This window comes from Vombatus ursinus, unplaced genomic scaffold (genome assembly GCF_900497805.2).
Source record: "Vombatus ursinus unplaced genomic scaffold, bare-nosed wombat genome assembly UNPS02014793.1, whole genome shotgun sequence".
Taxonomy (NCBI): domain Eukaryota; kingdom Metazoa; phylum Chordata; class Mammalia; order Diprotodontia; family Vombatidae; genus Vombatus; species Vombatus ursinus.
Window position 1 is genome coordinate 8,569,601 of NW_020954571.1, and position 284,748 is coordinate 8,854,348.

A 284,748-nucleotide genomic window follows, 5' to 3' on the forward strand; every position below is an offset into this window, starting at 1 on the left:
GGGAGGGGAGGGGAGGGGAGGGGAAGCTAAGGTGGCAGATGCAGCTCGGGGCTCTTCACTTCGCTCCACTTCCATGGAGGGGACAAAAGGTCCTTGAGGGAAGCAGTGTGCTGAGAAAAGAAGAAAAGAAAGAGGAGGGGAGGGAGGGAAGGGAAAGGGAGGGGAGGGGAGGGGAGGAAGGAAAGACAAGGTGCAGCGCTCCCTGGCATCTCCTTCCCCCATCTCCCTTTGCAGCAGATTGGAGCTGTTCTGGCTGCAGCGCTGGTATTAAGGCATCTTAATTGAAATCTATCCGCAGCTTCGAAAAGGTGCGGGAAGGAGCCGTTTAGTCGGGCCCTGATTAGCTCTTGGCAGGCGCTGGGAGCCCTGATGTGAATGTCAAAGTGAGAGGGGAGACAGCTCTGCCACACAAACCCCCGAAAACTTCCCATCAGTGTGCGGGGGGTTATTTATTTTTAAGCCCACCCACCCATCTCTCCCCATTCCCCCCACCTCTCCTTCTCCCAGCATCTTTTAATTTGAGTTCCTGGGGAGCTAGGTGATGGCTCGAACACCAAGCCCAGGGGAGGGGCTGGGAGCAGGGGAAAGAAGGAGCAGTTAATTAAACCATGTAAAGGTGACGGGCGACCAGGGTAGAAGCAATAAGGGCAAATCAATACGGGGCTGGAGAGAAGAGAGCACAGGCATGGAGAGAGGAAAAGTCAGCCCTTCCCCCCTCCCCCCTTTCCCTTCTTTTTCTTTTTTTTTTTTTCCTTTTAAGGAGTAGAGAGGGGGGAAAGGAGCTGGTATGACCAGGGAAGAAAATTATATTAACAATAATTTCTTAACTCCTGCAGAACAGGGATATGACTGCAGGAATCCAAGGGGCACCTCAACCCTTGGAAAACCAGTGGACAAGATAGACCAGATGTATAGCCAGTGATCTCTTAGAGCTGTGGTCCCTAAGGTCCCAGAGCTAGCTGGATCATAGATTTAGAGCTGGAAGAGGCCTTTCCAGATTGTAGGATCGAATATTTAGAGATGGAAGAAGGCTTCAAGGTTATGGAATCCAATCTCATCATTTTACTGATGAAGAAATTGGGCCCGGGGTCCAAAGTGATTTGCCCAAGGTCACACAGATAGCAAGAAGATTTCATCTTTATAGATGAAGATGCTAAACTTCAGAGACATGAAATGGCTTGGTCATCTAGGTGGTAGTTGACAGGGTCAGGATTTTAAAATGAGGTCCTCTGACCCCCAAACTAATGGTCCTACCATTACACTGCACTGCCTTCCAAGTTTGTCCTCAACATTAATCATCTCCCTTTTCAACAATCCTCCTCGCTTCCCCCCAAGATACCCGGAGCTTTTTTGCTGCTACATCTCTGGGACTAAAGCATATAATAAATTCATTCACATTCAGGAGTTTGCAACATAAGAATTTGCATTTTGAGAGGCTCAAGGGATTGAGCAATGTTCAACCCAAAAGATTGACTCATTAAAAGTAGATTTCCAGACATCAGGGACAGGCTAATGGGGGAGATGTTTCAGGATGGGGGGGGAGCCTTCCCCTGGTCCCCCCCAATTTCCATCTGGCCACTTACAGAATCTTAGTGATTTACAGATGAGGAAATTGAAGCTCTGAGAGGTCAGGGGACTTGCCTAGCATTGCATACTTATCCCATTCTTTGCTTTATTATGTCCTGTCCCTGTCTTACCTCCAATTAGTAAGCTCCTTAAAGTCTATGTGTGTGTGTGTGGGGGGGGGTGTTATGTGGGTTTTTTTTTTCCATTTCTGTAGCCCTTCACAGTTCTTGGAACACAGTTGGCTCTTGGTCAATTTTTACTAAATAAATGAATGAATGAATGAATGCTGGCAGAACATAGCAACTCTGGAAGGAAAGGGGTTTGGATGTTGGAAAAGCTTGAAGCTAAGGCAAAGCCAGGAGGAGTGATGGAAGGGCACTTACAGAAGGGAGTCTGGAGTTAAACTTGTAAAGAATGGCATGAAAGTTTAAGTAGTGGAAGCAGTGAAGGCAAAGGGATAGTCAATATAGGGCTGTGACCAGGGTGGAGGGACCTAGGGTGGTCACAAACTTTCTTCTCCCCTCTCCTCTCTACAGTCAGGCAGCCCACTCAGTGTAAGCGGGACAGCTAGAAAGCCATACAGTTTGTTTTAGTTTAAAAAACAAGGATGCACAGTTTTTACCTTAAGATGTTTAAAATATAGCTATTAAATGTCTGAGGCCAGATTTGAACTCAGGAAGATGAGTCTTCCTGACTCCAGGCCCAGTGCTCTATCCATTGTATCACCTAGCTGCCCCAATAAGAGCAATTAGGGAGCTGGTTTTAGTCATTATCATGTAATCATGTTCAGGACAAAATTCAAAATGGTGGAATGTCAGCCATCTTCAAGTATTTGAAGGACTGTCATGGAGAAGAGGGATCAGATTATTCTCCTTGGCCCCAGAGGGAAGAGCCAGGAGTAAAGGATAGACATCACAAGTTAAAAACAGGCTCCACGTCAGGACAAACCTCTTAACAGTTGGAACTGTCCAAAAGTGAAATGGGCTGCCATAGAAGATGCTGGGGTCCCTCTCACTGGAGGCCTTCAGGCTAAGGATAGGTGATAGGTGATCTTTTGTCAAGTATATGAAAGTGGGGATTCCTGTTGGTCATGGATTGGTCTAGCTGGCCATTGAGGTCCCTTCCAACTCTAAAATTCATCAAGTCTGTGAATGGCAACTGACATTTGTGCAATATAAGTGAGTTTTAAAGACTTGTTGGAAAATGGACAATTCAGAGTCAGTGGAGAGATATGTTTGAAAGCAAACAACCAAAAAACATCATAGCCACTGCTGGGCACATAATAGAAGTTTAAGTAAAAGGTTTTAAGGACCTGACCTACAAGATGGGGAGAATGAAGAAGTATAGAAATGTGTGTGCATGTGGGTCAGCTTATGGTACATCAATCTCAGAAATGCATAGGCACTGATGGCAAACATTTTGAACAGTTGGTTCATCAAGCTAAGCTCTATCATGAATTAATAACAGAATTTTGATTAGTCACCAGTACATTCATTTCTATTCTTTGATACTTTGAAGACTCTGTGATTTTATTGATGTACCTACTTCCAGTGGTGCTGATTGTGACCACCTATGCTTTCCCCTGCTTTGCAACTCTCATCCATAAATCCTCCAGAATGGGTCCATCCAAAGTGTTGACAGTTTTCATTTAGAAATGAACATTTCATGGAAACCAATGGAATGTGTGGGCTCTAGAATGGCTCTCTCTCTCTCCTCTCTCTCTCTCTCTCTCTCTCTCTCTCTCTCTCTCTCTCTCTCTTTTCCTCCCTCTCCCACTTCCTCTCCTTTCCATCTCTCCCCCTCACCCCCTCTTTCTTTGTCTCTCTCTGTCTCTGTCTTTCTCCCCCCACACACGCTGACTGGCCTATCTCCTTTAATATTCATAATTATTTTTGATCATAGCCTTTTTTCTTCATAATTCTTCATTAGTCATCTGTTGTTGTCTGTCCATTGTTCTTTGGATGACCTGTAATTTTCATTCTTCAGAGAGTTTGCTATATTCCATGACTCACAGTCATATAGCACCCTCCAGGAGAATATTTATTCATAAAATGTGGCTCTCTCTTACTCAAATTACCTCTTTTTTTGCCCCAAGCCTACAACACAGCCCTGGGCATCATGGGAGAGAGAACTGAGTATAGCAGGGGTCCAACAGATTTGACGTCAAAACCAGCAGGTTATCAGCAGTGACAAAAGATTGGGAACTCCTAACCTAGACATTTTGTCTTCTTTCAGTTGGAACTAGGAGGTGGAAGGTTCCTCACTGAAGCTAGAGAGGGCAAGATTCTTGCTGTCTTCTCTTCCCATTAAAATGCATACATTAAAAGCATGGGGCTTAGTGTTCTAGAAAGAGAGGCAGCAGGGAGAGATTGAGAGAGATGTAAACCTCACTGATGAAATGTCACTTGCTGCTGATAACTCATAAGGTGTTTAATTAAATGCCCTCTTAATCAAGAGCTAATCAAACCAGCAGGAAAGCTGTATGTGGGGGGTAGTCATGTGTGCATGTGCGTATGCGGGTGTATGTGCTCACGCATGCAGTCTCTGAAGTCAGCCCTACACTGGGATGAAGCATGCTAAAAGAAGGAAGGGAGAGAAAGATGGAATCAACAAAGTAGATGAATTTTAGAGCTGGAAGAGACTTTAAAATGGGATATTGGAATTTGAAAGAGCTTTAAATCGGAGAACATCAGAGCCATCAAGGACTATAGAATGTAGAATATCAGAGCCAAAGGGGACCTTAGGACATAGAAGGGACATTAGATTGTCTGCTATTCTGGAGAAATTGGGAGAGGAATTTGGGGTATTACAAGACCATAGCAACTTTGGGCAATTGTAGGTATGCCCTTCTGCTGTCACTATCTTAATACTGGCAAATTTGGAGAATAATTCCTAACCATGTATCTACCCAAGAATATTGTCTGTTATGATTTGGTTCCATGAGGACAGGGGGAAGAAAGAGGTTTTTAGCTCCACCTATACTATTAATGATGGCATCTGTATTAACTTGGGGAAGTCACTTCCTCTCTCCAGGCCTCAGTTTTCCCATCTGTAAAGTGGGGTTGGAATAAGGAAAGGGATTTGAGTAGGGGACCTCTAAAGCTCCTTCTGGCTCTGCTATTCTGTGTCCTAAGATCCCTTTCAGTTCTGATATTCTACATTCTAAGGTCCTTAATAGCATCGATACTCTATGGTTTAAAGTTCCTTCCAGCTCTAACATTCCATTTTGATGTCTCTTCTATCTCTAACATTCTGTGTTTCAAGGTCCTTTCTAGCTCCAGTAGTCTAGGGTCTAAGGTCCCATCAGGCTCGAACATTATAGGGTCCAAGGTCACTTTTGGCACTATCACTTTATAATCCTATGGATCCATTCTAAAATAGTTCAATAATCCACAAGAATTTTTGGTAAGCTTCTGGTTTTGATTTTGGTATGGACTTGTGGTTTCCGAGCAGTAAGGAACTTCCCTCTACCAATGCAGAGTGGCAGCTCGACTGTAACTTTCAGTCATGGGGAGGTGCCTCAAGCATTGAGAGACTAGTTGACTTGCCCCTGGCCAGAAGGGAGTGTGCCTCAGACGGAAAGCTTGAACCTTGAACCACATCTTCCTGACTCTAAGACCAGTGCTATTCTCTTTCATTAGTGCTATTTAATAAAAATCTTTGAGGAAGAGAGGAAACTGAAGTGGGGAGGGCCAAGAGATTGTTTTCTTCTCCCAGGCAACACGTCCATCATGAATAGACATACACAGGAAGAAGGGGGCAGCTAGGTAGTGCAGTGGATAGAGTTCTGGGCCTTGGGTGAGGAAAACTCAACTTCTTGAGTTCAAATCTGGCCTCAGACATTTACTAGTTGTGTGACCCTAGGCAAGTCACTGAACCCTGTTTGCCTCAGTTTCCTCATCTTTAAAATAAGCTGGAGAAGGAAATGGCAAACCATGCCAGTATCTTTGCTAAGAAAACCCCAGGGGCAGCTAGGTGGTAGAGTGGATAGAGCAGCAGCGCTGGAGTCAGGAGGAACTGAGTTCAAATCTGGCCTCAGACCAAACACTTGACACTTACTAGCTGTGTGACCCTGGGCAAGTCACTTAACCCCAATTGCCTTGCAAAAAAAAACCAAAACCCAAATGGGGTCACAAAGAATTAGACACAACTGAAAAACAATTGAATAAAATATGTTGTGTGTTGTTTGTCCTTCATATTCTGAGAGACCCAAAATGGCATCACAATATTGGGGTCAAGGTAAGCTATGTTTGATTGTGGCTGATCAGACCAATACAAGTTCAGAAAGCTCTATCTACCACAGGTCAGTCACAAATGGTCTGTTTGAACTTTTGGGATGGAGATGTTTCTAGATTTGAGCATCTCATGTTTTCTTTGTGCCACGGTGATTCTGTACTGCTCCTAGAGCACAGTGCCTTCTTTAATGGGGGCATGCCATGTTGGGTCATCCTGTGTCAGCGTCTCCCATGTCTCACAATCAATGCTAAAGTTCTTCGGAGAGACCTTGAGAGTGTCCTTGTATCACTTCTTCTGATCTCTGTGTGAGTGCTTGCCTTGTGTGAGTTCTCCATAAAGCAGTCTTTTAGGTAAACGTATGTTTGGCATTCAGACTACATGGCCAGCCCATCAGAGTTGTGCTTTCTGTGACAGAGTTTGCATGCTTGGCAGTTCAGCTTGAGAAAGGATCTCAGTGTCTGGTACCTTATCCTGCCAGGTGATCTTCAGAATCTTCCTAAGACAATTCAATAGAAGCTGTTTGGTTTCCTGACGTGGCGCTGGTAGAGTGTCCAGGTTTCACAGGCATACAACAACGAGGTCAGCACAATGGCTCTGTAGACCTACAGTTAACTGAACAACAACAAACAGGAAGAAGGAAGTAGTAGAAGTGCTAAAGGAGTGGTTATAATACACATTTCCATTTGAGAGGACTGTTCTGCTTTCTGGAGCTATAAAACTTATTTGAATTGCTCCTCAGTTCCCATGATGTGCTAAACCCCTCACAGATCTCCATCTCTTTCCCTCATTTGTCTCCCTTGCTCTTAGGGCTCAAGAGGATTCATGCTCTGACCATGCAGGCCACCTATGAGCTACACATAGACTTGGAGGACTTTGATAATGGCACAGCCTATGCCCACTATGGAAACTTTGCTGTGGGATTGTTCTCTGTGGACCCAGAGGAAGATGGCTACCCAATCACCATCGCTGATTACTCTGGCACCGCAGGTATGGTTTAGGGGATGGGCTGGCTCAGCAGGGTCCAGTTTGGATATTGGTGGAGCAAGGAACATCAGAATCATCCAATGGTGGGTTGAGGAGAGTATCCAGGTAGATATAGAGATGTTCTGGATAGATGTTCTCCCCATCAATGGATTCCTGTTGGGTTAACCTTTGGTGCGTGACAGAAAAGCTCTTTTCTAAATCTAGACCCTGGGAGAGGAAACATAAGGCATAAAGGCAGAATTATCCTAAGGGAACAGGAATAAATCTAGATAATCATGAAGGTCCTGTGCTTTGGGGGACTAAGTAGGATGGGCAGTGGTTCAGAGAAGCAGCAGATGGAGAAGGAGGGGATGCTGGTACCAAAGACTCCTCCACTCAGAGGCTTCAGCCCCTCCTGTTCCCTTTCTGCCATTTCCATGGGGCTAAGGCTGCTTAGCTCTGAACCTCCCGGTCCCTCTTATGCTACCTACTTGCTGTAAGTCTGATCTACTTGTTCATTTTTCACCCATTTTCACCTGTATACTGTGATGAGGCCACCCTCTGTCTAAACTCCCCTAGGAAGACTCCATGGGCATGGAGGGATACTGTAGAGCAGGGCTTCTTAAACTTTTTCCACTCACAACCCCTTTTCAGGTTTCAGCAGTGTTAGTCGGCATTGTGTGGCCTAAAGGCATGCGAAGTGCAAAGTGCGCATGTTGTGTGTTCAGAACCAAGGCTGCAGTGAAGTTGTGCGATGCAACACAGGCAAGCGCTGCCAGAAACACCTCAGATTCAGTAAACGTTTGATTTCGAATTAATTTTTGGTCATTGCATGTTCAGAAACCTTTCACTGTTGCCAAATTTTTCATGACCCTATATGGGGTCACAACCCACAGTTTAAGAAGCACTGTCTAGACCATTGCCAGCCATGCATACCTCTTTCCACAATCCCCTGGATTACTTCTGTCCTTCTTCCCCTTTCCTGGGGATGAAACCTTCCAGTGCCATCCCCCTCCACATACATATACACTACACACACACACACACACACACACACACACACACACACACACACACATTCTCTCTCTCTCTCTCCCCCTCTCTCTCCCTACCTCCCTCTCTCTGTCTCTGTCTCTGTCTCTCTCCCCACCTCTATCTCTCTGTTTCTCTCTCTCTCTCTCTCTCTCTCTGTCTCTATGAGTGGGTGGGTGTCTCTCTGTCTGTCTGACTCTCTCTCCCTGTCTGTCTCTCTGTCTCTGTCTCCCCCCTTTCTCTCTCTCTCTCTCTTTTCTCTCTCCCTCTTCTCTCTTTCTCTGTATCTTTCTGTGTCTCTCTTTCTCCCTCTCCCTCCCTCTTCCTTCCTCTCTTTCTCTCTATCTTTTTTCTCTCTCCCTCCCTCTCTCTCCCTCCTCTCTTCCTTCCCCCTTCTCTGTCTCTCTCCCTCTCGCTGTCTCTGTCTCTCTATCTCTGTCTCTCTCCCTCTCTCTGTCTCTCTCTCTCCCTCTTCTCTCTGTCTCTCACCCGTCTCTCTCTCTGTCTCTGTCTCTCTCCCTCTCTCTGTCTCTCTCTCCCTCTTCTCTCTTTTGTCTCTCTCTCTCCTCTCTCTCTTTCTCTCTCTCTGTCTCTCTCTCTGTTTCTCTCTCTGTATCTCTGTTTCTCTCCCCTCTGTCTCTCTCTCTCTCCCTCTTCTTTCTTTCTCTGTATCTCTTTGTGTCTCTCCCTCCCTCCTTCCCTCCCTCTCTCCCTCTGTCCCTCCCCTCCTCTCCCCTGTCTGTCTCTTTTTCCTCTCTCTTCTCTCTTTTCTCTTTCTCTCCCCCCCTTCTCTCTCTCTGTCCCCCAAAGTTTCTTTAGTCCTGACGATGACCCATAGGACTAAAGCTTGTCCAGTGAGCTATTTTAGAGCTGGGCTACATGAAGAAGGAAACAAATCCATCAGGCCAGTTCAGAGGTGGCCATGGATGAAGGGGCCAAGACTGGATCTCAATGTCACATCTGGCCACTCTCCTGAGTGCAAATAGTCATTAAGACTATTGTTGGATCCAGGCTATTCAGGGTGAGAATTCTGGGGACTGTCTTGACAGGGACTTACTTGGTATAGGGTACAGGGAATAGGGGCTAGGAAGGCAATGGAAGGCTTTATCCAGAAGAGCGTTGGGTGGAAAGAATACTACCTTAGGAGTCAGGAGACATGGTCTTCATCTGAGGAAGCCAAACCAGTTGTCATTTCAGATGCCCCCTCCTACAGAAGCCCCTCATGGTTGTCCTGGGTGCTAGTGTTCTCAGCTCCTCAGATGATCTCACCTGTCCTTATGCAGGGCATGTTTCTCTTCTTTGTCTTGGAATTCCCTAGTGCTAACAGAGTACCTTGCATATAGGACATACTTAATAAATATGAGCCGAACTGAGTTTAAGAAAAGATGTAACCACCAGTATGCAGAGCACTGTATAAAGTTTGGGAGGAAATGCAATTTCTTAGAAAAGATGAGGTCAGTTTAAGCCTAGGTCTCTGGTTGCCTCTTCTGCTTTGTTTCTTTGCCTGATGGAAGGTGATTGAACTATGATCCTGGGATGGTTATATCCAGGCTTGGGGACAGTTGGAGGGGTAAGGAGAGCTAGGATCCTAGATTGGTGCCTCTAGAATCCACTGCACTACTTCCTCCAGGAGAGGATAAGCCCAACCCCTGGCTTAGCTTGCCAGAAGACACACACCTGGTAGAACTTGTTTGGAAAGTGTGGGACCAAGATGAAATGTGAAATATTGACTTAGCCATCCCACAAATTGATTTATGCTTTGCTTGTTTTGTCTCCACTTCCTGGGACAGTATAACTAAAGTTATAAGTTATTATTGCTGATTCTTTAAGGTTTTCTGTCAGTGAATACTTAGGAAGCTTATGTGTTTAGCATTTCGTGTGTGTGCTTATGTATAGAGAAAATACAGCTGTTCTATACCTGAAAAGAAAAAAGAAAATTAAATTTAAAACAAGGTCCCTGCCCTAATGGAGTTTACAATTTAGTAAATGAAATGCTTACTTCCTTCTGTGGCCCTCAGTTTCCTTCTCAGTCAGGTTGGGAGAGGGGGTTGGATGAGACGAAGACTAAGATTCCTTTCCAGCTCTGACATTCTGTGGCTTATGTGCCAGTGCCTGCTCTGCCCCAGCCCATCACCCCACTGCAGGAAGCACAGGAGATTTGGGGTGGGGATTTGAACACAGGCCTTGTGGCTATGGGCCCACAGGCAAATCACAGGTCACACATTTAGTGTCCTTAGTCCAACTCTGTTCATTATGCTCAGAAAGGTTGTCACTTGCCTAAGGCCACCAAGATAATAAATATCGGAGGCAGGATCTGAACCCACATCTTCCTGACTCCAGGTCAAGTACTCTATTCACTACCTCTTGAACTGAAGTTTCTTCCACCATAAAATATAGATAATAACACTTGTATTCTCCCATTCCATAGAATTTCTGTGAGAAAATAGCTTAGAAAACCTTGAATCACCAGAGCAATGTGAGCTTTTGTCTATGTTTTATTTGCATGTATGTGTGTGTGTGTGTGTTTGGATACAGGTGATTCCTTCCTGAAACACAATGGTATGAAGTTTACCACCAAGGATCAAGATAATGATCACTCCGAGAATAACTGCGCTGCTTTCTACCATGGGGCCTGGTGGTATCGTAACTGCCACACCTCCAATCTCAATGGTCAGTACCTCAGGGGTCACCACTCCTCCTATGCAGATGGCATCGAATGGTCTTCCTGGACAGGATGGCAGTATTCACTCAAATTCACTGAGATGAAGATCCGACCAGTCAGAGAGGAAAATTAGACTGGGACCTACAGCCCCCCACCCCCATCCTCACTCACCTCTCTCTTCTCCCTGCCTTGCTACTCTGCCCTCCATCCTCTCCCCAAACTCTCGTGTTGTTTTGTCCATGAGTCGGGGTGAACCATCCTCCCGTCAGTGATGAGATCACAGTGGTCCCTGCAGGCAAAGAGTTGAGAGAAGTCAGAGACAAAGACTCTTCTCCAGGTTCAGAGATGGAAAACTTTCTTCCGTATCAGCTGGTGGGAGGTAAATTTTGGAGGTGGAAAAAAATAATATATATCAGGGTGTTTATATATATACATACACACATATATTCACACACTGGTAGCTATATCTAGGTATAGACTCAAGTATGAAGATGACTTTAAGATCCATATTTTATACCTGCCCTAGATTTTTATTCATCTAATAGGTATTCTTGCCAGGTCTGGATCTAATTGGACTTGTCAAAATTCTGTCTCCCTGTGTCAAATAGAAGCAATGGTAATAACAGGTTCCCCCAGAGTTGGGGGTGCAAAAAGAAGAGAAGATAGGACTTGGGGGGCAGTGAGGAAGAATGGGGATTTCAGATGATGTTCCAGGGGAAAAAGTCTTAAGGGACCTATCAAGGGAGACATGAAGTAAGGAGCATGGATTTTTTTTCCACTGGTTCTCCTCCCTTGGGAACAGGAGATGGGTGTGACCTGAATCCAGCCAGGCTAACCCTCAGTCTCAGCATTCAGCCCTTCCTAAAGTTCTCCTCCTCATCTGATCTCTGATTTGTCAGTGGCAAATAGAGGTTGGCCCTGGCCTTTCCATAAAAGCAGTGTCCCCGAAGCCATGAGATTGGCCCAGGCTGGCCCAGAGGTAGTGGAGGGGCTCCCAAGCACCTCGCCAGCTGTGATGGGCACAGCTCAAAAAACATGGCGGGTTACACCAAGACCATGTTGGCACAAGATGGTGAGAGACTGGGGAAATAGGCAGTGGTTAACTTTTTGTGCCTCCCAGAAAGGATCTCTGTACTCTGAGACCAGCCTGGACTTCCAAACCTTTACCTTCAGGTGTCATGCAAGTCTCTATCCCCCCCCACCCCCACCCCAGCCTTTTCTGCAATCAGGATTCCCAGGCTGGACCTCTTCTCAACAGGATAGCCAGGGGTGGAGAACTTGCAGCCTCAAGGCCACCTGTGGCCTTCTAAGTCCTTGGGTGCGGCCTTTTGACCGAGTCCAGATTTTAGAGAACAAATCCTTTTATTAAGGGGATTTGCTCTGTGAAGTTTGGATTCAGTCAAAGGGCCACCCTTGAGGATCTAGAGGGCCACATGTGACCTCGAGGCCGCAGGTTTCCCACCCGTGTTTAGCCCAAACCCTTCTAAGTGCAATGACATTCACCTCCCCACCCCTGCTGTTGCTTCCCTGACAGTGCTATCAACGCCAGGTCTTGTAGCTGAGAACAGGCTATAGTCAGGAGCTATACATTGACCTGGTAGCTCCTTTCCCTTCTTCCCTGTGTGGAACTTACCAGCTCTTGGACTGACCTCCGGGGCAAGGCATTCCCTGAGCCAAAGGGGCCTGGGAGACTCTGGGCTTTTATGGGCAGGGAGGAGGCAGGACTGGGCCAGGACTATAGCCTGTGCCTGGCCTTCTAAGACTATGGAAAGAGAATCTCATTCAGTCTCAGAGCACAGAACCTTATTTCCTTTGGAGAGGACTGGCCCTCAGAGAGCCCCTACCTCATTCTGCCCCTGTACCTTTCCCACGTGGGCCACCTATTTGGGCCAAACCTGGCACTGGGGCTTTCTGCATTGGTCACAGAGCAACTCTGTCCTCTGGGAGAACATTAACCCAACAGGCAGAGACAAGGGGAATGGAGGACGCGAGGTGAGGTGGAGTGGGGTTGGGAGAGAGATGTGGAAAAGCTGCTTATATTGCCCAGAAAAGCATGTGGCAAAAGCAGATTGAGCTGAGTATTTTCATGCCTGCTGCTACATTCCCAGACCCTGCAGTGAAAGACTCCCCATTCTCTGCAAGTTCTTTTTCTTCTGTGCCAAGGAGGTGGTTATCAGCACAAGCTGTTTGGGGACAAGCCCAGATGTTCCAGCATGGGCTGTGTGCCCATGCCTGCCTTCCCACTTGCTGGTGGAGAGGCTCAGCCTCGGGGTCAGGAGACATTTGGATCTGCCCTCCTGTGGGATCTGGGCATTGCTGAAGCGGGCATGGCTCCCCTGAGGGAGGTGCCCTCATCCAAGGGCTCCATAGGAGGCTCCGTCCCTCCTTTCCTCTCGCCTCCCATCCCCGTGGGCTCTGCCATGATAGACCAGGCCCCCAGTCCATAGAGACAGCTGCACTGTCCCCACAGCCTTGTGTTCCTCATTTAAAAAGCAAGGAGAGGAGGCAGCCCCAACCCAACCCTCCCTGCTGTGATTGCAGACTGTGGGTCTAGGTTGACAGAAATTCCCTCAGTCAGGAACTTCCCTCCGGCATCCTAACCCTCATTAGCAGGCAGAAGTAGTCATGGTTCAGTTGTCAGGGATGGTGGTTTTTTTTCCCCTCTGCTTCTTTTGAAGTCACCTTCCCTGGAAATGCAGCAAGGCCCTGCCCCTGCTCACAGGGATTAGCACCAGCAGGCCTCTGAAAGCAAGGGGAAGAAGGCGTTTATTGTTCATATGATTTAGGATTTATAGCTGCAAGGGACCTCAGAAATCACCTGTCCAACTTGTTCATTTTACAGTGGAGCCTGAGGCCCAATGAGATGAAGTGACTTGCCCCAGGTCACACAGCCAGGAAATGCCAGAGCCACAACTGGAACCCATAACCTCTGGCTTAAAATTCTATCAATCTTTCCATTATACCATCTGCCTCCTTTTCTACTAAGGATAGCTTTTACTCTCTCAGCCTAAGGACACTCTCTTGTTCCAGGTGAAGGATGATTTGCTGACCTACTTAGGGGCAGGAAGGTCAGGGTGATGGCTTAATTCTGTCTAACTGACCACGGATCCTAGGGAAGGGAATGGCAGAAGCAGTGGAGATACAGCGGCTCCACCACTGGGGGAGGCAGGCTCCCCAGGGATGAATGAAAATGTTATGTGGCACAGATAACCAGGTCTTAGGCAAAGAGTCTGGCAAAAGGGCAGAGGGACCCGTGTGGGAAGGAGGCTAGAAGGAATAAAACTGTGACCTCAAGCTTCCGTTCAAGCTCAAACACCCACTGCCAACCCCTTCACACACACACACACACACACACACACACACAAACACATGCATACACACTAACATGCACATGCATGCAAACACACACATGCACACGCCATTCCTTGGAGAATACCGTGTTCAGATAAAAATAGGTAGCGAGGTGTTGAGGGGCAGCCTTCAGCTGGGAGGCAGGAGGCTTGCATTTGTATCCTGGCCTCTACCACTAACTTGTTGTATGACCTTGAATTAATCACATGACCTCTCTAGGTTGCAATTTCCTCATCTTCAAAATATGGTTGGACTAGTAAAGGGGGTTGTAACCATCATTGTGTTGGGACCTACTTTGGCAATCTGGTAAAGCTCATGGACCCCTTCTCAGAATAATGTTTTTAAACTATTGAAGGAAATGCTAAATTTCATTTTGAAGTTAGTGAAAATAAAGATGTAAAAATTTCCCCCCATTAATTTAATGGACCCCTTGCTATCTCTTCATGGACCTTAGGTTAAGAAGCCTTGGGTGGAGAGGATCTCTGAGGTCCTTCCAGCTCTGCACTCTATGAAAATGTGAAGGTTCATGAAGAAAGGAGGTTCACCTCAATTTTCTTCCTCTGGCAATTAGGCACCCCTACCCTCACCCCCACAAAACCCTTTGCATTTCCAGGAAACAGAAGATAAGGAAGCTTCTCTCTGCTGAAAATCTAGCAAAGACCAAAGAGATGTTGGGGGAAGTTTTGTCTCAGGGTAGAAAGGATGCATGGGTGTATTTTAAAATACAGGTCATAGCTGGGCCCTTTCATAGGGTGGTACAGGCTGGCCAAGTTGTTTACCTTGAACATACCACCTTCCCACATTCTCCCAGCCTAGGCTGCTGGAGATCATGCTCCAAAGCATGCTGGGCACCCTGCCCTTTCCCTCCACTCCAGGCAGGGCCAGATGGAGGCCCAGGCCTAGATCCAAAGGGGAGATTTTCATTGGCCTGGCAACATCAGGCCAAATGTCAGGGGTTCTAAAGCCAACCCCACCTATTCTGTACCTCAAAGATCTGCAATTTTATCAATGTAGGCATGCCCTACAGTCACAGATGGCAAATCTTTCCTTCCCTTGCTAACCAGTTTCACGAGAAGCAGCAAATAAATAAATTCACAAGCCAGTGACCAGTTTTCTGGATGAAAGCCTTTCCGTCCTCAGCTAGGCTGGTCCTCACCAAGTGCATACTGGAAGCATTTGGTAGAAGCTGATGGTGCTTGTGATACATTGGCGTCCACTTTAAGAACCCACAGCCCCCTCTACACCCAGGTTAGGCATCAGGACCCTTTACAACTGTGACCCAATGCCTCTTTACCGCAGGGTCTAAGCTTGTTCTCTCTCTGCTCAAATCTATTCCTTTTGGTTATTGATTTATTTTAAATTAAGGGACTTGGAAAAGGAGTTTCTCCTATCTCCAGTTCTAGAACTTAGCTTCCCAGTCACTTGGGAACTGAGGCAGGCAGAGTCTCTGGGGTCCCCAGGCTTGGCAAAGGAAGACTGTAGGGCTATGGCCGGTCCCCAGGGCCAGGACACCCAAGGCCTTGCTTTGGCTAGGCACTGGACGAGCTGACTTCCCTCTCTGTGAGACTTGCGTGGGAAGAGCCAAGCATTTTCTGATCTGTCACCAAACAAACTCCTGGTGAGATGTTAATTGATTCGCAGATGCGCATGAATCAGAAGGCACAGAAGGCAACGTGCCCTTTTTTTCTGGCTGTCCCACAGCTGAGAAGCAGCGGCGCTTGGGTGAAGGAAGAGCAGTCTAGTGGGCAGAGCCAAGGAAAGGTAGCCATGAGCTCCAAAGTCCGGTTCCAAATTCTGATGCCGGCTCAGCAGCCTCCATCAGCCGTGTAACCTCTCCTGACTTCAAGAACTCTGCCTGTCAGATTAAGGTTGAACACCTATTCCCCTGGGAAACCTGAATAGTAAAGGGGTCCCTAGGTTCTAAAATGTACTCGGAAGAACTGTAACTAGGAATTTTTGCACCTAGGGCAAGTACCTCCAGCCTCCTTCGATGAGCACTCCGTTTGTTTTCCCTGGAGAGGGAGGTGGGGGAGGGGAGTAGCAGATGCAAGGTGAGCTTACCCAGCCTGCCATCTGCTAGCTTTAATTTTGATTAATTATTCTTGCTAACTAGGTGCTAACCTCTGTGGTTTCTATGCTCCTGAAGCATGTACCATAAGCACCCCTTAAATTCGACACCCTGGGGCAAAAGCCTAGTGGTTCCAAGTCACCACCATAGGGCACTCTCTTTATAAGACTAACATTCAGGTTGCCAGCTGACTGTGCACTCTCTTGGGATGGAAGTTGGTTCATGTCATATGTAAGACTCAGGCATATCCTCTCCCCACCACCGCTATCTTTCACCAAACGAAGTCGAAAACCTCATCTTTCCAAAGCCCACAGTGGATCTGCTATATCCTGTCAGGGGCTAGTGAGGACTTTGTTGCTCTGTTGAGTATTTTCAGTCATGCCTGACTCTTTGTGACTCCATTTGGGGTTTTCTTGGCAGAGATACTGGAGTGGTTTGCCATTTTTTTCTCCAGCTCATTTTACAGGTGAGGAAACTGAGGCAAACAGAGTGAAGTGACTTGCCCAGGGTCACACAGCTAGTAAGCGTCTGAGGCTGGATTTGAACTCGGGGAGACGAGTCTTCCTGACTCCAGGCCTGGTGTCACCTACAGTGCCACCCAGCCATCGTAAGGACTTCAGTGAGCTTCCATTCCAGAGTTTGTTTTCTGGCTTTTCTAACACATAGAGGACACAGTCAGGAAAAGGCCAGTGGTGATGCTCGTTCCCTCTCGTGCTTTTGGTCCACACTCTTAATTAATTAATTAATTAACTTTTTTTTGGCTAGGCAATGGGGTTAAGTGACTTGCCTAGGGTCACACAGCTAGTGAGTGTTTTGTGTCTGAGGCCGAATTTGAACTCAGGTCCTCCTGAGTCCAGGTCCAGTGCTCTATCCACGGCGCCACCTAGCTGCCCCTTGGTCCACACTCTCAATGCAGGATGGATTAGCTAGCATTTGTACTAGAGATTTTCTTGCATTTTTAGAGAGAGGTTGCTTCAGATCGTGAAAAGGTCTTGGATTTGGAATCAAAGATATAGGCTTGAGTTCTAGCCCTGACACTTTACTAACTGTATGATCTCTAGGAAGATATTTTGCCTCTTCAGTTCTCAGTTTACTCATTTATAAAATGGGAATAATAGTTGGTAGTAATAGTAATAGCACTTACCATGCAAGAGAATAAATGAAATCACGTATATAAATGTTAAAGCACTATAAAAATGTAAGCTGTTATTATTGTTATTCCTTTCCTCCTGAGAACAAGCACAGAAAAGTTGCATTTCAATCAGCAACTTAAGCAAAACAAAAAAACTCTAAAACAAAAGTCAGCAACTTAATTCTCTAGTCCTGCCCTGCCTTCCCCCAAAAGCATTAGAATATATAATACATACACACATATCATATACATGTATATATTACATATACATACATATGTTATGTATATTTAGTCATACATACGTATATATGTATATATAAATATATATGTGCTTATCTATCTATTACCACCTCCTTCTCTTTCCTAAGCACTCCCTTCCCAAACCGTAAGAATTTTCAAGACCCAAATTTGCTTAGTGGACACTGAGGCTGATACAAAACTGCCCCCTCCACTTTTGCCCTTAGCATCATCAGCCTGGGAACTCCCCAGCAGGAAGCCCAGGAGAGAAGCAAAGGCTGGATTACAAATAGTTTCCAAATTAATTTTCCCCTTGCAACCACACGTAACTAGTTTTGATAGAGCTTGTCCTTGGGCATGGACGTGAGCTTGTGCCTGCTAAGCTCTTCCTGCTATTGTTCCCCTCCTCCCCCCTCCCCCCAGGCATCCTCCACACAAGAGAGTGCTGGAAGGAGCCTCCTTCCTCCTCCCAGAGGCTTTACAACTCTGGTTTCCGCCCTCCTTGGCTTCGCTTTGGGGCCAAAAACTTCATTTGCATTTGAGCCAGAAGCAGTTGAAACCCCACATCACCCCCTAGTAATCTCTAAGTGAGTTGGTCTGAAGCTGCCAAGAAGGTATTTAATACAGTCTAAGGATGCAGGGATTGTGGGGGATTAGGTGGGAATATGTCAACAAGTCCCGCCATCTTGGATTGCATTGAATCTGCCTAAGAAGGCACTGTCTGTGCACATGGGATCCGGAGCAGAGACAAAGGAGGCTGAGAGGGGAGGGGGCAATGCAGGAGGGACCCCATTACATGAAGCACTGCTACAGAAACAGCTCTTTGCAGTAAAGAGGACTCCACATTTCCTGGAAGCCTGGTACAAATGAAAGGGTCAGGAGCTCCAGCTTTAACTCTGCCATGAACTTGTGTGGCAAAAGGCAAGTCAGTTCACCTCTCACCTGAAGTCAGTTTCCTCATCTGTAAAGTGGGAATAAAAGTAATTTGTTTGTCTGCCCGGCTACCCTGCAGGGTTATTGTCAAGCTCTAACTAGATAATGTACATATTTGAAAATGTGGTTTCAGAGCTTTGAAGTGATAAATATACATATGGACATATATGCATCCATCCATGTATGTACATGTATATACAAACACATACTCAATGACAGTTATTCCCCACCCCTCACCCCACATTCTCAACTGCCCGTGTGTACATTTTCCCAAACCACATCTGAAGCCTTCTGGACCACCGCAGGAAATGTGTCACACAGATAGGAAGCAGCATGCTTCCAGGGAACAGGAGCGAGCTGGGGCAGATAATGCTTAGGGACTTGGCTAGCCACCCTGGCCCCCCTCCCTGGCTGATCAAATTAGCCTCCCTGAACAGAAGTCAGCTATTGACACGGTGCCACGGCCTCCCCCCAGGCTACCCCAAGCAGCATTCCTGACTGTGACGCTGAAGAGCTATCTGGGCAGGGGCTTTCCTGATTCTGGGGGCATGACTATGAAATTGCTAGTCTGAAACAGAGCTAGAGACCACCTGAAGGACAAGGAGACTTTCTGTCCGCTGGATGAAGGACAAGCGGTATGGAGCAATGGAAACTGAGTTGGACTGTCAGGCAGACCTCTCTCGTGTTAATAAAATCAAAGAGTGGAAAGACCGTTGATGCTGTAGTCAAAGGACCTGGGTTCAGATGCCACCTCTGATGCTTACTAATGGTGCAACCTTGGTTAGGTCACTTGGTCCTTTGTTTCTTCCAATGTAAAATGGGGGTGGGGGAGGGTTGGATTAGACGGTCCCGGAGGTCCTGCCCAAGTCGAGACCTATCCATCTATGATTTGTGTAGATCTTCTTGGAGGTCCCTTCTGGTTCTAATATTCTATGTTCTAAAGTTCCTTCAAGCTCTAGAATTCTAAGTTCTATGTTTTAAGATCCCTTCCATCACTAATATGCTTTGATTCTACATAGAATGAGCTCTTTCCTAGCCAACTCCATGGGCCCCCACTGTTCTTCAGAAGTCCGTGTCTAGGTGTTGCCTGAAGCTGCTGGAACAAAGGTGATGTTTAATGGTCCAAATAACATATAAGTAGTGTGTAACTGGCGTCTCTCTCTTTATATGGATTTCCAATCTCCTTGAAATAAAGGAACTCATTTTGACCCTTCTTTCTTCACTGACTCTGTGTCTTTGAGCTTTCCTGAGATATTCCATTTCCATGGGCAGCTGTAGGGCTCCTATGTTATAGTTCTGTGTATGGACAGGAAACCTGTTAATGAGGCTCGTGGGATGGAAAGCAAGACTAATCCCTGTGACCCTATTATAGCAAGTGTTTACTGGCCTAGTCAATCCATTCAGAATTCTCTGACTGAGGGGTGGTTTATATGATCTTGGTAATAATGCAGCATTATAGAGGGATTCTATGCTGTGAGTTGTCAAGTGACAAATTGTCCTTGTGGGTCCTCTTTTGTTACTGGGACTAATTGTTTTCTTAACCACTGTTCTGATGTGTTAATACCCCTTAATAAGAACTAAAAGCCCCTAGTGTCTAGTCATTAAAAAAAAAAAAACAATAACCACCAGAGGTTAACGATGTAATAGTCCCAGAATCTGAATCTATGAATGCACCCTTCATATATATGTATGTATATGGCCAAGGATATACACTCAGGTCAAATCCTTTTACAACAAATAACATCTTTTAAAAGTCTATATGTAGTAAAAAGATTTCAATGGCCCATGTGAGGGGTGGAGTTGCATGGTGGAAAGAGCACTGGACTTGGAGTCAGGGGACCTGGGTTGGAATCACTGATCCAAAAATTACTAGCTGTGTGGACTTTGGACAAGTTATTTAAACCACCATTTTCCCATCTGTAAAATGGAGGCAATAATACTTGCACTACCTGTCTCTTAGGGCTGTTGTGGGGAACATGCCTTGTAGATTTCAGAGTACTACAGAGATGGGAGTGATTATTATTTGATACAAAAAAATTTCAGTACATAAGAACTTGCCATTTCTTTGAGTTGGTTATAGCAGGTTTGACCCACACGTGTTTTTTGTAGTTATTGTTCTTTCAAAACAGCATAAGTCTCCCAACAGGGATCATCCTCTGGGTCTATGGATGGGATTGAAAAGGCTAAAGTGAGATCAAGTTCTTTTACACGGTGCCCAAAGAATGGGCAGACACCACTGCCAGCCTTAATCCTTCTAACTGCCTACGTGCCTTCAGGCTCAGTGGTTTGTCTGTGCATATGAGGCCACAGCACAATAGAGAAGTTGTCCAAATGTGCTGAATCTGACCCCATCAGAAACTCTTCTTCCTATTCTTTATGTCCACCTCTCATCCAAAGATATTAATCACCCTCACGACTGAGGCCCTGCTATCATACCCAGCGCAGTGCCTTCCTTGGGCAGGATCCTGACTCTGCCCTCCCACAACGCCCCATCACATCTTACCTATTGTGTGTCCTACATTCTTCAGGGAGGATCCCAGAAAAGATCTAATGAATTCATTGTTGCTAAAGTGTTAGTAGTTAATAAGGCTTAAGAATCCAGGAGACCTGGGTTCTAGTCCCAGTTTTGCAAATAACTTGCTGAGTGACCTTGTGCAAAAAATTTCTCTTGTCTGGGCCTCATTTGCTCCATCTACAAAAATGGGAGTAGAGGAGGCTGATATGGGGCAGTCTCTAAAGTTCTTTCCAGGTCCAAAGACCAAGGGTCAGATTAAACAACTCAGCCCACAGGATCGTGATGTTTGCAGCCTGCCCAAAGGCAGGTCCCACTAGGCTCATTTTCTTAAAAGTCTGCTTTTACTGCCCAACTCATCAATCCAAGCAATAAATTCTCTGCTGAATTTACCTTGGCAACATTCAAAGACTTTCTGCTCAGAAGCTGGCATAGAATTAACCCCTGTAGTTTTGTGATTGACACATGCTTTTTCCCTCTGTTGAACTCTCTGGGAACCCAAACCCTACCTGTCAACTGTTCCTGAGGGACCAACTTCTCAGAGGCAAAAGTAGCAAGCTCAGGTCTTACCTATCTCATCCTTGGCCCACACTTCCCAGGAATCAGCCTCAGTCCCTGAAGGCAGCCAAGAGGGTGCTTAGATGCTCAAAGAAGAAATGAAGAGGAATGAAGAGAACAGTTTTTCAGCTCACATGCTCTGGTGACATGTGTTTGTTGAGCATAAGCTGACCGTAAGCCTCTGGATTCAGGGGGATTGGCATAAAATCCCCACATCTGTATCCCCCAAACCACAGTATATTCCCACAGAGGTAGAGATGGGATATGGGGAGGGAGAGGCTGTCTTTGGTGCCACTTCCAAGGCAAGATGAGAAGCAGTGAGGAGTGATGAAAAGGATGTTGGGCTTGGACTGAGGTGAGTCCTGGTTTCTAATCCTGCTCTAAAATTAATGTGATTTGGGTCAAGCTGCTTAATTTCCCTCAGCCTCAGCCTTCTCACCTATAAAGGAGGGATAATAAAGTCTGTAGTACTTACTTCATAGAGTTGTTAGAAAATAAAACAACAAATAGCATTTATAAAGTGCCTTAAGGTTTATAAAGCACTTTACACATAACCCAGCCTCAATTATTTCATCTTATCCTTACAATAACCCTGCAGGGTGGGTGCTCTTATTATCCACATTTTACAGACAAGGAAACTGAGGCAGACAGAGGTTACAACTTGCCCAGGGTCATACAATATGTTTGTGAGGTCAAATTTGAACTCAGGTCTTCCTGACTCCAGGCCCAGTTATCTCTCCACTGCACCACCTGGCTGCCAAACAATGTACCGTCCTTTGTAAACCTTAAAGTTATATATATATATATATATATATATACACACACACACATAAAATACACACACACACATACATATATATATATCACCTATTATTGCTGTCTCTTTCCCACCTCCATCCCCATCCCCAAAGATGCTGGGTGTTTTCACTCTGCCTTCTGCCTACTGAAGGCCTCGTACTTTGTTGTTTGGTCATTTCAGTCGTGTCTGACTCTTCATGACTCTATTTGGGATTTTCTTGGCATAGATACTGGAGTGGTTTGCCATTTCCTTCTCCAGCTCATTTTACAGATGAGGAAACTGAGGCAAACAGGATTAAGCAACTTGCCCAGGGTCACACAGTGTCAAGTATCTGAGGTAGGATTTGAACTCAGGTCCTCCTGACTCTAGGGCCAGTGCTCTATCCACTGTGCCATCTAGGTGCCCCAATTTCTTAAAATAAGGTAATCTTTCTGCTCCCCTCCAATCATCCCAACTTTGTATATTCACATAGTTTGCTTTGATCAAGTAGGAGCTCTGAATTTGTCCAGAATAAAATCCTTCAGGGCTACCTAGTCTTAGTTTGATCCTAGACAAAGCCAAAAGGAAAACTGGCAAGAATGCAATGGAACTGAAACCGTCCCAAACCATCAAGGACTTCCCCTCAACTTGGAAATAGGTTAATGGTCACATGGTACAAGGAGAGACGGATGCTCTCTGCCTGCCCACTTTATTTAGATGCTCTCAGTGGACAAGTCATAGTAGACTGAGGCTTTATAGAATTCACAAAAACTCTCCCTTTTCCAGGAGAGAAAAAACCTAGCCCATTCAACACAATGAGGAAAAAATACAAAACAAAACAAAACAAGAACCAAAGCAGCCTTAGACCTAGTGTCTGGTTATCAGCTGGGGTATCTCTTCTTAGGTCCACGAGTCCCACATTGGGCTCTGAATAGGTCTCCAGTCTCATGCTGGCCTTGGTATATAGGTAACTATGGCTGACTTTTGAGCCCTCAGGGAGCACAGACCCTCGAAGCTGACACAAGCATGGCCCCAGTTTGTGGCCAGACCCACTCTATCGTTTTCTTTCGAGAGCTAAACTGCAAGATCACAAATTGAACAGTTTGGGATTGATGAGCTAACCAAGGTTATGAAGGAGTCCAGCAGAGATGGTGAAAGCTATTCTCAGACACCACACAATGGGGTTAAACAGGACTTGTAGGTAAATGCCCCAGGTTATAAGCCTCCCAACAGACATTCTAAAGACATGAGGGTCTCTGTCTTCAGAAAGCTTATAGTCTAGTCCAAAATAGAGTCTCAGAAATTCTTGAGAGGCACAAACTGTGAGGTGAACTCACAGAAGGGAGAGACCAGTTTCAAACAGAGTAGAAACTTCACAGGGAAGGTGACATTTAAGCCAGACCTGGATATCTTGAATGAAAGGAGATACATGGGAGAGGGGCATTCCAACCACAAGGAATGGCATGAGTAAAGGTCCTGAGGAAGAGTTTAGGGCTTGTTTAAGGAGCAGCAGACAGTTCAGCTTGAATAAAGCCCAGTATATGAATAGAAGTGACATGGGATAAGGCTAGAAAGGTAGGTGGGAGTTAACTATGGAAGGCTGTGACTATTGGGCTAAATTTGGACTTTATTGAGTAATCTATGGAGAACCACTGGGGGCCATCTCCAGTTGTCCTGATTTATATCTCACCACTGGATCCAGATGACTCCAGAGGAGATAGTGAGGCTGGTGACTTTGCACCGCCCTGCCTCACTTAAACCCAATACACTTGCAAGTCATGGCATCACCTCCCTGATGTCATGGTCCTCTTCCAGATTGAAGGACAAACAACAACAATGGGGAGCCACTAATTGCGCAAGGGGGAGTGACTTGGAAAGTTATACATCAGGAAAATCATTCTAGACGTGCAAACAGGATGGACAGGGACCCTTCCCCCAAGTCTCTCATAGCTAAGCAGATAAATAAAATTTCCTTCCAGATCACCTGCAACCAGCTGAGATTAAACAAGCACAGCAGTCCCACTGCCTAGAACCTATTTTGTCCTTCTTTCTCATGTGCCCAAACCACTGAGGCTGAACAAAAACCAAGCCGGCCAGTTGTCAAGGTCAACTCCTGTAATTTGTTTTCCAAAGGGGTGTTTTGGGAACACATACTTTCTATCTCCAGCAAGCAGACTTCCCACAAGAATTGCCATCAGCAACCGAGGTGGCTGGTTATTCTGGGACAAGAAAACAGCTCCCTCCGATTCTGTACTTTGGATTAGCTATAGCTTGGTGTCACTGGACTTGGGTTTGAGTGCTGTTCTGCTGTGTATACGAATCACTTCACCTGCTTCTTCCTCATTCACAAAATGGAGATGAAAATCTCCGACCAAGCCTTTCCCAAGATTGCTCTATGGATCAAATGAGATCATGCATGTGAAAGCACTTTCAAGATGTGAACGCACTCACTGCACACTATTAGGCATTACTATGGTGAGCTGAAGGTACAAACAAGGTTTAAAAAAAAATCCATTTTTCAAACTGTTTGAAAAGAAATAGCTTGAAAAGGTCAGTGGTGATCATGCCTTTATCTACCTGAGTTCAAATTCAGCCTCAGACACTAGCTGTACCGCCCTGGACAAGTTACTTAACCTCTGACTGCCTCAGTTTCCTCAATGTTAAAATGGGGATAACAAGAGTACCTATCTCACAGGATGATTGTGAGAATCAAATGAGATCTGGCACATTGAAAGTACTTAATAAATGCTAATTCCCTTCCCCTTCCCCACATGCATTGATGGGACAGTCTGGCACACTGTAGGTGCTTAATAAATGCTAATTCCCTTCCCCCTTCCCACATGCATTGGTGGGACAGTCTGGATGCCTAGAGTGTGAACCATTTCAAATGGGTCCTTTCTCTGTTTCATGTCTAACTCCTCTGTAGCAGCAATTAGTACTGATGCTATGACAAATTGCCATCTACAGAACTTATTGGTTCTGCCGACCAGTAGCAGGATTGTATTGTAAAGCTGTATATCTGATAAGCTATATCAAGATTATGGCTTTTCTCAGCCACTAAAAAAGATGGTAAATTCGGCTAGCTTTGGAAGGATTAACCTAAGACAACTGATACAGAAGGAAATGGAAAAAGAGATGCCACATATAGATGAAATACTTTTCCTCTCACCTAACACCTGCCCCCTTCCCTCCCCAGCACCCTAATAGAGAATAATAACAGAAAAAGCAGGAGAGCAAAGGAATAATAGAATAAAAGACTGAGGCCATTCTTAATACTAATGGCAATTGATGACAGAGGAAAACAGGAAACAACTCGCAGTTAATGATCCCATCAACTCCTTGCCAAATGAAAAGACTGGACAGTGTTTGGGGGTGGGGTGGGCGGCAGAATCATGCCCCCATTCTACCCTCTAATCAGAGACTCTATTAGGTTTGATCAGTGCCTTCTTGTTCTCCTTGGCCACTCACATTCCCAATGGAATCCCAGACTCTGGAATGTGTAGCAATCAGACCACAAAGGGCCAGAGACACTCAGAAACTGATGCATCCCCAGAAGGCCTATTTAAAGCAGGGAGAGCCCTTGAGAAGCTCAGACTGGCTCTTTCTAGGCCATCCACTGGAACTAAGAAAATCAGCAACCTCCTGGGGAAGGAAGATCCAGAAGGAATAATGTAAGTAGATTTGACTCCTTGTCATGAAATAGCTTACTCCAACACACATCTTTGTTCATCCCTGAAGATGGATGCAGGACAGACCCAGTTCCTGTCTACTACAATTAGTCAATGATGCTCAGCTTAGACAGGTGCAAACTAGGACCAGGGTCTAGACTGGATTAGGAGGTTGGGCAAGACTACAGGAGTGAGAACTGGGTGCTTCCAACTCCTATAAAGCTTGAAGTCAGAGACTAGGAAAAGTCATTTCCTACTGCAGGCAGCTGAAATCTTTCAAGGTGCTGATGAACTAATTTTCATTACGGCAATGAGATAGGGTTTTCCTGAAAGGTCACCACCTTCCCCATCTCCACTTAACAATTATTTCATTTAAAAAACCCAATCTTCCTCAACCTGTACAGGATCCTGCTGCAAAGGATTTCCTGGGAGAAAGCCAAATTAGTTCCCTATGGGTCTTTAAAAGCAGACAGGTTTGTAGGGGGTGGATTTAGATAGAGTGGTTTTTTTGTTTTTGTTTTTTTCTTCTTTCATGCTTTCTGGCTGAGGTTGCTTCTACAAAATGTTTTCAAATGAACTGATTTTTGGAAGGAGCCGAAAGGTTCTGAAGAACATAGTTCTGTATTCATTAGGACATACAGTCTTTATCTAAATCATCATTCTTCTCCCTAAGGGACAGAAAGGGAGTCTTAAACTCTGTAGCCACCCATAGTGGGGCCTCTCAGCCACAACAGGAGAGCAATTATTATAGAGACAATGGCGTTTAGAGAAGCTTTATTTATGCTGGGTCATCTTGTATACTTGACTGTCTTGAGGAGCTGGGCTGATAGGACTACCTAGCCTATTTCTCACGGGCCTCCAAGTATGCTGAATACTACAAAGCTGTTTCTAAATTCTAGGAGCATCTTATTTAAATATTAAGAGGACATTAATAAGCAACCTAACTGAATAGCTTAGCCAGTCCTATACATTATCAAGTTGAGACCTATTAGAAGTGGATGCTCATAACTTTCCACCCAGTGCCTCTGAGATGATAAAGCCCAAGAGTCAATAATTATAATAAAAGACTAATGAGGCCAAATTCACTCAACCCTACCAGGGCAAAACTACACTGCAGTAAACCATTCAAGCAGTTGCAGTATTATAGCACTAAGCTGCCAAAGCAGCCAAATCCAGGGGATTTCAGTAGAGTGAAAACCAGCCTAATTGGTACAATCAACTCCCAAGCCTGCTAAGAAAATAAAAGCCCAAACACCCAGCCTGGTGACATTAACTAATGCTTCTTGGAAGTTGGGCTCAGCTGAAGATCTCTAGCTCAGCACCACAGTGTTTGCCCAGACTTTGAGATGTTACTGTTGACAAGTTGTTTTGAAACACTGAGTGTGTGCAGTCTGTAACTTTCTCCCTCTGCTCCCCAATGCCAACAAACCAGATGAAAGCACCTCACTCCCTCTCCTGTCTCCTCCTCCTGACTCTGGGTGCCTGCTTTCCTCCAAGTGACAGAAGAGAAATCAGAGATCCAGCAGATGGCATTGGCAGGGTTAAGATGATCGAGTTGGGGAGAGAGGGAGGTCACCAGCCTGGCTTTCCGGAAGGAGCACCTAGGCAGAAGAGATTCCAAGATCCAGCCTCCCTGTTCGTCGTGGCAAAGAAGCTACATGGACTCGATAAAGAGCGAGCTGGTTTCAGATTCAGGTTTGGGAGGCAAGAGGCAGATAACAAAGCTACCAACATCTACCTAGCAAGTGAAGAGAAGCGGAATAGTCTACTGGGGAGCCTGGCTGAGGAACTCAGCGGCTACAATAGAAAGAAAGGTGGTTTTAGCTTCCGCTTTGGCCGGCGATGAGGGGCTGCAGATGGCTAGGATGATACCATGGAAAGGAGTCTGTTTGGGGACTTTCTCCCATCTGTCTCCTCCAAGTCAAATGGCTGTCCCTGGTTCTGTCTTCTTTTAATTCCCACTTGCCATAATTCCCAACATAAATTGCCTAGAAACTCAGAATGTTATTAGGTGGGTTTTTCTGTATGTTATGCTGGTGGGCTGGGTGAGCTGAGGCGTGAGTTCTGTGACCTTCGATCCCAAACTTTGCTCATATAACAGGATGAGAGAGAGAGATGGTGTATTCTGATAAGGAAAAACACAGCCTTTGTTCAAACTCACTGAAAAGCAACAATGCTCAGTCTGTAGCACTCTTTTCCTCCCCCAGTGGTCTGTTTCTGATTGTTTTAAAGCAATCCCCTGGCCTCAGTGGCACTGAGCTAAGAAAGATGCAATGCAATGAATAGGAATTGGGTGAGCTTGCATGCCATGCTCTAAGTTGAAGGCAGAAGGACTGAGTGATTATAGTGGGATAATCAAAGTGTTGACAGTCTCCACAGGGATGCCTGTAAGCTGACATACAAAATGTGGCTGTGAATGAGGAGTAGATTCTACTGGGCACCAAGCACAGGTTTAAAAAGTCAAAGTAAAACAAACAAACAAAAAAGACCTACCAATATTCTTATTCTCCATCCCCATTAACACAAATGCCCCGGGCGGGAAAACACTGTTCACACTGTCAAGATGCCATTTTGGACAGGGTAGCTGCCCAGGTTATTAGGATAAGCCATCTTCCGAGTACCATGCTTGTACTGGGCCAGGGATCTCGTGGGGATTGAATGAGCCACACATGAAAAGGCATTTGATGTTGCTGTTTAACAAGGCTGTATTTCACATTTTCAATATATGTATTTCTTTTTAAATAAAAATCACAACCCCTGCAAACTACAGACTCTTAACTACAGGCCATTAGTATATTAGAACTTAAATTTACTGTGTTGTGAATGTCTTAACACTTTGAAGACTGAAACTCTTGCACATACCCACACACCTTTCTTGGCATTCCTCTAATTGACACTCTAGGAAATATCGGCAGCACAATGCAGAGTATATTTTCTTATTCTATTTGGCCTTTGCTAGTTTCTTTAGAGAGAATATACAAAAAACAGCTCACCCACCCCAGGAAAAACCAGAGCTAAGCCTGCAGTGGTTTCAGACCTGGGGTTGGGTATCTCGCCTATTTCAAACATAGCTTTGGGGTCTCCTTAGATGCTATCCCATGTCAGATATAGCAATCTGATGCTACTCACACGCTGCAGTGCTTCAACTGCTAAGACAAGGACCTTATATTGATGTAACTATAGCAACATTTTCCCTCCTCTTTTAAAGCTGTACCTTACTCATGTTCACAATTGAATAATTTTCCATTGAACTGTCACAATTAATTGGTGGATTTTTATTAGCCTTTTAGAACCACACTGGGCTGAGCCCAGCTTGGCGGCATGTAGTATTCAACAGTCCTTTCTCATTTTGTGAGAGACTTTCATTCTCTAGCAAAAGGCCTCAATCTTCAATAGTCAAAGAGATGCTTCATTATGGAGAAACATATTGGTGCTACAATAGAACCAAACTGATTTAGAATAGAGAAACATGGGTAATAAGATGGAAAAGGAATACTGGAGTTAATAATTTACTTTCCATTAGGGCAAGTCTCTTTCTGCTGCAGCTTTTCACTTAACTGTAAACTGGACACTAACAAAGACAAGTTTAATCTTTGGGCCTGGGGCATGTGCTCTGCTTTCAATGACCATTTTGGCCTGGGACAGCGGCAATGAAGATCAGATGATGTGACTAATCAAAGTAATATAATGAGAGACCAAAAAGAATGTGTGTCATCATTTGGGGGAAACACAATTCAGAATGCTTCCTCCAAGGAAAAAGTGGACTTTGAATTAACACTAAAATCGCAACAGGTACTGATTCTGGGAGGGTAATCTCCCATTTCTTTACTCTTCTAATCACAGAAGACAAAAGTTCTAGAACTCTTAAGCAAAAACCCTTTTTGGTCAAATTTTGAAGTGAATTACCAAGAGTCACACTTTTGTGAATCTATGCCATAAAGTCTTAGAATAATTCAGCCAATACTCTTCCATACCAGGTATGCTCAATATAACGAACACCCCAAAAGTCTAAGTGCAGTTTTCAGCTTCAATGGCTTAAAATTTACCCATGTTCACAATTGACTTTTGGGACTCTGTATGCATATGTGCTTTGATAGAAAGTAATCTGAGTCCCTTTCCCTCTGTGCATTAACAAACATCCCAAAGCATCTAATTGCATTGTCTATCCATTAACACTGAGTAAAACAGAAAGGCAAAAAAAAAAAAAAAAAATCTCAGAGCTCTGAAGGATGCCTAGAATAAATTCTCCTTATTGTTTTTGTTCCTTTTTCTAGAAAGACATTCACATGGTCACTAATTAATATCACTTTGCAGCATACTAAGAATTGGACCACTCACTAGTACATATGGTAGTTTTTGACTGCAGAATCTGACTTATTTACTTTTGTCAGAAAAGCATGAGATCAAGAGAGTATGGTTTCAGAGGAATGGAAATACTGACATTAAGTTTTCACCTTAAAAAAAATACACAAAAAAAATATCCAACACCAAACAACAAATAAAGCTAGTCTTCCAGTTTACTTGTACATTCAGGCTCAATAATCCTGAAAATTGGGGCAATCAAACTGTTAAATGCATTGATCTGTTAAATCACCTCCCACTGTATTTGGCTAAATTTAGTCTTTAACCCCCCTGCCCTCCTTCATGCCAACCCTACCATTTCCTGGTTAAAGGTCTGCTTCTTCCTGATGTCAACCAATCATCCTATACTACGCAGTTAGCCTCAGAATTCTCCTTCACAGTAAAAATTACTCTCCAGATTAGTGGAGGTGAAGGTCTTTGCAAAACATTTATTTTTGAAACAGATTAGGCTCCCCTGAGCAACTCATTCTCATTCCCTTACTTTTCCAAATCAAGGTCACTGAAGCATCTCGATGACTGTTTGCATCTGTTAATTGTGTTTATCTAATACACAAAAAGGTCTCTATTTTGGGCGTGTTAAGTCTAAAGCATTTTAGCTATTAAAACTGAAGGGGGAGGTAAATAAACAATGCTAATGAAGTACAATCTTACTCCTGAGCTTTTACAGTTGTGGCCATTTTAGACCCCTAAATAAATTCATATTTTGTAATATATAAGAATTGTGGTATTTTCTCCAAGTATAACAACTATGAATGAATTTAGTTCACGTCTCCCCACACTGCTGAAGTTCAAATGTTCCCTTAGCCCCTAAACTAATAGACACCTGTGCATAAAGGGGTGCGACTGCACCCTGGGAAAGTGCCTCAGAATCCAGCTAAGGCAATGAGAGGAGATCTCCAACCCTCTGAGAACAGGCTCAGCTAAACTGAATAGTCATGGGATGGGTCAGACTCCCCTCCCTCCCTCGCCCCGCCCCATTCCTTTTCTCACTCAACCAGTTACATTGCTCAAAGATCCCAAATTGTAGATATGGGAGCAGAGGTAACAGATAATCCCTTGCTTCCTGACCAGTGCCCTAGAACCCTCGAAACTCAGGAAAACTGACAGACATTAGACATGGGACCTCTCCAATCTAAAGGGGAAAGCTGGAAGCCATCTTTGGAGCCTCCTAACCCCCAATGCCCAGACAAAGATGAAATGATTTGACACATTCTTGAAGATATACAGCATTCCCCCTACCTCCAGCCCTCATGAGGACTCAGTCTCAGTTAGCTATGAAGGATATCATTCAATAAATCTTATGTGAATATGTCAATTTGGGGCATAGGTTCTCCTTTTCCTTCTTAGTGTAGATGCTGACTTACCATGATAGCACTCCTTTGGTGTGGCATTTGCTACAAAGTGTAAGAATTAAAATAAGTAGGAGAACTTGATCAATTCTCTTTTTAATTTTAAGAAACAACCCTAAAAACTCAAAAAACAGGATGAATTCACTAGTGTTCTTTTTAGCATGATATGAATTAGAGATCTGTCTACCATTAGCCTTGACTCAGGGAATGATAACACAACAATCTCCATAACACCTGGGGAAACTGGTCTCAACGTGATTTATCACAGGCTTTCCTCAAGTGATGTGAAGACCCAGGAGACGTCACAGGCTACAACGAGATGTTTATAAAAGGCCATTTTAAGTCTAGTGTTCTTATATTAGGAATTTCCCATACCATTTTATTATGGTGTTGGCAAGATTCCTAGAATTCTCCAAATGAAAAATTAAAAGTAGCGTCACTCAGTGATATGAACGAACTGGTATTGGGGCAGGATTAATCCCTGTTGGGGTGCTCAGAAAATTCTTGGGAAGCAAGATGAGTCATCTTTCAGGTTGGAAACTAGCTGTCAAATGAAAAGGAAGATTTAGTTACTTGTGGAAGAAGCACTAGACTAGTCAGAAGACCTGGGTTCTAGTACTGCTTTTACCACTAGCTAAATCCTTCCCATAATGTTTCAGCTAGAAGGAACCCATGAGATGGTGTGAACCCATGAAACTTCCTGGAAGTTTATGGATGAGGACACTGAAGCTCTGTAAGGCTAGATGATTTGCCTAAGGTTGCACAATACGCACAATTTTAGGTGCAACGGAGGAGGGATTCAAATGCGGGTCTTCTACGTTCAGTGAGTGCCCTTTCCGTAATGAATGAGTCTGGGCAAGCAGGTTCATGTCTCTGACTCTCATTTTTCTCATCTGTAAAATGAGAGAAGTGGACTGGATGATGGCTTACAGCTCTAAAATGATGCAATTCCAGATGTGGAAATCTACCAGTCCTTGGTTTATGCAAATTTTCTTATCTAGATTATTTTCCTCCTCCAATGATGCTCAACACATCTTGTTGCAACTGAGTTTCTTTCACAGCGCTTTTGTGAACTGTACTTTTCAATATGCTTTGGTGAGCATGATATGTATTCCTTTGACAAGTCTACTGGCTTAATAAGTATTATTATCAGAGGGCTCTACTTACTTGCCCAACTTCAACTTTCCAGGCTGTCAGCCAGCGTTAAATGGAGACCAAACCCATGAAGAAAGAGAGTCCCTCTTGACAACCTGTGCTCAGTGGGTGGTTAGAATAGGCCTCTGTAAAGGGTTACCATTATAGTCTTATAACACCACGTAGGCCAGCACTCCACAGCTATTCATCATTCCCACAAAGAAATAAGACACTAGGCATGTCAAAGACAGGTAAATGAGGGGTGCTTTAAGCTGATGGGTGGCAGCAGAGAGAGGGTTCAAAGGCAAAAATAAGAAGAATTGCCTTTCTGGAGGTGTTAACTCTTTCAGGCCAAGAAGTAGCTATTCAGGAAATTACCACTTTCTGTACACTAAATAATACTCCAATAGCATAAAAGTTAATGCAAGCTTCACCAAGGAAATCATTAATTCCTTTCTGCCTGTCACTATCAAGTAGGGTAAGTTCATTGCTGCTTAGCCCCATCTTAGTTGCTGAATTACAAGCAGTCTAGGTGGCTGGAAAGTAAGTTTCTTATGATGCAAGAAAGGTCTGAGAAGAGGGACAAGGAAATTGTTCCAGACATTGCAGATAATGACACAGGACGCAAGACAGCCACATTCTGTGTGCTAGTAACCACTTTGGGAAGGGGCAGTGAACCTTGCTTCATAAAAGGTGGAAATGAAATAGCCAAAGGAAACAGACTTGTTTTCTTCAATAATCATTCACTTGTCCTCCCTCTCCACCCCTCTCCTGATAAAATGTAACATTAAAACTCAAGACCCTCACACCTCTCCCCAGGCTCCCACAGGCACCATGCATACAAAGCCTTTATATTCCCTTTACTAAAACAAAAAAATCTTCCTTTCACCACAACTGAATGGTTTACAAAAAATGAGTACTTAAGGTTTAAAACAATACATGAAGAGGCTCTTATTTTTTGCCAACATTGATTTATTTAAAAAATACTAAGGAAGACAGACTTGGATTCAAAAAACATTAAGAGAGTCACATATTGAACAAAATGTATTGGACCGAAAAAAAAAAAAAAAAAGAAAGAATGGCACCATAGGTATTTCAGAAAGGACAGTTGAAAAACTATTTACACATTTATAAAAGAGTAAGTCTATAAAAAGTGTAATAGCAAGATACAAATGCATAATATAGTGGCACATTATGTTAACAAAACAAAAACAGTACCTCATAAAACAGTCCAAAGATTTTTGTGTGTGTGGTTTGTTTTGTTTTGTCTGTTTAAAAGGCAGCTGGTGGTGTTTTAACATCTCCTTCTGTTTGTAAATCACAGCAGTCTGTGAGGGCAAAGAGGTGACATGAAAATATAAAAAGGGCATTGGAAGGAAACCATTTTAAAAACCATTTCTAGCAGAAAAATAAAATACAAGTTAAGGTGATTAGTGTAAAAATAGTGTAATGCAATAGGGTCATAGGAGTCAGAGGGGAGGAGGAAGGAATGTGGTTTTTCTTCTGGTTTCTGTAACTGTAAAGGGGTTAAATTGCACCATTAATAGTCATAACCCTTGTTTCTTGGGTAATGCGGCGAGTCTCTTTCTAGTCCCCTGCCTATTGCTTCCTGCCCCTCAACCAGCCTGGATACTGGCACGGAGAGGTCAAGGAAAACTGTGAGTGGCTGCCCTGCGAGTCATGGTCCCTGTGCCTCCAGCACTCCCGGGGAGTCCCTGGGGAAGAATGAGCGAGACAAAAGATGGCTGCCTGCCATTTGAAATACTTTCTGTGGGCTTTCCCTCCCCCCTTAACAGTCCCTGACAGAACCCCTAGAGAAACATTAGATTGATAAGTGTTGTTCATTGTAATTAAATAAAAGGCATTCTCCAAACTCCAAGCGTGTGGCCAAATGCGGCCAGGGCCTTTGGGTGTCAACACTTTTTTCCTTTCTCTTTGGTGCAATGAACTCTGTGCTCACTGGCAGCCGTGATGACGCTCATAGATTTGCAGAGAACGGAGCTTGCTTAGAGAGCCTTCAAGAATGTGAGGAAACTAAACAGTCTATTGTCTCAGAGAGGGTGGTAAGAATGGGCTTTGCTTTAGAGGAGTGCATGAGGAAGAAATAAATGAGTACATGACTGGATCCAAACTTCTGTTCTCAGTATGTCATCCAGTGACTAGAACCATAAAAGGGCAGCCCCAGACCTGCCGAGTGCACAGACTCCAAACAACTTAGGCAACTGTCCCCCTGCTTTCCTGGCCTGTTCCTTCTCTACATTACCGCAGCAGCATCAACCCCATTTTCTTTAGGAACCAAAGCCTGTTGGCCCCTATTTGGCACTACATGTCACAAAAGGGAGGCAATTTCTTCCCCAGGATAAAGGAAAGGCTGGATGACCTCAATACCAAACCACTGTGCCTCCTCCTTGGCCCTCACTGCTCACGTGATGGGCCACCCAGTTGTTTCCCTTATCACAACTTACTAACCCAATAATCATCAGCTCTCCTTTGGCCAACAGGTGAATATGAGGGGCCAACCTTGCAGTGATTGCTCTGAGCACCCTTCTGAGTATTTTATTTCCTCAAACATATTTTTTAGCTTAGGAGACTTAAGAAAATCAATCAGGACTATTTCCTTCCTGGAACAAGGAGAGGTGAGTGTTAGCAGTACTTTACTGGAAAAGGTCAAACACGTTAGCGTTCAGGAGATTCACCCTTTGGGAAAATGGCAAGAGAAAGACACAGGAACGCCTCTGGAGAGGAAGAAAACAAAACCCCATGTTTTCCATGCCCACTTCTAACTTAAAGCTCATTCTAAAGCAATGTTAGTAAAAAGGGAGAGCGGGGCCTTGGTATTTTGGCTTCCGTCCACAGAGATGGAACTCCACAGATGAGTTGCAGAACAGCAATGACTCAGGGAACCTGGGCTGAAAGGGAGAAAACATATCGTGATTGACATCCCATGGCCTAGGCAGTCAGGCTGCGCGTGCTCCACAGCAGCACACAGCCTGTACCGTGCATGCCTTCTCCTGTCCTGGAGGCACTGGTTCACCGGTCTTTCGTCAGTCTACCATAGCTCTTAGGTCACGCCTACCAGCAGTCAGCTCCGGCTGGCTGAGCCCTGGCTGCTGCTACCTCTGAACTATGTCGCTGATTTCTTTCACTGAGCTGAGAAGCTTGCTGAAGTCCTGGGTGGCAGCGGGGCCCCCGCCCGCCGTCGAGGGGCAGATCTGAAGCTCGCGCAGGTTGTTTTCCAACTTGTTGATGGCCTCCCTGAAAGCAAACTTGTTCCGCATCTGCTGGATGGAATCCACGTAGCTCACACAGAAAGTATAAAGGTTTTTCCCTGCTTCCAGCACAGCACTATGGCTGGCCATCTGCTCTGAGTTTTTGGAGATAGCCAGGCACAAGGCCTCGGTGCTGTCGAGGACCACACCTTTTGTGATAGCACCGCTAGCGAGCCTCTCTGGGGGCTGGCGGGTTTTCCGCAGGGACACTCGGGTAGATATGAGAGGGATGAAGGCAGTGGAAGATAGCTGTTCCCCTCCGAGGGTCGACGAAGCAGACGGTAAAGTAGAGGGAGAGGCAGTCGGAGTGGTTGTTGGGGCCATCGACAGTTTGTTGGATGACTGTGGCTTTGGTACAGAGGAGAGCACAGGCTTTTTGACACCCTCTCCTAACGGGTTTTGTTTGGCAGCATCACTGTTCACAGCATCTGCTACCATAGTCAACGGTTTTGCTTTAATACTAGGGCCTCCATCCCCTGCTGGTTCCTGGCCAGGGCTAGGAGAGGACTTCATGGACTTCCCAGCAGATGATGGTGGTGGGGGAGGTGGAGCAGGTTTAAGTCTGGAGAGCTTTCCCTTGTCCTTCCCTAATGATTCAGAAGAGTGTTTGTGCCTCCTCACTCTGGGCTCCTCACTGGAGACCTTACTGGTCCCCATAAAGGCACTGGAGGCAGCTTTGCTAACAGGGACTGGTTCAAGCACAGCAGGGGCTCCTAAGGCACTAGGTTTCCCAGTTTCATCCTTGTGGGACAGGCCAGAGGACGCTGTCGCTGTGACTTGCCTACGGACAAGTTTTGGAGTCAGACTTGGGGGGCTGGAACCAGGGCTGGACTCTGTATCTTTGAAGACATCATCAACAGCCTCCTCATTTTGTTTCAGTAGCCTGGGTGGTGGGGTCACCGTGCCCCTGGAAGTCACATCAGATTTATTCTCACTTGCCCGTTTCCGAGGCAAGGCTGGCTTCTCACTCTTGTGCCCACCAAATGTAGAAGAATCAAACTGCCTCCCAGTGGACTGCAGGTCCCGAGGTAGCGTTACTGACCTCCACTCTGTGTCCTTGGCCCCATGGGGTACGCAAGAGGCAGAACACGACCTCAGGAAACGCTTGCTGGAGTTAGTATTACTTTCTTCTTCATTGGCTGCCAATCGGCTACTTGTTGACACGATGGATTTTTTCCACAAATGAGGAGACCGGAAACCTGAGCTCCCTGACACAGCTCCATTGCTAACACTCACCCCATTGCTTGGACCTGGAAACTTGGATGGCTCAGGGGCCTCTACGGGAGCTGTGATAAAAGTGCCATTGAGGATATCACGGGTCTCCTCCTCTCCGCCTCCCCTGCGGTCTGAGTGGCCATCCATCTCCCGAAAAGAACTGCTGCGCTTTGGGGGGGTTGGAGCGGTTTTCTTCTTCTTCTTGATTAGGGCACTAAAGAGATTGGTTTTCTTGTCTTTGGGAAGAAGGCGTTCATCCTCATTCAGGCTACTGTCCTGGGGAGCTCTTTCTTTCCTTGGGAGCAGTGGAGAAATAGCAGGCTCATGATCCAAAGGATCTGAAACAAAATTAGGAAGGTTTTGGTGAATCAAGAGAAAGAATTTATTTCCACGTCCCTTTTTGTGACCGTTATCATTGAGACCTCCTTCCCATAAGACCAGACTGGCACACAGATTCTGCAACATGGGAGCCATATCAGGGCACAGACTCAGTGCTGATAAACTTACACATTATTTCCTAAAATGACTATCAATAAATATTATTTCAGAGATTTCTACCTAATTTTGACAAATTAGTTCTTTTGTATTCAGAGCTCTGCATTCTAATGTTGTAATTACTATTTATTAAATATGTGACTGTTTTCTTCTTTAAGTAAGCCTCTCATTCATTGAGTAACTGAAGACATAAGAATAAAAAATAGGGGTGACACTTGTCTCCTTTTCCCCTCATTTGTTTAGATTAAAGCACAAGAGTCCCCTTCTGACATCATTATCTGGTCAAGTGAAAACAATGACAGAGCCAAACAGAAACTCAGAACCTATTACCCTCAGATCACTCAACCATCTGAATGTTCTTAGTGGCATAATTTGGAAGGGAAGGTGCTTCATGCCATAGAAACGCAATGACAATGAGCTATTACGCTCTGAAGAAAGAGGGGATGACCTTTTTAAATCTTCAAATTGGTGTACTTTAAATATGAATAATGGTTTATAATAAATGTATCTGAGTCTTCAATGCCCTCATTTTTGAATGACAAGTATCCTTACCAACAGGTCAACTACTGGAAGAAGATTTCTCTGCTAGCACTCTCTAAATCTAAATGGAGTTGCTTATAGGACAACATATTCATTTACCATAAGTCAGGCAGCATGTAGGGAAAAGAATCAGGGGAATCTGAGTGATTACTACAATTTTAATTTGGGGTACAGTCAATGGAAAAGGGAAAAATTCTAGTAAAACATTTTCAATGCTGATACTTGATATTCTTGGCTTCATACTCTATTTCCCATTGACATATATCTTTAGGAGGTGTCAGATGCCACAAATGAGCCACTTTTTTTACTAAGATGCTTTTCATCCTGTACTAAAGTCCTAATACATTGCCTCATCATGGCATGGAGGAAGCCCAGCTGGTGCCAGTGGATCACAGGTCCAGTATCAAGCTGAAAAGGCTTGAGTATGGGTTTCTTGATGGCCTGCAGATATGTCAAGGAGAGGATCAACTTAGCTAAGTTCAGAAAGGCTCCTGCCCAGAGGGTTGGTCACTAGGTGATGACTAATTTTTGGCTACACTAATTCATTAAAATGTCTACTATGGCTTGGATGTGATGTTCATCCAGGAATACAGACATCAATAAAATCAGAGATCCTTGATGTAATAATTGGTTAAGAGTTTTCATTAATTTTTTTTCCTAAAGACTTTCTCAATCAAATTATAAAGTAAAAAGTCAACAAATATTTATTAGGTTCCTACTAACAGGCATGCACTGTGCTTAACATCTTATATCATGATCCTAAAAGGATGAAAAGTAGATAGCAATGAGGAGTCTGGGCTCTGCTGCTGAGAATGTACACTCAAAATCTGCTTTGTTTATTAGTTATTTAGACAGAAAACTCCTAATCTACTATAGTGGTTTAAACCATAACTAAATCATGAGACACTCTAATATACCAATCCAACCTCCTATATTCCTCTAGGAAGTTATACTGGAAAGGCATTTTTTTCTTGGAACACTAAGGCATTGTTGGTGGAGTTGTGAAATGATCCAACCATTTTGGAGCGCAATTTGGAACTATGCCCAAAGGGCTATAAAAATGTGCACACCCTTTGACCCAGCAAAAGCACTTCTAGGGCTATATCCCAAAGAGATCATACAAATGGGAAAAGGTGTACATGTACAAAAATATTTATAGCAGCTTTTTTTGTGGTGGCAAAGAACTAGAAATCGAGAGGATGCCCATCAATTGGGGAATGGCTGAGCAAGTTGTGGTATATGAATATAATGGAATACTATTGTGCTATAAGAAATGATAAACAGGCTGACTTCAGAAAAACCTGGGAAGACTTGTATGGTTTGATGCTGAATGGAATGAGCAGAACCAGGAGAACATTGTACACAGTAACAGCCATGCTGCATGATGACTAATATTGATAAACTTAACCCTTCCCAGCAATACAGGGATCTAAGACATCTCCAAAGCCCTCATGATGGAAAATGCTATCCACATCCAAAGAAAGAACTACAGAGTTTGAATGAAGATCGAAGCATATTATTTGCTATTTTTTTCTTCTGTTGTGATTTGTTTCCTCTTTCTGGTGGTTCCTCCTATTGGTTCTAATTCTTACTTACAACATCATCAGTAATGTGAAAATATGTTTAATAGGAATGTATATGTATAGCCTATATCAGATTGTGTGCTGTCTTGGGGAGGGAGGTGGAGAAAAATTTAAAATTCAAAAGCTTATGGAAGTGATTGTTGATAATTCAAAATGAATTAATTAAAAAAAAAACCACTACCAAAAAAAAAGAAAAGAAAGGCATTTTTTTCAGGAACCACCAAATACTATGAGTGGCAGAATGGCACAACAGTAAGAGCACTGATGTAGTGGAAAGGACAATTATTTTGGAGAACCAAGCTCAAATCCCAGCTCTAACATTTACTAGCTTTATCACCCTGGGCAAATATTTAATCTCCCCCCTCCACTTATTTCCTCTTCTATAAAATGGGTACCACTACTACTTAACACTACCTATTTCAGAAGACTGTCATGCAGAAAGCACTCCATAAACCATAAAACACTATACAAACGAGGTTTTTCCACACCACTAGTTCTGTACCAGAGGGTTTTTTTTGGGGGTGGGGGGGAAGTGGGAGGTTGATTTGATTTTCTTTGAGTGAGCTTTTCATGTCAATGTTCTAACTACAATCCCCCTTTCATTTGAGTTCAATATTTATTATTGTTTTATCTGCCCTGGAATGGGAACCACAAACGCTTTGAATAATAGATGAAAAGGTGGATTAGTTTCTCAGTAGATTTTATAAGCATCTCTGCCTCTTTGACCAAACTAACTGCCAAAGCCAATTGCTCCTTAATGATTCCCAAAGGGAGATAGAGGTGCTGCAGGGTGATTAGCTTTCTATTTTCAATGGAGATCTTTCTATTTTCAAAAAGGCTAGACTCTCTATTCCAGGACTTGTTCCTCCATGCAGGGCCTAGTAGATATTTAAAAGACAAAAATGGCTTTTATTTTCCATCCTTGTATATTTGACCTTGGAAGTTTCTAGTAGCTTGGGATCTGCATGGTATAAGAGAAGGCACAAGGGCTGGTAGCACATACCGCCTTCTCCCTGACTCTTCCCATGAGGGGTGTCCAGCAGCTCACTGGCGTCTTTATTTTCAGTCGCTCTTCTAGATGTTCTGGTCTTAGTTGGCAATTCTGGTGCTTGCAGCAGCGTACCGACAACACTTCGCACACCTTTCTTCCCCAACTCTTTTTCCACCTCTAAAAACACATGAAAGAACCATCATTGGCAAATGTCTTACAAGTTTTTTGTTTTTTAAATTAACAGTGATTACCTATACATTATTATGGAAAAAACTGACGCTGAAGCAAAACTTAACATCTTACACTGCATGGTTACAAAATAAAGTGCCCTTCTGGATCTCCTGCCCGCTTCCAGGTTTCAGACGTCTCATCTGCACACTCCTTTCCATCATGCAGAGTGCAGAGACCATTGCTGCATACACCCCACAGCAGTGCATACACCCCTAGCCTGCACACTCCCTACTACTTTCTTATTGACCTTGGCATAGCACTGTACATTACCATCTGATATGCTGGACTCCTGAAACATTGTTTCAAAAGCTTGGTGGATTTCAGCAAAGGAGGGGCGGTCAGAAGGACTCCACTGCCAACCTGGACAAATAAAACCCAATTTAAATAAACCATCAAAGATTCCTTATGAAGCAAACTTTAAGTTATTGATGAGCATTCTAAATGAAGACTGGGAACATTAAAAGAATATCCTATTCCCATTTGCTGGCAGCTGGGTGGCGCAGTGGATAGAATAACACTGGGCCTGGGGTCAGGAAGACTCATCTCCCGAGTTCAAATGCGACTACAGATACAGGTCACCTGTGTGACCCTGGGCAAGTCATTTAACCCTTTTTACCTCAGTTTCCTCATCTGTAAAATGAGCTGAAGAAGGAAATGGCAACCCACTGCAGTATCTTTGCCAAAAAAAACCCAAATGGGGTCACAAAAAGTTGGACATGACTGAACAACAACAGACAGACTCCCACTTAGCACCACATAACAGACCAGAAGTCAGAAAAGATGAGTCACTGAGTGACCTTGGGCAAAAGGAAGGGACTGAACTGCATGATCTCTGGGCTCCCTTTTAACTTTAATTGCTAAGATTATCTTCTTTTCCCTTAAAAAAACAAAAGACTATAACCTCCTTATGTTGCTACACTAACTGGAAACTTAAAAATCTGGTACAAACAGGTAGAAATGTATCCTTTAAGGCCTCAGACAATGCTTGATAACTTGTGATTCACATATAATACATATGAATAAAAATATATTTACTTATAAAAATATAAATATTTTTATTACTAAGAACAAAATTCCTTGGAAATAACATGGCCAAAGGACTTTGCTTCTAACCTTCCACATATATCTTTTTACAAAAAAACTTTAGTTTCTTAGTTCAGTTAAACAAAATCTTTCTTGCTAGGTTTGCAGAAAACTCACATGCTCTCATGAGTTCATACACTTTTTCTGGACAGCCTTCTGGACGTTCCATGCGATAGTTTTTTTCCAACAACTCATATACTTGTGACAGATCAATTCCAGGGTAAGGGGACATACCATATGTCGCAATTTCCCAAAGCAAAACCCCAAATGCTGAAAAAAAGAAGAAAGATAAGTCAAAATTATTAAGATTTATCTGTGACTGTCATCTGTGCATTAAAACTACGTAAGAGAGGCAAGTACTAAGCTCAAAAGTAGTTCAGATGCTAACAGATTTTAACAAGCTTCTTTGTTAATCAAGACCTGTGACACTACAGAGTAAAATCAGACTACCTTTCAATTTACTCACTGTTTCAGACTTGAATGCTCTGAAAAAATGAGGATCTTTCAAGTTCTATTAAAGGCATAATTAAGCAAAGTCACAGTGGATTAATCATTATATAGTCTCTAGAAATATAATCATTTTGGCACTACAGTACAATGAATATACACACACCTGCACTGGGAATCAGGGTTCTAGTCTTAGTTCTACAACCAATTCAAGGACCTCTGTGATCCTGGGCAAAGTAGGCTCTGGCTTTCGGTTGAGATCTCTAAGGTTCTGTTGTCTAGCTAAAAGATTCCAAGATCATGTTTTAGAATATTTATGTTCAGGATTTAGTCAAAGAAAGTACATCTATGCCTACATAAAACAGGAAGCAGCAAATGGAACCTCATATTAGTGGCAACTATAGATAAGCCAGTTAAGAATTATCATGTGACAAGCTAAAAGGCAACATCCAAGAAAAATACTACAAGCACAGAAGCACCGGTCATGAGGTCTAAAGTTTTATGTGTCATTTAACTATCATGCCAAATATGAATACCATATTTTGAATAAAAACAAAAAGCTGGTAAGAGAAAAGAATGCAATTTATATTCAAATTACTTTGGAAGAATAAATTCATAGATATATCAAACAACAGGAAGTACTGCTTCTCTTTGGAAGGAAAGAGAAAGGGAAAAAAGAAATAAAAGAATGAGGAATAAAGGGGGGTGGGGGAAGGAATACACATTATGTAAGAGAAGGAAAAGAAATGAGGTAGCAAGAAAGAGAATGCCAGCCAGAAGATAAGATGGAAGGAATGAGAGTGGATTTTTTTTTTTTTTTGAAATCAAATGTAAAAGTCCTTACCCCAGACATCTGACTTAATGGAAAATTTATTGTAAGCCAGGCTTTCAGGTGCTGTCCATTTGATTGGGAACTTAGCTCCAGCATGGGCTGTGTAGGTATCTCCTGTCATCAACCTGCTCAAGCCAAAATCAGCCACCTTCACCAAGTGGTTTTCCCCTACAAGGCAGTTTCGGGCAGCAAGATCCCTAGGGAATACAGAAATCAATCCATCAGAGGTCCTGAACATCATTTCAGTTTTGGAGATCAGTAACAGTTGAATAATGGCAAACAAAAGTCATCTGTTTTCTTTGAAACTTGTGTATCTCATTAACTCTGACATTAGAGAAAATTCCTACTGAGACTCCTCTTGCCCCATCCATATTTTAAGTATATTTTACTCAAACTGCATTTACCGATTCTCTCTTCTTCAGTAACACTTGCCCAGGTACATCTCAAAATCTTTCTCGTTTGTAATCTGCCTCATCTTGCCTCCTGATTCATCCAGAGAAATTTCATTCTAACATTGTGGTTCACAGACGTTAGCTACGAAATCACACAGCAATCAGGATAGGGAGATGAAAAGCAGCAGCTTATAAAGATGACTGTTTAAGATAGCTTGGTCATCAGAAATCACAGAGAAATTAAATACAGAAGAGTTTAGTTTAATAGGATTTTGGTAAAGCATTCTAGGTGTGCCTGAATGCAGAGGGTACAAACTTAACAGTGCAAGGCAAATCAAAAGTCAAGAAATCTCAATTTGCAGCATTGGAGAGTTCACTTTCCTGAGTGACAGAAGCATTTGAATCAAACTCCCATGCAGCATAGAAAATATGTCTTACAAGGAACTGCTAGCGTTTCACACACGATACTCTTATTCCTCACTATGGAATCTCACGTACAGATTTCATACTTCAGTTAATTGGGTGAGAATGATCAAAATTGTGGTGGGAAGAACATCTTGTATAAAACAGACCTAGCAAAGCCCATCAGGCCCCAACTCAGGCTGTGTCATTATTTTGCTAGGAAGCCATTTCCACTGGCAAAGAATGCAAAGCACTAACATAATTGCAGCACATTCGAAGGTCAAAACACTCCAGCCTTTAAAACAGCAAAGAAGCTTAATTCAGATACATGCAATTCAGCAGCAAAACATTTCCGAACCAGATGAGAGCAAGGTGATTGGACTTCTAATAAAAGGGGAAAAATACAAACACTGGCCACTAACATGAGTTTGTTTAAAGGCAATGCCTACAGCTCCCAGGAAGAAGTCATTACTAATGAAAGCTGTGCAAAGGAACAATGTGTACTCTATTTCACATAGAACTATGATTATTAAGAGTCAAGCTTTTTATGAATCTTACTTAACATACCACTTAATCCAAAATGGCTCAGATTGAATTATCTATACCCCTGTGATTAACCACTATGTTGGGTCCAGGGTCCATTCCTTTTCTGTTTTAAATACTGGTTATGGGTCCCTAAAGATTGTAAGCTCATGCCTTTATTTCAAGGTCCAATATTCTGCCAGTATCAAAGTTAGAGACTGATTCTTAATACCAAGAGAGTGAGAAGCTTTGTAAAGGCAAGTTCTGGCTCTCATGCCAAGACTCTAAGTGGTCCAGGATGCTAAGCACAGCTCCTACCTGTGGATGAAGTTTTTCTTCTCCAGGTACTCCATAGCTGATGAGATCTGAGTGGCCATGTACAGCAGCACAACTGCATTCACCTCCTGACGATTACACTCTCGTAGGTAATCTAACAGATTCCCATAGGTCATGAACTCGGTGATTATATAGAATGGGGGTTCCCGAGTACACACCCCTGTGGAGTAAGACATGAAGCACTTTAGGCTACTGCTTCATCTACTACTTAGTAGACATCAAAATGACTGGCTTGCGAGAAGCTTTTTGAAACTATACCCACACCATAATCCTAACTACCAATGAAAAGTACAATACATGTGACTGCAGGTTCACCTCTAATGAGATGCATGTTTCCACTTTCTTTCTTCCCCCTAATGCTAAAAGACTTCGGATATTAAAGGTACCACAAAGTTCAGAATGGAAGAATTAGCATTTAAAAAAAAAAAGAATAAGCAGTAAAAATCTAACCACTCAAGCCCCCCCCACAAAACGATATAAACCATAATTACTTTTATCAGAAGATTGCTTTGACCCTCAGAATCACTTTGTAAGAGGTGAGAGAACTGAAAAACTCTAATGTTTCAACAGTCAATTTTAGATTTGCATTCCCTGATTACTTTCAGATACTAGCGCAAGTAATAACAGATTAGCATACCCAAAAAATGCCTCCTGCTTTCAAGTGCTGACTGTTGGTAGAGGATAGCTGTCTGGGTCTGAAACCTTAGCAGCTTATCTCTTCTTTCACGGCACCTGCATCACCCCAGAGGCTTTAATTAAAAGTTCCTCTGCTTGGTTCTTCTCTCACTTACCTAGTAATTGTACTAAGTTAGGGTGTTTGATCTCCTTCATTACTGCAGCTTCTTTCAAGAACTCTTCCACCTCCATAGTGTCTTCCTGCAGAGACAAAAAAGAAAAGTTTCAACAAGAAAAGTATACAGGAAAGGGGCTGGGAATCTGAGCTAGCTTCACGGCTAGTGTAAATTGGAGCTCTGCACTGCAGCTGTCCTGGGACTTCCATCCTTCACAACCACATTACATTGATTTGCTCCTAGATGTGTAGCATGCCTGCCAATCTGTTTTACTTCCTTTCTCAGGGCTCACTCTGAACATTAATGCTCCCCCCCCCTTTTCCCTGTGGCACTGAGCTTCTCTCTATTCACCTATGGCAACAAATACAAGTTAGTGTCTGCATGCTTGGTGGCTTACTTTCAATGGCCCCTATACAGAATTTATGTTTCTACAGCAGTATGGCATTTTGCTAGGATGTAAGGTCATGGTAAAATGGAATCAGATTCAAGATCAACTCAACCAAGAAATAATGGACTTAAAATAAAAATCAGTTTAAAGAATCTGACATGTAACTCACTTAAAAGAAAAGAGCAGTCTATTCTCAGGGACACAAGGTAGTACTGTATACAAAAAGAAACAATGACATACATACAACATGCTAGGATGGATCACGGGATTCCTAATGAAGCAGCCATAATTGTCTGTCACAGGATGACAGGATTAAGAATTGGAAGGAATGTGAAAGGTCATCTAGTCTAACGCCCTCACTTTACAGATGAGTAAACAGAGGCTCAAAGCAGGGAGGTGACTAGCCTAAGGGAGAGTAACTGGGAAGCATCAGATCTAAGATTTAAGCCCAGGTCCTCTTACTCCAAATCCAATACATTTCCTCACAGGAAATTAGGTTAGCCACATAACACAGCATTCAGAGCTAACTGAGGGCGAGGTCATTATTAGCCATGGTGTACTGAGACGGAGAGGACAGTGAGGAAGTTGAACTAGGAGTCCAAATTCTTTGAGGGAACTTTGGCATGTTATATTGAAGTTTCCAGCTGTGAGGACAGTGGGGTGAGGTGGAGAGAAAGACTGTGAACCAAGCAATGGAATGCCTAAGAAAGGAAGGGGAAGGACCAAGTGGACAGTTCATGATTATTACAAAGATCTATGTTTCAGTCTTTCAGCCCAGATACCAAGCCTCTAACAAACAAGATCCAGGCCAGGATCAGAGACTTAGCCACCAAGGAAGATGAGAAAAAGTGAAAATGCTCAACCCTCCAAAATCATCAAGGGCCCACCTCTAAACATCCAGAATCCAGGACACTAGGCCTCTAGTCTCTTAAACTTGTGTAGAACTGAAAATAGCTATGGATAAAATGAGTAAGCCAACAATATCATAGGCCCCTCCATCACCCCCAAGCCTGCCCTGGACTGAGGAGCTGACAGTTCTTATTGGGAAAAGTCAGAATGTCAACCATCATGTGTTCACAAACTTCTTTCTCCTCCTCTATGAACACTTGTGATTCAGAGTTGCAGGCTTCCTAGGTGAAAACTACTTTTCCATGCCTAGCTTCCTATTCCTCCAAACCTTCATCATTATTCACCTCCACCCTTCCTCCTCCAGACTCCCTGTTCTGCTCTACCTTCTCTTTACAGTGTACCTTTGGAATCCCTGATTCTATCATTAACAAATTTCCCTTCCCTTTAAGTTCTTCTTCTGTTCCTTCTACCTTCTTGCACTCATGGAGTTCTAGTTCTCCCCAGAAGATGCTGCATCCCTGACTACCTTCAACAGCACTAATACAACTCTGTCATGCTATCAACACACTGTCCATGAAGGAAGGAACAAGTCTTTATTAAGTGCCTCCTACACGCCAGGTGCTGTGCTAAGCATATTACAAATATCTCATTTGAGACTCATAATAACCTTGTGAGGTAGGTGCTGTTATTATCATCATCCCTATTTTGTGGTTGAGGAAACTGAGGCAGAAAGGGTGGTAAGTGACTTGCCCAGGGTCACAGACCAGCTTGGAAGTGACTGAGGCTGAATCTGATCTCAGGTATTCCTGGCTTAGTGCTCTGGACAGTGGTGCCACTGAGTTGCATCTAAGGAGAGAGGCTCACTTCATGCTTCTTATTAACACTGCCACTGGTTTCTTCCTCTGCTGCCAATCAGCACCCTTTCTTCCTCTGAGGTTCACTCCACATTTCTGTTTTTACCCTATGCTGATCTCCGTTACAATCATGGACAGCCCTTTTCTCCACCCTTTCTCAAGCACTTCACTGCTTGGTTCACAGTCTTTCTCTCCATCTCACCCCACTGTCCTCACAGCTGAGGACTTCAATATAACATGCCATTCTGCTTTCTCTCTCCCTCTCTCTCTGTCTCTCTCCACTCCCCTCTCATCACTCACTGTGCAATCTCAGTCCATCAGTCTGGCTCTGACATCACTTTCTTCCTTTTACAATCCCAAGACGCCATAGTTAGCCAGTTCTACTATATACTGTCCTGTACTTTTAAATCCCTTGCTCCTTTGTTCTACAGCAACTAATACCTTGCCAAAACCAACTCTTGGGTCACCCCTACTCTCTGCTTTATCTGCTCCTGCTCTCATGCTACAGAACATCCCTGGAAGAAGTCACATAAACAAGTCAGTGGGGCCATTACAAATTTATGATGATAATAATAAGAGCAGCTCACATTTATCTAGCACTAACATTTACAAAGTACTTGATGTAAATTATATTGCTTGACTTATGGTATTTAATTTCAAATGGATACTCACTGCTATAGGGCAATCCTTTCATTCTTTCTGGTTTGAGACGACCTCACTATGGCCGTCCCAAACCTTTTCTTCGGTCAAACCACCTACACAATTCCTCCCAAACAATCCTTTCAGCAGAGGGCTGCTTTCTACTGGATAGAGACCATCCATGTAAATTCCTTCTCCTCCCCTACTTTATACCTGGAAACTCTTTCACCATAATCTCTCATTCTCTCTTCTTTTATTCTATTCTCTGATGAAGAAATGATCCTTCCCTTTGCCAAGGCCGATCCTTTTACATGTACCCTTGATCCCATTCCCCCCATCTCTTCTGGATGCTTGTTCTCTTCACGTATCATCTACTTCATAATCTTCACTGGTCTTATCCACTGGCTTCTTTCTTGGGAAAAATAAGCCTAAATCTTCCCAGTTATTAAGAAAGAAAAAATCTCTTGACACTGCCATTCCCTCAGGCTATCATCCTCTATCTCTACCCTTTCACAGCCAGGCACCTAGAAAAGGCTTATTATCATTTTAATTTCCTCACTTCCTACTAATTTCTCAATCCTTGGCAGTCTAGCTTTCTCCACGGTAACCAAATACCTCAACTTCTAAAGACAATGACCTTTTCTCTATCCTCATCCTTCCTGACCTCTCTGCGTTTTTTTTTTTTTGACACTGTTGACCCTCATCCCCTTAGCATTCATGACACTTCTTTCTTCTACCTTAGGTACATTGTCTTTAATCATGTTTACAAGCGAAGCATAACCTGAGCCCGATTAGTCTATTATAACTTAGTGCGGGATATTGAGAGACTAAAACTTTGAAACAACTTATTACTCTGTAAAAAATGGCACTATATACCTAATGTCAATTAAACCTACTTAATTGGTAGTCACTGTGTCAGACTGCACTGGGAAAGAATTATTTCCAGGCTCAATACCAAGGCTGTTTAATTCTTCTGAGTCCTTTCTGTTCCTTAAAATGCTCAGCAGACCATACAGTTTTTGGCCCAGAGTACTTTGATTTACCAGGGTGACACTAATGTCAAAGGCACAAGAGCTAATGCTTGCTGCAATTCTGGAATTTAATGCTGTTCACAAACTGAAGTGGGGATGTAAAAATCTTGCTAGGTCAACATTATGTTCTAAAAGCAGCTCTGAAATGAAGCATTTCTATTCCATTAAAAACAAAACAAATAGGCTACAGTGTAATACTTCTTCGGATCCCTTTCCTTTCCTAAACATCTATAACATAGATCTGAGAAAAGTAAGGGAAGAACATATCATGACAGGTAATTCCCTTCACAAAAAATTAAGATGATACTCTGTTTAAATCAATATGAATTTGTCTCCCCCTACTGGAGTCAGACCAAGTTTGTTCAGTATTTTAAACCAGTAAGACAGCAATCTTCATTGTTAACTAGAGATATCTTTGATACTGGTTAACTGAAGACAACTTTGTTTCTGTTTAGCTATATTCATCAATATTCATTTTTAAAAGTTATTTAGTCCTTCTGAAGAGTTCTTTCATTCATACAGTAAAATTTTAGCAATTCAAACTAATTAAGGGGAGATAATCTGAATTAATGAAACCTTCGTATTACAGAATATTTTAAAGGAATGTCATTTTATCCTTCTCAAGTACATATTAAATAGACAGTGTAGAATTAAATAAATCCAGCAGAAAAATAAATTTCCACTCAAAATAACCAGAGAATCTATAAAACATCTGGAAGTACACCAATTGAAACAGACAGGAATCACAGAAAAACTATAAAAAACAACAGAAATAAAAGTAAACTTAAATAATTGGAGAAAAACTAATCATTCATGTTGGCCCATATTACAATAATGAAAATTATACTACTACCTAAATTGATTTACAGATTCAGTGCCATACCAAATTATTTTCAAGAACTAGACAAAATAATAACAAAATTCATTTGAAGAACAAAAGGTCAAGAACCTCAAGTGAAACAATGAAAAGAAGTGGGAAGGAAGGAGGCCTTGGCAGTACAGATCTCTAAATATACTATAAAGCAATAACAATCAAAACAATATGTTACTATACAAAACTTGAACAATGAAATATATACAGAACATCCAGAAGCAACCGCAAATACTAGCATCGTGCTTGATAAATCCAAGAATACCAACTACTGGGATAGGGACTCACTGTCTGACAAAAACTGCTAAGAAAATTAGAAAGCAAGTTGGGAGAAATTTGGTTTAGACCAGTGTCTCACACTATATAACAAAATGTATTCCAAATGGATACAATGCTGAAATATAAAAGTATCATAAAAATATCAGAGGAGCAAGGAAGAAGGTACCTTTTACAAAACTATGGCTAGGTAAAGAGTTCCTGATTAAATAAAGGTAGAGAGGTTCACAAGACATAAAATGGACAATCTTAATTACATAAAATTGGAAATTTTTGGCACAAACAAGATCAATGAAGTAAGAATTAGAAGGTAAGCAGTTAATTGGCGAAAATCTGGGATATTCCTCTGATGCAATCCAAGACACAAGGTGTTCCAAAAATCTTACTGCAGTTTTAAGCCTTGACAGCTTAACATATATATTAAATATACAGGCAGACAGATATACTAAAAATGATTAAAAGATGTAAACAGACTGTTTTCAAAAGAAGAAATGCAAGCTTATGGACAACCATATGAAAAAAACAGCTATGATATATCACCTCAGGCACACCAGATTGGCAAAGAGGCTAAAAAGGAAAATGGCAATTATTGAAGGGCTATAAGAGGATAGGAAGGCTGATGCACCACTGGTGAACCTTCTAAGTCATTCAACCATTCTGGAAAGTGATTTGGAATTACACTAAAAAGAAACTAAACTGTATATAACCACTGAAACAGCAATACTACTACTAGGCTTATACACCAACAGAGATCAAAGAGAGGGGAAGGACTCAGATTTACAAAGATATTTACAGCAGTAGTTTGCTTATAGCAAAAAAACTAGAAACAAAATAGATACCCAACGATAGAGGATGGTTGAACAAACTATGGTACATCAATATAATATTATTGTGCTAAAAGACATAACAAAAGGGGCAGATTCAAAGAAACCTGATCAATGATCAAATCAATCACAACTCTAGAAGACTGATGATAAAGCATGCTTCCCACTTCTTGGCAGAGAGCTGATGGATTACAGATACAGAAAGAGACATGTCCATGCAATGCAATGCATTTCGGACATGACCAATGCAATGCAAATTTCTTTTGCTTCACCATCCTTATTTGTTCTAAGAAAGGACTTTTAATGGGGAGGAAAGAATGCTATGGAGGTAGTGGGGGAGAGTGCCAGTAATAATGCAGAAAAAATAGTTAATAACATATTTAAAAAAAGATACAAAAGAGTGCAGAAGGATATTCTAGAGGGGACAAAGGTAAGAACAGTAGTGTTGGTACGACAATGTTAAAACTAATGCAGACAAAGTTCTTGGTAAACCTTAGAGAGCAATATTAATGTTAGTTATTATTAATAATGGCCTATCCTCGAATGAGCTAATAGACCCTGCTAAATGAAGAAAAATACTTGGTGTAATTAAAAACTTGAACTTCAGATAAGCAACATAAATACACACCCAACAAGAAAGGAATGAAATACTAGTGCTTCAGTTTAGAACTAGTTTTCTGCCTTTCTGGATCACAGCCAAGTTTTCCAACACTAAATGTCACAATGTAGGTATCATATCTGACTACTTACTCTCTCTGACTCCCCATCTCCAATCAGTTACCAAGTCCATATTAATTCTATATTCATAGCATCTCACCTCTGACACTGCCACCACACTGGCACAGGCCCTGTCATCACCTCATGCTTGGTGTATTACAGTTACCATCTTGTTAGACTCCTTACTTCAAAAGTCCCTCCCCACGCCAGTCCACCTCCTACTCAATTCTCAAACTGATCTTAAAGTACAGGCCTGATCATGTCACCTCCCCTGTTCAATAAATCTAGTGGTTCCCTTTCACCTCTGGCATCAAATATAAAATCCTCTGTTTCTCTGGCATTTAAGCATTCAAAATATTTCAAAACGCTGGGCCCCTCCTCCCATTCTGGTCTTATTGCGCCTTACTCCGCTCCACCTCCTCTGCGATCCAGTGACACTGGTTGGCCTCCTTGCTTTTCCTTGCACAAGATACTCCAACTTCCAACTCTGAATACTTTCAATAGCTGCCCCCATGTCTGGAATTCTCTCCCTCCTCACTTCTGTCTCTGCCTTCCTTCAAGTCTTAGCTAAAATCTCACCTTTTAAAAAAATTTTATTTTTATTTATTTCATTAAGAACTTCCCAATTACATGTAAAAAAAAAACTTAACAATCATTTTTTTTAAATTTTGAGTCTCAAATTCTCTCCCTCCCTCCTGTCCCTTCCCCTTCTTGAGAAGGCAAGCAATCTGATATCTGTTATACATGTGAAGTCACACAAAACATATTTCCACATTAGCCATGTTGCACAAGAAAACACAAACAAAATGAAATAATAAAAATAAAGAGAGTAAAAAATTATGCTTCAATCTGCATTCGGAGTTCATCAATTCTCTCTCTAAAGGTAGCTAGCATTTTTCATCATGAGTCCTTTAGAACTGTCTTGGATCATTCTCTTGATCAGAGTAGCTAAGTCTTCCACAGGTGATCATTCTTACAATATTACTGTTACTATTTACAAAGTTCTCCTGGTTCTGCTCACTTCACTTTGCATGAATTTATGTAAATCTTTTCAAGTTTCTTCTGAAACCATCCTGCTCACCATTTCTTATAGCATAATATTCCATCATAATCATATACCACAACTTGTTCAGCCATTCTTCAATTGATAGGTATCCCCTCAATTTCCAATTCTTTGTCACCACAAAAAGAACTGGTATAAATATTTTTGTACAAATAGGTCCTTTTCCTTTTTCTTTGATCTTTCTGGAATACAGTGGTATTGCTAGGTCAAAAGGTATATATACAGTTTTATAACCCTTTGAGCATAGTTCCAAATTGTTGTCCAGCATAGTTGGACTAGTTTACAACTCCACCAACAGTGCATTAGTGTCCCAATTTTTCCACATTTTCTCCAGCATTTGTCATTTTCCTTTTCTGTCATGTTAGCCAATCTGATAGGTGTGAGGTGGTATCTCAGAGTTGTTTTAATTTGCATTTCTCTAGTCAGTAGTGATTTAGAGTATTTTTTTTATGTGACTATTGATAGCTTCAATTTCTTCTTCTCAAAACTGCTTGTTCATATACTTTGATCATTTATCAATTGAGGAAAGGCTCTTATTTTTATAAATTTGGTTGGGTTGCCTGTATATTTGAGAAATGAGGCCGTTATCAGAGAAACTTGCTGAAAAAATTTCCCCCAGTTTTCTGTTTTCCTTTTAATTTTGGCTGCATTAGTTTTATTTGTGCAAAAGCTTTTAAATTTTATGCAATCAAAATTATCTATTTTACATCTCATGATACTCTTTATCTTGTTTGGTCATTAAACTCTTCCCTTATCCACAGTTCTGACAGGTATATTTTTTCTCACTTCCCTAATTTACTTATGACATCACCCTTTATGTTTAAATTGTTTATCCATTTTGACCTTATCTGTATATGGTGTGAGACATTGGTCTATGCCTAGTTTCTGCCAAACTGCTTTCCTGTTTTACCAGCAAATGTTGGCTTCTTACCCCAAAAGCTTGGATCTTGGAATTTATAAAATCTCACCTCCTGCAAAAAGCCTTTCCAGAGTCCCCTTAATGCTAGTGCCTTCCTTCTAGTGATTATTTCAAATTTATCCTGTATATACTTTGCTTGTATATAGCTGTTTGCATGTTATTTCCCCCATTAGACTGTGGACTCCTTAAGAGCAGGATTGTGTTTTTGCCTTTCTTTAAATCCCTAGTGCTTAGTACAGTGCCTGGCACATAGCAGATGCTTAATAAATAGTTACTGACCAACTCCTAAATGTCTCACAAGCATCTTTTAATGTTTCATTTCTTACTTTATCACGTGTAATTTTTAATAACAAATCTATTTGAAAGTGGTATGGTATTTCAGCTGTTTTTGAATAGCTCTTAATGACACTCATACCATATCACCTTCAATTTGAGATAGGATTGATAAGTCCATTCAAAGATTGGTAAACTGACCAAGGCCTTTGATAATCAGTCACGAGGGCTTATGGAAAATTATGTCAGAATTTGGTTGCCTGGACAAGTTCATCAGTATTGTATGTCAATTTCACAATGGCATGCTTGCCCAGGTAATGGATAATGAACGATGCTCTTGTGCTTTGTCAGTCACCAATGGAGCGAAACAAGACTGTGTGCCTGTTTCCATGCTTTTTAGCATAATGTTTTCAGCCATCTTGTCAAATGCCTTCAATGAGGACAAACACAGCATCAAGGTCAGCTACTCCACTGATAGTAAATTCTTCAACTTGAAAAGGTTACAAGCCAAGACTAAAGTGGAGGGAATCTTGGTGCATGATTTTCTGATTGCAGTTGATTGCATACTCGATGCAGCCTCTGAAGCTGAGACACAACAAAGTATGGATTGATTCTCTGCTGCTAGCGCTAATTTTGTCCTAACAACACCAAGAAAACACAGGTGCTCCATTAGCCAGCACCACACCATCCATATGTGCAACCATCGATTTCAACAAATGGAGAAGTTCTGAATACCACAGATAAGTTCACTTATTTTGGCAGTGTACTTTCCAGGGATTTACACATTGAAAATGAGGTTGACACATACATTGCCAGAGCTAGCTCAGTGTTTGGGAGGCTCTGAAGAAAGTGTGGGAGAGGAGAGGTATTAGACTAGCTACCAAACTGAAAGGTCTACAGAGCCATTTGCTGACCTCATTGTTGTATGGTGGTGAAGCCTGGACAGTATACCAGTGTCATGCCAGGAAACTGAATCACTTCCATTTGAATTGTCTTAGAAAGATTTTGAAGATCACCTGACAGGATGAGATACCAGACACTGAGGTTCTTTCTCAAACTAAACTGCCAAGCATTCAAACTCTACTGCAGAAAGCGGAACTCCAATAGGCTGGCCACATTGTTCAAATGCAAAATGTATGCTTGCTTATCAAAAAGACTATTTTATAGAGAACTCACACAGGACAAGTGCTCACATGGTGGTCAGAAAAAGTGATACAAGGACACTTTTAAGATCTCTCTTAAGAACTTTGGAATACAGGAGGACCTGAGTTCAAATCCAGCCTCAGACACTTAACACTTACGAGCTGTGTGACCTTGGGTAAGTCACTTAACCCTGATCGCCTCACCAAAAAGCAAAAAAAAAAACCAAACCAAAACTCTGGAATTGATTGTGTAACATGGGAGACACTGGCATAAGACTGCCCAGCATATTATGCCCTCGCTGGAGAAGGTGTTGTGCTCTATGAACAAAGCAGAATTGAAGTAGCTCAAAAGAAATACGAGATGTACAAATTTAGAGACTCCACTCAAAATGTTCATATGGACTAATTGTGCCCGACCTGTGGTAAAGTATTTCAAGCTAGTATTAGTCTAATCACAGTCAGACACAATGTAAATTGACTCTAACACAGTGATGTCATTTCGGTCCTCTTAGAGAACAAAGGACAACAATCAGGATAATTTCTATACATGGGCCACTGATCATTACATTAATGAACTGAGTTTAAAGAACAATGTCAAGTTAAGGGCCAGGAAGGAATCTGTGTTAATGATAAGACACTGTGGTGCACTGGAAAGAACAAAGAATCCTGGTTCAAATTCCAGCTCTATTACTTACTACCTGTGTGATTGTGAAAAAGCCACAACCTATTTGGTTGTGAATAGTTTTCTCTGTAAAATGAAGAGCTTAGTAACTACTAATATTCCTTCCAACTCTAAATCTATGATCCTACGAACACATACAGATCATCTCTAATTAGCATGTTCATTTAAATGAAAATGTGATTCTTGAAAAGGATATAAAAAAACCATTTTCAGAATGTGCCATACACTGCCTCCACCTATCCAATCCCTTTCTCTTTTTTTCTGGAATCATGTTGTCCTGGTCTGATGGTGCCACCTGATGTTCAATGTGTAGAACTGTCTGACCCCAAAACTACTGTCCTTTTGGATAAGGGAGGAGGTAAGAGCTGTTTGCTGACCTCATTGTTGTATGGTGGTGAAGCCTGGACAGTATACCAGTCTCCTGGCATGACACTGGTATACCACTTCTACCCCCAACCTTCTTTCTTTTTCACTGTACATACAGTTACTGTACTTTAGATAATCTCTCTCACTAAAGAGCTCTCCTTTAACATTTTTCCTTTCTCCTCCTTTTCATTTTATTTGTAAACTAAGGAACCTTAAAGATCATATAATTCAACGTCCTCATTTCACAGATGAGGACACTAAGGCCCAGAAAGGTTAGATAGCTTACTCAAGAACACAAAGGTAGTAATAATGTAGAGATGCTAAAAATGGGGGTGAAACAATAACAGCCAGTGCGATGACTAATATTGATAAACTTAACACTTCCCATCAATACAAGGATCTAAGACATCTCCAAAGGCCATGTGATGGAAAATGCTCTCCACATCCAAAGAAAGAACTATGGAATTTGAATGCAGATAGAAGCATACTATTTGCTATTTTTTTTTTCTCTTCCGTTGAGTTTTGTTTCCTCTTTCTGGTGGTTTCTCCTATTGGTTCTAATTTTTACTTACAACATCACTAATCTGAAAATATGTTTAATACAAAAAAGGGTGTGAAATATTTCATATACTATCAACTATACTGCATGTGTTGGTTTTGTTAAATTCAGTTTTTTGCCTCTTAAAATTTCATGAGGTAGTAGAAGGCTATATTCAGAAATACATATGATATAAAAACAAAAAGCACGAAAAAATTTTTTTAAAAGAAAAAGGAAAGACATTCATTTGAAAGTGATATTTGAGACCAGAACCAGGGCTATCAATCATTAAAGCTCTGAAAAGAACTTTCAGAATTCCAATAAATGACTCTTAATTCCTTCTCTAAGCCCACTTTTCCTTAAGTATCAACACTCTCAATCTTCTTGTTTTTCTGCTTTGTTTAATTACTAATATTACAATAATATTATTTTGTACCATTATTCATTACAAATATGTAGTTTAGTTATTATATGTTAACTAGGCTTTTGTAAGCTAGCTAAGAACCTAAGCACCAAGTTTCATCACTGGAAAAGGTGGTTGAAAGAGATGATCTCAGAGGTCTCTTTCAACTCTAGGAGTCTATGATTTATTAATCTGCTCCTATGAGAAAATGTGTTCCAAGTTCCAATGAACTTTTTGGAACGTGACCCATTTATCAACTGGGGATCTTCCCATACTCAAAGACAGTTTGTTCTCTTGGGCCAACCCTTTTCCTCACTGAATAGTGCAAAAGTAAACTGTTCTAGCTCCTGTTCACAAATTCAAATGAGTGGAGTCAAAATTAATGAGCTTGTTATTATAACTCTATTGTCCCTACGTAAAAAAATTCAGTCATGCTTGATTCCTCACTCTCCCTCCCCTTACATATACAGTAAATGGCCATATCTTAATGTTTCTTCCTCTATAACATCTCTTGCACTACCTCCTCTCTACTCACACCACAACCACCCCAGTTGAAGGCCTCTTCATTTTCTCTTGGACTACTGTTAACAGCCTCCTCATTGGTCTCCCCACCTCCAATCTCTCCTTCACATAGCTGCCAGAGGAGTTTTCATAAAGTACAAGTCTAACCATGTCACTCTTCTACTCAATAAATCCTAGTGATTTTCTATCACCTCGAGGATCAAATACAAACTCCTGTTTGGCATTTAAAGTCCTTTATAACCCTGCTCCAACCTATATTTCCAGCCTCAGTATATATCTTTCCTTTCATGAACACTGGGATCCAGTCAAATTAGCCCCCTATTGGTCCTCACATACTCCACCTCCCATCTCCATGCCTTTGCACACGCTGTGCTATACACCTGGAATGTACTGAGTCTTCACTTCTACCTCTCAGAATCCTGAAATTCCTTCAAAGCTCAGCTCAAATGCCACCTTATACATAAGACCTTTCCTGAATGTCCTAGTTGCTAATGCCTCTATATTTCATACATACAAAAATGTCTCCCTCGATGGATTATAAGTTCCTTGAGAACACTATGGTGTCTGACACATAGTAGGCATTTAATAAATGCTGATTAACTTAACATCTTGGGTTTAATCTTATTCCAGGAAAAGAAGTAAACTGTTCACATTTTAGGCATGCATGGCATACCCCGCAAGTGATCATTTATTTAATAATCATCTAGTAAGTATGGTGCATCCATTTCCTCACCAGCCACTTACAATTTGGCTTAGCAATGAGCAATTAGTTACTAATTGTCAAGATGGACTTTTCTAGTGTCTCATCTTCCTTAACCACTCTGCCACTTTCGACACTCTGACCACTCTTTTCCTCTTGGGTAGTTTTCTCACAGCTTCCTACCCATCACCTGTCTAACCACTCTTTCTCAGTGTCTTCTACTAGATTACCCTCCTTTTCCCATCCCAAAACATGGATGTCTCCTCAAGACTCTATCCTGGAACTGCTTCTCTTCCAACACTGTCTCTCAGTGATCTTTTCCCATAGACTCAATTATCTCTAATTCCAAATCGATATAATCAGCCTTAATTTCCTGAACTCCAGTCCAGGTCCTCTAAACACTAGCTATATACTCTGTCTAGAGATAGTAGCAGCATTTCAAATTAAAAGTGACCAAAACAGAAATTTGTCCCCCCAAACTTTCTCCCTTTCCAAATTTTCTATTTCTGTTAAACCAGTCACCCAAGTTTCGAACTTTGTAATCACATACTTAGCATTTCCTTCTCCTCTGCCCTCCTGTCCCCATCCCATCCTTAGTTGCCACATCCTTTTGAGTGGGCCTCTATGACATCTCTTGCAGTTGTCCCATTCTCTCCACTTATGCCTTCATCACCTATCATCCAGATGACTGTAATAGCTTCTTTAAAAAAAAAGTTTTTATTGATGACTTCTGTTTCTTACATGTTCACAGTTATCCCAAATATCCCATCCTCTCCCAGATAGCAATGCCATAAAACAAAGAGCACTTTTTTTTGGAGGGGGAAAAAAAAATCAGCGTAACTGGCCAATACAATGAAAAAGTCTGAAAATATGTGCAACGTGTAATACTGGTGGATCTCCCCCCTCCACAAAGAGACAGGCTGGGATTATCTTCTCATAGCTCTTCATTTGAATCCTGCTTGATCTGTGTAATTTTGTTACTTTTGATTTTTTTTGGTGTATTGCTCTTTCCATTTACATTGTTCTGGTTACTGTATAGATATATAGTATATGTGTATTTACTTATTTATTTTTTGCGCTGCTTACTTCCCTGGTATCCATGCATATAGCTCTTTCCATGATTCTTTGTACTCACCACATACCTCACTGCTTACAGAATAACAATATTCCATTACATTCATGTACCATACAATTTGTTTAGCCATTCCCTAATTGATAGGCATCTACTTTGTTCCTAATTCTTAGCTATCACAAAAAGTGCTACTATAAACATTTTGAAGTATATGGAGACTTTCTTTTTATTGATGGCTTCTTTGGGGTAAAAGTCCAGTAACAGAGTCTCTGGAACTAGTAATAGTTCAAATGCTGTAGACATTTTTGTCACCTTATTTGCATAATTCCAAATTGCTTTCCAAAATGGTTATAATATAAAAATGTATTTTGCATGACTTCATATATGTATAATACGTACCATATTTCTTGCATTCTCAGTGTGTAAGGGAAGGGTGGGAAAAGGGAAAAAACAACTGAAAATGAAAAACTTTTAAAAATCAAATTATTTTGAAATTATGTTTGATTCTTGTGCGTACTGATAATTAACTACCAAACATTTAATAGACTTTTATTTTTAATTTTTTTTTTTGCTTATCACCTTTTCCTAGTACTTTTGATACTAATGAATAAAATTTCCTAGTATTATCACCTTTTCCTACTATTTTTGATACTGATGAATAAAAATGCTAATTTTTGTGTGGGGGAAATATGGTCGTACCATTTCACAGCTCCAACAACAATGCACTGGTGTGCCTATCATTGCCCAACCCCTCCGACATTAAATATTGCCCCTCTGGGGTCATTTCTGTCAATTTACGGGGTATCTGAGGCGAAATCTCAGTATTGTTTTGATTTGCATTTCTTTTGTTACTAGAAATCTGGACCATTTTTTCATGTGGTGTGAATACTCTGCAGTTCTTCTGAGAACTACTTGTTTATATCCTTTGGTCACTCACCTTTTGGGGAATGGCTATTAGTCTCTTATTTATCTATTTGTTGATTGTTTATATAGCTTGGATACAGCTTGGATACCCCCATCAAATAAATTTGATACAAAGACCTTTTCCCTTTTGACCACTTCCCTTCTTATTGTAAGTATGTTAATTTTGTCTGTGCAGAAATTTTTCAATTTCATATAACCAAAGTTATCTATTTATCTTTTGTAATGCAACTATTTCTTGTTTGGTTAAGAATACATCTCCTAGGGGAATAAAGGCAGGGACTTCTCAGAGCTCTCCCAAATTTCCCTCCAAATAACTTAAAAATAATGTCTCAAAACAAATTCTGCAACAGCAGAACCAACAAAAGGATGGGCTAAAGAAATTTTTCAGCCCAAGACAACTTGGAAGGTTGGCAGGAAAGGTCTCACTGGGGTGAGAGTGGAGCACTGTCTAGCACAGGCCATGCCCCGGAAAGCCAGCAACAGGTCTTGGGGCGGGGGGGGAGGCATATGCAGAGAGGGATTGAATTGGCTGCGTCAATGGTCTCTGGAGCTCTCAGCTCACAGAAAGTAAGGGGGGGTCAAGTAACTGGTCAGAAGGAGGGGACCCTTTGCTGGCACTGAGTGCAGGACTCTGTTGCATTGTCTATACATGATGATGGGACACAGTCCCAGGGTAAAGAGGAGAACTAACAGGAGTGAGGACCCTGGACACAAGTGCCAGGGTGGAAAGGAGTGCTTGTGGCCACTCACAGACCACAGCACAGTCCAGGAGAGCAATGACCACACTTCTCCTTAGATCATACCACCTTGGAAGAATAGAAAACTGACAGACCTCCAGAACTAGCTCTGAAACCTACTGCATGAAAAACCTGAAGCTTGGGACAGTGTCCCTTCCACCCAGGAGCAGAGCATAACCTTAACATAAAGTTAAAAGTCAAGAAATAGGCAGAAAGATGAGCAAACAGTTACTATAGTGACAGGGAAGATCAAAACACAGAAAAAGACAATGAAGTCAAAACTGCTACATGCAAAGTGTCAAAGAGAAATCTGAATTGGTCTTAGGCCCAAAAAGAATTCCTAGAAGAGCTCAAAAAGGATTTTAAAAATCAAATAATATGGGTAAAGAAAAAAATGGAAAAAGAAATGAGAGTGATGCAAACAAATCATGAAAAAAGAGTCAACACCTTGGTTAAGGAGGCACAAAAAAATACTAAAGAAAATAACACCTTAAAAAGCACAATAGGTCAAAAGGTTAAAAAAAAAAAGGCACAAAAATTTACTGAAGAACTTCTTAAAAAGCAGAATTGGTCAAATGGAAACATGTCTAAAATTCACTGATGAAAAGAACTCCTAAAAAAATAGAATTAGCCAAATGGAAAAGGAGATACAAAAGCTCATTAAGGAAAATAATTCCTTAAGAATTAGAATTGGACAAGTGGAAGCTAATGAGACATCATGAAATATCCATGAGACATTGTGAAACAATCAATCAAAATCAAAAGAATGAAAAATAGAAGAAAATGTGAAAAATTTCATAGTTAAGAATTATTGGACTACCTTAAAGCCATGATCAAAAAAAGAACCTAGACAACATCGGGAAATTGACAAGGAAAACTGTCCAGATATCCTAGAACCAGACAGTAAAACAGAAAGTGAAAGAAGCCACTAATCACCTCCTGAAAGAGATCCCCAAATGAAAACTCCCAGGAATAGTATAGCCAAATTCCAGAGCTCTCAGGTCAAGGAGAAAATATTGCAAACAGAAAGAAACAATTCAAATACCATGGCATCACAGTCAATATAGCACAAGATTTAGCAGCTTTTACATTAAAGGATCAGAGGTCTTGGAATATGATATTCCAGAGGCAAAGGAGCAAGGGTTACAACCAAAAATCACCTACCCAGCAAAACTGAGTATAATCCTTCTGGGGGCAAATGGATATTAACAAAATAGAAGATGAGCCAAACAGAACATCTGACTTCCAAACACAAGGTTCAAGAGAAGCATAAAAAGGTAAACAGGAAAGAGAAATCATAAGTAATTCAAAAATGTTAAATTATTTATATTTGTACGTGGGAAGATACTTGTAACTCTTAAGAACTTTATCATTATTAGGGCAATTAGCAGAAGTACACATAGAGGGCATACGTATGAGTTGACTATGATGGAATGATATCTAAAAAAATAAAATTAAGGGGTAAGAAAGAGGAATGCACTGAAAGAAGAAGGAAGAGAGAGGTGGAATTTGATTTTTTTTTTCTCTTGTCTTACTGCTGTTGCTAATATTTCCAGAACTATATCAAACATATAGTGGGGAAGGGGCAGTTACATGGCACAGTAGATAGAGTACCAGCCCTGAAGTCAGGAGAACCTGAGTTCAAATCCAGCCTCAGACCAAACACTTGACACTTACTAGCTGTGTGACTCTGGGCAAGTCACTTAACCCCAATTGCCTAAAAAAAAAAAAATACATATATATATATATGTGTGTGTGTGTGTGTGTGTATGTGTATATATATATGTGTGTGTGTGCGTATTTATATATATATATATTATATATATATATATACACACACACACATTTATAGTGGGGGGAGTAGTTATTTTTGCTTCATTCCCATATTTATCAGGAAAGACTCAGGTGTAGCCCCATTGCATATAATGCTTACTTTTGATTTGATGGATACTTTTTATATTAAAAAGAGGTTTCTCTATATCTATACTTTGCAAGGTTTTTGGCATAAAAGAGTGTTGTACTTTGTCAATGTAATAGCTTCTTAATTGGTCTCTCTGCCTCCAGTATCTCCCTTTCTTGAATCCACTTTTTACAGAGCTACTAGAATTATCTTCTTTATGCACAGGTCTATCCCTATTGTTTCTAAGACAAAATACAAACTCCTTAGCCTGGCATACAAGCCCGGCCACATTCGAGTTCTAACCTAACTTTTCAGCCATATTTCAGAATACATTCCCCTGCACCCCTGCATTTTCAGCCAAACTTGAATACCAGCTAAAGTTCTATCACTGTCTTTGCCTCCTTTCCCCAAACAAAACACCAGTCACCTGATCAACTTGCCTCATTCCCTAGCCTGGCTATAGGTAGACACTCTCCAGGGTTCACAGGGTGGGCCTCCTTCATCATGATGCCTGGCCTGAGGAAAGCATACACGAGGAAGGACAGCTGAAATCACTGTAGTAAAGGTGCCATGTATTTAACCACTACTTTCTCCTTCTTCCCCTGTAGTAAACTCTGAGAACAGAAACTGTCTGCCTTGGTGTACCTAGAATGGAACAGCACACTGCATAAATTAAGTGTCCAATAAAGTTTTATGCATGACTGTAAGTTGCTACATTTCCTGACAAACAAAATGTACCCCTGAGACAGTTAGGTGGTAGAGTAGAAAAGAGCCTTGGGCCTGGAGTCAGGAAGACATGAGTTCAAATCTGGTTTCAGACACTTACTATCTGTGTGATTGTAGGCAAGTCACTTAAAAAACAAACTATTTGCCTCAGTTTCCTCAACTGTAAAATGAGGATAATAGCACCTACCTCCAAGGACTGTTGTGAGGATCAAATGAGGCAATATTTGTAAAAGGGCTTACTTAGCATAGTGCCTGGCATATAACAAACACTTAATAAATGCCTTTTCCTTTCTTCTCCACCCTCATCTCCACTGTAACTGAAGGGGTTCAGAGTCAGTAGAAGTGCTTGCGTGGCATTCTAATTAGAACCCTGAATGTGATTTAGTTTCTCCATATTTGGTAGCACTCCCCATACACTATGGGTAATAAATTCCTAACTCTTATTCATCTAATTCCTATGATTTTTAGAACTGCCTTTTACCACGTTGAAAAATATTTTTTTCTTGCTACTTCTCCCCATACTCTCATCCCTATCCAGGTCAGCCTTTGCTCTCTCTAGTCCCCATGGTCTCTGTCCTCCTTTTCCACAATGTGTCTTCTATTGTTAAATTCCCATTTATCATAGATCTCTTCTAACACTCTATCCACTCTCTATTCACTGAAACTCAGCTTTTTTTTTTCCTGAAGACTCCACATTTTTGGCCACCTCTCCAAGGCTGACTATTCTTCTTTCACACCTTTAAAAGAGACCAAAAGGAGGAATTGGTATAGTCCTTGCCACTTTCAGACTCGCCCCTGCTAGCATCATTCATCAATGACACAAAAATGATAACTGACATTTATATAGCAATTTAAGGTTTTCAAAGTGCTTTCCATACATTATTTCATTTGATCTTTACAACTCTGTGAAGCTAGTGCTATTATTACCCTCATTTGACAGATGAGGAGTCTGAGGGCCTCGGAGAGGCTAAGTGCCTTACCTATGTTCATACAACCAGTGTCTGAGGTCTGAAGTCTTCTAGAGCCTGTGTCCAGTACTCCATCCTCACTTGGCACTGACGGTCCCACCTCTGGGACTATGAGCTCTGCTGAGTCAGCATTTTACCTTACGTTGCCTGGTATCAGACTCTTCATGACCCTTTCTGGCCATCTCCATGCTATGCTGCAAAACACCAGTGTCCTCTCCTTCTATCCCCCCTCCCAATTCTAACTGAAAACTGTAATAAAATTAATACTACAGCTCCCTGTAACGACATGTCAATCATCTCTCTATTGCTCCAATCACAATTCTCTAGGTCTTCTTTGTCCCAAACCCTCCTCCATGGTGACCACTGTCCTGGACATGTTGTCTTTCCCTCTTAGAGTATAAGGTTCTGGAGGGCAGGGACTGTCTTGCTTGTATGTATTTGTTTCCCTGGTACTTTTAGTACAGAACTGGAACAAAGCAGATCTAATAAATGCTCATTCATTCATTCAGTAATCTATCTACTATGCCAAGCTGTTTCATACTTCATCTTTCCTCCAGCCTGACAAAATCCTTGTTACTACTGTCTAAGGACCTCCAAGTCACTCTTTCTTCTCCACAGTAAATTTAATACCTGGCTAACAGTCTTCTTTTAATTAAAAGCAGCCAGGTGGCTCAGTGGATAGAGCATTGGGCCTATATTCATGAAGACCTGAGACCAAATCCAGCCTTAGACACCAGATGTGTCACCCTAGGTAAGTCATGCAACTTGTCTGCCTCTGTTTCTCCAACTGTAAAATGGGGATCATAGTGGCACCTACCTCATAGAGTGGTGAGGATCAAATGAGATAATCTCTTATAAAGCACTTAGCACAAGACCTGGCACATATTAAACACTAAATAAATGCTTATTCCCTTCCCATTTCACCCCAATTCCTGGCCCCTTTAAACATCTTGGCTTCCCACCAGGCCTCACCTCCAGTCTTCTTTAAACATACACAGTAGTGATTATACATTCGATGTCCCCAGTTCTCAAAACAGGACTTAAGGACCAAGTGGGACTTCCAAAACCCACTCCCCTTTCATGGCTGCCCTACCCCAACTCCTCAACTGTCCCCACCCTCCATAACGCATAATACTTCTTTCTCTGAGAATTCCCTCTTAGTAAGAGACAAACTCTATCTGGCAGGCATATTTTTATATATTCCAAGTATGAAGCACATGTATACCCATGTCCCCAAATGATCTACCCAACAAATTTAAGTCTATAGCTAGTGGGAATTAAAGATATGGAGCAGCTGGAGTTGCTACCCTGAAATGACTTCCCCCTCTTTCTTGCTTTTTGGCTGTAGACCAGTCCTAGGGATTGTGAAAGGCTGCTTTGGGAAGTGAGTCTGATACTTCTAGTCACACCACTTTCTTTGTCATCTTAACTGCTTGATTTCCCTGTTACCTTCTATGTCCAAGGTCTCCAGAGTTGAAGGCCACGATTTGGGATTTAAGACTGGCCAACCAAACTGAAACACTAGCTTTTCAGTGGGCCAGCTGGAAAGGTATTATGTAAGTATTGTGGGTAAACAAAGGGATTTTAAACTTGCACTAAACTACCTCTGCCTCAACCAGACACCATCCTTAAAGCCTAGAGAATCTCCACCTTAAAGCATCTTCCACATAGGAATCAATCCTTGCTTCTAAGATTGTCCCCTTCATGGAAAGTCACATACCTTTTCATCTCCATCATAGCATGATTCTTTGCATTATACTCTACTACCATATCTTAGCATATCATTTTCTAACATTCCCTCCCTACTGAAAATCACCTTTCCAGGATAGACACACCCTGTCAGAGAATTCCGTCTCCACCCCACCACTTCTATTTCACTAGGGCCATCATCAGTGATCCTGACCTATGTCTTGTGACTGGACTCCAATGACTGGAAGAGAGAGTGAGGCTGATGACTTTGTATAGCATCCCCTCACTTAAATTCACTTGCAAGTTAAGACAACACCCTCCTATTCCACTGATCCACCACTCTATTTCTTAGCCAGTACCAAGTAGTTTTGATGATTGCTGCTTTATAATACAATTTAAGATCTGGTATAGCTAGGCCACCTTCCCTTGCTTTTTTTTTTTTTTTCATTAGTTCCCTTGATATTCTGGATTTTTCATTCTTCCAGATTAATTTTGTTACTGGTTTTTCTAGCTCTCTAAAATAATTTTTTGGTAGTTTGATTGGTATGGTGCTGAATAAGTAAATTAATTTAGGTAGAATTATCATTTTTATTATATTAGCTCAGCCTACTCATGAGCAACTGATATTTTTCCAATTATTTACATCTGACTTTATTTGTGTAAAAAGTGTTTTGTAATTGTGTTCATATAGATCCCGGTTTTGTTTTGGCAGGTAGATTCCCAAATATTTATAATGTCTACAGTAATTTTAAATGCAATTTCTCTATCTCCTGCTGCTGGGCTTTGTTAGTAATATATAGAAATGCCAATGACTTGTGTGGGTTTATTTTATATTCTGCAACTTTGGTAAATTTGTTTATTATTTCAAGTAATTTTTTACTTGATTCTCTTGGATTCTCTAAATATACCATCATATCATCTGCAAAGAATGATAACTTTGTTTCTTCTTTGCCTATCCTAATTCCTTCAATTTCTTTTTCTTCTCTAATTGCTACAGCTAACATTTCTAACACAATATTGAATAACATTGGTGATAATGGACATTCTTGTTTCACCCCCTTGTTTCACCTTGTTTCACTTACTGGAAATGCTTCTAACTTATCCCCATTACATATAATGCTTGCTGATAGTTTTTGATAGATGCTATCTATCATTTTAAAGAAGACTCTATTTATTCCTATGCTCTCCAGTGTTTTTAATAGGAATGGGTGTTGTATTTTGTCAAATGCTTTTTCTGCATCTATTAAGATAATCATGACTTCTATTAGTTTTGTTGTTAATATGGTCAATTATGCTGATAGTTTTCCTAATATTGAACCAGCCCTGCATTCCTGGTATAAATCTTACCTGGTCATAGTGTATCCTCCTTGAGATAAGTTGTTGTAATCTCTTTGCTAATATTTGATTTAAAATTTTTGCATTATTTTTGCATTCATTAGGGAAACTGGGCTATAATTTTCTTTCTCTGTTTTGGCTCTTCCCAGTTTAGGTATCAGCACCATATTTGTATCATAAAAAGAATTTGGTAGGACTCTTTCTTCACCTATTTTCCCAACTAGTTTATATAGTATTGGAATTAGAATTCACTTGTAAATCCATCTGGCCCTGGAGATTTTTTCTATATTAAGATAAAGTCAAAATGGGTACAGGATTTAGATATAAAGACTGACACTCTAAGCAAACTAGAAGACCAAGGAATAGCTTACCTTTCAGACCTATGGAGAAGGGAAGAATTTATGACTAAACAAGAGATAGAGAACATTATGAAATGTAAAATGGATAATTTTGATTACATTAAATTGAAAAGTTATTGTACAAAGCCAATGTCACCAAAATTAGGAGAGAAGCAGAAAATTGGAAAAGAATTTTTACAACTAGTGTCTCTGATAAAGGCCTCATTTCTATAATATATAGAAAACTGAGTCAAATTTATGAGAATACAAGTCATTCCCCAATTGATAAATGGTCAAAGGATATGAACACGCAGTTTTCAGAGGAAGAAAATAAAGCTATCCATAGTCATATGAAAAAATGTTCTAAATAACTACTGATCAGAGAAATGCGAAACAAAACGACTCTACGGTACCACATCACACCTGTCAGATTGGCTAACATGATAAAACAGGACAATGATAAATATTGGAGATGATATGGGAAAATTGGAACACTAATGCATTGTTGGTGGAGTTGTGAAATGATCCAACCATTTTGGAGAGCAATTTGGAACTATGCACAAAGGGCTATAAAATTGTGCATATCCTTTGACCCAGCAATAGCACTTCCAGGTCTATATCCCAAAGAGATCATACAAATGGGAAAAGGACTCACATATACAAAAATATTTATAGCAACTCTTTTTGTGGTGGCCAAGAATTGGAAATTGAAGGGATGCCCATCAATTGGGAAATGGCTGAACAAGTTGTGGTATATAACTATAATGGAATACTACTGTGCTATAAGAAATGATGGATAGGTAGACTTCAAAAAAAATCTGGATTTATATGAACTGATGCAGAGTAAAATGAGCAGAACCAGGAGAACACTGTACACAGTAACAGCCACACTGTGCAATGACTGATTTTGATGGACTTGGCTCTTCACAGCAATGCAACAATCTAAGATAACTCCAAAAGACTCCCAATGGAAAATGCTATCCATATTCAGAGAAAGAACTATGGAGTCTGAATGCAGATGGAAGCATACTACTTGCTCTCCTTTTCCTCTGTTGTTTTGTTTTATTGCTTCATTCTCGTGGTTCCTCCCATTAGTTCTAATTGTTCTTTACATCAGGACTAATGGGAAAATACGCTTAATATGAATGTATAAGCAGAGCCTATATCAGATTGCACGCCATCTTGGGGGTAGGGGAGAAGTGGGAAGGGGGAAGAAAATTTAAAACTCAAAATCTTATGGAAGTGAATGTAGAAAACTAAAACTAAATAATCAAGAAAGAAAAAAAAGCCCAAAAAACAAAAGAGACAACACTGTCTTGATGTCATCAGTCCTCTTTAAGAAAGGACAAACAACAGCAATAATCTATTTCAAGGACTCCCCCTCCCTAGTCTTTTCTACTCTAGGCTCTCCTTAGCTTCTTGAAATGATCTCCATATAGTATAGTCTTGTGTCCCTTCATTATCCTTGTCACCCACCTTTGGTAGCCTCCAATTTAGTTTAAAAACCAAGGGCTCATGAAAAGTAAAAAAAAAAAAAAAAAAAAAAAGGGTGGTTAGAGCAGCAGTAGCATTGTCTTCTAGTTTGGATTTGTCAGCTGAGCATGGCTTAGGAAATTCCCTGTTGACATTGTAGGTTGACTTCCTAGAAGCCAACTTCGAGGTATTGAAACACAATATTGGGGCAGCTGGGTGGCACAGAAGATAGAGCACCGACTCTGGAGTCAGGAGGACCTGAGTTCGAATCTGGCCTCAGACACTTGACACTTACTAGCTGTGTGACTCTGAGCAACTCACTTAACCCCATTGCTTAGCCAACCAAAAAAAAAAAAAAAAAAAAGGAAATACAATATCAGCATGTAGGTGATAAATTATTATGTCTATTTCCAGAAACAGTGGCAGCATCCAGGGGCTTCTACTTCTGTTCTAAGATCCCATCTCCTTTGATAATACCTACTGTGTTGTTTAGTCTGTGACAGTGTTTTCTATGCTAATACCAAGAATTAACCTCAGTAAAATGGAAGCTTCCCTCAAGAGCACTAGATTTGGAGTAAGAGGGTCTAGGTTAAAATCCTGGTCTATTACCTACTACTGGTATCACTTTGGGCAAGTTATTTAACCTTTCTGGGCCTTGGTTTCCTCATTATAAAATGAGGGGGCTGAACTGAATGATTTCTAAGGTTCTTTCTGGTGGATCTACTACTTACTTTAACCAGTTAGGGATAATAGTTTCCCAACTTAATTGTGGTACTACTAAAGGAAAATTCCAGTTACATTAGCATGACCTCTAGAAAGAAAAATGTTTGATATTGCTAAAAACCAGAGAACAAGTCAGAAGTTCTTTTGAGAAGGATTAACAACACTGAGAGGCAGAAGAGCATGGTGGAAAGAACTCTGAAGTTCCAGTCAAGAAACCTGTATTCTACTTCCAAGTCTGCCATGAGCTTCCCCAGAGAAGTCCCTGGCCCACTTGGAGCCTCGGTTTCCTTATATAGAAAGAACGTTAGATGGTGTTTGAAGTTCTTTTCGATTCTGATTTTCAATGACTTTGACTTACGCTTTAATCTCCTTCTTTTTTATGAGTGAGTGGTAGGATATTTCTTCTTTTTTCCACTTGCAGTTATCTACAATAAGAACTGAAACTCCATTTTTCTTGGTAATTCAACATAACCACAGTTCAGCTAAAAGGATCAGAAAATAATGCTGGTCGACACTAGGGGACACTCTAGTCCCAAGTAAAGCCATACAATCGTAAGATTTAAAAGTAGAAGGGATTGTAGAGTTCCATACTTTGAAGGAGTTAAGCTGAAAATTAAAAACCTTTCCTGGGGGGCCATACTATGTCAAAGAACTTCAAAAGAAAGTATTAACCTTTGGAAATCACAAATGCTGAGCATTATTCTAATAGGCTGAGATCACAGCCAATTACAAAATGTGAGGACCATTTCAGTCATAAAGTCTCTTGTATCATATGGCTTTAATATAATCTTGCCATGTCTCCAAAGGGAGAGAGGCAATATTTGGAGATATCTTATGCAGATCACTTTCAAAGAAGGTAACACAAGCCACTTGAAATATCTCCTAAAAGATCTCAACTCAAAATTTGTCCTTTTTTGAAATCTTAAAGAGTCAAAAACTACCTAATACCAGTATTTAACTGAAATTCATAATTTCCAAAGAACTTTTTCAAAACTGAAAGTCCCTAGTATCAACTGATAGCAGTGGCAGAATTGAGTAGCCAAGGGCACAATGAAGATTCACTATGCTTGTGGGGAACTTCTCAATTACCCCATGAATAGGAGAAAAGGACATCCATCAAGTAGGAGCTGTTGCCCCTTCATCATATGTGCTCTCTAAACTTGAGCTCCCTTTTCCCTGGACTCTGTATGTACTTGTGAGAGAATGCGTCACAGACTTTCCGGGGAATATTTTGTACCAACAGTTACTATTGTGCCACCTTAGTAAATACCTCTTTCTAAAAGTTACTTGGTTGGCTGACAAACACACACAGCTGCCCAACCTTAAGCCCAAACAAAACTCCATCCAAAGCCAAACCTCTGTGGATAATGATAAACTACCTGAACTCATTCTTCAATGATTAACATACTTTCACCTTATAAAACCCACCCCCCCATCCCAGTGATTCTGAACCTCTGATTGCCACTGTTCAAACTCCATTCTGTAGCCCCCACTGACCACCTTATTCTCATCTTCCTCAACCCAACCCCCAACTTCAAACTCCGAGTTTAAAGCTACCCAATCCTTCCACTGAGTTCTCTAGAATGCCTAGTCCAAAGATAACAAATATTAAACCTTTTCCTTTCTCACTCCATCTGTCTTCTTGCACTTAATTGAAACCTGGGGCTCCATCCTGATAATATTGCTACCCTGGTAGCCTCTGACACCGACACCCCCCTGGTGCAAGCCTTCATCATGTCCTACATAGCTCAACGACTGCTAGTTGGTCTCCATGCCTTAAGTCTCTACCCACTCCAATCCATCTTTTAATCAACTGTCAAATTAATCTTCCTAAAGCACACGTCTTACTATCTCATCTAACCTTGTCCCTCCATTCAAAAAACTAGTAGCTCTCTGTAACTTCCAGGATCAAATACCAAATCCTCTGTTTGGCCTTCAAACTATTTCATTACCTGACCTCCTACTATCTTTACAATCTTCTCACACCTTATTCTCCTCCACGTATTCTGCAATCCAGTGACACTGATCTCCTTCCTGTTCTTCAAACACGACATCCCCCAACTCTGACTGTTTTCACTGGCTGTCTCCCACGTCCAGAACACTTTCCTTCTTTATCTCTGCCTCCTGGCTTCCATAGCCTCCTCCAAGTCTCAGTTAAAGGATCGCCTTCCGTAAGAAGCCTTTCCCAGTCCTTATTAATCTCAGTGCCTACCTTAGAGACTACCTCCAGTTTATCCTGTCCATCTCTTGTTTCCACATTTTTGTTTGTATCTTGTTTTCCCCATTAGATTGTCAACTCCTTGAGAGCAGGGACTGATTTTTCCTTTTTACCTTTCTTTAAATCCCCAGCACTTAGCACAATAACTAGAACCACAGCAGGAGCTTAATAAATGCTAGCTGACTGACTGACTGAAGTAACTAATCCTATTATACCCAAGAATCTTAGTCATTCTCACCTCTATTCATGGTGCCAACACATTAAAACTGTGGATAATTCAATCCTTACACAGAAACATAACTAGAAGGACTAAAAAGAACAAACTGGCACAGACTAACTTACAAGCCTGGATTTATTCACGGACGGCAGAATTTCTGGCTATGTTGTTTTTCGTTATTTAATCAAGTAACTAACCATATTTAAGTTACACACCATCAGGAACTATTCTACTCACTATAAGCATAAAACACACGGTGAAAGTGCGCTGCGCACCAGTACTCACCTTCAAGGTTTTCACAGCCACAGTCAGGCTATATTTCTTCCATACACCTTCATACACTTCTCCATACTGCCCTCCTCCGAGTTTGTGCTTCATGGTAATGTCAGTCCGCTCAATCTCCCACTTATCATAGTTAGGAGACACTCCGTATATGGTGGGCTTGTTTCTCTTGGGAGCTGGGTAATGCAGAGTGGTGATCAATCCATCTGCCACTGTTGAATGGTGATGAACCAACTCTGCCAAAGTGTTAAAGCGGCTTTCTGAAGAGACGTACAGCTAAAGCAAGCAGAAAATGGCATTTTGTCAGATAGCATAGACACAAGATGAAATAAATCAAATAAGAAATTCTTATTAAGCCTCAATTTAATAAGCTGCTAAATAAAAAATTTGTGTGTGTGTGTGTGTGTGTGTGTGTGACACTAATCACTTCCTACCCCACTTCACATGCCAACCACCTTCTCTACTCGAACCATTATTGTAGTTTCCTCCTCACTGGTTACTATGGGCTAGGACTCTTGGTCCCTCAGCTCAGAGAGATGAGTTTTGCCTTATCTTACTGGGGCCCAAACTTCGAGGATGCTTCCTGCCCCTCAAGTCTCCCTTCTATGTGTCGTCTTTCCCCTATTAGAATAGAAGTTCCTCCAGGTCAAGGACTCTAGCTTGCTTATATTTGTATTCCCAGTGCCTGGCACATAGTAATCACTTCATAAATGTTCACCCATTCACTCACTCACTCAATCTATTTATCTATCACAATGGGTGCACAGATGGGTGCATCTCTATTGAGGAATAGTGGAAAAGAAATGGATATGAACTCCACAGGTTGCAAAGTTTATGAGAGGGGGGTATTGATGGAGAATATACCCATAAATTAAATGAGAGATCCAAATAAAAAGGTGTCTTGTCTTACCCGAAACACTTCAAATTGCATTCTGGGTAACAAAGTTATCTACAAATATAAAATCCTCTGTGTGGTGTCCAAAGCCCTTTCTAACACAAACTGCTCCCACCCCTACCTTTCCATACACTCTTCCTGTCCTTTTCAATCCAGTGACATTGTTCTCCTTGCTGTTCCTCAAATAGGAAGCTCCCATCTCCCAGCTCTTTCTTTGTATCTTCATCACATAGTAAGGGGCCTAGCACCTAGTAGGCTCAGCTAGGTGGTGAAGTGGATACAGCACCCGCCCTGGAGTCAGGAGGACCCGAGTTCAAATCTGTCCTCAGACACTTAACACTTACTAGTGGTGTGACTCAGGGCAAGTCACTTAACCCTAACTGACTTGCAAAATAAAAAAATAAAAATAAAAGAAATGTTTACTAACAAATAGGTATCCAATCAGGCAGGAAGAAGGACTTGCAAAGAGAAACGCAATCTGCTGATCTGAAAAAAAAAATCTTAATTTTTTCATTATATTTTAAAAAGGACTTATTCCGAGGAAGCCCCAATAATAAGAAGCTAAAAATTATCAGGTATGTGAGACCCCCTATGATTCAGATTTTTTGCTCTTTGGACCACACTTCAAGCATCATGTTCCCAAAGTTCTTAAGTCTGAGAGGGCTGACTCTCAAAAAATGAAGCAATAAGACAGTGGGAGGAGAGAGGTAATACGTCCCCTTCCAATCAAGTTCATCATGGGAAAGCACAGAAATTTGTAAGGCAAAAATCATATCACTGTCTCTACCTAGGGTCTGTAACATTATGAGACTGTTATAGTCAAAAAATCTCTCTGCAGACCGAAAGGAAGGAAAAGGGGGGAGGAAGAAAAGAGAAGGAAAGAATGAGAAGGAAGGAGAAGGAAGGAGGAAAGTGAAGAATGGAAGGGAGGAAGAGAGAGGTCAAGAAAAAGCAATTATGTGACTGTTGGTAGCTGTGTGTCTCACTCTCTTAAGGGGGATGAAATACTGCTTCCTAATTTTTAAAAAAAGGACTCCAGTTTAAAATTCCTCATAACATGCATATAAGACCAGAGATATACAACAGGCATCTAACACCGCTTACTGATAGCAACTAACTTTACAGTAAGTAGAAGGTGGCAAGACCTGTATGAAATTCAAAAAGAAATAATGGCAAAATGTTCAAGCCAATCTAGATTTGAATCCACAAGAGGATAGACACTAGTTATGTTGGCAAGGATAATTTTATGGTTTTGCTCAAGTTAAATAAATTACAAAAGATTTATAAGGTAGACTTTAGTGTTACAAATCTTTGTGAATCAATCCAACTAATTCAATTCCAAAAAATACAATTTTCAGCTAGAAGTGTGCTCCTGGAATAGAGTCAGGAATAGGTCACCAACATTATTACACCAACATTTAGATATAGGTACACCATTCCAATATGCTATTCCTGTTGAATAGTAATTTTTTTTTCAATTTTTTAACATTTTTATTTAAAGTTTTGAGTTCCAAATTCTATCCTTCCCTCCCTCCCCCTCCCTAAGATGGTAAGCAATCAGATATAGATTAAACATGTGCAACTATGTAAAACATTTCCATATTAGTCATTTTGTACAAGAATACTCAAATAAAAGGGAAAAAATGAAAGAAAGAAAGTGAAAAATAGTATGCTTCAGTCTGTATTATATCAATATCAGTTCTTTCTCTGGAGGTGGATAGTATGCTTCACCATTAGTCCTTTGGGCCCATCTTGGATCATTGTATTGCTGAGAATAGCTAAGTCATTCACAGTTCTTCATCCAACAATATTACTGCTACTGATTACAACATTCTCTTGGTTCTGTTCACTTCACTATGCATTAGTTCATGTAAGTCTTTCTTTTTCTGAAATCATCCTGCTTGTCACTTCTTATTAGCACAATAATATTCCATTACAATCATATACCACAGCTTGCTTTGCCATTTCCCAACTGATGGGCATCCCTTTGATTTTAAATTCTTCGCCACTCCATAAAGAGCGGCTATCAATATTTTTGCACATGTAGGTCCTTTTCCCTTTTTTAGGGGATGTCTTTGGGATATAGACCTAGGAGTGGTATTGCTGGATCAAAAGGTTTGCAAAGTTTTATAGTCCTTTGGGCATAGCTCCAAAATGCTCTCCAGAATGGCTGGATCAGTTCACAACTCCACCAAAAGTGCATTAGTGTCCCAGTTTTCCCACATCTCATTAACATTTTCCCTTTTTGTTATATTAATCACTCTGATAGGTGTGAGGTGGTACCTCAGAGTTATTTTAATTTGTATTTCTCTCATCAATTGTGATTTAGAGCATTTTTTCATATGACTATAGACAGCTTTGATTTCCTTGTCTGAAAATTGCCTATTCGTATCCTTTGACCATTTATCAACTGGGGAATGACTTAAAAATTTTTTTTAAAATAAATTTGATTCAGTTCTCTATATATTTGAGAAATGAGGCCTTTATCAGAGATACTTGTTGCAAAATCCGCCCCCCCCCCCAGTTTTCTGTTTTCTTTATAATTTTGGTTGCATTGGTTTTGTTTGTGCAATAACTTTTTAATTTTATATAATGAAAATTATCTATTTAACATTTTAAAATGTTCTCTATATCTTCTTTGGTCCTAAATTCTTCCCTTATCCACAAATCTGACAGATAAACTATTCCATGCTCTCTTAATTTGCTTATGGTATCACCATTTAGGTGTAAATTATGTACCCAATTTGACCTGAAGGTATACATTGTGAGATGTTGGTCTATATACCTAGTTTCTGCCATACTGTTTTGTTTTTGTTTGTTTGTTTGTTTTTTGCCATACTGTTTTCTATTTTTCCCAGTAGTTTTTTGTCAAGTAATAATTTTTGGTCCAAAAGCTTGGATCTTTGGGTTTATCATATACTAGATTTCTGTGGTCATTCACTATAATGTAATTTGTACTTAATCTATTCCATTGATCTACCACTCTATTTCTTAGCCAGTACCAGATTGTTTTGATAATTATCACTTTATAACACAGTTTAAGATCTGGTATGGCTAGACTGTCTTCCTTTGCATTTTTTTTCATTGCATTTCCTTTGATATCCTTGAACTTTTGTTCTTCCTGATGAATTTTGTTATTATTTTTTCTAGCTCTATAAAATAATTTTTGGTACTTTGACTGGTATGGCACTTTGACTGGTATGGCACTGAATAGATTAATTTAGGTAGAAGTGTCATTTTTATCATATTGGCTCTGCCTATCCATGAGTAATTAATATTTTTCCAACTGTTTAGATCTGACTTGATTTGTGTGAAATGTTTTATAGTTGTATTCATATAGTTCCTGGGTTTGTCTCCTAAGGGGAAGACTCCTAAGTTTTGTTTTGTTTTGTTTTTTGATATTGTCTACAGTTATTTTAAATGGGATTTCTCTTTCTATCTCTTACTGCTTGGACTGTGTTGCTAATACATAGAAATGCTGATGATTTATGCCGGTTTATTTGGTAATACTCTTTGAACTGCTTAGAAGGGGGAGTGTGGCCCAAGCATGTATACCACTAAATTTCTTCAAAGTACATGAAGAGAAACCACAAAGTGAATTGTTCTAGTGATAACATGAGTCACACATAAACACAGGCATCCAGACCTCGCAAGTTAAGGAAAAACAAAGTTGGTGTGCTGGATTTCTGAGATTTGTGGTTTGTATAACATATATATTGTTATGTACAGAGTTCCCTTCTATGTTAGATATTAACAATATAAGCATGGTTTATATAGAAAATTAAGTAGAAGGTAAAGGACACTTTATAATCCCTTCCCTACTTCTCCCAAGAGAAGCCAACAGAGATTCAGTTATGTCAATAAAGTGCTAATAATGCTCCAAATCCTCCCTCTTCCATTATTTTCAAGATTATGGAGAAGATGCAAGGGTATACAAATTCTACAGGATGCTCCTTAGAATAACAAATCCCTAGAAATAAGCTACCTGGAACCACATGGAACAGAAGATGCATTTGGCTATTAGGGATGGGGCAAACTCACCTGGGAAGAATGCTCATTACCCAGTTTCTCCTAGTTACAGTATGAAGCACAGAGTCTACATCCAAGAAGTTTCACCTGATACCACAAGATCACACTCCTTCTGTGGCATAGAACCCTTTTAATAGTTCCCCTAAGCCCTTATTTATATAAATTCTGCTCTTAGACCTCTTTTCTTCCCTCATAGGCTACTTTGTTAAAGACATTTCCAAATTATGGCAAGTTTCACAGAGAAGGTTAACTTCATCCTTTTCAATAATTAAATTTATAATTCCTGTGACTTATTTCCTCTTCCATTATAAAATTTACATACTAAAACTCATTAAACATTAAAGCTACTGTCTTATACCGTACATTCTGTTCATGACCATTTCCCAATGCTCCAGTCTGGCATCCTCCTTCCTCAATTCTGTACCATGTTCTCTGGGGAAGAATTATGCTGATGAGCTGCAATCTGCATCAGGAATTCATGGCATGTTCAGAGAAGAAAGTGAAATTAACAACTATGAATGGCCTGGTACTTTGGCTCTGAATATTTCACACATACAGCACATTTCTAGGACTACCTCTTTCTAATCATTCCAGTAACCTGAAATATCTCCTTGTCCAAAAAAAAAAAAAGAGAGAGACTACATTTTACTGCTAACAACCAGACCCAGAGGCTTAACTAAGCTTAACTTGTGCAGCACTGCGCAAAATAGAATGCTCTCCCATACAATGTTTACAGGCTGCTTTGCCCCAGAGCCAATGCTCCCTTGGGATCTTCTATATACTACCAGGAAGGCTCTAAGCCAATGGTGTACTGGAGCCAGCAGACAGTTCTTAAGAGTCGACTGTTAAATTTTCAGTGTGAGCATTTACACCTCAAAAATTGGCAAAGCTACAAATCAGGGCTAGAATTATTGTTTTGTTGATTATCTGGACTTAAGAAAGTGATGGAGAAAATGTTAATAATGGAGATTAAATTTTAAAATGTGTCATGTGTACATTTCCCCCCCAGAGAGCCAGTTGTTAAAATTTACCAGCACACCAGTGCAATAAATCCAGCCTTTTCTGCATGGGAAGATTCAGTGGTACTTTACTAGTTCTGCTCTAATTCTACCACACCTGTTAAGTCCTTTAAGGTAGGTAAAGTTTAGAAAACTTGAAAGATTACAGAATTAATTCATTGTTTTTACCCATACCCTACTCATCAACCTAAACATATTTAACTTGTCATCAGAGCAATCCATAAAAACGAAATTATAATGAATACTGAACCTCTCTTCCTAGGAAAAAGAAATAAAAGGTCTAAATTATCACTACAGGCAAGTGCTGGCAATGTGAGAACTACAATGAACTTGAATAAATGAAAACATAGCCTACAGTAACCAGAACACCTGAAAAAATGAACAAACCAACCAAAACACGAACTTCAAGATCGCTCTCATGCCATGGTCCTAAACTCCAAAAATACCCAAAGAATTGTGATAAAATCCCAGTAATCTTTGTTATGAAAACTTAAGAGATTTTAAAGCCAACCAGAAAATGATGATTGCTCAACTTGGTTAGGGAAGAGAAGAATAAGAGCTTCTAATTCAAAACAAAAGCTTTCTGGAGTAGACTAGTGGCCCAGGTCTGGCAGCTTTGGGTCAGCTGGCTGGAAATGGTAATTTATAAACTCCTCTATGCAAGCCCGGGAACACAGAGAGAGATGAGCCAAGAGGGTGGAGGCAAAAGGAAAAATCCTTAGGGGACTTATTTGCAAATCTGCTCTACTCCAATACATTTTTTAAAGATTAGCTAATATGAAAATAAGAATAATTAAGCATAGTCAAACTCAGCCTACCCTTTCTAATCACCCTTAAAATTTCCCTTTGGAAGCTTGCAAAAAACTGTATCAAAGCTCTGCTATGTTAGGCATACTTTTAATGCCAAGCAGCAGTTCCACACATTTTTGCAATACCTCTCCCTTCCTATGCTGTTTTCACTCAGTCACAGGATATGATCCCACCAAAGTCATTCATCCCAGCTGTGGATATTAAATTCCTCAGAGGGGCTGACTAATGACACTAAAGGCTGAGGTGTTTCCAGGTGCTCAGACAGATGAGGGAAGAAAAATCCTTATTTGGGGGCAAGAGGGCAAAGATTAGTACCTAGAAATCCAATCTGTTACCCCGGGGTGAATGTAATCGCACAAAAGTAATCCCCCTGTAAGGAGCCTGCAACAAAAAGAACCTGCTTGGAATACTATTGGTTTTTATACGGAGGAGGCCTAGAACGGGGCACCATCATCTCTGGAAATTACTTTTTAAACTCTTTTTTTCTCTGACCAATATTTTAAGTCACCCATCAGCTAATCGAATGTCAGAACAGGTCACAATTTTTTGTATCCAATCTTAAGAATGCTAATCAAATATAATTTTTGGCCAGGAGGGGGCCCAGAACACTGTCTTTTCTAATTAAAGACTAATAAGCAAGCTTGCTTAGGACAAACCCAAACTGATCACCTTTTTCTGGATGACTGTTGTCCTGGATAAATATCTGTAATGGGATCCAGATATTCAGCTTCAGAAAATTACTCTGAGGTGGATGGGATAGAACAACTCAAAGCTAGTGCTCCTTGGAACAGTAAACCCTACAAATGAATTGAATATATTTCCCAAAGGGTCAACATCTCTAGGGGAGCACCTAGATAGAAAAGCCTAGCTCAACATTTTAGAAAGTGATGAGCTAAGGGCTATTATGTCTCGAGCCATATTATATATTAACATTTACTAAGAGCCCAGTGCACACAGGAACTGCATTAAAGGTGGCTGATAACTGGAAAGAGAAGAAATTAAGGAATTCATGAAATCAGGTATTAGTGAAAAAAAAAAGGACTCTAGCTTAACATTTCAAATAGCAGATTCTGAAAAAAAAAAGAAAATACTAATTAGGTTAGCCTAGGGAAATGATTTTTATGCCTTACCCACTGACTCCTGAGGGTTCAATTATCCGAGCTAAGTTATCCAGGTCCAAATCCCTTACAAATAAACCACTGGGATAAAAATAAATATATAAAGAAGTTCCAGAACCCCAGCTGATAAGCCATGTATTTCAAGAGTTATCTAAATGAACAAAAGTCCAATACAACAAAGCATTAGTACAATTCTTTGGAACTGTAATAAAATATGACTCCAGCCAGCACTTTCATAAAGAACAATGAAAATTATTTTCCAATAAATGAGCTGGTGGTTTCCAAAGGAAGAAGTACAAGCTGTCAACAACCATATGAAAAAAAATGTTTCACATCACAAATAATTAGAAAAATACAAACTAAAGCAACTTCTGATATTCCACTTCAAGCTCACTAGATTGGCAAAGTTGACAAAAAAAGAAAAATGACAATTGCTGGAGGGGTTGTGGGGGAAAAAGCACATTAATGCATTGTTTGTGGAGACATGAACTGGTGTAGACATTCTAGAAAGTAATTTAGAACAATGCCCCCAAAGTTATTAAATTGAACATATCCTTTTACCCAAACATGCCACTACTAAACCTATTCCCTAAAAAGATCAAAGAGAAAAAAGATCCTTTGGTATAAAAATATTCATAACAGTTTTTTTTTACAGTAGCAGAGAAATGGAAACAAGCGGTTATCTTTCTATGCTATATGAATATAATGGGATATAGCAGGGGTCAGCAAATCTGGACCACAGTCTGTTTTTACATGGCAGGCTAGCTAAGTTAAAAATATAAAAACGTTCTTAGATCACAGGCCATACAACAACAAGCAACGTACTGGATCTGGCCTCAGGGCCAAATCCTAGAATATAGTACTGCTCTGTAAGAAACTGTGAAATTAACAGTTTCAAAGATACCTGGGAAGACCCGGATCAGCGGGTACTCAGCAGAGCCATGAAAATGATTTATATATAATAAAGAAAAACAACTTCGAAAGACTTAAGAATGCGGACCAATGCAATGACCAAATATGATTCCAGAGAGCTGGTGATGAAGTGTGACAAAGAAGTGGTGAACTAAAGATGAAGAATAAGCTATAAATTTTCAGATACAGCCAATGTAAGAATCTGCTTTGCTTAACTGTGTATATTAGTTAGAAGGGCTTTGTTTTTCTTCTTCCTCCCCCATGGGACTGGAGGGTGGCAGAACAAGGGGGATATAAAGATGGAGTAGCAGAAAGGGGAATGGGAAGGGGATAAAGGGGAAGGAGAAAAGAAAGATGAAGGGAAGGGGAGGAGAAAAGAAGAAAAGAGAAAAGAGCATCATTAGGGAATCTTTTTTTTTTCCTCCAAACTGGGAGAAAAGAACAGAAGGCATGTCAGAAAGAAGGCCAGACAAGCAGAATAGCTTTGAAAGCTACAGGCTGTTCTGATTACATATTAAAAAAGAAAAGCAAGCTATATATAATAGAAACCTAGAGTTTCATGGTTTCATGTATAATCCTTTTTTCTGTTCATATATGTAGGTATATAGATATAGACATGTAGAGAAATATCTATAAATAAAAGCATAGCTAACATTTATATAGGGCCTATTATGTACCAGGCATCATGCTAAGCACTTTTACAAATATCACCTCATTTGATCCTCACAACAACTCTATGAGGTAAGCACTGTAATTATTTTACAGTTGATGAAACTGAGGCAAACAGGACTTGAGTAATTTGCACAGGGTCACACAGCTAGTAACTGTCTGAGGCTAGATTTTAACTTAGGTCTTCCTGATTCTAGCCCAGTGCTCTACCAACTATACCACCTAGCTGCCTCCATATACACCTCTATCTATCTATTTATCTATCTCTATTTGGTGTTTAAGTTCAGACTAAAAATAAAAATTAATTTTTAAAAAGAATGGAAATTATTGCTACCATCCACAAAATGAAACCTGAAATGTACTCCTGATTGGACTCTGATGCATCATGTATAAGGCAAAAAAGAGAATTTCTCCAATTTAGGGCTTTCAGACTACTCCTATCCTTCAGTCAAGTGAAGATATCACTTTGACCTGATTTCAAGGGTCCCAAGATTTAATCCTAAATCTGTTAAAAAACAAACTAGCCGGGTGACCTTAGGCAAGTCACTAACTTCTCTGGCCTTTGATTTCCTTATCTGTAAACTGAGGTGGATGTCTATGTAAAGTTTATGGTTTTTTTATAGCTATACTAATAATAAATATAAATATGTGTGTGTGTGTGTGTACACACACACACACACATATCTTTAAGGCTTTCAAAGCACTTTACAAATCCTTACAACAACACTAGGTTGTTGTCATTGTTCAGTTGCTCAGTTGTGTCTAACTCTTTGTGACCCTATGGACCATACTATACATAGGTGGTTGTTTTTTGGCAAAGATACCAGAATGGTTTGCCATTTCCTTCTCCAGTGGATTAAGGCAAACAGTGGTTAAGGGACTTGCCCAAAATCACAGACACAGTAAGAGGATGAGGTTGGATTTGAACTCAGGTCTTCCTGACTCCAGGCCCACAACTCTATCCCATGAGCCATGTAACTATCTCCCCCGATACTATTCTTATTTCCATTTTCAAGACAAGAAAATTGAGGCAAATAGAGGTTAAGTAACTTGCCCAGAGTCACAGAGATAGTAAGCGTATGAAGCCAAATTTGAACTTCAATAGTTTCCGTTCCTACGGCTCCATCTCAACCTTCTCTGGAAATCCTACCTTTCCATCAGATGCAGTGTTTATCCTGTAGTGGTACACCCTTCCTTCATATCTTAGTGAGATGGACCGCTGGCCTGGGCTGCTCTCACTCTCTCGAACCAGAAAGCTGCCATTGATTCCACTGCTCAGCAGGTATTCAGCGGCATTTCGTGACACAGGCCCATGGTACCAGGAATGTTTCTCCAAACTGTTGACTGGGGTGATATAGTTGCTTGGAACCCACCCCTGTCCATTCTTGGTTTGGGCTTCGCACCATTCTCCATTGTGATTATAGCCCAAGACACGGAGCTTTTCACCTTTAGAAGAAAACCAAGTTAGATACGTCATCCTCTATAGGATTCCAGGTCAGCATGTTATTTAGTATCTTTTTAATCTTATGCAATTAGTATGTTGATTTCTTTAGATCCCTAAATATACAGTTTACTTCACTTTCGCAAAATCCATTCTTATGTGCATATGTTCACATGTATATAGAAACATGTATCTAGATATCTAGATATTATGGCTAATCTGGGCCATTCCTAATATTAGTCATTTATCAAAAATTATGCTTTTATCACAGATATGGATAGACATTAGGATACAGATATAAATCAAAATGTCTCAATATCTAGTTCAGTTTTACTCTGTATTGTAAAAGAAACTTCACCTTACATGTGGACAATTCTATTTTTCTTAAGCATTAATGGGGTATGAATTTTTTTAAAGAAGTTATTTACTAAAATGATTTCTTCATTTTTTTCTAACAGTTTCTACTATTCTAAACTTTAAATTTATTATTTAACTTACTTAAGCGATGGCCAATCCAAGCTATAATTTCTTTAAATTTTGTCTCTTAAAGTCACTTCTAGCAACCCACAGTCCTCTTACCTTTAGTTATGCTTAGAGTGTTATCCCCACTGGCCACAAAATCATATAGTGCAACAAAAAGGTTAGGGTCATTTTCACTGGGACCAGCAAGAAGGTTTTCCTTAGAGTTCCAACGAGCTGCTTCACTCAGACCTTGTGGCTCAAAATCAGATGCATTTACTGGCCTCTGAAGGGCTTCTGAAAAAGAAGAAATGGAAAGGAGGGAAAAAGGAGGGCAGAGAAAAAGAGAGAAAGGACAAGGTAAGGAATGGAAAAATTAAAAAATGGAGAGAAAATAAAGCTAGTGTTACCCCTCCACACACACACCCCGATGCGATAACAAAAACCATTTTCTTTTCCAACACATTTGAGTTCAAATAAGATCTCTTCACTCCACATCTTGTACTCCTTTTGCATCTGGATAAAGGGGGCAAAAGAGATTCCTTAATTTTAAAATGATCCCTTAATTTAAATTTATGGAAAAGTACTAAGCACTTTCATTCCAAGGTGCTTTGGTGAAACTACTTGGATTCTACTTCTGAAATAAACAAGTTTTCAAATTCATAATTTCAAAATTAAATTAGTTGGAAATCCAAATAGTCGATCTTCACAGGCCTCTGCCATCACTTACACAGATTGAGGACATCTGTCTGAGGAAGACATCCTGCTTACACTCCGAGGTGCTTCCAAAGAAGCATCAGCACAGGCCCCCTTAGTGGATACTGATCATTTCCTCTCTACTGATACTTGCAATCTTTTGATTGCTCTATGAGGAGTTCATAAACTAAAAACAACAACAAAACCTGAAATGTGAATTTGAATCTAGAGAGGCAGAAGGGATCCTGCACCTGCCAGAATCAAGGACTCCTTGATTTTGGAATCAGAAGACCTGGGTTCAAATTCTACCCCTGATACTCATTACTTAGGTGTCCCATGGGCAAATCTCTTTCCTGCTCTGGGCCTCAGTTTCCTCAACTGTAAAATGAGGATTTTGTATGATGGCTCCTGAGGTCTCTCTCAGCTCTACAGCTGTATAATTCTAGGATCCCACACAGAAACAAAATGTTTCCTTTGTCATAAAAAAGAAACTGCCTTCAAATTTTCCTTTTCCCTGCACCTGATGAATACCAAAGAATCTCTTGTTAAGTCTCACCGACTAGCTAAGGAACAGTCCTAATTTTTGTATTTGCTTCTACAGACCGCTGGACGTGCTCAGCTCTGAACTAAGCTTATCTCAGAACAGGGCTGGACCTTCACATCCATTGCTCCGAAACAAGCTGGGGTTCTTCAGAATGCAAGCCAATGCGGGTCGAGGGGGGGTGGAGGGGAGGGAAGTCTCAGTGAAGTAAATCTTCAAAGACGGCTTCTTTTTTAGGATGATTCTCAGTTTGCATCTTCCCCAGAGGCAAAACCTTTAAAGAGAGTGTAGTTTGGTCCCGAGGCAACAACGGATGCTGTTAGTATACACTTACCATTCTCTCTCCCCTCCTCACCACACACACATACAGGTTTCATGCTGTCAATACACTAAGCCTAACCAGAGTTTTCAGGATAAGGTCCCTGCAATTAAAAAAAAAAAAGCCTTCTCCCTTTCAGATTCAAGGGGATACAAAGTCCCATGGTTCTGCATCAGAGAGGGGAAGATAAAATAACCCTAGGAATCGGTCATCCCCTATGGCTCATCCCCATTCCCGGGCTCAAGAAGCAGTGCCCCTCCTGTCTGGGATCTGCCCAGCTATCTCGCTTTATAAATCATGAGGGCAAGAGAAGTAGAGAAGAAATGTCCCATTTCACCATGACCATTTTCTAAATTATAGAATAGTCCCAATGACTTATGAAGTACTTGTTCCTTTAGTATATATATTACAGGATTTGAAATATTAAATACAAAAATAACTATCTTTGTACATTAAGAAATAATACATTAAGAAATAAATGTTAGCCCTCAACTACACATTTATATTAGAGGAAATATAAACAATTTAATAGAAAAACTTGCTTTTGAAGTATATAAGAAGACAGAGAAACACACATAAAGTGTCTTTTCCCCTTTTAAGAAAGACAAACACCTTACTAGTCCACAGATGTAGAACACATATAACATTTAAAGTCTGGTGGACCTAGGTCAAAAACATGTGTTCCATGGGGGCCGTTCAAAAAACTTCCTGGGCCTCAGACCCTTCATTTGTACGATGAGGTGATGGATTAAATGACTCCTCAGGTCGCTTCCAGCTCTAAATCTATGATCCTGGCACTTCCATAGCTTTGTGGGTAAAGCATACATGTTTTGAGCCCAGGTAGATTTGCGCATTCTCTGGAAATCAAACTAAAATCACGACCACAGAAAAGGTTTTTGTTTCTGTTTGTTTTTCTCAAATGATATTATGTGACCTCTCTACACAACACTGAACAGTGTCTGGGTTTTATAAAATAAATTCCATAATGGGGTAGGGGGTGGGATGGAGATGAGGAAATGACTGAAAAACACCTGGAGTCAGCAAAATGTAAATGACAGCCAGAGGACAGCTGACGCTTCAAAGTGCTGATGAAAGAAGTGCTCCAAGGGGCTACCTCCAAAATGGAGGCAGATGCTGGGAATTTTAGGCAATAGGATATGGCATTTCATAGGAAGGAAGGGCCTCCCACTGTTTTCTGATTCAACAGGAAGGCAGGAAATCCAAGGCAGTCCCCCAATTTTCCTCCTCAGATTCTTCCCTAACTCCACAAATTAATGACTGAAACCTAGTGGGGAAGCTTGCTTATGACTGCCTTTGAATCAGGATACTGGAGTACAGCCACAATCCAACACCAGAATCCTCTATTTAATTCCCAGTCCAGACTGATGTCAAAACTGACTCACAATGTACAAATGCCAAGTTTCTTGCTTCATTTCATAACAAACTCCACTGTCAAAGCTTAAAAATGATCACCACTTACAAAACAAAAGTTGAACAATATATACAGAAATCTTCCTTGCTTATTAAGGCTAATATGTTAATACTGCTAAGTAACTACACCACAAAAGAAATCTCCAAATTTTCATCAATACCCTTACATATTTGAGAAGATAGCAGAAACAGAAACAAATTTTCTCTTTTCTTCTCTTTATAAATCCTTGGAATATTGTGGAAGTCCCTAAAATATATATAAACTTTAGTAGGTACTGTATTTTTAAAAGGGCAGCTAGATGGTGCAGTAGATAGAGTACCAGCCTTGGAGTCAGGAAGACTCATCTTCCTGAGTTCAAATCTGGCCCCAGACACTTACCCTTCCAAACTGTGTGATCCTGGGCAAGTCATTTAACTCTTTGCCTCAGTTTTCTCATCTGCACAACAACTTGGAGAAGGAAATGGCAAACTGCTCCAGTATCTTTGCCAAGAAAACCCCAAATAGGGTCATGGAGAGTCAGACACAACTGAAATGGCTGAACAACAACGTATTATAAAATGGTTTTTGGTAAAAATTGTCTGCAGCCTCCTTGAATCCCCTATTTTAATGCACGTGATGATTACATCTCCCAAAGTGCCTGCCTTTTTTTTTTTTTTTTTTTTTTTGGTGATGAGGCAACTGGGGTTAAGTGGCTTGCCCAGAGTCACACAACTAGTGAGTGTTATGAGTCTGAGGCTGGATTTGAACTCAGATCCTGACTCCAGGGCCGATGCTCTACCCGCTATGCCACCTAGCTGCCCCGAGAGTGCCTGCCTTTGAGGACAGCAGAGAAGAGCTGTGTTCAAGTTCTGCCTCTGCCATATGCTGGGCAAGGCACAGTCTCTCAGTGACACCAGACTATCCTCTAAGCCTTTAAAATGCAAAGTCATGCTCATCTGATTCAGGAAAGGAAATTTCTCATAAAAAGATTCCTCTAATCACATTTAAAATTATTTTCAAATAGTCATTCTCACACCAAAATGGCTTTCACCTGCCAACAAAACTACAAAATAAACCTGAACCATCAAACAAACAGAATGTATCAGTGACAAAATGCCCCCAAAGCCCTCTAAAAGTTTCATGAACCCAACTGTAGACATATCTAAACAATTCAGTTCATACTATCCCATCAACATATTAGATCTGGAGGTGGACGATTTGTGTCCCATTCTAAGAGCATGGCTGGCTGGTCGGCTGGTTTGTTTGCTTTTTTAAAACAGTCCTCCCATGCTACATAATAAATGCTTCTCTAAGGTTGTGTTGTGAGTCAGTGATCAGTTGTTTATAAACGCTTCCCAAACACAGAATACTTCTGGTCTAGACTTCCAAGACCTGCTATTTAAGCAAATACTAAGGAACAACAAAGGAAGTAAGCTTCTGATAAACTTCAATGGTTAACTACTTCACAATCCCAGGGGGAAGAAAAGTCCTCCAACTCCAGGAAAAACATCCCAGAGAGGCTCCCAAATTTCCTATCGGCACTTTACACAAAGTCACAGTTTCCTCTAAACAGAGGGACTCGTCCGTCAGCTGTATTTCTGTATCTGTTCTCATGTTATCTATCCATCTGATTATTCCTTGTAACATGTCAGCATGGGAGTAGGGAAGATACAATTGCTGAATGAATAATGTCACGATTCCCTTTAGTTTTGCTCATATTCAATTATTTTAAACACTTACCAATTTGCCCTTGTTAGTTCTTTATGGGCAGTTCACTGCTTTCCTCCACTTCACTGAATATCTGTATTTTAAAATCTATAAAACAGATCCTTCCAAGAAGGAAGAAGGTTTCATGCTTTATTTAATACTCTGTTCCAGTTGGTGAGATCATGCTCAGGCTATTCTCAAATCAGTTTATAAGACTCTCATGTAACTTTTTATAACATGAACTTAGAGTGAAAACAGCATTTCCCATCATTTGAATTTGGTTAGTATCAGCCAATCTCTTTATGCCTGGACCATATGCAGAGATCACTTTATGTACACTGTGTCCAGACAATTAATTTTGTATTCTTTAAAACAGCAAACATATCTAAAGTGCCTCACACTAAATATCCTTAGCTAAGCCTAGTCACATTCCTAACTACTCTTCTAAAAACATTACTTGCCGAGTCCTTCCTACATATATATATGGCACTTTGCTGAGTATCAGAGGGAACACAAAGAAAGAGGATGGTATAGTTCCTGCTCTGAAGCCTGACATCTAGGTAATAAGGAGATAAGATCAATATATATGAAAAAAAACCTAAATAACAATAAAACAGCGTCTGGGAAATCACAAGGCAGGGTATGTGCCAAATGAGTGGTACAGACAGAAAAAGTTAAAAGGGGGGAAGGAAGGAAGGAAGTACACTGGGCACTGGGAAGACTTCATGGAGGAAACAGAACTTCAGCTTGAAACACAAGTTTCACTTTTTTTTTCCCCACAGAGAAAAGGATCATAAGATCGGTTCAAATGAGTAGGTCCCCATAGCACTTAGCAACTTAAAATACTCAGAAATATTTAGACCAATAATATCTAACTAATCTAGACCTTTTTTGGGTGGGGAAGGGAGAGTAAGGTAGACAAAATAAAAGCCAAACTGAATGTGAAAACCTATGGAATAGGTTCTTGTATGGAAGAGACATAGTTTGTTTTTCTCTAGTACATGCAATAATTACAACTGTTTGAAAAAATGCTTTTTGAGGCAGGGGTTGTGACAAATCTGCTTTAATATAAAAGAATTAATTATTTCAAAGTAGCCCCTTCTCTGTTGGTATGCAAACTGATACCAGCTAAAGGTTTAAACCTCCCCCCCCTTAAGTAGATTAGCTGTTAACACAGGAATTTTGTTTACCTTATTTATTAACTTAAGTAAACTTTTTTTGCTTACATATTATCCCAGTCTCATGGAACTAGCATAAATTTGTATTATTAGTGACAGAGTTGATCATGTTACTGTGTTTATTCAGAAGCAATTAGTATATTTAATCAAGGTAAGGCAATGCCACGTAGTGAAAAGAGCCACTTAGTAGCTCTATGACTTTAGGTGAGTTACTCAGTGAACCTAAAGTTTCCTCATCTGCTAAACTCGGATAATAATCCTTACCTACTTTCACTGTGAAGATCAAATAAAACAACATAAGTAAAGTGCCATACAATTATTAAATAATCTTAAAAAATCATTTCTAACCCCCCAACAGCATAAAACTCGCTAGAAAAGCAGCCAATAATTACTAGAAGGAGCTACAAGCAAAAATAAAAGACAAAACAGCATATCTACTCTGGGAAGGGAACTCTGAAGTTATCTTTGGCCAAGACAAAACACTTAAAAATTAGACTTGTAAAGGAAATTTCACTTGATTCAAAAAGATTATGCACTTATTAAAAAAAATCCCCAACACTTCACCATAAAACTAAACCAAACCATACTTTATAAACCCAGGAGTACATTCTAATATGCCTTTAAGTTAGGCACTTAGGTATGAAGTATTGGAAAAAGCAGTGGATTTGAAGACAGAGGACTATGGTAAAATCCTGGCTCTATGTACCTGCGTGACCCTCAGCAAGTCACGTAACCTCTCTTGGCCTCAGTTCTTCATCTGTAAAGTGAGGAAGTTATCAATGCTTCTGTGGGTTGAGACCCCATATGAAGTTAAGAAAAATTTGGCAACAGTAAAAGTTTTCTGAATGCACAAGAATCAAAAATGAATTAAAAATCAAATGCGTAATGAATCAGAGGTGTTTCTGGCAGTGATTGCCTGTGTTGCATTGTACAACTTTACTGCAGCCTTTATCCCAAGCACAAAGCATGCACACTTTGCACTACACATATCCTCTAGCCATGCCTGAAACTCAAAAGAGGTCATGAGTAGAAAAAGTTTAAGAAGCCCTGGATTAGATGACCTTTAGGGTCCATCCATTCCAGCTGTCATCTTTAGTTGCTCTATGAGGGACATAAGGCAGGATGTGAGAAAGGATCTCTAAAACATGACTGTATTGTTGGGGTGACCCAATTAGAGCTTAAGTTGGAGTCAAGTTGAAATAGTCCTTATCTAGTCACCAGTTCAAGATTTGGCCTGTTATTTCCTGAAATGCATGAAAATATTTTCATTCTCCCATAAACCATTTGTAAAGGATTAAAATCACTTTCTCCCTTATGTTAGCCATATGATAGTTTGAAAGTATTCATTATACATTTCCTTTTCTTTCAATTTGGACTGTAGTCATTTGGGACTTGATACACTGGGATAGTGGTTACCTTGCTTTCAATTTCCGCATAGTGTACGGTTACCTATTTTACCTATTAATACTTAATTAGGCTCATTTACCTAATTGAACTAATTTTCCATAACAGCAAGCATTTCAGATTCTGTAACTTGTCAATTCAGGCAGCTAGGCAGCTCAGTGGATAGACTACTAGGCCTGGACTCAAGAAAGACCCAAGTTCAAATATGGCCTCTGACATTTACCAGCTATGTGACCATGGGCAAGTCACTTAACTTCTAGTTGCCTTAATCCACTAGAGAAGGAAATGACAAACCACTCCAGTATCTTTGCTAAGAAAACCCCACGGACAGTATGGTCCACAGAGTCACAAAGGGTCAGACACAAATAAACAACAACTTGTCAATTCATGGTTTTGGGTTTTTTTTTTTAATCTGAAACAATTTTATCGATGTGAAGGAACCCCCCCAGATAAGAAATTTCCTCTATCAATGAAGATTAGTAACTGTTCTGCAACTACCATTCTCAGGGGGTTACCTGAGACACTGGGTATATAACTTGCTCAGGGTCACATAGCCAGTCTGTTAGAAGCAGAACTTGAACCCAGATCTTCTGGATTAAAAAGTCAGTTCTCTATCCATTAGGCAAAACTCTGTCTCAAAATCTGCTTTGAAATACAATGGTGTTCAATATATAGTTTTGTTTCCCAGGTTTTGGCCTTGGTACTGGTGAGGGCCAAATCACTATAAAGACCTTTAAAGTGATGGGGTAACCATAAATGCAATATAATGATGAAGGGAAAAGGAAAATCCATGATTTCTGGTTATACAGAAGCAAAAAAGTAGTGCTAGTTGGCCTCCATCTGAATTTTGAACTAAGATCTGCACTTATATTGAAACCACACAAACTTCCTTTATCACAGTCCTAAAAGGAAAGGCCAACAGGCAGCAACCCTGGTTTTACTGGCTTCATTTAAAGAGCAGACTATCACAAAGACTGAACATAAACACCAGCTACAAACTTACAAGACAAAGAACCAGACTAGAAGTCAGAAGGGAAGGAGGCTCTCTCACATAGAGAACAACAAAAATGTCTTACTTTTTAGTTGAGAAAGTAGAATTTAAAAGTCAATTTAAATAACAGGGACAACTTAGAAAAGACTCATGTCTTCTCTAGTGACAAAAAGTAGAGCTTTGAGCTCTTTTATTCCTAAGGGCCTAGGTCTAAAAGTGCAATTTATTTCTTCAAGGATACCCAATTTAATACAATTAAACTAAGAAACTGCTGATGTTGTTTAGTCCTGGGATATGAGGGTGGGGATGGAATCAAATCACTTAACATACAACATTTAAATGCAGCATTTGGACATCAATATTTGTAGTGGTTTTAAAAAAAAAGTGTTAGTAGTTCGTTTTTTTGTGTTCCTATTTCAATTCTAAGGGCTGCATTTTCTAAACTGCTGTGACTTAATTTCACACTAAGAAAGCAGTTTGATCTACAGGTTCAAATGTTTGGGGTTTGTGGACATGTTTTGTGGAAGGGAGCAGAGAATATCTAAAATGTGAAATGTAGGCCAATGTGATTTTTTCCCTATCCCTAACTAAAATATTTACCATCAGAAAAAATGAGGGTCAGGAGAGGGATAGGAAACTTTCCAGCTTAAAACCAAGGACAGGAAGTATTAATTATATGCATCAAAATTAGTTAGAAAATGAATAATTTCTATATAATAACACATGGACAATTTAGCTCAATTCTGAGTAACTCAACTGAAAGTGAAAACTTTAATGTCAACACTGCTAAATACTAAAGAATTTCTTTTAAAAAATACAATATATTTAAAGCCCAAAGGAGTCAAAATTCTATATAATATCAGCTTACAATTTGTATAGTCTTATGGTTTTAAAAAGTATTTTCACAAGCAATATCTGATATCCTCAATAGCCTAATTAGGGAAGCAGAACAGATAATTTCATGATTTGACAGACAAGGAAACTGAGACCCAAAAAGGGGAAAGTGATTTGCCCAAGGTAACACAGCTAGTAGATTAAAGGTGAGAGAAAGCAGTTTCCTGAATTCCCCACTCCAACCCACACTCTGGGGTGGTGTTCTTCAGGGAAACCACCCAACAGCGTTCCATTCCAGTGCAATGTGGCTGAAGGAAGACTGACAGATGGACGGAGGGAGGCCACATTTTTGCCACAAACTAGTCAAGAGACCTTGAGTGAGTACTTCACCTTTTGGGGACTATTTCCTCATCTGAAAAATGACTGGATTGGGCTAAATGTTCTGTATTGAATCTCCAACAGTTCTAAGACCCATTCTAGTTTTAATGCTCTAAGATGCCATATCTTTCTGATGACGAAAAGAATAGCTAGCAAATAGTAGGGACTTAAATGTTTTCTGACTGACTAACAGATCAATTGGTTTTCTCATTAGCAAAATTAGGCAATTTCCCTAATTTTCTCTGATATTACATGGGAATTTTCCTTTAATTAATTAAAAAAGAGATACTGAGCACAGTGCCTGGCACATAGTAAGCATTTAATAAATTCTTGTTTTATTCTGAGAAATGTGATTGTGTTGCTGCTACCACATAAAACTAGCAGTTACTTGTAAAAAGATGAGTTTAAAGTGGTCCTTTGTAAAAGTGTTTGTAATGTTCTCAAAGAATTGGTTGAATTGTTATTAATTACTGATTTACATAATACAAATGTATCATAATAGCCACTCAAGTTCATGCACAACAAATTTAAATGATAAAAATTAGTTCAAAGTGTGAAAAGAAAAGTTTCAAAATACCACTGGAAAACTGAATGGGCCAGGGATTACATGACTCAAATGTCACAGAGATAAAACTAAGTGTACATGCCATGAAGTTAGGCATTACAAATCAACTGCTAAAGGTGTACAATTTTTACTGGTATTATATTCCTTTCTCTCCCTCCTCTATTCCTGTTGGAATCCTCTTATTTCTGGCATCAGTTACAGGAATTTTAAGGGTACCACTGATATGCTACATTTTTTTTTCCTGGAGAAAAGTGATTCATAATAATAATAGTGCAAATTGGATTCAAAAGAACATTTTTGTTTTGAAGAGAAATATTCTTTTTTCAGATTGATGGAACTGTGTATAAACAGTTCAAGTTGCTTTACCTGCGGTGGAGAAGAAATGAAAGATGTAATTGTGCTTGATTGTGCTTCATCAATCAGTAAACTAAGAAACACTTCTGGGCCAAGCACAGAATAAAATGCTCAACCAATACTCATTCATCCTTTGAACAAGTATGAAAACATATTCACTATAGTATGACTGGAAACATTAGTGAAAATGCAAAGGTAAGATTACTTACCCAGCTGTTGGCAACCATTTTCCTCAAGCAACTAATGACCTTAACATTTCTTAAGTCATTATCACTGAGATTTAAATGGTCTCAAATCAACTACAAAAACATTGATTCCATTCCCCTGTCATTATCTAAACACAGTACTAAAATATGAAGATCTCTTAAGAGTGACTTTCTAGATACTTGAGTTACTCTTATAGATGAAGTAAACTTAATGTTTTATTTAGGCCTAAAACAATATGCCACACCATGAAAAGAGTTTTTTTTTTTTGAGGGAGTTTGTCCCCCCCCCTTTTTTTTAATTATGGAGATTATTGAATACCAGTAAGATATTTCAAAATTCCAAAGTTTCTAGAATGAGAATTTCTAAGATACTAAAATTTCCAAATCAAGAAATTTGGCTAGGGTTATTCAATTTACCCAACGAAATTTTCAAGTTGTAGAGAAAATGAGTGTCAGAAGACTTCAGTTTTATTCCATTTCCACTGATATGTACATTGATACATAACCAAACCTCTGGTTCATCTACAAACAAATTTTGATGAGATAATACTTAGTCTCTAAAGTTTACTGAGTAAATGAGAGTGGATAAAAAGTTTTCTGCTACTTGGAATACAAATGCTAGTTTAACTCTAAGTTTCCTCAAACTTTAATAGTGAGAACAGCTATAACCACTCAGAGCAAACTTTTGAACCCAAATGAACTATCACCTTAAAATACTGTGATTTTTCTCAGCTTGTCTGATTTGTAAGCTCCTTACAAAAACATCAAACTAGTGTATGAAACAGCTGTGCTCATCCTGTTTCCATAAAAATAAACATTTTTCACCTATCTCACTGAAATTTAGAATCTAGTACAGGCAAGGATTCAGACAGAAACTGGGGATAGCAAATAAATGAAGCCTTAATTTCCACCAAAAATTTAATGGAAATACATCTAAAAATTAGACAACTTCATAGGCCCCAACAAAATTCCACTTCTACTAAAAAGCTGCTCTCTTTTACTACTTTATTCCATTTTAATCACTAACCATTTCTTAAACATTTAATATGTGCTGGGCATTGTGATATGCTTTGGGAATACAAAGATGAAAAATTCTGGCTCCAAAGAGATAATTAACATTCAACAAGATTAAAATCCTAGGATTTTGTCTGAGAGCTGGAAGGAATCTCAAGAGATCATATCCTCTCATCCAAACTCCTGACTTCTGAATGATACTATATTGTTATCTCCAAAATCCAATGATAATGAAATCATTATTAACAATCATAATATGCCATCAATTTTCACAGAGATGTTAATGTCACACCAGCCACTACTTACAGAGGTCAATTTCCTTTTTCCAAGTCTTCCACCTTTTTAAAGCTAAAAGAGGACAAAGAAAGGGGAAAGGAGCTAGCAAGGGAAAAGAAAAAAGAAATGGGGGAGAAAAACAAAAGTGAAATGCTCCTGGCACTAGGCCTTGTTACTGAAAGAAATTAGAACATATACTTTTTCCAAGTACTTTGACTCATTTGTAATTCCTTTCTAGATCATTTATCTTTCTTCCCCAGCATAATAAAGTTATTCCTCCAACCAAATTCACGGCTTGTAGATAAGAACGGGATGAGGTTTTCCCCCATCCACTCTTGGATGATCAGAAAGAGCACTTGAAATTCTGCAACCATAAATGGTATAGCCATGTCCTCCCTGCAGAGGATGCTTAATGCAAATCACACGTTTTCACAAACATAGATTCACACTTTTAATTTGCAATTATTTATTAACAGTTAAAATTACCTAAGTCTGGCTATCTGACAAGACTATCCCATATACTTTATCAAAACTCCCTCATTTAAAAACGTTTGCCAGAAACTCCAGTGAAACAGCTATCACATCACAAATTACAAACTAACTGAAATGATTGTAGGAACTAAAATCCTTTCTTCATTTATATCCTGGGAGGTTACATCCACGCAATGAGGTTGTTCTCACAAAGCAGGGCCGTGGGGCTGGCTAGGGAGAGGCCTAAGCAAACTGGATTCCAGAGTTCAGGAATCCAGACCCTAGGCCTTCAGAACCCAAGTCTGTCTTCTGAATCCAATTAAAAGCTATCAGAGCCTTGAACTTACCTTCCAAATAACAGCTGGAGGAAGAGGAAAGTCCCTTCTTTGACTTGCAACCCACCAACTTCAAACAAATCTCCAACATTTTCATTTGTTAGAGAGCGTCCTTGATATGTGTTTTTCCTCCCTCCCCTACCCGTCCTTTTTCTTGGACCAGTCTCACAGAAAAATCCTTTTGAGAAGGTTAAACAATCCACCACTCTTTGGATCATTAAAGTGCCCTGAAATGGGGCTCCTCCATTGTGTCCATGTTGCCTGTAACTTAAGTGAAACAGCTTCTTTTTCCTTTGGGGAACTTCTTTTGGCGGGAGAAAAAAACCCCAACAAAGTTGAAAGCAGTTATTCCTTATGGCAGCTCCCAAACTGCCATCCGCGCCTCATTCTCAGGCCGCTGAACACTCAGTAGAGTCAGAAAGAAGTGCTTGGTTAAATTGCCAACAAAGGGCCCCCTTCAGGCTTGGGTTGTCTGACTTCATGACATCAGGCAGGCTAGTAACGCCCACAGAAGCTCAAGTGGGTGGATTCTTAACTCCTTCATTACCTAGGCAATACAGAAAGGCAGAAAACTACCAGACTTCCGTTAGCTTTCCAGCTGTCCTCCAACATCTCAAAATTTGTTGCCCAGTGTCCTGTTATTTTTCTCCCCATAGTAAAATATTCAGATACTATTAGAGACAAATTTTTAAGGCAAAATGAAGCAATAAAAATTGTCTTAATACTTTAAAAGAACCACATTCCAAAACCCAACAATTTTTTTTTAAATCACATCTAGCTCTCCTAACCATATGCTCTAAAACTTGATGAGTGTCATGCTTGCTCTTGTGAGAAATATGCTGAATTACTCCAACAGTGAGAAATACTAATATTTATCATCTAGTCCAAATCTTTCATTAAAAAAAGAAACTGGGGGCCAAAAAGGTCACACAAGTAAGTACTATCTTAGCCAGGATTTTAACTCAGGCATTCTTATTTCAAATCAAAACTCTTTCCACTAATCCACAATGCCTCTCATTTGACTCATAAAATCTATGGTGTAACAGGTTTCTAGCATATGTTGGAGCATTTCCCTTTTAACTTAAAAAGTTGAAGCTAAAACAGCAATCTGTTAACTTAAAAATGAAAACCAGCAACATCAGTTTAAAAATACTGATCATAGCATTCACATTAATACATTAATTCATGCTGTGGAGTGTCTGCTTTCTCAATAAATCTGAAACACTCTACTTCTTAACTTGTCTTCACGTCATCCTGAGGTTTCTCCAAATCTCTGGCTTGGGAATCCTGCTGCATAAGGAAGAATTCCACTCAAAGTCTTATGCCAAAGCACATCCTATGTCTCAAGAATGCTGTTGAATAATGCAGAAATTCCAGTGGAATTACCTCTACTAGTGCCATCAATGCAGGCTAAATTCAACAAATATCAGAGGGATGAATAAACAGTATGTTTACTCTATTAAAGGAACAATGCTTTAATACTTTATATCTAGGTTCTAAATTATTTTATTCTTCTCAGACATAAGGTAGCTTTATACACTATTCAAAACAGTAATAAAGCATGTGGGAAGTGGACTTTTATAAACTAATTGCACAGGATAAAATGAAAAGCACACCATATGATGTCAGACTTTGGAGGAATTTATTACATTTTGGATTTTTGTGTGGTAAATTGGGTGAAAATTTGCCCTAATATTACTATTACTACCACCACCACCACTACCACCAAATAATAAATAATGTAATTTCTATCTATACAATAAAGCTTAAAAATAATTGCACACACATACAATCACCCGGTGAGGGATGTGGTTAACATATCCCCATTTTACAGATGCACTGAACCCAGAGGTTTATTTATTCCTCCGATTAGTCTAAAACTGAGGTTCAGAGAAATTAACAACTTGCTTGAGATCACACAGTTACTTAAGTGTGGGAGTCAAGATTTAAGCCCAAGCCTCATGATCCCAGGTATAGTAACCTTGTCACAACAGCAAGCTGCCTCCTCATTCTACCTCTTTGGGGAGTTATTACTGTGTCTTCTGGGTACCAATGCATAACACTGTACAGCAGCAGAAATACTATGGATTCAAAATACATTTGAACTAATGAAGAGTATACATGGAGATATACCTAACAGAAATAAAATTCTTGATAGGCTCCAAATTTCCTTTTCTCTAATAACATATTTTCCTTTTAAAATATCATTCACTAGACCACAGCAGGATGCCCATCATACCCTTCTCTTTTGCTGGACTCCAGTTTCAATTGCTTTGTTTTGATACTATAGTTGGAGGGAGAGGGTAGCCCCATCTGCTACAAGGGAACCCCAGGGTCAGGAAGCACTGACAGCAGCACTAGGCTCATGAAGCAAAGCAGTATTTGCTTGCTGCTGAGTGCATTTTTTAGTCTATCTTGTAATTACTTAAACTTGGATAAATCTTCAGGGCATCGTGCATATTAAGTAACAAGATCTTCAGTTATGCTTGCCAAAGAAAGCACACAAGAATTCAAGATTGGACTGGATATGGTTTGGAGGGTTAACACTAGTGTATATCATATAACCTATTATTACATACTACTTTAAATTTAAAGTGCTATATCTCAAATCATGGGCTAATGCTGATAAGTGCTCATTAATGGGCATTTGTTATAATATTAATCCATATCTTTGAAGATTATCAAAAAATGGATCTAACTTCTCTGCTGGCACATATTATGTTGTTACACATACAGATATCAGCAAATACACTATGTAGCACAGAGGTGTCAAACTCAAATAGAAATGGGGGCCACTAAACCATATATAAGGATCCTTGTAGGCTGTATATATTGACTTAGAAAACCACATGTTAACATCATCTATGTTGTTCTGAATTTTTTTTTATTTTGTTAAATATTTCCCAATTACATTTTAATCTGGTTGGGGGCATATGGCAGGGTTGTCAGTTGCACTGGCCCATAGGCTTTGTATTTGACATCCATGGAGAAGTAGACAGAGTGCTGGACTTCGAATCTGGAACAACTGAGTTTGAATCTTGCCTCAGACACTTCCTGGCTATGTGACTGTGGGCACTTCATTTCTCTGAGGCTCTGTTTCCTCATCTGTAAAAAGAGGATAACAATAGCACCTCTCATCCAGGACTGTTGTAAAGCTCAAATGACATAAAATGTGTAAAGTGCTCTGTAAACCTTAAATCACTATATGGATGCTAGCTATTATTACCAGTAACAAAATTAACTTAAATTACTAATATTAAGCTCCAACGTCTAATATGAAAAGTCACAGTCAATATTCTGTCATTCAGAAGAATATTTATCTATGTGCTCAAATCTTTTCAGGTTAAGTCATAAAACTATCAACTGCCTTTCTTTGTATTCCCTAACACTTGGTACACAGCCTGGCACATAACAAATAATAAATGCTTGTTGCCTATCGGATTAATTGGTCTGAAAAAAGCATTCTGGAGAACTGCCAAGAAATAGCCAATCAATCCAATGATCTTCTGCAGGTCATCTACAAATCACTGATGAACTGAAGGCAAAATTATAGCTATCTCTAATCTCTTCCTAAGTATGAAGGCACACCCAAGAAGAACTTCTTCCAAATAAAGCAAGACAATACTGACATGGGCTAACATTAATACTACTTTGTGTCTACTTTGGAAGTCACATTTTCTTAAAAATAAATTTTATTAGTATCTTTTGTTTTTACACATTAATACTATATTAATACCATAATACGTGGAGTTTAAAAGCCACACTTTAATTTTTAAAATAAATTTTTATTTATATCTTTTGTTTTTATGTCACTGACATTTTTGACAGAATACTTCCAACCCTCTCTTCTCAGGGAGTCATTCCTTATAATAAATAATTTTAAAAGAGGAAAAAAGAAAAAAAAAGCTCCACAAAATAAACCAACATATTTTAAAATCTGATTTTATATGCTGAATTCCACCTTCTCAGGTCAACCTAATCCCCCCTACCCCACTCTTCTGCAAAGGAGATAGGCAGAGATGTCTTCTTTCATTTTTTCTTTAGGGCTAAATTTGGTCATTATGATTTTGTAGTATTCCATTTCAGTTGCATTGTTCTTTCCATTTACACTACATATATATTGCTTTCCTGGTTCTACTTACTTCACTTTGCCTTAATTCGTAAGTCTTCCTATGTTTTTCTATATTCATTATGTTCACAGCTTCTTACAGCAAAGTGATATGCCATAATATTCATGTACCACAATTTGTTTAACAATTCCCCAACAGTCATCTACTATTCCCAGTTCTTTGCTACCATTAAAAGCACTGTTATAAAAACTTTGGTGTATACGGGGTCTTCCCTTTTGCCACTGATTTCTTTGGAGTAGATGCCTAGCAGTGGGATCTCTCTCAGTCAAAGTTTATGGACATTGCAATCATTTTCTTTGCACAATTATAAATTGCTTTCCATACAGCTGTATAAATTGTTTCACCAACAATGCACTAGCATTGTTTGTATTTTTATGACTCCACAACAAAGACTATCCATCTTTTCTTATCTTTGATAATTTGATGGGTGTGTGGTGAAACCTCAGGGTTATTCTGATTTACATTTTCTTTCTATTAATGATTTCACAGAATTATAAGATCATGGATTTGGAGCTGGAAGAGACCTTAGAGGCCATCAAGTCCAACCCTTTATTTTACAAATCAGGGAAATGAGGGACAGATAGAGTAAGTGACTTGTCCAACGTGATACAGCAACTGTCTGAGGTGGGCTTTGAATTGAAGTCTTCCTGACTCTACGTCCAGTGCTTTATCTACTTCTCCAGGATGCCTCTTTGAAGCATTCTTTCATATAGCTATTACTAGTTTACAATCATTTTGAGAATAGTTTGTTCATGTCCTTTGACCACTTACATACTGGTGATGGCTTATGGTCTTCTATCTTTTTTGTTAAATGTCTGTATATCTTGAAAATCAGACCTTTATCAAGAATGATGGTATCATAGGATCAAATATTTAAATATTTGATACAAAGATTTTTCTACCAGTGGACCACTTCCTTTCTTTCCCAGCTGCCATTATTTTGTCCATACAAAAGCTTGTCAATATCATGTAATCAAACCTATCTATTTTATCTTTTGTAATAACCTCTATCCCTATTCACCCCCTAAAGATGTATATAAATTGACACAGTATGAAGTAAGCAGAAGCAGAAAACAATGTAACAAGAATACTGTGAAGAGAAATAACTTTGAAAGACTTGAGAACTATAATCAATGAAATGACCAACCACAGTTCTAGAAGACTGCTGATGAGGCATGCTACTCACCTGACAGTCATGGACTGACAATACAGAATTTCTACAAGACCACTTTCCAGTTTCCATAGCAGATCTTATCAAATAGAGTGTTTTTACTCAGGTCATTTATCTCTTCAGGTTTATCAAACACTGGGTTACTGAACTCCATTATTTCTGAGTGGCAAGCAACACTTTAAATATGTGGACAATTTAAAAAGAGTCCAGAGTAAAGGAATTAAAATTATTGGATAGGCTTTCAGAGAAAAGACTGGAAGGACAGAGACTATTTGATCTTGAGAAAAGAAGGTTAAGAAGAAACTTACTCTTTCACACTATTCATTTACACCACCCTAGATAATTCTAACAATCAGAGTCACAATCTGAACTTAAAGGGAGCACAGTACAGAGGTCATCTACTCCAACATGTATTCAAACAGAAATTCCATCCACAGCATCCCCAACTTATTGAAGAATTATGCAGTGCAGTAGAAAGATCAATGAATATACACAGGACATATGGCATGAATGATGGCAACACCTATATGTATATTACTGTACAAGTAGCACAGACCACCCCCTCTGGGCTCAGTCTCTTCACTGCCAAATTCCAATGACTAAAACTGTTAGCCTTTTCTCCATTGTCATCCTTCTTGACCTGTATGCAGCATCTGATAGTGGTGGTTATCCTCTCCTTCCAAATACTCTTTCTTCTCTAGGTTGCCATGACCCTGCTCTCTTCATTCTCCTTTGTGTTGGACCAGTCCTCAGGCTCCTTCACTGGCTGTTGTTCATCTATTTCACACACCTTCATTGTAGGTGTATCCCAAGACTGATCTGGGTCCTCATCTCTTTCCTCTTTCCACTCTCCCTTGATGACCTCATCAGCTTCCAAGAATTTCATTATCATTTCTGCAGATGACTGCTAGATTTTTACTTCTTCCCAGAGCTCCAGTAGTTCATCTTTAACCACCTATTGGATATTTAAAGCTGGATATCCCATTAACATCTCAAAGTCATCATGACCAAAAGAGAATGCATTATCTTACCCCCAAATTCCACTCTTTTCCCAAACTTTCTTCTTTCTGTTAAGGAAGCCACTATTGTTTTAGTCACATAGGTTCCCAATTTGCTATCATTCTCTCAACTCCTCTCTGTCACACAGCACACCCATCCAATTGGGTTGGCTGACAATGCTTTCTGTTTCTGTTTCCACATTTCTTGCATCCATTCTCTTCCCTCTATTTATTCAGCTACTGCCTTAGTTCAGGCCCTCATCACCTCTCATCAGGAATATTACAGTAGCCTTCTGATTGATTTTCCCAATGCAAGCCTCTTTCAACTTCAATCTATCCTCCACACAACTGACAAAATGATTTTCCTAAAGTGTCACTGCCCTACTCCAATAGCTCCTTACTGTCTCTAAGATCAAATATAAGCTTCTGCATGGCATTTAAAGGTCTTTACTACCTAACTCCAACCTACAATTTGAACTTAAATCATTACCTCACCCAAAAACCCCCTCATATTATAACCTCTCTCAGCAAATACCAACTCTACTGTTTGGCGTTTAAAGCTATGAAACATTCTAGTCCCATCCTTTCTTTTCAGCATTATTACACATTACTTCCTTCTACATAATTTACACTCTAGCCAAACTGGCTCTTCTGCAGTTTCTCACACAATACTCTATCTTTCATCTCCATGTCTTTGTATTGGCTGTCTCCCATGCCTGGAATGCACTCCATCTGACTCTTAGAATCTCCCTTGTTTCCTTCAAAACTCAGCTCAAGCACTATCTTCTACATGAAACTTTTCCTGATCTCCTCCTCATCTGCGTCCACCCCCATCTCAGTGCTCTCCCTCAAAATGCACTGTATTTTGTACATACTTTGTATGAATATATACAGAGTATCCCAAAAGCAGGTGGCACAGTGAATAGAGTGCCAAGCCTGGAGTCAAGAAGAGCTAAGTTCAAATCCAGTCTCAAACACTTACTAGCTGTGTGATCCTGGGCAAGTCACTCACTGTCTGTTTACCTCAGTTTCCCCATCGATAAAATAGTGATAATACTAGAATCTACCTCTCAAGGTTATGTGAGGATCAAATGAGATAATAATTGTAAAGCACTTAGCACAGTGTGTGGAAAATTTGTTTCAGTTGTGTCTGACTTTTTGTGACCCCATTTGGGGTTTTCTTGGCAAAGATACTGGAGTGGTTTGCCATTTCCTTCTCCAGCTCATTTCACAAATGAGCAACAGGGTTAAGTGACTGGCCCAGGGTGACACTGCTGCTAAGTGTCTGAGGCTAGAGTTGAACTCAGGAAGATGAGTTTTCCTGACTCCTGGCATGGCACACTACCCATTGCACCACATACCTACTCCTGACACAATTATTATCTTTGTGTAATCTACACTTTGTATCATTCGATGTAAGCTCCTTCATCATAGGAACTGTTTCATTTTTGTCACCAGCATCTAGCATAGTGCCTGACTTGTTAGTAGGTACTTAACAGATGCTTGTTGATTGATTCATCCATTCATCTGTAAAATGGGGACAATTATAATTGCACTACAAATCTCACAGGATGTTTTGGGTATTGACTAACATAAGAATCATGAGAGCTCTCAGTAACTTTACAGTGTTATCTGTACAAATTTAAGGGATGATTATATACAGGATAAATCGAAATAATTAACAGAGGGAAGGCACTAGAATTAAAAGGAATTGGGAAAGACTTCCTGTAGAAGGTGGGATTTTGGATGAGATTTGAAGGAAGCCAGGGAAGTAAGCAGGCAGAGATGAGGAGGGAGAGTACTTCAGATATGGGAGACATCCAGAGAAAACATCTGGAGCTGAGAAATGGAGTGTCTTACTCATGAAACAGCCAGGAGGCCAGTGCCACTGGATCGAAGGGTATATGGCAAAGAGTATTAGAAGACAGGAAGGAGGTGGGAAGATAAAGTTATAAAGAGCTTTGGATTCCAAAGAGAGAAGTTTATATTTGATCCTGGAGGTGATAGGGAGCCACATGAGTTTGACTGCAGAGGGTAAAGAGGTTGGACCCGTGCTTTTGGCAAGTGAATGGAGGACAAACTGGAGTGGGGAGAAAACGGTGGCAGGCAGACCCACCAGCAGATTATTGCAGTAGTTCAGGCATGAGCTAATGAGGGCCTGCACCAAGGTGATGGCAGTGTCAATCTCTCTAGATAGACTAAAAGCTCACTGAGGGCTGACCACACCAGGGCTTTGTGTCATGCCCAGCAGGATAGACAACAATGAGATTAAGATTCAGAACTAGACGTTGCATTAAGATCATCTAGTAGTTCAACCTCCTCATTTTATAGAGAAGTAAATTAAGACCCCAAAATGGAGACATCACCGCCCCCCAACACACAAACGTAGCAAGGGAAGTGAGCAGAACCAGGAGGACAATTTATTCAATAACAAGATTATTATAAAGAAAAACAATTTTGAAAGATTTAGGGACTCTGATCAATACAATGGCCAACCACAATTCCACAGGACTTAGTCAAACATGCCACCCACCTCCTGAAAAAGACAGGATGGAATCAGAGTGCAGATTGAGAGTTTGTTTTGGGGTGTTTTTGGACATGGCCAATGTGGGAATTTGTTTTGCTTGACTATACAGGTTTGCAATGGGGGGTTTTGTTTTTCTTGATTTCTCAATGTTGGCAGAGGTGGGAAAGGTCAGAAGAAAAGAATTAAGATTTTAAAATAAAATTGAGTAGTGGGGGAGAAAAAAAGGAAGGTAATGTAAGGATTTATTAGCTTATTAAGGATAGGAAACTTCTAGTGTATGATTCTAGATATATGATTGTGTCTTTCTAGGTATCCAGTAGATGCTAATTTTTTGGATCCTGTTTTGGAACCTCTACTATATAATCTTCATCAGTCAATAAATCCAGACTCCTTAAAGATAACCATCTTGTAATTTCTAGTAGCAATGATCCAATTATGATCACCTTTCCATTTCTATGAACAAATATGCATGACTAAGACATTTATTAGATACTTTTTTGCCAATATATTTTTGGCTACATTTACGTGGATGTTAACTATGGAGCACCACATGTATTTCCCTCCTGGATCTTGCTGCTTTCATAGGTGCTGTCCAGAGATAAACCACTTTTGGTTTCATTTTACAAACCCAATGGCTTATACATATTATCAGTTTTCATTATTGCTTTATGAAGTAAGATACGTTGGTCCCAAAAAATATTTCTGTAAAAATATTTTAACCCATTTTTATTACATGCTCTGAGAACATTCTTTAATCTTTTCTTCTTTTTTGACGAACTGTTAGCCTTAGTGTAAGAAGCTCTGGGTTTCATTAAAATTTAATGGCTTTTTGCTCAGACACCTTCCAGATCCACTGTGATCTCTTTTATTGTGCCAAAAGTATATGGTAAGACTGCTATTTTGCTCTAAATGTCTTCTTTATAAAGATTTGACTTCAGAATGTCAGTCAGTATCTCAACATAAAAGGCCTCAGCTTTCTCCTGGAGAGTTTTATGCTTGATGTGTCTTATCGGGAGAAGACCAAGGTATTTGTAACCATTTTCATCTATGGTTCAATTTGACCTTCAGATTTAAGCTTTTTTGTCTCTATTTTCCCTTGATGCACATTAAGAATTTCCTACTTTTTGGGTCCAAATATTTTGATACTGTTTTTTAAAGTTTCTTTGAAATGCAGTAACTTTAATTTGCTTTTCAGCAGTGTGTATAACTTGATGTCAATGAGATACATCAGGTGACTAATATAGTATTTTGTAGAGATCCCCTCTTTGACTTGAAAGCCATACTTAGTTTTATTCATAAATGATGATGATTACGATGATGATGATGTGCTTAAAGTTAGGCAGCATTTCAGTGGGTTTAAATGGTCTCCTTGGAAGATCAAAGGATCACGGATTTAGACCATGAAGGGACCTCCTTCCAACAACCTCATTTTACAGATAAAGAAATGCCTGGCTAGTGAAGTGACTTGCCCAGAGGTAGGAACTGAACTCAGGTCCTCTGACTCTAAAGCTAGTGCTTTAGAGTACTGTACTATCCTGTAGCTGTACCATCCTACTTCAATTTATATAAACTACTGCTGACATTGTGGTGGTGGCAATTTTTAAATAAAGAACAATTTTCCAAATGGATATCAAATACACTAATTCTTGGATCTATTTCATATATTTGTAGCACATGACTAAGCCATGAATGTGGAATTGAGTCAAAGGCAGCAGCAATCAATAACTATGATGTAAATGTTATGACACCTTTCAGTAGCTTGTTTAATAATCACCAAATTATTAATAAGTTGTTCTTTCCATGTAACCCTGGGATTTTTTGGCATACTCTTTCTCCTCTTCAGCCAATATATTGTTTTCTTATAATGTTTACAGACTTTTTTTTGAGTGTTACAAGCTGTATAAATGCTTTGTGAAAAGTATATAACATGTACTTTGACCCATTTCTGGAAGGTCACTGGTGTTCTCATCTTTTGGTAATAAATACATGCTGCTTTCTGTTAAGAAAAACATGAGATTAGCCTTGAATTTGAAAGGAAGCTAGTAAGTGCTTTGCTAGTAATTAATGGGCCACCATGAACCACTTGAGTTACTAACTCTGGATCGTATTCAGTCAGACCCATCCCTTTTCAGTTTCACAGAGAAGCTACTTTACAAAGTAGTTCTTCAGTTATTTCCCTTGACAAAACTGTCTTGTGATTCATTACATTAATGGTGCACACTCTTCTGTTTTTTGTTTGACCAACTTGAATTTTTGTTATACTAGACTTCTTACAAGCATATGGATGACAAGAATTACCATATCCTCCTCCGTGGAGAGAAGGATACTTGCTTCTCAAGTAAAGCCTTTTATTTAATTTATTGTTGTTTGCATTGTTTTGACTTCCAGTATTGCTATAACTTTCTGATTTTTGCTTTTGCTGATAAAGGAAATCTATAATTCCTCATGTATTCTTGTTTTCCAAATTATGTTCCACACATTTCTTTTTTGTTCCCTTTAATTAAGCAACATAGCATTCATGTTTTCTCCTGCATGTACCAGAAAAATATTGAGGTGTTGTTCTACTGCCTATCCAAAGATCTTCAATAGATCTCTCAATTAGCTTTTGCCATAGCGATGCTTGACACCTGTTCTTAAGAATATTCCTTGACAGCTCTTTTTGTGGTGGCCAAGAATTGGAAACAAGGGGATGCCCATCAACTGGGGAATGGCTGAACAAGCTGTGGTATATAAATATAATGGAATACTATTGTGCTATAAGAAATGATGAGCCAGCAGATTTCAGAAAAACCTGGAAACACTTGTATGGTCTGATGCTGAGTGAAGTGAGTAGAACCAGGAGAACGTTGTACACAGTAACAGCCACACTGTGCGATGACCGACTTTGATAGACTTAGCTCTTCTCAGCAAGGATCTAAGACAACTCCAAAAGACTCACAACAGAAATTGCTATCCACAACCAGAGAAAGAACTATGGAGTCTGAATGCAGATGGAAGTATACTATTGGCTCTCCTTTTCTCTTGTTGTTTTGTTTTGATTCTTCTTTCTCGTGGTTCCTCCCATCAGTTCTAATTCTTCTTTACATCATGACTAACGGGAAAATATGTTTAAGTAGAGCCTATATCAGACTGCACGCTGTCATGGAGAAAGGGGAAGAGAGGGAGTGGGCTAAAATTTGAAACTCAAAATCTTATGGAAGTGAATGCTGAAAACTAAAAATTAATAAATAAACTGTTTAATAAAAAAAGAAAAGAAAAATAGTGATAATAATTCTTGTAATACCTGCCTTGCAAGGTGGTTGTTTTAAATGAGATAACATAATGAACTTTGTTAACCTTAAAACTGCTATACAAATATTATTTCCCAAATGAAAAAAAGATTATTCCTTGAAATTTAAAACTCAAAATCTTATAGAAGTGAATGTTGAAAACTAAAAATAAAAAAATTATTTAAAAAAAAGATATTTCTTGAAATCACCAACTTTCCTCTTATGGTTTTTTCCATGGCAACAACCACAGCATATACTTTTGAGTGCAAGTCCTGAATGTTTTTATACTTTATGTCAAATACTATGGGAGAATGCATTTGTTCATAATGGTTACAGCAATATCAGCTTTTAAGAATTAATCTATTTTAGCACAGTTCGGCTACTAGTTGGATCCATGCTATCAAACCTAAAAAGGGCTTTAAGAAATTCCAGTCCAAGTATGCCCATCTCCTTTTCAGTCATATAAAACAAAAATATTATTTTATTATCTAGTTTGTTATTGAGTATAGTTTTTGAAGTTCTGTATTAAGTAAAGATTTTCAATGACCTCAGGTTTCTCAACCTTTCTTTCTTTAGATTTTAGTAATTCCTCAATTTCATCTTTTGTTTCATCTGATCTAGGCTTAAGGGAATTTATTTTTACGATTTACTTTATTGGTTAATAATACTTCATTGTATGACTTTGGAATTGAGGATACCATTGATAAACCACAAGAGGAAGCACTGACTAATTGTTAAGATCTGTTTCCATTTTTATGTTGACAAAATATTGGAATATAATGAAAATATTCATATCTTCAGTTCATTTCATGTGCACTTATGGTTTGTCTACTTTATCATTCAAATCCATTGGCACTGAGACATTTACATCAGTCAGGGTATTGTTATATCTGATTTGTCCAATGTACTTTGCCTTCTGGTGATATAAGAGCATGAAGTAGCATCACCTGCTTCTATCAAGCTAATCATCAAAACTTTTTAATAAGGTCAGCCTATAATACTATGCTGCCCCTCCTCCTTTGACTCTTAGAAGCAAATATATTATTGTGAATAGATGTTATCACAATTAGTGGAATCACTAAAGTCTAATTCGATAGCATTTCAGGCCTCCTGCCATGCTTTCACAGCTGCCTTTACAGTCTCAGTACATAAAATATTGATACCTGCTGTCTAAAACCTTGGCTGGCATTTCTCTACTTTTCTGTATCCCATCTTTCCCCCACCCCAAACATTACAAGCAGGAAAATAAGTAGAATTTTGAGTGAGTTTGTTGTTATTGTTAATATTAAAAACCAGTCAATATTTGAACCCATATTCTGTGACTACAAATCCAATACCTTTTTTATTACATTAGTTTCCAAATATGCAATTATGTCAGTAGTTGGGTGACATCTTACTTCCACGAAGTACAAAGGAAAATAAAAAAATTTACTAATATCCCAACTCTGCCACTTACTACTTGTGAAATCTTGACAAATCACCAAATCTCTCACACTAAGCCTTTGTTTTTCATTTGCAGAATGAAAAGCTTCAAGGAGATAACAACTACATCTATCCTACTGGGTTTGTCTCCTGGCTCCAACAATTACTGAACTGTGTAACAGAAAAAAAAAGGGGGAGAAGATACAATGAGAAGAACCAGGTATCTTAGAATTCTATTTATTCTTATAATCTCTCTGTTCTACATTCCTACCATGAGCAAGCATTATAACAAGAGACTAACAACCATGGAACAAGCATATTCACTTTATATGCAAATTTCAAGGAAGAAATCACATTTTATATTAAAAGAGAAGCCCAGACAGGCCAAAATGCTGAACTCACATTATCACAGAACCTTAAGAGTTAGAAGGGACCTTAAAGATCATATGATCTACATCTTAACAAGCACACCCCCTATAACATGCCCAGCAAGTAGCCAGCAAGCCCCCTATAACATGCCAACAAGCAAAGAAGGTCTTTGCTTAAAGACCTTTAGTAAAAGAAAATCCTTTATATGAACAAATAATTCTTAAAAGAATTGCACAGCACTCACAACCACATAAAAATACTCCAAATCACTAATAATAAGAAAAATCAAAATCAATACAACTCTAAAAGGGCAGCTAGGTGGCACACTGGATAGAGCACTAGCCCTGGAGCCAGGAGGACCTGAGTTCAAATCCGGCCCCAGACACCTGCCGCTTACTAGTTGTGTGACTCTGGGCAAGTCACTTAACCCCACTGTCTAGCAAAAACAAACAAACAAAAAACAAAAAACCAACCCTAAGGTTTCACCTCACACTATGCAAATTGACAAAAATGATGAAAAATGGCAACAGTCAATGTTAGAGGGGTTACAGAGTAATAGACATATTAAAGCATTGTTACTGGAGCTGCGAAATGGTAAATCATCTTGGAAAGTAATTATGCAAATAAAGTGACTAAAATGTCCATACCCTCTGAACCAGAAACTCCATTACTCAGCACATATCCCAAAGCAGCCATCAATAAGAAAATAACTGCCATCTGCTCCAAAATATTTATAGCAGCACTTGTTGTGACAGCTAAGAATAGGGAACAAAATAGAGGCCCATCAATTGGGGAATGGCTAAATAAATTGTGGTACATGAATGTAATGAAATATTTTTGGCTGTAAGAAATGATATGTATGATGAATATAGAGAAGCAAGGAAAGATCTATATGAACTGATGTAGAATGAAGTAAGTAGAGCCAAGGAAAACAATATATATGGCAACTATAACATTAATGGAAAAAAATAACACACCAAAAAATCAACAGTAAATGTGACAGAACTATAAATATCAAGCAGGACTTGAAAGGAGAGGTATGGGAAGACACCCCCAACCTACCCCTTTGTGGAGGTGGCAATCCATAGGTGTTGCCTGTTCACATGTTTTCACACTTATTCAATGTATCAATCAGCTGTGCTGATTTTTCTTTTTTGTCTTTTAAAAAAACAACTCATACAGGATGGCTCCCTGGGAGGGAAAAGGGAGAAAATAATATGGAATAACTATGGTGATATAGGAAACAAAAAATTCAATAAAAATTTTTTAAAAAGAAAGAAAGAAAATCCTTTACCTCTAAGGCAAACCATTCCACTTTTGGAAAGCTCAACTTGTTAGGAAACTGTTCATTTCCTCAAGAAAAAATCTGCCTCTTTGCAAATCTTACCCATTTCTATTAGTTCTGTTTTCTGGGATCAAGTAGAACAAATTTATCCCTCTTTCACAGAACAGCCTTTCAAATAGTCAAAGACAGCTCCATCCCCACATCTATATCTTCTCCAAATACTCTCAGTTCTTTCATCTGATATTCATATAGCATGGTCTATTAACTCCCTCACTACCCTGGTTACCCCTCCACCCTCCCAGATATACTAGTTGGTTAATATCCTACCCAAAGTCTGATCCCTCTAAAAATGAAATCAAGCTTGCATCTGAGAACAGTCAAGTGTCTCACTAGTAATTGATGCACCACCCTGAAGCACTTGATTTAATAAGTATAGATTCTATTCAAACCCACTACTTTCATTACGATATAAAATGATTATTTTTCCATTACTGATTTCCATTATTTGCTAGTAGGACCAAAATTGAGTACCTCACATGTAGTTAAGAACAAAGTACAACCAAAATTATCACTTCTTTCATTTTTGGATACTGTCTCTCAATGTAATCTAAGACTGCATTGGTTTTTTCTTTTCTTTCTTTTACCAGTTACACAATTTATTATGATGTAACAAATAATACAAAGATATATCTAAATATTCTAACAATGCATCACAGTGAGAAAGATTATACCTAGAGTCACTTTCAACTATCATCTTCAACTGCTGACTTCAAATCTGGGGAGACAGTCCCATCATTCACTCTCTCAAGATCAAAGTCACAATTTCTCAAGAACACTCTTCATAATACTTCTTTACAACACAGGAGTTAAATGGCTTTTTCTCAGGAAACGTCTCATTAGGCTCTTTCTTCTTGACTGCTAACTAAATAGGCAACCAGACAGCTCAGAGGATAAAGCTCTGCGTCTGGAGTCACAAAGACCTGAGTTCGAATCCAGCTTCAGATACTTACTAGCTCTGTGACCTTTAGCAAGCCACTTGACTGCTGTCTGCCTCAGTTTCCTAATCTGTAAATTGGGAATAACAGTAGGATTTATATCACAAGGTTTTTGTAAGGCTCAAATGACATAATGGTAAAGTGCGTAGCACATAAGTGCTATATAAATAAATGTTAGTTATTATTATTATCACTATTATTACTCTTTCAGGAAAGTCCTTAGTTCTCTCTATCCCCATACAGTGTCTCTCCAGCCATCAAAATTAACAGTAATGACATTTAGACTTCCAGTCTTCTTATAGATTCCTCACAAATGATAATTTTTTTAAAAAAAATTCACTTAACAAAATCTACTTTCTTTCACTCCTAACTTCCACTCAAGTTGAAAAGAAAAATAAATCCTTTTAAACAAATATGCATAGTCAAGGGAAATAAATTCCCACACTGGTTATAGCCAAAAAAAAATGTCCATTACTTCTCTGTCAGAGGATAGGTGGCATTCTTCATCACCAATTGTCTGGAACTATGGTTGGTCAGCACATTGATCAGAGTTCTCAAGTCTTTCAAAGTTTTACAGTGTTGTTGTTATCATATAAATTGTTCTGGTTCTGCTTGATTAGTTCACACAAGTCTTTCTATGTTCTTTGAAGTAATTTCATCTTTTCTGACAGAATAATAGTATTCCATTGCATTTACATACTATAAATTGTTCAGTAATTCCCTAATTGATGGAAAATCTTCTTAGTTTCCAGTTGTTACTATAAAAAGAGCTGCTATATTTTTATACCTCTGAGTCCTTTACTTCTATCTTTAATCTCTTTGGGATGGCCTAGTGGTATTATTGCTAGGTTATGCCCTGGCTTTTTCTGATTGCAATGTCACAGCACTGACTTACTAAAGTTAGCTTTCATTCTACAAAATACCACTGAACTTTTTGGTACAAACTTTCATCCAGGTACACCGCTGACAGTCTGTATTTATTAAACTGATTAAAAAAATAACAACAACAACACTTTAACCAGGGCTTTACATTTATCCTTATTAAACTTCATCTCTATAGTCGATTTTTTAAACTATGTAGCTAATGTATATTTCTTTCCCTTGCAATCACTGGGACTGCCACTAAACTGTCTCAGATGTCTCAAAGGTGTCAGGATCTATGTTTCCTAAAGTCTTCTCTGGACATTGCAGAATGCGTTCTAGAGTTTACATGGAAGTCCTTAAAGGGATGAAGTTTCTGCTAGGAAAAAGAGAGTAGTCAAGTTGGAAAAAAAGAGACCCATCACAAATTAAAATGTCAAAAATGAAAGGTTCAGATACCAAAAGAATATATATTCAGAAGAGATTGAAACAATGGTCAAAAAAATTTTTAGGGGACCAAGGAGAAAAATGTTATCAAGAGAAACAAATACTAGCCACAGGAATGAAAGCATGAAAACTGAAGAATACAGGCCTTTCAGTCCTATGGTGAGGGTTTGGGAACCAAAGCCAAAAGGGAAAAGAGGAGCACAATCCATTTACTGGGTACTTTTGTACTGAAAGCTGGGGCCAAGGAGCTTCATTGCCTTTTAGATTAACACTACCTCAGAACAAGGTCCTTCGACTATCTGAGTTGTCAAAGTCCCAGGATAAGTCCCTAAAAGAGAAGCCAGATTTGTCTTAAGGCCAATCTTGCTCTTTATTACATTTTGCTATAGTGAGATTTTACCATATTATTATTCAACTATTGAAAAAACAAATCAGGTGACAATTTACTGAGATATAGATGACAAGGACATGTGATTATGTGAAATTATTAATATTTGCCAAAAACTATAGGGCCCAAACCCTAACATTCATGGTAGTAAAGGAAGAAACAACTAACCTCTACATTCTAAAATAAAATCACTATAATATGACTTGAAATTAAAAAAGATACAAGCAGTATTTTTTAAGGTCTTTATAATATCCACATTAATGCAATATAAAACTCAAGAGGTTTTTCATGTGTATATCTAGATTCTTGACCCCTTTGCTTTAGTCAAATTTTGAAATGTATGCCAAAGAAATTTCAAAAAATCAGTGAGGTTTTTGGTTGTTGTTTTTTGGGTTTTTTTAAATCAAGATCCAGTACCTAGATTGGAAAGTCCACAAAATAAAGAATTATTTTAAATTACACTGTTACTTAGGAAATCTGAGAAAAAGAAATATGTAATTTTAGCAACAAAATTGATATTTTAAGGGAGCTGTGTAGTCAACAACAGTCAACAAGTATTTATCATGCACTTACTATGTGACAGGAACTATGCTAAGTACTGTGAATACAAAAAAAAGTGAAAAATATAGTCTCTGCCCTCAAAGAGCTTACATTCTAATGGAAAACAACATGCAAAAAACTGAACATACAAAATACACATAGAAAGATAATCTTATCTCATAGGGAAAGCAGTTGAGGAGTAGGAGAGGAAAATGATAGAAAAATTTTCTTGTAGAAGGTGGGATTTAATCTGAGTCTTGAAAGAAGTGAAGGCGTTCAGGTAAAGAGAGAAATCATTCCAGGCATGAAGGACAGTAAGGGAAAAGACAAAGAGTAAGGAGATGGAGTGTCCTGTTCAAGAAATTGCAAGAAGATAAGTATAGCTAGACTGCAGAATACAGGGAGGGGAATAAGGAGTTTAGAAAAAGAAAAAGAAAAAATACAAAGTGGTCAAGTTGTAAAGGACTTCAAAAGGAAAAATAACGAAAAGGTATATTTTTCAAACAAATACCTCACTAGAAATCACTCCCCCCCCCCAAAAAAACCTTAGCATATAAATTTATGGTATCTGACTTTTAAAGTTCTGTAGACTTAGAACTGGTAAGAAAATGGTTAATTTTTTTTCCATTCAAGACTAAAGGAATCTGCCAAAGCAGAAGACCAGGCCTGAGAGATCACATTACATTGGAGGAGGGGAATGGGGTGCAGGGAGAAGGGCTGAAAAGGAAAAGAAAGCAAGTATTCTGAACCTCAGCACAGAGAAAGACCCAGCAGGGATTAGCAGGGACATGGAGGAGCCAATATTTATCCAAGTTATCTCCAGGGCAGTTGAAATGGACTGAAAAACTATATGCATGGCTCTCTTTTTATTCAAATATTCTCAGCAGCAGAGTTAAATGAATATCTCAGTTAACTGTAAAAGGTCTTGAGAAGTAAAGCATGACAATTCTAAAGATTTTTTTAAAGGCCTGTACCTTCAAAACATTCAATCTCAATTTGTTTTTGCCGTCAAGGTTTAAAACAAACACATATAAGGCAAACAGCCGGATGGCTCACCCTCAGCATGTTGGACAGTAGCATTAGCCTAGGAGAAACAAAGGTACAGATGAAACCAGGGTGCTATGTTTTAAGTTCAAAGTGAGATATCTGGCATCATAACACTGCACTAAATGTGACATGGTTAATATTAAGAGAAACTGCTTATTAGGTTGAACTTTAGTAATATCAGAAGGAAACAGGTCAACAACAGTCCTTGAGTGACTTAGAGAAATCTACATAGACAATTAAGGACTATAAGAAACCTCTCCTGGTCTTCTTTGGTATTAGTGACTTTTCTCTGAGAATTACCTCCCATTTATCTTGTATATATCTCACTTGCACACAGTTAGGTTGTAAGCCACTTAAAAGAAGGAACTGTTTTCGCTTTTCTTTGTTTCCCCAGCGCTTAGCTCATTGCCTGGCATACAGTAAACACTTAATAAATGCTTGTAGACTTGACTTCAAAAGAACTGCCTTAGCAAAAGCTGTCTTCTCAACTGGTATTCTTTATCACCAACTGGTATACACTAGACACATTTAACACAGCAACCACAAAATAGGATTTAATGCCTAAGGTATATATCACATTCCTTAAAGCAGTAATAATTATAATATTAGAGCTATGTCAACTGAAAAATAATCTAGTGCAATTTTAATACAGAATTAAAATTAACTCCTTAGTAAGTGCTAGGCAAGCAATTTCATTTCAATTTTACTTTCTCTGAAAAGAACAAACAAAAAAAATCTCCTGAGGGCTGGTGAAAGGGAACCAAAGTCTATGTCCCTACAATAATTCATGTAATCTGTTCCATTATATTAAGTATTTTTCTTTTACAAATATGAGCCAGGAACCAAACATATGAATCGTCTGTACAACTTCCACAATAATCAATAAGGACAGGCCTATCTAAAGTCATTCTTTAATAGACAAATAGTAAAAGGATATGAACAAAAATTTTTCAAAAGATGAATTGCAAATGATCAACCACTATTTGAAGTATTTCTCCAAATCACTAATACGAGAAATGAACATTAAAACAACTCTGAAGCTTCACCTGACAACCATCAAATTGATAAAGATGAAGAAAAACAAATAGTGAATGATACTAGCATTGCTGGGGGTCTGTTCTGGAAAAGCAATTTGTAATTATGGAGGGAAAAATCACTAAATAATTCATACCTTTTCACCTAGGGTAATCATCACCCCCTTCCACTGGGCACATATCCCCAAGGAGGACAAAGACAGAAATAAAGGCCTCATATTCACCACAATATCCGTGGCACTGTTGCAGTACCACTGACAAAAACAATTAAATAAGTGGATGCCTACCAGTTGGGAAATGACTGAATAAATTGTGGCATATGAATAAAATGGAACGTTATTGCTCAATATAAAATGAAATGATGTATCATGAATTAAGCCAAATTAGAACACATACAATATCTAAAACAACACTAAAAAGTATGAACTCCAATTAATTGTAATGACCAATCTTAATCCAGGAGAATACATAAGAAAACACTTCTCCTTTCATGGGGGTGGGGGGTGCTATGGTTGTGAAATACAGTATGTACTGTCTGCCCCATTACTCTATGGTTTAATTTTACCTGTTCTGCTTTGTTACAAGGGAGAGCTGAATTTGTTGCAGGGGGGAAGGGGATAGCGTGGATATCAGAAAGTTATTGTGGTGTAAAAACAAATATTAATAGAATTTAGAAAGGTGAATTTGAAACTGTCTCTTGCCCACAATCAACAGCCAGAGAAACAAATGGAAAAAAATTCATACTTCTTGAAGGAATGTAAAATCAACATTTCCATTGCTTATATGCTTGACAGCCTTCTAAGACAATTCTATACAAAGTGCTGAGTACTAATCGATTCACAGAATCACAGGATTTGGTGATAGATAGTAGCCACAGAGCCAGGACTCAAATTCTGGTCCTCTAATTTCCAGTCTAGTACTCCTCTCTATTCAAGAGTTCACTGGAAGTGTGAAATTTTGAGAAAATCGCCTCAGAAAAACCTTTGAACTTTGGATTTGCTATTCTGGAAGATCTCAAAACTCCCTGGATGATTTTTCTTGGTTTAGTACAATGAACATTTATTGTCCCACACCACTGTCCAACAGTAAGCTTATTCTCCTTATTTCCAATGTGAGAATTTCAATAATAGTAAAAGTCATCTCCTGCCATGGCACCAATATACAAATGCAGCCATTTACCTAGAATGCTGCTCTCAAAGAATGTTTTTCCCCAGGAGGTGCTAGGATCCAGGCACTCCCTTGCTGTTATACTTAACAGTGACTTGTAAAATCCTGTTATCATTTCCAATGACTGTCCTTTTCTTATCTCCCCACTACCAATCATTTCTTGTATCAGTGTCTCTTTTCTGTGTTCCTCACTCTTCTGTCAGTTCCCCTTCTATCCAATACTGTCTGACAAGGTTCTCTTGTTCTTTATTCTGAATTGAGGTCATTATAAGTAACTTTCTCATTAAATGAATTTGGCAAATCTTTATTGCAAAGATATCAATCATTATCCTTTATAGATAAGTTGGAATTAGTTCCCTTGTTCTTCAAATTTTCTGGTGTTGGGCCATCACCTAACATTGATGTAGACACAATGAAGAAGATAAAAGATTGAGCACCAAAAAGGACAGGCATACAATAAAGTTCTTTTAAGTTATGGCATCAAAACACCTCCAAAATTTCTAAAATAGGCAACAGGTACTGTAAGTGTTAAAGAAAAACTAATTTAAGATAGTGAAGCTTTGTTTTCGACCAACGGATAATACTTGAAACTGCCACAAACAAATCTTGTGCAAAAGTTCATACCTGTCTGGGTAAGAGTATCTATATAACAACGTCTTCATTCAAATTTTGACCTTTAAAGATCTCAATGTAAATTGCTTAAAAAGCAAAGGTCAACATTTAGGTGTTAACTATACAAATATCTAACAGAATTCAGGCTGAGAATATACTACATAGACAAGAAATATGAAAAGTGACTGACTAAAAAAAGTAGAAAGATCAGAAAATAGAAACTTTGTAAAACAAATACAAAAATGTACAATTCCTGTTCCTACAAAACCCAGGGTGCCTGATATTAGTCTGTGAGTCCTCCTCTTGTCATTAAGAAGGGAGCCCAAGTTCTAAGAGCACCCAACTATACTTCTCCACTTACTTCATCCTCTAATCTAGATGATCGACCCAATACTCTGAAGGTCTTCTTTTCCAGGTTGATAATATGCTATAAACAATCTCTGTAACATAACTTAATGAAACATATTCTAAAACATCACTTCATTTTTAACCAATTCTAATGATCATAAGGCATCTTGCCTAATTCCCTTGTCTTACAGAAAAAGAAACTGAGGTCCAGAGAAGTGAAATGTCTTGCTAAAGGTCATAAACTAATAAGTTTTGAATCCAGGTCCTAAGACTCCAAATCAAGTAATCTTTTTTTTAAATTTATTGCTTTTAAAAACAGCATTTCCATATTTATCTCTGCCCTTACCTCCCTTTCTAACAAAAACAGTTAAGCAAATGAAACTGACACACTGTGGATACAGTATTCCACACCCCCAAAAAAACCCATCAACCTTCTGCTGAGAGAAAAAAAAACATGTTTCATCAGTCTTCTGATTAATATTAGTTATTTATCTTAACCTGAATTTTTATGAAACATGTCTTTTGATTCTGCTTTCTTCACTCTACATAAATTCATACAAATCTTCCCTAGTTTCTCCCAATAACTCAAATTTATTATTTCTTTCACAAAAAGTGCTATCAGTAACATGGGGCTCTCCCCCACCTCAATCCCTCTTTGACCTCATTTTGTTATGTGCCTTGTAGTAGATGGACAGTTGGGTCAAATGATTCAAAAAATTTAGTGACTTTTCTTGAAAATTCCCAAACTGTTAGAATGGTTGGACCAGTGTAAAGCTCTACCACCAGTACATATTAAGAATTCCTGTCTTCTATAGCTCATTCAGCATTGCTGGTTTGTGTGGTTTTTTGTTTTGTTTTTTTTTTCATGTTCGCCAATTTAATGTGAGGCGAAACCAGTGTTGTTACAATGTTCATTTCTCTTAGGGCAGATCAAGTATTCTTTGCAATGTAGTGAAAAAAAATGGTAGGATTCAAATCAAAGGAGAGATGGAACATTTAATAAGTGGCCACTACATGCTAGCCACTGAAGATACACAAAATTAAAACTTCCTACTTGCAAGTAACTTATATTTTAAAGGGGAAGATAGTAAGTATCTATGTAAGTAAAAGGGGAAGATAGTAAGTATCTATGTAAGTAGAAACATAAGCTACATAAAGCCAATAACATAACAGTTACACCCAAAGCTTAGGAGGGAGGGTACTCGAAGTTGGGGTGATAAGGAAAGGTTTTATGTAGAAGGTGGTACTTGACGTCCTGAAGAGACAGATTCTATAGGGTGGAGATGAAGGCCTGGGGACAGAGAAGCCAGGAGGGAGAGTCATAAGTGAGGAACTCAAGGAAGGCCAGTTTGCAATGCAAAGTGCAGGAGGGAGAGTAACGTCCAATGAGGCTGGAAAGACATTTTGAGATCAGGTTATGAAGGGCTTTAAAAGCTAAACACTATCCTAGATCCAATGAGAAGCCACTGGAGTTGACTGAGTAGGGGAGTCACATGATCAGATCTATGCTCAGAAGCAGTATGGCTTGGAATGGGGAGAGACCTGAGGAAGAGAGACCATTCTAATGATCTAGATGAGAGGCGATGAAGGCCTGAACTAAGACGTTAACTGCGTGAATAAACAGAAGGGGCCAGATGTGCAAGCTTTGGCACATAACTGGATATGTTGGGTGAAGAACTGAATCATGGAGATCAGATTAACCCGGAAGACTGGAAAGATGCCTTCAACAGAAATAAAGAAGTTTGGAAGTGGGAAGTGTTGGGGGTCAGGTAAGGAGGAAACTTTGGATGTTTTGAGTTTGAAATGTTTCCTAGATATCCAGTCTGAAATATGCATTAAGCAATTAGTGATTCAGGACTGAAGGTCAGGGAGAGAGGTGGCATGAATGCATCAGTATGTATATGTGTAGATGAGCATATATGTGTGCATATGTGTATTATACATGTATATGTGCATGTGTACATGTACATTTATGCATATATATGAGAGTCATCTGCATAGAGATGATCATTAAACTCCCAGGAGTTGATGAGGTTACTGAGATAGTAACAGATAGACAGAACCTTGGAGAATACCTATGATTATGGGGATGAATGTGGGTGACAGAGATAAGGGAGACTGAAGAGTGGTCAGACAGGTGAGAGGAGAACTAGGAGAGAGTAGCATCATGAATGCCCAGAGAGGACAGAGTATCCAGGAGAAGAAAGTGGTCACCAAAGTTAAATGTAGTAGATAGGTAGAGAAGGTTAGGAATTGAGAAAAGATTATAAGATCTGCCAATCAAGAAATCACAGATAACTCTCGAGAGAGCATTTTCAGTTAAGTGATGAAGTCAGAAGGCAGATAGCAAAGGACAGAAGACTGAATGGGAAGAGAAGCAGAGAAAGCAAATATGGATAGCTTTTTCATAGAATTTGACTGAGAAAGGGAGGAAAGATATTGAACTTGAGTGAATGGGAAGGTCCTGTGAAGATTTTTTTTATGGACAGGGATGACGGGTGAGCATGCCTTTGAAAGCAACAGAAAAGGAACCAGTAGATAGGGAAAGACTGAGTATTTGAGAGGGAATGATGATTGAGTATACAACCAAATTGCTGGAGAAAATTGGAGGGAATGGTATCAAGTACAGATGTAGAAGAGTTTGCCTTGACGAGGAGGGCCAACACTTTGACAGACACTGGGGAAGAGAGAGTGGAAGATAATGTCAAGGGGTTTGAGATAAAGAGAATGGGAGAAAAGGGAGCTCAACAAGTATGGCTTCAATTTCTTCAGGAAAGTAAGAGGTAAGGTACTTAGTTGAAAGAAAAGAAATACAGCAGGCTTCAGGAGAGAAGAGAAGGTATTGAAAGATTTCTATGGGAAATGAAATAGGAAATCAATTAGGGAGAAATAAAAGAACTACTTCATGGCATTAAGCGCCCAGATGAAATTAGATAATATGAATCTATAATGTAACCTAGTCAGTAGAGTTCTTCAGTGCTTAGCACAGACCCTGGAACATAATGAGCGCTTTAATAAATGTTAATTGACTGACTCAATCCAGCTCCATTCAACAATGTAGCAGTTGGTGGTCCTAATCCAGGACTGAGTTTTAGGAAGAGATATATTTAAGGTATGACTGGAGAAGACTCTTTAGAATCTTTAGATTTCTATAATTTTAAGGTGTTTACAGTGAAGATCTAACATCAATCTTAAAGAAAACAACCTGGATAATAACTTGTTTATCAATAACCACATTCATAAATTATAAGCATCAAATTGGCACAGAGTGAAATGAGAAGCAGCAGCACAATATTAACAATATTGTAAAAAAAAAACAATTTTGAAAGACTTAAGAACTCTGATTAACAAATAATTAACCATAATTCTAGAGGACTCATAATAAAAAATATTATTTGCTTCTTTCCTGACAAAGAAGTGATAGACTCAGGGTACAGAATGAGGCATATATCTTTTTGGATATGGGCAATGTGGGAATTAGTTTTGCTTGATGATATATATTTATTACAAGAGTTCAGCCCTCCCCATAGGAGTTGAAGGACATGGAAAGAAGAGAAGGTAGATTTTTGTTGAGTGAAAAAAATTAAAATTTAATTTAAAAAGAGAAAACTAAAAATAAACATCACAAAAACAAGGAAATTTTAAAAGCTCCAGTTCAATCAACCAACAAAGTCAATAATTGGAAAAATCACTCAGTGTTCATACTGTACCAGTCACTATGGAAATTTAAAATGCAGAAACATTCATGTTCCCCACCATGAAAAGAACATCTATTCATTCTTCTCTTCACTCTCTCCCCACTTTGTCTATAGTGGTCCTTGTTAAAATCCACGATATTTTAATTACGTGTTTAGGGATCATAACACACAGATCAATGGAAGATTTTCCCTCTTCACTATCCTCATTTCCTGGTTTGCAAATAAATTAAGAGTACAAACAAAACACTGCACTTGTCTTCCTGAAAGCTTAGTTCAAGCTCCAAGTGCCAGTAACCAGCCTTTGCATTTCCGGATGGACGACAATTTGTGGGGATTTCCAGCAGGAGAAACAGGATATCAGAGCACTACATGATTTTAAATGATTAGGCTCAGCAGTAGCCTAATAGTAGTAGCCTAAATGAATATTTGCATTTAGTTACTCTCCATGAATCTTTCCTTAAGACTGGGCTCAACAAATTTGCTTTGGATCAAGAGCCACCTCTCAAATTTGAGGATCAAACCAATTTTTCAGGTTTCAAGGAAAGAAAAACAAAGATGTTAGATGTAAGAAAAGTGATTATGTTAGAACCAAGTATTACAAAATGTTATATCAGGAAGGGACTTTAGAGGTCATTTGGTCCAACTCTGCCATTTTACAGATGAGGAAAAAGAGGCACTAGAAAGTTAAATGCCTTACCTAAGGTCACAATGCTAGCTTAGTGACAAACCTGGAAATAAAACCCAGGTCTTGCCACATGATCTCTCTAGAAGTTAACAACCTCAAATGGAGACCCAAATTAGTGTCACAAATTATCTCCTAAAAGGCATTAAAAGATTCTCTGGAAAAAAAGAAGTTGCTGATCATATCTTGCCAGGTTTTCTTCTTGGGATGCAAAAAAAAAAAAGCAGAAATATTCTTCTCCCTCTCCTTCAGCTTACTAAACTGCAATTAAATATGAACAGAATCAACCAATAAACATTTATTAAATGTCTATTGTATATTAAGCATGCTAGGTATATGTGTAGGCATAGAAGCACCTCAAGGAACTCACATTCTATTGGAGGAGAAGATAGATATATATATAGAGATAGATAGATAGATATATACACACACATATATATACATATATCTAAGCCTATAAAGGATATATATATACACACATATATATACATATATCTAAGCCTATAAAGGATATATATATATACACACACACACACACACACACACACACACACACACACACACATATATATATGTATGTATATAAAAGATAGTTTTGGGACAGTGAATACTATCAGCTTGGAGGTTCAGAAAAGGCTTCATGTAGCAAATGGTACTTGAGAAGAGTATTAAAAGAAGCAAGGGAATCAGGGCAGCTAGGTAGTACACTGGATAGAGCATTGGTCCTGAAGTCAGCAGGACCTGAGTTCAAATCCAGCCTCAGACACTTACCAGCTGTGTGACCCTGGGCAAGTCATTTAACCCCAAATACCTCCAAAAATTTTTTAAAAAATGAAAGATTCAAGAAACAAGGGAATCTAAGAGGTAAATGTAAGAAAGAGCACCTTTCAGTCATGAGAAACAGTCAGAACAAATACTTCTATAGTTTTTTCCATAAAAACTGTGCTGAAAATACTAGGTGACAAAATAAAATTATTAGGCCTGATGACTTGAGAGTCCAGGTTTCAATGAACTGTGCCTCAATAGGATACAGACCAGCTACAGAAGCAGTACAAATTATCAAGCTTAGACAATGTGATTTAAAGGTATAGAAAAATAGTCCTAAAAAGATTCAATCACTGGTTCACTGAACTCTTTCCACTGATAAACAATCCCTGAATCACACAACAGAGTTGGAAGAGATCTAAGAAAAGATCTATTCTAATCTGAATTTGAATCCTCACTATCCTTCATAAAGAGCCATCCAGCTCCTGTGCAAGGCATTCTACTAAGCACTAAAAATTAAAAAAAAAAAAGACAAGTAAACAGTACCTACATTCAAGGAATATATAAAATTCTACAGGCAGGGGTGAGGTATAGAGAGGAGTTCAACATGTGCACAGTAAGTATAATACACAATGCAAGAAGTGAAGGGGAAAAGGGACAGACCAGAAAAAGTACTTTTGGAAAACTTGAAGCAGGGGAGACCATGACAACTAAAGTGATTCAAGGAAGGCTGAGATAGCACCTGAGATGTCCTCCAAGAAAGAACAGAATTCTGAAAGGCTTGCAACGAAATGAGTGTATTCTAGGTATGGAAGCCAGCTTGTTCAAATGTCAGGAGTTAGGGAGTGGGGTGGTATGTTAAATTCAGAAAACAACAAGGAGTTCAGTTTGTTTATAACATAATATGAAATATGGTTAGAAAAGTAGGCTGTAACCAGATTATGAGAAGTTCTAAGGGCAAGGCTGAAGAATTTATATTTTATATAAATATAAATTTATGGGTAGCCACTGAAAGTTAAACCTGAGTGGCACAGATAAACCTGAGTCAGACCTGGGGATTAGGGATGATATTTGGCAGCGATGTGAAGCTGAATTCGTGAGGAGAATAATTGGAGGTTTAAGTGGGTGATGATGAGGGTCTCAACCAGATTGGTGGCCACGGGAGAGGAGGAAAAAGGGGTAGATATAAAATACTGAGGAAGAATTGATAAAACTTGATATAACCCACATAAACAAAAGTATTCTGAGGGGGAACTTCTCAATAATTTTTAAGAGTGTACTGAGGTCATGAGATCAAAAAGTTTGAGAACCGCTGTTACTATTTGAATATCTAGTCAGAGGGAGAAAATGAATGGAGTTCTGAATCTCAAAACTGACAAAGTTTCCTTCCCTTGTCCTCCCCTCCCCCTCTATTCTCTTTTCTTTCTCCTCTCTCTTCTTTTCTCTCCTCCCCTCTTTCTCCCTCCTCCCCTCTTTCTCCCTCCTCTCTCATTTTTCTCTCTTCTTCTCTCTTCACAAAAAGCAGAGTGCCTAATAAGTTCTAGACTTGTCTTGATAATAATCTTATTCTTCAAAAGGTGAAAAGTGAAGCAGAACTGCTTTTTTGGCACCTGATTCTGACCAATAGGGAGGAACCGGTTGTTCAATAGAAATGCTGGGAACCTTGGCATTTATTAAGCCCTTATTATGGGCTAGGAGTTGTGCTAAGTGCTGGGAATAAAAAGAAAAGGAAAACAGGCTCTGCCCTCAAGTCAAGTCAAAATGCATTTATTAAGCACTTACCATGTACCATGTGCTATGCTAAAAACAAGGGATACCAAGAAATGCAAAAAAGTCACTGCTCTCAAGGAACTCACAGTTTAATAGAATACACAACATGCAAATTACTATGGTCAAGATATATACAGGAAAAAACAGAGATAATCAACAGAAGAATAGCAATACCATTAAGAGGGACTGGGAAAGACTTCTTATAGAAGTTGGGATTTTAGCCGAGACTTGAAGGAAGCCAGGAGTCCAAGATGAAAAGAGAGAGAATTCCAAGCATGGGGACAAATTGGGGGTAACAACATATACATATATAAATATATGCAAGATACACAGTAGATACAATGTAACTTTATAAAAGAAGGCACCAGTATGGGAAGAATCAGAAAAGGTTTCCTATATGGCACTTCAACAAGTCTTAAAGGAAACCAGTGGTTCTAAGAGGCAGGGTTGAGAAGAGAAAACATTACAGTCAGTGCAAGGTATAGAGATAGGAGCAGGGACACTGTGAGTGAGGAGGAACAAGTAGGCCAGCCCAGCTGACCTGAAGAGTTCATGGATGAGAGTTATGTGGGAGAAGACATAAGAGCTCATGGAGAAGGTTAATGTGTGAGAAGACTAGAAAGACAGGAAGGGACTAGGCTGTAAAGAACTTTAGATGCCAGATGAATTACTATTTGATTGTACAGGCAATAAAGAGCCAATGGAGTTTATTGAGTAATGGGATTTCACAGTCAGACCTACACTTCAGGAAAACCATTTTGGCAGCTAAGTGAAGGATGAGGTGGAAGACTTGAGAACAAGCCATGTTCCTGAAGAACCCATGCTGACAGTGATCACCCTTTCTAAGAGCTTGCAAACCATAATATGATGTTCTAGATTTTTGCCATGAATCAAATTCAAACTCATACATCCCCTAATTTAAAAAATCTCTTTTCCCCTCTTTGAAAACCAGAGCATTTGCCCACCTCCAGTCCCGTAGCAACTTGTCTCATATTCACTACCATTTTTGAAGAGCTCACCAAAAAATCTGAAAAATCATATATACAAATTCAGTACTCAGGGACGTAATTTGTCTGGAAATGATGGCTCGAAATAATGTAGAGTAATTAGGTACTTTCATATCATCTTTTTTAGTTATCTTATGTTTAATCCTCTGTTAAACATCTTTGTTTTATCCCTGCTTTATCCCTGGTAAACAGAAACAAATTATTTCAATAGTCAGGCAGTCAATAAATATTTATTAAGCACAGGAATTGGGCTAAGTGCTAAGGATACCAAAAGAGACAAAAGAGAGAAGAACCTGCCCCCAGGGAATTCACAAGCTAGCAGGGGAGAAAACAAGCAAACAAAAATGTATAAATAAGCTACACACAGGAAAAATAGAAAATAATTAAAAGAGAAGGCTCTAGAATTAAGAGAGGTTGGAAAAGGCTTCCCAAATAAGATGGAATTTTAGTTGGGATTTGAAGGAAGCGGGAAGCCAGAAGACAGAGATGAGGAAGGAGAGCATTCTGGACATGGGGGACAACCAGAGAAACGCCAGGAGAAGAGATGAAGTGTCTTGTTTGTGGAAGAGCAAAGAGGTTAGTGTTACTGACCAAAGAGTATGTAATAAAGAGTAAGGTGTAAGAAGACTGGAAAGGCAGGAAAGGGCTAGGTTATGAAGGGCTTTGGATGCGAAACAGAAGAGTTTGTATTTGATCTCAAAGGTGATAGGAATCCACTAGAGTTTATTGAGAAGGCAGATCATGTGGTCTGACCTGCACTTTGAGAAAATCACCTTGGTGCCTAAATAGAGGATGGCTTAAAATAGGGAGACCTGAGGCAGGCAGACCCACCAGCAGGCTATTGCAATATTCTATGCATGAGGTGATGAAGGCCTCCATCAGAGTGGTCATCATATCAGAAGAGAAAGGGATATATTCAAAAGATGTTGCAAGGGTGAAATAGACAGGCTTTGGCAATGGATTGGATATGGGGGATGAGAATTCTACCTTCTTGCCAGAATCCAAAATCATCATCTCTTATGCTCCAACTAGAGTTTCTATACCTTCTCTGATCTTCCTTTCAATTCTAACCTACTTTAAAAGGCCTGTATTGTTGTTAGCATTCATCACAATCCTTCGGTCAGTCTGGGTTTGTCACACTAGAATCATTCTTATATGACCATACTATTTTTTTATATTCATCCTCAGTTCTGCCCTTGTTTTCACTTCTGCACATTTTTTAATGAGTTAGTCCACTCTTCCTTCCAGTAAACTGGTAGGGTTCAGAATATGACACATGCTGGCAGACACAATGTGTTGGCTATGTGTTAGCTGGTTTTGTTTAACTATTACAATGGGGGCAAGAAGAAGAGCACTGCTATACACACACAATGTCAAGAGATTTAGAAAAAAAAATCCAGAATGTTAGCTGCACCCCCTGCAGAACACATACAGGAGGATAGGGGCAAGAGATGCATAGGATAGGCAGGCATGGTTTGGGAAGTGGGGATGAAGGTATAATAAGTATATCACAAAATGACTATACTATAAAAAGACTTTAATAAAACAGAGGGAAATGAGTTACTAGATCTGCATTAGTCTCTTTTGGCAGGTCTCACATTTCCTCCTTATCAGAATAATCTGCCAGTCAATAAAATGTATTAAGCCCGGACTATGTACCAGGCACTGGGGGGTATGAGTACAAATAAAAACAAAGATTGACCTTGCCCTCAAGGAGCTTACAATCTAATGGGAGAAGATAACACACAAAAGGATGCTGGGGGGGAGGGAGCCAGAAAGGAGGAAGAAGGTGCTTGATGTGAGGCATGATGGAAAGTTCCAAAGAAGTCCAAAAGCACTGTAGTTGGTAGGAAATGGGAAGAAAAACCCCCTCCTTAAATAGAGGCCATGGAGCCCATGGCTCTGCCCTCCAATCTGAGGATACTGATGAGATGTGAGGACAAGGCAGATTCAGTCTTACAGTATAATAAGATTTCTCAATGGTGAGTTTCCTAGGGAAGGAGGAAGGATGGAAAGGTCCAAAGAAGTCCAAAAGCAGTGGAGCTGGTGAGAAATGGCACCCATTTGTATATCATTAGATTTTCAGCTAAGTTCCCTATAGAATCTTAGGATCCTACCTACCATTTCTCTGAATTCTTTGAAATACATGCTCCTAAAATCTAGAGCATACCTAGACCTGGCTTTACACCCCTCATTTATTATGATATTTAAGATGGCATAGTAACTTGCTCCCAAGGTTCCCAACATTTCTACTGTACAACCACTTCCTCCCTAATGGTCAGAATCAGGTTCCAAAAAGCAGTTCTGCTTCACTCTTCACTTTTTGAAGAATAAGATTATTATCAAGGCAAGTCTAGAACTCATTAGGCAATCTGTTTTTTGTAAAGTAAGAAGAGAAAAGAGAGGAAAGAGGAGAGAGAAGGGAGAAAAGAGAGGGGAGGGGAAAAGGGATTATTATTCATTTTCTCCTTCTGACTAGATAGTCTGCAGCAGCAGCAGTTCTCAGACTTTTTAGTCTCACGACCCCTGTACTCTTATAAATCAGTGAGGACCTCCTCCTCAAAGTACTTTTGTTTATGTGGGTTATACCTATTGTATTAGAAATTAAAATGTCTTACTAAGTATTATTGTGAAAATAATTTTGCCCTCCCGGTCTCCCTAAAAAGGTCTCAGGGGTCCTTAAACCACACTTTGAGAACCACTAATCTGTTCCCACCACACTATACCTTGTTTTTTCCCTCCAAAGGTCTTCACCCAAATAACTTCCCACTCCAGTTCCCTTTGCAAAACTGTACAATACTTCTAATAACCCCAACCTTCTCTGTGAAACATGGCCCCAACTTTTTTAACAACAATATTCTACCAGTGATGCTCAACAGCTACAATTCATGAAATACCATAGAGAATCTTAAGAATTAAATTTAAAGCTCACCCAAAGGGCAATAGAGGTATACGTGGTAGACACAACCAGGATCTAACATTACAAATGGAGAACAGCACAGGCCTGATGTGAAGGACGTCATCAAGTAGCTATATGATCAGAAAAAAAGATAAGCTAGTCATACAACAGAAATATAGGCTCCAGAGCGACCTGCACAATGCCAAGTAATTCAAAGAAAGGCTCTTTTCTTTAAGAATGGTTGGTTGAACTTCCTAAGGAGGATGTATAGGAGAATACAGAGAAGAATTATACAGAATGGGTAGGCATGGATTAATTCACCAGAAGTAGTACTCACATAAATGAGAATACCAATATATCAAAGTTCCTCTGAAATAAGGTAAAACTTTCTGTTGCTACATTGCAGTCACTAGTTACATGTCATGAGTCTCAGCAATATTTATATGTTCAAAGTTAGTTCTTTTGCATTAAGATATAGTTCACTCATACTGAGGCTTAGTTCATAGACTTCTGGGGCCATAAGTATTGTTAAATCTTCACAAATACTATCTTGTGAATTACTAGGCCCTCTCCACTGTTTGTTTTATCTAGACTATACTAGGCAAAACTCCACCTAGGCAGAAAGAAAGCACATGTATTTACCAATTAAAATTATGAAGTGGGAGACAGTTCAGTAGAATTAAAGAAAAACGGCATGGAGATCAGGAAACCTGGGTACAATCCTAATATAATTTGGAGTAAATTATTTGCCTTTCTAGGCCTCAGTTTCTAATATATCCTATGTTTCGCGTAAAATATTTTCAACTTTTCACTGTCAGGGCTTAAAAACAGAATCTTTACTGAAAACTTCTTGATTGGAAAGAACAAGTTTTCAAGCCTACAAATTACCCATTCTAAACCAAAAATATAGAAGTACTGGATTCTTCTTATCAAGTTCCTGTCCACTGCCAAGCATCTGAAGTGTTCGCAATATAGCTTAGGCAAGTTCAAGCCATAGGAGTCCAACAGGCAGGGTTCAGTTAAACCACAACAAGAAAATGGAAAATAAACACTGGCTTCCATCAAGAACATTGCTGCCTTTGAATCCTGACTCATCTCATAACTTCCAGGATGAACAAGCCATAAAACATTGTGGAAAATATACTATGCTGTATGGCTATCTTTTTGCCACTAAATTAAAAGGAAAATGTGAGTTTTCTCATGCTTTTTCAGGGTATAAGAACAGACAGGACAACCCATCCCTAGGTTAATGAATGCTTAAAATTACAAAACAGTTTTTAACTTTGTATTATTCTTATACATATATGCTATCAGGATACTGTATGTTAAATATATATAATATACACATACATCTCTAGTCAGTACACTCTGCATTAAAACATGTACACATACACACACACACACACACACACACACACACACACAAATGCACATACATGAGCAATGTTTTGCATGGCTTAAACTAAAGTTTGAAAACTGCTGGTTATTGGGGCAGCAAGGTGGCGCAGTGGATAGAGTACTGGCCCTGAAGTCAGGAGGACCTGAGTTCAAATCTGGCCTCAGACCAAACACTTGACACTTACTAGCTGTGTGACTCTGGGCAAGTCACTTAACCCCAATTGCCTAACCAAAAAAAAAAAGAAAAAGAAAACTGCTAGTTATAACACAGTTCCTAAGATTTATACTTTATAGGTAAAGGTCATCTTATAGTTATCCTTTTTTTCCTTCTTCAATAACTAAACCCTCTTTGATAGGATCTAATACCCTAGAAGGAATTCCATTCTAAAGTAAATAAAACATTGTGAGTTTCCAGTCCAATTTCAAAAGCATTTAATCATATTCTAGAAGGACTAATTAGATTTTAATTGCAAAGATCAAAGAATATGAAAATGTTCAGCCTAGCACAAAGCTTTGATATCATCTAGTCAAATCTCATTTTGCAGAAGGGGAAAGTGTGGTTCAGAGGAATTAATTTACTCGTCCAAGGTCACAATTAATCAAGCAACGAATATTGGGAACCTACTCTGTGCCAGGCACTGTGCTAGGCCCTAGGGATACAAGTACAAAGTATTAAATGATCCTTAACTGAATTTATATTCTAATCGGAGAGACAATAAGTATACATAAAAATATATGTAGCAATAAATATAGTATATAAATACAAATACATACAAAATAGTTAAACATAAGGTAGTTTCGGAGAAAGGACACAAGAAATCAGGGGATCAGGAAAGGCTTCATGCAGAAAAATGCACTTGCACATCCTCTTAAAGGAAGAGAGGAACTCTTGAATCAGGGGTAAGGAGTAAGTACATTCCAGGCATAGGGTATGACCAATGCAAAAGCAAAGAGATGGGACAAGGAATGTCCTTTGTGAGGACAGAGAAAATGCCCATTTGACTGAATCAGAATACAGAAAGGGAGAATAATTTACAATGACGCAGGAAAGACAGGTTGGGGCCAAGATGTAAAGGGCTTCAAAAGCTAAACAGAGGAGTTTATATTTTATCCTAGTGACAACAGGAAGTCACTGAATTTGGCTGTGTAGAGGAGTTTTATCTATATTGTAATAGGCCTAGTGCCTAAGGAAAATTACTTTGGCAGCCATGGAGAAATTTAAGGTTGGGAAACCAATTATGAGATCATTGTAATAATCTAAGCAAGAGGTGATGAGATTTTGAACTAAGGTGATAGCTCTGTGAGTGGAGAGAAAGGATTGGATGTGAGAGATGTAGTAAAAGTATAAACGACAAGATTCTGTAACTGACTGGATATGCAGGGTATGGAACAGAGTAAAGAACAGAGAAAAATGCCCAAGTCACAAACCTTGGAGGATAGTGGTACCTTCCACAGAAACAGATTATAGTGAAAATGAGTAGGGTTTGGGGTGAAAAATACTAAGTTCAGTTTCAGATATATTGAGTTGCAGATGTGTTTAGAAAATCTAGTTTGAAATGCCTAATAGGAAATTATTTGGTGATACAGGACTGAAGAGAGGGACTGAGGAAAGATCTGTGTGGGTGTATACTAGGTATATACACATATATGTATATATACATACATACACCCACCCATAACACACACATCTATCTGGGAGTATAATCTGCTGGAGAAGACGAGAGAGGATGGAACCAAGCTCCCAAGTAAAGAAGGATGCCTTGTGACACCGCAAGGGCGACTTCTTTGTCAGTTTCGGGGAAAGGAGCAGAGATTGGGAGATGATGTCGGAGAGTTCTGAGAGAAAGAGAACGGGAGAAGAGAGAGCCCATGCACGAGGGCCTAACTCAACTGATCAGTATTAGAGGTAAGCCTACAAGCCTGATCTAATTTTCAGTCTCACATTGTTTCTATTATCCAATGCTGCCTCTCCCTGAAATTCTTAAAACTGTGAAAAAAAAAAAAGTACAGCAAAAATTAGGTAAGGAGTGATTCTCCCCTTACAAGCAAACCACTCCTTCCACAATATAAGAAACAGATAGAGATAAGTGAAATACAGCAATCAATAAGCATTTATTAAATTACAGGATATTACAACATATAATAGTCTTCCTTTAAGCAATTGATAGCTATGGGATGTACAGAGTGCTACTAAGAGTATCAAGTGCTAGGTAATGTTTAATCTGTAGTACAAGAAAAACATATCTAATTTTCATCTATTTCATTTTTGGAAACCATAACAATACTTGCTCACATTTATACAGTGCCTTAAGTTCTGCAAAGTACTTGACATACATTATCTCAATTCAGCCTCACTAAAACCCTGTGAGGTAGGTGCTATTACTCTATTTTAAAGATGAGGAAACTAAGGATCAGAGACATTAAGTGATCTGTCTAGATTTCACACAGCTAACAAGATAGGATTAAAACCCTACTCTCCTAGCCACCACACTACACTATCTCATATCTAATATAGAGACATAGGTATTCTATATGAGATACCACACACATACATACATACATACATACACACACATATACATATAAAAGATTTATGTTATATGTACATAAAACACAAATACAGGGTATTCCAAAAGCCTTAGTACAGTTTTAAGCTATTCAAGCTCAAAATAACTAAGTGCTACCAATTTATAATTCTAGAGAAAGTACTATGGAACAGTATGGAGAAATCTGCATTCAAATCCTTTCCGAGATAAGCTAAATGACCTTGATCAAGTCTCTTAACCTCTCCGATATTCAGTTTCTTCTACAAAATAGAGATTATTATGAAGTACAGTTAATGAGGTAATCCTTCATAAGGTTATTTTGAGGATAAAAAAGATAACAAAAAACACATATCAAAGCTTAAAGTACAATGCAAATGTCAGTTATTATTACCAATTCTATATGGAATAATCACCACAAATTAAAACTGTATTATTAAGGGTACAGAAACATTGAAAATATTTGCCCAGATAGTATGTATAATGAATGAGAGGGAAGCATACCCTCCCCTAAAAAGAAGAAAAGAGGGTCATCATAACATTTCTTTAAATACACAGAAGAAAACAAGGAAGTTCAGAAGGAAGCACAGACGAGTAGGGCAGCTTTGAAACTAAGATGTTGAATTTGTTATATTTCTTTAAAATATAAGCTTTATTTGATAGAGATTTGTGGTTTCATGTACTCTTTCTTTTGTGTATATAGAAATGCTCATGCTTTATGATGTTTGTCAAGCACAAAATGATAAAAAAAAAAAAAGGGAAAACCCTTTAAGGGTAAAAGATATGTACACCTTTACATCTAGACAGTAAGAAATCTGGGGCAAAGAAGGTATGTGTTCACAGTTTGAAACAGAGAGAGAGAGAGAGATAGTTGTCTTTGGGCATAGACTGGACACAAACCTTGTTATCAATAGATCAAATGATATAATCTTTGTAAAGCACTTAGCACAGTGCCTCGCACATAGTAAACTCTAAATAAATGCTTATTCGATTTCCTACTCCTTTCTTCTAACAAAAGACAAGAAAGAATCTGTCCCTATTTATCCATATTTTCCTAGATGAAAATGAATGTTTTTTGAGTGTCAAGAAATAGTTACAAAAATTTCTGATGTAAAGATTACTGGATGAGATCAATTAAAGGAGGCAGTTGTTTTTTTTTTAATCTGTCAAAATGGGAAATAATCACAATAGGCAAAATTTCAGAACAGAAAGCTTATCTACTCCCATGAGATCATTCTTGAAGCTGTATTAGTTGAGGATTGGTCAAGAAAGGAAAACAGATGAAAAGAAGCACCACTCTGGAATTCAGAATTGTTTCTATTTCACAACACCAAAGATTTTAAAATATTCATTGAAGCAAATCTGATTGGTCATAGGAGGTGAGGAACTGAAGTAAAACCTGTATTTTTCTACTTCAGCAACATACTTCTATCTGGATTGAAGAAGCCTAAAGTAATTTTTTAAAAAACCAATAGTAACGTTCACCAAAATCCCTAAAAGGTAATGCTATGGAAGAAGCAATAATAACAACTCACTGCTATTAAGTCTTCTGGTTTAAAAAGCAAACTGACATTCATTAGAGTAGTGTGAGGGGCTAGAAGAGAGATGGGAAGTTCAGACCTGTAACTCACTTTACACAATGTATGTGTTCCTTGACCAGTTATCTGTAAATAACTGATCTATAAATCAAATTACATTTTAAAGTTACTACAATATTATCTTATTGCTATTGCATATACCCCAAGAAGGTCATTGGTATGAAGAAAGTCCCCATATACACCAAAATACTTACAGCAGCCCTTTTTGTAGTATTAAAGAACAGAAACTACACAGATTTCTGTTGAGTAACTGATGTTTAAACAAACTGTGGTACATGGATGTACACAAATGTAATGAAATAGTACTGTGCTATTAGAAATGAAGAATATGATGAATACAGAGAAGGAGGGAAAGGGCTACATGAACTGATGCAGAGTGAAGTAAGCACAGCCAAGGAAGCAAGATACGCAACGACTACAACAATGTAAATGGAAAGTACCACCACAAAACACTTAGAAGTAAATGCTCCAAAATTACAAAAAAACAAGCAAGGCCCCAAAGAAGAGATATGTGAAGATACCTCCCCACAACTTCTTTGCAGGGGTAGGAAGTCCACAATTCTGAAATAGTGGATCTATTTTCAGATTTGTTTCAATGGATTGAATGGTTTTGCTGATTTTTATCTTTTTCCTTTTCTTTAAAAAATATCCTTTGTTTTATGGGATGGCTCTCTGGGAGAGAATTTGTGGGAGAGATACAGGAGGAAATTTAAGTGACGTAAAAACAAAAGATATCAATAAAAATGCATTTTTAAAGAATCTACCATGACTCTTTTTATAAAATAAAGAATACTTCATATTTTCAAAGGAAAACCTAATCATCCCGTAATTTCACCTCTTTACAAGCTGAATTAAAAAAAAAAAAGTAGGTTCTCAGAAAATAGGTGTACATATAAACAACAAAGGAACTTGGCTAATTTTGTACCAAGAAGTATCAACTTCTTCCTTTAAAGCTACCCAATAGAAGATTATCTGGAAACAGAGTATTTTTTCCTAAATGCTGATATCAACCTCACAGTGCACATTTTGGCTTCTGCCACGCACTTACACTTTGCAGTATCATTAACAAAAAAAAAAAAGCAAATGAATAGCTACAAAGAACAAACTATGCTGAAGCCATTTCCAGGAACAGGGTCTGTTTAAACAAAATATATTAAGTGAAACCAGCTGCATTAAGGGCCAATGCCATTTGAAGCAGAATACTAAAAACCACCCACTTCATAATATCAGGGTGATTACTCCCTCTGTGTGGCATGAAGCACAAACGCTGTGGAAGAATGGCTATAGGATAGAGCATGGCATGCAACCTTTTCCTGAGGTACAAAAATCTAATTGTTCGGCAAGTGGCTGCTCATATACAACTACTCGAGAAAGTTAAATGATTATGAAGACTGCCAGCTTGTTTATGCTGTCTTCACATCAGATCTATCAAGCAATCCACCAAAGTTCCTAGGGAGACAAGGAGGAGGAGGAGGGAAGTTAATCAGACATTTGCTAGTTTTCTGGCCAGAATAGTGGGAGGGGTAGTCCCCACTGAGGGGACAATCAACATATTCTGCCAGAGGGTCAGTTGATATGCATCATGTGGATGACAGTTTCATAAGAGCTGCTGGCACAGGAAACTTTACTAATTAAAAATGTACTCGAGGGGAGCTCTGAAAAACTGAATGTTTAACTTAGTTAAAAAAGAAGAAGAAGAAGAAGAAGAAGAAAAGGAGGGACGCCAAGAAAAAGGAATGGAGAAAGAGAAAGGGGAAGAGAAGGGAGGGAGAAAGAGAGAAAAGAAAAAGATAATGGGGAAGAATAAAGAGAGGAAGAGAAAGGAAAAAAGAAAAAAGCAACTTAAAGAAGCAACACAAATTTAAAGGCCCTCATTAGTCATATTTAATTTGGATACTATAGGATCAATCCATTCAATTAGCAATTATTATGCAGCTATTATGATTCACACAGCATGGACCCATGCTTAGCCAATGGCTTAAGATGACAAAAATTACAATAGTATCTGTCTTCAATAATAATAGCAACTAGCATTTATATAGTACTTTAAAGCTTGCAAAGCATTTTCTTCATGTTCTCTCTCAAAAAACATATTCTGCTGGGAGGAAAGTGGATAGAGGGCCAACTTTGGAATCAGGAATAAATCAGTTCAAGTCCTGCCTGGCATACTAGCTGTGTGACCAGGGACAAGTCACTTAACTTCTCAGTAACCCAGGCAACTTTAAGATTGTCAATCCGTATTAGTGGAAGGAGGTTCCATACCTGTGAGGTCCCTACAGCAACTATATGATTAAAAAAAAATTACAGAATCATAGAATTTTGAAATGATAGAACTCTTAGATCCATGATTTAGTAAAGTGGCATCAAACTTAAATGGGGGCAGCCAGATGGGCAGTGGATAAAGTACGAGGCCCGGAGTCGGGAAGACCTGAGTTCAAATCCAACCTATTTTACTAGCTGTGTGACCCTGAGCAAGTCATTTAACCCCATTTGCCTCAGTTTCCTCATCTGTAAAAGGAGCTGGAGAAGGAAATATCAAACCACGCCAGTACCTTAACCAAGAAAACCCCAAATGGGGTCAGGCAGACTCAGACACTACTGAAATGACTGAACAACAAATCAAACTCAAATAGAAGCAGGGGGCCACTAATCCCTGTGGGCCATTTTTTGACATTTAAAATGTAATGTTATCTATGTTTTATTGTATTTTTATTCATTTTGTTAAATATTTCCCAATTACAATTTAATCTGGTTCTGGCTATACTTGGAAATTTCATTTTTTGTTGTTAGGTCATTTTTAGTTGTGTCAGACTTTGTGACCACATTTGAGGCTGTCTTGGTAAAGACACCAGAGTGGTTTGCCATTTCCTTCTCCAGCTCACTTGACAGAGGAGGAAACTGAGGCAAACAGGGTTAAGTGACTTGCCCAGGGTCACACAGTTAGTAAGTGTCTGATGCCAAAGTTGAATAAGAAGAGTCTTCCTGACTTCAGGCCCAGCACTCTATCCACTGCACCACCTAGCTCTCCCAGGAATGTCACAAGCAATCTATTTTGACATCTCTGATCCAGTGCATTGATTCTTAACCAGGAGTTTATGGACTCAAAAACAAATTTTAAAATAACCATTTCAATATAATTAGTTTTGCTTTGTAATTCTATGTATTCCATTTTACGCATTTAAGAACATTATTCTGAGAAGGGATCTGTAGGCTTCACCAGAGATCCTTAACACAGAAAATGTTAAGACTTCCTGTTTTAGCAAAACTATCTCATTTTATAGATAAGGAAACTGTTGCTCACAGAGTCACAAATAGTAAATAATAAAGCTGGGCTTTCAAACCAAATTTTCTCACTCTTTTTCACTATGACAAGCTGTCTCTCAATGGCTACAAGGGACCTAAGCTAATATCATTTATGTGAGCATTACCTTTAAAGAGATTAGTGAGTTGAGGTGTTTTTTTTTTCTTTAAGGATCATTTTCTACTGACTGCATTATCTGGTAAATTTTTCCAGAGTATGTGATAAAATCAACAATGGTTAGTTACCTGCTGAGATATTTCTGAATATCTGAATACTAGATTACTAGTATAGGCAATAGGAGTACAATCAAAATACTATTGGCTATGAAAATGAAAGAAGGAAAGGATGACAAAGTTATTTATTGGAAATCAATTAAGGGAAAATTATGAGAGAAAACAATGAATGTTTTCATGAAATTTTACTTTCAAAGGGTAAGCCTGGCCAGGAAACATCCATATTTTTTTTATAAGCTAAGGGATCTCAAACTTAGTCATTTTTAAAAGATTCTGTACGAACTCAACGAATAAATAAATCAACTGGTTCACAGATCAAAATCTTTTGGCAAGAGCATATTCTGATAATTTTATGGACATGAGATCATAGGTAAGAAATAGCCAAAAGAAAGTTACAGTCCCAATTCAAGAAACTTCTACCAAAAAGATGGCAACTTGCCAACGTATCAATGTCATCTATAGATGGTTTAGGTTTAAGGCTAACAAAATTCAGAGGCAGCAGTTGTCAATGCTAAATTTGAACTAAAATTATTAGTTCTTTAAATGGATTTTGAAAGCTTTCTCATAAGAAAAATGTCAAGATCTAGCATGAGAACAAAATATAAATCTAGATGGGAAAGCGGCACATAACAAAAATTAATGTGAATTACACTAAGCCAATCCATGATAATTTGGACACAGGTTGAAGAATACACTATGAAAAGGTGTCTTGCTATGCAAATTAATAATGTAACCAAGGTTTGGAGGTGATGGAGATTTCTCCTTCACAAAGTCTTCCATTGAATCCAAGGAAATATCAAAACTTAATAAGCTGACTGATTCTTGTGTAACTATTAAAACATTTCCTTTAAGTTGGTGAAACTTTGTTAGCCATTACTTTGTGTTACAGAAGATACATATGAAGATAATAAAACTGAATTTCTTTTAGAATAGTTTATCCATTTGTTCCCAAATGTAACATAGAAAATGTGGTTGTTTTCTACACTTAATTCTCCCACTCCCACCCCAATCTTACCTGTTTGCCAAAAATAGTAGGAGCTGCTCTGAAGACTTAGGGGGTTCTAGTCCCTGGGAAACAGTTTTCCTATCCATATTTGGTATTTAAAAGTTTATATTAGCAAATTTCAAAGGTCCATGTGGAATCTAAAAACTACATAATTAATCCATATAGTTGAAGGAGACGAACTGAGGGAGAGGGATTTTGTGTTTGTAAATGTAGTTATTCCACTAAAACATTTCTTCCCCTTCTGCACAAATTTGTCCGAGTTAGTAAGGTTATTCTTTTTAATTATAAAATTAGTACATAAATCCCAGTGTTTTGAACTTCTAACACTTTCATTTAATGATTTCTCATTTTTTGTAAGCATTTTCCTTTTGTTTCATCCATATTACTCATGGTTGAAGAGAGAATTTTATGCCCTTTAACAATTATGTAAGTGCCTATTATCTACAAAGCCCCCTGCAGGGCAGCGGGGAATACAAACACAAAAATCAAAGTCCTTACCCCTCAAGGAGTTCACAATCCAACGAGGGGCCAAAACATTCAATTCAATTCAAAAAAGTATTTATTAAATATCTACTACAGAAAAGCACAGTTCTAGGCATTGGAAGAGAGATACAAAGACCAAAAGAAAAATAGTCCCTGACCTCAAAGACCTTACAAATACATATAAAGTAAATTAAAGGGGACAGAGAACATTAACAAGTGGAAGGTTCACTGAAGCAGGCTACCTGGAGGAGGTAACACCAAAGCCAAGACTTAAAGGAAAATGAGGTTTCTAAGGTGCACAACTGAGGAAGGAGCTATACATTTATGCTTATGGCAGGGGATATGAAGACAAATGGAGAATGGCAAGTCAAATTCTGGGAACAGAGAGTAGTCCAGTATGGATGCAATGTATATAGTGCATGAAGGGGTGTAATGGGAAATGAGACTGGATAGGGAAGTTGAAGCCAGACTGTGGAGGGCATTTAATGCTGGCCTGAGGAGTTTGCATTTTGTTCTAGAAGCAACAGTAAGTCAACGAAGACTTTTGAGTAAGGAATGATGTCATAGACCTGTACTTTAGGAAGTTTGTTTTGGCTGCAGTGGGTAGGATATGGATTAAAGAGAAGAAGACTGAAAACTGGAAGACCAATAAGGATGCTATTGCAATCAAACTGGTGAAAAATGAAGAGGGCTGAAATACAGGAATAGTCATATGAATGGGAAGCAAGGGATATATGCAACAGATGTTGTAAAGGCAGAATCAACAAGTTTTGGCAAATGATTTTATATGGGGGTAAGGAAAAAGAACTTGAGTGCCTGAAAGATCAGTGGTGCTATCACCAGAAATAAGGTTTGGAGGAGAAGTGAGTTAAGAAGGAGGAATATTAGTTTTATTTTGGACATACTGAGTTTGAAACACTAATAGAAATTTCATGTGGAGATGTTCAAGATGCAGAATTACTGGTAATTCAAGATTGGAGAAGGATTAAGGATATTAGAAAGATTTTCATATAGATGATAATTAGAAATCTCTCACACACACACACAAAAAAAAGACAAAAGTGACAAGAACCAGAGCTTTAGGGAACATCCAAACTTAATAGCAACAACAATAATAATAGCTAACATTTATACAGCATTTACTATGTGCCAGGCACTGTGCTAAAGCATTTTACAATATAATCTCATTTAATTCTCACAGCAACTTTTGGAGGTAGGTGCTATTATTATGCTCATTTTACAGATGAAGAAACTGAGGCAAACAGAGGTTAAGTGACTTGCCCAGGATCACACAGCTAATCCTAAAAGTCTGAAGCAGGATTTGAACCCAGAGGAAGGGAGATAGCTGATAATTAGCATTAGAACTACTCCCATTAAAAAACAAACAAACAAGGACAAAGATGTCCAGTTTTCTGCTTTTGTCATACATTCTAGCGATTACAAAAATAGGAAAAAACACTGGAAGAATTGACATTGGAAATGAAGAGGTTAAGATATTATTTATTCATGACAGTGTAGTTAGAAAATCTAATTGTTACAACAAAAAATTAGAGGATGAGCTCAATAAGGTGACAGGACACAAGATTAATCTGCAAAAACCATTCTTATTCTTAACTTGCTAACAATAAAGATTAAGAAAATATAATTTAAAAAGAAACCCCTACTTACAATAACAACAAAAATTATCAGATATTTGGAATATAACCTAAGTAGACACATACTTTGTATAAGGACAATATAAAGACAATTATAAAACTATAATAAGTGAAATGAAGAAATTCTAAACATTATTTAGAGGGTCATTTCATATCATCGATGGGTCAGATCGACACAGTAAAAATGACAATACATACTATGGAAATTAGCTTACACATTTATTGTAATAACAATCAAAATATCAAGAAGGTTTCTTTTTTTAGCTGGCTAAAATTACAAAGAAATTTATATTAAAAAACAAACTGACAAAAGAGTACTATGAAACAAAGTCAGTGGAAGTGGTCCTGCACTAAAAGATTTTAAAACTTATAACAAAGCAATTATCATTAAAAATATCTGGTATTAGGCAAAATACAGAGTCACATCAAATCAGTGCTACAAAATTCTGTAGAAAATAAAAATTAGGGAAAGGATTCATTATTTAATAAATAGGAAATCATGCTGTCCTGAATAGCAAGTGCCTTACCTAATGTACTATTTTCAGACAGGCCCTGTCCATGCTTCCCCATTATGTGGCTACCCTGTTAATAGCTGGGGAAATTGAGGCCTAAAAAGGGGAAATGGCTTGTCCAAAGTCTGCATTTAGATAGCTAATCCTTCACTGGGCACACCCTCTGACCACGCCCAAATCAAGAAACTAACCAATTACAGGAGAAGAAAAAAAAAATAGATTGAGGAGAGAGTAAGATCAAGTGAAGCTGTTTTAAGAATAGAAGGGGATACTTGTGTATGTTTCTTGGCAGTAGGGAATGAGCAAAGAGACATGGAGAAATTGTAGAGAAGAGGTGGGAGGAGAGTGTGATTATTACTGGGACAAACTCCAAAAGAAAACAGAAGAAGATGGCAGTATGGGTCACATCTTCCTCTGAAACTACAGCAACAGAAAAGAGGATGGGCATAGATGTAGATGGCTTTAATTTCCTCAAGGTAGAAGCAACTTCATCTGCTAAGAAAGAAGAGGCATCCAATCAAATACAAAGGAGACTAACGATTTATCATTACTGACTGTGACCTATGTGACATGCATTTTTAGTCTGTAGAATAACAGCAAGAGGGTGCATTTTTATGTGATCTCCTGGTTCACCTTATTAAAAGAACATGTCAGAACAACTAGATGGTGCAGTGAATAGAGCACCTGCCCTGGAATCTGAAGGACCTGAGTTCAAATTCAGCCTCAGACACTTGAGGCACTTGACCCTGGGCAAGTCACTTAACCCTGATTGCCCAGCCAAAAAAAAAAGAAAAAGAAAAAAAGAACATGTCTGTGAGACCACTCATAAAGGGTGCAGTTTGTACAAGGATGTTTTAACAAAATGTTAACCGCAATAAATTTACAATTTATTTAAATTTAACAAAATGCTAACAAATAAATTTATATCCTTAATCTCATGAGTCAGTTGCAGTATTTCTATCTATAAGTTCCACAGACATGTCAAATGGATCAAATGCCCAAATGTAGACTTTCCTTTTCTAGGTCTCAATTTCCCAACCTGCAAAAGGAGTAGACTAAACTAGATTGTAAGCTCCTTGAGGGCAGAGACAGTCTTTTGCCTTTTTTTGTATCCCCAGTACTTAGCACATATAGTAGGCATTTAATAAATGCCTATTGATTGACTAGAGATGAAATTCTTAACCTGTCATCCCACAAATCTCCCTCCAAGGGATCTTCAGATAGATTTCAGGGATTCTATCAACTTAGATTGGAAAAAAAAATAACATCTTTATTTTCAAATATTATTGTGAGATGGAGTCCATAAGCTTCACCAGACTGCCACAGGGGTCCATAACAACAACAACAACAAAAACAAAAAGTGAAGACCCCTGGACCTCAGCCACTCTAGAAAACAACTTGAAACTGTGCCTCCAAAAAAGTATTAAACTGTGCATACTCCCTGACCTAGTAATAACACTACTAGTTACATGCCCCAAGGAGATAAGAGAAAAAGAACCCAAATGCACAAAAATATTTTATAGCAGTGGGGGGCAATGCCGAAGAAATAGAAAATTAAAGGGTTACCCATTAATCAGGGAATGGCTGAACAAGTTACAGCATGAGGGTAATGGAAGATTATTAGCTATAAGAAATTATGATGAGATTGGTTTCAAGAGAAATCTCCGAAGACTTGCGTAAAGTGATGCAGAGTGAAGGGGGCAGAACAATTTATAACAATAATAACGCTGTAACGACAAACAACTTTGAAAGACTTAGGAACTATGATCAACACAACTACAAACCACAGTTACAGAAGAGCAGTGATGAAATACTACCTACCTCTTGACAGACAGTAATGGACTTGAATGCAAATTGAGACAATTTTTTGGATGTGGTCAATGTAGGTATTTATTTTGCTTGAGTATACATGATTGGAAAGGGAAGAGGGGGTGTATTTTTCTTTTTTCCCCAATGTGGAGAAGGGGCAAGATGAGAGGGAGGAAAAGCAAATTTTTATCATTTGAAACAAATTTAACTAATTTTTTTTTTAAAGAGCACCTGGATGAAATTATCTCTAAAGTCTTTTCCAGCTGTAGCCATCTATGATTCTATTATCAATAAATATGTAACAGTGTTAAGACCTGATGCATTGATTAAGATTTTATGGGCATTTTTGAGTTCACAGAAGCCTCGAATTACATGGGAACCCCATAAATCATTGAGTCTATCCAAAAATTTGTAAGAAAGTCTACATCTAAGCCATTGATAATACTACAATCTGCCCTAGTCAGCATGAACTATTTCATTTTTGTCTTTTTAACCCCAGAGACTAGTACAGTCCTTAGTATCTAACAGATGCTTAATGCTTATTTATTGAATAGATGAACAGATGAATGAATGAATGAATGAATGAATGAATGAATTCAGGGAAACAGGTTCCTCAAACTCAGTCTGAAGTTTCTTCATTACCATTAGTATCAGCAGGTTCTTCTTTCTATCTAGAAAGGTTGTGGGTCTATACAGCACCTTCTACAACTTTCAGATATCTCCTTGGCAAGAAGCCCCATAGCTAAAAGGCTAGTACAAATATTCCAATACAAATCTGGAAACTGAGTCATTAAATTCCACTAAGAATACCTTCCTCCCTAATTCTAGAATAAAACCAAGTAGCATATCAACATGTTTAAAGAATTATTAGTAACTATCAGTAGTAGCATGAAAGACAAACTTGGACATGAGATTTGGAAAATAATACAAAGCAATAAAGCAAAGATTGACATATAATTCCACTAACAGATATTTAGAATTAAAGCTAAGATGGGCATTAAAGTGGTCAACAACCAAAAATAAAAGAGAAGAATCCTTTCCAAATAGGATTCTACTAAAAACCTAAAATGTTTTCTTGATTACATCAAACTTTAGTATAATGAAATAATACCACAATCTACACTAATGGTACTAAGGAGAAATTGTAAGTAAAGTCCAATCATCAGATGGAGCAATAAAGGGAAAATAATTAACTTTAAGAATATCCTTTCTATACTCTGCCATTTACCATCCTATGTCAAACAGGAAGGCTACAGTGGGCTTCTTTGGATTCGTCATCATGCCCCCAAGAACTTCATCTCTGGGAAATCTTATCATTCTACAAAATCCAATTAGCCTTGGTACTCAAACCTCATCATTACCCCCTCTCCTCTAATTGGAGGATGAAGCCATGAACTCCAAAATCTTCTGGGAAGTAGGGTGCTGAGGCCAACCATCTCTACATCTCCCATATGGCTCTGCACTGGTCTTCTTTGCAATTTTTCATCATACCCCTGCACTGAATACTTTTTTCTCCTCCTACCCCTACCCATCTTTTTTCAGCTTCTTTTTATGTGTTATCTTCTCCCATTTTTCTCCAATCATCCTGATCTATATTCTTGCCACTGGACCCTGATGGCTCCTGAGGAGAGAGAGAGGCTGGTGACTTTACATACCCCTGCCTCATTTAAATCCAATTCACTTGCAAGTTATGAAATTACCTCTCCAATGTCATGGTCCTCTTCCAGAATGACAGACAAACAACAATAACAACTCCCATTGGGTGGTAAGCTCCTTAAGGGAAGAGACTGTCTTGCTTTTTTTTTGCCGGGGGGGGGGGAGTATCTGTATCCCCAGTGCTTAGCATAGTGCCTGTCAGACAGCAGAAGCTTAATAGATACTTATTGAATATCAAGTGGGAAGGGCAAAAGAATCATTCCATATGTATTTTTTAGGTTCATGATTAACGGTACTGCTTTCTGTGAATTAATCATGATACTACTAAATAAAATCCTACACTCAAAGTACTATGTCTTTAAATTCATGCTATTTTTCATTCCAAGTTTCTGTTTGAAACCGTTACTGCTCCCTTGGGAATGGTTTGACTCACTGCATTTTCAGAATGATGCAAGTGTGCTCTTCTGCACAGCTTCAAAACAAGCCATGAACATTTTCAAGCAAAAGCTGGCTCCTGAACAACCTGGATAAACCAAGCCTACATTAGCAGATAACCTTAATATCAGGGCAGGTGGCAAAAAATATTTTTCTGTTCCTCAATTTATCAGGACCTTTTAGGGGCCTTTTGGGGTTAATTTAATTTCAAAGTTGTTTTACCAAGTTTTCCAATGCCTTGACTAACTTGTTCCATCCTCTTCTTGTGACCTCACATCCACCTATTTCAGTGCCTACTTCAATGTTCAAGGTCTAATCTTCTTTCTCAAATTCAGTCATATGGCAAGGAAAGAAAAGGGAATTTAGTTCAAATTTCACTTGTGATGAATATCCCACACATCTGGAGCACTACTCCATTCTCTGGTTGCTCAAAAGTATGAACACAGGCACTATTTAAGGGGAGTTGGTAAGTCAATTTCAATTACCATGCTCTTCTTCTACCCCATTACCAGAAATAATTGAGAGCTGGCTGTAGCACATTATTTTTTCCAAGATTGCATACTCTTTCCGAGTAAATTCCATTTATCAGTACTGATCAGAAACTTTCTATCAAAGGTTAAATCTCATGCTAATCACCAGTGGTACTGTAAAACACAGTCAACAGAAATATATAAATATGCCATGCACAGAACATTAATAATACAGCCAACACCGATATAGCACTTTCACATTTGCAAAGTATTTTCATACATTATTTTATTTGATCTCCATAATTCATTGAGATAGTTTTATATATATGCATATGTATATACAAATATACATATAGTTTGTATATATATTCATATATATAGTCAAAGTAGTTTACATTAAATTTCAGATATCACATAAGAATTTGCATATGCTATTATTTATATCAGTTTGTATCATTAAACTTCATAAGTGTATATGGAACCTAAAAACTAACACGATGCAGGGAAAGAGGCTGGTCAAAGGGCCCAAGTTCAAATCCTGTCTCTTTTCTGCTTACCACCTATGGAATCTTAAGTAAGTCATCTGCCTTCTCTCAGCTTGTTTCCTCAGCTGTTAAATGAGGGGATGGGACTATCTGACCTGCCCTAAATCTATGATCTCAAGTTGAAAAAGATTTTCAAACGACTAGAATTCTAATACCACAACAAAGATAAAGAGCTCACAGAAATGAAACAAACTCTGGGTGCCTTACAATTTTATTTCCTTCCTCTATGTGATATGTTCACATAACTGACTATGCCACTTATCCAAAAAGATACCTGAGTTTTCTTACTAAGAAGGAATACTAAGCAAGTGGCAAAAATGACTATAAAGTGTATTTTTTAAAGACAAGTGGAAATTGAGGTTGATCAATTTCACAATATTCTTTTTTTAAAAGAAATTGTAAAAAAAGGCATTAGAAAATTATTAATACAATAACAGCTGTGGATAATTAAGCATATAGTAATCAAGCTAAATGTCATGCTTTGCAGTTTGTTCCTCAACATTAAACCCAATACATTTTCCATCTATTCTTACAAAGTTATTGCAGGACAGATATTTTAGAAGTGTCCAAGGTATAGATATTTTAAAATCCAAAGCATCATATCATTCAATATATCAACAAATAACTTTTTAAAAAATTTTTCAAATTTGTTTAGTACTTTATCACCATCAAATTTATTAAACACCCAAATTTATTAAACATCTGTAAATCTGTACAACAGGTATAACTGGCAATCACACATTACTCCTTTCTTCCTTTCTCAGCAGAGGACATGGCATTAAACTTTACAGAGCAAATAAAGGCAGGCTATTCACTCTGAGCTCGATTTTCTATTCTATTCTACATCTCAAAATCCCTTGATAGCATTCTTTCATCTCCTTCTTTACACCAGTCTCTGATGAAGAAGTGCCCTTCTCCTTACCAAGGCCAACTCCTCTTTTTGTACCCTTCCTCCCATATCCCCTAGCATACATGTCACAATATCTTCCCCTCTCCCACTGATCTAATTTTCAGTCTTTCCATTGGTAATGGCATCTTCCATGTTGTCTACAAACATGGAATGTCTTTTCTATTGTAAAAACCTTTCACTTAATTTTAACATCCTCTCCATACCATTGGCCTCTCTTCCCTTTTACCACTAAGGGATAAAAAAAAAAAAAACAACTGTCATACTCATTGCCTGCACTTCAGGTCCTCTCAATCCTCAATCTCTTGAATCTGGCTTCAGACCTCACATTCTATTTCACTCTAGGAAGCCTTTTCTGATGCTCCCAGTTGTTACTGCCCTCTCCCTCTTCAAATTATCTCATATTATTATGTTATTGTATCAACACCTATTCACATGTTGTGTCCCTCCAGCAGAATATGAGCTCTCTAAGGGCAAAGATTTTTGTCTTTGTATCCCCAGCACTTAGTACAGAGCCTTACACATGGTACTCAGTAAAGGCTCAATGAATTGAACTCAACTTAAAACTGTTCTCTCCAAAGTTACCTAGAAGGATTTCCTAACTGTCAAATCCAAAGGCCTTTTCTCAGTTCTCATCCTTTTTTAACTCTCTACAGCATGTGACACACTGAATATTCCTAGATGCTCAACTCCTTCCTAGGTTTTTATGACACTGCTCACTCTTATTTCTCCTCCTATCTGACTGGCCAATCTTTCTCCATCACTAAATGCTTATTGGACATTTCCAACTACCTGTACCTTAGGCAGCTGAAATTCAACAAGTCCAAAATAAAACTCATCATCTTTCCCCCAATACCCACTTTCCCCTCTTCCTAATTATCCTATTTATGTTGCAGTTACCACTATCTTTCTATTTATTGAGGTTTGCAACCACAGATCATTTTCAACTCTTCCCTCTCCTTCATCCTCATAAAATTAGATGCTAAATCTTATCAATTTTACATCCACAATATCTCTCACTTCCTTTTCCTTTTCCTCCACTAACAGGGCCTAGGTTCAGGGTCTTATCATCTCTCTCCCAGAAAACCATCTCCAACTAGCCTCTCCCCCCTCCAATACATCTTCTAAAAACCACCAAAATGTATGCTTCTAAAACACAGAGGTGATAATGTCTTTCCTCCTGCTAAAGAAGCTCAGTGGTCCCTAGCTGCCTCTAGGATAAAATATAAACTCATCTGTCATTTGAAACCCAGCACAATCTGGCTCCAGCTGATCCTGCTAAGCTATTATACATTTACTGTCCTTCACTCATTCTACATTCCAATCAAACTGGCCTACTTGCAGTTCCTAGTACATGGCATCCCATCTCTCTTCTCCGTGCCTTTGTAGAGAATGTCTTCCATCTCTGAAATGAATTCTCTCCTGACCTCTGCCTTGTAGAATCCCTAACTTCTTCCATGTGTCACTGCTGACACAAGACCTATACTTCCCACCCTCTCTGAAATTTACATGTACTTTGTATGTATTTTGCATTTACTTATCTGCATTCATGTTCCTCCCTCCTTATCACCACCCCCAAGAAGGCAAGTTCCATAAAGAAAAGGACTGTTAGGTTTTTGTCCTTGAATCCCCAGTGTTTAACACAATGTCTAGTGCACAACAAATACTTAAATGCTGGCTGAATGAACAAATAAATCATAATTTGGCTTTCTTAAATCATTTCAGCTAAAAGACTAGTTAAAAAAAAATCTTTCTCCAATACATAAATGCATATTCTCCATTACTAACAGTGCTCTGAGTCTCTTCGGAGTACTGGGGAGAAACTAGGCCAAATCACATGAAGTCCTTTCATGCTTTAAATTGGGGACTAAGGTCTTAAAAACATCCCAAAACTCACAGACTTTGTCTAAGAGGTGAAATCATACAGCATATCCCATAAACCAACCAACTCTAATACACGCATAGCAGAGGGGTAAGTGAAAAGAAGCAAAGATGGAATTTTATAGTAAACAACTTTGCTATTGTGAATAATGACTGTGTTATTAAAATGGACTGCTGCTTTTCCAGTATCTTTTTCTCTGTTTATCTCTGTTACCATAGCTACCATTTGAATCATCTTAATAAACTGCATACACACATCTCCAGCAATGTTATTTCCACTCAGTGACTCCAGATCAGCTTTCGTTCACCTGGCAGCTGCTCAGGCCAAATGCCGTCATCATGTCTTGACAATGCGGACTGCTTTATGGACAAAATAATTAGAAACCTATTGTGATATCAGATTTTAAGGATATAGGATCTCTCTTGATATTTGACAATATTTCAAAACTGATTATTCAATTAACTAGATGTTTCTCCTCTTCCCCAACCTAATAATCATAGGATCTTAAATTCAGAGTATGAAGGAAACTAAGGGATCATTTAATTCAACACTGAATTTTACAGATGGGAAACTGAGGCCCAGGGAGTTTGAAATCCAAGTCCTCTTACTCCAGATTGAGCATGCTACTCAACCATTAAAAAAAAAAGATTAAATTATACTTTTTATTAAAGCAAAAAAAAGTGAAATAATACATTTAGGAAAATTTTTAACTAAAAAGGCTGAAACAAAAAGGTATTGACTTACTCTACTCCACTCCTAAGGGAATTAAACTAACCAGAACTTTGGTATTTAAGGACTACAACACTGCACTGGATCTAGATCTGTGCTGTGGGACTTTCTCACATTCTCTTGACATTTCAAAGATAGCAATTATCAGAGCAAATTTAATCTGTTAGCTATTACTCACACTCACTATGTGACAAGAGACAACAAATACAATACCAAGAGAACACAGTGCTACTTCAAGTTGGGAGTAATTACGATGAAGGGATTATAAAGGATGGAATTTAATTAGTTTCCATGAATCCCTTCCTCTGGTACACTTAAGAAATAACAAAGAGCTAAAGGGAAAGTCTGAATTAAGGCATGCATCTCAACGTGATCCTTTTTAGAGATTTATAATGTAAGGGCTACAGCTATTGGCACCTAGGCATAAACTTCTGGAATTTAACTACAGGGAAAGGAAATGGAAGGTTGAAACAAAGTGTAAAAATGGACTTGGGAGTCAGAAGATCTGACTCAAGTCCAGCTTTGCCACTAATGAAATGTGTCATTTTGAGCAAGAAATTTATATCCTACTAGATGATTTGAAAGATCCTTCCAGTTCAGATATTCTATGAACTAGAACTCAACTAACATTAAGTATCTACATTAGGAATATAAGCAGGAGGGTGTTATATCAGGAACAAAAAGAAAACCAGGAAGTCTATCAAAAAGAAATTTAAAGATTTGCCTTTACATTAGCTTTTTGCATTTAGAAAGAATGATGGCTGTCGGTTTGTATCTATGTTCTCTTGTAGAGGAACAAAAGAGAGTCAAATGCAGCTGTGGAGAAAGATACAGTATTTGCTGGCTGGTGAAAGTAGTAAGGTTTGGAGAAATGTTCTGCAAAAGATATTTCCCCTCACCTTTTAGGCAAATTGCATCAAAATCCAGAGTCTAGGAACAGCTAGTGGCTAGAGAACTGGCCCTGGAGTCAAGAAGACCTGAGTTCAAATCTGGCCTCAGACACATAAGACTTACTAGCTGTGTGACCCTAGGCAAGTCACTTAACCCCAATTACCTTGCCAAAAAAAAAAAAATCCAGTGTCTAGAGACTCACTATATTTTGAGGAACCTGGAGAAGATTACTTTCTGTATGAAAAAGAAAACAAACCTCTAGATTAGTGACTTGCAAGCTTTTTCATTTCATGACCTCCGTATCCACTGAAGTCATGTTATGACTCCCACTCTACAAAGACACAAAAGAGAAGACCGTGGTTCATCTCCAACAGCCACTGTCATCACCATCAAACAGCTGTCTGTAGTTTCACAGCACTGATTTTTCTCCTCAACATTACAGCAAATTACAAAAGTTTGAGAGGAAGTACAAGGGACATGCCTAGGAAAAGCATGAGGCAAGATTTTCCCATTTATATATCTGGAATTGGCATTCTTCCACTCCGATGTCATCCCAGACCCTTATGAGGTTGCAACACACCTTCATTTAAGAAAAATTCCAATAGTGGTAGAAGCCAAAAATATGAATAGCTCCAAAGCATTTAGATAAATCTGAAGATGTTCATTCTCCTTTCCCAAGCTCCATCCTCTCCATTTCCACAACAAAGTAGTCTGAGTCCTCATCCCACCTCTGCGCAACTGCAACAATTTCCTCCTAACAGGTCTCCTTGCCTGCAGGCTATCCCTTTCCTATCTTCCTCATCTGCAAAAACATTTTGCATAGTTGCATAAAATACTGCTTTGAGCAGGTATTCTCCCCATCCAAAAAACTAACCACTGCCTACTTAATAAAACCTAAAAATCCTTAGTATAGTATTCAAAGTTTCCCACAATGTGGCTCTTAACCTACCTTTCCAACATAGTTCCTATTTCTTCCCTAAATAAACTCAGTGCTAACCTTAACTAGTTTTTTTAGCCTCCCATTAATTTACTTTGTACTTTTCCACCTCTACACTGCAACATTTCCCCCCTCTCCTAAGGAAATCAAGTGAAGGCATATTGAAACTGCAATTTTACTCATCCTTCAAGGCCTAGATCAAATGTCACTTCCTAAGCCTTCCTTTCTAGGTCCCCTCCCCTCAATCAGAAGTAATCTCTCCCACCTCTGAATAGCCAATCATTCAACACATTTATTCAACATTTTACTAGGTACCTACTATAAAGAGATTCTGAAATGAACACAGGTGAAAGATAAAGATAAGTAAGATGCAGGTCTCCATTTCTGACGCAAATCACTGAAAAAACTGAGGCCAGAACGGATAGGACTTAGTAACACATCTGTGTCCCCCATGCTTGGATTGTTCTCTCTCCTTACTTTTTCCTCCTGAGACTCCTTAGTATCTTTCAAAATTCAGTTCAAAGGGGCAGCTAGGTGGTGTACTGGATAGAGCTCTGGTCTTGGGAGTCAGGAGGACCTGAGTTCAAATCCAGCCTCAGACACTTCACACTTACTAGCTGTGTGACCCTGGGCAAGTCACTTAACCCTGATTGCCCCACCAAAAAGCAAAAAAAAAAAGTTCAGTTCAAGTACCACTTCCTACATAAAACTTTTCCCAATCCCATGAACTGAAAGTCCTTGTAAGTGCGTGGACATTACCTTGTATTCATTCTCTCTATATTTTATGTCTACTTAGATGAACACACATTTTCCCCAAGAGAATATAAATTTGTGAGCACCCACTACTTTGTTGTTATCTTCGTGGTTCCTAGCATCTAATACAGTATCTAGAATAAAAGTATTTAACAAATCCTTATTAATTGACTCATATGTGAACAGATGGAAAAGAGGAATCATAGGATGAGACCAAGATTTGGGGCCTTAGTGACTGATACAATGATGCTGCTATTAATGTGAATAGAAAAATTAGGAGGTCCTTGGAGCAGCAATTTTGGAGGGAAGATTATAAATTAGGGACCAAAGGACTGATTCAATAAAACAAATCTTAGGTCTGGGTTTTTTTAAATAGAAATTATTTCAAACTAGCCTACAGTGCCAGCTCAAAGCTATGAATTTTATATCTAATAAGCAGAGACAACAGGGTGCAGTAGCAGATAATGAACTGACCTCAGACACAGGAAAATCTGTCCTAACTGACCTATTGAACGTGAGAAAATCATTTAATTTTCCAGTGCCCAGGCAATTCTCTAAGACTTTAAGTTAATCTTACAGTATGACTGTTAATTTGCATCAATGGAAGGACTTTCTATATGGAGCTCCTTAATGGAATCACAATTCCAACCTTACCCCTTCTCCATAAATGAAATTGAAATGAACATTTAAAAACATCTTATAGTAATTCACAGGCAACATATCTCAGATATCAAATCCTGCTTTTAAGGTATGTTAACTACATAACTATCAGCAGAGATATCTTGCTTCTGTAGGGAAAAATATTTAGAATAAACTTTTTCAAAGTTCAACCAGTTCAGTTTTCACTGAACTTTTCATAATCACTAAGAAGTAATTTCTCTATAGTGATATTTTTGCAAGGTCTTGAGTCTATAAATTATGACAACCTACTTTCTTACTTTTCCCACAATACTCAAAACAAACACAGAAATCAGCTGCCATAGTTCAATCAGGCATTATGTAATGTTCACTGCTGACCTGTGATTTTCGCTTTCATTTTTTTCAACAAGCGCCACCTGGTGGTAAAATTATAATTTTAAATATAAACCTTAAAATTGTATACTTTCCATGCTTTTCCCACAACCCTGTAAGCCAGGTATTATTGTCTTCCTTTTAGCGAAGGGAAACTAAGGTTCAGAGAGATTTTCCAAAGGTCCCATAGCTATTGAGTACTGGGGACAGGTTTCAAACATACCTCTCCTGAGTCCAGGTGCATACCTATTTTCACTATATCACACCACTACCCTGTGTTTATAGAAAAGCTTAATATTACTAAGTCTCTTTATAAACAAATGATAGGAGAGAAAAAAAAATTGAAGTAATTCTTCTGAAAAGAAATAAAAAATTAGCAAATAGATAAATGAAAACGTTTGCTTTGAGAAAGAGGAAAATGCAAATAACCCAGGTGGTTCACAGCAAAGATATTTTTTTAATTATTTACCTCAATACAATTTACAATCAATACGAACAACGATTATGAAGCATTTCATTCCACTAATTACTTTTTATAATACCAATACTTTAATTTGTACAGCATGCTTCACAGCTAGTGGCAGCTAGGTGGCACAGTGGATAGATAGGAAGCTGGGCCTGGAGAAAGAAATCAGTTCAAATTTGACCTGAGACACCAGCTAGCTAGATGATTCTGATCAAGTAACTTAATCTCTGTCTGCCTCAGTTTCTCTACTATTAAATGGGAATAGAAATAGCAGCTATCTCATAAACGTTGTTGTGAGAATTAAATGAGATAATATTTGTAAAGCACTTAGAATAGTGCCTGGCACACTGTAGGCGATTAATAAATGCCTGTTCCCTTCTCCCTCCCTTAAGTATCCATAAATTCTCTCATTTGAGTCTCAAAAGGACCCTCTGAAGTAGGTGGTGTAATTAATTCTCTCTATTTTACCTTTAAGGAAAGTGTGAGGCTCCAAGAGGGGATGAGATACCCTTCAAGAATCAGCACATTATAGTAGTAAAACAGCTGAGTAGCCTGAAGTAAGGCCACTTAGTATTTGTGCTCTACTAGTATCAAATCTTTAGTGATTTTAGGATAAGAGAGGAATACTCTCCACCACCACCCCCCATCCCCAACCCCCAGCAGTAACTTACATAGAACATGTTCTCCGCTCCTAACTTGTGTGTGACCCTGGACAAAGTCAATTCATTTCTTAGGTCTCATTTCACCATTTTTTAACAAGTAGGATCCCTGAAGGCAGGAAATGTGTTACTTTTTTTTCGTATTCCCAGGAGCTATCTCAGTCCAATGCACACAGGTGGCACTTAATAAATGTCTGTTTAACTGAACTGTCCACAAAGTACTGCTCCTGACCTCATTCTGAGATGAAGGGGACCCTGAGTTTTTAAAGGCAATGTCAGCTGAGCATAAGCTCTGGAAGATTTTACCATGCTGGAAAAGCTTCTACTATGGCTCCTCCAACAGAATGAGTCTGCTTTCTGAGGAACAGCCTACCTGAAAACAGAGACTATCATCAGCAGACTAGACACTTGCGATAAATTCTTTGGTTACGGCAAAAACATTTGTCCCCTTCTCAATACTCATAGGCAACCTACACCCTATGTTTCTGCACTGACGGTGGTAAAGTGAAGAAAATGGAGCAATGAGTGCTAAGGATCAGAGGGTTGTTTTTTTTTTTCCTTTGGCCTGTCTATAAAATTTAACTTAGCTGTTGGCACTCTACACATGAGGTTCTTGTCCAATGACCAATGAGCAGACACACTACTGGAGGAACTAAATTGTCACCAATCTTGACATTCTTGCTTTTAATACAAGAAGGAAGCTATAACTAAATGAAAAGATCACTCACAGGTTGTCAGTGAAGAGGCAAAGAAAGGACTTTGCTGAGTTGGTCCTATACTGCATCCAAAGACATGTAAATCAATCCAGGAACTAAATGTTCTACAGACATCTGACACTCAATCTGTTCAAAACGGAACTCATTATTTTTCCTCCCCAAATCCTCTCCTCTTCCTAACTTCCCTATTATTGTCAAGAGTACCACCATCCTCACAGTCACCCAGTCTCCAAACCTAAGCATCATCCTTGATCCCCTCGCTCTACATCACCCTCCACATCTAATAGGATATCCATAGGATAAGCCCTATTATTTCTACCTTTGTCTCATACCTCACAAACATCTCCTTCTCTCCAATCATACTGCTACCACACTGGTGCAGGTACTCATCATGTCATACCTGGACTATTACAATAGCTTTTTGGCTGGTCTTCCTGACTCAGTTTTCTCCCCACTCTACTTTGTCCTCCACTGAGCCTCCATAGTGATCATCCTAAAGCACAGATCTGACCATGTCTCTCTCCACTCCTTCCCCGCCATGCACACAGACACAGACACACACACAGACACACACACACACACACACACACACACACACACACACACTAAACACCTGTGGCTCCTATTGTCTCCAGGATCAAATATAAAATCCTCTGTTTGGATTTTTAAAACTTTCATAATCTGTCCCCTTCCTACCTTTCTAGTCTTCTTACACCTTACCCCATCCTCCAGGTACCCTGCAATCCAGTAACAATAGTCTCTTTGCTGTTCTTCACGCTAAATACTCAATCTCCTAATTCAAGGCATTTTCACCAGCTGTCCACCATGCCTAGAACTCTACCGCTTACTTCCCTTCTGTTGTTCAGTTGTGATCCATGGACCATAGCACACCAGGCCCTTCTATCCTCCACTATCTCCTGAAGTCTGTCCAAGTATTTATTGCTTCCATGACACGATCTATCCTTTCCATTCTCTGCTTTCCCCTTCTCCTTTTGCCTTCAACCCTTCCCAGCATCGGGGTCTTTTTCAATGAGTCCTGTCTCCTCATTATGTGGTCAAAGTATTTAAGCTTCAGCTTAAATAATTTCAGCAAACAGCCTGAATTAATTTCTTTAAGTACTAACTGATTTGACCTCCTTGCTATCCAAGGGGCTCTCAAAAGTTTTCTTCAGCACCACAATTTAAAAGCATTAATTCTGTGGTGCTAAGTTTTCCTTATAGTCCAGCTCTAACAGACATACACTTCGAGTAGAAAAACCACAGCTTTGACTACACTATACTAAGTAATAATATTATATTACTTCCCGGGCTTTATTCAAGTTTTAGCTAAAGTTTCATCTTCTACAAAAAGCTTTTCCCAGGCCTCCTTGATTTTAGTGTCTTTCCTCTGAGATTTAACCTGCATATATCCCAATTTATTCTGTATATATAATAGTTTATACACAGTTGTTTGCATGTTGTCTCCCTCTTAGACTGTGAGCTGCTTGACAGCAAGACTACTTTTTCACTTTGGTTTGGTTTTGGCTTTCTTTTTACCCATTGCTTAGTGCAATACCTGGAACATAACAGGAGCTTAATAGATGCTAAAGGAATGACTGATTGACATTTAGTCTTCTCATGTTACAGTGTCCATAAATGATTGCAAAATGACCATTATAAAAACAGTTGCTGTTTAATTCATCAACAAGTGTTGCAAAGGATAAAAAAGTGGAGAAATTCTATGAAAAACAAGTATTACAACGGAAAACAGGACTAAAAGTATGTCATCAAGATATGTATAAGCAAAAAGTGATGGGATGGTCACATGGAAAGAACCAGAGTTAACAGATGGATAGCCAATGGATAGTTCCCATGTTCCACTAGTATTTAATCCTTGTGATGTCAGGAAAAGTGAGGAAAAGCCCAAGTAGTGACTTATGGAAGGCAAAGACAAGAAACACACAGGATGGGCAGTCATAAGCGGGTTGTGATCTTCATCTTTGGAAGGAATACCAATACTGATAAGATCCATTTGAATACTGCTTATAACACTGACCTGGTGATCCTTTAAAGTCCTTTTCAGTTCTAACATTCTATGATTCTAGATTATTTTCTCACCATTACACAACTAATAAATGACAAAGCCAAGATTAGAGGCCAGTTCTTATGTCTCTAATTTCAGTGCTCTTTCTGTTGCACCCTAGTTAACTTGAAGATTATAGTTTTTAGGGATGGGAGGGACTGCAAGAGATCAACTGTTCTAGGCCCTTATGTTTAATTCAAGTAAAAAATTACTTGGGATTATTTTGAAATAAAGTTATTCTTCAATTTAACATATTATTTTGTTTCAAAATTATTTAATGAACCTACTTAACATTGGGCATTATAGCTATCTGTGTTATCTTATTCCCCTTCTAAACTAAGTTCCTTGAAAGCAGCTACCATGCTTAGCTAAAGTTTGTTATCTTCTTTGGCATCTAGCACAGCACTGAACATTAGAGGTACTTAATAAATATTTTTTATATTGTAAAAAATTTGCAAATCTTTAAATGATATTTAAGTGTAAGTAATTTATTATTATTATTATTTTGCAGATAAGATAAGTGAAGCAAGGAGGTTAAAGGATGTGATCATTAAATCACTAGATGTAAAGGAGGCCTGAGAACTAGGTCTCTGCCTCCTATATCATGCTCTTTTCAGTATACCATTCCGTTTTTGCCTTCAAATTCTCTGTATTTACATAAGTCTTTCTGTGAGAATCCTGAAGCACTATCCATTACTTCAACATTCAAAACATTTTGGGATAAGGAGGAGGGAAGGACACCTCTGTTTTGCAGAGGATAAACTAAACAGTACCTCCCAACATTGAAGCCGATCAATTTGCAAAAATGACTGGATCGATAATTTGACTTTCCCAATAAAAGTCTGCTATCATATTTAGAAGCCAAGTAAGTGCCTTATTTTAATGTCAGACAAAAATAGCATAAAGCATCATAATCTGCCTACTCTCATTATAACTGTGACTGTTTAAGCATTTGCTACCCATCATTATACACTTCTTTAATAGAATGGAGTGAACATACCCAAAGGTGACCAACTAAGGGAACCAATGGCTCATAATAGTTCCAAGGCTTTTTGCTCCGTTCACTAAACTACCCTTCCTAATCTCCTCAAGGACGCGGCTAAAAGCCAATACATGCTAAACCTTGCCATGAATGTTATGTGCTTAGTCAAATGTGCAATATTTTAGGTAATAATACAATTGAGAGCCTAATGAATATGTTCTTCCCTGTCCAATCTTCCAATATGGAAGAAACAGAAAAACAGAGTACTATGATTATATGATTCTATAAGGCCTTTCACTTACCATATAACGGTATTCCCAGCTGTCCAAGGAAAGCTAGATAATTCCTTTCCTTGGAAATATTTACAAAGTAATAGAGACAACCAACTGCATGTATTAATTTAAACAGTCCTGGGTGAAGGTGGGAGAACAGACATAATAGGTGCTTTGAGAGCCATTTTGGCCCTATGTTTTGTTCTTGTTTTTTAAAGAAAATGCAGGGGCAGCTAAGTGGCACAGTGGATAGAGCACTGGCCCTGGATTCAGGAGGACCTGAGTTCAAACCCGGCCTCAGACACACAACACTTACTAGCTGTGTGACCCTGGGCAAGTCATTTAACCCCCACTGCCCAACAAAAAAAAAAAAAAGGAAAAGAAAAGAAAATGCAGATTCTCCAAAGTATATTTACTACAGAATGAAACAGCGATATGATAAAACTTGGGATGCTTGGTCCCAGTTTCAAGTCAAATACTTGCTGAAACATAAGATCATCACTTTCAGTACATGAATTTCAATGTCTTTAATTTGAAAAACTCCCTTAAATTGTCCAAAGAAAAGTGTTTCTGAGGTTTTTTTTTTTAATTGTTCATTTTTGCTTCTACTTTATTTTGGAAGTCTGTGGCTAGCTCACTCAGTCAGGGCACAGCGCTCTAAGACTGTGGCGGGGATACTCAGGTCACTGTTCTTCAGATAAATGGCTCTTCTCTTATGCTAGACTCCACAAGACAAGCGTCAAGGAGCTCCTCTGGTCAATGATAAGGTTCATCACAGAACTATGAGTATCATTGGTCTATGAGTTAAAAGCCTTTGACAGACCTTTTAGCTTTCTTTGGTCATAGCTTATAACTTAATCCAAAAAGTCATCTTGCAAAAGTTAACTAAAAATTCAAAAAAGAAAGAAAAGAAGGAGGGAAGCAGGGAAGGACAGAAGGAAAGAAGGACAGAGAGATGGAAAGAGGGAAGAAAGGAAAGAAAACAAATGAAAAGAGAAAGAAGGAAGGAATGAAAAAATGTGAATGGTTTGATAAAAACCCACCATCCCTAATAGAAAACCCACTCAAAGTAAATGTCTTACTAACGGTAGGCCAGTAAAATTGTCTATATTGTAAGTACAGCATTACCATTTATATTTCTAAGGAGCTAATTCTGACTGAACCTTCACAGAGATTTTTCTCAGAATAATAAATCTAGAACAGAAAGAGACTTTAGAGGTCCTCTAGTCTAACACCTTCATTTTACAGATGAGAAAACTGAGGCTCAAGGAGGTTGTGATTTTTCTAAGACAACACAGAGGTAGGATTTGAACCTAGGTCTTAGAATCAATTTTCTTTCCACCATACCATGCTGCCTCCCTAATGCCCTCAAAACTTTATAATAATCAGTCAAAACTAGTTATTAGACTTTGTGGGTTTAGCTACTCATTTAAATGTTTTTTTCTCTTCAGGGCCTACTCAGAAACTCAACAATTACACCCTACTTGGGAAACAAGCAAAGTGTCTATTCTATCACAATAACAATCATTTTCCATGTTATGGCCATGCAGGTTGCTGTGGTTCTAAAGCATGACTATGAGAACAAAGTGGGGCCATGGGTATTTGGTATGCGTCTAAGGAATGCAAGAGGGGTCACATTCCTTAGTGAGCACCAACACGTGCCACACGTTCCAATTCCTTCACATTCTGAAACTCCTGGAGTGAGGTTTTTCCCAAACCCTGGGAAACTTGGAGTAGGCGATGACCTGCACCCACTTGGTTTTCATTCTGCCAAATATAAGTAGATGAATTAATCCAATTATTTGCTGCACCTATTTTTTCCCTGCAAGAAAAAAAAAAGCTTACAATGCCAATGGCATCCAATGCTTGTGACTCTTTTTATGTAATTCTACTGACAAGCAGTTTTTCTATCGTCCTACTAGAAACAAAACCAGCACAGTTAATGCAAATATTCTGATAAGTTGCTAAACTATTATTTCCCACTACATTTATTTTACAATTTCTGATCTTTATTGATATTGGTCACAGAACCAATGAGATGGAGGATTATACACTTTTTCTCAGACACTGCAAATATCTCCAAAATAGGAAATATGCACAAGACATAAAGCAATTTCAACATGCAGCACACAAAATTCCAAAACCAGATTAAAATATAATTGGAAAATATTTAACAGAATAAATAAAAATAGAATGGGAGCCTTATGTATGATTTAGTAGGCCCCATTTCTATTTGAGTCTGATACCACTGGTCTAAGACACCAAGAAGCCTGATAAGGTAACAACCAGATAAACTAATCCCTACTTGCAAACTCATTCACTCAATCAGCACCTTCTTCCATACCAGTTACCCATCTCTGGAAGGGCTGCACAAGCTGACCTAGGCAGAGCTTACAACAATTAAACTCTGTCCCTACCTCCCTGTGTGGAAAACCAAAAACCAGAAGCTTACTCTGGCTAGAACAGCAGTATGACAACATTCAGTAGCAAAGCAGTAATTATGCAGGGAGTTGAAGAACACAGGGCAATGAAATAGAATGAAGCTTGTTTGAGGTTTGACCAGCTCTGAAGCAAAGGGGACTGGTATCCAGCTGAGGCCAGTCCTGCCTCCACCCAGAAATCAGTTGGGACAGAGACTGAAGCCAGTGAAATGTGAATTGCCTTGCGTGGGAAGAGGCTGAGATAGCTTTGATGTACTGTCCCAGGAAATTGGCCACCAAAGGGAAGGAGTCAGAAAACAAGCAATATTGGAACATAAGGGAGAAAAGAATGAAATTACCAAAGATCTCATAAGGAAGGAAATTCCGTTAAAGACTCTGCACACAAGCAAATAAAACAATAGGGAAGATATTAATAACAGAAGGAAATATGGCTTCCAGATCATCTGAGTCCAGACACCTACAAATAAATAGTGCAAGAAAGTGAAGACAAATCAACATCTAATAAGGGAGAAACCCCTATGGATGATTCCCAACAGACTACGGAACCACCGCAAGATGTTCCCAAATACTTCAAGAGAAAGGTAAGAACTGTGAAAGCAGAACTTACGGCTTATACTGCAATAATAATTTGCAGAATAGAAAAACTGGAATCTATAATGGAAATCTTCATCAAAGATACAAAAGAAGAACAAATGATTGGGAGTACAAATACACAAAAATAAAGGACAAGCTGCAAGAAGAGAAGCAATATCAATAACATTAAAAAGAAAACACAATTGTTATACAGACAAAACATACTGATATCAAAGACAGGATACAGAGAGATAATCTAAGAATTATCAGACTCCCAGAAGAACATATCAAGCAAAAAAGCTGAACATCATAATCCAAGAAACAACACAAGAAAACTGCCCAGAACTTCTGAACACAGAAAACAAAGTACCAATTAAAAGAATCCATAGGTCACCTCCAGAAAGAAAGGGGGAAAAAAACTTTACACTGCAAACTCCAAGAAAAATAGTGGTTAGATGTGACACCTAAGAGGAAGAGTCAAGATGTCTGAATAGCAGGAAGAAGTACAGTTTGACTCTCCAGCCACATCTCCTCTACATAAATCTAGAAGACTAGAGAATTCTTATCAGGTAATCCAAGAAAAAAAAATAATCATGAGTCATTTTTTCCTTCCCAGGTCAGCTTAGGGAGACAGAGAAGTCTGTGAACAGGAGAGATGGTTTCTGTCCAGAAGCAAAACATGCACAGAGCATTTCAACACCCAGAGACAGAAACAGGGCCAAGACTGGGCACCACAGCAGAAAGTACAAGAACAGCAAGAGGTCCCAGGGTATCCCTGAATTAGTGCAGGGTACAGAAATGGGTGATACCTGGAAGTTCTGTCATTCCCTATCCAGTCCCAAGTCACAAACCCAGGGCTGACTAAAGAGAGAATATGTTTCCAGGAGTGATGAAGAAAAACTGTTGAGAATGTAGCAGTGTTCTGAGCAAGAAACAAGTTCAGAAGCAAAAAGCAGCTAATCTCTGATCTCAGAAGCAGAGCAAGGACTCAGTTAAAGCATCTAGCCCAGGCTAAAACTCCCAGAGGAATAACCAGGGCAGGAATCCCAAACCAAAGGAGTGTCTGCAGTTTTTGGTCATTCTGAACCAACAGAAATTCCCAGTGGGCTAATAGTGCCTGAGTCAAACAGTAATTTACTAAAACTTCCAATTGAGGACAAGTTAATAGAGGTTTTGTTCAGATCCGAATCTGAGTCAAAAACTCATGGAGCTCAAATCAGGAAGGCAGTAAGCAGATCATCCCAGATCGCATCACTTTGGGAGCATTGAAATTTTGTGGATCACCAACCTGAGCTGTCTCTGAGATCCTGAAGTAACAGAATATTCAATTCTCAAAGAAAACAGTAGAAAGAATCAAGAAGACAAAGGCTCAGCCCATACATTACACAGAGAAATATAAAGAATCCAGTCTTAATACGAAGGTCAAAGTCAAGAAGCAGGCTGGAAGAATGAGCAAAAAAAGAAAAAGAAAAAGAAATGCACCATAAAGAGCTATTATGACAAGAGGGGAAGCTCAAGACAACCCAGAAGAGAATAACTTGGAAAATAGGTACAAGCAAAGCCTCAAAGAAAAATGCATCTTGAGCATCCAACCAGAATTCCTGAAAAGCTAATGAAGAGTTTTAAAAAGAGCTTTTAAAACAAGATTTTAAAAATCAAATGAGAGCTGTAGAAGAAAAAAGTGGGAAAAGGGATGAGAGCAACGGAAGAAAAATATGATAAGAGAATTAACAGTTTGGAACAATAGGTACAAAAAAACTCATGCAAGTTAATAACCATCTGAAAATCAGAACAGATCAAATAGAAGCTAATGACTCCAGGAGAAATCAAAAAATATTAAGACAAAGTCAAGAGATTAAATGGAAAAAAGGAAGAAAAGTGAAATATCTCACGGCAAAAACAACTGACCTGGAAAACAGATCAAGGAGAAAAAGTTAAAAATCATTAGATTACCTCAAAACCACGAAGAAGAAGACGATGAAAAACCCTGGACATAATATTTCAACATATCTTAAACAAAAACTGCCCAGATATCTTAAAACCACAAGGCAAACTAGAAATCAAAAGATCCACCATTCACCTCTTGAAAGAAAAACCTCAAAATGAAAACTCCCAAAAATATTACAACCAAGTCCTGGTAAAGAAAAAAATACTTCAAGCAACCAAAAAGAAAAAATTCAAATACTAAGAAGCCATAGTCAGGATCACACAAGATTTAGCAGCCACTACTATAAAGGAGCAGGAATGTAGTATTCCTTGGAATGTGATACTCTGGAAGTCAAAAAATCTAGGCTTATATCCAGGAATAATTTATCCAGGATACTTGAACCTAGTCAAATAATTTCTGGGTCATAGGAGCAACAAGATGGAGGTCTGATCCACGACCTCTCAAACCTCTTCAAAACAGAAATTATGCTCCAAAGATAAAGCAACTTTAGCTGTCTCCATTATCTAGGACACTCATAATCCAAAAGAAAGTTGGAAAAAAAAAACAAACAAACCATGAACTGACACTCACTGACCCAGCGTTCACTCTACACTCCTTTTCCACTTCCCAAGCTACTGGCAGCAAGGCTGCAGTAGCAGATCCAAGGACGGGACACTGACTTACAACAAAACCCACCCCTACACCATGGTCCCTCTTTTCTGCACCATGGAACCTTGCTCCAGGCTGTGGAAATATGCCCTGGCCCTGACACTATCCAATGTGGCTACAGCCTTTCAGGAGCAAAAGCCTGCCGAAACCTGTAGCACCAGTACTGCCAAGTCCTGAATGGCTGGTGCTAGGTCAAAAAACTAAGGAACAGAGAGCAAGGGACAGGATACTGTGTATTCGGGGGAGGGGGGATGCAACACTCTACTAAGCCTAAGGGAAAGAGCACAGTAACTAGCTGGAGCCAGTTCTGACCACTCAAAAGTCAGTTGAGGCAGAGGCCTGGGCTGATGAACTGTGAATTGCCCATTAAGGAAGAAAACTGAGACACTTTGAGATCCAGTTCCCAGGGAAACTACAATCAGAGGGGACAGAGTCAGGAAGTGAGTGATAAGGAAAATAAAGGGAGGAGGGGGGAGAAGTAGCCAAGACCAAGACTTTCAAATATAAAGGAAAGGAAATTCAAATAGCACAAGACTATTCTGTACTTGCCAAAAATTATACAGGGGAATAAAATGTGTTCTGAAGAACCAAGAAGTTCAAGGTGCAAGGCGACACACCCTGCAAACCTAACCATGAATGAAAAAAACTGATGTGCAATAAAAAAAAAAAGATGCATTTAAAGCATTCCTAGGAAGAAAACAAGACCAGAACAAATTATCTACTTCGCAAACATCCCAGAAAATAGAAACAAAAGAAAGGTAAGTAAATATAGCAATCAAGGGAAACACTGGTAACAAAATTAATTACTCCAGGAAAAACAAGGGAAAAAATTTTTTGAAAGGAGACACCTATGAGATTATTAAAAAAAAACAAAAAAACTACAAAATAACAACAAAGGGACTATCAAGAGATTTTGTTTTGCTAAAAGTATACAAGGAGACAAGGGAGAAAGCAGAAGTCAAATAGAAGAAATGAGGGTAAAAGAACAGGCTTAAAATATAATGGACTAAATTTCACAACACCTCACCTATAGAAGAATCAATATTTTTCGTGGTTCTAAACTGCAGAATGGAAAGGTGCATAAAGGTGAAAACGGGAAGATGTAGACAGAGGGAAATAGGTACAAAAAGGGGAAAAGGGTAAGATGTAAACAGAGGGAAATGTGATGTGACTTCCAGTAACCTCTTAGGAAGAAAAGGGCCTACAGTAAAATAAGGAGGCAAAGAAGGACTAAAACCAAGAAAGAAAAGTGGTGGGAGGGGGACCCACTGAAGAATATTCCCAAAGTGAAAAAAAGATATTCTATAAGAAAAGATGGGGACCTAATAAAATGGCTATTATCTGCAGGAACTTAGTGCTTAAAGAAAGCACTCATCTTGCCCCAAGGAAAAGGGAAATCATAACCCCTAAGGGCAACTGGCACCCAGAAGAGTGGAAAGGCATGGACCTAGAGAGGCGATCTCATGGCAAATGAGGGAAAAATGAGCATGGGGGAAGGCAAAAAGAAGTAATAAGCCGGACAATCAGGGACATATGAAATTTCCTACAATGGGGCAATATTTCTATCCTATTACCAGTAGGAATTGGAATTTTTAAGAATGAGGCACAACAGATAATGGGGTCCAGCAGCCAAGAGGCAATGACATAGAAACAGTTTAGAAGAAGAAACTCAAAATAGATACCTCAGAAGCTTTCATTCCACGAAAACTGAGAGATTAAAGAAGGATTAAATCAGTATAAAGGCTATGAATCAAAGAAAAAAGTCTAAAATAGACAGAAATGGAAAAGAAATAATGAAGAGAACAAGAAAAAGAAATTTCTTTTAGAAAAAGGGACAGAAATAGAAATTTAAAAACAAACAAGTTGAAAGAGAAGACAGGAAGGAGAATTTAACTTCCCCAATCAATAGGTACTCACTTTGTTTCTAGTTTTGGTGTTTCGTTTTTTTCACTATTACAAAAAGTGCTTCTATGAATGTTTTTGTAATATGGGACCATTCTGTTACTGGTTCATTGCCTGAACACTTACATATTTTCAGTAGTGGGACTGCTCGGTCAAAGGGTGTAAGCAATTTAATGAATTTTTCTCATATAATTCTAATTTTTTTCCAAATCAGTTAGATCAATTTACAGCTCCAGCAATGTATCAGTGAACCTGTCTTCCCACTCCCCCTCTAACATTATTTCCATCTTTGACCATCTTTGCCAACTGAAGTGGTTTGAAGTAAAACCTCAAAATTGTTTTAATTTGTTTTACTATTAATATATTGTAATTATAATTAGTGATTTGAATCATTTAAAAATAAAGTTATTGATGGATTATACTTCTTATTTTGAAAATTGCTCATCTTTTAACTGTGGAGTTCTTGATCAACTATTAACCTACTTAATTATGAAGACCTGCCAAACTATTATTCCCCTCCTTAGATATGATTTTTTTTAAAGACTAACTAAAAACCTTCCACATTGTTTAAAAGCAGTTATTTGGTGATCATGACCATTCGTTACAATACAGACATAATTTGCTATCAACCTATGAATTATCTACCATTACTTTTAACATCTCAAACCCACTTCCCCAGAATGCTTTAAATTGCCTCCTCTGCCTTACCTATTGTGTGCTGAGGAACTACGGCAAGATCATTTTTAAAAATATTTTGATATCTTCTGTTTTTACATCTCCCCCAAATAAATCCTGCTACCCAGTAAACTATACATTAAAAGGAAAGGGGGAAAAAAGGCATTAAAACAATGATCAAAGGATATGAATAAACAGTTCTCAAAAGAATTGCAAAATATTCACAACACATGAAAAAATGCTCCAAATCACTAACAATAAGAGAATTGCACATCAAAATAATACTGATCAAAACCTCATGCCCTGGTAATTGGCAAAAATGACAAAAAATGGCAATGTTCAATGTGGGAGAGGATGATTATGGAATTGTAGGCACACTAATGCACAACTGGTGGAGCTATAAAAAGCTATAAAACCATTTTGGAAAGCAAATGACTAAAATGCTCATACCCTTTGACCCACATATTCTATTACTGGGCTTATACCCCAAGCAAGCCATTGATAAAGAAGAAAATCCCCATGTTCACAAAATATTTATAGCAGCATTTTTTGTGATAGCAAAAAAGTGGAATCTAAGAAGATGCCCATAAATGGGGGAATGCCTAAACAAATTGTGAATGTAATAGAATATTTATTGTGTCATAAGAAATGATGTGTGTGATGAATATACACACAAAATATGATGAAGAGGAGCATGGAAATATCTCTATGAATTAATATAGAGTGAAGTAAGCAAAACCAAGAAAATAATAGGTAACATAAATGCAACAATGTAAAAAACTAATATCAAAAAATTAAAAGTGAACGTTACAAAATTATAAAGATCAAATAGGATTCAAATGAAGAGACATGAAAGGATATTCCCAATCCACTCCTTCGTGGTGGTAGGAGGTCCACAGGTATTACACATTGCACAGGTTTTTCGTATTGATCAATTGTACTGATTTCTTTTTCCTCTCTAAAAAATACTATTTGTAATACTGGATGGCTCTCTGGGAAGCATAGGGGAAGGGATGCTGAAGATAACAATGATGATAATAAGAAACAGAAGACATCAATGAAAGTTTATTTTTTTTTTCAAAAAGTTAATCAAATATAGGGTCTGAATAATCACTTCTTCCAAATGAAACTGCTGTCTCCCCAAAGTTACCATTGATTTTTTAAACTGTTAAATCTAACCATCTTTTCTCAATCCTCATCCCTCTTGACCTCTCTGAAGCATCTGAAACTGTCGATCAGCCTCTTCTTCTTAGATATTCTCCATTCTTTGGGTTCTCATAATACTGTTCTCTCCTGCTTCTCCTCCTACCTGTCTGACCACTCCTTTTCAATCTCCTTTACAAGTTCATATTCCATATTATACCCCATAACAGTGGTTGTACCCAAGGTTCTGTCCTACATTTTCCCCTCTACACTTTCATCTGATGAAATAATGAGTTCATGTGGGTTTCTTTATCACCTCTACGCAAATGACTTACAAAGCTATACATATAGCCCAGGTCTCTCTCCTGAGACCAATCATATCTCAAACTCTCTACTAGATTTTTCTACTGGAAGTCCCATAAGCATCTGAAACTAGACTCATTCTTTCCCTCAAAACCTAATTGCCACTCTTCAAATTTCCCTGATTCTGTCAAGGAAACCGTGATCCTTCAAAGCATACAGGTTTACAACCTCGGCATTATTTCTGACTTCTCACCTTTCTTTACTCGATATAACCTGTCAGTTGCCAAATCTTGTTATTTTCACCTCCACAATATCTCACGTTTTTCTCCTCTCTACACACATGGCTGTCCACCCAGTCTAGGTCCTCATCACTTGTTGCCTGAACTACAATAGTCTCCTAACTGCTCTAAGTATCTCTCCTTTCTATTCCTCTTCCATACAGTGAGCTAATCATATCACTCCTCTACTCAATAAACTGCAATGATTCCCTCTTGTCTCTAGAATCTAGTATAAACTCTTCTGTTTAACATTTAAGCATTTCATAACCTAGCCCCAATTTACCTTTCCAACTACTTTACTATTACTCTTCCTTCCCATATTTGACATCCAGACAATCTGGCCTAATTGTTGTTTCTCACACATGACAATTTTTGCACATTTGTGTTTCACCTTTACCTTGTTAGAATCCTTTGTTTCCTTCAAAACTCTCCTTAAAGGAGATCAATATGAAGACTTTCCAGTGCATATAGCTGCTAAGTGCCTTCCCCCTTCCACTTTTTTTTTGCATTATATTTATTTTGTATATATTGTGTTTATACTACTTTTTTGGTGTTATTACCCTAATAGAATGGAAACTCTTTAAGGACAAGGACTTTTGTTGTTGTCTTTGTAACCTCAGCAAGAAGTCCTGTTCCTGGAATATTATAGACAATAAATGCTTGTTGATAGACTGATCAACAAATCTGATTATTCATTCCATACAATTTTAAGGGTGGAGTGATTGATTTACTCAATCCTAATGATGGAGTGCTTATGCTTGGACCCCAGCCCTAGGACATCTCTCCGCAGCCCAAAGACCCTATCTCTGGCAATAACTTATGAGTGGGCCCCAGAGAGGCAAACTATTTCTCCCTGTTACAAGAACAAGCTGACCTCTGTAGAATTTCCCTTGTATAAATAGGACTATCTTATACCAGCAGAATTATCATGTACTGATTCTCACAGTTACTGTATACAATCCAGAGGTCAAGCTATAGATATCAATTCCCCAAGCTATCTTGTTACAGAAGTAGCAAACCAAAAACATACCCCTTAGAAGCCTTCCCCCTGCCCTCCCCTCTCCCCCCCCATTTCCAGTAGTGAATGTGTCCGACAACTGTGCCCAGGACACAGAAACTGTATGTCACGACTCAATTAGCATATTTGGTACACCACTCACTGAACTTTTTCTTTTTTTCTTTTCTTTTTTTGGTGGGGGGGCAGGCAATTGGGGTTAAGTGACTTGCCCAGGGTCACACAGCTAGTGAGTATCATGTGTCTGAGGCCACATTCTAACTCAGGTCCTCCTGACTCTAGGGCTGGTACTCTATCCACTGTGTCACCTAGCTACCCCCTGAACTTTTTCTATGTAAGCTTTAGCATCGCCCCCATTAAGTTTTGAGTTCCCTAAAGAGCTTCACCCACTTTATTAGAGTTATAATAAACTTTTTGCCACTTGACTAGAAGGCTGCTAGAGTCCAAGAATTCTTTCCAGATGACTACTGGTAACAGACAGGATAGACCTAACCATTAGTTGACTTAGTGACATTGCAGGTCTAAAAGCCATATCTTTCAATGACACCCTCCCCACCCCCGCCATGAACTCTTGAGTAAACCATCTGCAAAGTAGATGGTTTTAAGAACTTAAATTTAAGAATTGACCACTGCCTAACCACTTCCTAATCCCGCTCTGAAATACCTAATTAACATATTTGGCACATACTTTACTATGATTTTTCCTATATAAACTACAATTGCACCCCTTTTAGGTTGCAGGTTCTCTAAGAACCCTTGCCCACTATATAGTGTTACAATAAACTTTTGCCATTTGACTGGCAAACTACTTGGGTACGCGAATTCTTTCCAGATGACTCCATCTTGTACCTCAATAGTTTTGGAGTCCCTATACCCCTAAAACTGTATCACTACCTCAATAAAAATAATCAGTCTCAATTAAAGGCCTCAGACTAAGGGTGGAAAAGTCCTGTAGTGATACTATACAAGAATGGTGTTTGAATAGGCTGAAGAAACTTAGCCATGTCCCCTGAGGTTGTCTATAAATTCCAAACTAGCATTTATGAAAAAGATTAGAACAAGAATGGCATTCCAATACACCCTAGAGGAGCAAATACAGGATTGATCTCTAACAAAGAAGAAAGATATCTTGAGGATCATCAACTCCACCGAGTATCTCATTTCATCTCAGAAGACCCTGGATGAATGAAGACCTGAGTAAAGGTGGGCTCTTTCTGTAACTTCACCTCATGGTACATGTCTATCTACCAACACTAAAATGTAATTCTCTTTTGTTACCTAAATGTTTCCAGTAAATTAAATTGTGCAACCTCTCTCTAAATGCTAGGGATTCTCCTAACTGGGGACTCAGAGTAATTGTGGCTAAACTCATAACTTTTCACCTAAAATAAACTCCCTAAAGCAAAAAAAGAAGGAAACCATGAGGATGTTAAAAGACACTATATTGTCTTCTAATTAAAACAAGCTAATGAAACTGGATGTTGGACATGTATTTGGTCAGCAAGGGCAAAATCCTGATTGTCTGTAAGAACTGATTATTAAAAATAATATCATAAATGTTTTTGGGATAGAGCAGCATATACTCAATTATTTGGAATTTCACAAATTCAGAATTAACAATAATGCAAAAAGGTCTGGACTAATACTTACCTTTGAATTACCCAAGGTGGGGGAAAGGATTTATTGAGCAAATTGAGAATATAAATAAGACTGAGAGAAAGAAAAGATATAAGAAATTTAACAGAATCTTATTCAGCACCTTAGCAATAGCACTGTTATGTAACTAAAAATTATTCTGATCTTGTCATTAAAGTAGGTCTCTACCAGACTACTGCTAGTCAGTCTTTGGTTCAGCTTGGTTTCTCTTAATACCTGAATGAAATAAAACTGCATCTTTTAAACTACACTATAATTCAGAAAAATAATCTATTCCCCTCCTCCACCAAACTGTTTCATAAAAGAGGTTGTTTTACTAAAAGGGTATTTCACCAACTGCAGGACAACTGTTGTATCTGACAGTACAGCAGTATACCAAGTACAACATTTTTTCTTTGGTGGTAGAAAAATAGGTTGGCATGTCTGTGACATAGTTCTATTTGTTCTGAGGGCACCATGGTGTAGAATAAAGAGCACTGCAGTTTGAGTTATAGCATGGGTTTAAATTCTAGGCCAAACCCGACTTGGTCATTGATTGGACCCCAACTGGCTCAGAGTGAACGTAAACAGCAATTATTTCTGTTTGGGTCAGAAATCCTGAGGGTCTTCCCCACCCAGACTGTCTTTTCGTTTGTTTGTTTTTTTGACTAGGTAAAAGAGTCTATTCTCTGCCTCATTTTGAACCTAGCCTTAATAACTGAATGGGTGTTGCGTCAGTCAAACTGAGACCCATTAAAGACCTTAGCTTAAAAAATGTCACGGTCAAAAATAATTTAATTAATTAATTAATTGAAAAAAATTTTTTAAAAAAAGGCCACAGTCTCCCACTGCATCCAGAGCCATCTCCAGTTGTTCTGATCTATATCTTACCACTGGACCCAGATGGCTCTGGAGGAGAAAGTGAGGCTGGTAACTTTACACAGCCCTCCCTCACTTAAATCCAATTCATGCATGTCATGGCATCACCTCCCTCATCTCATGATCCTCTTCGAGAAGGAAGGGCAAACAATAACAACAAATCACAGCTCTGCCACTCTCTGAATGAACAAATCCCCTTTCTGGGTCTGAATTTCCTCTTCTGTAAAAAGAAAAGGCTGAATTTGAGATCTGTAACATACTATCTTATACACACTGACATGTCTGAAATCAAGTTATAAGCACTAGGTAAAACACTAGCTAAAGGACTCAAGTGAGAATCAAAGAAATGTATCTTTTCTTGCTCAGAATACAAGTAGAGTGCTGAAAAACATAAAGTGAGAAAGTTACACTCAATGAAACTTTAAAAGCAACAAAAAGAATCAAATTGGGTCGCCTTGTCACAAAGAGTCCTGCATTCTTCATGCAAGTTAATGAGAAAAATTAGCAAATAAGCATAAATTAATTTTACTGTTATCCTCTGAAATTACAAACTACTCAAACCTAATGTTAGCAACAATAAACAATATACTTGACCTTATCATAACAAGCAAACCAGAAAATGCTGGAATGTATGAATGTATACAAATTTCCCAAGCATATTGAATTCATTGATATAACTTAAAAATTAATATAGATTCTAGAAAGACACTACAACCACAAGCTAATGGCAATGCTATAATAAAAAAAAAGTTAAACAAAATTTATATTGCACCCAAAGTAAGACTTCTAAAAGCAAAAGAAGTTCAAAGAAACATAAATTAGTTAATCATAAATGTTTTCCTCCAGTAGTAGTATCTGATGAGATTAAGATCTTGGGAAGTTAGAACAACAGATATTATTCCTCTCTTTACAGAGCTGATAGGATCCAAAAAGTTGGCTATAAAGTGTATTTCTTTGGTTGGTTGGTTGTTATCCTTCATTCTTAAAGAGGACCAAAACTATGCTAGAATCAAGTTACATGTGTCCAACCGTGACTAATCTGACGAATACAAGCTCAGAATGCTCTACCACAGGTCAGGCACAAATAGTCCATGTGAACATTTGGGATAGATTCTCTAAATTTGCACATCTTGTGTTTCTTTTGAGCTACTTCAATTCTACTTTGCTCGTAGAGCACAGCACCTTCTCTGAAGTGGGCACGCCATGCTGGGCAGTCCTGTGCCAGTGTCTCTCATGTCACACAATCAATTGCAAACTCCATGAGAGAGTGTCCTTGTATCGCTTCTTCTGACACCATGTGAATGCCTACCCCATGCGAGTTCTCCATAAAACAGTCTTTTTGGTAAGCATGTGTTTTGCATGTGAATAATGTGGCCAATCCATTGGAGTCACACTCTCTGAAGCAGAGTTTGAATGCTTGGCAGTTTAGTTCAAGAAAGGACCTCAGTGTCTGGTATCTCACACTGCCAGGTGATCTTCAGCATCTTCCTAAGATGATTCAGATGGAGGCGATTCCGTTTCCTGGTGGCACAACAGCTCTGCAGACTTTCAGCTTGGTACAAGTCCATCGAATTCTTCTTTTCTCCCACACTCTCCCAAACATGAGCTAGTTTTGGCAATGTGAGCGTCAACCTTACTATCAGTGTGTACATCCTCGGAAAGTACACTACTAAGGTAAGTGAACGTATCTACGGCATTCAAAATTTCTCCATTTGCTGTAACCAATGGTTCCATGTGTGGATGGTGTGGTGGTGGCTGATGGAGAGCACCTGTGTTTTCTTGGTGTTAATTGTTGGGCCAAAATTAGCACAAGTAGCAGAAAATCAATCCATACTTTGTTGCATCTCAGTTTCAGAGGATGCACCATAATCTGCAAACAGAAAATCATGAACCAACACTCCCTCCACTTCGGTCTTGGCTTATAGCCTTTTCAAGTTGAAGAATCTACCGTCAGTGACGTAGCTGACCACGATGCCATGTTCATCCTCATTGAAGGCATTTGACAACACGGCTGAAAACATCATACTAAAAAGCAAAACGGTCTTCTGTTTACCTAAATGCAATAAAACTTCAGGGATGCACCTTTGTAGCAAACATTGGCATTTAAACAGACTATGTGATTGTAAGGAGAAGAGACAGACAGGATGTGAGAGTGACAAAGGCAATGTGTGGTGCAGAGTGCTGAACTGATCATAGACTTATCCTCTCCAAGCTAAATATTCACATTCAACAAAAGCAGGGGCTCCAAGGCAAAATAACTACCAGAAGAATTAATGTCAACAGATTAGAGCTCTTCTCTGAGAGGGAACAGTTTGTTGCTAACTTGGAGGGAAAGTTGAGCCAACACACAGTTGGCAACAGTGGAGCAGAAAAGGAGTGGGCAGCTTTCAGAGATCTGGTATATAGTGCTGTACTTGCTCTTCTGGGTCAGAATACTCACAAACATCAAGACTGGTTTGATGAAAATGAAGGGGAAATTCAGAAGCCGCTAAATGAAAAACAAGAACTCCACTGGGTTTACCAGCAGGATAGTTCATCCATCTCTAAGAAGGCAGCATTTAATTCCACCAAAAGTAAAGTACAAGCAAAACTTGGAGAGAAGCAGGATTCTTGGCTCAGTAAAAAAGTGGATGAAATTCAGTTTTATGCTGATAGCAACAATCCAAAGCACTTTTATAATGCCCTGAAGGCTATTTATGGGCCAAAGATCTATGGTGCATCTCAATTACTCAGTGCTGATGGAGTCACATTGATTAGTGATAAGGACATGATCCTAGAGAGGTGGGCTGAACATTTCCATAGTGTTCTCAACAGATTGTCATCAATCAATGCTGAAGTTAATCCCTCCCTAGCTGAAGTTGCAACTGAAGAAGTTCTGAATGCCATTAGGCTCCTTTCTTGTGGCAAAGCACCTGGTGCTGATTTCTTTAAAGAGAGCCCTATTCTGCCCTCCCTGAATGCTACTGCAATATCAGGTATTAATTCCAACAAAAGAAAACTAAAGTAGAAGAGGCTGAAAACTTTTTATAGGCAAGAATAGGATGACCCACTCAAAGGATCAGAAAATTTAAAGTTGGAAGAGAACTTCGAGATCTAGTATAACTTCCTTACTTTAGAAAAAGGAAAAACGGGGGCCAAAGAGGGAAAATGAATTATCCTAGGTCAAAAAGTTAATATATAGCAAAGCTAAGATTCAAACCCAGAACTAATCCAGACTAAATGTTTCCTTTTATGAGAAAGTTACAAGAATCAGGGGAATGCCACAAATATTTCTATACTGCCTGGTCCATTGTAGGTACTTAATAAATGCTTGTTGATTATCTTAATAGATATTTATGATAATTTTTGTTTTTATATCAACAGATTTTCCTCTATCCTTCCAAAGGACCATGCCTTATAATAATTTTATTTTTAAGAAAAAGAAAAAATGATTCAGCAAAAACAAATAACATATTGAAAAAAGCTAATATTATACACAATGTTTCACAACTTTGGACCTAGACTTCTGCAAAGGAACAGGGCAAAGTATTTCCTCATCTCTCTTCTTTTGAGCCAAGCTTGTTCTTTATAATATCACAACATTCTATTTCAATGGTTTTCTGATTGTTGTTCTTTCCTTTACATTAGTATAAATCACTCCATATATTTTTCCTTGTTCTGCTTGTTTTACTTTTTATCAAGTTTGTCTTTTCATGCTTCTCTCTATTCATCATGCTCCTCATTTATTACAGGATAATAATATTCCATTACAGTCATGAAATATAATTTCTTTAGCCATTCCTGAGTCAATGAGCATCTACTTTGTTTCCAGCCCTTTGCTACCACAAAAAGAACTGCTATAGATAATGTATGTATATGGATACATACATAACTTTTAAGTAAAAGAAAGGACATATATACATGTCAAATATAGAGAGAGCTATATAGGGAGCCACTGAAGTTCACTGAGTAGGGGGGATGATATGAATGGTCGTTTGATTTAGCAAAATCACTTTGGTAGCTGAATAAAGAATGGATTAGAGTGGTGAGAGACTTGGGGCAAGCAGACCCACCAGAAGGCTATTGAAATAGTACAGGTACGAGGTGATGACGGCCTGTACTACAGTATCAACAGGTCAGAGGAGGGGACGGAGCATATTCAAAAAATGTTGCAAATGTGAAATTGACACGTCTTGGCAACTGACTGCATACAGGAGGGTAAGGGAGAGTGAAGAGTTCAGGATGACTACTATCTTGCAAGCTAGAGGGACTGGGAGGACAGTATTGCCCTTTTTGGTAAAAGGGAAATTAGGAGCAGGGGAGGGTTAAGAGGAAACAATAATTGATTCAGTTTTGGATATACTGAATTAAAGATATCTATTGGAAATCCAGTAAGAAATGTTTGAAAGTTTGAAAGACTGGAGGTCAGCAGAAAGGTTAGGGCAGGATAGGTAGATCTAAGAATCATCAGCATAGAGATGGTCATTAAATTCATGGGAGCTGATGACATCACCAAGTGAAACAGTATAAAAGGAGAAGAGGGCACAGGAGCTAACCCTAAGAACACCTATAGCTGGAAGATGTGATCTGAAACAGGATCCAGCAAAGGAGACTGAGAAGGGGCAGTCAGGTAGGAGAATCAGAGTAGAGTGGTGTTTCAAAAACCTAGAGAGAAGATGGTATCAAGGAGGAGAGAGTGATCATGTCAAATACTACAGAGTTATCAAGTAGGACAAGGATTGAGAAAGGACTACTTGATTTGGTAAGTAAGAAGCCTTTATTAATTTTGGAGAAAGCAATTTCTTTTTTTTCGAGAGAGCAATTTCAATAGAATGATAAAGTTGGAAGCTAAGAGGGGGTTAAGAAGTAAGTGAGAGGAGACAAAGTGGAGGTACTTAATGTAGGCGATTTTTTGGAGGAGCTTAGTTACAAAGGGTAGAACAGACAAAGGATGATAGTTTCTGGGAATGGAAAGATCAGGTGAGGGTTCCTTCCCCCAGGTAGCAAGGACTAGGGTCTAAACTCTGTTTTTTCTGACTCCAGTGACAGTACCCTCCACTGTACCACTTTAATTCTAGAAAAGATAGAGAATGTCAGGCAAGAGGAGGCAATGAGTATAGAGCAGTGAATACCTGTCAGAGGAAAGACTAGGCCAAAAAAAATTGAAAGGTTTTATGAATTCAAAGAGGGAGCAAGGAAGGAGGAATGTGAAAAGTTTCTTTCAAAGTATGGTATTTCTATGTTTTTGTATGTAGAAGGGCAAAATATTAGCTCTCAAGATAGACTTTACATCAACCATTTAGCTCCTAAACACTTCTAGGTCTTCCTAAGAGAAAAGTTATACAGCTACTTGGACAATATCAAAATATTTCCTTGGTTACATCAACTCTGCAAGCAGCCTGCACCATTCATCAGCCTTAGATGGGAACAGGAGAGCCAAAAGAAATCAACAATCTATCTGCTCCCTCTATAATCAAATGTAAAAGTACAAGATGGGGTATGTTACATACCCAGGAGAAAAGGGAGACCAATTGATAATAATGCTACAGCTCACAATAGTATAAAAAGTCCAACACTACAGGATTGACTTTAAAGCAGGAAGTCGGCCAAAAGAGACAGCTATCATTCATTTTGACTTTACAAAATCACATGGTTCTCAATCTAACTGTAGAGTAAAAATAGGTCTCTATATTTTGCCATATTAGGCAAAATATAAGTGTAAAGAGAAACTGACCAATGAAAGTCTGATCTTTAAAGCATGCACAACATTCCCTGACTGCTGCAAAGCTAACACACTGAGGCTTGGGATACCTTCTGTCAGCCATGACTGACTGTGGCAATGAGGAGTTTTCTAAACGGCTTCCCAGGCTGACAGACTGAAGGCAGTGAGAACTGAATTCATCTTCAAAAGGAATGATACACTTCTCTCTCAGCACTTCTGTATTTTTTCTTCCTGGCAACTAGCAAAGCAAGAACTGCTGTGAGCCACCACATGGGAATTAGGGCAGCATCTCGCATCTCCACACCCTGCTGTCAGTAACCCCTGAGTGCATGGTGCCCAACTCCTTTGTGTTTATTCCTTCCTGATCTTAGGTGAATGAATATTTGGAGACAGAATAGGGTCCAGGTTATACCCTCATAAGATTCAAAAGACTGGAAGAGCCATCAGAGGTCCCCCTTGGTGACCAGAATTAGTAAGAGACCACAGGAGGCAGTAGCAGTAATTTAATCTGATACAGAGTTAACCCTGAGGAATGAACTTCTTGACTCAACCCAGCAATGGACTGAGTCCTGAAAGGCTCTAGCCCAAGTGAACAAGGTCCATCAGCTCTGCAAGACCCAGAAGTGAACTTGGTAGAGAATGCAAAGAGAGAGGGGCAGCTAGGTGGAGCAGTAGTAGAGGCAGCTAGGTGAAGCAGTGGATAGAACACCGGCCCTGGACTCAGGAGGACCTGAGTTCACATCTGGCCTCAGACACATGACACATACTAGCTGTGTGACCCTGGGCAAGTCACTTAACCCTGATTGCCTCACCAAAAAGGCAAAAAAAAAAAAAAACAAAAAAAAAAAACAAAAAAAAGAAATAGGTATCCTTCGGGGCAGTTAGGTGGCACAGTGGATAGAGCACTGGCCCTGAAGTCAGGAGGACCTGAGTTCAAATCCGGCCTCAGACCAAGCACTTGACACGTACTAGCTGTGTGACCTTGGGTAAGTCACTTAACCCCGACTGCCTCACACAAAAAAAAAAAAAAAAAAAGAGAGAGAGAATGCAAAGAGAGAAAAAAACTCCCAGGGTCAGGGGATACCCAGTGGTCACACGTGTTTCCTACATTGTACCTCTGTAATAAAGTTTGGGCCTCCTCTCCTTGAGTATACAGAAAGGAGAATGTACCCCCAGAGTTTGGAGATGTTTTTGTAACTTCTGTCCTTGCTATATCCTCTCAGTAAATATGCCCACCCAAAAGCTACTTGATATCAACTGGTTAATCAATGTTAGATGGGGGTTATGAGCAATAATACCAAAAGCCACAACTCCTCATAGTTACCCCTAAAATTCTGTAGGAAGAAGTAGTAATCACATTCTGTGGACCTGATATGCCAATGAAAATAAGAGTTGAGGAAGGAGTCCCAAAAGGTATGAAGATAAATTAAATAATATGACTTTACCTGTCAAAGAATGTAAATTTTAGAAATTATGAAAATTACTCTAAGGAAATGTTGGGGGGTTTTTGGTCCCCTATGGTAGCTTGACAGTGGATAGAGTACTAGAGTTGGAAGCAGATAGACTTAGATTTGAAGTCACAAACCCTCTGAGGCTGTTTCCACATTCTAAAATGGAGTTGTATCTACTGTACAGGGCTGTAGTTAAGCTCAAATGAGATTAATACATGAAAAGAAGGGTTTACACAAAGTCCCTCCACCAATCTCCCATATCCAATAGATACAAGATTGCATTAGACCAAGAAGTGGGAGTTTGGCTCTCCCCCTTTGACAGTTTCACATGTTTTAGGGTAGAAAAGAGAAACACCTATCTACACTCTGGGTTTTTTTCCTACTGTTAACTCTTTGAAAGCTAACTAGAACAGGAGGAAGGCAAGCTGAGATTACTCCACTGTAGGGATCCACTAGACACCTGGAAGAGAAGACGCAGAGTAGAGTTCAGAGATGGCTCTATGATAGACCAGGTCAACCATGGTCAGACTAAGCCAAGTTGACTCCAGCACTTCCTCTTCTTCTCTACTCTAGGAACAGTTGCTAAAGAAATCTTTGTAAGTTTAAAAAAAAAAACAAAACTTTCCAAATCTTTCCTTTACATCCCCGATTTTTACTTTTTCAGGTTAGGAAGATGATTGGGGGAAAGGGGCATAGAATCAAGTTTCCACTATCCTGCAGCTTGCGATATCTGAAAGCCTTTTTAGAGTTACTGGAACTGATTTTTCCAATAAATCATATGGCCAATAAGAGAGAACTCTCAAATCTTATGAATGGGAAGTCATGAATGAGGAAAAAGCCAAACCACAGATGGAATCTTAAAGAGCAGAAATGAGAGATATTTCCTATTTTTGGTCATTTGGAGAGCATATTCCAGACCATATTCATACCCAACTATAAGAAAACATGGGGGAGGAGTGAGTAATAGGAAAGGAAGTACATTACTTGTGGTTAAATGGAACACTATCTGATGGCCAAATAATATACTATATCCCTAAAACAGTCATTTAATCATATTACAACCTACTATCCTCTGCAATAATACAAAGCAAGGGAATGAGTAAGGTGTGGGTGGATATAGCTCTGGTATTGCGTGGACCTACAGTACACTACCTTCCTCCCTCCCTGAAGGGTAAATGCACAGGAACTCACACAAGCCAACTAATTATCATATGCACAAAGTGCTTTGCACACTTTTAACCTCTATGTAATCATTAGAATATGACATTATTATCATCACCTTTACCTAACAGTTCTCATTTTTTTTGGATAGAAATGGTCTAAGGACAAGGTATTATACTGTCTACACAGTCAATCTTCTATAGAATACTAAACAAGTGGATAAGATGACTATTTGTTATGATTTAATAAAAGTGGACTTCCCAGTCAAGTGACCAGCAAAATGAAGTAAGAGACATCTTCTATAATCCTTGCAAACTCTTAAAACTTCCCAAAATAAGAATTACATACAAGAGATAAAGTAATTGCAGCTGACTCCACAGCCCAATATGCCAAGAAGTCTGAGTAACAACCTGATGAATTAATAACAGAGAAGGCTAATTCCTAAAACACTTATTTAATATCCCTTGCCCATCAGCCTCTCCCCTCCCCCAAACTCTGGTAGGGAAGGACAACAGGACCCATGGGCATGTGCTCTGGGGATTCGTGCCGCTGATGCAGTCTCTGCCAGCATAACTTACTCCATCCCTCACCTCACTATTCTGTGAAAACAAGGAACAGAACTAACAACCATCTTGTCCCCTGGGTTGGAGTATAGACAAGCAAAATCCTGCTCTGTCTGGGACAGTTGCACTTACGCACTGGGCTAGAGCAAGAATTAGAAAACTAAAGAGGGAAATGAAGCAGGGAGCTGATGTGGAGGGAATGGGGGATGAGGGTGGGCTAAACCAGGCCTGAAGAAAAGGGGACTGGCATCCATCTAAGGTGAGTTCTGTTTCCCCAGAAGTTCCTTGGTGCAAGAACCAAGTTGGCAAAAAGTAAACTTCCCACTGTGAGAGGATGCTGAGGCAACTTTGAGGTATAGTCCTGGGAAAGCTGCCATCAAAGGGGACAGAGAGAGAAAGTGAGCAGTGGGGGAAAAGGAAAGGAAGGAAGGAAGGAAGTAAAGGAAATATAAGGAAAAAAAGACTGAATGAGCAAAGATCTCAGGTGCAGAAAAGGTTTAAAAACCAGAGAACAAACAGAGAGATCAACAGAGATTAAAACAGAAGGAAAGCTGGCCTCCAGAAAAATCTAAATTAGTCTAAATATCTCTGAATAAATATTTTAAGACAAAGGAAAATGAATCAACACCTAATGAGGCAGAAGATCTTGTGGATTTCCAAAAGAGAACAGAACCACAGAAAGTTCTCAAAAGGCTATTTTGAGCTACACTTGTCTCCTGCCTGATCACAAGCCTCCTTTGGTAAGAGGAATAAAGACCATTGTCACACTTGGTCATACCTTACACATTCCAGTGATTCTGAACCCTCTGTAGGTCATCAGCCAAACCCCACTGCTCATGCCCCCCCCCTCAATTCCTCATTCCCATTCCATTCAACCATCTGACATCAAAGTCCCAATCAAATGCCACCCACCCCTTCCACTCAGGAATATCTATTCCACAGGCAATAAACTTCCCTTCATCATAAATTTTTTTTTCTTCCACTTCTTTCATCTTCTAGTAATCACTAAAACCTGGATCCTTCTTGATGACACAGCCTTCCTGGACACCCTTTCCAGTACTGGCTGCACTTTTACTCATTCTCCTCAACTCACTGGTGGAGGCAGAAGAGTTTATACTAGATTCAGTTCTCACGGATTTAATGACCATCTCAAATTTATTTAGCCTGCCCTAAATTCTCCTGACCTCCAAACACTCATCTCCAATGACTTTTTAAACACCTCAAACTAGATGTCCAATAGACATCTTAAACTCAGGATGTCAGAAACTAAACTCATTATCTTTCCCCCTAAAACTTCCCCTGCTCCTAACTTTCCTGTTACCAAAAAAGGACAACACCACCCTCCTAAGGCCTTCAGACTCCAACTCAGATGTCATCCTCAAGTCTTTACACTATCTCTCACCCTCCCATCCCCCAATATAGCCAATCTATTACCTAGACCTGTCAGTTTCACCTTTGCAATACCTAATATGCCCCCTTCTCTCCTCTGACAACGCTACCACGCTGGCACAGGCAGGGCCTCACACTTGGACTATTGCAACAGCCTGCTGGTGGACTGGGCAGCCGTCAAGTCTCTCCCCTTCTCCAATCTATACTCCATATAACCACCAAAGTGATTTTCCTAAAGTGCTAGTCCAAGCATATCACATAAACTCCAGAGGCTCCTTATCACCTCCAGGATCAAATACAAACTCCTTTGTTTGGCATTCAAAGCCCTTTATAGCCTAGCCCCCCTACTTTCCAATCTTCGTATACCTTATTTCCCAACTCATACTCTTTGATGCTGTAGTGACACTGGTCTCCTTGTGGTTCCACAAAGAAGACATTGCATAACTTGGCTCTGGACATTTTCTCTGGTTGTTTTCCATGTCTGGAATGCTCTCTCTCTTCACCTCTGCCTCCTGGCTTTCTTCAAGTCCCAATTAAAATCCCATCTTCTACAATGCATTGTTGGAGAAATTGTGAGTCAATACAAACATATGAATACATTATTTGCCTGGGAAACACACCAGACAACAGAAGCACAACATCCATTTACTCTAAAAGCCCCACAAAGTATAAAAATAGGGAGACCTTTTTTCATATCAAAAATTATCTATCTAAAACCAAAAGCTAGTATTATATGCAATTGGGATGCACTAAAACCTTTCCCAATGCACACAGAAATAAAGCAAGAATGCCCACTCACCCTGTTATTATTTGATATAATTCTCAAAAGAATAATTGTAAACTATTAAGAATAGGAAAGGATGTTCCTAGTCAAAGATAAGAGAAATGAAAATAATTCTGAAATTTTACCGTACACCCAGCAAAATGGCAAAAATGACAAATATGAAAAGAGTAAATGCCCCTGATAAGAAGAAAGCTCCCAGAGATGCCAAAATATCTGTAGCAGCCATTTTATAATAGCAAAGAACTGGAAATAAAATAGTAATACCTTTCAATTGGGGAAGAGCCAAATAAATACATAGATGAAACAGAATATTACTGCTGTAAGAAACCACAAATATGGTGAATACAGAGATGCATGGAAATACTTACATGAAATGATATAAAGTGAAGTAAACAGAGCCAAAAAAACAGCATACACAATGACTACAATAATGTAAATGAGGAGGTGGGGGACGGGGGAGACCATGAAACAATCAAAAGTGAATGTTGCAAAATTACAAAAAACAAGCATGGTCCCAGAGAAGTGATATGAGGAGATAATCCCATACAAGTATGGAACATTAAATATTTTCAGGTTTTTTTCAATGGTTTGATCAATTTTGCTGATTTTTTTCCTGTAAAAATATTCTCTGTTACATTGGATGGCTCTCTGGGAGGCAGACAAGAGATACTGATACAAATCTTAGCAAAACAAAAACAAAAGACACCAATTTTTTTTTTATTTTGAAAAAAGATTAAGCAAGTATTGAGATGCAAATTCTTCTGCAGACTCACTGAAAACTTCAGGACAACTCCAGTAACAGACAGGATGACATGTACCTTTGTCTGGTTCCCACATGGTTTTAACTTTTTCTGCTAGATCTCTTTCTTTTGAAAGATTTTCATTCCACGCAGTATCCACATACTGTAAGCATTTAGTATTGTAACATTTCAAAAATGTTGTTCTTAAATTTTTATGGTCAATATTATGTCTGGGAAATTGTGAGCAACAGTTCTATCCATAATGATGTTCCACAATTTCAATACAATATATTTGCGTAATTCTCTAAGATATTTTGGTGCTTAAATTGTATTTGATTTATATATGATAGAGAGCTTCTGTTACATAATTTGAGCCACCTGACTGTGCCTTCCTGGTTACTCTGCAGAGGCTAATATATCTCAGGGTTCATCAAAGGATGCCTGATCAACTGAGTTTTCCAGGCAACAGAGACAATGAGGTGACAAAAAGTTTTGCTCCTTTTCAGACTTTCAGTGGCTAAATTCATAGCTAGTATAAGATGTGAAACCTTAAGTGTCTCATACCCCAAATGATCTATTTGAAATATAAAACTTCAAGTATTTTTATAACTTGTAAATTAAATATAAAGAAGTGTTTATACTTCTTTGCTCCTTTAGGAAAAGTAAAGTTCTTAAATCACAACTTGATGGAATTATAGGCCCCCTGCCCACTGGTTTGTTTAAAAAAAAAAATCTGCCATGCCCTGGTGGTCTTTAAATAGCAAGTTAACCAGTTCAGAAAAAGTCAAGGTTGTAGGAGCTCAGTCGGTCAAAAAAGGCCTAACTGGGAGTCAAGAACAAAACCAGCTATGAAGATACAACAGCCTTTGAGTCAGTTCTCCCCTTGAACCTTTTCCAGGAGGGTTAGTAAGGAGAGATTTCTCTTTCCTCAAACCCCATCAGCAAAGGTATGCTGCACTGGAGCAACTCCCTCAAGAGAGAGTAAACTCACAAAACGTAGCTGTAGAATCAGGTTGAACTGCAGAGAGAAGCAGGCCCAGACAGACCAAAGGATATACAGCTGAACCTAGGCTGGGCAGCATGAGAATAATATAAGAAGATAAAGATCATTGAGGCTATCCATTCTTCCTCCTGACTCTATGATCGTTTGTGGAAGGTGCATCCCAGGTTTATAGGGACAATGTCTTGTAGTTACTGTTCTTATGATGCTATTTCAGGAGACAGTAGGCAGCTGAGCTATGCAAGTGGGTAGAGTGTTGTCCCTGGAGTCAGGAAGATCTGAGTTCAAATCCTGCCTCAGACATGCTAACTTATGGCCCTGGGCAAGTCACTTAACCACTCACTCTCAGTCTCAGTTTCATCTTCTGTAAAATGGAGATAATTAATAGCACCTATCTTATAAGGCTGCTGTGAGGATCCAATGAGGTAGCAAATGTAAAGCACTTTGCAAACCTTAAAACACTATATAAATGCCAGCTATTATTATTGTTGTTATTATCACTGCAAGTGCCTTTATTATTGCTTTCTGAAGCGAGTTGTTTCTTCCCAAAGCATTTCTTTATATTTTTAATCTGCTTATCCTATGCTCTGAGAACATCTATAAAAATACTCTTCCTCTTTGTAAACAGGAATTATTAATCTATATATAGCTGCCTTGGGGTAATAAATCCTATGTTTCAATAATATTGCTAATTATTATTGTTGTTTATATCAGTAAAAAAAAAAAGTCCTCCCTTGTCTGAAGATTAAATCACTGATACTAATTACTCCTTAGTAAATCCTTCCCTTGTCTTTTTTGTCTTAAGTTACACAGTAACAAAGAACCTGGCTTCTAAAAAGGTCAAACCAAAGCATTTTAAAAAAGAAAAACTAGATGAGGTTTTAAAAAAAAAAAGGATATAAAGTAGTCTGATCACATTCCCCCTCATAATCTTTCTACAATCCTTCCCCCTCCAAGTGTTCCCCTTCTCTTCTCATTCAAGGTCACAGAAAGGTAGACAAAAAAATACCCAGAGCAGCCCTACCTATTCAAAGGACTCCAAATCTCCATGTACATAGATTAGAGGTCAACTGAATGAAAGCTGGAAGAGCCATTGGGATCATCTACTTCAATACCCTCATTTTACTGATGAAAAAATTGAAGCCTAGAGATGTACCTTTGCACAATATGTCCCCAGGCCTACAAGGCACTCCTCACCTTTACCTTCAAAGGTCAGCTCAAGTGTCACCTTCAATAGGAAATTCATCTTGATTCTCTCTAGATGCCAGCACCCTCTCTCCAGAAATATAGTTTTCTGTGTACATGCTGTTTTGCCCAAAAGAACCAAGGTTCCTAAACTGGGCACCACAGTGCTGCAGCAAACTCACAGCAACCTCAAGGGAGATAGTTTAAACTTTCGAGGTAAACACATCAATATTCCACTAGCTCAAATAGTTCACAGTTTTAACATTAGATCTAATTAAATATTTTAAATAAATTTTTGCTACTTGTAGTTTCAGTCACACAATTAACTTCTCAAACTTTCTAGATGAACATCCCACTGTTTAGTGCTAAAGCTCAGTGCTATGATTGGTGGGGGGGAAAAAAGTGGCACATCAAAAAAATGAATGAGGAACAGGAAACAAGGCTAGAAATGTCAAATACGATTTGCAAAGTTTGAGAAGTTCAGGCCTACACATCCGAAAAGCCAAAAAATGTGGTTTAAAATGAATTTTTTTATTTTTTCAATTTTCATAAGTTATATTTTTCAAACAGCTAAACATAAAAACTAAATTAATAAGTATCTGAACCTAACTTCTTAATAATCAGAACTGTTAAATATTTCTTTTAGCCTAGAGATGCTGTGAAAAAATTACTGAGCCACTAATGGCACTGTGAACCAAGGAAGTTTGGGAATTTCCGCAATAGAATAGAAACATCTTGATAGCAGGAACTCTTTCACTTTTGCTGTTGAATCCCCAGTGCCTGGCACATAGTAGGCACTTTATAAATAAAATTTACTTTTAGAATTTCAAAGATAGAGTAAGTGATGTAGCAGAAGGAGAAACATCCTCTTCTTCTCAATTCCTGTACTTTCCCAACCTCCCCACTCTTTTGGCAAAATCTATCAAATTGCCTTAAATAGCATAAAAATAATCACTAAGGTAGGAAAACACTGGTATGCTTAAAAGAAAAAAGTAGTTTCTATAGCTTAGAATATGAAAAGCCTCCATTTTTCAGCAAGTCAAAAAACAGCATAAAAAGGCACAGAGTCAGTTGCACTTGGAGATGTAATATATTTTAAATGTACTAATGAATGAAATAAGCCCTATCAGTTAACAGTATTAAAAGCCTATTCATGGCTGAAATACAATATGAGAACAGATAAGATAAGGAAATTCCTTGGGGTAGGAGGAATACAAAATACTCTTTTAGGGATCCTTTATAGTACAACCAACATCCTTCATCCAACCAAATAACTGGCTCAAACCTATCAATCAAGATGCAAAGATTCAAATAAATTTTGAAAAAGCAATTGTTTTAAGACAACAAATGGGAAATCCTTTTAATTAACAGAAGTGATGCAGAAAAAGCAAAGATAAAATATGTAAAATCCCTGAAATTAAATTACTTCCTAGTAGAAGTCTGTGACAGAAATAGGCTACTACATCTACGACATGATGCACATAACTTATATCTGTTCCTATTCTCATTATAAACCCATTTTTCATTAGGTTTTTACCCCCCTCTCTTTACCAAATCAACTGATCTTCTCCCCATCCCTTAGTAATAACACAAGACAATTTAGGTCTTTATATACAAGTATCTTGTAAATTACATAAGAAATGTAATCAATTTGTTTTTTTTTAACGTGACTTTTTCCTTAATTCTAAAAAGAAAATGTTATTTCAGGGCTCATATATATGAGCCCTAACTATTGCCTTTTTCCTTATTCTCCATCTTCATTTCCAAAACTAGTTAAAGTCTAACTGATGACAACCAACTCCCAAATTAGAACTATAGGGGATGGAGAACTGACCATTAAAATTGAGAACTGGTACCAGCATCCATTTTGTTATTGTTCCAGCACCCAATGTGCTGGAAAACACAAAACAACCCCGAGCTTCACAGGGCCACATACAAGGTCCATTCATTTACTAAGGAAAACGGTGGAAGAAAATTTTTTCAAGATGAAAATGAGTTAATTAATAGGGATGGTTTACAAATTACAAACATTTGTGGCCAATTCACCATCAAAACCTAATTAAGTAAATGCACTGAGTGTACATAGAAGCCACAAAAAGGGGGTATGTCTTACAGAATGAAAAAGAAATAAAGGAAAGTTCACCCAGAAGGCTACAAACATTGAAATTATCTTGGATGGAATATTTACTTTCAGGAGAAACAGACGAAGTCAATGTGAGAGCTGTAACAAATGTGGTGTTTTCATTTTAAATCAAGTGTTAGGTGAGTATATAGAGTTACTTCTAATATTGTAACAGTATTCCCTTGTCTTTGAATTCAAATGATCTTCTATTTTAACAGGAAGATAGCTGTATTTTGCTTATTCTTCAAATGAAAGTCCCAATATCCAAGGATCTTTAATCAGTTATTCAGACTGTTGAAAATACATACACACATGCTTGTGTGTGTATGTGCATGCAGCATGCATGCATGCACATGTGTGTAGGTCCAGAAGTCAGTCCCCAAACTTCTGGGGCCCATTTTAATTTCTCCCATTCAACTCCTAAAGCCCTTATAGTTTGTAGTATTCATATTTCCATACTCCAAATATCTGTGATTTTATCACTACAGCTGCAGTCAGTCATTTATTAAGAACTCAGGATGTACCAAGCACTGTGCTGAGGCAACTGTGAAGATGATAATTTCTCCTCCACATTTTAGAAAACAGTTTCATCAGTTGCTCAGTCCAAAACAAATAATCACTTGGTGGCAAATGTTTTGGTGATAAGCCTCTTCAAATCTACCACCTGCGTTCTCCAATAAGCCACTGCCTCAGCCATACCATTCACAGCACCATTTAATTAAGGGCTGTCATATTATGTAAATTTTCCTTTACTTATGTCTTATTTGTTTTATATCTGTTTCTCACAGATTTAGCCCCATGCTGTGTATACAATAATCAAACTACAGAATCAGAAAAACTAAAATTAAAATATAAGCAATCTAGGATCATAGAATGTTAGAAACAAAAGTACTCTCTGAGATCATCTGGTCCAACCTCTTCATCTTACTACCTCAAAAATTACCTCTACTGCATCCCTGATGGATGGTCATCAAGCTTCTACCTGAATAGCTTTAAGTAAGGATGAGTTCCCTAGACCAGAGGCATGGCATGGGTTAGATCGGGGTGGGCAATCTGTGGCCTTGACGCCACATGTGGCCCTCCAGGTCCTCAACTGTGGCCCTTTGACTGAATCCAAACTTCATAGAACAAATCCCCTTAATAAAAGAATTTGTTTTGTACAACTTGGACTCAGTCAAAAGGCCACACCCAAAGACCTAGAAGGCTACATGTGGCCTTGAGGCTGCAGGTTCTCCACACCTGGGTTAGACTTTGAAAGTAGGCCTCCCCCACTCCAGCTCATCTCTGGTTTCTCACCTTTCCCCACACCTTCCTTTCCATGCCTCCTTCCCCTTTCCTGTTCTGAGGTGGACATCTATTCCCTATTCTTGCCATCTTTTTTAATTAAGTTTTATTAATGTGTCTTATTTTTACATTACAAATATTTACAGATTACTCATATTTCCCAAGAGGTCTCTTATAATAAAATATAACCATTAAATAAAATTAATGTTGTTTGCCCTTTGTTATTCTCAAAAAGGAGGACCATAACATCAGGTAGGTGATGCCGTGACATGCAAGTGAATTGGATTTAAGCGAGGGAGGGCAGTGCAAAGTCACCAGCCTCACTTTCTCCTCTGGGGCCATCTGGGTCCAGTGGCAAGATACAGATCAGGATGACTGAAGATGACAGTGATCTCATCTGAAAGTGCAAGCAACATTTCACAATTGTAGTGCTTCCCCCTCAGCCCCTAATTTTAATACAGCTCACCTCCTACTGTGCAGATACTTCTCTTCCAAATAGTCTCCTCTTCCAAAAGAATATATAAGCTCTGAGACCACTGCCATGATGGTTTTTGGTCTAAGAAAGGCTGGCCATATTAATAAAATGATTGAATTACCCAGAAACTATGTCTCTTGAATCTTTTTTAATCATCACAAGAGAAAAACAAATTTCTTGTAACAAATACGTATAGTCAAGCAAAACAAACTCCTTTAATGGTTATATACAAAATACATATATATTCATTCTACACCCTAAATCCATCACCTTTCCATAATGGATAGCATATTTCATCATCAGTCTTCTGGAATCATGAATGGTCATTGTATTAATCATAGTTCTTACAGCTTTCAAAGTTCATTTTTATAGTGTAGTTATTATTGTATAAATTGTTCTTCTGATTCTGCTTACTTCACTCTATATCAGTTCACATAAGATTTTCCATGTCTTTTTAAATCATCTATTTACTCATTCCTTAGAGAACAACAGTACTCCTCCAACACATTCATATATTACAACTTATTCAGTCATTCTTCAATTGATGGACATCCCATTAATTTCCAGTTTTTGCCACCACAAAAAAAAAAAAGAGCTGCTATAAATATTTTTGTACATAAAGGACCTTTTCCCTTTCATTGATCTCTCTTGGGTTTAGGCCTATCAGAGGAATAGCTGGACCAAAGGGCACATACTATTTACTAATTTTTTTGTGCCTTATTCCAAATTGTTTTCCATAATGTTGTACCCATTAACAGGTCCATCAACAGTACATCAATATGTACTGTTTTCCCACAGCTCTTAGAACATTCATCACTTCCTTTTTTTTATCATCCTCATTACCCTTGACAAGCGTGAAGTAGAATCTCAGAATTGCTTTAATTTGCATTTCTCTAATTAGCAGTGATTTGTATAGTAATTTGGAAAAGTTTCTTCCCTTGAGAATTTATCTGTTCAAATCCTTATGTCATTTATCCATTGGAGAATGACTCTTTTTCTTATAAATTTGAATCAGTTTCTTATATACCTGAGAAATTAGACATTTATTAGAGAAATTTGCTGCAAATATTTTTCCTATTTGTTTCCTTTTAATTTTATCTTTATCAGATTTGTTTGTGCAAAAACTTTAGTTTTATGTAATCAAAATTATCAGTTTTATCTTCTGCAGTCCTCTCCATTCTTCATTTCATCATAAATATGTAATCAAAGGGGGCAGCTAGGTGGCGCAGTGGAGAGAGTACCGGCCCTGGAGTCAGGAGGACCTGAGTTCAAATCCAGCCTCAGACCAAACACTGACACTAGCTGTGTGACCTGGGCAAGTCATTTAACCCCAACTGCCGAAAAAAAAAAAAGTTACCAAAGAAACTGAGGGCCATGCCATCTACCCCAACATCAACACTGTACCCTTTGGACAAATAAAAAAAAATTTAACTGCAGAGGGAATGGCCCTTTCCCATTCATCTGCAGTTGAGTACTATGTCCCCATAAGCATTCAAACCAGGATCGTTTTGCTTTTTTTGTCTCTGGGTATTTAACAAAGAAATAAAATGCCTTTTTTCACTTTTAGTCATTTATTCATCTGCACTCTCATGGGAAGAAGCCTGAGGTACCTTTTCTACATTGACCTCAGATTCACTCCCCTGAGATCCTCCAGCCCTGGGCTGTGGGCACAGCTAGCAACTCAAACTGCTTGGAAGAGGTAGAAGTCACCAATTTCCTTCCAGTAAAATGGCAGACCTTAGCACCTTCCCCGCTATGGCACCCTAAGGACAACAGGCATTATCAGCTGCCCTGCAACTGCAACCTACAGACCCTTCTAAGCATCTCCATATGCTCTGCTACTGTACTTTCCAGACTACCTGGCCTTTCCATAAATCTTGTAGTCAAACATGTCAGTTGTTTCCTGGTTAGAATGTGAGCTTCTTGAGAGCAGAAACTGCCTTGTTTTTCTATTTGTAGCCCCAATATTTTAGTATACTGCTTGCCAGATAATATAGGCTTAACAAATGCTTTTTCATTCATTCATTCAGACAAGCAGAAAGAAACAAATCCACTACTGGCAAGTTCTCATCATCATCAAATTCTTACACAGAGTAAAATGTAAATTCCTTGAGAGCAGAGACTGTGCCTAGTTTTGTTTTGGTTTTATCCTTTGTACCCCCAGTACATATCACAACACCTTTTCCCTTAATAAATGTTTGGTGAAATGAGCCAAAGTCTGTCTCCTCATCTATCCATTTGATCTTAGGTCTGCCTTTTAAAGCACCACAAAATCAGACTACTTCACATTCAACAAGACAGTTAGTTACTCAAATATTTGATGGTAGTGTGTCAAACACCCCTCTTCACTTCTACACTCTTCAACTGTTCCTCCTTTAATGCAGTTTCCAGATATTTCACCATTCTGGCCATCTTCTTCTGGATGAACATTAATATATCAAATATTTGTTTAATCAAAATGAGTCCTACTTCTAAATCCTCAATAGGTTAATTGATATTATGATATATGCTTGATATTATAGGAGGTACATTCCTACAACTAAGCAAATATTTAGGAATGCAGTACATTTTTTCAAAATCAACTCCTTTCTGAAATAAATGACTGCTAATTTGTTTCTGCAAACTCTCAGGCGTGAGTACTATTAAAAGTGCATAGTCCTGTCTAATAGAGGTCATTATACTATCTGAATATGCATTTTTTCAAAAATACTATTTTTATCTCCACCCCAAATCTACTGAGAAAGAAAAGACTCAAAACTATTAAATGCCTACTGTTTACAGTGCTCTTCCACCAAAAAAAAAAAAAAATGGGGAGGAGGGGAAGAAGGTTACTAAAAGGCGAACACTAAAAAACTGTGATAAACCAATTAAAGATGTTAAGTTTTTTACGTCAATACATTTCAAGGTGGATGAGAAAATAGCACAGAATGCTGCATTAATATGAAGAGTTCTTGTATTTCCAAAAAATTAGGACTTGTCAGCAGTTTCATATAATTTATTAAGTAACCACTGAACTAGTCAAGGAAATTTTAATAAAATACATGTAGTTAAAAATGCATTTGAGAGGACGAGTATGATTAACCTATTACTGGTCTTCTCTGGAGAACAATCATGTGGACTTATGTGATCAAAAATCAAAATTTCCTCTGGTCTTTATAAAGTAGGATGAATAGGAAAGGGGCCAATGTAGAAAAGATATGCAATATTCTGGTCTGGGATATGACTATTTCCTGGCACAGTAGATAAAGCTAGAAAATATCTTAGAGGTCATCTAATTAAACGTCTTCATTTTAAGTATGAAGAAACTAAGGCTCCAAAACAGCTATTGAGTGTCAGAACCAAAACTTTAAAATGCAGGCCTTCTGAATTATGACTCCAACTGCAATACTCTGTTCACAGTATCACTTTATGGTTAAAGGATGGGGGACAGAACATCAAGCTCCAGAAATTTTTAACTAAGTACTTCTAACTTTTATTAAAACCAAGAAAGACAATTTAAGATAGGTGAAAATTAATGATTACATAATTCTATATTTCATTTATTTTACTCCTGTTCACTTATTTTACTCTGCTGCACTTTTCTGAACAGATTATTTATTCATTGCTAATAGCCACCAGCACTCAATTAATTCTCCTTAACTCCATGAAAGCTTGAGCATGTAGAACTTAATAAAAGGGGAGTAGGGAAGATTAACAAAATGTATTGCCATGGGCTGCTGCCTAAAGATAAAATAAATGGCTACTGCTTAGAATATCATATGCAAGATGATTAAATGTTCCTAAATGTGATATACAACATTAAACCACTATGAATTAAAGGTTTAAAGCAAGAAAATTACATACCCTCTTCGTGTTTTAAGGAAAAAGTTAAAAAAATCTTTTTTCAATAATTTGGCAGAAAATAAGCATGATCTCAGGTTTTTTAAATCTCATACTAAAAAAAACAGCTTCTTCTGAATACTGAATCACATCATTAGTCAGTCAACAAGCAATTAAGTGCCTACTATGTAGCTTTTTCTTTCCCATTAGGCTGTTCTCCTGTGGACTTCTCCAGGATGAAGCCTCTTATCTTGGAAGATTACATCAGCCTTGGAACTCTTACCTCCTCTGATCTGCTCCTCCCAGAACCTTTATTTAAGGAATTCCTCTGGACTTTTCCATCAGTATCTCCCTCTTCTCTTTTCAGCTTTTTTTACATGTTGTCTTCCCATTGGAAGAAGCTCCTTGAGAGCCTGAACTGTCTTTCTTTTTGCTGGTAGTTGTATTCTCAGCACTTAGTACAGGTCCTGTCACATAGTGTTGAATAAATCTTGTTGGCTGACTGACAAAAAATGTGCCAGGCACTGTGTTAAGCCCTGGGAAATACAAAGAAAGGCAAAAGACAGTGCTGCTACCAAGGAACTCAGTCTAACTGGAAAGGCAACATGCAAACAACTACATAGAAAATATATACATGATAAATTGGAAATAATCTCTGAAGAAATTCATTAGCATTAAAGGAAATCAGGAAAGGTTTCTTCTAGAAGCCTTCCTGTAGAAAAAGACTTTAGATGAGTCTTGAAGGAAGCCAGGGAAGCTAGGAGAAAGAAATTAGGAGGGAGAGCATTTCAGGAATAGGGAATAGTCAGTGAATATGCACAGTCAGGAAATGGAGTATTCAGTGCAAAGAACAGCAAGGAGACCAATGGTTAATGGATTACAGAGGACATACATGGGGGAGAGCAAGGTGTAAGAAAACTGGAAAGGTAGGAATGGGTCAGATTATAAAAGACTCTGAAAGCCAATCAGAGAATTTTTTGATTTGATCCTAAAGGCAACTGGGAGCCCCAGAGTTGACAGAATGGAGGTGGTTATCATGGTAAGAGTTGTGCTTTAGGAAGATCAATCTGAGAGCCAGGTGGAAACTAAACTGGAGTCAGGAGAAACTTGAAGCAGGGAGAACAACCAGGAAGCTATTGCAGGAGTCCAGGAATAAGGTGATGTTTTGCCTACACGAGGGCAGTATTAGAGGACAGGAGGGACTGTATAAAAGAGATAGTATGAAAGTAGAAATGGCAGGTCTTGGCAGTTGATTAGCTTTGGGGAGTGGAGAAAAATGCAAGACTGTTAATCACAATTATAGAAATAACTTTTGTTATTTTATATTCCATAAGTTGAAAAATGCACCACATTCCATTCCCTTGATGGAGTAGGATATCCTGTTCTGAAAACATATCAATGAGATAAACTGTATCCATACCTTCCTGATATCCAGTTGATATTAAAGTTGACCTTTACCTTGATTGGTTTAAATTATTCTTGGTAATACTACAGAATGGGGCCTTGAAGATATGTATAAAAGAATGCTTTTACCTCATGCTCATGGTAGATGCTATGAGGGTCTACCTGGCTAGGCAAAAAAAAAAAAAACCAGACTCCTTGTTTACTTACTGACCCCATCCTCATGGAACCACTAAGACTAGTGAAAGTCAACTTCAAATTTAATTCCACCATAGGAGTGAGAGTTAGGAGTTAAGGATGACACCTAGGTTGAGAGACTAGGTGACTAAGAAGATGGTGGTACTCTCCACCCTAATAGGGAAGTTGGAAAGTGGGGATAGTTTGGAAGTAAATATAACAAGTTCAGTTTTAGACACTGCTGTAGGCAGTAGGAAAAAAGCCAGCTGACAGGGTGAGATTGGAGAAGGTAGGGATGATAGAGGTAGTAAGCTGCTAGAGAAGACAGGATGGAATAGGGACAATTATAAAGGAAGTTGTTCTGGTAAATTAGCATGAAGTAGTGGAAAAAGCACTGAAACAGGAATTAGGAGACTTGGTTTCAGATTCCAGATTTGCCACTAGCTTGTATAATTTCAAGCAAGAAACTTGATTTCTCTGGGCTTCAAGTCTTTCATTGATAAACTAAGGTTCCCCACCCCTGGACTATAAGATCTGTAAGGACCTTTTCCATTTCTAATAATCTATAAGTCTAAGTCCTCTAGAGAAGAGGAAAGAGCAAGGACTAGAATGATTCCAAAAGATCTTCTAAGCTAATCAGAAGTAATGACATTCTTATAATTTCATATAATTTTTGTCTTACAAAAATCATGTCTTTTGTGATCGTTTTTCCATTATTATTTTCAATGATCATCTCTATGTAATAACTCTCAATTCAACTCAACAAGCACTTATTAAGCACCTACTACGAACTAGGCACAGTACTAACGACTAATGTCCTAGTCTCTCTCTTGAGCTCCTGTCCCACATCACCAACTGTCCATTGGACATCTCCAACTAGATGTTTCATTAGCATCTAAAATTTAACATGCCCAAAACAGAAATCATTATTTTTCTTCATAAATTCATTCCTCCTCTTTCTGTTGAGGGTAACACTATCTTCTGGTTACCAAGGTTCATAACCTCAGAGTCATCTTCAGCTATTCACTCTCTCTCAAACCTCCCTCCACCTCATCACAACTGCTAAGTCTTATTAATTTTGCCTCTGCAACATCTTTCCCTTCTCTTCCCTTCTCTCCTTTCACACAGCCACCACCCTATTTCAGGCCTTCATAACCTCTTGCCTACATTATTGTGACAGCCTCCAAACTGAATTCCCAAGTTCAATTTCTTCCCCTCTCTCCAATTATCCTTTATAATGCTGCAAAAACAATCTTCCTAAAAAACAAATCTGACCTACTGCCCAGGCCCTGCTTCTTATTAACTCTGTATCATTGAGTGTTTTAAGTTATAGTATTAATCTATTAAAGTTTAAAACCGTACTAAGACTTTTTAGAACACCCTGTATGTACTGATGTTAATGCACTGTCTACGGTACCTTTCAGCAAAATGCAATTTCCCTGTCTATCTCTTTTAATCAAGTCTATTTTTACTGCTTTGTCTGAGATCATGATTACTATTACCTTAGCTTCTTTAAATTCTGGTGAAACATAACAAATTTTGCTTTAGCCCCTTATTTTAACTCTGTGCAAGTCTTTATGTTTCAAGTGTGTACCTTGTAAATAAAATCTTATGGATTCTGCTTTCTAATCCATTCTGCTATCCTCTTCCATTTTATGAATAAGTTCATTTCATTAACATTCAAGATTATGGTCCTACAAAATATCACTCTTCAGCTTGGCATTTAAAGCCTTTTGAAGTCTGGCTCTAGTCAGCCCTTCTACCCTTCTTGCACATACATTACTTCTCTTCATGCACTCAACACCACTGCCAAATTGACTCACTTGCTGATTCCTGAAGTCAGGTACTTTATATAGACTCATGACTAAAATACATTGTCACCTCCCACTCTTAGAATCCCTAAGCTTCTTTCAAGGTTCAACTCACGTGCCAAGTCTTACAGGAATCCTTTTCTGATACTCTGAATTCCTTATACTTTCTCAGCCATGAAACTAACACCTCTTTAGTACAATCCTGCCCCTGGTGCCCCTCCCTCCCTCTGTTTGGAGAGGGTAGAATATGGATGTTGGAGAACGCCTCCCAATTTCTCTATTTAAAGAGGGCACCAGGGCAGTCACTTCATCATGTTCCACTCTCATTATGCCCTAGCACAGTAAGGTACCTTTTCTCCCCTACCTTTTCAGCTGCTTTTTCATATTATCTTCACACATTAGATTGTTCTCCTTGAGAACAGGAGTGTCTTTTGCCTTTCTTTGTATCCCCAGCACTTATCACAGTGCTTGACACACAGTAGGTGCTTAATAATTATTTACTGACTATTCACCCTTAGTTATTAGTGCTCTCTTCCTTCTTAAATTACCACGTATATTCTTATCTACTTATATTATATCATACCACAAATAAAATACAAGTTCTATGAGGCAGGGACTATTTTTCATGTTGTCTTTGTAACCCCAGCACCTGCATATTATCTAGCATATATAATAGGCACTTAAAAACTGTCTAATGGACTGAATTGTCTAGTGAGTCAGACAGAAGAATCTCGTTTCTCCTGCCATCTCCTCTTTTTCCTGAATGCTGGAGATCAGGCAGGAGGTAGACACTGCACCCCATATAGTCTCTGCTCTTCCTCTTGCCTCAGGGAACATGTACACAGCAGGAGGTGGAAGGTTCCCAGGTAGATGGAAGGTCAGACTGTACCAGGCTGGAGACTGTGTGCAGAAGGAGATGGAAGTCTGCCCCCATTTCCCTAACCAATCCCAAGTTTCTTGAGTTACTTTTACTGTTATCTTCTCTCTCTTATTTGTTTTACCTTCACCTTTCCCAGCTCTGGGATAATGTGGTACATCTCCCCTTTAGGTCAACTCAATTCAGAAAGCATCAATTAAATACCAACTACATGCTAAGCACTCAAGCAAAAAATGAAAACAGTTCCTTTCTTCACAGAGTTTGGTCTTGGGGAAAGAGCACTGACTCTGGAGTCAGAACAATAGGGTTCAGAGCCTGCCTTTTATGCTTACCACCTGTATGACCTTGGGAAAGTCATTTAAACTTCCTGAGCTTAGGTCTCTTTATCTGTAATGAAGGCATTGGACTAGACTGCCTTGAAGATCTAAATCAGGAGTTCTTAAACTTGTCATGGACTCCTTTGGCAGTCTGGTAAAGCCTATGGACAACTCAGAATAATGTTTTTAAATGCATAAAATAAAATACAAAGAATTACAAAGGCAACCAATTATACTGAAATACGATGAACAAAATATTTTTTTAAAAATGTTCACAGACGTGAGGTGATGATCTTATCATCTAGAATCTTCTTCCTGACTTTGCTGCATTCTGGGACTCGTCTATTTAAGATGGTGGAAGAGGTTACCTCTCACTCCAACTTCTCAGTGATTGTTCTAATCCATTGATTTGTATAGACTGTCCAGCCTCAGGAAGGTGCAAGTTACAATACTATTACTGCTACTGGTTTGTTTGTTTTTTAATTTTCCTTTTTGCCCTTATCATTTCATGAGATTCCTTAATCTGGAATAATACAGAATTAAATGAGGATTTTTGTGAAGTGTTTCATAAACTTCAACTACTATGTAAATATGATCTATTAGTGTTATTTCTACTATTATTAGACAAGTGGCATGGAATAATAAATAAATGCTGAACTTTGAATCAGGAAGAAGTGGGCTCAATTGCAGCCTCTGACACTGCCTACATACCCATGGGTAAACCAGGTAGCCTGCCTCTCTGAGCCATAGGCAACTCACTACGACTGTAAGTTATATTCAGGTTTCCATTTATATAGGTGTTAAGTGTTCCCACAGCAAGGAAATCTGAGGTCCCTGACAATACTACAGAAGAAAAAAGTCAGACACTGAATAAAGGAATTAACAAGGGACAAATCTTTACAATTACACAGTCTATATACTAGATCTACAAAATATTTTTTACGAAAAACAATGGTATCTTAAAGAAAGTAATGTGTAATAGGTTAAATAGGGACTGCCCTATCTTCAGTGTATCTAGATCACATTAAATACTGTTTAATCCTCTTAATTTACTGGGCTATATACTATTTTATAATATCAATTCAATTTAACAAGTAGTTATTAAGCCTCTACCATGGGCAAGACCCATAGGTGCTAGGAATATAAATTTCCTGCCTCCTGGCAGACATATATAATTTCAGTTACTTCTGAACTAATCAAGCATTTTTGGAGACTCCAGAGATATGAGAAAGTCAGTTGCAGTCAATAAGCATTTATTATGCAGCTACCATGTACTAGACCCTGTGCTAGACCCTGGGGAATACAGAGAGGAAAAAGACAACATCTGTTATCTAGGAGCTCACAACCTAACGGAGGGGGAGACAATATCCAAACAACTATGCACAAACAAGATGTATACAGGATAAACTGGAGATAATCAACAGAAGGAAGACACTAGCATTAAGGGGAATCAGGAAAGGCTTCTTGCAGAAGATGAGACTTTCGCAGGGACATGAAGGAAGCCAGGGAAGCTAGAAGGAGAGAGAGCATTCCAGGCATGAAGAGAGTTAGTGAAAAGGCCCAGAGTCAAAAGATGTAGTGTCTTTCAAGGAACAAGGAGGCCAGTATCACTGAACAGCAGAGTAAATCAAGGGGAACAATGGGTTAAAAGACTGGAAAGGTAGGAGGAAGGCAAACAACAAAATACTTTGAATGCCAAACAAAGGATTTTATATTTAATTCTAAAGATGACAGGAAGCCACCATCAGGAACATGGGGAGTTGGGAAGTGATGTGATCAGACTTGTGCTTCAGGAAGATCAACTGGAGAGCTGAGTGGAGGATGGACCAGGGTGAAGGAAGACTTGAGGCAGGTAGACCCATAAGCAGGCTACTGAAATAGTCCAGGTATGAGGAGAATAAGGGTAGTGGCGGTGGCAAAGGAGATAAAAAGGTACATATAAGAGAGATTTTTTTAAGTCATGAATTAAAAGAAAAAAAAAGTCATAATAACATTATTAAGCAGCACTAAATCTAAAATCAGGGAAAAGAGACTGAGAATGAAAGACTAAAATGTAAAAGTGATGTATTGGTGGGCTTGTTTTTTGTTTTTTTTTTCCAGCAGTTTCCATTTCCTATCATAGGCTAAAAAGCATGGTCAGAACTGGAGGAGGGGTGGGGATCCTGTGTAGAGAAGGCACCAAAGACCTTGCTACTGTTTTTTATCTATAAAACACATAGAATCAAAATAATCGGGAACCCTATCACACAGACCAGTGCACAGCCACCCACAAAATGAGAAAACTAAGAAAGGCTCTGGAAAAAAAAAGACAAAATCCTACACAAATACCTTTTACTACCTTACTTTCTCCTTCTTACTTGTTTGATACAGATTCCTACTAAGAATATTTTTCTGGTCCAACAAGACAACAAAATTCAACCTCTCTGCCATAATCAGAATTTAAGTAGTTATTTAATCATTAAGCCAGCATTTGTGTTTAAAGAAGATCAATATGCCTTGAGGAAAAATAGATTTGAGTCTTTTACATTTAGAGTGAAGTCTGGTTTAGACTTCAAACTAAATATTTTGTGAAGTCTCAATCTATGTCATGGGGGGAGGGGGGAGGGGTAACCATAATAATCAGTTTGGCATGACAAGTTCCAGAGGTACAAATCTAGAAAAACAGGTATTGCCATCATTATCTAATGTACAACTACTAGAACATAAGTGAATTCAGGGATAGTAAACCCAGAGGTTATTTACTACTATACCTTTAAAATACAAGATTCACTTTTTTTTAAATTAGGATCAAATTATTTGTTTTCCTTATATCTACAAACATACTTCGTCTATAGTAATCACACTATTTCTAGGGATACAAGTTTTTTAAAATGACTACAAAGGGGCAGCTACAAAAAATGACTACCAAAGCACAGTGGATACAGCACTGGCCCTGGAGTCAGGAGAACCTGAGTTCAAATCCGATCTCAGACACTTATTAGCTGCGTGACCCTGGGCAAGTCATATAATCCGGATTGCCTCCCCCCAAAAAATTACTACATGGTTGTTTTTCAAAGAACTACAGAATTACTGAAAGACTAAAGTGAACTTAGAAACATCTCACACTTTTTTTCTTCTTTTACACAAAAACTTCTATAAATAGTATAATGGAAAATTACAGATCTATCAATATACAGTGCTAAAATGTTGCTGTCCTTTGGTTTAAGAGGACTCTCCCCTGATGGCAAGAAGGATGTAAGACCTCAAGATCTGTCATGGTCCTGCTGCAGGCTGGGAATAGAATAAAAACAAAACAAAACAAAAAAATTAAACTGTATGCTTGGCACTAGGTTGCAATGAATACAAAGAGGAAAAAAAAAGCAAACAATTGTTCCTTCTTCCTCTCAAGGAACATACAATCAAGTAGAAGGAATATGGCATCTATATAAATGATTTAGAGTCCAAGACTCTGAGGGCCCAACTCAAGGTCCGGACTGTAAGTCTGTAGCAGTTCAGGTCTCCTATCTCCTGTTTTGGTCCCCAAAAAGATCTAGAAAAGCTAGAATGATGAACCAAAGCTACAAAGATGAAATTTAACAGGGGTCAATGTGAAGTTTTAAATTTGGGTTAGAAAAAATCAGTGCTGCAATTACAAGATAGTGAAGACTTAGTTGGATAGCAGCTGCCAATCTGAAAAAGATCTGTCAGGGGGGTGTGTGTTAATGAATGCAAGCTCATTATTGACCTCTTTTAGAGTGCTATGACAGTCAAAAAATCATCTGCAACCTTAGGCTGCACTGAGAGGTATAATGTCCCAGACTGAGAAGGTCACAGTCCCACTATGCTCTGTCCTGTCAGAACCCAACTGGAATACTGTGTTCTATTCTGGGCACAACCTAGCAGGAAGCGTGTTAACAAAATCTTGATGTCCTTCACCATTTTTATTACCCTCTTCAGTATACGAAGGGTATACAGATTTTACCGTGTGAGAATCAGCTGAAGGATTAAAATGGTTAGCGTGAAGAATAATAGCTGCTTATCAAATACTACACAACCAAACAAATTCTATTCTCAGCCATTTAAACTGAACCTATACAAGTTGTTTACAACCGATAAAAACTAACAAGCAGCATTTTAAAACCCCACTGCCACACTGTGAAAAGGCTAACATATCACAATCTCCAAATTTTCCAGAGAAAACATATTGCCTTAAAACCTTATCCATTAGACAAAGAAATGGTTTTGAAAGAGTGAAAAATGAAAACACTTTAAGATCGTCACCACTATTTACAATTCTACCCCCTTATGCATCTGACAGAAATTCATATTCACACACCACCTGATTTCTAGTCACCATCTCAAATTTGCTCTTTAGAAATCCCCACAAACGTGCTTGGAATTTTAGGCACTTCATTTTTTTGCTGACATCTATATATGCAAAGGCAATAGAATTTTTAAATGATTGAATGTCATGTGACCTTGTGATTCTAGATAAAAGTTATAACTGTACTCGGTGTGAACTTTCTTTTTTACTATTAGGCAGTAATTGGACTGTAATCAGTAGCAACATCTAACAAAATCTGTAAATTCCTTTTAAGTTTGAATATTCTTATTAATCTTTACATTTGAATTGAGCAATTTCTCTAAACCCTGACACTTCAATGAAGTCAGTATTTATTAAGCACTGCTCTCAGCCTCGGTTTCCTCATCTGTAAAATGGGAATGGTGATAACAATAGCACCTACCCCACAGGGTTGTTGTGAGGATAAAATTAAATAACATATATACATACATATATATATATATATAAAAACATTTTGTAAACATTAAAACTATATAAATGCTAGCTGCTCTTATTGTTGTTATTATTATCACCTACTTATGTTCAAGACACTATACTGGGTGATGGATATACAGACACAAAAATGGCTTCAAGAAGCTTACCTACTACTGCAGAAATATGTAAATACAAGGTAACTTCAGAGTTAAGAAGTAGAAAAAAATGCTAACAACTAAAAGGAATTTAGAAGGGTCTACAAAAATGTGAAAAAACAAATATCCATCATTACTCACAGAGGTCAACATGGATAATAACTATTAAGTGTGCTGGCAGCTAGGTGGCACAGATAGAATGCCTGGCATAGAGTCAGGAAGATTCATCTTCCTGAGTTCAAACCTGGCCTCAAACACTTACTAGCTGTGTGAACCTGGGCAAGTCACTTAACCCAGTTTGCCTCAGTTTCCTCATCTCTAAAAAGAACTGGAAAAGAAAATGACAAACTACTCCAGGATCTTTGCCAAGAAAAACCCAAATGGGGTCACAAAGAGTTGCACATGACTGAAATGACTGACCAACAACAACAACAACATGCTGGCTATTACCATAACCACATAATTGATCACCCACTGGCCATCCTAAACACTTGATGAACTGAACCCACTGGTGGTCAGCCACTCCATCCTAGGCTAGTTCATGAATAGTGATGCTGGCAGTAGTGTTCAGAAGAGAAAATGAAAAGATTTACAATCCTTCATTTGATGCACAAATAATATTAAGAATTTGTTATAATATATTTTATCTGAATATAAACTGCATTCCTTAAGCAAGAGTCTTTCGAAAGGAAATATATATATATATCTATATGCTGATAAGTAATAACACAAAATAGTATATAAAATATTTACTGTGAAAGTTTTTTATTTCTTTCAATTCAAATAATATTTTTATTATTCATATCAACCTCCCTTTCCAATCTTATTGTACATTATTCTCCTTCTGGAACTCTATAGTCTAACAGTCAAACTGGTCTTCTCTTCACACACACCACTATATCTCCTACCTCCTTGGTAATACACTGGCTGTTACTCATGCCTGGAATGCACTCCTACATCCTACATCACTTCTGCCTCTTAGAATCATTTGTTTCCTTCAAAACTCTTCTCAAGCACCATCCTCCTAATTGCCCCAGTTACTAGCTCTGTTCTATCCCTCAAAAAACTTGCCTTGTATTTATTTTGTATATACTTATTTATGTGCATGTTACATACCATGAAAGAATATAAGCTCCTTGAGGGCAGGAACTGTTATATTTTTGTCATGGTACCCTTAAAGGATCACACAGAACCTGGCACACAGGAGGCATTTAAGAAATGCTTACTGACTGATCATTGTTACTATATTAACTCCTATATTTTCATTTTCATTCTCTTTTTCACTAATTTCCCATAATAGGTGCTAAGAACATAATCACAGGCTTCACTCAGATTTCACACAAATCAGATATGGTGGAGGAGAAAGAGACAGCAAAGGAGTGCAGAAGTATGGGCTGTATTCAAGCAACACAGTAGCTTACATTTATGTAGCACTAGACTATTTACAAAGCACTTTCCTCATATTTTGTGAGGTAAGAAATACAAGTATTATTATCCTCATCTTAAATATTATGAAACTGAGGCTCAAAGAGCTAGATATAGTGAAAGTAATATAACTATTAAGTGACAGAGCCAAGCTACGAACACAGGTCTTCTGACTAGAGTCCACACTCTTTCTGGTATACTAGAATCCTAATATGCTTCTCTTGTTTATAAAAAACAATCAATCAACAATTCGCCCTGAATATCTGGATCCTAGCAATACCTCTAACAAATCTATGTGACCATGGCTCATGAAGAGCCACAGAATCTCAGAATTGGAAGGGATCTCAATGCTCATTTATCCCACACCCAAGCTAGAACGTCCAATACAGTATCTTGTTTCCTCGGCTGTAGAATGAAAGTTGGACTAGATAACCTCAAAGGTTCCTTCTAGCTCTACATACTATCTGCTTAAAAATTCTCAGTGAAGTGGAATCCTTCATTATCTCTTGAGGCAGGCAATCCTTCATTACCTTCCAGTTCCAGGTAGCTCTAATTTTTAATAAGTTTTATCCATGCATGAAGTCTAAATCTGTCCATTGGCAATATCCACCCATTACTCCTTGTTCTATCCCCTAGAGCAAACAGAAATATTTGATTAAAACTATTACCTTCCTGCAAATCTATCACTATCATATATGTAATAAACTATTAGGAGTAGTAGCAATCTTGAGTTTACAACCGACGTCAGAGATTCAGGATATTAGTTGTATTATTACCATTATCATTACTATTACTATTATGTTATCTCACAGAGTTGAGCTGAGGAGTAAATAAGAATTGAGATACTGGACATGGAAAGTGTTTTCAAATGCCATAAAGCTTTGTAAGAAGTATAAAGGCTTATTAAGTAGAATACATTGAATACAACTGATTTCAGTGTCTCAGGGCCATCACAATTAATACTGATGATCATTCCATATCACAGATGTATAAGGTATAGGATACTGGTTGAACCTATGCTGATTCCAGGCCATACTTTACAACAGTGGTGTCACACTCAAATAGAAAAAGATCCTAGGCCAAATACTGACACAGATAACTACAAATTAACATTATCAGTACTGCATTTTAAGCATTTCCCAATTATATTTCAATCTGGTTTCAGTGTAGACATGAGTATGACACCTCGGCTCTATAAATTTTATACTTTTGTCTTTAACTTGACTTGCTATAACCAAAACAACTCATCATCAGGTAGCCAACCTTCTGCTGATGAGCCTCTCCAAACAAAGCTAAACTGATCTGTGGACAATAGATACAGTCCACCATCAGCTCATATTCTCCAGCTTTGTAGGACCTCTTAGTTCTTTGTATACCGCGTGCATAGGGAACACAGGATCACCCGCACGCCACAATAAAGCTTTAAAACATGCTTTTAATGAATCATCTATTAAAGTGTCAAGAGCTGGCAATCTGCATTGATGGAAAGAATACCTCCACTGATCATATCACAGATCCTCAAAATACTGAATTAAATTTTTTAATATATTCCTGATGTTTATTTATTTTATTTTTCTCTGTTAAAAGCAAAGCGTTAAAGAGAAATTCCAACTAACAGTTTAAAGATTAGGGTTTTATTGTGATTTGGACTTCATTTACTTCTAGTTTATAATAACACAAAAGAAGATTATCATACCAATACAAGCAATAGTCTTCTGAACCTAAACAGCAACCAAGAGAACCGGTCTTCTCAAAGCATTGGCTTATTCTATTATTTGAACATAAGAACTCCAATTCTTCAGTTTTCTGATTTTTTCCATTATTTTTCTACCACTCCTTGTGCACCTCTAAAAATCAAACCCTAAGAACTCTTTAACTGAAGTCTTTCTAAAATGATTCCTAATAATGTCAAGACCAGTTTATCTAATTCTTTTCCTTCACTTGCTATATATATTAGAAGCAGGTTTTACCACCAGCGGTTCTGCCATAAGTTTAATGATCAATTTGGCCTTTGTAACTCTGGATAACAGATGGGTAGGCTAAAGAAAATTTCCCTAGTGTAACATTAACCGAGCTCAATGTCTCCCAAAGTGCGATCCAGGGACCCCTGGGATTTTGTTGTAGTTTGACTATAGGTTTTCAGGACCAGAAAATACTATAAGGAAAGGAAAGATTGAGGAATAAGTTACAAGGAGCAATAAGAAACAGAAACATTCAAGCCATATTTTGGAGGGAATGGATCAGAAGCTAGCAGTTTAGAAAGAAGATGGAGAAGAATAAAGACCTAGAGTCAGACTAAGAAGTACAACATTAGTTGTTAATCACATAAGCAGTTAGATGCCACAAATATTTGAACCAGCAGCTAATATTAATCTTAGAAGCAGTTAATTTATCTGATATGACAAAAAGACAGAAGATAAAATTAAAAGTAGGTCAAAGAAAGATTTTTGGCAATATGACTATGTCTTGTTACTCTGAAATCATAGCAAAAAAAATGCCTTAATTATTATCAATAATCAGGAAATAAAGCTCCATCTAAAATCCATCAAGAAGAATCTGCCTTAGTCCACTACTTATCCTCAACATCAAGGAAGTAAGGTAAAAATCATAGGAAGATATTAATAGTCTTTGGGAGATTTTAAGATAAAGGAATTAGTGGAGTTCCAAATATGAGTTTACTCCAATGGGGTCCATCGATGTCCTCATTCAGTATAAGTCACCAACTTTAGGATTTCACTGATTTAACAATAGTAAGAAAATAAATGTATTTTTATTCAGCTTCCCAGGCAATCTGATCCTTAAAACAACCTTGTGAGGTAGAAGTGCAAGGATCATCATCACTTTACAAATAAGAAAACTCAGGCTGAGAGGTTAAGTGATTGACCCAAGGTCACTAGCTAGTAAGTGGTGGAAAAAGAACTTGCATCCAGGTCTTCTGACTAGAAATCCAGTACTCTTTCCACTCAAAGTGGAAAGAATTCAAAACTTTCTCTCTTTTTCAAATCAATGTTCTTACCGAGGTCCAAGAAAGTAGATGGGAAGACAGTAAAGATGTTGGAATTAGGTCTTATTTCAGAAACAAAGTTTTTTTTAAATTATTAGTTGCCTTTTAGAACAGATATTTTGATTTTTATGATTATATATAATAAAGCAACTCTGAAATCTGATCATGTTGTCTTTACAAAGAGAATCTACATTTTCTCCAGCTGGTTATGAGACTGACAATTGGTTAAGAACCCCAGATAATCTCTATCTGGCTTTATATTAAATAAAAATTAAATAAATTTTAAAAAAAAATTTTCAATCAATTAACAGTATTAATTAAGCACCTACTAGGTGCCAGACACTGTGCTAGGAACTGGAGATACAAAGAATGAAACAATCCTCATTCTCATAAAGCTTATGTCTAACAATAATAAACTACAGTGACTGTATCAGTGTGTTATATTCCACTTTTGTACCAGCAGAAAAACCCAATTACAATTCTGTCTTCTTACAGTTAACTAACATGAAAAGAATACTGTAATTTATTCTAAAGTCATTCAGCTGTTAAAAGTTCACAGAGATTTGAATTACAACTTGATATAGTAGCCTGAAATTTCATCTTTTAGAAACTTTCTTCTAAAATCCTGATCTGTATACATTTAGATAAATAGCTATACAGTTACTGAGCTTGAAACTTCACTCCCCTGACACATAGCTCCTACAATTGGGCTATCCCTACTACTACTTTGGGTGAAACATTATAACATGGGATTTTAGGTCTGGAAGGGATCCATGAAGAAGATTGTTTTCATATTATGCATTTTCAGATAGTTGTTGGGTTTTCTTCACTTTTTTTTTTTTTAAATGAAAAATCCCAAAGCACTAGCTTGAGGACCGAGAAACTGGTTCTAGTCCTGGCTCTGCCACAATCTATGTGACCTTGTTTAAATCATTTCCTCTAAGCCTTATTTTGTTCATTTGTAAAGAGCTGTTCCAATTCTTTTCTTTGCAGGGGGGGGGAGAGGGAGGCAACTGGGGTTAAGTGAGTTGCCCAGAGTCATACAGTTAGTAAATGTTATATGTCTAAGGCCGCATTTGAACTTGGGTCCTCCTGACTCCAGCGCCAGTGTTCTAACCACTCCATCTAGTTGCCCCAAGCTGTTCCAATTCTAAAACTCCTAGAATACTATTTTGTAAAATTGCATGTTATAATGTACTAATACAGCTAGTACTATGCTACTTAAAAGAATAAAACTGTTTACCAATTAAAAGAAAATCATAGTATCCTAGAATATTATAAGGATTCTGGTACTGATTATCTATCACAACCACCAGTCATTTTACTGATGAAGAAACTGAAGCCCAGAGAAAATAAATACATCCCCCCAAATCAGACAGCTCAGTTAGTGGCAGGACCAGCACTATAACACCCAGGTGTCCTGATTTTCAAGCCTATATCTTATTCGGTTAAATCAGATATCACTTGCTCCATTCTAATTTTACACAATTTGTTGTAAAGGAGATCAATTTGCAACTAGTTGATGCATCGTAAGTGAAAAGACTTTTCCCCAGCTATATAACATGGAAAAAAAATAAAAGATACCAAGAAATGCTTCTAAGGTATAAAAGATGTGAATTTGGGCCTAGATTCACATGTTAGCTTAGCAATTAGGCAATGATGCACACTAAATAAAGCTAGATTAATAACCTAACATGAAAGGGTAGAAAAGATGAAACTAAATAATTATCAGATCCTAAATTAATATAGTATCTTTCACTTAAACTCTTCACCTGAGGATCTCAAAGTGCTATTTATACATACATGGTACTTGAGCCTCAGGCAGTTTAGTCTCTTTATGCAAAAGTGACAATATATTTCTGCGACCCACCTCAGCTATTTAAAAAAGGAGAAAAAATTTCTGAAAAGCATTCGATAAAATTCTACAATGTAATAATTCTATTTACAATTCCGCATTCAGGAAAAACAATCAACTGCCAGTCATAATTCTTAATGATTAATATTCACTGCTAAACAGGTAAAGAGACTCTCAAAGACAAGCCTGAGATAAGATATACAAAAGAAAAGGAGGCATTTGCCCAGTTAATCATTTATTTCGAAATGAGACTGTAGAGCTTCGTTCACCCCCTTAAGAAATAAGATCTCTGATACAAAATTTAATTTCCATTTAATATGAAGACAATTTTACCATACAATACAGCTTAGAAAACTTAATAGAAAATGCATCCAATGATATTTAATTATAAAGTAAATGGACAATCTGATGTTGCTGTGTCTACTTGAGATACAGTCACAGAGTAGTAATATTAATAGCTGACACGTAGCATTTTAAGGTTTACAAAGCACTTTATCCACATTATCTCATTTGACCCTCAAAATAACCCTGTTTAAAAAAAAAACTGCAGGTATAATTATCCCCATTTTATAGGTAAGAAAAGGTTCTTAGGTTAACTAAGTTGCCCAAAGTCACATACCGAATGACTGTCAGAGGCAGAATTTGAACAAAGGTTATATTTGGCTTCAAGTTCAGAGCAACGAATTATAAAAAATTAATACACTTAATTAATATATACTGAATTGAAACCTGGCAGTCCTCTTCTTTGTTCTGGCTGTTCTGCCCAGCCTGAAAGGGAGGACAATGAGGAAAGAAAAAAAAAAAAGTCCTAAAGAGAGGATCCCTTCTCGTCCCCTCAACCTTCTAGGCCCAGTCTACTGACAATGCTGTTTAGCTTTCTTCGGGAAAAAGAGAAGGATGGCCAACTGGTCCCACACCAGGCCAGTCTCTAGAGTACTCCACTACTCTTAGGGAAACGCATCCTGCAGACAGGAATAGATAGACTGAGAATTTAAAGGAAATGGACATATCTACAAAAACACAAAACAACTGAAATAACAAAACAAGAAAGATTTTTGAGGGACTGGGTCTCCCTGTATCACTCAGGTTTAGAAGTGGCCGTTTACAGGCCAAACCCAATTGCAGATCAGCCCAGAAACTTTGACTGGCTCCATTTCTGACCTAGGCCTATCCTTATGCAGCCTGGTACACTCCACCAAACTCTTTTTATGAGATGGAGATGATTATAACACCTAAATGAGTAACAGAAAAAACAAAGAAAGAGGGCTATCAAAATGCATATCACTTATAAATAATGATGTAAACACAAACAAAATTCTAGGAAAAAAATATCATATCCAAAAAAGAATTATTCATTATGACCAAAATGGTCAAATGCTCTATGGTATAGAGCAGAGATATCAAATACTCTTCCACACTTCCCCTAGTGCTTCAAACCATATTAAAATGTAATTGGGAAACAGATAATGAAACAAAAACACCAACAGAACACAGATAATATTGATACGTGGTTTTCTAAGTCAATATGCCACCTTCGGATACTCGAATTTGACACCACTGGTGTAGCAGCTAGAGGCCTTGCAACCCAAGGACATGGGTTTAATCCTGGCTCTGTAATCTTGGGTGAGTCACTAGCCACTCACTGCCATTGCGATCTGAGATTCTACGTTGGCTGTGGAGGGGGACAGGTTTGAAGGTGCTGACCTATATTGGTAAAGTAAGTTTCCTCATTTAGGAGTTCCCTATATAAGTGGTTCTCAAAGTATGGTCTTGGAACCCCTGGGGGGGTATCCCCAAAGGTAAAAACTTTTCATGATAATATTAAGATGTTTTAATGTCTAATACAATATATATTGACAAATATAACCCATATAAACTAAAGCTCTTTGGGAAGGAAGGTCCTCGATAATTTTTTAAGAATATAAAGGCATTGGTCCTGAGACCAAAAAGTTTGAGGACTGCTGTTTCCTATATCAATGAAAGCACAGGTCCAGTCCCTATCTCTATGATCAAGCTGGATTATACTAAGAAAGCATGGAAGGTTCAATATTAGGAGAACAAATAGCATAATTAATCATATAAATAACAAAAACTACGTGCTCATATGAATTGTTGTTATTCAGTTGTATCTAACTCTTCACGATCCCATTTGGGGTTTTCTTGGCAGAGATAATGAAGTGGTTTGTCACTTCCTTTTCCAACTCATTTTACAGATGAGGAAACTTAGGCAAAAAGGGTAAAATGACTTGCTCAGAGTCATACAGCTAGTAAGTGTCTGAGGCCAGGTTTGAACTCAGGAAGATAAGTCTTCCTGACTCCTGGCCCAGCACTTTATCTATTGCACCATCTAGCTGCCCTTTATATAAAGAGGAGGAAGAAAAAAATTTCAACAAAACACTATACAGCACTCATTTATGTTTTTAAAAACAATCCTACAAAGCATAAATATTTCCATCCTTTTTATAAATAAACAAAATGCCCAACAATAATCTGCAATGAATATAAAGGAAATCTTATCAACAGATCCCTTTCAGGGCTAAAATCTTCTATTATTCACCTAGTATCTCAACCAATACAACAGAAGGGATAACACTGAAGGAGCTGTTAAATATATCAGGGTTGGTATAATTTCAAGCTAAGTAACTATATAAGGCCATTCTTTAATACAATCGAAAATTCCTGTCTACCCAGTCTTCAATGGATAAGTGGTCAAATGATATAAAAAGTCAATTTTCAAAGGAGAAAACAAATTATTAATAATCATTCAAAAAATGTTCAACCTTACCAATGAGCAAAGCTGCACAAATTAAAATAACTGAGGTATCAAATTTGCACTCATCAAGTTGGAAATAATAATTAAAAGCAAAAAAACCTAAATGTTGTTAGGGTTGTACAGAAGCAAGTATACCCATTCATTGTTGGTGGAACTGCAAACTTGTAGGGCTTTCTGGACAGTATTTTGCCACTGTGCAGCAAAAATTACAAAAACAATTATACTTTTTGACCCAACAATTCCATTTGGGGTCTATACCCTAAAAAAATTATTTTTAAAATCTGTCTGCACAAAGATTTTCACAACTGTATTTTAAGTAACTACAATAAGCAGTTTAAATGCTTTAAAATAGCAAAATTCTTAAATAATTTGTGATAAACTAATGTAATGGAATATTATATAACATATACAAACATAAAATCAATATAAATGTAACTGTAAAACCAAGAGCTAACACTGTTTGGAAAAGAGAAACTATGAAAGATTTCTCAACAAGAATGGGGTCAAGGGAAAGCTGCCCTGCTTTCTATTATAATTTGACATAATACTAGAAATGCTAGCTATAGTGTTAAGAAAAAGTAATTAGTCAAAAAGTATTTAATAAGCACTTACTACATACTAGACTGTGGCAGCTATGTGGCACAGTGGCTAGAGTGCCAGACCTTGAGTCAGGAAGACTCATCTTCCTGAGTTCAAATCTGGCTCAGACACTTACTAGCTCTGTGACCCTGGGCAAGTCACTTAACCCTGTTTGCCTCAGTTTCCTCATCTGTAAAATTAGCTGGAAAAGGAAATGGCAAACTACTCCAGTATCTTTGCCAAGAAAACCCCAATGGGGTCATGAAAAGTCTGACATGACTGAGAAACAACTGAACACATTCCAGACACTTTGCTGGAGATATAAATACAGAAAATGAAATAATCCCTACTCCTAAGAAGCTTACACTCTAATGGAGAAGACAACAAGAACATATAAGTATATATAGAATAAATATTAAGAAAATAAGTAGGGGCAGCTAGGTGGCACAGTGGATAGAGCACCAACCCTGGAGTCAGAAGGCCCTGAGTTCAAATCCGGCCTCAGACACATAATACTTCCTATTTCCCAACTATGTGACTGTGGGCAAGTCACTTAACCCCAATTGCCTCACTTTAAAAAAAAAAAAAAAAAAGACTTTTGGGACAGCTAGGTGGCGCAATGAATAGAGTTCCAGCCTTTGGAGTCAGGAGGACCTGAGTTCAAATGTGACCTCAGACACACGACACTTACTAGCTGTGTGACCCTGGGCAAGTTACTTAACCCCAATTGCCTCACCAAAAGAAAAGAAAAGAAATACAAACTTGCATAATGCTAAATATTTAGCATATTTTAAACATATTATATTATGTAATAAAATTAGATAATTTAAAAGGAAGAACACTTACACTTGAGGATACAGGAAAGGTTTCATGAAAGGGTGATACTGAGCAGCATCTTGAAGGAAGAAGAGGATTCCATGAGAGAAAGGTGAGAAGAGAATCCATTCCAAGGATAGGAGCTAACTGGGGTTAGTTCAGAGATGGTTCAGAGATGGGAAGTGGGATGTCATGTGTCAGGAACACAGAGAAGGCCAGTTTGGCTAGATGACAGAGTGCAGGATAAGCGTAATGTAAAATGAGGGTAAGAAGATAGATTGGGACCAGATTGTGAGGGGCTTTAAAACTAAAGAAGAGGAGTTTCCATTGTATTTAAGAAGCCATTAGAGTTGGGAGAGTAGTGATATGGTCAGATCTGCAATTAAGCAGCTATTCGGTAGGACAGAATGAAATGAGAAGAAACTGGGGCAAAGAAACCATCAAGGAGGCTGCTGCAATGATGAGACATATTGGGAAGGTAAAGTGGCAAGATTAGACAACTGTTAGGACATGAGAGGACTGAAGAGTCTGGGATAAGGTTGAGGCTAAAAACCTGAGAGAATAGCAGAATGGTGGTGCCTTCCACAGAAAACACAAGTTTGGAGGAGGGGTGAGGTTAGAGGATTTTGAACATGCTGAGTTTGAGATATCTCTTCAACATACAGTTTGAAATGCCTAATTAGCAATTTGTGATGAAAGATGAAAGCTCAGGGGAGAGAATGACGTTGGAAACACAGATCGGAAGTCACTGACATAGAGATGATAACTAAAATAAAAGAATAAACATTGAGGGAGACAAAATTATTTCTACTTGCAAATTATCTGATGATTTACTTAGAAAAATTCAACATATCAATGAAGAAATTAATCCAGATGATTAATAGTTTCAGTAAAGTTTGGGGGTTTTTTTGTTCAGTCATTTTTCAGTCGCTTCCAACTCTAAAGGTACAAAATAAAACAACAAAAACATAGGCATTTCTATACAGCAGTAACAAAAACTAGAATAAAATAAAAGAAAGTCCATCCAAAATAACTACAAATTGAATAACACTCCTGCGAATTACCTACCAAGACTTTTATAAATGTAACTTTTTTGTAAAAGTGAAGACAAATAAAGTAATTGGAGAGAGAGTCACTGCTAGGCCAGACCAATATAACAAAACATATTGCCAAATTAATGTACAAATGCATGTGCTATATACATTATTTTACTAAAGAGTTACTTTATGGCATTCAAAATTCATTTGGACCACAAAAGATCAAGGATTTCAAAGTAGATGAAAAAAAGAGTAGGAATGAAGGGGGCACTCATACATTATGAAAACAGTAAACATCAAAACTACTTGCTACTGGTTAACTGGCTAAAAAATAGAAATGTAGATCAGTGGAATAGACCAGACAAACAAGATCTAGAAGAAAATGGACACAATAGTTCAGTGTTCAATAGCCCCAAAAAACCAAATTACTGAGGCAAGGGCTCCCTGTTTTGTAAGATCTGCAGGAAAAACCAGAAAATAGTTTAGCAAAACATAAAATTCAACTACATCTTATACCATCTTACACAACAAATTCCAAGTAGATAAGTAACCTAAATACAAAATTACCTAAATGTAAAAGGATCATATATTTAAAAATTAGAGAACAAAAAATGGATCTTTCACAACTACAGGCGGAGGGTAGAATTCATAACCAAACAAGGGAAAGGAGTGCTCACAAAAAGCAAAATAGTTTTAATTTTATCTTATACTTATTTGCATATATGGTATACCATCACTAAAGAATGTAAACTCTTTGAGGGCAGGGACTATATCTCCTTTTATCCTTGTGTCCCCAAGCCTAGCACAATGCTCTGCACGGAGCTATTTAATAAGTTCTTGGTGAATTGAATACACAATTTTTAAATTAACAAGACAAGGCAACTAGAATAAAAGAAGCTACCAAGTGGGGAAAATAATCTTTGCATGAAATGTCTGATAAAAAGTTGATATCCAATAAGAAGAATAAATGCAAATAAGGCTAAGAGCTATTTCTAACTAGAAAAGTGGTCAAATGATATCAACAATTTTCAAAAGAAGAAAAACAAAGCAATAACAACCATATGAAAAAATATTTAATATTATTAAGAGATGCACAAATTAAGACAGCTCTGAATTTCATTTCAAACTCATCAAATTAGCAAAGATGATAAAAGACAGAGTCTATGTGGCAGGGGCTGTGAGAAGACAGGCACAATAATACACTGCTGGTAAAGCTGTGAATTGGTCCAACTGTTCTACCAAACAATTTGCAATTATGACAGATAAGCTACTAAACTGTTCTGACCCCTTGGCCAAGCAATACACTGGGCATCCATACCAGGGAAGTCAATGACGCAAAGAAATGTCTCATATATATAGACATATTCAAAGCAGCACTTTTTGTAGTAGCCAAAAAAGGGTAACAAAGAGGTGGTACATTGATTAGGGAATGATTAGGCAAACTGTGGTATATGAATGTAATAGAATATAAGGACACTAAATAAAACAATGCAATAAGGAGGAATCCAAAAAAGAAGAGAAAAATGCATAGGAAATGAGGCAGAGCAAAAAAAAAAAAAAAAAGCAGAACCAGGAAGACAATATGTATCAATGCAATAATGTAAATTTCAAAAAAGAAATCAGAATTCACATTAAATGCAATGACTAAACTTGGTTCCAAAGGACTACTTCCCTCCTCTCAGGACAAAAGGAGTAGACTACAGTTAAAGACATTGTTCTATGTGGTTGCTGTGTCAATTGATTTTGCCTATTTTTCTTTGTTATAAGGGACAGTTCTAAATCAGGGAAGTACTGGAAAATTATTGTTGTGTAAGAAAAAAAAGCAGAATAATCATCATAGATTTATTTCTATGACATACCTTATTTATAAAATTCATAGGATAAACTTATGTTTGTCAATTTTTAAAATCGTGCATGATATTAAAAATAAATAAATGTGCTTTGCTAACAAAGTAAGAGGCAATATGGCTTGCTGGCTAGAGATCCAGCCTTAAAAAACCAGTAAGACTTGGATTCAAGTGCTACTTTAGACATACTAGCTATGTGACCCTGAGCAAATCAATTTAACTTTTCAGCCTCAGATACGTACTTTGTGTGACCCTAAGCAAGTCACTTAACCCTGTTTGCCTCAGTTTCCTCATCTATAAAATGAGCTTGAGAAGGAAATAGCAAACCACTCCAGTATCTCTGCCAAGAAAAGTCCAAATGGGGTCACAAAGAATAAAAGAAGATGGAAAACGACTGAATGTTATATTATATTTTTATTTGTGTTGTTAAAACATTTCCTAGCTATATTTTAATCTGATTCAACCTCACTCAAGAGTTCCGAATGCCCCGACTTGACACCTCTGCTCTAGACAGCTCTTTAAACTATGAGATGTAGAAAAGATATTAGTCTCCATTGGTAGGGCTTTCCTCGTCCAGGAGTTTCTTATATCAATAAAATCACACGTCCAGTTCCTATCCCTATCCCCACTAACAAGACACTGAACATGTTAAACTCAAGCAATCTAACACGAGCAATAACTTCAAAGGAGCATCCGTAGATCATAAAACAAACTGGTATGCTCACTGTTACCTGACAGGTCTTATTCATTCCTGTCCAGAGGTTTTTGATAAAATCATTCCCCAAACACACCTGGGATACCCTTGACTTGCCTCTCAACCTCATAAATCCTACAGACCCTTCTGGATCTCTTCCTCCATGACACTTTCCCCGACTACCCATGGCAGTCCCTTCTCTCCCCTTTGAGCTCTTCACACCCTTGACTGTCTATAACACTGATAACATCATAAAACTGGGAGTTAGAAGAAACCTTAGAGCTCATGTAGTCCAATCCTTTCATTTACTGAGAGGATAAGTGACCTTCTCAGGTAATAATAATAATTATGGACATTTACATGGTACTTTACAGTTTGCAAAGCATTTTACATAGATTATTTCATTTAAGCCTTATAACAAACCTATGAGTCAGGTACTATAGGCACTATCCTCATTTTAGAGATAAGGAAGAAAGGAAGCAAATAAGTGTTTATACAGCACCTATGCGCTGGCACTATTGCTAAGCACTTTTACAAATATTACCTCATTTGATCTTCACAACAACCCTGCAAGGTAGGTGCTGTTATTATCCCCACTCTACAGTTGAGGAAACTGAGGCAAACAGAGGTTAAGTGACTTACCGAGGGGAAGCTAGGTGGAGCAGTAGATAGAGCTCTGGTCTTGGAATCAGGAGGACTCCAGCCTCAGACACCTGACACTAGCTGTGTGACCCTGGACAAGTCACTTAACTCTGACTGCCTCACCAAAAAAAGCAAAAAAAAAAAAAAAAAGTGATTTACCCAGGGTCACAGAGTTAGTAAGTGACTGAGGTAGGATTTGAACTCAGGTGTTCCTGAATCCAGGCGCAGGGTCCTATCTACTGTACCATTAGCTGCCTCAAGAATAAGGGAACTGAGACTAAAACAGTTAAGTAACTTGCCCATAATCACACAACTAACAAGTGTCAAAGGCAGAAAACTGTCAGGAAAAACCTGAGGTCAAGTTCCACACTCTATCCATTATATTATGGTGCCTCTCAACTTTTTCCCAACACCAGACAGGAAGTAAGACTTAGATCCAAATACTGGTCATCTAACTCCAAATTATAGGAACATAGCATCACAAATTTACAATAGGAAAGGACCTCAGAGGTCTTCTGATCCCAGGAGGAAAGCAAGACCTAGAGAGATCAAATGGCATGCCTAAAGTCACACAGGTATTAAGTGGTAGAGGCACACTGAAACCAGGACCTCCACCTCCAAATCTAGCACTCTTTCTATGGTACCATGCTGCCTCCCAAATGTAATGTTCTTTTCACTTTTCCACACATCATATACTGTCCTATATTAGAGGTGACCTTTATTGTCTATAATATATCGTCTTCCTAACTAGAAAATGAGCTCCTGGGGGGAAAGGAATAGATTTTATATTTCTCTATATTCAGCCCAGCAAGTGGTATAATGCTCAGTAAATATCCGACCAAGCCTTCAGTCCACTGACCTAGGCAACCTCAAAGCATTGTAATATTGTGCTACTAGCCAGCTACATGTGATCATTTTATTCTGAGAGCAATGCAGTGTTTTGTTTCCTTTGTCAAGTCCCTATTTTGCCATCCCAAAAAGAACAAGGCAGTAAGTAAAAAGGCAATTTAGAAGATTCCATCAGTTTCCTTCTCTTTTGCTTTTCATATATTACAGACTGGCGCCCAATTAGAAAGAGAAAAGAAATTCATGAGACTAGACAAAAGGAAAAAGGGAACATTCAACAGAGCCAAAAGGCACAGAAAATTATTACTAGAAAGATCTAATGAATACCAAGTACTCACTGAGGGCTTACTATGTATTTGGTACTTTACTAGGGCCTAGAGAAGATAAAGTAGTACAAAGCATACTCTAGCAGTAGCACCTGCACTCCAGAAACTTGTATCTTATTTGAAGAGACAATCTCTTTGAAATAATAGTGAACACAAGTCAGTATATAATTTAGTGCTAAATTTAGGTACATAGGTAAGTGCCTAAGGGACTCAAAGACAAAGATACTTTAAATAGGGATATAATAATCAGGGAAAACTTTGTAGAAGAGGTAAAACTTGATGCTTAAAAGGTAAGGAGGGCCTGGACTCAGAAAGTAGGGGGAAGAGAACATTCCTGGCTACATGAACAACGTGAAGAAAGCAAAAGCAAGTATAAATGTTATAAAATCATAGGGGAGGGAAGAGAATGACTTGTCTGAAGAGTAATGAACGATAGAGGAAAATAAAGTTCTTCCTTTTATTAAAGGAAGCTGGAGCTTCCTGGAGCACTTCCTTTTATTAAAAAGCGTTATCTACTGGAGAACTAATTTTACGTCTTCTTAAATTTCATTCATTTTCCATAGATGGGATGCTTTGCTTAATCCAAGTCAAATTTTCTTTATGATAAATTCTTCTCCATCATCCTTTTCTGCCCTTCCCTCTAGAACAGCAGTTCTCCAAGAATAGTCCATAGATCTCTGGGGGTCCCCAAGACCCTTTCAGGAGTCCCCAAAATCAAACTATTTTCATAATAATACTAAGACAGTATTTGCCTATTAAAACATTCCTCCCTTTTCCATTAGATATCTGTCGGAGGCAGGATTATTCCTATATTTCAACCAAAACAACATAGGGCAACAGATTGAATGCAGAAGCAAATATGAGAATCTAGCTATCTTCTATTAAACCAGACATTAAAGAGATTTGCAAAAATATATAAAATAATGCCACACTTCTTGCTAAATTTTTTTTGGAAGATACAGTTATTTTTCATTAAAATGTTATTTATGTTAACATGGAATGTGCTTGTTACTGTAATTTTTAATAAATAAATATTTTTAAATTTTCTGTTTTATTTTGAACATGATAAATGTTGTTAGATATAATTAGGGTATGTGATGGAGCCAGCTCAAATCAGCTTTCAAGAGTCAATGGTTACATTTTCAGGCTACAAATCTAGCCTTGATTCATTATTTTGTTAATTGTCTAGGCCTAAGAAAGTGGTGGTAAATGTTAATGCACATTAAACTTAAAAGTGTGTCTGGCAAAAAGGGGTGGGGAGCACCTGGAGGGGAAGTGCAGAGTTGATTGTTAAATATTGACCAGCATTTGACTGGATACAACCCACATAAACAAAAGCTCATCAGTCTTCAATAATTTTTAAGGGTATAAAGGGGTCTTGAGACCAAAAAGTCTGAGAACTACTTCTCAAAACAAAAACTTTTGTCTTCTTTTACACTGCAGACACATACTTTAGAATTAGGTCTAAAGAAATCAGAGACTGCAAATTTTTTTGGAATAGAAGTGATACTCTTTTTTTAAACAAAAAAGAATGATAACATAATCTATAAGTAAACATCCAAAGATATATCTATATACTTTTTTTAAATTTTGAAGTAAATCAAATTGAGCACCTAAAGTTTTAATAACGTCCCTTCCTAGAACACTTAAATTTATATAGTGCTAAAGTTTTCAAAGCATTTTCACATATATTGTTAGATGTTTACATCAATGTTCCAAGGCTCAGAAAGATTCATAGATCATAGAATTTGTGGTTGGAAAGGACCTTAGAAATCAAATAGTCCAACATCCCTCATTTTACAAGTAAGAAATTGAGTCTCAGAAAGGTTAAATGACTTTACCAAAGGTTAAAAAAGAATCCCAGTAGAGCTAGGATTCAATCTAGGTCATCTAATTCAAAATCTAGAGTTCTTTCCACTATACTAGAAAGCTGACTTACTCGGATTTACATTAGTAAGTGTTCCTTCCACTACACCAAGCTGTCTTTATCAATTCTCTATACAAAATGGTGTTATCACTTAACAATGATTTAAAAAAGGGACAATGATTTCTTGTTTACCAAGTTCCCAGGACATTTACCTTAACTAAAGTTTCATTTCTAAGGTCAAAGATTTTTTTTTAACTATCAGCTGTCAATATTCTATCAATCAACAAACACATTTATTAAGCAAAACTGACTTTTACTAGTAAGTTAATATAATAACGCTCTGCCAAGCAGGCATTGTGCTAAGCACTGGGGTTCCAAAGGCAAAAATGGAAGTCCTTGCCCACACGAAGCTTATACATAGACATATACAAAAGAGATTCAAGACAATTTAGGAGGAAAGCTGTAGAGGTCAGAAAAGGCTTCATACAGAAGGTGGCACTTGAGCTGAACCTTGAAAGAAATGAGGAATTTTAAGTGGCAGAGGTAAGGGAATACTTCAAAGATAAGGAGGACAAGCAGTGCAGAGGTACAGATACAATCTAGAGTGCTCTGTATGACGGAAAGTAGAAAGTCAGACTAGGCAGGACTACAATGTTCATGAAGGAAAGCACACATGAAAAAGTTGGAAATGTAGGGTGAGGCGAGGTTGTGAAGGGCTCTAAATATCATATAGAGACATTTATATTTTATCCTCAAAGTAATAGGGAGCCACAGGAGTTTAAAATAACTAATATATACAGAGCACTCAAAAGTGTACCACGTTTACACACACAAACACACACACAAACACACACACATACACACGACTTCATTTGCTCTTCACAACAAACCTATGAGGCAGGTGCTATTACCCTACTTTGCTGACAAGGAAACTAAGGCCTAGTAAGATTAGATTTGACCAAGGTCCTATAGCATATTAATATCTATGGCAGAATTTGAACTCAGGTCTTCCTGATTACAAGTTCAATACAAGCCAGCAAGTTGGATATTACCACGTAGGGGAAAGACAAGAGAAAAATCACTTTGGCAACGATGAAGGCAATGAATTCTAAAGGAAGGGACTTGAGGCAAGGAGATTAATTAGGTTACTGCAATAGTACAGGGAAGTGATGAGAACCTCAATTAGGAATTCACACACACACACAAAAAATGATTGTATGAGTAAAGAGAATGGAACAGTCAAGAAGCATTTTAAATGTGTATTATGTCCTAAGTTCCAGAGATACCAAAAAAGGCAAAAAACAGTCTCTGCTCTCAAGCACCTCACAGTCAAATGGGGGAGACAACATGCAAACAAGTAAAATATACTCACGATAAATTGAGATGATCTCAGAGAAGGCACTAATATTAAGGAGAAGGAAAGGCTTCTTGAAGAAGGTGGGACTTGAGGGAAACTAGGGAAGCCATGAGGTGGAGAGAGTTTCAGGCCTGGGGTGCAGCCAGTAAAAGTGCAATTAGGAAATAAAAGTACCTTGAGTAAGGAACAACAAAGAAACCAGTGTCACTGGATCACAGAACATATTGGGGGGGGGGGGTGGAGTGAAGAGAATATGAGAAGATAAAATGGACAATTTTGATTACACACAATTAAAAGTTTTTGCACAAACAAATCCAATATAGCTAAGATTGGAAGGGAAAGTTAACTGGAAAAAAAATCTTTGTTGCAAGTTTCTCTGATAAAGGTTTTATTTCCAAAATGCATACAGTTCTGATTCGCTTTTATTAAGAATCAGTACCATCTGCCAATTGACATAGTCAAAGGATATGAACAGGTAGTTTTCAGAGGAAGAAATCTAAACTACCTGAAGTCATATGAAAAAATGTTTTAAATCAGAGGTATCAAACATGGTCTAGCTCAGGGATGGGGAACCTGCAGCAGCCTTAAGATTAATAAATAAATAAATGAATAAATAAGATTGTTCTGTAAAATCTGGATTCAGTCAAAAGGCCGCACTTAAGGATTTAGAAGGCCACATGTGGCCTTAAGGCTGCAGGTTTCCCATCCCAGTCTAGCTCTGAATACAGCTAGAACCAAACCGAAACGTAATTGGAAAACACTTAACAAAGTAAAAATACAATAGAACACAGATAATGTTAATATGTAGTTTTCTAAGTCATAATTCTACCCACAAAGATTCTTATTTGCAGGTTAGTTTCTATTTGAGTTTGACATCACTGCTATAAATCACTAATAATTAGAGACATGCAAGTTAAAGCAACCCTCACAAACATAAGATTTGCAAAGCTGACAAAAAAAGGAAAATTACAAATGCTGAAAGGGCTATAAGAAAAAGGGCAAACTGACACACTACTGGTGGAGCTGGGAATCGGTACAGCCATTCTGGAAAGCAATATGGAACTATGACCAAAAAGTTACTCAACTACATATCCTTTGATCCAGTCATACTATTACTGGGATTTACACCCCAAAGAGATCAAAGAAAAAGGAAAAGGATTCTATGTACAAAAATATCTATAGCAGCTCTTTTTGTAGTGGCAAAAAACTAGAAACCAAGTGGTATGTCCATCAACTGGAGAATGGCTGAACAAATTATGGTACATGAATGTAATGGAAAACTATTATATAGTAAGGAATAAAGAATGAGATGGTTTCAGAGAAACCAGGGAAGATTTATATGAACTGATGCAAAGTGAGCTGAATCAAACAATTAACACTATATCAAAATTGCAAAAACAAGCCAATTTTTTGTGGGGAGTGGGGAGGAGAGACTAGGTCTCTCCATCTCACCCAGGTTGGAAATGTAGCAGTCACAAAGGGACCCAATCCCAACACTGCTTAGCAGGGAAATTTCAAACTGCCATTTTTCTGACCAGGGTCAGTTCACCTCTCCTTAGGCAATCTGGTGGCAATCTACTTCTGGCTGCTCACTATGTTGGTGCCAAACTTACTATGGACACCTGATCAGCTTTTGTCCTATTGTAACTCAGAAACCAAATTCAAGAGATCCACCAGCTTCAGCCGCCCCCACAGCAAGGACTACAGGCATAAGCTATCATAAATAGCAAAAATGAACAATTCTGAAAGACTTAAGAACTCTAATTAACACAATGATCAACCACAATTCCAGAGGATCAATGATGAAAGAATGTTATCTACATCCCCCCACAAGAAGATGATGTACTAATATGTGGAACCTGACACACATTTTTGGACGTGGTCAATGTGGAACTTTGTTTTGCTTGACTATGCTTACTCATTGCAAGGTTTTTTTTTTCTTTTGGGGGGGGGATAGGAGGGAGAAAAAAATAAATGCTTGACAATTTTTTTTTTAATTTTTAAAGGAGAAGGGGATAGATGCAAGAGATACTATGGAAACAGGAAAAAGATCTGGCAATTGACTAAATATAGGGAGTGAAGAGTTAAGGATGATACCAATGATGCAAAATGGGTGACAAGAAGAATGACGATGCCCTGGACAAAAGTGGACAAGTCTCGGAAGAAGGTTAGGCAAAAGATAATGAATTCTATTTTGGACATGTGTAGTTTGAGATGTCTATAAGACATCCAGTATTAAAACCATTTTCAGTTAAGCCATAAATATAGTCATTGATTTTGCTTAAGTTGAAATAAAAGATATATGTTTTGATTAGAGATGTATTACATTGACAATTTCATTAGGATTGGGAAAAAAATGTTATGGAATAAAATTTTCAAACACAAAAGCTGTCTCTATTCATTGCCTCCACTTTCTCTCCTCTCACTCCTCAACCCTTTGCTGCTTGTGCCTCCCTTCTGAGATCATCTCCAGTTTATTCTGTATATATCTAGTTTGCACATTGTCTAACCCATTAAACTGTGTACTCCCTGATGTCAGGTACTGTTTTTTGCCTTTCTTTTATCCCCAGTACTTAGCACAGTGCGTGGCTCATAATAGGGACTTAATAATTGCTTGCTAACTTGGTTTGACTTGTAATCTGGCTTCTGACCTCAACTGAAACTGCTCTCCAAAGTTACCAATGAGCCTTCAGTGGCCAAATCTAATGGTCTTTCCTGAGTGCTCATTTTTCTTGACCTCTCCTGCATGTGACACTGTTGATCATCCTCTCCTCCTGAATAGTCTTTCCTCTCTTGATTTTTCTGTTACTATTCTCTCCTTCTTCTCCTCTTACCTTTATGACAACTCCTTCTCGGTCTCCTTGGCTGGTTCATGATCCATATCACATTCCCCAAAGGCTCTGATTTGGGTCATCTTCCCTTCACTCTCTACACTCTCCCTTGATGACCTTATCATCTCTCTACAGATAATTTTTATATTTATATACCTAGCCACAATAATTCCCCTGAGCTTCAGTCCCACATTACCCACTGTCTACTGTATGTTTATCCAAACAGGATGTCCTAGAGACATCTCATATTCAACATATCTAAAAAAGAACTCATTTTCTTCCAAAACCCACCTTCTTCTGAACCTCCCTATTTCTCTCAAGAATGCCACTACCCTTCCAGTCAGCCTGGTCCACAACTTTGGGGTCATCCTCGACTATCACTCTCTCAACTCACATATCCAATCAGTTGCCAAATCAAACCATTTCTACCTCCACAGTCTCTCTTATATATGACCCCTTCTGACTAATTACACAAACCACCCTAGCTCAGGTTCCCATCACACCGTGCACAACATACACAAAACCCTCCCAACTGGCCCACTCCAGTCCATCCTCCACACAGCTGCCAAATCTCAAAGGTAGATCTTATCTTGTCCCCTCCCCATCTCAATAAACTCCACTTGCTCCCTATTGCCTCTAGAATAAAATATAAACTATTAGCTTACCTTAGAACAGCTTTTAAAGACCTTAAGAACCTGGCCTCAATGTGTCTTTCCTGCCTCACTATGGATTATTTCCCCTTCTTCACTCTTCAATTCAACCAAATGGTCTCTCTTTCCTCTCTCTCCCTTCCTTTACCCTCTCTTTCTCTTTCTCTCTCCTCTTCTGCTTTCCCTCTCCCCCACATCACATGGCACTCTCCAGCCATTGCTTATGCCTAGAACGTACTCCCTCATCACTCTTAGCTCAAAGAATCTTTCCTCCTTCAAGACTCAGCTCAGGCACCAATTTCTACAGAACACCCTGCTCCCCCAACTATTAGTATCCTCCTTACCAAACTACTTTATTTATTTATCCTTTTTTTCATCTATTCTGCATATGATTACATATGTATTTGTTGATTCTTCCATTCAAACATAAGCTCCTTAAGAATAATGATGATATCACTCTTAGTACTTGCATTTTCAGTACCAAGCCCAGTGCCTGGCACATTGCAATTGCTTAATAAGTTCTTGTAGACTGACTAACAAAAAGTCAAAGGATCACAGGCTTGTAGCTTTAAAGGTGAAAGAGACCACAGAGGTTATCAAATCCAATACACTCATTTTACAGATAAGGAAATGGAGGCCCGGGAGAAGTTAACAAGACTTGTACGAGGTCACAAGTAATAAGGAGCAGAGCTGGAATTTAAAACCATATTTTCCAATTCCAAATCCAGCACTCTTTACACTATACTATCGCTCCCCCAAATTCAGAAGAAACATCAGAACTTGAAGATGCATGATTTTATTCATACAAAATTTGAATTATAGTTTTTTAAACCACTGCCCCTAAAAAAACCTCAATTTTATAAAACAAGAAATGTCAAATCCTGACTTAATAAACTTCTGAATACCACTTTAAACATGTAAAGGAAGCACTTACCAAAAGAGATTTTAAAAGTGAGAATAAGAATGAATTCTTATATAACTACTAACAAAATACTATTCTTACTAATGCTTTCAAAACTGTTAAGATGCTGAATTCTCTGGCACATATGGAACAAAAAGATAAATGATTCCTATTTATCCTTGTAAATTTTACTAACCCTCCTAACCCCAAATCATCCTAAAAAAATGCTATCATATAACCATTTCTATTAGTATTGCTTTATGATCATTAATCTATTTCTGGTTCCTAGATTCAAGCTGGTCTAATACACTATTTCAGTATGCTGACATGCTATCATATAGTAGCATTTAAAAGATCACAGGAAAAAAAATCTAAAAGAAAAATACTGTACTGCAACCCAAAGAAAATATACTGTGGTCAACAAATAACAATATTAAAGAAAAAGTGCTAGAGAGCCAACATGGCAGAACAGCAGGAAGATATAGTGAAGTTCTGCTACCCTCAACACCTCCAAACAGATCTAGAAAACAGCACTTGACCAAATCCTGATCAGGAAATCTAAGGAAAAAAATCATGAGTCATTTTTCCAGCCCAAGTTTGCACAGGGAGACAGACAGGTCTATGGACACTGAGGATAGTGTCTAGCCAGGAACTGCACCACAAAGCATTCCATCACAGGAAGAGTCTGTGCACCCAGGCAAGAAGACATTCCAAATCCAGCAAAGAGGGTCCAAACCTGTGCAGCGTACAGGAAGAGATGCCAACTGGCAGCTCTATTACTCACTACCAAGTTCACACTAAGGTCACAAATCCAGGGCTGGCTTAGGATGGGACTGGTGCCTAAGGGCAGTGCCCTGCAGATCTATCACTCTGATCAAGCAGAGCTTTCCAGCTGGTTAGTAGTGGCTGAGTCCAGCAGGAATCTACTGGCACTACCAGAGCTAGTCTACAGGTCTATTGCAAAGACTTAAACCCAGGTCAGGAACTTGCAAAGCTCAATGAGAGGGAAGAAATTAGACTGAGCCCTGGATAAGAACATTTTGGAAATACTGAAAACTTACAAATTCCCAACCTAAGCTGTCCCTGAGATACTGGAATAACATAATGCCTAATACTACCCAAAAAAGTCAAGAAGTAAGCTGAAAGAATGAACAAATAAAAACAAAAAGAATACCACCATTAAAAAAAAAACTATCATGGTGACAGGGACACTCAAAGAAACAAACCCAGAAGAAAAGAATGTCTCCAAAATATTTACAAGTAAAGCCTCAAAAGAATGCACACCTGAAGCACAAGTTCAACTAGGATTCCTGAAAGAGATGAAATGGGTTAAAAAACTTTTTTATACATGAAATGAGAACACTAAAGAAAAAAATGAAAAAGAAATAAAAACTATGGAAGAAAGAACTGGAAAGAGAATTAATTAATGGTTTGGCACAAAAGGTACAAAACATTACCCAAGCAACAAACTTCCTGAAAGTAAGACTGTACCAAATAGAAAATAATAATGCCATGAGACAAGAAATATTCAAACAAATTAAAAAGACTGAAAAACAAAAAGAAAATGTAAGATATCTCACATGAAAAACTGACTTCGAAAACAGATTGAGTAGAGATAATTTAAAGATCAGTGGACTACCCGAAAGCCATGATGACCAAGAAAAACAGCCTAAACATCATACTTGAAGAAGTCATAAAAGAAGACTGCCCACCTCTCTTGGAACCAAATGGCAAAATGGAAACAGAAAGAATCTACTAGTTACCTCTGGAAAGCCCAAAACAAAAACTCCCAGGAATATCATAGCCAACCAAAATCCAAACCTTCCAGGTCAAAGAAAAAATACTGCAAGCAGCTAGAAAGAATTCAAGTATGGTAATGAAGAGCCACAGTAAGAATCAAACACAATTTAGCAGCCACCACTAAAAAAGAGTGGAGAGCTCAGAATATATTACAGAAGGTAAAGTACATAGGCTTATAGTCAAGATAACTTCCCCCACAAAAATGAATATAATCTTAGAAGGGGAAAAAAATGAACCACTACTGAAATAGAGGGCTTCCTAGCATTCCTGATGAAGAGATCAAAGCTGCATAGAATCAAAAGAAACATAAAAAGGCAAACAAGAGCAAGCAATGATCAGGGAGGGAAGTAAAGAAAGGAGGAGGGAAGGATTTATTAAGCACCTACTATGTGCCAGGGATTACGCTAAGTACTTCACAAATATTATCTTATTTCTCACAACAACCCTTCCAGGTAGGGGCTTGACAAGTTTTACAGCTGAGGAAACTAAGGTTAAGTGACTTGACCAAGGTCACACAACTAGCAAGATGGATTTGAACTCATAGCTTCATGACTCCAGGCCCAGCACTCTATCCGCTGCACCACTTAGATGTTTCCTGGAACAAACTGTTTTCTTTCTAATCAGGTCCAGGGCGGGGCGGGGGGGGGGGGGGGAATACACGTGTTCCCCCACAATCCTATCACCAGGCACCATAGAAGGAGTCTAATTAGATAGAGGACTTTGGAGCTGTTCTGCTATGTTTTGATGATCTTAAAAAAAGAACGGAAAGGGGAAAGAAGAAGAATACACTAATGGTAGAAAGGGCAGAGAAAGGATAATCACACAAATAAAAGGGTGAACAAGCAAAGTCTATACAAACAAGGGAGAAGGAATGGAGGGAACAGTAGCTGTTTGCTTCTCACTCATCTGAACTGTTGGAAGGGGAAAGTACACTTTGTATCCTCAATGATTAGCACAGTGCCTTGTGTTACATTTATGAATTTATACAGAGTAGGCACTTAATAAATGCTTACTTACTAACTGACTGACACACATGGTTGTGTACCAAAATATATTTCATTCAAAAGTGAAAGAGGAGGGAAAAGAGAGAAAGGAGAGGGGAGAATAAGAGAGAGGGTAAATTAAGGGAGGGAAAAGTTCTAAGCAAAACAAACTCTAAGGATGTACAAAAATATTTGGAGCAGCACTTCTTGGAGTAGCAAAGAATTAGACATTAAGGGGGTGCCCACCAAATGGGGAATGGTTAAACAAGTTATGATATACAAATGGGATTAAATGATTGGTTGGGGGGCAAGCTAGGTGGTGCACTGGATAGAGTGCAAGACTTGGAATCAGAAGACTCATCTTCATGAGTTCATATCTGGCCTCAGACACAAACTGTGTGACCCTGGGCAAGTCACTTAACTCCAATTACCTTCAAAAAAAAAAAGAAAAGAAACGATTGGTTGGTTGTTGTCCTTTGTTCTCAAAGAGGACCACAATAACATCACTATGTTGGGGTCAAGGTACAGTGTGTCCAACTGTGGCTGATCAGACCAATATGAGCTCGGAAGGCTCTACCAGAGGTCAAGCACAAAGAGTCCACATGAACATCGGGAGTGGAGATGTCTCTAAATTCACACATCTCACATTTCTTTCGAACTACTGCAATTCTGCTTCAAAGGGCACAGCACGTTCTTTGATGTGAGCACACTATGCTAGGAAGTCCTGCGACTGCATCTCCACCTCATAATCTATTCCAAAGTTCTTCAAAGAGACCTTGAGGGTGTCCTTTTATCACTCTTCTGACCTTCATACAAGCACTTGCCTCGTGTGAGTTCTCCATAAAACAGCCTTTTAGGCAAACATGTGTTTGGCATTCAAACAACATGGCCAGCCAATTCCGCAGTGAAGTTGGAACGCTTAGCAGCTCAGCTGAAGAAAGGACCTCAGTGTCCGGTATCTTATCCTGCCAGGTGATCTTCAGAATTGTCCTAAGACAATTCAAATAGAACCTGTTCAGTTTCCTGGCATGGCACTGGTAGACTGTCCAAGTTTCAAAGGCATATAATGAGGGCAACACAACAGCTCTATAGACCTTCAGTTTGGTGGGCAGTCTAATACCTCTTCTCCCCAACACTTTCCTTCAGAGCCTTCCAAATACAGAGCTAGCTCTGGTAATGGGTGTGTCAACCTCACCATCTATGTGTACATCCCCAGAAAGTATACTGCTAAGGTAAGTAAACTTACCCACAGCATTCAAAACTTCTCCATTTGCTGTAACCAGTGGTTCTACAAATGGATGATGTGGTACTGGCTAGAGAACCTGTTTTCTAGGTGTTAACTGTTAGGTCAAAATTAGCACAAGCAGCAGAGAATGTAACCATACTCTGTTGCACCTCAGCCTCAGAGACTGTATTGAGTCCACAATCAAAATGGGTTACCATTGTGTCCTTTGAAATAATGAAGGAAATAATTTCATAGAAACCTGGGAAGACTTGCAAGAACTGAAGCAGAGTGAGTAGGGAGAACGAAGACAACAATTTAAACAGCGATGACAATACTGTAAAGACAAAAAACTATGAAAGACTTAGGAACTCTAACCAACAGAATAACCAACTATGATTTCCAGAGGACTCATGGTGAAACATGCTCTCCAACTCCTAATAGAGAGGTGATGAATTCAGAGTGCAGATTGATACATACATATATACGTGTGTGTGTGTGTGTGTGTGTGTGTGTGTGTGTGTGTGTACTTGGACACGGCCAATGTAGAAATTTGTTTTGCTTGACTATGTTTATAACATGTATAGTCAAGTTGGTTTCTTTTCAGTTATTTTTCTTTCTTTCCCAACTTGAGGGGGTGAGGTGGTGAGAGGGAAAGGAAGATTTTTGTCAATTGAAAAAAAAATTTATTAAAAAAAAAAGAAGGGGCAGGTAGGTGTCATAGTGGATAGAGCACCAGCTCTGGATTCAGGAGGACCTGACTTCAAATCCGACCTCAGACACGTAACACTTACTAGCTGTGTGACCCTGGGCAAGTCACTTAACTCCCACTGCCCAACCAAAACAAAAAACAAGAAAAAAAAAAAAGGTGATATAACAAAGTGACTAGTCAGCTAAGATGTCATCACTTGTTACCAGTGTATTTAAAAATGAACTTTTAAAAGGAGGGAGGGAGTGCAGAGGGTGAAAGAGAGGAGAAATCATAATGAGCAATTATTTTAAATATCACCAAATCTGCCTGTCAAACTGGACTAAAATTTAATTTGATTTCAGGGCTTTTTCAACAAGCTGAAGCAGAATTAAAATTCAAGTATCTAACCTGGTCACAGATCACAGAATTGAATCTGAATGGGACCTCGAAAGTCATTTAGTCAAACCCCCTAATATTACAGATGAGAAATCTGAGGCCCAGAGAGTTTAAGTGACTTTAACAAGATCACACAGTTAATACAGAGCTGGGATTTGAAGCAAGGTCCTCAGACTACAAATTCTGCACTCATTGCACCATACCATGCTGCTAAAAAACTTAAAGTACTCACAGGATTAGTTAATTTGCATCTCTTTTTCTTCACCTTGAATACATCCTGGTTAAAAAGGTCCTTGGACTAAATGCCCACTACGAAAATACTAACAACTTCATTAATCTGGGTCATGCTCACATTTCAATTGTCATGTGCAGTTATCAGTTTAAAAAGTCTCAGTACATTAAAGTTATTTTTCCCATTTAGTAACTTGAATCCTCACTTGAATTTTACAAATATATGACTTGAACACTTTAAGAATTTGATGACTAGGGCGAAGCATCACTAGATATTTTAATAATGATAGGCCATATCAGGTCACCTCACAAATACTATTCATAACACAACTATGAACAGAACCCTGAGTGCACAAGTTAAATAACTGTTCCCTGCTGAGAGGTATCAGTCTAAGTTGGTTGTTTGCTGTAACTTAACCAAAAAGGCTTACTAGAAAATATAAGCCCACACATACAGTAGGACAACAAAATAACAATACATTAAAAATTCCAATGACAGTTTTTCATAAATGTCGTTTCAAACACACTGAAAATCAGAAAAACATTACTAAAACGATTGGCACTCACGTCAGATAAAAGAACTTCTATTTGTCTGTTCATTCAACCAGCATTTAATAAGCATCTACTCTATGTAAGTGACATTTATGCAAAATATATACTCAATTACCATTGAATCATAGATTTATTAGAAATGAACTAGGCCTTAGCAATCATTTAGTCCAATCCTCTCATTTTACAAAACGAAACTGAGGCTCACATTTTGGGGAAATGACTTGCCCAACATGACATAGCAAGTTATCTGAAGTGCTAGGTAGGAAATAAAGCTATGAGATTTTGTGTAACATCAAGTCATAAAGAAACTTTTTCTCATTAAAAAGTGAGTCTAAGAGCCTACTAAGAGAAATATATATAGTGGCTTTCTAAATTTTTAAATGTGTAGTCTGAATCAGAAAAATCTGTTGTGCTCTAATTCTAGCACCCTGGCAAAGTCCATATGATAAACATTAATTTGAGCAATACTAATAAGCACTTACCATGTTCCACAAAAACATTGCAGTGTGGACCCCCGTGCCTTGATGATTCCTTCTTCCCTGCTCCTTTGATAAAGTGCAGGGCAGGCAAACTTGGCCTTCTCTGGTCCCCAAGGACTTTTCCAGGCTGCTGCCCCATAAAGGAATAATAAACAACCCTTTCCAGAAGAGGGTTTCAGATCTTCCAGAATGGTCCAATAGCTTAGAATGACAAAACTATTTGGGTTTCACATTCACATTCCAGAGAAATCACTTACTGAAGTCAATCACAAGAGAATTCTCCCAAAACTGAGTGTAAAAAAGGCTTCAAAGTCCACTCAGGTAAAGAGGCGCTCCAATTTTACAGTTTATCAGTTAGACCAATACAACTATAATGTCATCAAAATGTCAATCGATTTGGATGTCTTTTACTTGTTGAATAGGAATTAGTTTCTTTCCAAAAGTGAAGCCATTTTAAAAAAAATATTCACAAGGAATGCACTTTTCCCACTGTAATTTTTGCAACCCTCTTGAGAGTAAGGTATTTGCATGGAGTATTACTTAAGTTTAAAAGTGTCAGGGATGCCAGGGTCATTTTAGATGTCCAAACAAAGACAAAAGTGTAGCTGTTTCTGGGTCTCTGCTTATCAGAAAAAATCAGGAATGGTCTTTGACATAAGGATCTGGATACGGGCTCTGAAACTTTTCCTGTGGAAGGCGCCCAAACCCTATCTTGGTTTCTTCATCTTTGACAAATTTCCTGCCAATCTGGCTGCTACTTTTCTCTGGAAAACTGAGCAGGGGGGTCACCCAGACTTCACAAATAGATTTACATTAGCAGTCAGCCACTCGAGGAATGCGTTGCCAGCAATTTCAAGTCAGCTTTTTTAAAGGGCCTGTGGAACCAACCCAGACTTTTCCTTTGCATTAAAGTTTGGGGCTGTCTAGAGCCTAATAAGGCCTTAGGTGACATAGAAAAAGACTCAGGGCATTGAAGGTTGGCAAGGTTGGAGGGGGGAGGGAGGAAGGAAGGGAAAGCAAATGGATGAGGAAGAGTGTTTGAATGGGTGGCACCAGGGAGAAGCTGAACCCGGGACGGAAGGGAAAACTTGGCAGCCTCTTGGGGAAGGGAGAGAAGGTGGGGGGCAAGAGGGGGAGGAGGAAGAGAAGTGAATGGCAGGGTTGGGGAACCTCTGAAGAAAAGGAGTGGAACAGGAGAGTCTGGGGGAGCAGAGGGGTCAGCAGGGGAAGGAAGGAGGCTGGTTCCTTCGCTCGCTGCCGTCTCCCACGGGGGAGGGATCGGCGGAGGAGCTCCGGGCACCGGGGTGGGGGTCCGACCCTGCTGGAGAGTCCCGCCTCCCCCGATACCCCAAAAGCCGGGGTCGGGAGGGAGTCACCGAGATGCCCGTGCTGCAAGCGGGGGGAGGGGAGGTGCTGCCCAGTCCTCGGAGTGCAGGGGGAAGCAACTCGGCCCGGAACACCCGCCGCCCCCGGCCCGGCGGTCCTTCCTCCCTCGGGTCTCCCACCCCAGCCAATGGTCAGTCAGTCACATCCCCCGGAGCTCCCGAGCGTCCGCCCGCTCCCTCCCTGCCAACCTGCCTCCCCTTCTGCCTGCCTTTCTCTGCCTCTCTCTGTCTGTCTCTCCCCCTCCCAGCTGGGGCGCGGGGCTACAGCGGCGGGGGCGGGGACCGGGGGCCGGGGGGGCGCCTTAGCTGAGGGTACACGGCCACCGGCTCCGGCGCGGCTGCTCAGGCAAAGACACCAACCCCCTAGGCCGCCATGATGGATTACAACCAGCTCCACAACGAGGCTGAGCCCCGCCCCGGGCTCCCCGCGCCCCGCCCCTCCTGGCCCCGCCCGCCGCTAGCACGTACGGGACGTAGCGGAAGCAGCGGGAGGAGGAGAGAAGAGTGGGGAGGGGCGTACGCCCAAGGGGAGGTGTTTTGTGTTTTTGGGGGGGGTTTTGTTTTTTTACGGGACAATCTCCGTTATATGAGCCAGCCGTATTTTCCAGTCCAAATGCTGGCGTCTCGACGAGCCTAGACAGAAATAATTAAAAACCGCCCTGTTTTTAAGTCGGTTTTTTTTTAAGAAAGGAAACGCCCTCTTGTTTTTATTGGTCTCAGAGAAATCAGGTGGGGACAAAACTTTCTTCTCCATTGGCTGGTGAGCCTGTTAGTATTGAAGTTGTTAGCCAATCGCCTTGTGCACCCTCCTGAAGGCCGCTGGGAGTTGTAGTTTCTCATTGACTTGCTCCCCTCCTCTGGGCCACACTTAGACTAAGCGCTCTTCTTCCAACCGGTTCTTCAGTCCTTCCCTCCAGGGATTCTGCGGGCTCACAGGCCCCTTGGAGAGCAGACACGAGTCTTCCCAGCGAGAGTGCCCTTGCCGGGGGATCTAGAGCAAGACATAAACTACGGACGGGATTTTCTCAGAACTGGAATAGGATTTCTTCCCTGAGATACCTAGGGGATACACCTGTATGCCACCCCTCTCCCATTAACAATATAATTGTGTTTGTTCCTGTCCAGCCTTTGTTGCATTCTACTCAAGAGCTAAAGCATTGGAGCTATGGAAGGAACAATATAACTGGGAAATTTAATATGTTTGTTGACCAAATAAAAAACACACAGGCATGTACTGGAATTTTACTTTCTTCCTTATTCACAGATGTTAGGTGGTTTATACAACAAATATTAGAGCACGTATGTAAGAGGTCACGCCAGAAGCTGTGGAAGATAGTGAGACAACAAGGTCACTTAACTACTTTATGACCTTGTACCTATCAGAAGGGTCAAAGAAGTGGGAGGCAATTTAGGATGAGGGGCTCATCTTTTACTTGGGTATATTCAAAGGGCATATCCATGAACATATCCATAGGAGGGATGGTCTGTCTGGGCCTTTGCACAAGCTGTACCCCGTGTCTAGTATGCTCTCTACTTCCTCTCCTTTACCTCTTGGAATTCCTACTAAGCTCCTTCGGAAAAGGCTCAGCTTAAGTGCTACTTCATACAGGACTTTTCCTGATCTCCCCAGTCCTTACTTTCCTGTTAAGAAAAAAACAAAAAACTTTGTAATTATTTTGTATAGATGTAATATGTATGTATGTAAGAATTGTTTTCTATTAGTAGAATGTAAGTGCTAGGCACATAGGCACTTGATAAATGGTTATTTAATGTCATTTCTTTTTTTTTTTTAGTGAGGCAATCGGGGTTATGTGACTTGCCCAAGGTCACACAGCTAGTACCTGTCAAGGGTTTGGTGTGAGGTGGGATTTGAACTCAGAGACTCTTGACTTCAGGGGCGGTGCTTTATCCACTGTGCCACCTAGCTGCCCCCTAATGTCATTTCTTTCACAGGCCTGTTTCCCCTTTTGTGAAATTCGTGGGTTGATCTAAATGATCTCTTGAGCTTCCTTCCATATTGCAAAGCTCCTTCCAGTTCTAAAATTCTGTGATGTTTCTCAAGGGGTTTACATGGGGCATGGGGAAGGAGCAGAATAACCTTCAACTCTAAACATGGACACATCACAGGATTTACAGCTGGAAGGGTACTTAGGTATCTAATCCACCTCCTTCATATAAATGAGAAAATTGAGGCCTAAAGTTAGAAGACTTGCTCAAGGTCACACATAATAAATAGGAGATCTGGTATTTGGAGTCGGGTCAGAAGACCTGAAATCAGAAGACTTCAAATTTACAACACCACTTACTTAACTTCCCTCCAAATTCCATTTTTCAAGTTAATCTGCAACGTATCAAGGGCAATTAATTGGATTTCTAGTTTTGCTAGTACAGAAGGTTCAATCCAAAACTTTTAGGGACATCTTAATTTTTTACAAAAGCATAGCATGTAACTTAAGGATGGTCAGTGACTATGAAACAAAAAGACAGGCTTTTAGTTCAGAATATATCCTGGGATAATGAAGAATGCAACTGAAAAGCACTCAAATTTTTTTCCAGGCATAGTTATGCCTTCCACATCATGACTTTCCCCATCGAGATTTTGATATATCTCCCATCCGCATAAGAAATTAAATAGGAATCTTGGCGGAGTTTTGCAGAAGCAGCAAACAACACAAGGCCAGCAGACTGACACAGGAAAAGTTTAGAAACTCAGAATGCATAAAATATATGTATAGTAGTATATAATATCAACCCAAATATTACAGTAAGGTACTATAAACACCCCATAAATGAAAAAGAAAAAAACCAGACTTCTTCTCTGGTACGAAGAGGGCCAAAAAATTTTATTAGGATTCTCCAGATTGTGGGAGGGCCACACCCCTAACCCCTTCGATATTGTGAGGGATAACTTAACAATTCTCACCAAATCTGCAGTGTGACCAACCACATCAAATAACTCACTGCCCTCAGGTTCTGCCAGCTCTCTTGTTTCCTTAAGTTGCTTAAGAGCAAGTGGACTTGTAGTCAGACGACCTCGATTAAAAATTCCAGTGTTGTGACTGTGTAGCCTTGGCAAAGTCACCGCACTACAGTCAGCCTTGGTTTCCTTTCAGCTATAAAGGAGTTAAGAATGTTTATTCTTTATAACCTTGTGGGGAACTCTAACTCATAAAAGACTCTATTTATCTCAGTTATTATTAAACCTTAAAGCCTATACAAAGTCGGTCATTGATATCAATTATGAAGTGCTAAGAGAAAACATTAAGTATATTACTCTATTATGACTGCTACAGTCTAGCATTACAAATTGTAGGGTCATAGATCTAATGTGGCAATGGACTTCAAAGGTCATTTCATTCAACCTCCTCAAAGACGAGGAAACTGCAGTCCAGAAAAAAGTGACTTGCAAAACATTTACAAAGACAGGAAGTGGCAGAGGTCCTCCAGCTCCAAATTCAATGGTCTTTTCACCTCAGCCCTCTGGGCCTCAGCACCACGAGTGGTCTTGAATAACGCCTAAGGGCTATCTAGAGGATCTCTGAACAACACAGCCCCCTGTGGCTTGGGCCCCCAAGACTGTTGTGGCAATGAGTTGCTTGGCATACTATTCTTCTCTACCACTTCAATGTGAGTAGGAAGTTTATCCATGTGAACCAAAATGTTAGCATTTAGAAAATATTATTGATAGATGAGGAAATGATTCTGTGTTTTATATGTATCATCAGCTTCAAGAGGAACTAAGGAACTCTTTGGACATATAACTCACAGAAGAACACAAGACAATGTGGTATTGTATAATCAGATCTTTTCCATTGAAAATTCTAAAGTCTAACATACCAGATTTGCTCACTCTTAAAAACAATCCACATTTCTCATCAACCCAAACATGGGCTTTAAGTGTAAAGGGGAGAAGCCTTTGAGTCGTAACTCAAGCTCCCATATCTTCCTTTCCTTTCGAGGCTCCATCTCATCCTAACCACCACAGAAATCTGTCTTAGGCTGACCTTGCTTCTCCTCTGTTTCTCTTCATGCCTTAATCACTTGCTTTCTCAAGTCCAGTGTTTGCTTTGTAAGCCTTCTTCAATCTCTTATTTTAGCGAAAAATGTTGTAGTCAGGCCAGCTCTCATTCCAAAATGCACAACTAGACTGACCTTATTCCCTATAATCTGCAACAGTTCAAACACAAATTCCATTTCAAAACTGAACATGGGTTTTTGTCTCTTCCAGACCCATTATCCTACATGCGCAGTCCAATCTCCACACTCGCTTAGTTGTAGCACTGTGGCAGCCTTGGAAGACTTCTTCATTCCTGTGATACTCTCCCTTTTCTATTTTGTGACAACTTGGGCAGCAGCTCTAGTTCTGGCTCCTGCCTCAAATTAGCCATGTGACCTTCAAGAGGTCACATCCTCTCAGTTTCCTCCTTTATAAAAAGGAGAGATCTGGTTGTGAGAAACAAATGAGATAATGTGAAAGGACTTTTTAAACGAACAAAATGAGCTGTTAAGGTTTATAGATCATTTTCCTCACAACCCCGGAAACTAAGGTTCAGAAAGATTTGGGAATTTGCCCAGGATCAGTTAGCAGGCATCAAAACTGAGATATGAACCTGGGTCTTGTGACCTCAAGTGCAGTGTGTACACATAAATTGCATTTGATCCCCAGTCTTCCCCTCAATCTCTATTAGATCTGCTAACACTAATCTGTTATCATTTCCCCACTCTTTTCCTTATCTTGGATTTAGTAATCATGTGTTTACTTTTTCTAGTTTTAAGGGGGTCCAGGACCCAGTCAGGCCATAAACTTTCTTTAGTGAGTTCATGTCAGCTCCTGGTTTTCTGGAGATGTAGTTGTTTGAAGAGGGTTTTTTGTTTGTCGGTTTGTTTTTAAACTTTCTGTAAACCATTTAACAAGGCTGCTCTTGGGACTTCCCTCAACAAGCAAGCCATTCCAGCTTATGCAGCCTCCTCATTACAACCATCTGGCTCACTCTACCTAATTCTCTTCTATTTCTATAAATTGTAGGGAGAAAATGTAACCTAGCCACTTGTTAAAGCTACTCACATAAAAGAATTATAAGACTATTAGAAGCATTTGAAGCATTCCTATCAAAAAAAAGAAACCCAGACCTGAGGATTTTATTTGCATTTCAAACATTCAGACAACAAAAATACAAGAAAGGTAAACACTTAACAGCAATCAAGGAAGGCATAGGTAAAGAAATGAATTACCCCAGGGAGTAGGAGGACTAAAATAAAAGAAAGGCATCAATAGAGTTAACAACAAAATAACAAAAAATAGACCATTAAAGGATGTCTAAAACTACACAACAAAACAAGGGTGAAAATGGGAAGTCAAACAGTAAGAGATGGTGAAGAAAAGCATCATGGCCTAAACCTCAATACCGCCATCTACAGGTAAATCAATGTTCTTAAAGTCACATAAATGGGGAAAAGAAGATAAGGGAATATTGTTGTACTCTCAATGAAGGTAATTGTGAACAATGAAGAGGAAATAACTTCTGTAGCCTCTCAGAAAAAAGAGGGTCTACATGAGTATGGGTGAAGAGGCAAAGAGAGGCATTGAAACTGGGGGGGAGGGAGGAGAGTGGGAGGAGGCAATGTTTCAGTGGTGGGAGGGAGGTCCCACTGAAGAATACCACCAAAGGGGAGATATTCTATAATAGGAGACAGAAATCTTACAATAGGTATAATTTGCAGGGATTTGGTGCTTGGAAAGACCATTCATCCTACCTCAGTACAGGGCAAATCAGAACTCGGGGGCGATTGGCACCCAGAAGAGTGAGAGGACAAGGACCCTGAGAGATTTCAAGGCAAATGGGAAAAATAATTGTGGAGGAGGGCAAAGAGTAGTAATAAGCTACACAATCAGGTACATGAAGATTACTATCACAGGGCCATACTTTTATCACCTGCAGGAACTGGCATTTCTAAAAATGAGGCACAACAGAAGAAGAGGGCCAGGAGTCAAGATCTACAAGGCAATAACAAAGAAACAGTTTAGATGAAGAATACAGGGACTAAAGTTGGATTAAATCAATGTAAAGGCCATCAATCAAAAAATAAAAGTCTGGAATAAATAAAAATGGAAAAGAAATAATGAAGAGAACAAGGGAAAGAAATCCTTTTTTAGAAAAAGCTACAGAAATTGAAATTTAAAAACAAGTTGAAGGAGAGGAGAGGAAGGGTTATTTTACTTGGCTACTTATTTGAGAGAAAAAAGGCGGAAGAATTAGAAAAATCAATAAAAGGGAGAAAAAGGAATTAATAAATAAAGCAAAAATCCAAAACTAGAGAAAGGGGTGACAAATGGGAGGGCAGAGGGGCTTAATGGTGAGGGACGAGCTAACAAGAAATAGGATTATCTTAAAGTAGATTAAACTAAAATAACTGAAAAGACAAAGTATTGTTTTTACAGAGAAAGAAGGAAAAAAAATTCTGATTTGGGGGAAAAAACATTAGAGATAAATGGAGGAAAATATAAACCTCTCATAAGTTAAATTTGGATAGATTAAACAATCCAATAAAATGGAAAAATTACGGATTGGATGAGAAAACAAACCTTCACAGTCTGTTGCTTACAAGAAACACATCTTAAAAATCAAGACATACATAGAATAAAAGTGAGGGGTTGAAACAAAACTAACTGCATCAGCAGAATCTAAAAGAGCAGGATCTGTAATCCCTATTTGTAAGGCAAAGCAAATACAAATATTCGACGCTTAAAGGGGAATAGGCAAGGAAACTAAGAATGTGATGAATATGGAGATGCATGGAAAGATCTATTTAAATGGAACCACCCAAAAAAAGGTGAATGTTACAAAATTACAAAGAACAATCATTACTCCAAACAAGAGATTCAAAGTTACCTCCCACCTCATCCCTTCATAGAGGTAGTAGGTCTACAAGTATGGTATATTGAACACATGTTCAGACCTTTGTAATGTATTGATCAGTTTTACCGATTTCTTTCCTCTTCTTGTCTTTAAAAAATATTTGTTATATGGGTGGCTCTCTGGGAGAAAAAGTATGAGATACACAAGGAAAATTTTGGTCTTTTTAAAAACAACAGACATCAATAACAATTCATTTTAAAAAAGATATAGCCCCCAATTGATAAATGGTCAAAGGATATGAACAGGCAGTTTTTAGGTGAAATTAAAGCCATCTATATTCATATGAAAAAATGCTCTGAATCATTATTGATTAGAGAAATGCAAATCAAAACAACTCTGAGATACCACATCATACCAATCAAACTGGCCAACATAACAAAACAGGAAAATGATAAATGTTGGAGATGTGGGAAAATTGGAACACTAATGCATTGTTGGTGGAGTTGTGAAATGATCCAACCATTCTAGAGAGCAATTTGGAACTATGCCCAAAGGGCTATAAAATATGTGCATACCCAGCAATAGCATTTCTATGGCTGTATCCCAAAGAGATCATAAAAATGGGAAAAGGACCCACATGTACAAAAATATTTATAGCAGCTTTTTCTGTGGTGGCAAAGAATTGGAAATTGAGGGGATGCCCATCAATTAGGGAATGGCTAAACAAGTTGTGGTATATGAATGTAGTGGAATACTATTGTGCTATAAGAAATGATGAACAGGCAGATTTCAGAAAAATCTGGAAAGACTTGTACAGGCTGATGCTGAGTGAAGTGAGCAGAACCAGGAGAACATTGTACACAGTAACAGCCACGTTGTGCAATGACTTTGGCAGACTTAGCTCTTCTCAGCAATGCAAGAATCTAAGACATCTCCAAAAGTCTCATTATGGAAAATGCTATCCACATCTAGAGAAAGAACTATGAAGTTTGAATGCAGATTTGCTTTTTTTTTTCCTTGTTTTGTTTTGTTTCCTCTTTCTTGTGGTTCCTCCTATTGGTTTTAATTATTCCTTTCAACATGACTAATGTGAAAACACATTTAATAGGAACGTATACGTAGAGCCTATATCAGATTGCATGCCGTCTTGGGGAGGGAGGTGAGAAGGGAGGAGAAGAAAAATTTAAAACTCAAAAGCTTATGGAAGTGATTGTTGAAAACTAAAAATAAATTAATAAAAAAATAGATGCTTAAGGTCACAACAATAGCAAATAGCAGACACGTGAATTAAAAAGAAAAAGATACACACAAGAAAGTTCAGAAGGGGCACAAACTAGCAGGGCAGTAGTGTTGGTACTAGTGTTAAATTTAATATATACTTTTAAAAAAACTATACATATTACAAATTGGATATACTTATCTTTTTATTTCTCTTTGCATGTAGAAATATTCATATTTGTTGATATTTGTCAAATCCAAAATTAAAAAAAATTAATTTAAAAAAAATGAGAAACCTTGGCAGAATTTTTCCAGTAAAGCAGTGAGCTGTTTGATTCACTAAACAATGTCACCCTCTCATGGCCACAGGCAGTAACTAAATTACAAAATAATTACAGTATAGTGAATGATTCAATAACGAATTAAGTAAGACCAACTGCCATCCTCCAAATGAATCTGTGGGCAAAGGACATATATGATTCTCTATTTTTTTTTTTTTGGCAAGGCAATCGGGGTTAAGTGACTTGCCCAGGGTCACACAGCTAGTGAGTATCACGTGTACATGTATGATTCTCAAGAAGAATTTCAACTAACAAAAATCACACAAGACTGTTCCAAACCACTAATAATAAGAAAAATGCAAGTCAAAGCAATTCTGAAGTTTCACCTCGATCCTCCCTAATTGATAAAGATAAAAATAGAGACTAGAACATCTCTGGAAAGACAGGCATGGTAATACACTGCTGGTGGAGCTGTGAACTGGTCCAACTACTCTGGCAAGCAATTTGGAATTATGTTAAAAAAGCAACAAAAATATTTATACCTTTTGACCCAGAGATCCCAAGTAGATAACCCAAGTAGATCAGACAGAAAGGTCCTGTGGTACATCAAAATATTCATAGCACCACTTTTGTTGTAGCAAAGAAATAAAATGATGCCCACAGATTTAGGAATGGCAAAATAAAGGGAATGCCTCATGTTTTGCTAAGTTGGTCATGAAATTTTGAATGTCATGTTATTACTGATATATATGTGTATGTATGTGTTGTGTGTGCATATTCAACTTACACAGCACACTATGGTAAATGTAGTATTCACAAAATAAAACTTGCCTTACCCATTAAAAACATATCAGACTTTTACAAAGAATTTACAAAGAATCAACAAAAATGGCTGCTTTGATTGAAGGGCAACTGCATGTTCAAATCTCCCACTGTGTTGCCAACTTAAATGTTCAGTGGGCTACAAATTCCCACAAGCAAAGAATGCTATGTTGTCAACACAAAAAGCTTGAGGACCACTGGGGTACATAAATGTAATGGAATGTTACTTCATCATAAGGAACAAGGAGTATGAAGAATGCAGAGGAGCATGCAAAAACAGAAACTCGTGGAATAAGAAAGCAGAACCAAAGAAATAATATACACAGTTACAACAATGTCAATGGAAAGAACAAAAGGATAAAACATATGGTCTATAATTACAGCAACAAAGCTTTGACTTAAAAAGGGCTAAGAAAATGTACATTGCAGAAATGAAAGCCATGAGCATAGAACACCGCATATTATGTTAAGGCTCAGTTCGGTTAGTTTTGCTGAACTGTTTTTTTAATTTTTTCATTTCCTTTTTATTTTCTATGGTATGGGTTCACTGGGTAGGGGAGGAGAGAGGGATATATTTGGTACCGAACATAATCGAAGAACAAATGCCAATTAAAAAATTTAGGGGCAGCTAGGTGGTGCAGTGGATAAAGCTCGTCTTAGAGTTAGGAGGACCTGAGTTCAAATCCAGCCTCAGATACTTGACACTAGCTGTGTGACCCTGGGCAAGTCACTTAACCCCGACTGCCTCACCAAAAAAAAAAAAATTAACAGCTACTATTTTCTACATAATAGTCAACTAAAATTTATTTGGCATATCAGAAAGACTTGGATTCAAGTCCTGCCTCTGACACATATTAGCTGTGTGACCATGGACAAGTAAATCAATTTCTCAATACCTTAAGCAACTCCCTTAAGACTTAAGTTATATTGTAAACCTACATCTATATAAGAAGTTTCTTTTGTGAAGTGAGTTTCTATATCAGAAGTTCTCTCTACTAATAAAATCTCAGGTCTGAATAAAAAAAATTTTTTTTCAACAAGTATTTATTGAACACCCGTGTGTGTATAGCAACATAACATGGTCCCTGCCCTCAAGGGGCTTACATTCTGGTCTCAAACCAAACCCCTCAATCAGTTACCACGGGCAAGCTTCCACTTAATGCCCTTTCATTTCTCTTAAAGTATTATGAGCTAGAAAATTATTCTTTAAAAATAAAAGAACTACTAAATACAAGTCAAAACAGAGCTAAACAAATCGTTTCACTCTGCAAACTCACTCAAAATAGAATGGGTGACAAAAACTGGGGACAGGAGTGACATGTTTGAGATCATGGGTAACTATATAAGGAAACTAACATGTCATTCCAGGAAAAAATTATCCAATGTATATTCAAACCTTGTCAAATTCCGTGTGGAAAAACATAACCCAAAGCTCAAGTACAAGGCTATTCTGACTATTGCATTTTTCTTTCGAATCCTTTGGGTGGGGTGTGATGTGATAAATCTGTCAGCAGACACCTTTCACTCAAATCAGCCCCCAACAGTGATAAAGAACAAAAAAGCAGAAACGAAATTCTAGGAATTCCACCAGTCTACCAAAACAATATGTGCACATGTACAACAATATTTAGAAAAAATTTTGTAAACAATTGTCTTTGAACCTAACCAAAACTACATAAATACACTGCATGTAAGAATGCCCATGTCCCCAAAATCACTGCCTCTGTCTCATTTCATTCCCCTTTATCAAAGTGTACAGACTCGATTAATTCATCCTCTCTATTATCAGTCCAAGATGACTTGTACATCAATGATGACAATTCAAGTACCTTCGGAATCTGTATAAAAAAATATCTTTTTAGGCAGAACTAAGAGGTCGTGGTGAAGAGGATCCACTCTTCTAAGGATGAATCAAGAACCCATTCTCAGGGTTGTAAGGCAATGTTCACCAAAGTTAAATCTATGCCTTTAAAGTAGCCCATTAAATGGGATGCAAGATTCCAACTGAGTAAGCTGCCACCTTTTAGACTAAAAAACTGATTAAAATACAACTGGAATGTGATATGTTTTTGTTTAAAAAAAAACAAAAACCTGAAAAGTAACATTTGGGGTCAGAGTTGCTATGTCTTTTATAGGGCCAATTTCATGGGTCACTGGGTTTATTTACATTGTTCTGTGGGAATGATGGTGGGTGGGAGACAAAGGATTCTCTTTATTATCCCAGGCAGCAAAGCAAATTCTGGCTGGGAACATCACATACTTTTAATGAGCTGAAACTGCCATCTAGTGCTTGGATTCAAGCTCCAACTAAAGAGCCCAAAGGCACAATTTTCCACATATGTTTTTATCACCCTCATTTTCTATATAAAGGGAAAGAAAGAGCAGCTACAGGTAAGAAACAGAAGAATGCTTGTCAGTGCTGATCATATGATTCTTTTCTTGGCTTTCCATTTAGCTTAATGCTGGGTGTCCATCACAGTGGCTCCTTTGCATATATTGGTTAAACCTTCTATCTAAAAGCTGTCATGTTCCAACTAAGAACTAGTCACATGACTAGGCTCTCCCCAAGACCTGCATCAGCCAAAAATATACAGCATTCTTCATCTCCAGATTCCTTATCCCTCCTGTTCCAAAAGCCTCTGTCGAGTTTCCATGACAATTTCTTCCATTATCTCTGGTTTTAAAATGTCCTTGATCTAGAAGATAAAAGATAAAGTTGTTCATATGGATAAAGAACCAACAGCAAGCATACAACCAAGCTTTATAAGCTACACACAACACCAAGAAAACAGGCTGACACAAAGGAAGAAATAAAAGAAACTGCCCAGAAAATAGAATGGGCTATAAATGACAATCAAATAACAAACTTTATTAAATGCCTACTATGCACTAAGCACTGTGCTTGGCAATGGAGATACAAAGACAAAAATGAAACATTCCCTTGCCCTCAAGGAACTCTGAGCAGGAAAGACATGTACATACATAAGTATTTATAAAATAAATACAAGGCAAAGTTTTGGAGGGAGGAGGCCCTAGGGAATTTAGAGGGGATGGCAAAAAGTTTTATGTAGGAGATGTGTACGTTGAACAGTTCAGAAGGAAATACAGGATTTTAAGAGTCAAACGTGACAAGGGACTACATTCCAAGTATGTGGGGACAGCCAGTACAAAGATGTAGAGGTGGAAGATGGAGTCACATATGCGAGAAACAGAGAGAAAGCCAGTTTGGACTGTGGAGTACTTGAAACAAAGCAATGCAGAATAAAGTTGGACAGATAGGTTAGGGCCGGGTGGTGAAGGCATTTGAAAGCCAAACATAGGGGTCTATATGTTATTCTAGAAATAAAAGGGAATGACTAGAGTTTCATGGGGGAGTAATACAGTCAGATCTTCACATTAGCAAAATCATGTTTAGCAGCTGCGTGAAAGGAGGATGGTTTGGACAAGGAAGAGACCCAAGGCAGGGACTGCAGTTAAGAGGCTGTTATAATAATCTAGGTAACAGGTGATGAGTGTCTGAACTAGGAAGGTGGCTCTGTGACTAGAGAGAAGCAGACAGATACAGGAGATGTGGTAAAGGTAAAAACAACAAGATTTGGCATTTGACTGGACATGAAGAATGAGGGAGAAACAGAACCTGCTGAAACTACAGCATTAGCTTAATAAATCAGAAGGATTCTCTCTGTTGACCAGTATAAAGATACTGTTTTGGGAGGAATTAAGAAATCAAACCTGGAGCTAATCTGCTGTTCAATCATTTTTCAGTCATACCCAACTCTCTTTGTGATCTCATTTGGGGTTTTCTTGGCAAAGATACTAGAGTGGTTTGCCATTTCTTTTTCCAGCTCATTTTACAGACGAGAAAACTGAGGCAAACAGGGTTAAATGATTTGCCCAGGGTCCCATAGCCAGTAAATCACTTAAGTGTCTGAGGCTAGATTTGAAATCAGGAAGATGACTTTTCCTGACTCCAGGCCCAACATTGTTACTGCACCACCTAGCTGCTCCCCAAACTAGGGCAACTTGGAACGTCTATCCCAGCTGATCCTGAAGTTGCCCGATGCTGAAGAAATCTCAGATTCGCTCATTTATAAATAAGAAGAAAATTATAAAGCATTTAATAAGGAGGTGGCTGTGTTTGACTCAGACATTCACCACATGGATTCACACTCATATACAGAAGTACATTTATGAAGACTGCTCACTGCATTTGATTGTGACTAAGGGAGAGAGAAAGACCTTATCTCATCTTTGCCACAAAACTGTTTAGAGCAGATAGTGAAACATGGAAAACAACCCAACTGAATACCTGATGGGAAAGAGATGCTTCATAGCAGTAGAGAAGACTAGTGTCAAACAACATCATCTTCTGAGCCACCAGGGAAACAATGCAGTTCCGGAGCCGAGATATCACCTCCCGATCAGAAAGTGGTACCTGCTACAGATAAGAGGAAAAGGAGTTGTGGGGAAAAAAAAGGAAAATGCACTCAGAGTCAATCATACAAAGGAATAAAAATCACCAAAAAAAAGTGAAAAGATTGAAAACAATACCAATAGAAACTCAAATCATATGCTAGAAAAAAGGGCAGAACTCATGGCTCCAATTTCCCCATGCTATCCCTGACCTTGCACTCCCATGAGCTTTAATTCTAACCCATCATTAATGATCCAACTCAAGACACCTTGTTCAGTAAGTCTTCCCAGACTGTCCCCATCCAGAAACTGTCCTTCCCTCGTCTACACTCACATAGCAATTTGTACATTATCAAAGAATTTGTCAAATCCTACCTCTTAGGATATTTGTGTAAATGTCTTATCTCACCAACTAGACTACAAGATCCACAAAGGCAGGAGTCTTGGCTTAGCTCAGGGGTAAGGAACTTACAGCCTGGAGGCCACATGTGGCCTTCTAGGTCCTTGGGTACAACCTTTTGACTGAGTCCAAGTTTTACAGAACAAATCCTTTTATTAAGGGGATTTGTTCTGTGAAGTTGAGGTTCAGTCCAAGGGTCAAACTTGAGGATCTAGAGGGCCACATGTGGCCCCATCCCTGGCTTAGCTCATTTAACGTCCCTGAATGTTTCCTTATCTATAAAGTGAGAATAATACTTTCATTACCTGTATCACAGGCTTCTTGTGAGGATCAAATGAGACAGTACATGTAAAAGCTATTATCAGCTATCATTCATGTTCACCACAGAACCTTGTATACAGTAAGTGCTTGATAAATGTTGGCTGAATAAATGAAATCTAAATTAACTTCACAAAAGAGGATGGTCCAAAAGAAATGAGTAAGGATGGGTTCATCTCATTCATTATGAAGTAAATCTTTGGATATTATCCTCGGGTTGCCTATTACTTCTGCTAACAATCAATTGATCAAAAACTTAAATCTTTTCTGAATAAAGAATATTGTAGGATGCACAACTCAAGGTAATTCAGAACATGTCCATCATTAGGCAAGTTAGAAACATGCCATAAAAACACATTCAGAATTCTTTGTTATCACTCATTCACTCACCAACACTGGTAATGGTGTGACTTCTCACCTCTAAATTGGCAATGAAGCCCCCTGCCTCTTCTTCTCTCTGCTCAGGGGTGGGGTAGATCCAGATGAAGCCATTATTGCCCAATATCACAGAGGCACCACAAGGCAAGTCATGGAAATGGGTCTTCTGTCGTTTCACCAGGGAAGGGGAAACCTGGACGAGAACACCCTGCCCAAGCTAAGATATAAATTACAATAAATCAGTAAAGGTTGGGCTGGGAGAATTAAATATACCATAAATTATGGTACATAAGTTGACCTCTGAAAGTTAAATTAAAATCTTACACAGAGTTGAAGTTGATTATAGACTGGGTATAATCAAAAGTTCCTCCCCCATTCCAGATCTAACTGCTTAAAAGCAACTGCTGTAACACATATGCATATGTACACATAGATGTGTGTGAATATTTATGCATAAATGTGTGTATATATGATATTAAAAGCTGAATTTTTACACAAAAGAATCTATATAAAGGTTCAAAATTCAATTTCTACATCACATTCATATATTGTATAAATGTTGTACATGTTTACTATCAGCTGACTATTTAAAACTTCTTTTAATCAGAATCACTACACTAAACAGTCTGGGTCAGTTTAGTGCAATTAAATCTCAGGTGCAATGAGGCCAAGGTTAAGGCTTTTATCACCAGTTGGTTTTGTCCCACCCCCAGGTTACTCCCTACCTGAGGGAGGGAAACTTGGCACAAATCCAACCCCCACAATAACAAGGAGTTTGGTAGAGTTCTGTTTCATATTTGAAGGTCTTGGAATGCTGGAAGATGTAGTTGCTTTCTCAAGGAAAGATTTCTTTGTTCTACTTCAGAAAATTAAAAATATATTAACCCAAGAGGCCTAAAAAGTCATAGGATTTTTTTTTAAGAAAATATGTTGTTAAAAAAAAAGTTAGGGCTTTAATAATGTAGTCTTAAGATAACCTGAATCCTAAGAGAACTGCATGGAATGCCATTTTGAAAGCTTAAGTAACATAATTAATTTTACCAGAAGCAATATCCTTTATATTTTTAAATGTTCACATTGGGTTAATGCCATCTATTTTGTCCAACCTTCCTTCTAAGACCAAGGAGATTAGTACACGTAAAAGCTATTATCAGGGGGCAGCTAGGTGGTGCAGTGGATTGGGTACCAGTCTTGGAGTCAGGAGGACCTGAGTTTAAATCCGGCCTTAGACACTTGACACTTACTGGCTGTGTGACCCTGAGCAAGTCACTTAACCCCACTGCCTAGCCAAAATAAATAAATAAGCTATTATCAGCTATCATTTATGTTCACCACAGCACTTTGTACACAGTAAGTGCTTGATAAAAGCTGGCTGAATGAATGAAATCTAAATTAACTACATGAAAGAGGATGGTGCACTCTGAATTTATTTCCTCTAAGAAGAAACGGCATTAACAATGTTTAAGGACCACAATGGCTCTGATTTCACTAGAACAAGATCCAGGGAGAATCACTCCCCACTTAGGAAAGCAAAACTTTGTTTCAGTTTCTCCAACGCCACTGTGCCAAGGATATCCTGTGCATGCTGCTTCTGGCCTCCTCTTTGCCTTAAGCTATAGAACACTGGGGCTACCAACCCAAAACTTCCCTTTCTGAAGAGCATGAAATCCTTTAGCTCACGGTGCTACTGACTGGCCAGGGATTCAGAAACAGACTTGCAGGCCCAGTCATAAAGAGAATGAAAATGGCGGTAAGAATGCTTTGAAATACTACTTACTTTTCCATATTTTAGACTCCTGGTATGTAGAGACACAGCACCATCAGAAAATACTGCCTGGACTTCAGCCTGGCCTAATGATGAAGGAAGTAACAGTAGTCCGCAGCTTATTCCCCTCCATTTCCATTTTAAAATATCTTCTCATCACCCCCATCCCACATCCCCTCCCTTCATATACACACAAACATGGCTCCCATCACCTTAATTTGTTTTCCATTTTCATCATTCCCTCTCTGCAAACCTTAGAACTAGACTAATCAGGAATATTTCACTCTGACCTACTCACTCTCCTTTAGCCAGAACTGACATCTTGGTCTCAAAAACACTCTTGTTAATTCCCTGGGATAAATAGCCACCTTATCATTAAAGTGAATTTTCCTGTCTAATCTAAAGGCCAGGCTAGCACAAACCTGTGACAAAGAAACAGCTGAGTCAAACTAGGTGGTGTCTAAAAGAAGAGGCAACAGAGTTCACGGAAAAAGTGAAGAAACTCTTCACCAATATCCATGACCTTGGTTTTCCATTTACATACACTTGCGAAAATTCTCAGGCTTATCACATCACTTAGATGCAATTTCAACTTTATTTTGCCACTCTCTGAAGAAACAGGAAGAGGTCAAACTACAAAATCTAAGGATACGCTGATAAGGTCCCCTTCCCGTAAGAAGTCCCTCATGGCAAGTTCATCTTCTGCAGATCTTCTCCTCTGAAGTACACAAGAAGACAAAAATGTTACTTACATCAACTCACAGAAACAAATTTCCCCAGATCTAGTTTCTCTTTTCTCCTTCTGAAGATATTGACTGGAGCTATACAGGATGTCCCAAAAGTACTGGGGCAGTTTTAAGCTTTAATAGAGAAATAACATCTGATACCAAGACGCCCTGAATTGTCTTGGGCAGCTCGGAATCACAGCGCGGACAGTGCTGGACAAGAGTCAGAAAGATCCAGATCTGAATCCTGTCTCAGACACTGGCTCTCTGGGTGATTGGGCAGTCTTCTCAGCTCCTTATCTGTAAAATGAGGAGGCCAGTGAGGTCCCTTCTAGCCCCAAGTCCAGGATCCTATGATCCCCCAAAAGAACTCTGAGCATCAGTGACCTTAGAGCCAGAAGGATCTTAGGAATCCTAGTCTAAGCCCTTTGCTGTGTCCTTCCGTGCCCCAGTGTGCCCATCTGTAAAAAAATAAGAGGTCTGTATCATGCCATTCATAAGGGCCCACCTCATTTCTTAAGCACAGCAGCAGAACTGCAATACCTCAGTCAAAAGCTGCAGCCTCTCTCTGCTTCTCTGTCTCTCCTCCCCCCTCCCCTTCATGTCCAATTTTCAGATGACACAAAGCTGGAAGGGAAAGCTAGCACAATTAGGACACAAAAGGATTTAGCCAGGCTGGGACAGAGGGGTAGATCTAATAAATTGATGTTTGTTTTATTTTGTTTTCATTTGGCTGAGAAGCAAATGTTTGATTCTGTTGGTATAGGGGACTCCCAGGGAGGAAACTTTCCTCCAAACCATAAAGATCAGCATTTGCTCTGCAACTTCTGGTCTCAGGAATGGCAATGGGGCACCAAAAGGTGAAGGGCTTAGAGGAGGTCACACAGCCAGGCTGAAAGGGGCTAGACTTGAATACAAGATTCTGAGGCCAATTCACTGGCCACTACACCAGTCTGCCTCTCAAGATGGAAATTTAATAGGGATGAATATAAAATCCTACACAAAAAACTCACAAGTATAGGATGGGAGAACTGTATAAAAACAATAATTGGGAAGTTTTAAGACTATATTCTCAGTGAGTCAACAGTAACAAACACAATCAAAAAAGTTAATCTAATTTTGGTTTGAACTAATAGCAATTGGTCTAGTGTCCAAAAGGCAGGAGGTAATAGTTCCATCATATTCTCTCCTAGTTACATCATGGCTGATTATTGTTGTATTAAGCTTGGGGCTCCATATTTTTAAGGACACAAAGTTGGCAGAGGAGGGAGACCGGGATGCTGAAGAGGCTGGAGACCATACTATCTGAGGACTGACTGACCAGCCAACAACTGAATGAAAAGAGACTTTGACAAAGGAGACAGAGTAGCAGACTTCAAACGGCTGTCACCAACACTCAGCACAGTGCCTGGCATACCTGAAGCACCTAATACATACCTGTTGCCTAGACTGTCACAAGAAAGAAGATTTAGATTTGTCCTATTTAGCCTCAGAGGGGAGCACTGGGAGTTACCATGCCACAGTGGAAAAAAGAAGCAATCACAGACAGGAGAGATGGGTTTGAATCCCATCTCTGATGCTAATTTGTCTAGACTATCCCCCTTGGGATTGTTTTCTAATCTATAAAATGAGGACGATAGGCCTTAAATTGCCTATCTCACACGCAACCACTATCTGAGCATGGCAGTTGTCTTCGTCATTGTCATTATTATAAAGCTGCAAAGAGGCAGATTTGGGACTCAGTGTAAGGACACATTTCATGGACTGTTCCCCATTAATGGAAGTCTTCAAGCACAGGATAGGTGACCATTTGTCAAGGATGAGGTAGAAAGGATTCCTGTTCAAAGACAAGATGAACCTGATGATTTTTGAGTTCTCTTGCAACAGAGATTTTGTAACTGACCTCTTCTTTCTTCTACTCTGCCCTAAAACTGCCAACGACATCCAAAGGAACCATTCAATCCTAAGTGAAAATATGAGGGCTAAAGACATTCTTATGTTCCATATAAGAGTATACCTTAAGTAAACTAGATATGAAATCCAGCTATATAAAGAGAAAAATTAGGAGGAATTTTTAACAACTTTTAAAAAAGGCTTGGTATATGAATCCTTTACAGAAAGCTTCTCATGGTAAACTGACAGCATGAGTCCAGATGCTAAAATTTAATTTACATACAACCTTCCAGAAACATGCTATCTGTTTAAAGCAGTATAGACTTGGAACAGGGAAATGATCAGTACCAGGGGTCTAACTTCCTGCTGTATATGGACCTTCCAGATAATATTTCATTGGGCTTCCATCTCAAGGATGCCCTTGATGTTACATTACTGCCCATGTTGGAAAAATTTAGCCCTTCTTTTCACCACTTAAAAGAATGATGTTTTAATCCTATCAGCAAATCTCCTCCGTATTTTCTTCAAGTAATAAGGAAACATGCCAGTGGTGTCCACTATCTATGTAGACATTTATGAGATTAGCCTATGAGTCTATGCAGAAATCCAAAATTTTTCCAACTATGGCTGGAAAGCAGGAAAATGGAATTTAGCTGCAAGCACTCACCAGCTCTCCTCCTGGAAGGTTCATGGATGAGAGAAGCAAGACTGAATCCAGCCTGGAGTTGGTCTCCACCTTCCACCGCTTCTGCTGAACCTACAAAGTAAGGCATTCAAGGGCTACTGACTAATTGCAAGAACCCAGACTCCAGAGAGTCGGTGATCCCAAATATCACAGCCTAAATTTTTGCAGCAAAAAACAATATAAATTACAATTTAGCTAATCATGCCCTCTACCAAAAACTGTTTTGACTGTTTTTTCTTTCTTTAAAGCATACAATCTCTATGATCTGATCTAGCCATTCTGAAAAGCCCCAAGTCACTAAGCTATGTGTATATACCATTTGACCCAGCAATGACACTTCTAAGGCTATACACCCAAGACATCAAATAAAGAGGGTAAAAAAAATCCTCATGTATGAAAATAATTACAGCAGTTCTCTTTGTTGAACTGGAAACAAAAGGGGCATTTAATCAATTGGGGAATCACCAAAAGCCTACAGTATAAGAAAGTAGGGGTGACTGTACTGTAAGAAATGATGAAAAGGATAGTTTCAGAAAAAACTTGGAAGACTTGTATGAAGTGAGGATGAGTGAAGTAAGCTTAAAAAATTTTTTCAACTCAAAAGACTTACAAACTTTCACCAATTCCTGACCACTCACAAGTCTAGAGAAGTTCACCAGTAAAAAAGCATGCTAACTACCTCCTGACAGAAGGGTAATGGGCCCAAGATGCAGAATCATATATACATTTTAGGGCTTGGCAAATGTGCTGAGTATACTTATTTACAAGAGCAAAACAGCTCTTATACTTTTTTTAAGTACATAAAAAAATTCATGGCTTCACACATTCTGTTCTAATATATACATACACATATATATACACATACATATATATACATACATATATATGAATGTTCTGTTTGCTTGTGAAATTCAGAAATTTTTTAAAAAGCAAACTGCCTGATTCAAACTTTACCTCTGTGATTCTCCCCACCACAATGTCTCCTACTTCACCATTATACCTGAAAAAGACAACAAATGTCAATCATTAGAAAATTGACTTTTTTCAATTTTCTTTTCTTTCTATCATCAACATAATAATCATCAACAAACATGACGATTTCAACATAGAAACAATAAAAACAAGGATTGTATACGAAAGTGTAAACTTCTGTAACAGTTTGGGTTTTTTAAAGCATATATTAAATTAAAGATGCTGGTAACAAAACTGCTCTATGTGTCCCATTTAGACCTTTTTTCTGCAAACTTTTTAAAAATGTTCTATCGATGATCTTTTTTTTTCTGTATCTCTATCACTACCCACTAACTCTTAACCCCAACAGAAAGCCTACATTGTCACAAATTAGTATAGTCAAGCAAAACAATTCAATACACTAACCATATCTGAAAATGTATGTCTCATCCTGTACTATCATTTTTTTTGACTATCATTTTTTTGACAAGAGGTGTATGGCACACTTCATCATCAGTTTTCTGAAGTCAAGACTGTTCAATGCATTGATGAAAGTTTGTTGTTACTTTGACCAATAATTAACTACTTCTTTATGACCACTCTTGTATTGTTTCATTTAACTCATACATATCACTTAGCTTTTTATTTATGCATTTAAGCCCAACTAGACTGCAAGCCCATTGAGGGCTATGGCTGTATTTTACTTTCCTATATCACCAAGGATATCTTGAACAGAGCAGATGCTCTATAAATACGCTGATTAGAGTTTGGTTTAATTTTTCAGGAATTTACACCGGCTTTAGAACTAACACAAATGTGGAGCCTCTACATAACCTAACAAGGAAAATTACAGCTATATAGGAGAAGTGATCATTTGAAGTTAAAGAATATCAAGAACCAAATAAAAGTTTGGGTCTGTCCCCATTCCTTTAATAATTACCCTTGCCCAGAAGTTTTCACTAGTATCATTTCCACTTAACTATATTAAAAGAAAGGATTTAGCCTCTCCCCATTTCCAAATTTCCTCTGACTTTAGAGTAAGCACTTCAACCTAGTAGCTTACCACAAACTTGCATGGATGGGCCCTCCCTTCTAAGGCACAGTTCCTGTGACCCCAGTGTGACCCCCAGCTGGAGGAAAGTATAGACACACCTTGTTTTCAAAGCTTTCACACAGATCAGCTTGTTTACTCTCTCCACAGAGCCAGCCACAGATGCTATAAGCTTCTCATCTCCCATATAGGTACCATGGCCCCTGTAACAAAAAAAGTTATTACTCAAGACCCATGGGCACCACTCTGCTCTCCCCATCAGGATAGAGCAGATATTGCTACTTGAGGGCAGGAAGTGTTTTTGCCTTTCTTTGTATCCCTATCGTTTAGCACAGTTCCTGGCACACAGGAGGTGCTTAATAAATGCTGACTGAGTGATGGATGCATGGACACTTGAGAAGAGGGACAGGAGGACATGCAGAGTAACAGGGAATAGAAACACAATGCCATGCAGGAACAGGTTTGGAGACATGGGCACATGCAAGGACACTCAGGGAAAAGAGACACGAAAGAAGAGGGAGAGGAATATGTAGGGACACTCGGGGACAAAGTCACGCAATGACACACAGGAACAGAGCCGTGAAGGGATATACAGGAGCAGGGGCACAGGACATACTGGGACACGAAGGGGCATGTAGGTCAGGAATAGAGTCACAGAGACACGCGGGGACAGAGGCTCGTGGCTGGAGGGAATACGCCGGTCTTAAGGCAGAGAAAGCGGAAGCCCGAGAGGCAAGCTAAGGCAAGCTTCCTGGACGCCCGGCCGCCCGCAGCCCCTGCCACGCACCGCATGAAGCCGGTATCCGTGGTGATCGTGTCCCCGGGCACCACCAAGTGCTTCTGCGTGTCCCGGTCCAAGCTCTCAGGAAGCCGCTGGCGGGCCACAGGAAGCCGAATCTCCATCGCCATCTTGATGCCCAGAGGACCGCGCAGACGCACTCGGCCCTGGAGAAGCTATTTCCGGTTCCACAACTCCTGGCAGCCAGAAAACGGAATGGGGCGAGGCAAAGCGGTAGGCGGGACGGAAGGGGGCGGCACCTAGTTAGGTCGCTACCAATGGGGACCCGCTACTAGATGGCCATGTTTTTTATTGGCATGAAGGAGTAAGAGTAGTTTCAAGTATTTAAAATAAAGGGGAAAGAGCAAGTGAAGTTCCTGTATTTACTACTGGCGACCCCTCCCCCACCTGTTAACATTGGTTCCAATATCCTATTTTAATGGCGACGGGACCTAGACGTCATGGGCTTAAAATTATTGCTCGGGGAAGAAAAACTTTAAATTATAGAATAACATTAATTCCTTAACATTTTATGGCTCTCATTTCCCAATTGATAAATAGTCAAAGGATATGAACAGGCAGTTTTCAGAAGAAAGCAAAGCTATCAATAGTCACATGGAAAAATGCTCTAGTCTAAATCACTGTTGATTAGAAAAATTTAAGTTAAAACAGCTCTGAGGTACCACCTCACACTATCAGATTGGCTAATATGACAAAAAAGGAAAAGGACAAATGTTGGAAAAGATGTAGAAAAATTGGGACACTAATCCACTGTTGGTAGAGTTGTAAACTAGTCCAACCATTCCTGAGAACTATTTGCCACTATGTAAATAGAACTGTTTTGAATCCTTTGACCCAGCGATACCACTACTAGATCTGTATGGAAAAGAGATTAAAGAAAAGGGAAAAGGCCCTATATGTGCAAAAAAAGCCCATCTTTTTGTGATGTCAAAGAATTGAAAATTGGAGGGGGATGCCCATCAGGTGAGGAATGGCTGAACTAATTGTGGTATGTGATTGTGATGGAAGACTATTGTACTACAATAAATGATGAGCAGGATGGTTTCAGAAAAACCTGGGAAGACTGCTATGAACTGATGCCAAATGAAGAAAGCAGAACCAGGAGACCAATTATACAGTAACAGCAATATTGTGTTAACAGGATTTTACTGAGCCAATCTCTTAACCTGAGAATAACAAAAATAGTAGGCCAGAGACAAAGTGCCAGTAATCAGGTAGCTGTTTAATTAATTAGTTTCACTATGAGGAACAGATTTGCAAATTGGGAATTCACCTGATCAGAATTCCACCTTGCTGAAGTGAAGACAGAGATTATACATATAATTCACAATGGGAAGGAAGGGGGGAAGGTGGATTACAAACAGTGAACAATTCTGGAGTCCCGTGGGAGCAATATTGCTTGAGTCCTCGAGGGTCATCGCTTAGTGAGTCACATGACCAAAGTTCTGTGACGGGAACAGGTTCTGCAGTCTTTGATTCGCTTCACTTCAGTTACAGAGGCACACGGATGCCAGTGATTGTGAACCTTGTCAAAGTTTGATTGATCAGTTCAAACTGCATTGTGAGTCTGACTCACAAGTTGGAGAGGCAGCTCTTGAGAAAACTAAATTATTAGTATATTCATTACACATACCAATTAATATAAAAAATATAATTTCCTTCTCAACTATAAGAACAGTTAACTGTGACTTAGCCACTCTGATCAAGACAATGATCCAAGACAACTCCAAAGGACCCATCATGAAAAATGCTATCCACCTCCAGAAAGAGATCTGATGAACTCTGAGTGCAGTTTGGAGCATACTTTTATTTCTTATTTGTTTTTCTTGTTTTGTACATGTTTATTCTTTTGCAACATGGCTAATATGGAAATATGTTTTACACAGCTTCACACATATAAGCAATATCATGTTTCTTGCCTTCTCAAGTAGTAGGGGAGGGCTGGGGGAGGGAGAGAATTTGGAAATCAAAAAAATTTTTAAAAGAATGTTAAAAAACTTTACACGTTTTTGGAAAATATTTAGTGATATAAATAAAATATATTAAAAATAAATGAAACATTTTATGGCTCTTTAATTTTCAAAGCACTTTCATATCTCTTCTAAGAGGCAGTGTGGTACTGGGGAAAGAGCTTTGGATTTGGAGTCAGAGAATACAGGTTTATATATAGGTTCTGTCACACTACCTCAGTCACTAATACATGACTTTGAGCAAGCCAGTTAATCTTACTGGGCCTTAGATTCATGAGAAGTAAAACAGGGTGTTGGACTAGATGACCATTTTAGGATCCTTCTAATTCTAAAAATATTATTCTATTCCTTCATGATCTTGTTATCCTTATGATAGGCCTGGTAGGGACTTTTAAAATCATATCACCAGAATCAAATAATCTCAAAAGTGGAAGAGATCTGGGAAGGGGGTTGGGGTGAGAATAGGGGAACATTAAGTCCAACCCACACATGGCCAAAAAGGCAGGGATCCTCCTTCCGACAGTATACCCATGTTATCACTCAGCCATTCATTGAAGGCTTCCCATGAGGAAAACCTTACTACGTCTTATGGCAACCTGTTCCACTTTTAGATTGTTCTCATTGTTAGAAAGTTTTTCCTTACTTGGAGTTTCCAGAGGTGGACTGACTACTTCTCCCCTGAAGGTTTTCAGGGTAGTCCTAAGGCTGGGGTTTCCAGTACCATAGCTCCTGTGTACCCACCTGTATGATTCCCCAGTAATAATTAGCCAGTTGCCTCCATTAGCTTTTAGAAATGGAATTTACTGAAAGGTAAAGAATAATTGGTACAAAACATTCTACCTCCACCCCCTTAAAGAAACTGGGGATACTCACTCCCCACTCACAAACATTACCCTTGTGGGGAGAGCTGACTTAAATTTAGAGGCAGTAGGCTTAAACAATGGCAGTGAAGCAAAGTGTGGACAGAGAACACTTGTGGCAAAGGGGTACCTCCCCACTCTTGGCCCTGGAAGTCCTTTCCTCCCTTCATGGAGTCCTCATGAAGTTCCCCGTGGATGTTGCTTTTTTTTTTTTCTCAGCTCAGAGAATCAGTGCGTTTCTATAATTCATGGTCAGCATCCCTCTCTACTACAAAGGGTCACAATTCCTAAAACTTCTGCTCTACCCTAATGACTGTTTTTTCAGACCCATCTGCAGATATCTACCTCTTTGGCCATGGACATTATTGCTCCCATGCCTACTGCTACCACTAAGACCTCTAGATCTCCTATCCATTTCCTGGACACATCCATCTGGGTTTGCCAAAGTTCAGAAAAGAGCACAAACAGAGATGTTATACATTCACAAACATCATAGCAGAGTAAAAAAAAGGACATCCAATCTTCCCCCAATTGGGCTGGGGAGGGGGGCAGCCTCCTAAAAACTGCAAAGGAAAGAGAAGAAAGGTGGGTGGATTGCCCCTTTTGTATTCACATTCAGTTCTGCAGCAGATTAGAAAACTTTCCATCATCAAACAGTACCATCGGCCCCTTGGTCAGGCATGGCCAGAGAACTGCTTCCCCCAAGTTTCCACATGAACATGACCCCTTGGAGTGAAACCAGGTAGGGAATATCTGTGTATACTCAAAGGTCTGGCCCTCATAGATCAGTCTGATCATTCTATACTTGAAAAAAGCAGTCATGTAGCCCCAAAGTCTACTTAAAGCTGAACATCTCTCCTTCTTTTATTGGATATACGTGATATATAGTTTTTTACCACCTTAATTTACCACCCTAATTTAAGCTTTTTACCACCCTAATTTCCCTCCTCTGAGCAATAATAGCTAGCATTTATATTTCCTTTAAGGTTTTCAAAGCATTTTACTTAGGTTATTTGATTTGATCCTCACAATAACCCTGTGAGGTAAGTGTTGTTATTACCCCCATTTTACGGATGAGGAAACTGAGGGTGAGGGAAGTGAAGTGACTTGTTCAGAGTCAAACTCAGATCTTCCTGAATCCAGTCCAATACTATCCATCTTACTAGGGTCCTAAAAATGTGGCAGCCATAACTAAATATAAGGTTTAATATGGTCTGACCAGGACAAGGTAAAATCAGATTATTGCATCCCTAGACTTGGACATTATGCCTTTTGTAATGCAATCTAAGATTGTATTAGATGTTACATGGTTAACTCATATTGAGCTTTCAGTCCATTAAAACCCCCAGATCTTTTTCAAATAAATGCAGTCTAGCCTTGCTCCTCTTATCTTACATTTGTGAAATTGATTTCTTTTAAATCCAATTTCTTAATTTCACATATGGAAAAACTGAGATCCAAGGAGAGTCCAAAGTCTCACACTGAATAAGTAATAAAATTGAGATTAGCTCCCCAGTCTTCTGACTCCCAATCCAGAGCTCTGGCTTCCATTCTTATTAGAATATCAGGGAAGTTATCATTACCCTTATTTTATAGATAAAGAAAATTAGAAAGGAAGCAACTTCTATACTTGGCTTTGTTACTCTTATTTAAAACCAGGGCATCAGTATCTATGGCTAGGAGTTCTAGTTCTGTAGATTTTGATTTAACCTAACAAAGCAATTATTTCGGATTCTGGCAGCTGATGAAGACTCAGTTACAACTTGACCATTGTGGTGCCTATTACCAACAGCATCAAACCTGCTATTTGCAGTCAGATTTTGAACCATATTTGGAATATAACTATAACTGTATATTTTATGGGAATGTTTAGAATGTCTCCTCTGCAAAGAACACTAAAGATCTAGCTGAAATTCCAGCTGTGTCAGAGATTCATTCACTTGGATATTGAGAATCCGAACAAGTTGTTTATGGTGCGAAGTGAAGAGCTCTATGCCTCCTGCCAAGGGGGAGGGGGTGATCTATGACACTAACAAGATTGAGACCCCCTACCCTGGGACTATTAGTGAACTTTGAGTTCAGTTGTACTGTAATATGGCAACCAAAAAGTGAATGAGATTTTAGGCTGCATTACTAGAATAGTATTCCAAACAAGAAAGATGGCACTCCCACTGTACTTTACCCTGGTCAAATCACATCTGGATTCAGTTCTGGCATCGTGTTTTAGGAAGGACACTAATAAGCTAACATCTTTGCCACAGATAAAACGGTAAGGAAGGTGAAGGGGCTCAATACCACAGGAGATTATATTTAACTTGGAGAAGAAAAGAAAGGGGGCAGGGATGATGGTGACGGCTCTCTTCAAGCATCTGAAGGGCTGTTCTTTGAAAGAGAGATTATGTGTGTTCTGCCTAGTCCAAGTGGGAAGACCTAGTGCCAGCAGGCAAGAAGTGGGAAGGGATGGGAATAAGTCAAGATTTCTATGGAATATAAGGAAGAACTTCCTAATGATTAGAGCTTTCCAAAAGTGATATGATTTACTTCATAAGGTAATAGGAGTGTCCCCATCACTGGAGGGCTTCAGGTGGAAAATGGATGTCTTTTTAAATATCAGGGATCTAGTAAAAGGGATTCCTGTGCTGAGATCCTTTCTAGGTGGGAGACTCTATGATTATACGGTTAGAGGCATTGGGAAAGCTCAGACTCCAGTTCCAATGAACCCCAAAGGAGAGAGTCTTCAGAAAGCAGTGTTTGGTTGGATAACATTTAGTTTAGCCCATTTTCTAGGTTGTCTAAATTGTTCCCTCACTGCAAAGTCAACCATCCCCAAATCTCTTTTGAAAACAGCTCTCCCAGTAACTACTGGCTAGATTCTTTCCTGAGACTGCTCTTCATGGGGCAGGTTAACTGAAACTACCGTATTCTTCAAAGTAACAAGATGCCAGGAAATAGAGGTATGTATTTCTGCTCCACCAATCCCCTCTTAAGAAAACCGAGCCAAACTTACAAAACAGATAAATGAGTATAGGTGATTGTTCAAGCTTTAAAAGGAGTGTCTTATTTACGTAAGAATTCAAGCCCTCAGGGCTCCCTTAAATTGCAGTCCTTTCCTTTAAGTGTTTGTTTACAGGTCTTCAAATCCTAACAAAGTAGACCAAATGAGGAAAAATTCAATAACAAGGTACAAAGAACCACAGCCACTTGAAGATCAATCAGGAGTAAAGATGAAAGGTTCCTAAATGACAAGTCAATGGGAAAATTGGATTCTATTCTTGTCCATTCCATTAATAGAAACTAAAATAGGACCCACCAATTAAAATCCAATTTAAATCTTTGCAGAGTTACAACTAGCACCTAAAACCTTTTCACTTATCTGCATGAGGATCTTTCCCAGAAAAACCATATTCTCATGAATCTGGGGATTGAGGATGGGGGGGAGATGTATGCTTTTATCCTCTACTGTCCAATGGGAAAAAAAGGAAGGCACTAAGAGAATACCCAATCCCAATTTTGTATATATTCTGTTTATAGTTATGTCTGTTCCTCACTAACATAAACTCCTCAAGGGCAGGGAATGCCAAGTCAGTAAGCATGTATTAAGCACCCACTAAAAGGCTAAGCTCTGGGGAAACCATCAAAAAACAAAACAGCATCCCTGCCTTTAAAGAACTCACATATTAATGGGGGAAAAACACACTAACAAGGATGACCGTACAAGATAGATATCGTCTAGGTAGGAAGTACTTTTAAAGGCAGACTGTAAGATTAAAGAGAACTGGAAAAAAGCTTCTTGTTAAAGATAGTATTTTAGTTGAGATTTAAAAGAAGCTTGGAGACAAGGAGGCAGAGCATTCCTGGCATGTTGGACACAGAGTAGAGAGACAGGGAGTCTTGTATGTGACTAGAGAGGAGGCCAGTGTCACTGGATCCAAGACTTCATGAGGCTGAGGTGCAAGAAGATTGGAAAGGTAGGAGGGGACCATGTGATGAAGGAATTTAAAAACCAAATAAAGGATTTCATAGTTGATCCTTGAGGTAATTGAAAACTACTAGAATTTATTAAGGAGCAGTTTGGTGGCTCATCGGATAGAGCACTGGGCTTGGAATCAGAAGACTGGTCTTCATGAATTCAAATCTGGCATCAGACACTTACCAGCTATGTGACCCTGGGCAAGTCACCTAACCTTGTTCTCCTCAGTTTCCTCATTTGTAAGATGAGCTAGAGAAGGAAATGGCAAACCACTCCAGTATCTTTGCCAAGAAAACCCCAAATGGGGTCTCAAAGAGTCAGGCTTGACTGAAGGACAATAAAGAGTTTATTAAATGGGGAAGTAACTTGGTAAGGCCTGTGCTTTAGAACAGAAAAGCTGGCTAATTAATCTCTGCCTCAATTAAGCCCAGAAGACTTTGATAGCTGATAAGAGAGAGAGAATTGAAACAGGAAAGACAACCAGTAGTCTAAGCATGAGGCGATAAGATCCTACACCAGGGTGGTGGTGATGTCAGAGGAGAGAAGAGGGCTATTTGAGAGTTAGTACTGAGAGGACTTGGCAACAGTATAGATTATGGGGGTTAAGAGAAAGTGAGGAGTCAAGGGTGATGCCTAGGTTTCCAACCTTGGTAACTGAGAATTTAGGAAGAGGGAAGGGCTTGGAGAGAAAGGTAATGAGCTCTGTTTTTAACACGTTGAATTTAATGTTACTACAGGACACCTAGTTCAAGATGTCCAATAGGCAGTTCAAGATGGTTCTATGTATTCTCAGACCCTAGAACAATATGTGACCCATATTAAACATGTAATACATTCTCATAGGTAGATTGATTAAGTCATTACCAGGAATAAAAACTATGATGTCCTGACCCACCAAGCTCTGTCCACAAGGTTAATCTGAAGTTTCAGTGTATCTGTGGTAGATGGCTAGTTTCCAAGATAACTGCAGCCTTGCCCATAGTAGTCATTTAATAAATGGTTGTCAAATTGAATTGAATTCCCACTCCCCACAAAGAACTCCTGGGTAACTGATCTAGGAAAGGGAAACAGAGGAGAAATGAGACTGTGACTAAACTAAATTGTGTTATTTTGTCTAGTATAGCACAGTTTTTCTGCACACAGTAAACAATTAGTAAATGTTTGTTGTGTTCCCCCCCCCAAAAAAAAGACTTCACAAAAGAGGTGGTATTTGAGTTGGTTTTTGAAGGATGAAAACTAAATTTTTGTGCACCCATTGAAACATACATACATTTATCTTACCTTTCCCATGAAGTTTGGCCAAACTCTGTCTTCTGCAGAGTTAGTTTGGGGAAGTCGAGAGAAGTCAACAAGTAAGCATTTATTCAGTGCTTCCTGTGTTGCTACGAACTGAACTAAGCACTGGGGATACAAAGAAAAGCAAAAAACAGTCCCCGCCCTCAAGAAACTCACAGTCTAATGGGAGAGACAACATGAAAATAATTACTTACAAACATGATATATACAGGATAAATTGAAGATCGTCTCAAAGGGAAGGCACTAAGATTAGGGAAGACTGGGAAAGGTGGAAGGTGGAATTCTACCTGATTGCTAAAGGAAGCCAGGAGGCAGAGATGAGGAGGGAGAGAGTTCCAGACATAGGAGACAGCTAGTGGAAAGTATGGTATTGGGAGATGTAGTGTTATTATTTGAGGAACATCTAGGAGGCCAGCGTCACTGGAGTATTGAGTAAGTATATGGAGGGGAGTAAGGTGTAAGAAGAGGGTAAAGGTAAGAAAGGGGCTGGTTATGAAAAACTTTAAAAGCCGAAAAGAGCATTTTATATTTGTTCCTGGAGGTAATAGCGCAGGAAGTGCCTTTTCATCATTGATAAGGTAGATCTGAAGCATGAAGTTTATGAGTATCAATGGCCAAAAGAGGGCAGTGGTACAACATAGACTTCTATGTTGGCCTGGGAAGAGAAGCAGGTGACAGCTGATATCAGCCAGATAGAACAGGGCGTCACTGGAAAGTCAGTAGAAATCGCCCTTTGTGGCTGTACAAGAATATAAGTAAATATCATGTTAACTTAAGTGAATCCTCTATCACTCACAATCAATCAGGCTGTATTGAACAACTATTAAATGCAAGTGCTATCAGGATCTACCAATCCGAAGGTCGCCCCCCCCCAAAGAAAAGCTAGAAGAAGACACCTCCCCCTGCTTCTTTGCAGAGGCTTGAGTCCATAGGTGTGGAAATTTGCATGTAATGTCAGGGTTTTACCCCCCTCATATGTTGATTAGTTTTGCTGAATTTGTTTTGCTTGCTCTTTTTTCTTTTTTTCTTTCTCTCTTGGGGGGAGAAGGCTGCAAGGGGAAACATATGCCATGTAAAAACAAAAGACATCAGAAAAAATCTGTTTTTTTTTTAAAAAGGGGCATCAGAGAAAGTAATATTGCTGGGATTTAGGAATCTGACTTTGGTCATAAGCATGACCTCAGGCTTCTCTCCCAGCCTCTCTAAGTGAGAATTGATCTAGATGACCTCTATTATCCCTTCCAATTCTAACATTCTCTCTTTTATGTTTGAACATTCCATGTCCATCTCTGACATCCAATGGTCATAAAGGCTTAAACCTAACTCTTTATGAATGCTTTTTTTCAGTCATGCAAAGATGGGTCTTATGCCAAAGAAACTAGCTAGGAAAACAACAAAAAAAAGTTGTTAAAGGATTTGGAGAAGTTAAAAAGTATAGATGTAAAGTATTACTATAAATACGTGTTTGTCAATTGATTAATGTTTGATTGATAGAGTTAGCCTGAAATAGGGATAATCTCCCAGATTAGGATCATAGAATCACAGACTCTCAGAGCCAGATGGGGCCTAAGAACCTTAGGGTCATGCAGTCTAACTTTGTCCAAAACAATAAAGGAATCCCCCCTACTACAGTGGCCTGACAGGTGGTTGGTCATTCATCTGGATTTGTGATGCCTCTGATCAATGGCCCTTTATGAAAAGAAACAAGCATTTATTAAGTGCCTGCTATGCGTTATTGTTGAGTCATGTCTGACTCTTTGTGACCCCATTTGGGATTTTCTTGATAAAGATACTGGAGTGAATTGCCATTTCCTTCTTCGGCTCATTTTACAGAACAGCAAACTGAGACAAAAAGGGTTAAGTGACTTGCCCAGGGTCACACAGCTAATAAGTGTCTGATGCCATATCTGAACTCATGAAGATTAGTCTTCCTGACTCTAGGCCTATCACTCTATCCACTGCACCACCTAGCTGCTCAGGCACTATTCTAAGTGTTTTTTAAATATTATCTCATTTGATCCCTGGGAGGAAGGTGATGTAAAATGAGCCCCATTTTACAGTTGGAAAAACTGAGGCAGACAAAGGCAAAGTGATTTGCCCAGAATCACAGAGCTAGCAAATGTCTAAAGCTGGATTTGAACTCAGGTCCTTCTGACACTAGGCTCAGTACTCTATCAGCTATACCACCACTCTGCCTCCAAGCCACTTTTATGAGAAAGTATTTCATCACCACCATCATCAACAGCAACAGATAGTTATCGACAGCTTACTACATGGAAAAGCAGTATGTACTAGAAACACCTGACTCCCACTCCCACATTTCACTTTTACTTATTATGTGGCTTTGGGCAAATCTCCTTAGCCTCTTGGAGCTTCAGTTTTCTCATTTATAAAATAGGACTAAGAATACCTGTGTCAAAGCATTGTACACCTTAAAGCACAATAGAAATGGGAGCTATTATTACATAAATTTAAGATACAATACTAGCTAGGTACGGAGAATACAGAGATACAGGATCTAGTCCCTGACTTTTGAGGAGCTCTGGCATTGGTTAGGGGTGCAGGTTGTACCAGTAGAATAAGTGAAACAGGCTACAGGCCATTAACTAGCCATCAGAGCTAACCAGGCTTGGCTGAGCACTTCACAAGTAGTAGTTAAAATATAGATAGTGGAATGGATAGACTGCAATCTGGAATATGTAGGATCCACTACATCCCAAGCCATCGCCAGTCATCTTGACTTTCATCATGCCACTGGTTTTTGATGACTCTGGAAGAGTAAGGCTGCTGTCTTTGTGCTCCCCTGCCTCACTTAAATCCAATTCATGAGCAAGTCAAGACACCATCCCGTGATGTCATTGGTCCTCTTCGGAAAACAAAGGACAAACAATAACATTATGTCTTCTGTTTTTTGTTTTGTTTTGTTTTTTGCTAGGCGATGGCATTAAGTGACTTGCCCAGGGTCACACAGTTAGTAAGTGTCAAGTGTTTGAGGCCAGATTTGAACTCAGGTTCTCCTGACTCCAGGGAACATTACAGCTTCTGGAAGCTACATGTCATGTGAGCTCTTGAAAATCACCTACTGCTTTGCAGCAGCACCGTACCCACTCTTAACAGTGATATGAATAGGAAGAGTGAGGGAGCAATATCACTACAGATTATAGATAGATGTACCTTGCAAATAGATATTTCATGGAGGTAGTAGATGTACAACTACAGCTATCGACACACAGGAAGCATATAAATGTTTTTGGAATTGAATTAATCACCTACCATATGTATGTGATTATGTGGGCCCTTGATTAATCATGGTTAGGGTGAAGCATGTTTTTTGTTTGTTTTTAATGTGAGGCAACTGGGGTTAAGTGACTTGTCCAGAGTCACACAGCTAGTGAGTGTTAATGTGTCTGAGGTCACATTTGAACTCAGGTCCTCCTGACACCAGGGCTGGTGCTCTATCCACTGCACCACCTAGCTGCCCCAGGGTGAAGCATGTTAAAGTGCTGGAGTGAAGGACCAAGAAACCTAGGATACACTAGGTTCCACAGCCTACATGCCATTCCCTTAACAGGACAGGAAATAAGAAATATAATTTCTCTAATTAATGGCCAGGCATTGACTTTGAATATAACTTAACAAAGAATAACCTTATGGCAGTCTCTACTTCTCCAAGACTGCTATATATATAAAATGCCAAAATATTCATTTGCTAAATGATAAATGTTCCAAGTAACTTTTTTATTTTAGAATACAAGAGGTACAAATGTATTTACAGTCATACATATACAATCAAATAATATATATCAAAGTTTTGTAAATATCATTTTAGATAAGTATTTACAAAGTTAAAGTGACCATTTCCTGGAAGTAGAACACAGTTTGTGAAAACTCTATACACTTTATACTTTTCATTAATATTATTATAGTTTCTTTATTTTACAAACACCCTAAGGGACTTGTCACTTGTTAATGATTATGGGGCAGGGTGGGAGACACTAGAGGGCGCTCATTACTGGAGTTTAGGAGCAATTGATGGGGAAAAGCGGGGGGAAAAGATGTGGCTGGGTCTCCAGAGGGCTGGGACTGCTGAATCAGGTGAAGTGGTCTCCTAGTTTTCCCAAGGGATTTCACAGCTGTTTGGAAGTGTTTACAGGGAGGCGGTGAGACTCAAAAGCACGGTTGCCAGTCTTCCTTGTTTCTCCCCTGAGGATAATTCAGATGAGGCTTTGGGGATGGAATGAAATTCCATGGGGTGGACACCTCTTGACCTTACCCCTCCCAAATCTGTTCACACATAGTTGGCTTGATGTACCATAATCCCTTTAGGCTTCCAGTTTCTAGGAACCCAGATCAGGGGAGAATACAGCCTGACATCAGACCCCTGTAACAATGAGCCCTGAAATCCAGTCTTGCATCTCTTGGCCAGAAAGCCTAGTGGTCTCAAGCCTGCCCTCCCAGCCTCTCCTCACCTTTTTTTTTTTTTTTTTTGCCCCAGCCAGACCTGGGCCCCATCAGGGAGCAGCTTTAGCAAGGACACTGTTTTTGAACTAAAACCAACTGACCTGCATATCTGTTTCCTGAGAATAATCTTGAGGGTGGAAGGGAGGGGAGGGAGGAAGAGATCTGGAGGAGTTTCAGAGACACCAGAGCCACCCCTTGTCTGGAAGTGGAGGAATTACTAATTCCAACTCCACTCCTACCCCCATTCCCATCCCAGCCCCCATTGCTTTGGCCTCCAGACTGAACTATAAGCCACAGGGAAATTATAGATCGCTCTCTTCACGGCTCTCCCCCACCCCCACCCCGGTCCATTTTTGGAGGATCACAGCTTTCTGGAGCTGGGAATAAGTGTGGGGTGAGGTGGAGCAGATATCTTTGATTGCTCCATCCCACTCCTTCCCCTTCCCTCACTCATTTCTCCACCCACCTCCTGACCCCTTCCTGAGAAGGGAAAAGGCTTGGGACCTGGGGATAGCTAGGTGAGGGGCAGGAGGATACAGATGGACTTACAAGGGCCAAAAGATGGTGATGTGAGAAGAAGAAAATATATATGTATATGTATATATCAAACACACTAAGTGCGCCTTCTTCTGCCTCTCCACCCCAAGCTTCCTGGAGAAGGAGGCAGTACGCAAACTATGCAAGCTGAGTGGGAGAGGGGACTTACTCAGCCGCCTTAAAACCAAATGATGAAACCAGCCCCTCCTCTGCACTCCCCTTCCCATTCCAAGAGGTCAGCTTTCACAGGTCTCGGGAAGGAAGGAATAGAGAGGATGGAAGAGAAGGCTGCGCCGCGACGCCAGTCTGGAATGCCTCCCGTCGCAGGCCAGCCGGGGCATCTCACAGCACCATAGTCGGGATGTGGTGAGCCGCGAGGGAGGTGGGATGGGGCACAGGCAGGGCCGGGGAGTGGGCCTGCAGCGAGGCATTGGGGGGTCGATGGCGGGCGCTCTTCTGGTGTGCCCGCAGCCCCGCCAGCTGGGAGTAGGCGCTCTGGCACACCTGGCACTTGTAGGGGCGCTCGCCAGTGTGCAGGCGAACGTGGTTGCGGAGAGTGGAGGACTGGCTGAAGCGCCGGTTGCAAAAGCGGCAGACGAAGGGTTTGTCCAGGGTGTGGATGCGCATGTGGGAGCGCAGGTTGCTGCGGGAGTTGAAGCCCCGGTGGCAGATGACGCAGCGCATGCGGCCCGCGGTGTTGGCGGCAGTGTCCGCTGGGTGGAAGTCCTCTGGCCCGGGCAGCGGGGCAAAGGGCGGGGAGGGAAGGAAGAACGGAGCAGCCGGGTTAGACCGATGATTTCATTCACTAAACACACCTTAACTGGAAACCCTAAGTCTCTTATGTGTAGATCAAATGTAAGCTCCTTGAGGGCAGGCACTGGTTCATTTTGGCCTTTGTATGCCCAGAGCCTAACAAAATCCCTAGCCTACAGTAGGCATTTAATATAGGCTTGTTGAAGGCTGAAGAAGAGAGAGGAAAATGCACCTTTCTCCCTGCTTTGTAGAAATGGAGGGCTATGAGTATAGAACATTACATGTACTGTAAACTCGGCTGATGTGTTGGTTAGTTTTACTGAGACTTTTTTTTCTTTCCCTTTTTAAAAATTCTTTATTACAAGGAATAGCTGTCTGGGGAGGAGAGGGAGGATAATTTGATAATGACGATTTAAAAACAAAAAAAATTTTGTTTTTAAATTTAGACAGTAAAAGTAAATACTTGTTTATTCATTGATTGGTTTGTACTTTGACCCAGACACTGTCATTTGCCAGGGACTGACCCACCCCAAAGGGCTTTGGGTCATTTGCCTAGGGCCCTGGACACCTAGGGGATGGTGGAGTTGCAAACAGTGGCGTTAGCCCCTGGAAACTGGTGTGTTGACTCTGCAGGCATTCAAGTAAAGTCTGAATAACCACTTGTCAAAAAAATGTTGTAGAGGGAAGTTCCTGCTTGATGCAGGCTGAATTTGTTGGCGTCTGAGTTTTCAACCATCTCTGAGATTCTTTGACTTTTATAAATCATTTAAAATTATAGCCTCTCACGACTGGAAGGAGTGTTCATGATGATCTAGTCTAGCCCAACCCTCTCTTTTGACAGGGAAACTAAGGGCCAGAAAGGAGAAGTGATTAACCCAGTGAATTAGTGATTATAAACTAGGTTTTCAGTGCTGTTTCTATCACAACTCGCTGGCTCCCTTGGAGGAACCACCATTCTAGACGCCAATGAATATTCCAAGTAACTTATACTTTATGTTCTTTAGCATAAACTAACCACAGATGTCCCTCAAGATCCTATAGGCCCTATTATCCTCTTTCTTTATACTATTTCCCTTAATGAAATCAGCACCTTTTTATGCAATTATTATCTCTCTGAAGATGATCCTCAGATCTACTTATCCTACCCTAACCTTACATCCGTCCTCCAGTCCTGGATTTCTAACTGCCTATTGGACATCTTGAGCTGGGTGTCCCTTACTCATCTTAAATACAACAGGTCTAAAACTGAACTCATTGTCTTCCCCCCCCCCCACTTTCCCCTCTTCCTAATTTCCTTATCAATATTGAGGGCACCACCATGCTCCCAGTCACCCAGGCTGGAAACCTATATATAATCCTCAACTCCTCACTCTTTTATCCCCTATATCAAATCAGTTGTCAAATCTTGTTTCTACCTTTGTAACATCTCCCCTTCTGTCCCCTGACACTAAGTCTCAGCTTCTGCAAAGTGCTGCTTCTTAAAGTCCTACTTCTGCAAGAAGCCTTTCCTGGTCCTTCCTTAGTGCCTTCCCTCTGATACTATCTCCAATTTATCCCATCTGTACCTTATTTGTTGTTTTCATATAGTTTCCCCTATTAGACAGTGAGTTCCCTGAGAGTAGGAATTGGTTTTGTTTTTTCCTCTCTTTGTATTTCCAGCCCTTAGCACAGTGCCTGGTACATAGTAGATGCTTAATAAATGTTTGTTGGCTAACTATCACCCTTGAAAGCTCTGCCTAATGGCCTGGTATCTTGGGGAGGGGTAAATTAAACCTTATTGGTCAGCTCCAGCTTGGGGTTACAGGATCAAACAAGCAAAACAAAGCCTTACTTGAACCACAGAAATAGTGGGAAATCCATCAAAAGAGGCTTCTGATGCTTTGGAGGTGGAGGGACAAGGAGGGGATGGATCACATAAGCTGTGCAGGAAAAACTACTTGGTTTTCTTTCTCCCCCCTCCAATTAGAAACTAATGACTATCACTGCCCTGAGGTTAAAAAGGAAGCACAGCAACACAAAGGGCCACCTGCAATGATGGCCCTGGCTGGTTAAGGACTACCTACCATGTTTGTTCTTCTTCTGTTCTTCTTCCAATCCTGGGACGCCAGGAATTCCCAGGAAAGTATTATGGGAGTTCCCATACCAAACCAGCAGCTCTTGGTCTGGAGGAATCATCTATAGAAAAAAGAGACCAGGAGTAGTTAGGCAATGAAAGGCAGGGAGGAAGATCGAGTTTCTTACTGTGTCTCCTAGTACAGGGGAAAGAATGCTGGGTTTGAAGGGAGAAGACCTGGATTCATATCCCAGTTCCGCTACTGACTAGGTGTGTAGCTTTGGCAACTCATTCTCTGAGTCTGTTTTCTCCACTTTAAAATGAAGAGGTTGAATTAAGTGATCCGTTGGATCCCTTCTAGCTCTACATTCTATGATTTTCTTAAAATCTACATCAGACTCAGAATTTTAATGTGGCCACATCTGTAGTTCTATCACTGTGGTAACTCAGTCCAGCATCCTGGAATTCTCTTCACCTATGAGGGATCCTTCAATTGCTATTCACTAACCTGTATCCATGTAACATGCAGAGGGAATCTAGATTATTCTATGAAAAGGATCCCTGAGGGATTGAGGGTTGAGTGGGCCTGCTCCCCTCCCCATGGCCTAGATAACTCCATTCCTGAAAGTTATGACTGGGAAGATAGATGCCCTGTGCCAGACTCAATAAAATGGGTTTTCAAAGTGTCATCAGCCCAGTACATGGGTAATAGGGCATACAGCAACAACTGTAATAAAATGTGTGGGGTTTTTTTAAATCACTCAGAGGCAGCTGAATTTAAATTAAACACAGTGAATAATTTTGATTTCAAAAGACAGTTCATGAAATGATTCTCAAATATTTCCTTCTTCAAGGTAGAGAGGTGTAGGACTATGTATATAGCATATTGCATATGCTGTCATATTTGGTCACTGGGCTAGACATAGAACTTTTAAAAATTACAAGGTGTAGGAAGTAAGGCTCTGTAGTGTGTAGAACCCAGGTAGCAGGAAAGACTGGAATAAAATTGGGAGAGTTAATGTGGTTCAGAGAAAAGAACATTAAACTTGGAGTTAGAAGACTTGAGTTTGAATTTTCAAATCTGCCACTCACCATATGACTGAGGTCCAAACCCTTAAGTGCTCTGAGCCTCAGTTTTCTCATCTGTAAAAATGGGGTAGGAAATAACATTTGACTTCCTACCTCACAAGTTATGGTAAGGAATGTATTTTTCTATAATACTCAATATAAACATGAGTTATTATTATTATAACTAAAAAAATAATTCCTATTCTGGGATATACTAATCAGAAGAAAATGCAAGGAAATCATCTTCATTCAAACCCTCTGGCCCAAAAAAGGGACAGTAAAAGACTGCAATCATCCAGGTGTTTCCTAAGACCATGTTGCATGATGTAGACTACAGTGCCGAGCCTAAGCTGTTTGTAGAATTTTCTGATCACTTCTCCTGTTTAGGAGTTGTTCAAACAGATGTTGGGTCTTCCAACAATTCTTCCTCTCAAATAAGATTAATGTATGTAAAGGTCTTTGTAAACTTCAAGGCATTATATAAATTTAAGCCACTATCATCTTTTACAAGGCAGAATATATAGCAGACTCAATAATAAATGCTTCTCTTTAACTCTTTCTTTGTCCTCATTTTTGTTCAATTACTTTCAAATTCTCTGTAGCTCTCTCCTCTAAGATCACAGGATTTAGAGACCGAAGGGACTTTAGTGATCATCTAGGCCAACACCTTCATTTTACAAATGGGGAAACTGAGAATCAGAGAGGTACTTGTTGATTGATTAATTAATTTTTATTCCTGGCTATAGTGATGGGCATCTTCTAGTGATCTTAAGAAGAGCAATGAAATTCACTCTTCCCCCCCCAAAAGAAAAAGAGATCACAAATTCCTTTGAGTTCCTTTTGAAATATATATATATATATGACAAAAAATTAAGAGGATATAATACACTGATAAATCATGCAAATGGCCTTTTCTTCCCCTACTGATTGAGAAGAGAGCCTCCATTATAAACAAGGCAATCATCAGAGCCAGGGAGTTCATGACACACACTTACTCAGTGTAAACAGATGGTCATAGATCTTAAGAAAGCTACAGTTCCCAAGACTGAAACTCAGGAACAATTGACCAAAATGTACACAGCTACACCAGATGTCATTTTTGTCTTTGATTCCAAACCACTTTGGTGGCAACAAAAAAAAAAAACAATAATAAGTAAAGGCTTTGGAAAGATTTATTATTCTTTTGATTGGGCAAAGAAAAATGAACCCAAAATACCATCCTTGCAAGGCTCAGACTATAAGAGGAGAACAAATCATGAAGAAAAAAAATGAAAAGAGCTCAAGAATAGACTGAAGAAATCGGGATCATCTCCCCATTAGTACAAGAAAAAAATAGGAAAGATGGAAGGAAGAAAGGAAGGAAGAAAAGAAATGGAAAGAGGGAAGAAAGGAAGGAAAGAAAGAGAAAGGAAGGAAGGAAAGAAGAAAGGAGAGGAGGAAGAAAGGAAGAGAAAAGGAAAGGAGAGTGTTGTATTTTTCGAAATAGAATCACAAGAATAGACAGACCTTGTCAAAGAATAGGGAAAGAATCCTTATGCGACAAGGTGGGGCTGGAGGAATTTTCCACTGGCAGCTTGTTCAGGCTGTGCATAACCAGAAAACCCAGGGATTTGCTGATATCCTAAAGGAGTGCCAAGCTCTTTATCAATGTCCAGTCAACCTCACTGAAGGCAAGTCTTTAACCCATTGGATTTGCAGACAGATTGAGAGAGGAATGAATCCTTTTAATGACAGCCACAGAATTTGAGTCAAAGAAAGGGGAGTCTGAAAGGCAGGTATCCTGGGTCCCTGTACTTCCTTATTAAGCAACCTGTCCTGAGGAAAAGGCTGGTGTTCTGAGGGTCTTGTTCCCAAGAATACCGCCAATCATGATCTAATCTAGTTGGATGGCTCTGAAGCTGGAAAGATTTAGATACTCAGATACCTGGAGATAATGATGGCTTTGTCCCACTGCTTAGTTTGGAGAAAAGATTTGAGATTGGATAATAATAGCTGGAGTTTCTATGGCACTGTAAGAAAGTGCTGCATAGCATTTTATATCCATTATCTCTTATCTTCTTAACAGCCTTCTGAAGCAGATACTATAGATATTATTATACCCATTTTATAGATGAAGAAACAGGCTGGGAAAGTTGTGACTTCACCAAGGTCACATTAAAGAAGGTAGGATTTTTTTTTTTTTTTGGCTAGGCAATGGGGTTAAGTAACTTGCCCAGGGTCACCCAGTTAATAAGTGTTAAGTGTCTGAAGCTGGATTTGAACTCAGGTCTTCCTGACTCCAAGCATATGGCTCTATCCACTGTGCCACCTAGCTGCCCCAAGAAGGTAGGATTTAAATCCAGGTTTGCCTAACTCCAAGGTTGGCATTCTATTCACTGTGCCATCTTCTTCTGTTGCTTTTAATAGGTACCTAATAGCAAGATGGATGGAGCATCTGAGCCTGGGTTGAACCAAAGGAGAAAGGCCGGGCAATCTGGCCAGAAAAAAATTCAATTCTGCTTTTCCAAAGGACATTTAACTCTGGCCTGCAAACACTTCAACTAATGAAGGCAAATCGTTCTGTCCTAGTGTTAATCTCCTGCACTTTACTTTCCTAGATATTCTCAGGACTTCCCAGAGCATAGGACACATATTTGCTCTGGAAGGAAATCTAGGCACAGATTTCTGAAAGTCTTGTAAATAGCATTGGAATTAGGAGGGGGATGGAACCATGGAAGAGATGGTTTCCCTTTCCCAGAGGGTCTGAAATTTTAGCAAAATTGTCTAATGGGGGAGTAGAGTGAGAAAGATGGGGCAGCAGGGGGCCGGGCAAGTGGGGGATGCAGAAAAAGAGAGAAGAAAAAGGAAGAGAGAGAGAAAGAAAGAAAAAGAGAGAGCGCGAGCTGGAAGACACTTTAGAAATCACCTAGACCAACTCTCTTATTTTACGGATAAAGAATTGACATGACTGCTCAAAGTCACATAGCTAGTCAATCAGTCAGTCAGTCAACAAACATTTAAATGATAGAGCCAAGGATTTGAACAATGAGCTCCATTTCTCATTTCTCCCACTGTAACAAGGAGCAAAACTTCCTAGTGCCTTATTATTATGACTAAAAATGGTGTACAAACCATCTCTATTAATTATTTCTCCCTCAGAAATGATACTCAAGACTCTTATTCTACCATGGACATGATGTGAGCTTGCAAATAATTTTTCCTTTCTAGGTCTCAGGTTCCTCATCTATGAAATAAGGTGTTAGGGGTGGGGTGGGGATGGGGCAAGACAAGATGACCTCAAAGTTATATTTGACTTCTAGCATTCTATGATTCTGTGTTCGGACATTCCATGGTCTAAGGTACCTTTCTACTCGTCTATTCTATAATCTAATCTCTCTTTTAGTGTTAACATTATATGCACTAAGTGACAACAATTATGACTCCATCACTGATGGTCCATTGCATGTAAGGTGGCATGTCCAGATCTCATAATCTTCCTTTTAAGGTGATCTGTGCTGATCACCATTCTTAAAAAACATTCTCTCTCCTCCACTCTAAGCCTCCTCCCAGCGGCCTCTCTAAAAGCAATTTTCCTCGTGGGACATTGCTGGTATAACACACAAGTTTCCAAAATACAACAAGTATATTGTCTGGCATTCCTAAGGCCAGGTATGTGGGTAAGTATTTGGCCAGGTATGCTCCAAATTCATGCAGGCCTGAAGTCATTAAAGGAGACACAGTTCTGTTCTTATGTATATATATATGTATGTATATACACATATTGTCAGAATATTCCACATAAGGATTTCATTTTCGCAAGCTTGAAATCATGCTGATAAAGAAGTAGTCAGCCAAATTCAGATCTCCTCCATCCTCAACTCAGCATGCATTGTTACATATATGTATGTCTGAGATCATGTTCTTTTGTAAGCCATAAAGTGTTATATAAATGTCAGCAATTATTATGATTATCACCAGTAAGTAAACACTCTGTCATCCACATGTGATCTAGAGAATAAGGACTTCTGATACATCTGAGAGCTTGAATAACTAAAACATGGATGATTTGGAAGAATGAGACTACAATGAAGCATATTTAACTTTAAAATTCTAATGCACATCATTTGCTATTTGATGATTTCTTATGAACATCAGCTGTCCCTGAATCATAGCTGTCTGTATGTAACTGGTTACTGAGAGTGCCAGGTAAAAGGCTGTTGGACAACAGAGCAAAAATCATAGATATCCTGGAGTATAGGTCAGATTGATGATTTTGGAATTCATACAAAGAAGAGAGAGAAAGGGAGCTGATAATGATCTGTTGTTCCATTAATGGTGAGCTCAGCAGTTACCAAAAAGAAAAGGAAGTGGCAGAGAAAAAAAAAATCACTTATAGGATCAGGAAAGAAAGAGAGACTGAGAAAGACAGAGAGACAGAGAGACAAAGACAGAGAGAGAGAGACAGAGAGAGAAGGCAGGAGAGAGAGGACAGACAGAGACAGACGCGGAGAGAGAGATTAAGGAAAAGTCAGTAGAGATACGATTACAAGAATGATCTTAAGTAAAAACTTGGACTTTAAGCCCCAAAGTTGAATGATTTATAAATTCTCTTTCAGTTTTTACTTTTAGGCCCAAGCAATATTTCATTTCCTTTGACTCCCTAGTTTGCTGGGATATGATATATTTCTATTAGAATAATCCAGAAATCAAAATGAGAATAATCCAAAAATCTGAACCTTTGGGGCATTTTTTGTTTGTATTTTTAAAATATCTAAGTATATAATGAGGTTAGGGGAAAATTCCTACCAGCTAAAGTTATTTCCAGAAACAGAAATGAGTGTGGGAGGGAAAAATACACCAAGATTTACCTAGATGAAAAAAATTCTCTTTTTGGCATCTCTCGAAATTTTAACCCAATTTATTCAGTTGCCTATTGCTGGAAACCAGATATTTGTATACTTGAGGGTGGGGGGAAATTGCATGGCAAAATCTCACAAAATGGGAAAATTTTTACAAATAAGGTTGAAAAAACTTTTTGAAGATTATGGTTTAACATGTTGAAATGTTGAAAGTATGGATAGGCAAGAAGCTAAAAAAGATCAGATTTAAAGCTTTTCTCCTTTGCCAGCTTATGTGTAGACAGCACAAAAAGTCAATTCATTTCAAAGACATTCAGAGCAATAACTTGCAAAATGCCACGTGCAACTAATCATCATACAACAGATGGGTTGTTTGAAGAAGGAAGTTTGGATATGTGTATAATGTGTATGTGTGATCAGATCTGTGTATACATTTTCTTATATCCAATAGTGGATTTTGCTGTGACAATTAATGTTATCTATCCTAACTCAAACCTGCTTAGTTGGTTTTGAGAAAATGGCTGACCTCTTTAATGTCCTGGGCTTTCTTTAATAAAGAAAATTCTGGGATGTTTAAATTTTTCCTTTTTCCTTACTTTACTAGCAATTTGAGAGATTGAGTGGCAGTTGACAGATGGTAGTCGTTGGAATCAGGAAGACTTGAGTACATGTCTTTCCTTTGACATATACTCTTAAGGTCTCTCTGAAGAACTTTAGTGTCAACTGAGAGACATGGGGGATGCTGACATAGGACTGCCCAGCATAGCATGCCCGAATCAAAAAAGGCACTGTACTCTATGAGCAAAGCAGAATTGCAGTAGCACAAAGGAAACATGAGTTGTGCGAATCTAGAGGCATCTTCATCCCAAATGTTTAAACATACTATTTGTGCCCAAACCTGTGGTGGAGCCTTCCAAGCTCACATTGGATCAATTAGTCACAAACACACTGTACTTTGACTCCAACTTCATGGTGTCATTGGTCCTCTCCCAGTATGAAGGACAAACAACAGCAGCTAGGTGTATGACCATAAATTTAACTTTAACCAAGCACTTAAACTCTTTATGCCCCAGATAACTCTCTAAGATTACAAATTCCCAATTTACATGACTGGAGGGAATTTCTATACAGGGAGTTGCCTTCATCGATGAGATTACAAGTCTGGACCCCCTCAAAATAAAATCAAAACAATCAGTGATACATAATTCTATTTGGATTTATGCAGTGCCACTGAAAAGATAATCATTTAGTGAAATTATATTTTTCTTTCTCTCAATTTTTAGAATTTCAAGTCTCTGACCAAGAGTAGGAGATTGAAAGCTGATTTTTACTTTTGAATCTTTGGAAGGCTACTAGCCACTCTAATTAATTACTCCTGGTACTATCTTCAGGCTTTGAATTCTACCTCAGATTCTCCCAGGTTCCTTCCTTGGCTCTCTTCCACTTTAAACTGCTTTGGCACACACAGTGAAACATACCTCAAGTTGGCTCTAGCTATGAACGTTTTGGTAAGATCCCAGGTACAGTGACAATCTATATTTTTGCTCTAAGTCCTATTTAAATCTGACAACATGTTTGTGTTCGTGGTAAGATTTGTGACTAACTAGGAGCTGCTTGTGGGCGAGAACCTTATTATGTTTCATCTCCCACAATGCCTAGCACAGTACCAGGAAAATAGTGGGTGCTCAATAAACCTGTTGAGTTTAATTGAATTGCATTAAGATATTTCTGAGAGAGAGAGAGAGAGAGAGAGAGAGAGAGAGAGAGAGAGAGAGAGGTTTGTATGTTTGGGTATTAGAGTGTGAGTGTATGTGATGTGATAGGCACTCTGTGAAGGTGGAAAAGAAGGGAATGAGAGAATATGTGTCTTGGTATAAAAGTATATGAGGGCAGCTAGGTGGCGCAATGGATAGAGCACTGGTCCTGAACCAGAGTTCAAATTCAAACTCAGACGCTTACTAGCTGTATGACCCTGGGCAAGTGACTTAAACCCATTTAACCTCCAAAAATTAAATTAAATTAAAGTAAAGTAAAGAAAAAGACTTGCTGAAGGTATAAACATACCTGAGGGGTTTAGGCATCGAGTCATAGTTTATAAAGAGTTGGCCTCAGAATCAGGAAGACCTAGGTTCAGGGCCCACCTCTGATGTACACTTATTGGCTGTGTGATATTGGACAGGTCACTTAATCTCTTAGTGCCCCAGGTAATTCTCTAAGACTATAAATTACAAAGCAATTGCCAACCTGTTTTGGCCTGGAGAATTTCCTTACTGGAATTTCCTGATACCAATAAGATCATAGGTCCCATCCTCTCCCCCCTGCAAAAAAATTAAAAATTAAGAATCTGTGAGGATACTGGGGAGGAAGCAGAATAGGGATGCATGTGAGAGATGAGGGCATGTGTGTATTTCTAAGAAAGAGTGTGTATATTTGTGGATACTGTGAAGGTAAAATAATGAGTGGATACTTATTAGGGAGTCAAGATGAAGATTCAAAGTTAAAGGAGCAGATGGGTGAATGTGAAGATACCAGTATGTTCTGTTCTTGAAGTGAACTTCAAACTGAGGCTAATTTAAGGTCATTTAAGGGGAGGGGGAGTCCTCAAATCACACACAGAGACCACACCAAGCCACTGGCTAGCAAGTTTTCTCTTAACATCATATAATCCAGCCTCTAATGAGATTGTCCAGTGTTTCATACCAGCCCTTAGCCTTCACTCAAGTCTTAGCATTCAAATGGCCCAATGATCTCTTCCCTTCCCTATATGCTGCAGTGCTGAGGGTCCCTGGAAGAGCTTTTCCCTTAGGTCCCATTGCAGTGGTGTTTATCATTCCCTCAAGCTGCCCTGAGTCTGTTAGTGGCAAGATCTGTCAAGGGCAAAGGCCAATCCTGTTTCCTCTCTAGGAAATGGGTTTTGAGTGTGTTGGTTATTCAGGAGGGAATTTGATGCCGACTGAGGAAACTGCAAGGTCCTGCTCATGAGGTATCTGGGAATGGAAGGTTTCTGGGACTGTCAGGGACACAGAAACAATGACTTCTTTATAGATAAATAAAAACAAACAAAAAACTAAAATCTTACTAGCTATAAGCTCTATAGAGCAGAAACAGTGTCATTTAAATCTTGTAGCTCTCCTAGCACCTACCTCCCACAATGCTCTACACTTAGGCACTTAATAAGTGTTTGCTGAAAGAATGAATGAATGAATGAATGAATGAATGAATGAAAATCATATCCTGGGGCTTTGAATTCTTCTGAAAATTGACCATAGGTGAAACTCGCTCTTTGTAGGTCATCCCTGTCTTTGCTGTCTTTATTGTAGTTATTTGTGTCCTGTCTCTTTTCCAAGACTGGAAACTTGGTAGACAGGGATCATGTCTTATATATCCTTGTATCTTCAATGCTTAGCACAGTGTCCTTCAATGAATAGGGTTTGAGTAAACTGGATTTTTTTTTAACTTGTAATGAGTATGAATACACAGATGAATATACCGTGAATACACAAATTATTATGCTCCAAATTCAAAACTTTCTTCCCTAGTTATTTCATTTCTTGACCTCTACATCTCTAATGGAGCATCCTTCAAGCCTATCCTGTGGACTACTTGTCTAGAGGGAATCAATGCCAAGCATTCCCCAATGAGCTGCCTTTGATCACCATTTTCTTTAAAATCAAATTGTAAAGAATATCTTTGCTGATTTTGCTCCCCTAAAAAAAGAGAGATTATATTTGGGCTTCTTTTAAAGTATGCATATATACATTCAAATATAGACATGAGGAGCTCTGCTGCTCAGAATCTCTAAAGGATCCCTTTCTTCACTCCCATCACCAGCCCCCCAGTAAAACACACACACACACACACACACACACACACACACACACACACA

General features: G+C 38.8%; 5 protein-coding genes across 7 annotated transcripts in view; 2 read left to right on the forward strand and 3 right to left on the reverse strand.

The window, feature by feature from the left end:
* The window catches only part of FIBCD1 (fibrinogen C domain containing 1), a 30,928-nt gene extending 20,336 nt beyond the window's left edge, over positions 1–10,592 (forward strand). The window contains exons 5-6 of the mRNA XM_027869283.1: positions 6,610–6,789; positions 10,333–10,592. Of these exons, the coding sequence (XP_027725084.1) occupies positions 6,610–6,789; positions 10,333–10,592 (440 nt within the window). The remainder of the gene's footprint in view (positions 1–6,609; positions 6,790–10,332) is intronic.
* A 16,521-nt stretch (positions 10,593–27,113) lies between these two features.
* QRFP (pyroglutamylated RFamide peptide) lies at positions 27,114–27,542 on the forward strand. The gene has a single exon (XM_027869368.1). It carries the CDS (start codon positions 27,114–27,116, stop codon positions 27,540–27,542), a length of 429 nt encoding a protein of 142 aa, XP_027725169.1.
* Positions 27,543–33,604: 6,062 nt separating this feature from the next.
* Positions 33,605–236,428, reverse strand: ABL1 (ABL proto-oncogene 1, non-receptor tyrosine kinase). 2 transcript variants are annotated; one of them, XM_027869464.1, is made up of 11 exons: positions 235,119–236,428; positions 84,802–84,978; positions 83,932–84,227; positions 73,333–73,605; positions 45,671–45,755; positions 44,862–45,039; positions 43,240–43,424; positions 42,066–42,218; positions 41,136–41,225; positions 40,647–40,811; positions 33,605–37,363 (listed from the first exon to the last, which is right to left on the reverse strand). In XM_027869464.1, exons 1-11 carry the CDS (start codon positions 235,252–235,254, stop codon positions 35,655–35,657), a joined length of 3,447 nt encoding a protein of 1,148 aa, XP_027725265.1. In that variant the 5' UTR covers positions 235,255–236,428; the 3' UTR covers positions 33,605–35,654. The 2 variants fall into 2 exon arrangements, with proteins under 2 accessions (XP_027725265.1, XP_027725266.1); XM_027869465.1 differs by lacking the exon at positions 235,119–236,428 and adding an exon at positions 97,374–97,794.
* A 10,006-nt stretch (positions 236,429–246,434) lies between these two features.
* On the reverse strand, positions 246,435–259,188 carry EXOSC2 (exosome component 2). Of its 2 annotated transcripts, none has more exons than XM_027869763.1 (9): positions 259,045–259,188; positions 258,359–258,460; positions 257,210–257,255; positions 256,238–256,327; positions 253,605–253,670; positions 252,965–253,033; positions 251,228–251,404; positions 249,988–250,113; positions 246,435–248,374 (listed from the first exon to the last, which is right to left on the reverse strand). In XM_027869763.1, the coding sequence occupies exons 1-9, from the start codon at positions 259,164–259,166 to the stop codon at positions 248,294–248,296; spliced, it is 879 nt and encodes a 292-aa protein (XP_027725564.1). In that variant the 5' UTR covers positions 259,167–259,188; the 3' UTR covers positions 246,435–248,293. The 2 variants fall into 2 exon arrangements, with proteins under 2 accessions (XP_027725564.1, XP_027725563.1); XM_027869762.1 differs by having other exon boundaries at positions 246,436–248,374; positions 249,988–250,116.
* Positions 259,189–272,492: 13,304 nt separating this feature from the next.
* The window catches only part of PRDM12 (PR/SET domain 12), a 16,761-nt gene continuing 4,505 nt past the window's right edge, over positions 272,493–284,748 (reverse strand). The window contains exons 4-5 of the mRNA XM_027869309.1: positions 274,967–275,078; positions 272,493–272,878 (exon numbers count right to left, since the gene is read on the reverse strand). Of these exons, the coding sequence (XP_027725110.1) occupies positions 272,493–272,878; positions 274,967–275,078 (498 nt within the window). The remainder of the gene's footprint in view (positions 272,879–274,966; positions 275,079–284,748) is intronic.

Excerpts from the sequence above, each read along its gene's own strand:
- ABL1 (XM_027869464.1), bottom strand. The coding sequence starts at position 235,254 with ATGGGGCAGCAGCCTGGAAAAGTCCTTGGGGACCAGAGAAGGCCAAGT. Across the intron at positions 84,979-235,118 it reads CAATGTTTTTGTGGAACATG|AAGCCCTTCAGAGGCCAGTA; the intron begins GTAAGTGCTTAT and ends CTTCTTTTTCAG. Across the intron at positions 45,040-45,670 it reads TAACTTAGTACAATTACTAG|GGGTGTGTACTCGGGAACCC; the intron begins GTAAGTGAGAGA and ends CTTACTCCACAG.
- QRFP (XM_027869368.1), top strand. The coding sequence starts at position 27,114 with ATGCCAACAAACCAGATGAAAGCACCTCACTCCCTCTCCTGTCTCCTC.
- EXOSC2 (XM_027869762.1), bottom strand. The coding sequence starts at position 259,166 with ATGGCGATGGAGATTCGGCTTCCTGTGGCCCGCCAGCGGCTTCCTGAG. Across the intron at positions 258,461-259,044 it reads ACGGATACCGGCTTCATGCG|GGGCCATGGTACCTATATGG; the intron begins GTGCGTGGCAGG and ends TTTTTGTTACAG. Across the intron at positions 257,256-258,358 it reads GTGAAAGCTTTGAAAACAAG|GTATAATGGTGAAGTAGGAG; the intron begins GTGTGTCTATAC and ends TGTCTTTTTCAG.